The following is a 232,830-nucleotide window of genomic DNA, read 5'->3' as shown; positions in this document are numbered from 1 at the left end:
CCCCGCTGCTCCCATCGTCAGCATGGCTTCAGCTGGAGGGCACCTGGACTCCGTCGCCCTTGAGGTCAAGGCCGAGTTGCTGTCATTCCCAGGGTTCTTCCAGAAATGACTACTGCAAGGCCAAAAGAGTCCTGAGCATAGGAACTACCTCCTTCCCCCCACCCCCGGCAATGCTGGTCACAGCACAAGGGCCAGAGCCACTGGAGACGCTGAGGTGGGGAGGGAGTGGGCCCAGCACTTCTGAGAGGCCATTGGAGCCCAAGGTTTGCAGACAACAGCAGTCCTGGCCTGCAGGGGAACCCCCAGTGGGTCAGGCAAGGAGTGTGCACAGCCCTCATGCACTTGCTTGGGGTGGGGTGACTGGGTGAAGAAACAGACGGGAGAGGGTGCCCACTGGCCCGAGACTCAGTCCTTCAACTCCCAGCCCAGAGCACTCCCTTGACCAAGCTTCAGGTTCAAAGGTGGATGATGACAGTGACTTTCAGACAGTTTGGAGGTGCCTAAAAGACGACGGATGAGTAGAGAATCACAAGTGCTACAATGACCTCGCTGGCTATTGAACTGTTACATGTACCACACACCTCAGAGGATGTCCCTTGGTTCTCACAGTCTTGGGCTTCGGCAGTAATACGACCCCATAGTGCAAATGAGAGGGTTGACGCAGCCGGCCCGTAGGCATGGACTTGGCCTTGTGTGCTCCAAACCAACTCCCAAAGTTCCCTGAGGACTGCGCAATTCCTTTCCACTCCCTGGGCCTGAGTCACTGGCTGGTGTGCTGGGCACCTTTGAGCCAGCCATCCAACTTCTCTGGGCCTAGGATTCTATGGGAAGGAAAGAAAGGGTAGGAAGAGGCTCCTCTTGGCTGGGTGGAGGGCGTGGGTTCCTTTCAGGGGTTTCTCGGATCTCTCCCACTCACTGCCTCCACAGGGAAGGCCGTGTGGTCCTGAAACAAGGCCCCTCTGAGGGCAGCAGATGAGGCAGGCAGCCCAGGCACACAGTGTGGTTGGCTCTGTGGCCCAGGGTCCACAAAGGCCTCATTGAGTCACCGCCGGCCCCCAGCGGAGGCTGAGGTGGCAGTGGCGCCGGGCGCCTGCCACCTAATGACCATCCTGGCCGGGCCAGATGTTCCACAGACCTCGGCAGCGGCCATCCAGGGCCCGCCCGGCCAGCCAGCACCGCAGAGGCCACTCTAATTCCAATTAACCAGCTTCAGCTGAGCAAACAGCGGGCAGCGGTGGCCCAGCCCGGGCGGTAGGCCCGGCCCGCAGAGCCTCCGAGTCTAGACTCCAGATGTGAACCGCCACCGCCAGAGTCCCATGGAAAAATGGCACCAGGCCGGGCACGGATTGGGCCTGCACGCCCGAGAGGCGGGGGTGGGTTTCTGGGCTGGTCCCTGGGTGGGCCTGGTTCCAGCCTCACCCCAGGGTGGGGGTGGATTCTTAGGAAACTGCTCCAAAACCCCCAAGTTCTGTCCCTGAGGCCGGAGTCTCTGCAGCCTCCTTTTCCCTTAATTACAGTGGATGGGAGGGGACTGCAAGGGGGAAGACCAACCCTGCTGACAGCCCAAGTACACACGCTGTTTCGTGTGTACTTACCATGTGTCTAGCATTGTGCTATGCATTTCAGAAACCTTAACTGTTAAAACAACCCTGTGGAGTAGGTACCTTCATTTTTACAGATGAAGGAAACTGAAACAGAGACCTTAAGTTCCAGAGGGGACTTGAACCCAGGGTGCCTGGCTTCCCAGACTGTGATGTTCACCAGAGGTGCTGTTGGACATGTCAGGACACTGGACTCCAGGTTCCATTTCTTGGTGGCCGCCTGGAGAAGAAAGGGTCCTACTGAGCAGGGCTGGCTGCCACAGGGGAACTGGAACGGGCCTGCCCACTCTTGTTTCCTCAGCTGTGAAATGGATAAGAACCTCCCTTCCAGACAAGGCTCCAGCTTTGTGGGGGGTGAAGCCTTGAGATGTCCTTTCAGGCCCCAGCCCCAGGTATGCGCTGGGCATTATGCAGTCCATGGGCACAGCGGGGAACACGGGTCAAGCGCCTGCACGCCGGGCTGAGTTGTGATGGGGAGACTAACTAGAAATGGGTGAATGAATGAATGATGTCAAGATCTGAGGCAGAATAGCTGCCTCTGGCTCTCACAATCCTGCCTGGGGTCCCTGAGGGGCGGGGCCAGAGCCTGGAAGATTCAGGAGGTCAGAGTCCAGCTGTCCTTGCACGGATGAGAAAACTGAGTCCCCCCAAAAAAGGGCAAGGTTCGACCAGGGTCTCACAAGGAGCGGGTACAAGAGGCAGGCGGGGCCTGAGGCTTCCAGCCAGCCCCGCTCCCCTAGAGCTCGCGTTCCCTCCACGACTCCCGGCGGTGCCGTGGGAGGGTGGGAGGCGGAGGCTGAGGGGCGGGAGGCGGCTGCATCCTGCCCGGGTGCGTCAGGAAGGGCCGAGCGGGAAGGAAGGCACACCCCCTCCCCTGCCGCGGCCACACCTGGGCTCTGCAGGCGGGCAAGGGGGCCCGGCCGGCGTCTGGCTCCAGCGAGTCTGGGCCACCTCCCCGCGCCCCCCTCCCCCGCCCCGTGGGGGCCGCCAGATGGGCCGGCCGCCCGCCCAGCGACGCAGGCAGGAAACGGCGGCCGGGGCTGACTGGAACGCCGCCGCGGGCCGGGGGCGGGGCCAGGGCTGGACACGCCCCCGGGGGGGCGGTGTGCGGCTCTCGCGGAGGCCGAGCAACCGGTGGGAGCCTCTCAGTCTAGCCTCTGTCAGTCCGGGACGGGTTTCCTTGGGCAAGTCACTCGTCTTTCCTGTGCCCCAGTTTCCCCACCAGTAGAACGGGGCTGATTATCACTCTGTGACTTCAGGGCGGTTTTTCCCCTCCTGTTGCTCGGTTTTCCTACCCGGAAAATGGCGCCGTCTCCAGCACCCAGCCGAGTGCCCAGAAGATGAGGGCACACAGGATCTGTTGAATGATGTGTTGAATGTCCCAGGTCTGGGACAGTCCTGGGGACCTGGGACAGAGTAGGCACTGTGTAACTGGACATTCACGCTTTATGTTGGGTCGACTACTTCGGGCCAAGTGGCTTCTTGTCTCTGAGCCTCAGTTTCCCCCTTTCCTGGATAGGTGGCTGTAAGGGCTGACAGAACGTCCATGGAGAACACACAGACGGCAATTATGCAAGAGTCTACAAGGTGTTTAAAAAGAGTAACTTTGAGACCACGGAAGTGAGAGGAAATTTTTGCTGTATTATGTCATCTTCTGTGTATTTTATATTATTAACATTTTGAGCTAGGTGAACATAACTTTTCAAAACAAATACAATTGAAAATAAAAATGAATCCAGCCCTAGCAAAAAGAAACACTAACTTACCTCCCTCTGGCAAAGGAGGCATCTAACACTCAGAGGGTCTGAAACCTGTCCAGTGTCAGGAAGAGCTGGGAAACAGCAAAACTGAACTCTGAATGCAGATTTGCTGGACTCCAGATCACATATAAACAGGGGCGAAGAGAGAAGCTCCCTTCTGGCACTCACTCTTCACCCCTGCTTCCAGGGAGGGTCCCAGTCTGAGGAGAGGGAGAAGGCCAGCAGCCATGAGGAATGGTGAGCAGACCCCGCAGGCCAGGCTAGGAACTTGGGCTTTATCCTGCGGGCAGTGGGGAGCCCAGGAAGGAGTCTGGACAGAGGACTGACACAGTCCTGTCCAGGCATTAGAAATGGAGAAGACCAGGAAGCCAGGGATGAGGCTCCAGAGCCCTGAGGGTGATGCTCTCTCTGAGAGATCAAAGGGCCAGGATCAAGGGGTGGATGGACAAGAGAGATGGAGAGGGTGGGCCCAGATGCCCCTCAGCAGCATGGCAGGGCCACAACCCCAGTGCCCCGACTCTACTTACCAACTGCCTTTCCTTGGAGGTTGTTAACCCATACCACTGACCTCCTTCAAAATGCCCTATCACCCCTCAAGGTCCCTGGGTCTAGTTGGGTGCCAGGAAGAAGCCTAAATTCCCAGCAGTGCTGAGCTGAAGGGAAGCAGGGAGTGAGCGTGCTGGGATAGAGAACCAAAAACGGCATTTCTCCAACCCAGGGTGTTGTCTCAGTGCCAAGTGCCCGTGATCCGGTCTGCATGTGCTTGTGCCTGACGCCCCCATGCAAGTGCAACCTGCCTCGTGCAACATAAAGACTTCAGTGTGCACGAGGCACATGTGTGCATACACAGATCTATATGTCTGCCCATGAACCTACACATGTGCCAGCCTATAGGACTCATGCACACCCACCCCTGAAGGTGCACTTCCAGTGTTCGGTATCGAATCTGTACTGGAAAGTGTAAACAGGAAACTTCACAGACGATTAATAACAGCAGCCACCATTACTGAGCATTTACTATGTGCCACACACCAGTACGAGCGTTTACCTGCTTTACTTCCTTAACACATCCCTCGCCATCACTCGCCACGGGAGTCTCTGTTGTCCAGGTGAAGGAACGAAGACACAGAGAGGAGACCTGAACTCACAGTGATCGAGAGCCTTCCCCGGCTCTGGGCTCACATAAGGCCACCGGCCCCTTGTCATTTTTCATGTCATTAAAGACTCATTTATAAAAACTTTTTATTATCCAGAAACTGCATCTGTGCCTTGTAAAAAATGAGAATATGTGTTTTCAAAAATGGGAAAATAAAACAACATACCCGTGCCACTCAGAGATTACTGCTCTTCGTAATTTAACATAGACTTCAGATATTTTCCTACGCCTATTATGTGTTTCCGATGGAACTCACATGCGTGCAAATTATTTTGATATCGATTTTACTTCTGTGGTCAACAACCTGCAGTTCCAATTTTGGTCAGTTATCGTCTCATCTGATGCCCAGACAGCAGACTGGGTGAGGCAAACCGGCAGACTGCTTGACCTCCAGGGGGCCGGGATTCGCCCGCCAGGGTCTGTGACAGGCCTTGTCTCCCTCTCCTCTTTGCCCTGCTCTCCTCAAAGCTGTGAGTGGCTGAACCCTGTGCCTGCCTGGGACCAGCCCTGGGAGTAGGGGAGGGGACCCAGGTAAGGCCGAGCCCATTGGTGCTGCATTCAAGGCCTCCACGTGCCTGTTCCCAGCAGGCACCCCCCACCCTGCCACACGTGCACACGCAAGTGCACACACACATACACACACACACTGCTACTAAAAGCTGGCTGCCCACCTCCTCTCAGGCCACTCTGGGGTCCAGCTGGGCCCTGAAGTGGGGGAGGGAAGCTGAAGGCACACGGAGACACGTGTCACAGATGGTGGGGCACTGGGGAGGAGAGAAAAGCCAGGGGGCCTAGGTTGGAAAGCCAGCTGCCAAGGTGTGGAGTTGCCTAGAGGGGCTGAGCCCTTTTCTACTTGACCCGGGTCCTTTCTGCTTGAGAGGCTCTCTGTGAAGCATGTGTATTTGGGTGTGAGAGAGTGTGTTCTTGTGAGAATTAAGTGTTGGGTGTGTATGAGTGTGTGGGCAAGTGTGAAGGTGTTGAAATCTTACTGGGGAGAATGTTGTCAATGTGTTTCTCCCTGGTTGCGTTTGTGAACATGTACTTATGTGCCTGGATCTATGTTGGTATGTTGAGTGTGTGTGTTTGTGAGAACATCTGTGAGCAAGTGCCCACACTGGTGTGTGTGCGAGAGAGGAAGACCTTGTGTGACTGCAGGAGTGTTAAGGTTTGTGAAGGGCTTGGGGGAAGGCTTTGCCTATAGGGCTGGCGACTGTACACTGTTTGACTTTCTGCCCATGCGTGTGTGTGATTGTGTGTGAGTCTGTGTGTCCCAGGTCTCATTCTGCGGTCCCTGCTCCCCTCTGCCTGGGTCCGCCCCAATCTTGGTGTCTCCATCGACCTCCCTGTGTCTTCCACTCTTCTGGCCTCATGGAGAAACTGCAGATAAAGCAGAGACTCCAGAGTTAGAGGAACAGGGCTTGAAGTGACGACTCTGCCATTCTCTTGCTGGGTGGCCTTTGCCAATTAACTTAAAGCCTCAGTTTTCTCATCTGTAAAACGGGGTAACCTAGTGTCAATGTAAGAAATGTCCAAGCCTGTGAGAACTTTTATGAGTTTATTTGTGCCAAACTGACGACAGTTGCCAAGAAGCAAAGCCGCAACGGAGTCAGAAAATGTGCCAGAAAATGGCAGTTTTGCACCTCATCGTACGCATCACAATCAGAAGATATAAGTGGGTTACATGAAATCCACTGGTGGTAGATTAGGGAGGCGGGAGAAAGCAACTCGAGGAGGGAACCTCTGGGATTGGATAAAAAGTAAAATGATAGACACCTACTTTTTTAACACAGGTGGGTACAGAAGAGTTAACAGCCCACAATTCACATGATAACAATAATGAAGAGGGGCTCTGTGGTCTCCCTCTGGTGGGGTGCCTGTGCTTTGGGGGTCCAGAACCAGGAAATCTGACATTCCAAAGACAGGTTTCCATAGGTGCAGAGAGACAACAGACAGCCTCAGCTAAGGTAAAGAGTGATTTTGTCAGGGAAGACTCTAGCCTGGGACGGGGCTGCTCCACATGACCTGCTTTGAGTTAGAAAGTTTAATCATTTCAGACCATCCTACGTGGTGACTTTAGGTCTCTGAGTTTGTGAGGCCATCACACAGGCCTCCCCTGAGCCTGTGAGGGCTACTGTGTGGCCCCTTTTCGTCTGCACTAGCTACTGGTTATGTTGTTATTTGGATTTCTCTTATTCTCTCTACCGCCTGCCTCCTCTGCAAACACTGGCCAGTCCTTTCTGCTCTAGCCAAATTGATGACACCTTTGTGTTTTAAGTTTAAAACCTGTTTCTCCCAACTGGCTCAGCAACTTCAGCAACTATTTGCTAATCGCCCTGGATTTACCTGGGACATATTTTACACGAGTGAGAAAGCCATTCAGTAAACAGCGCTGGGAAATGCCCCAGAGAGGCTGGTTTGTGTGCCTGGTGGGAAAAGCTCGGACTTGAACTGTTCAGGCCCAAATGTTCAGAGCAATCGGTGGGAAAGTTGCAACTGAGAGGGGAAAAAAGGGTTTTTTCTTCCTTTAAAAAAAATCTTTTTGTTTTCAATCTGTGTCTCTTTTAAGCCCCACAGGATGGAGATGGACTAAAATAAGAAATTAAACAAGAGGGAAAATCCCATTATCTGGTTTTTTTAATGGGCCCTTCAGGATTCCACGGGGACCCCCATCCCAGCCGCTGTGTGGTCCAGGCCTGAGAACACCAGGGCCCCCGGCCCCCGGAGGCCCACGCCCACCCACCACCCAGCCCCAGCGGCAGTTTCCCAGGATTCACATGGTAATGAAGGCATCCATCTTCTCCCAGACACACACTGGGCCCTCCGACCCTCCCAGGCCAGCGCACAATGGCCCCCAGCTCCTTGGCCCCACCACCTGTTGGATTTTCCCAGAGAAGGGAGGGAGGGCGGGAGAAAAGAGTCCCTTCCTCCCAGCCCCCAACCCCACTTGCACCCTGGTCCTGGGAGTCAGACAGTGAGAGTGCCCTTGTCCTGGACCCCCTCCCCCCCCACCGACCACCAGCAGCAGTCTGCAGCCTCAGTTTCCTCGTTTGCAACATGGAGGTGAAGGTCTGTGAGCCACAGTGAGGCTGGGAGAATGCCGGGGGGAACAGTGGTGAGCGACAGGCTCAAGGAGCTTCGGACGGCAGTCACCTGGAGAGCGAGGTCAATGACAAACTCGTAATCACCACTGTTTTATACCGGACTGGAGAGGGTGGAGCAATTCATGTCCTTGTCAAAGTGCATCGCCACCACACCCTGCGGGTGGCACTGCTGGGACCCCATTTGCAGTAGGAGACGCTGAGGCCCACAGCACCTACTGTATGCCGGCCTGGTGCCCTGGCAGATTTCAAACTCTTCCTATGTGCTGGCTCTTTAACTGAGTGATCCTTGAATTGTTCTTCCTATTTGTTTTATACCCTCCAGGAACCAAAATGCTCATAAATAAGCGATTCCCCTAATAAGACAGAAGTCCACCTTTGTGATCAGTCACAGAGACTGGGGAGGGGGCAGAGGGAGGTCTTCACAGCAGGTGTCTGGGAGGAGGAATATTCACCAATTACAGCATGGAACAGAAAATCAGATCATTGCCTCTTTAAATGCAGTAGTGGACATCACTGGGCCCCCGCTCCGCCACTGCTGCACCCCGTGCATTAGCTTCCCCTCCTGCACCCTGCTCAAATCCAGCCCCCCCAATATGCCAACAGAGGTTTTCCCTATGTGTTTATGGGTGTAGGAAAAAATTAAAGATTATTTAACTTTTGTCCAGAGATGATCTGTATTTCCAAATGCTCTATAATGAATAGATATTGTCACTTTTTACAGCGTTAATGCAAGGAACATGTGTTTAGGAAGAAGCAAACCCTACAGGCACACACCACAGGAAGGGGAGGGTCTACCTTCAGCCTGAACCTGATCCCCCGACCCAACCCCAGAGGTAACCCCTACCGCGGCTTGCTGAGGTCTCTCAGCATTTAACACGTAAGTTTTAAAGAAACCTTGGAAACATTATGCTACATGAAAGAAGCCAGTCACAAAAGACCATATTTTCTATGGTTCCATTTATATGAAATGCCCAGATAGGGAAATCACAGAGACAGACAGTGACTGCCAGGGCCTGAGAGTCAGGGAACATGGGGAGTAACTGTGAAGAGGTATGAGATTTCTTTTTTGGGTGATTGATTTTTTGAAAATTAATTGTGGCGACGAGTGCACAGCTCATTTGGGTGAACAGTGTGACCTGTAACGGGCAGATTGTATGACACATGACATATCTCAGTGTAATAAGACATCTGTATATATCTATATCTTCAATATAATCATAATCTCAAAACTGTTAAAAATAAATAAATTCTAAAAATATTCTTGTCTCTGAGCCTCCGACTCAGCGACTACCCCCCAGCCCCGGTCGCACCTCCAGCTGGCCGTGACTGTGAGCAATTCCCGGCCCCGATCGTAGGTTCGGGTGAGTTTCTCCCACTGCTTAAACCATAGAGTCTCCGGAGCGGGGAACCCCCTGGAGACACAGCACTCTCCCTTAAACTTCTCTGGGTCCACACCTCTCCCCTTTTCATTTCAGTTTAATTTCATTTTCGGGTGGATGAAGCATGCTCATAGAACAAACTCTGAAATGTACAAGCATTTCCATTTTCCACTTTGGAGGCAGCCACCGTGATCGGTGTCCTGTTTAGACACAAGAAAACATGTACATGAGCTTTTTTCCTTGTTTGTTTACCTCTGTTTTAAACATGGGTGATGGCAGCCTATGTGTACCACTCTGCAACTTGTTTTGGGTTTGTGTTTTGGGTTTGTTTTTCATTTAACAATGCACCTTGGAGACCTTAGCAGATCAGGATGACAGGGAGCTTCCCCATTCCCTTTCAGGGCTGCGTGCATTCTGTTACGGAGAAAACAGCCTTCGTTCAACCAGTCCCCAGTCGGCGATGGACAAACAGGCCTTTTCCCGCTGGCTGTTCTTCCTGAGCAGGTGTCATCTCATTCATTTGCAGGCATCCTTAGTATCAAATCCCTGACGGAAGGCAGAAGTGCCATCTCGTGGCATCTGTCCCAGGGCCACATGGTGTATTTCATTCCTTTAGTTGTTCTCCTTTCAGTGAACATAGGTTGTTTCTGATTGGTAGCTCTTATGAACAAGGCTGCTAGGAACACTTTCTCTGTTCCTCCCAGACGCCTTTGGCCATGTGTTAGAAGCTGTTCATCCTTTCCCCAATCCCCCCAAAATGCACCAAATTCACCTAACTTTGAAATGCACACAGGAACCTCCAAGTTAAGAAACTGATCTAAACAAACTGTCATTCTACAAATGGAGAAACTCAAGGCCCAAGATGGCAGGGCTATACGTCTCATGCACAGTGGGGATAATAACCCAGTGGTGGCTGATCGGGGTTGTTGAGACTCAGCGCAATGAGTCTCCTCTGCTCAAACCCTGCCGTGGCTCCTGTCTCTCCCAGAGTGGAAGCTGCAGTCCTTGCTGTGGCCTGTGGGATCTGGCTACGCCCTCCCCCCAGCCCCTATCTCCCTGACCTCGCTTCCCTGCAGCCTATGCCTTGCTCACGCAGCTGAAGTTGCACTGACCTCGAACACACCAGGCGCACTTCTGCCCTAGAGCCTTCCCCCCAGTAGCTGAAGGAAGTGAGAGCACAAGTTCTTGACCAACAGATCAGCTTCTCAGAGAGGTTTTGCTGACCCACCCCTACTCTGTCCCTCCCTATCCTCTCCTTTCCTGACTACATAATTTTTATCCACAGTATTTGTCACCACATGAAATAATACGTACTGCATTCACCCTGTGCTTTGTGTGCCTCTCTCCCCCAGATACGGGCTACAGAACAGAAACTTCTGTCTGTCCAGTCCACGCTAACATCCCAGTGCGGGCCCAGAGCCGCGCAGAAGGCGCCCACCGATGCCAGCTGACTGAGTGAAGGAGGGAGGCCTGCAAGGCACTTAGCACGCAGGAAGCCCTGCGAGGGGTACGTGGAAACCCACAGGCTCTGAGGACCCTGGCCGCCAAACCGAGCGCTCTGCCACAGACCTGCTGTGACTGTCGCCAAGGCGCTGGTCGTTTGAGACTTCCCTGTTCGACGTTCCTCATCCCGATGTGCCGCCCCTCGGAGCGCCTGGCACGGAGGTGGAGGGGAGGGGGGCCGTGAGAGTGAACCGGGCACGACCTAAAGCGCCGCTCAGTGCCTAAGGAATGTAGGCCCGCAACGCCGCTGTCGCTGCGGGGGTGCTGACGGTGGCGGTCGCGGCGGCGGTTACCCAGACAGGGGCGTGAACTGACGCCCCCAGGTGCAGAACGCCGTACAGGTGGAGTTCCGGGAGGCGAGGAGGTCACAGGGGTCCGGGACGCTCGGGCACGCAACCCCTGCCTCGCCCCCCCCCCCCCAAGGTGTGTTTCTGGTACTTAACTTCGGGGCAAGAGCGGTGGGACTGTCGGGGTGGGGGGCGGGGCGGCACAGGTGAAATGCTTCCACCACAGACGCCCTTAGACGAATCCCCAGCCACCCGCCGACAGGTTGCCCCGGGCGGCGGTCACACCAGCCGCACCTCGCTCCAGCCCGCCCCCATCGGCCACCGGGGGAGGGCGGCGGCGGGAAAGCAGGCCGGCTTTTCCCAGGCTCCCCACCCCGCGAACATCTGGCCGCGAACATCTGCCCGTAGCCTTTGTCGCCCGGCCCCCGGCCGGCCTCGCACCCATCTGCCGCCTCCCGCGGCCCCCGCCCCATCTGCGCGCCGCTCCCCCGGGGCGGTTCCCGGCGCCCCCGCCCCCGCCCTCCGGGCTCGGTTCCCACGGGTCCGGCGCGGGAAGCCCGGGCCGCCCATCTGCGCGGCGCGGCGGGTCCAGCCGCAGGGCGCCCCCGAGGGGCGGGGCCCAGTGCCCAGGAATGCCTTTCAGAGGGGTGCGCGCCCCGAACAAAGCGCCGGTGCGGGGCCTCTCCCCACCCGGCTGGGCCCAAACTCAGCGCCGAGCTTCCCCGGCAAAGGGCGGCCGGCGCGCCCGCCGTTCCCCGGGGGCCACCGGCCAGCCCGCCTGCCGCCACTGCCGGTCCCGCGGCTGCCCCGCGCGCCCTCGCGTCTCTGGCCCCAAGAGCTTTCACCGCGCTGGAAACGCTCTTTCTGCTCGGAAATGCCCCTTTCTCGTTGCTAGCCTAGTTTTTAGCCTTGTGACGTGTAGAAATGACCGAAAAATAGTGTTCCGTGTTCCTCCTACCATATTCCCACCACCCGGAGCTAACAGCCGGAGGCAGTTGGCTGCGGTAGCTCCCCTCCCCACCGTTCTCTAAAGCACGAAGCTTCACGGATAATGCCCCCGTCCTTTGCTCCAAGACTGTGTGGTACCCTGGCACTCCTCGACTAACATCGTGACTTGGCATGTTTTCTTCCAGGCCATTTTCTTTACACGTTTACTACACATAAATGTATTAGCGTCGTTGGTGTGTTTTCAAATTTGCACTTAAAAAAAATGTATTCTGCGCTTTCCCTCTTTGTGCGTGCGCATGCCCAGGTCTAGTCCGTTCCTGATGGCTGCTGTGTACCATTCTCCCACGGGTTCATTCCCCTGCCTGTCGGTGGACAGGTAGGTGCTTTCCAACTTGTCGCTGCTGTAGACACAGCGCCAGCACTTCTGCCCTTGTCTCCAGCGCCTTGTTGCGCAGGACGTCCAGGGAGTATCCGTGGGAGTAAGTTGCTTGATCACAGGGTGTTCCGAGGTTCACTTTTACTCAGTGTTGCCACATTGAGCTCTCAAGTGAGAGTAACAGCTTTCACACTCACCAGCAAGGGAAGAGAGTTGTTTTCCCACATCCCCACCACGTTGTGTATTTTCGGACTTTGAAGTTTTTTTTAGTTGGTGTGGTAGTTGTGTTCTGCATACATTCCAGATGTGCAGTGCTGGGCCTCGGGAGCCTCAGCCTTGCCCTTCCTCATGTTTTTTTCATCTCAGCTGGGATAGTGCCTCCTTCTACAGGAAGGCCTCCCTGACCTCTCTTAGCTGACCAGGGGCTCTCCTCAGACTACACTTCTCACGGCCCCTTGTGCTTCTCCGCCACAGTGACTGTCTCCCCCATCCGACCGGGAACTCCTCAGCAAGGGCCGTTTTGCAGGACCACTGTGCATGCTGTGGGTCGCATGAGGTGGTACAGAACATGCCCCTGGAAGGCACATTTCACCTACTCAAAATAAGGGGCTTCACTCGCTAATTCCTACAAAGTGCCCCCTTGGGATGACCGCAGCCCACGTATTGCAGCACCTGAGTCCCCAGGGACTACCCGCCTGGCCAGTGGGGTTCATTCCCGTTTGGTTACTCCCACCTGACCACGGCTGCTTGAATGTACCGCCCAGCCTTCTCGTCCAGTCACTGTTGTGCTAGCACAGAGTAGAAGTGCACTAATTGTTTAAGGATTGAATGGTTGGCACTTAATGCTTCTAAAGTTATGTAATTCAGTGATGGCGCATGTACCCGATTATTTCATAGGGCTCACCTCTCGGAGAGGTGGCAGAGTCATCCTCGGCATAATAATCGTTAGTGTCTGTTGGATGCTGACTTTGCTGGCTACTATTCTACTCTTCTTATGTGACTTAACTCATTTCATCCTCCTAGAGATGAGGACTCATACCATTCCGCACTCTCACAAATGGGGAAACTGAGACACGAGGAAGTGAAGTGACTTGTGCTCACACAGAGCATGAGCAGTGGACTGACCGGGAACCCAGGGCTCTTTGGCTCTCCGAGAGACCTCGCCCTCCTGTCTTCTAGGAAAGAGGTCTCTTTCTTCATTGAGTGTCTCTGAGTTGTCAACTTCCTTTAACAAGATCAGCTTTACTTTTGCATCAGCAAAAAAAAATAATAAGACTTTTAAAAAGACTTAAGAGATTGTCATGAGTCATAGTATGTGAGAAATACAGCCACACCTGTGACCGGAGGCAAGGGTGCAGCTAGAGGTGCCACCCCTGGTGACAGAGTACTTAAGATTGGGGAAAGCAGAGAGGGTGGGACTGCTCTGGGCTCTGCAAGGTGGGCAGGGAGCTGGCCAGGCCCTGAGAGACACTCCCTCAGCTGGTTCCCTCCCTGTTCCGGGCCCCGGGGGCAGAAGGAGAGCCAGGTGTAAGGGAGGCAGGTGAGTCAAGGAGGGCTGGGCTGGGCACCAGGCAGGAGGCAGGGGAGGGAGGTCTCAGGAACCTCCAGCCTATCCCCTAGTGGGCATAAGGGAAAACTACAAAAGCCCCCCAGGAGGCTTCTTGCCCAGTATCCCCTGTTCCATGTCAGTCAGTGGTCTGGCATAGGCCTTGCATCACGGAGGGTGGTCTCTGTCAGGCCCTGCAGAGAGAGGGCCATGATTTGGGGTACTCCTGGCTCGTGGCATCAGCCTGTGCAGCCGCCAGAATCAGACCAGCTCACACACCTCTGCCCTGGGCAGGGCTCCGGCCTGCATTCTGGACAGGAGTTCCTGGGATCCGGATGGGTGTGGTTGAGCAGTTGTGGGTCCTTGGGGTTTATGCAGGATCCTGAACTGTGTGTGTGTTGTGGGGTGGTTTCTATATTTGAGAGGTGGTAGGAGGCAGTATGGGGTCTCAGAGCTGGTAAAGGCGGTGTCGGTTGGTGCGTGCATTGTGGGGAGGGCTTGCAGAAGGGAAACTGGTTTGTGTTTGCCTGTTTTCTCTAAAGGTGTGGGCGCGTGTGTCCGCATCCTGGGGTGAGCAGCGCTCATGGGGGAGTAGGTGCGTACTACATTTGGTGCATGTGTGGTGCAGTGTACAGTCTGTGTAGTTGTGCGTTGTGTTTGTTGTTGTGCGGCATTGTCTTAGTGTGTTTCTGTTAGGTGAGACGGTCAGGTGTTGGTCTCTGTGTTTTTGTTGGTGCGTTGGTTGTGCAGATCTGGGTTTGTGTTGTGGGCCTTGATGTAAGTGTGTATGTAATGATGTATTGCCGGGCTGTGCGTGTGGACAGGCTGCTCTGCTGCGTGTGTGTGTGTGTGTGTGTGTTGAGGTGTTGCTGTCAGTTGTCTGTTTACATATATGCATTGTGTTTGTGTTGTGTTGGTTGTGTAGATATGTGCATTTGAGTCGTTCTGTGGGTGTGTAAAGTACTTGCGGGTTAAGAAGAAACTTCTCTGGACCCCTAACTTATATATAAATTATTTCTTTTTTAAATATTTACTAGAAAGAGGGGAAGGGAAGGAGAAAGAGGGAGAGAAACATCAATGTGTGGTTGCCTCTCACATGCCCCCTAATGGGGACATGGCCCGCAACCCAGGCATGTGCCCTGACTGGGAATTGAACCAGCTACCCTTTGGTTCACAGGCCCATGCTCAATCCACTGAGCTACACCAGCTAAGGCTTTGGGCCCCTATTCTGCCCTTCCTTTTGGGCCCTGAGACCTAGGGCAGCAGTGGTCCTTCGTCGAGCCACAGGAAGGCCCCACACCCTCTATCTGCAGGGAAACCAGGGAGGGACCCAGACTGGCACGCTCCAGCATCTCTGTCCATTGTTCTGGGGCTTCTCTGGAAAACAGGATGGGAGGCAAAAGATAGATCCAGGCCTGGACTCCCTAAAGTCCCTAAAATGACCTTGGAGCCAGAAAACCCTTAAGATGGAAGGCCGGTAACCATCCCCACTTTGCAGATGGGGAAGCTGAGTTCCAGAATGAGTGAGGGACCTGGCAAAGGTTTCACAGCCATTAAGGACAGAGAGCTTGAAGCGCCCCCTCATGTGCCCATATATAGCCTCCTCCTTCGGGGTAGGAGGGATGGAAAATGAGACCCCTTGGAAGCACACAAAACTGTTTTGTTCCCATTTCTGAGTGCTTACCACGTGCTAAGTGCTGAAATGTCACAACTCTGTGTGTTAAGGTAAAATTTTGTCCCCATTTTGCACACGAGGAAACTGAGGACCAAAAGGTAACAATTCATTAATTCAACAGATATTACTCTACATATCACTCCATTCTAAGTACTGCACCCTGTGACCTTGAACAAGTCCTTTACTGTCTCTGCACCGGGCCCTGTGCTCAGCTCTAGGGAGACAGCAGTGATGGAAGGAGCCACAGTCCCTGCCCTCCTAGAGCGCACAGCCTGGGGAGGGCATTGGGGTAGAGGAAGATGGACAATCCCCAAGAAAACAAATATCATTTCAGATGCTAACAAATCCTATAAATAATTAAGACCAGGGGGATGTGAAAGAAAGTGAATAGCCCAGGGAGGTTCTAAGAAGGCCTCTGAGGAGGTGGCATTTGACCTGAGACTTGAAGAGCGAGAAGCCTTGGGAAGATCTGGACGAGTGTTCTGGGCAGAGGGAACAGCAAAGTCCAAGCCCCTGAGGTAGGACCCGGCTAGCTTAGGAGAGGAGACCCCAGGGCCGGTGAGAGAAAGGCAGGGGCAGGAGGTGGGGCTGGTGGTGGTGGACAGAACTGCAGGCTGGGGAGGGTTTTGGATTTTATTCTCGGTGTGATGGGCAGAGAGCAGTGTTGGCTGAGTGCAGAGTTCTGGGGTAGAGTGTGGAGGGGGGCGCTTGTGGTCTCCTGTTACAAGGGGCTGCGGGGGGTGGGCGGGGGGGGCGGGGGGGGCGGGCGGGTGAGCGGGAACAGCCAGAGCCAAAGGTCTCTCCCCCGCAGCTCCGGCAGTCCCAGCCCAGAGGCGCCGGCCTGGCGGCTGGAAGACCACGCTGTGGGCACATCTGGGGAGCAGCTGCAGGGCCAGGGCCAGAGCGGGTCACGTGGCACAGGGCAGGCCCGCCCTGCAGCCTGCAAGGCCAAGAGTCTGGGAGGGGCAGTGGGGAACGTGCTGGACACCAGCACGCTGCAACAAAGATGCACTTCGCCGCTAGACGCATGCGCACAAGCCCTCCAGCCCCACATAGTCACTGCCTCAGGATCCAGGCCACCTAGGTTCAATGCCACGTCCCGGCTTTGTGATCTGAAAGCAAGTCACTCAACTTCTCTGGGCCTCAGTGGCCTCAACTGTAAAGGGAACGTAAATTTTACGACCTGTCTTAGGTTAATACTTGAACCTACGCCTCCTGCAGTGAGTACTTAGAAAATGGGAGCCTTGGCCTTGAGCCCTGGAGGCCAGAGGCGGGGCCTCACCGGCACAAAGGGTAATGTGGTGACAGAGAAATAATGAAAAGATATTTCCATTGGTCTCCAGGGGCTGCAGTTACCTCTTGGCTAGCCTGTGTACTTTCACAACCCCGCGACAAAAAGCAATAAGCATGAACTCCAGTTTTCAGATGAGGAAACTGAGGCACAGCGTGTCTATGGTAGGGCCAGGATTTGGGGGTGTGAAGAGCTGCTCCCTTTTTCTCTCTGGGCCCCAATATTCCCATCTGTGAAATGGTGCGTTATAATAATGCAGCTGTTCTCAGTGCCGGGGCGCAGCTGTGAAAATCAGATGGTGCCAGGTGTGTGGAAAGGGCCTCTTGAGAGACTCCTAGCATGAGCCCTGGTTTGGGACCATGCAGGTTCATTTAATGAGTCTTCCAAACTTCCTGGCCACCAAAAGAGGGGTCTGCTCCCTGAGCTCACCTGGTGGGTGGGACTGAGAGGCAAGTGCTCACTCAGTTCCCATTACTAAGGAGAGGGCCAGGAAAATGCCCAGTTGGCAACAAGAGACAGAGGCAGTCTTTATTCAAAGTCCTCGTCAGGCCTTAAAAATGTAAGAGATAAAAACCACGACTGGGAGGACCGAACACTTTCTGGAATGAAATGAAGCCCATTCTTCCCCACAGTCCTCGGAGGGGTGTGTGTGCAGGGGGTGCCATCGTCTCGCTGCGAAGTCTGAGGGGAGCACAGGGAAGGAAACACTTCACAGGGCCTGAAAGCTGGTCTCTCGTGGCTCCCTAAACCCCCCAAAAGTAAAACTGCAGTCAAATGGGTGCTGGGGGCTGGCCTGAAATTGAACAGACTCTTCCTGTCTACTGTTTATTGAGCACCTACTATGTGTCAGGACAATAACAGGTGCTTTGGGGCCCTAATCTCACTGACTCCTCCCAGTAATCTAAGGAGGTAGGAGCTTCTGTCATTTTTTCAATGAGGAAGAGGAGGCTGAGAGAGGGGAAGGGTCCTGCTCCAGGTCACACAGTATAAGAAAGACAAGTCTGAGCTGTTGGACCCCAGCCCACAGCCAACTGCTTCTCCTCCAAGTGTCGAAGCTTCATGTTTGTTCAGATATATGCCACCCCCCCTCCACCCCCGCCCCCACCACCACATCTTCATTCAGGCTGTTTCCCCTGTGCCCTTCCCATATAGAATGCCCAGGGGAGAAGTTGCCTCTTCTAGGAAGCCTGCCTGATTTCTTCCAAGGAAGAACTCATCTTTCCCTTGTGTTGCTAAGGCACCGAGCAGGAAATCCTCATAATACAGTCTTGATGTAGCTGGCACAGGACCTGGCAGGAGGTGGATGCACGTGAATATTCATTGGAGGGGTCCTAATTGTCCCTTGACTTTCTCTCCTATTGGTCTGCAAAGTGTCTTTGACATTCCACCTCATCCCAACCAGCAGTCAGGCCAGAGGGAGGAATGCTAAACCTCTGGAGTTGGCTTTTAAAAAATTATTTTATTTTATTTTAGAGAGAGGAAAAGGGAGGGAGGAAGAGAGGGAGAGAAACATCAGTGTAAGAGAGAAACATCGGCTGGTTGCCTTCTGCAAGTGCCCCGACTGGGAACGGACAGAACTCACAACCCAGGCATGTGCCCTGACCAGGAATTGAACTGGTGACCTTTTGGTTTGGGGACAATGCCCAACCAACACGACCATGACGGCCAGGGCAGGAGGTGAATTTTATTACACAGAGTAGTGCACAAACACACTTCTGTTTGAAAACGTATTCACTAAATACCTGTGTCTAGTGGATGAGAGACCCAAAACTATAGGGATTCTGGAAAATATAGGAGAAAATCTTTGTGATCTTGAATTAGACCCAGATTTTTCACAAATGACAAGTAAAGCATGATTTATGACCAGAAAAGCATAATTCGTAAAATTAAAAACTGATAAATTAGATTTCATCAAAATTTAAAGTGTCTGCTCTTTGAAAGACGCCAGTAAAAAAGATGAAAAGATGTGCCCTGGCTGGTGTGGCTCAGCAGGTTGGGCGCCAGCCTACGAACTGAAGGGTCGCTGGTTTGGTGCCCAGTCAGAGCACATGCCAGGGTCACCAGCTGGGTCAGAATCTCTCACACATTGATGTTTCTCTCCCTCTCTTTCTCCCTCCCTTCCCCTCTCTCTAAAGGTAAATAAATAAAAATAAAAGAGGATGAAAAGATGAGACCCCTGAAAAAATATTTGTAATTATATATTTGATATAGGATTTGTATTCAAAATCTATAAAGTATTCTCAAAGGTCAATGATAAGAAAGTAAACAACCTCCCTGACCAGTGTGGCTCAGTTGGTTGGATGTCGTCCTGCAAACCAAAAGTTCACCTGTTCAATTCCCAGTCAGGGCACATACCTAGGTTGAGGATTCGGTCCCCATTCAGGGCACATATGGGAGGCAACTGGTCATTTCTCTCTCACATGGATGTTTCTCTCCCTCTCTTTCTCCCTCTTCTTCCCTTCCTCTCTCTCTTAAGGAAGGAAGGAAGGAAGGAAGGAAGGAAGGAAGGAAAGTAAGTTAGTTTGACCAACAAAAATAAAAAAAATAAAGAACAGAAAACAACCAAATCAAAGGGCAGCATGAGGGATCCTGGGGCTGGAGCTGTTCTGTGTCTTCACCATGGCAGCACTCACAGGAACCTGTATGTGATAAAACTGCACAGAACTAAATACACACACATGGACGCCCGCCAATCTGGTGAAATCTGAACTTCATGTGAGATCTTGTAATATCATACTTTAGTTATGCAAGATGCTACCATTAAGGAAACTGGGTGAAGGATATAAGGGGTTTCTCTCTATTATTTCTTACAACTGCATGTGAATCTACAATTATCTAAAATTAATTTTTTAATGAGCAAAAGACATGAAGGACATTTTACCAGAGGAGATATGTGGATGGCATATAAGTACATAAAAAGATGCTCAGCTTTTTAGTCCTCCAGAAAATACAAGTGAAAACCACAGTGGGATACCACACACATCTGTTAAAATGATGGGAAAAGACTGACTGCACCAGCTGTTAGAGAGGACACGGAGGACCCGGACTCTCCGTGCTGCTTACAGGAATGTGAAAAGGTACAGCACTTGGGAAAAGAGTCGAGCAATTTCTTATAAAGTTAAATAAATGCCTATTATGTGACCCAATCATTTCACTAATAAGTTTTAACTAAGAGAAATGAAAGCAAAGATTCATATAAACACTTGCATAGAAGGGTTCAAAGCAGCTTTATTTGTACTCACCAAAAACTATAAACAACCCAGACGTCTATCAAAGCAAATGGATAAACACACTGTGGTATATCCATTCATGCCTAATGAGCAATGAAAAGGAATGAACATGAATGAATCTCAAAATAATGATGCTGATAAATGGTAGGTACAAAATAGACAGGAGGAGATTAAGAATAGTATGGGAAATGGAGAAGCCAAAGAACTTATTTGTACAGCCCATGGACATGAACTAAGGTGGGGGAATGCTGGTGGGAGGGGGGGTGCAGGGCAGAGGGGAATAAAGAGGAGAAAAAAACGGGACGACTCTAATAGCATAATCAATAAAATACATTAAAAATAATTATGCTGGGTTAAAGAAACTAGGCTGGCCCTGGTCAGGTGTGGCTTAGTTGGTTGAGTGTTATCTGGCAAAGCGGAAGGTCTCCAGTTCAATTCCTGGTCAGAGCACATGCCTGGGTTGCGGGCCGGTTCCCAACTGGGGCAAATGAGAGAGGCCAATGTGTGTCTCCTACAACAACGTTTCTCTCCTTCTCTTTTTCCCTCCCTTCTCCTCTCTCTAAAAATAAGTAAATAAAATCTTTTTTTTAAAGAAAAGGAAGCTATGGTGAAATAGCTACAATAAAGAGTATGTACTGTATATACATTATATATGTATGTACTGTGTACTGTATATATATACATATACATATATATACACTATACTTTATATAAAATGCTAGCACATGCAAACCATATAAAAAACAGATGACTGGTTCTCTGGGCAGTGGGTAGAAGAGCAGGGAGGAATTATGAAGGACAGAAGAAAAACTTCTAGGGGTCATGAAGTATATGTTAATTTTCTTGGTCATGGTAATGATTCCAGGGTTCATATATGTTGAAACTTATGACGTTGTACATTTTAAATATATGTAGTTTGTGAATGTCAGTTATATTTCAGTAACACTAAGGGAAAAAAAATCAGCCCTGGCTGGTGTGGCTCAGTGGATTGAGTGCTGGCCTGTGAACAAAAGGGTTGCCGGTTCGATTCCCAATCAGGGCACATGCCTGGATTGCAGGCCAGGTCCTCAGTAGGGGGCACACCAGAGGCAACCACACACTGATGTTTCTCTCCCTCTCTTCCTCCCTCCCTTCCCCTTCTCTCTAAAAATAAATAAGTAAAATCTTTTTAAAAAACACACAAAAATCAAATACCTATGGGACGATAGTAGTGAAATTCTAATTTCATACAGTTTTCCTTCCCCTCTCACTCCTCTTCACAGTGGTAACATTAGTAATTTGATGTCTATTCTTTTTTCTTCTAATATTTTTTATTGAGGTGCAATTTAAACACAGTGAAGTGCACAAAAGTGTATATTCAGTGTGTTTTGACAAATTCACACACTTTGTAATCCACACCTCACCATGATATGGAACATTCCCATCACTCCAGAAAGTTCCCTCACACCCCTTCCCTGGCAACTTGCACCCTCTCCTCCCAGAGGCAACCGGCATTCTGATTTCTGTCATTGTACAGTAGCCATGCCTGTTCTGGAACTTCATCTGCCAGAACTCACACAGCACTGTGTTTGAAACTTTCCACAGTGTAATTTCCTCTCCTGTTTGAAATTCGTTTCCAGATACACGTATCTGGGTGCAGTATACAAGGGGTCCTATCTTAACCCCCAGTCTAACTCGGGCTTTCTCCACCAGCAGTGGGATCTAGATATCTCTCAGAGCCATACTTCCCCTGCTGCAGCGCCAGCCCCAGCACTGATGTTCCATTCCTCTTTTAACGCCACTGTTGATGGATATTTAGGTTATTTCAACTTCCCCTCTTGTAAACAGCTCCCAGCGAACATCCCTGGGAAGACATCCTTGTGCCCATGTGTGCAGGTGTCTCTGGAATGGATTCCAGCAAGAATTGCTCGGTCAGTTAATAAACACTCAGCAGTGAATTAATATCCTAATTTCCTCTGCTTGGTCACTGTCCTTCCAATTCTTTAGCAACCCTTCTGCACAGCAAAATGTTCTTTCCGATCATTGGAGGATTGCTGAGCAAGCCCAGGGAGTTTGGAGAGCTTGCAGGGGTGTTGTACGGGGAGGGGGAGTCCAGCTAATTAATTGATGTCCCTCTCCTTTGAAGCTGGTCTCACAGATTAGTGTCCCTGGTTTCCTCACGTGAAGGCAGAGGGATGGTTTACTGACCCTTTCTCCAAACTTCTGTAGAAAAAAGAAACTTGCTGATACCCAGTGAATTAATTGCTGGTGGAGCGGGGTGGGGGTGGGGGTACCTAATATCCTCTGTCCTGTGTGAGCACAGAAGTTTAGCCTGCTAAGGCTGTGTGTGGCCTTGGGTAGCTATTCCAAGCCTCGGGCTCCCAGCTCTGGTCCATCTAGGGCTCTGGAGGCACACTGCCCGCCCTGGCAGGAAGGGACTGCATTGCGGTGAAGTGCCCTCGTTGTTAGTAATGCAGCCATCACAACAGCTGTGGTTCCTGGGAGGCTTTTGGAGCCTCAGTTTCCTCCTTTGTATAAAGAAACCGAACAGCCCCTCTCTGTAGAGTTGTGGCAGGAACTACAGAAGACGATAAAGGCGAACTCTTTCCCAGTGCCCGCCTGGCACGAAGTAAGAAGGCAGTAGATCATCACCTGGATGGTTATTATCGAAATACCAGGCAGGTATTAGGGCTCAGAGAGCCGGAGACTCTACTAAATTCACCCAGCAGCAGAACTCGGGCCCCTTTCCCTAGGCTATAAGAAGAGCTGGAGATGGGGAGGCGATGGTGAAGAAATTTCCTAAGCGGCCCAAGCTGTGGACCTGGTGGGGACAGTCCAGGTGTGGGGCGGGGTGGTAAGGTGACCTTTGCCCGGAGACCCGTGCCGGTAAGGAGCACATTCCCAGGCCTCCTGCCGGAGGTCCGCAGGTGACTGGCGGGCTGAGGGAAGCGCTCAGAGCCCGGTTTGTCGTCTCCATGGCGACCGCCCGCGCGGCGCCAGCCTGACAGCCCGTCCCGGTTTTATGAATGGGTGACGTCACGGGCCTGGCGTCTAACGGTCTGAGCCTCTTGTTCAGACGCTGACACAGACCAGCCCGGGAAGCTGTGCGGGGGGAGAGGGGGGCCTCGAGCTCCACAGCTGCCGCGCCGTGGGAGACCCTGATCCGAGATCTTTGGGGGGAAAATAGCCAAAAAAGGGAGAAATATTTAAAAATCACTAGTTGATGCAGATTTAGGGAATTTGCAGGGGGCTGCAAATTCAGGGTGGAATTAGGAGATGCAGCCCCAGTCTGGGAACCGTCAGTCTGGTTCAGGTCCCAGAGGCTCAGCCCCCAGTCCTAAAGGAAGACTCCCAAACTAGTTCCTCCTGTCCTAGGGACCTGGGTCAGTCCCCCTGGTCCCAGGAACATTAACTAACAACGTTCTCTGGGAACTGGGGGAGATTAGCCCCAGTGCAGATGTTAAAGAGGTGCCCGCTTTAAAGTTCGGCCCACATATTCGCGAGATCAGGGTCCCAGAGGTCATCTTCCAATAGGACCCAAAGCCCAGCAGGCTCTGGGCGGCCCAGAGCCAGCTGCTTCTTCATCCGGGCCTCAGTTTCTCTCATCTGTAAAATGGGGCTGGAGAGGTGAGAAAATGAACCCGGGAAGACAGGTCGTTGTTGTTGTTGTTGTTGTTGTTATATCATTATCTAGAGAGAGAGAGAAAAGGGGAGAGAGACCTCAACTTCTTGTTCCATTTATTCATGCATTCATTGGCTCAGGCGTATGGGGATGACGCTCTAACCAACTGAGCTACCTGGCCAGGGCCGGGAAAGCTGATTCTTGAAACTTTTTCGTTAACGGCAATATCGATTTTGCCTCCAAGGGAGCCCTGGTCTCCACTAACCAACTTGCCCCGAACCCTCTCCCTGTGTTCTGGAGACGCTGGGTCCCCTTTCCACGCCCTCGGGGCTGTGCTTGTAGAGCAGGAGGCGGGGCCCAGAGGCTCTGGAGGCCACGCCCCCAGACCTTCCATTGGCTGCTTTTGAACGTCTGAATCCGCCCCTCGGGGAGGGGACGGGGCGTCTTTATAATAATCTGGCTGTGGGGTTCGGATCGTGCATTCTACAACCGTCTTTTTAGCGCTTCGGCCTCCTTCTGCCCGCCTGGCTCCTCTCTCTTACCCCGACGCCAGAATCATGAAGGTCGCCAGTGGCAACGCCGCGGCCGCCGCCGGCCCCAGCTGCCCGCTGAAGGGCGGCAAGGCTGCGGGCGGCGCCGGCGAGGTGGTGCGCTGCCTGTCGGAGCAGAGCGTGGCCATCTCGCGCTGCGCCGGCGGCCCCGGGGCGCGCCTGCCCGCCCTGCTGGACGAGCAGCAGGTCAACGTGCTGCTCTACGACATGAACGGCTGCTACTCGCGCCTCAAGGAGCTGGTGCCCACTCTGCCCCAAAACCGCAAAGTGAGCAGGGTGGAGATCCTCCAGCACGTCATCGACTACATCTGGGACCTGGAGTTAGAGCTGAACTCGGAATCCCAAGTCGGGACCCCCGGGGGCCGGGGGCTCCCCGCCCGCGCTCCGCTCAGCACCCTCAACGGCGAGATCAGCGCCCTGGCGGCCGAGGTGAGGGCCGAGTGGGAGCACGGACCGTTTTCCTTCCATAGATGGGGAAACTGAGGCTCGGAGAGGGAGGGGGACTCGGCCCTACCCCTTCCCCGTCCTTGCGGGTCCCTGGCCATGTGGGGGTCCCCAAGGACATCGGAAGGAGCGCTCCTCATCCTCCTGTCTCCCGGGGAAGGGGCGGCTTGCAGCCTCGTCCTCTCCGACCCGCCCGTCTCACCTCTTCTCTCTCCGTTTCGCAGGCGGCGTGTGTTCCAACGGACGATCGCATCTTGTGTCGCTGAAGCGTCGTCCTCCGGGACCGGCAGACCCCAGCGCTCCAGGGGCCGAGAGGAATAGGTGCTCCCAGGTCCACCGAAGCGCCTCGCCGCGGCTGGGGAGGAACGACATTGAGATCAGCGGCTCTGGGGCTCATGCTGGATCCAGCCCAGGGCTGGGGGACTGACAGGGCAGGCCGACCTTCCTCCACACCTATCGGCCACCAGAGACTTCGGGGAGTCCCCCCCCTCCCGTGTGTTTCTATTTTTTGAAAAGCAGACATTTTGAAAAATGGTCACGTTTGGTGCTTCTCAGATTTCTGAGGAAATTAATTGCTTTGTATTGTATATTACAATGATCACCGACTGAGAATATTGTTTTACAATAGTTCTGTGGGGTTTTTTTCTGTTGTTATTAAACAAAAACTTTAGATGGTAGTAAAGTTGCAGTGTTCTTGGGTGGAGGGGAGGGAGCTGGCTTGGGGGGGTGACCCCTGACCCTTTTCACAGCTGGCGCTGGGGGGCGTGGGGGACTGAAAGGCCACATCTGGGCTGTCACTTTTACGGACCTGAACTGAGTGTTTCCGGTGTCTTTAAAGTATTCTTTCCCCCATCCCTGGCCATTTTCCTGTTCCCGAGTGTCATAAAGTTGAATCCTCTAGGGTTTCTAAGAAGTGGTCACTGAGCCATCTGGGTCACCTGGGGAGGTTGTTTAAATGCAGATCAACCTGCCAAGGCTTCTCTGGGTTGAAGAGTGTTCAATGAGCCATTTAAGTTGGAGAAACAGGTCACTGGACCGCCTGCATCTTTGCCCGAAATGGGGGAAGTGAGATCCAAAGGAAAGAGACTTACCCAGAGCCTCAGTTTCTTAAGGCAGGACTTCCATTGCCCCATTCCCCAGTAGGAGATGCCTCCCCCAATGGGCTGCCTAGGCCTGGGTCCCAGCAGGCTGCCCTGGGGCTCCAGGCTTGTCCAAGTGGGTGAGCAAGTTGGCACAGCCAGCCGGGGCACAGCTGCATGGCCACCTGCTCTGGGTCTGGAGTCAGCCCCCTCACCCTGGCCTGGCTTTGCCAGCAGCTCACAGAAACCTCTCTCCCCCAGGGCTCCTGTGTGGGTTCTGAAGAGTGGGTGAGTCAGTCCCCAGCTCCTAAGCGGGAAAGGGGTGTCGTTGGCAAGGGCCTATCTGCCTGGACACGTGTGTGAGTTTGTACCCATAGGGGAGCGAGTTTCAGTGTCTGGGCCTGTGTGTGTTACAGGAGTGAACGGATAGTTCCCCCCTGGGTCCAGGTCCTCTCAGTGTAAGGCTTGAGGGTGTATGCAAAAGGGCAAATGTGAGCACATGTGTTCTGCAGATAAGTGTGCAACCCCCAGCTGTTTAGGCTTGTGTGTTCTGCCTAAATGCATTGTGGGCATCTCTGCATGGGTCTGGCTTGATGGATGGGTCTGTGTGTCTGAGGGACGCAGACTCACACTGGGATCCTAAGTGTGTAATTGTTCTGCAGATTGGCTGTCCCTCCCGGGTCTCTGCTGGTCCTGGGGGGAGGTGGGGGCTGCTGTGTTCAGGCAACCCCTTCCTGAAAAGTCCCAGCACCAACTCTCCTGGAGATCCTTTGGCCCTGGGGACACCAATCCCATGTGACCTACCAGGTCAGCTCCCACGTATTACACCGGGAGAAACCGAGTCCCCAAAAGGGCAAAGCAATTGTCCCAGAGCAGGTAAAGGCTGTTAGTACATTTTATCAATAAGAACAGAGTAAAATAAATAGCACCGTGAGCCTATCTGTATGCTCCAGTCTTTACACAGAGGATTTCATGCTGGGGGCAGGGGCTAAAAGCAGGATCCTGAGCCCAGGTTTACAACAGAAACAGGCTCACAGGGGGTTGAACAACAAAATATAAGGAATTGTCTACTGAGCACTCACATTAAGGCAGGTGCTACCCTTGTCTAACCACCATGTTGTACACCTGAAACTAATACTGTATATCCATTGTAATTGAAAATTTTAAAAAGCCACGTACTACCCCTTCCCCCAAGCGCGTTGTGAACTTTATCAAAGAACACAATAATTGGAGGTAATTTACGTCCTCTGCTACTCCCCCATTAACTCCCCACCCCGCTGCTGTTTTACCGCATTAACTTCACAGAATTGCAGAGAAAAAATGAAATCGAGCACTTAGCCCATAGTATTTGCTATATATAAATTATTATTTGTCGCCTGCATATCCTTGCAGTGTCCTCAGACGTACACGTGTGCACCCACTCCCTCCCCTGGGTGAGCCTCCGCCTGCGAGCCCACCCACGGGGGCGAGGGCGTGTCCCCCGCGTGCACTCCCACACGGCAGGGCCTTTTCCAGGGGAGGATGGGGCTGTGGTGGGGGGGCCGCCCTGCGCACTCCCCACCGTTCAGGCACACTCTGGCTTACACGTTTCCCTCTTTTCCCCTTTGGCCCGGGCCCAGCCCATCTGGAGGCCGGCTCGGCGGCGGCCTGGGAGCGTTTCCATCAGCTGGGCCCGAGGAATGCGGAGCTATTTAACCTGAGCATCCCCAGGTGTACGGAGGCGCCTGGCTGTCTGGGGCCCGCCGCCTTTGGCACGGCCGCGCTAGACAAACAGCGCGCCGCCCCCGCCCTGCCCCTCCGCCCGCAGCTGCAGCCGGGCCTGGGAACGGGCGGGCGCCGGCGGCTTGCATAAGAGGCTCCCGGCCTCGCAGGGGGAGGAGGGGAGGGAGGGGGACAGAGGCTGCCGGTGTGTGTGTGTGTGTGCGCGTAGCACGCAAAACCCTGCTCCTTTCAGCCCCTGCTTGGGAAATCATTAACTCCTTAACCCCTCCTTACGGGGCGAGGCAGGGAGCCGGGAGGTGGCTGGCCCTCAAAGAAACACCAGGACAAAGACTGTTGAACATTGGACCCTGCCTCTCCAGGGCCATGGGTCCGACCTGAAGTATTTCAAATTTTTATTTAACAAACACCTATAGAGCGCTTATCATGTGCCAGGTACTATATACTAAGTAGGCTCTGTTTAAAAATGGATTTAATCCTCCTCACAGATGCATGGGGGTAGTGCTGTCCTATGCTCATTTTAATAATCTCAGGGCAGCAACAACAATAATTACTAATAGGCTAACATTTTAGGAGCGAGGCTGGTAGACCACAGCCTCTGAATCAGCCCTGGCGCTCATCATGTCACCGGCCCAAGCCTCTGTTTTCTCACCTGGAAAATGGGTTCCAGGACCTCAGCCTCCAGGATCAGTTGAATGGATGCACGTAATGAGCTCGGTACTGGGCCTGGCTCTGAGTGGACACTTCGTGTATGTTTGTGTACAATGTTTTGAGCCCTTTCCTGAGGGGCTTGTCTCATCAGCCCCGTCAGGTACCTGGACGGTTGCTATCCCCACCTTTCAGAGGAAGAAAGGGAGGCAGCAGAGGGGCAAGTTGACCCAACGAGGCCACACTGGGTGGTTGACTAAGAGGACTTTCCAGAAACCGGGTTGGTCCAAACCAGGCTTATGAGAGGCTTCGTGTTCCCTCAGGACGTCCAATGTAGCCTTTTTCATCTTATTTCCGATAGAAATCACACCTGGTCTTTACACATTTTTGCTTTAAATGTGTAAACGGGGAAAGTCAGGGACATAGTACATGTCACAATGTTTGCAACCCACTGTTTGGTTTGGCATTTCTTAATTTAAAAAAAAAAAATCTCACAAGAGCCTTTCCCTGGCTAGTGTGGCTCAGTGGTTTGGGCGTCATCCCGCAAACCAAAAGGGTGCTGGTTCAGTTCCAGGTCAGGGCACATGCCTGGGTCGTGGGCCAAAACCCCGGCTGGGGCCGTGCCACCCGTCGATATTTCACACATCGATGTTTCTCTCTCTCATCCCTATTCTCTATAAATAAATAAAATCTTTTTAAATTTTTTAAATTAAAAAATCTCACTAGAGCCTTAAAAGATGGAAACAGCCCAGACTTTCAGTCTCTAGGAGGTGCTGGGTCAGGTCATGGTGACCTGGTCCTGAGAGGACAGGTCACACTGTTGGGCACATATCTGGAACCAGCTAAACACCAACCAAACAGGACAAGTCCACATCTGTCCCCGGAGGCTGAGGGATCACCAGGCCCTGACCTCTGGGTGCACGCTCCCCTCCACAGGGATCAAGGTGCTTCTTCACACACAAACCGCAACCTTACACCTGCCAGTCTGAGTCACCCCAGATTTCAAAGTTGGCTTAGCAGGGGGTGTTCTAGGAGCTCCCAACACTTTGTATCCTGAGACTAAGGCTCAGCAGTAGAACCTGTCATCCTGACAGCCACTCTTACTGAGCCCCAGAAACTGCTGGCTAGAGAGGGCTCTCTGCTGCCCAGTGTCCTACTCAGCAAGGATTTCCAGTGACAGGCGGGCCTGGGATCCCAGTTTGGCTGCCAGAGGGAAAGGGGGTGAGTCACAGCCAGGCCAGGATCCCAGTGCCTCTTTCCGGGAATGGGAAGGGAAGGAAGGAGAGGAAACCAGAAGGCCTGGAGGCCTGCAGGGGCGAGGTCACCCTTATCTTCCCAGGACCGCACGTGCTAGAGCTTCCTGCCCCAACTCTTGCAAAATCTTTGTTTCCCATTGTTGCTCACAAGAGGGGTACCCAGGGCCTTGTGCAAGGGGCTGCTGGGGCCGGAGGGGAGTGGGGGTGCCAGAGCAGTAGCTGGGGCCAAGAGGGTACAAGGGACACCAGAGTCAGGTTCTCACTTGCTACACACCGCTCTGGCACTCAGCATTCTCAGCTTTTTTTCCCCTTTCTTTTTCTTTTTTATATTTGATCTTAGCCAAAGAGCTGAGAGGCAATTCTTTTTCTTTTTGTATTGTTGTTCAAGTGTAGTTGTCTCCATTTTCCCCCCACCACTTTCCTCCACCCCTCCAACCCCCCACCTCCCACCCTCAATCCTACCCGCTTTGGTTTGCCCATGGGTCTTTATACATGTTCTTGGACGACTCTTCCCTTTCTTTCCGTGGTTATGCCGCTCCCCCACCCCCTCTGGTTACTGTCAGTTTGTTCTTTATTTCAATGTCTCTGGTTGTATTTTGCTTGCTTATTTGTTCTGTTGATTAGGTTCCACTTATAGGTGAGATCATATGGTATTTGTCTTTTACCTCCAGACTTATTTCATTTAGCATAATTCTCTCCAGTTCCATCCATGCTGTTGGGAAGGGTAAGAGTTCCTTCTTTCATTCTGGTGCATAGTATTCCATTGTGTAAATGTACCATAGTTTTGGATCCATTCATTTACTGATGGGCACTTAATTGCCTCTTGCATGCTACAAACCAGGGACCTAGCCCACAACCCAGGTATGTGCCCTGACCAGGAATTGAACTCACGGCCTTGAGGTTTGCAGGACGACGCCCAACCCACTGAGCTACATCAGTCAGGGTTTAGCATTCCCAGCTTTAAAATGGGTGTTACAGTCACAGTTTCGGTGACATCATTCTGATGCCATTCACTGCCGAAGCCCCAGGTCAAGCCATTTTCACATCTACCTGGAAAACTGTACCAGCCCTAGCTGGTTCATTCAACAGATAGTTTAAAGCTTCCTCCATGTGTTAGGAACCAAGGAGGCTGCAGGAGATACCAATTTAGATAAAAATCTTGCCCTCTTGGAACTTACAGTCTAGTGAAAGACAGTAAATAAATATGCATATGTATGATCAGAGGGAGATTTACTCTGAAATTACTTTACTGAAGCTTAAACTTCACGTTTTCTTAGCTGGAAGGAGCCCTAGCAAAGTGTTTATGGTTTTTTGATGTGTGTTCATGTAAAATTTGCAAAATGTTGTGCCTACATTTCAAAAACCTGGGCTCCAAACACCTAGATTCTTCACTTTTTATACAGAGTGGGGCGCCCCGGGATCCAAACTTGCAGGCAAGTCTGCAGGAGGCGCAGCAGAGTCCTGTCTATAGCTGCTATTCCTTTCCTCAACTTGAGACCCGATCTTTGAGCGGCAGGGAGAGCTGGGTGCACTAATGAGCTCACTAGCGCACCAGCAAACGTGGGCGCCATGCCCTCTCTGGCCTTCCTCGGGCACTGGCGCCCCCTCCTGGGAAGTGCGCTATCGCAGGCAGGAAGTGAGGCCTGGTTCCTGGAAGCGGCGAAAGATGGTGCCTTGGCGGCCCCTAGCGGACTATTTGGGAACTGCATCCAGAGCTATGAACCTACTGCAGAGTATTTGTGTCTGCTTTGTGAATGTGTGTCTGAGTACGTGTACACAGCAGGCGACGAATTCAGAAATCTCCACCCTCAGCTTTGTTCTGGTCAGGGCCTTAGCTACTCTTTCCCCCACTCTCTTACCCTCTTTCTTCTTCCTTGCGATGTGACAGCCCCTTCTGAGGACGCATTACCTTGTCCATAAAGGAGGAGATCTGGGCAAACATTTGAATTTTTCACCTTGTGTAATGTATTATATACATAAAAGTGTAGCTACCACTAACATATATAGTTTATACTATAAGGATAATAATAAAATGAACATTTAAGCACCAACTACCCCGCTTCAGCAATAGAATGTTGGTTCTTTCGAAGCCCCATGGGCCCCTCTGGACATCCTCGCAAGACGTGCCCACTGTCAACCAGCAACTTCTTCTTCCTTTATTTTTTCCACATATGTACCAGTATGTACATATCCTAAAGTACATTTTTGCTTAATTTTACCTGGTTTTGCCTCTGTCACTTGCTTTTCTCACACAATTCAAATTGCATGAAAAACATCTGTACTGATGTGTGTAGCCTCCGTTCGCCCACTTCCACCGCTGTATAGTATTCTGCAACATGGTTTATTTACCCAGCCTCCTGCTGGTGGGCCTTTGGGTCATCTCATGTTTTTTGCCATTATTGACAGTGCTTCTCTGAAAGTCGTCCGTGTGTCTTGGTGACTGTGTGTGAGAAGGGATGTGACGGTTGCAGCACAGGGCATGTGCAATTTAAATGTCACTGGGTTGGACTGGAATCTATTTTGATTAAACAGGAGAGCCAGACAGAGGGGGGTCCCTTCCATACCACTCAACCAAGCACACTCATTGTAGAGATACGAAAAGGAAAACCCAGACAGGTTAAATGAAAACCCAGACACATTAGCCTTGGCCTTCTGGGCTAAGTTGATAGCATGGGAAGTAATTTTGGGGGTAAGGAATGAGAACGTTCCTCCCCATTTTTGAGGATTAGCAAGACCATTTTACCTTGAAAATTGTCTTCAGGGCTGGTTGTAGAATTCTAGACTAAGTAGAAATACCAAAAACAACTATGTCCTTAAGGACAAACTTGGGAAAGCAAATAATAGAGAGCAGATTGAGATGAAAAGTCAAAATTCAAGGAACCACCAGTATACCAGGGGGGAAGTTTCTTTCTTTCTTTAAAAAAATATTTTATTTATTTTTAGACAGAGGGGAAGGGAGGGAGAAACAGATATGGAGAGAAATATCGATCAGTTGCTTCTCGCATGTCCCCAACCAGAGAAGGGCCGCAACCCAGACCTGTGCCCTGACCTCTGCTTTGCAGGACTGTACTTGGCCGACAGAGTCACACCGGTCAGGAGCAGTGGGGAGTTTCCTGCTAAACTTTCTTCTTGTATCTTCTTGCTTTGACCTTGAAACAAGAAACTGTAACAGCAAAAATCCCAATAGAAAAGCCTAACATTCTGGCCAGAAAACCAGGTAGAGGGCCCCACGAGCTGGAGAGTGTGAGGAGAGTCCTTGTTATTTTATGCAACCTTGTTCTCTAGAGAAGAGAACATGGAAAGGGGCTCATGTCGTACGGATAGTGTGAGAAATCCCCCAAACCTTCTTTTTTCTCTCTCTCCTCTGGCTGCTTTGCCCGGAAGCAGACCCAGCGGTGAGGGATTGTGAGACAGCGCTGGCAGTTACAACTCTGAGAGAACGCCATACGTGTGTTTCTGAGCAAAGGGCCTGAAAACAGGAACCCTGGGAGCTAGAGAATGTAGAGAAAATCCTGTCAAGGAGAGAGTGGACAAAGGAAACCCTCTAATTCTGTGTGTGAACCAACACAAGTCCTGGGCTCATCCCCGAGCTGCGCCTGGTGGAACACGCCCCATGAAGAATGACAAAGACTTTGAAAAGGACTGAACCGCCATATAAACCACTGGCTCAGTCCAAGGCTACTTACTCCCAGCACTAGGCAGACCCACACGTCATAGTAAAGCTTTGAAAATAAAATGGATATTAGAATCCTTGCCCACAGAAGGCGACATAGAACATACAGTCTGAACTTAACCAGGTTTGCCTGCTATTTAAAAAACAAAATCTAACCTTGGCCAATGTGGCTCAGTTAGTTGGGCATCATTTTGAAAAGTGAAGGGTTGCAGGTTCGGTTCCCAGTCTGGGGCACATGCCTGGGTTGCAGGCCAGGTCCCCAGTAGGGGGCGCACAAGAGGCAACCACACACTAATGTTTCTTTCCCTCTCTTTCTCCCTTTCTTCCTCTCTCTGAAAAAAAAAAAACAAAACAAAAAACACTTTATGAATAAGCTGCAGATTTTGCACCAGAAACCAGGGAGGCCAGAAGACAGTGGAACAGCACCTTGAAAGTGATTAAAAAAGAAAACGAATTGTCAACCCATCTAGCATTAAAAAAGAAAACAAATTTTGACATCTAGCAAAATTATCCTTCCAAAATTAAACCAAAATAAAGAGATCATCAGTGAAGGAAACTAAGACTCTACCATCAGTGGGCCCTCTCTAAAAGAATGCTAAAGGAAGTTCTTCAGGCTAATAGGATATTATCTCAGAAAGAAATCTAGTGCACATTCTTTTTTTTAAAAAAAAAAGAAGTTTTGTTGTTGTTTTTTATTATTTTTTGTAGGGAGGGGAAGGTAGGGAGAAAGGGAGAGAACCATCATCAATCAGGGAGTCAAACTGGCAACCTTTTGGTTCACAGGCTGGTGTTCAATCCACTGAGCCACACCTGCCAGGGCTAGAACACATTCTTTTCAAGTGCATATGAAACATTTACCAAAATAGGCCAATTAAACATTAAACATTGAACATCTGCTTGAAAATTTAAATGATATAAAATACATTTTCCGATCATAGTGGAATTAAATTAGAAATCAAGAACTGAAAGATACCTGGACAACCCCAAATATTTGAAAACTAAACACTTCTAAATAACCCATGGGTCAAAGGAGAAGTCTCAAAAGAAATTAGAAAACATTTTAACTGAATTAAAATGAAAATACAACACATCAACATTGTGAGATGCAGCTAAAACAGAGCTAAGCAAATTTCATATAATTAAGTGCTTATTAGAAAAAAAGAAATGTTTCCAATCAATAATGTAAGCTTCTACCTTCAGAAACAAGAAAAAGCAAGAGCAACTGAAGCCCAAACCAAGCACAAAGAAATCAAGAGCAGAAATCAATGGTATGGACACAGGAAAAACAATGACACCAAACTCATTCTTTGAAAACGTTAATATGACTGGTCTCCTTACAAAAAGGCGGCATTTGGGCACAGACGCTCATAGAAGGAAGACAGTGTTCAGAGATATAGGGAGAAGACCGCCATTTATAAGCTAAGGAGAGAGGCCTGCAACAGAGTCTTTCCTCACGGACTGCGGAAGGAACCGAACCTGCAGACATCTTGATTTTACATTTCTAACTTCCAGAACCGTGAGACAATGTATTTCTGTTGTTTAGGCCACCCAGGTTGCAGTACTTAATTACAGCAGTCCTAGCAAACTCATATAACTAATAAACTAATTCAGCAGGGTCATAGAATATAAGGTCAATATCTAAAAATCAATTGTTTTTATATAATAGCAATGACAACTGGAAATTGATATTTATTAAAGTACTGTTTACAACAGCACCCATGAAAAATAAATGAGGTATCACTCTAACAACCTGTCTTTGTTTGTGCTGCTATAACAGAAAGGCCACATGTTAAGTGACTTTCAAACAACAGAAAGTTTCTGGAGGCTGGAGGTCCAAGATCAAGGTGCTGGAAGATTCCACATACTTCCTGGCTCATAGACAGCCATCTTCTCATTGTAACCTCATGTGGCGGAAGGCATGAGGGAGCTCTCTGAGGGGTCTTTTATAAGGGTCCCAATCCCATTCATGACAGCTCCAAACTCGTGACCTACGCGCCTCCCAAAGGCCTCACCTCACAATACCATCACACTGGGATGAGGTTCAACATGCGAATTTTGAGGAGACACAGACATCCGGGCCATTGCACAGCCAGCTCTCACTCCATCCAGCCTGGAAGTGGAGGGACCTGAGTGAATAGTCTTGTTGCGTAGAGCGTGCAGGACAAGAAGGCTGTGGATTTCCATACGTGTAATTCTGGAAAGTGAAAAGCGCTGGGAAGAAAATAAATCTAGACTGGTTAGGGAGGGCGCTTTCCATAGGGGTCAGGGGAAGTCTGAAGATATATTTGAGCTGAAATTTGAAGGACAGTAGTGAGGTTTGGGTGTCAATACCCAACAGCCTCTTTCTTCCCCAAGTTCTAAAACAACTGAGTCAAATGAGGAGTCAGGTGTATTGAAATCAAAATAATATTTGAGCCCTGACCAGTGTGGCTCAGTGAGCCAAACATCATCTGCAAACCAAAAGGTCGCCGGTTCGATCCCAGGTCAGGGTATATGCCTGGGTTGCAGGCATGCTAGAGGCAACTAATCAATGTTTCTCTCCTCTTTCTCCCTCCCTTCTTCCCCTCTCTCTAAAACAGTAAATAAATAAATAAAATCCTTAAAAAAATAACATTTGATCACTGTTCCAGTTACTATTGCTGCATAACAAACCACCTGAAATCTTAGTGTCTAAAACGACTGTCTGATGCTGAGGATTCTGTGAGTCAGGAGTTCAGAAAGGGCATGGCCGGGGTGACCTGTCTCTGCTGGGTGATGTCTGGGTCCTCGGCTGGGAAGACTTGATGGCCGAGGAGGACTTGATGACTAGCGGCTGTGGTCATCTGGAGATACACGTGTCTGGAAGTCAAGGCTGGCTGCAGGCTGGCAGCCAGACACAACGCCTGCCTATGACCACTGCACCGGGGCTGGTTTGGCTTCCTCACAGCACAGCGACTGGGCTCCAGGACCGAGTATATAGCATTCTTATGATGTAGCTTTGCAGGCCACACAGCATCACTTTCATCATGTTCTGGTTAGTCCAGATTTAGTTTCTCCCAGCAAAACTACATCAGGTTTCAAGCAGTGGGCTCATAGATCGCACTCCCCGACGGCCGAGTGTCAAGGTCCCGTTCACTGTCGGAAGAGCCCGTGGAACTGGAGATACTGTTGAAGCCACAGTCACTGATAAAACTTCTGGGGGCCGCATGAAGGGGAGAGAGCCCACAACAAGGGGTCTGAGCCGCTGGTGTCCTGGAGAAGGGCCCGGCCCAGGGGCTTGGCCAGGGCTCCTCACACCTTCCCTGGGCAGCCCCGGTGTGGCCTGTGGTACAGAGTCCTGGCAGGCCCGGGGCAGACACTGCAGACCACTCTGGGCTAGTGGGGAGCCCCGCAGTGTTACCCGAAGGGACCAGCGTCTACCCAGGAGTGCTCTGACCCCCTGCACCCCCCAGGATGCGACCACTTCCGCCTTTTGCCGGGTTGGACTGTTGTTCCCTGTGCTGATGCGCTGGACTGGCTTTATAGAGACGGAGAAACCGAGGCCACGGGGGAAGCGGGGGTGGAGGGAACCGCCTGAAACCAGAAGAGGATAGATGGGTACGGGTATAGAATCCTAGAGGCCGGCCTCCCAGGTACCCAGCCTCTGCGTCCCTGGTGTCTGCTAGGGGGTCCTCTGCGTGTCCTTTGCATACATCTGCCCAGGTGAAAAGGTGGTGATGAGGGCCCAGGCCCCGGGATGGCAGCGAGTTCTGACGAAACCCTCACCCCACAGATCTTCTCTCCACTCGTGGCGAGTTCGGATACCCGCCGGGCCGCTCCGGCCCTTCCTGCGACCAGAGCACGCGGGCCGCGGGGTCCTGCCCCTCCTGGGGGACGCCTTCGCCTCCTTCGCCACGGCGGTCGCCTTCTACGCGGGGACCCCAGCCCGCACCTCAGTGACCCCGTGGTGAGGGCGGAGCCTGAGCCGGCCGGGGCGGGGGGGGGTGGGGGCGGGCTGATGGGCGGAGAGGGGCCTGCGCGAGGGTCCCGCGAAGCTGGAGCCCGCGAGGGCCTGGCAGGGCCGGGTCTCGGCGGCAGATCTGCGGCCGCGGGGCCCGAGTGCCAGGCCACGTGGGCGCGGCCGGGGCCCGATCCGGCGCGCTGGACCCGGGCCTGGGAGACAGCGCGGGCAGGGCCGCGGGGCAGAGGCGGTCGCGGTGTGGGGCCGGGGCCGCGGATGCCCGCAGGGGCCAGGCGGGGGCCGGGCAGGGGTTTAGCGCGGCTTGTGGAGCGGGGCCCGAGCGACGGACACGGCCAGGGGCGATCCCGGCTGGGCGATAGAGGAGGAACCTTTCGGGGGAGGGGCGAGGCCGGCGGTCGGGCGGGACCGGGGCTCGCCAGCAGGACAGGGTAGGGCTGGAGGTGGCCGCGCGCTGGACTGCCAGACGGGCCGGCGGGGAGCGGGCACGAGGACGGTCCGAGGGCTAGAGGCCGGGGAAGGAAGAGACCTGGGGCGCAGATGACGCAGTGCGAGGGACCAGGCAGGGGGCAGCACCTAGAACCAGGGTCTCTGTGGGCGGGGCTAAAGACGCCTTGGGGCGGGGCTAAGGGGTCCTGAGTGACAGCCGGAGGGGCTCGGCCCCAAACGAAGCCCTTGCGGCTTTGCAGGGAATTCCCCTTCCCGCTGGACACCCCGAGCGTCACGAATTTCGTGCCCCAGGTGAGGGGACGGTGGCCGTTGCCGCCCAGGATGCCACCCGCTGGACGCCTCCTCGGAGGCCGTCAGTCCTGGGGCCGAGGCGGTGCCCAGAGGTCAGACCTGCCCGCAGGAGGTCTCCGCCTTCCAGGGCCCGGGTCTAGTCCAGTCACAGCGACATCCAGCCCAGGGCGTCCACCTGCTCCTGATCTCGCCACTGGCGTGTTCCCAGGCCCGGGAAACCCGCCGTCCGCATGGCAGCCCTGGTTCCGGGTCGGTTCTGACCCGGCCCGCCTGTCAGCAGTTGCGGGAGCGCTCTCTGGACTCGCCCACGGAGCTGCGGATCGTGGCGCCTCGTCCTCGGAGCCTGCGCCGCCGCCTGGACGCCCTCGTGCTGGCTCTGCCTGTCGCCCCGCTGGCTGCAGAGACCCGGAGTCACAGGGCGCGCCGCCAGGCCGGCGCGTCACCCGGATTCCTGCCGGCGAGCTGCCGCAGCCTCGCCCCAACCCACGCCTGACCACGCCCCCTGATCCAGGCCCCGCCCTCCCCACTGGCCCCGCCCCTCCGTGCCTCTCGTTTCCACCGCACCCTGGCCCCACCCTTCCACTGCAGTCCTCGCCAGGAGGACGAGTCTCGTCCTCTCCTACCTTTCCCTGCCCCTCCACCCGGGCTGACAACCCCTCATCCCCGACCCCGCCCCTGCACTCGCTGGCCCCGCTCCTCGGGTCCCAGACCTCCTCTCCAAACCGCCCAGCTCCCGAGGCTCCGGGGAGGCCGGCAGTAAAGGTCCGCGACGCCTGGTCCTTCACCTCTTCGTGCTTTCGCCTTCGGGCTGGTCCGAGGTCTAGTCTTTCTCAGCGTCCTCTCTCGGCTGCGAGGAGCCTGAGCCGGGCGGGGGCGGGGGCGTCGGGCCCGCAGGACGCTGAGGCGTAGCTGAGGTTTGTGTGTCTGGGCAGAATCTGGGGGAGCCCCTGGATCTGATGGCGTGAGTGAGAGAGCTGGAGGGTCGGAGCCTCCAGAGCCAGCGCGAAAGGGACAGATTCCTCTCACCTGCTGTCCCTGGCATGTCAGAGTGCGTTCACACTCACCGCAGTCTCAGCCAGAGCGGAGCCCCCTCCCCTCGGTGCCCAGGAAGACTCCCCACTCCTGGCCCCAGAACCCCCGAGAGACCTGAGAGATCTGCCTTATGGGACAGTCTGACCATGCTCAGGCTCAGGGCCTCCAGACGCTGCTCCGCGTCACCCAACGGGCGGTCGTTCTGCCTACATCAACCCTGAGCCGCCCAGGCCTGCCTCCGTCTCCCTCCGCCCTCGGGGCCCGCTTCCCCAACAGATGGCCCTTATCACAGCATCGCCCCACGTCTGCGATCCGGAGGGCCTGGAGTTCCCACAGAGGCGAGGGTGGGAAAGGGCAGGACTGAACAGAGGATCTCAGTCCCTAAGTGCCTTCCCTTGGGAGGCGCCCGCCTGCCCTTCGGAAATTCTGGCAAGACTTGAGGCTTAGGTTGCCCTTGTCCTCTGCCCACGGGCTGCTCTTCAGGATGCTCTGGTCAGCACCCAAGAGGTAAGGTGGTTTCCTGGGGGTTTTTCAAGTTGGAACTCCCTTGGTCAAGGGAGAGGCGCCGCTCCCAGGAGTAACCATAACCAGTCTGGGAGCTGGGCGTCTTTTCGGGTTCAGGAGACACTGCCACTGCCTTCCCACAGCTTTGTGTCTGTTGCTGCTAAAGGCCAGAATGGAGGTGGCGTGCATTTGCCCACTCCAGGGTTCCTCTGTCACCTTCTCCTGAATCCCTGCTCTTTTCGGGTCATCTGCACCCTGGGAACTAAGCCCCTAGCTCCAGACACTGGCTGGAGTAGCCCCCGTGGCCTCACTGGGCTACCGAACCCCTGCTGGACGTGTAGGCACTGGGCACACCTCAGGAGCCCAGAGCAGAGAGACCTAGAAACCTCTGGCCCCAGGTCGCAGCGGCGACCCACAGCTTGCACCCAGCCGGGCGCCAAGCTGGTATTCTGACAGCCCCAGCCCACCTTTACTGAGCTCGTGTGCTGTTCCATTTAACCACATCCCCCGCCCCCCGCTTACCTTAGTGACCTTCCTTCTTTAACATAAACTCCAAGATCCACACTGTGGCCTACGATTACCTGCTCGGTGGTCCAGCCCCGCTCCAGCACTCCCCTGTGCCCACCGCATGCTGGCCAAGATCCCCTTTCTCCACTCTGGCCACGTCTGTGTTTTTCTGCCCCTGAGCCTCTGCGCAAGCCTTTTTCTCTGCGTGGAGGTGGGTTGTAAGCCCTATAAGGGCAGAGGTTGTGTTTGGTTCTCTTTGGTTCCATATCCTGACCTGGTGAACAACAGATAATAAACGCCAGCTGTAACAGATCTTAATAAATCATTCTTGAATAAATGTGCTTGCTGCTCTTCTACTGACTTAATCTTTACAACAGCTAGGTGAGGGGGGAACTATCATTAAATCTTTTTTTTATATATTGTAGAAAAGAAAACAGGAACTCAGAGAAGTTAGGCCATTTGTTGAAAGCCACATAGCTATGATTTGAACCCTAGAGGAGGCTTCCCCCCCTCTCATTGGGTATGGGGTTGTGGGTGTGAGGTAGTGCACCACGGGCCAGCTTCCAGCTTCCAGATCCTGTGGGCTCCCGGGACCAGGAGGCAAAGGGGTCGGGGCTGGAAAGGGGGCATTAGACTCGGCTCTGCAAAGTCCCTAAAAGAGCACTCCCAGTGGAAGCAACAGCAGGGAGCAAAGTTGTGGAGGCAGGAAGATCCAGCTCTTGGAAATACCCAACTGGACGCTGGACCAACCAGGACACACGGCCAGTTGCATCCTAGGGTGCAGTCAGCTGGGGGTCTCCAGAGGCAGGACACCCATAGGTGGCTAGTCACTCTGCAGCACCTCTCTCCAGGTGGCCAGGAGCCCTCAGGGAGGGGAGCTGGGCGCTCCCACGTCCCTCTGGGGCAGGACGTTCCCACGAAGGGGCGGCCTTGGGACAGGCTGGGGGCGGGTCTGGGGGCGGGCGCCACTGCTCCAGTCCCTCCGCAGCCCATTCTCAGTCACTGGCTCTGCCGCCCTGGGTCTCACTCTCCCTGCAGCAGAACTGCGAGGTAAGTGGTTGGGAGAAGCCCCTGATTCCCAGGCCCAGGAGAGTGGGGAATGCGGCTTGGACCCCGGCCCCACATGGTCCCTGCCATGGAGGAGGGGGAGGGGGCTTCTGGCAGCTCAGAGTAGAGGAGGCCTGGGGAATTATCCCTTGTCCTCATGTGGGTGGGGAGGGGGCATCTCTTTCCTCAAACGCAGATGACTCCATCCCTCTCCCCACATGCGGGGCTCTCCCACCCATTTACCACTGACAGGGAGCCCTGCCTTCCCAGATGCCTTCCCACACACGGTGTACCCCTCCCTTTGGGTGTCCCCTCCCCAGCTTTGAAGGGCCCTTTCTCCTTCCAGAAGTGGGATACCCCTTTACTTTCTCCAGATGTGTGCCCCTCTTCCTGCTTCTGACCCAGTTTGGTCCTCTGACTCCTCTAAAGTCTCTCCCCACCCCCGCGGGATGTCAGTCCCTGAGACTCCCCATCCCCTAGGGGGTTGGGCTCATCCTGTCCTCCCCTCGCACAAGATCCAGCAGAGCAGGCTCTCTGCGCACGTAGGCAGCCAATTAAGGGGGAAGGGGTGGGGGCCAGGCCGTCTGGCAGAGACCAGTGGCAGATGGCCCTGCAGGGAAGAGAGGTAGCTGCGGGATCTGCTTCCTCCCTACCTGGACTCCCACCCCATTTCCTGCTGGGGGGGGGGGCGCGGGGGGAGAGCAAACAACCGGGGCTAAGCTTGGGCAGGAAGCAGTACCCAGGCTCCCAGCCCCAAACTACTCAGACCTGTGCCTTAAAAATTAGGCCTTTTCAGGCCCTGGCTGGGTAGGTCAGGTGGTTCGAGCATCTTCCCACCACATAGGGCACATACAAGAATCAACCAATGAATGCATAAATAAGAGGAATAACAAATCAATATTCTCTTTCTCTAAAAAAATCAATAAATAAATCTTTAAAAACTTAAATTAGCCCTGACTGGTGTAGCTCAGTGGATTGAGCACCGGCTGGGAACCAAAGGGTGGCCAGTTCAATTCCCAGTCAGGACACATGCCTGGGTTGCAGGCCAGATCCCCAGTACAGGGCACTCAAGAGGCAACCTCACACTGATATTTCTCTCCCTCTCTTTCTCCTTCTCTTCCCCTCTGCCTAAAAATGAGTAAATAATTTTTTAAAAGAAATATAACATATTTAAAAAATTTTTAATTAAAAAAAATTAGGCTTCCTGCCTCTTCGCAAATGGCAAATTGAGGTCCCAGGAGGGAGCTCCCAATCTCTAGGACCCCCATCTACACCCTCCCCCCCAAAACCCAGGGAATCAGACACAATTAGAAGGGCCAGGGGCCTGAGGGGGGGCCTTGAGATCCTGAAACCTGCCACCACCACGCCTAGGAAAATGGTTTCTCCATCTGGGCCCTGAGGGGTAGGGGCAGAGGGTAACGTGGGACCTCATTTGCATACAACCCCCAGATGTTCTTCAGAGCTGCCTGGAGTTTCGTGCTGGGGAAACAGAAACGGGGACTTGGAATGCGAAAGGTGCACAGCCCAGGAGATCCCGGTAAGACCTGCACACCCTCCTCCCTCGCCTAACTCCAAGGCAAGGGCAGGAGTTCTGTCTGCACGCTGCGCCTTGTCTCTTCCATGCCGCCCTGGGCCCACCCCCAAAACCATTTCCCACAATCCCAGCTCTGAGTCCAGCAAATGGAGCTCCAAAGGCAGGCAGACAGCAGCCCCTGCATTCCAAGCTTCCTCAGAGCCTGACCCCTAAACTTTAGTCCACTGAGGCCTTTGTGTCCTGAGGTACCAATGCCGACCGAACCTGGGACCTCCTGTCCAGACCCTGGGACCAAGGCTAGTCAGAAGGAAGAGGCTGCCCTCACTGGCGTGGCTCAGTGGATTGAGTGCCCGCTTGCGAACCAAAAAGTCACAGGTTTGATTCCCAGTCAGGGCACATGCCTGGGTTGTGGGCCAGGTTCCCCAGTAGGGGGCATACAAGAGGCAACCAATTGATGTATCTCTTGCACATTGATCTTTCCCTCCCTCTCCTTCTCCCCCTCTTTTCACTTTCTCTAAGAAGTAAATAAATAAAATCTTAAAAAAAGAAGAAGAAGAAGAAGAAGAAAAAGAAAGAGGCCTAAAGCAGGAGAGACTTCAGCCAGATAGCAGAAGGGCCTTTCTGATTGATTGATTGATTGAATTGATTGATTGATTGATTTATAAAGAAATAACATTTATTGAGCTCTTACTGGGCACCCCAAGCTGTGATAAATATTTGATACAGATGAACACATTTAGGCCTCACAACAACCATGTGAGGTGGAGGCTATGTTATTATCTCCATTTCTCAGATGAACAAACTGTGGCCCAGAGACCTAGATATTCAGAGAGCCAGGGCTCCCTGCCCAAAGCAGTTCCAGTGCTATCCTGGCAAGGTGGTACCAACACTATCCTTGTGGGCATGTCTGGTGACGATAGACAGAAGCTTTGCTGAAACTGTCCTAGTGCTCGGACTTTATTCTGGACCCTTACACAGAGCCCTCCAGGGCTTAGCCATCAGAGAGAGCATCCTAGAATGGAAGCCAGCAGTGAACCAACCTCTCTGTTTGCCTGTACACTTTACAGACCATCTCCTGCCTGCCAGTAGATTGAAGCACAGTGAGGTAGAGGGGCTGGCTGGAGCTGGGGTGGAGAGGAGCTGGGTTTCACACCCAGCTGACTCCGAAGCCATGCCCTTGATCCTTCATTAAAGGCATATGGGCGTTGTTCTACAGTTTGCAGAACAGTTTCACATCTGTCAGCTCGGGTTCCTCTCACTGAGCCTTTACCTGCCCGTTGCCTCTGCCTGACATGCTCTCTTCACCACAGTCTTCCCAGAGAACACAGGGGTTGAATGTAGCCAGGGCCGCTGAACTGCAGCCCTGGCCCCAGTCCTTCTGGTTCTGTGAATTTCAGCAAGTCACTTGCCACTCAGTTTCTTCATCTGTAAAATGGAAATAACAGCATCACCTGGCTCAGAGTGATGCGGAGTAAATGAGCCAACTCACCTGACGGCCTTGGAATGGCTCCTGGCACACAGTGAGGGCTCAGTAAATGCAGCCCTCTCTATTAAGACCCTGGTTAGTGCTGGAATGTCCCCGGGGAGGCCTGACCTCGGCTCCTTCCTTGTGCCTGCAGCCCCCAGCAAGGGGAAGGCGCCCGCCTACACCAACTACCATGCCCAGCGCTCCTACCCAATGCCAGATGAGCCCTTCTGCACAGAGCTCAGCGCCGAGCAGCGGGCCCTGAAGGAGAAGGAGAAGGGCAGCTGGACCCAGCTGAGCCACGCCGAGAAGGTGGCCTGTAGGTCTCCGAGTGGGACTGGTGGGGAGAGCGGGCTGGGGGTGGCTCTGCAAAGAAGAGCCTGTCAGGGAGGAGTGGGAAGCGTGAGCCCCCACCCAAAACAGCCAGGAACCCCCAAACATGTGAATGCATACCCAAGGGGGAAATTCATTCATTTGTTTATTTATTTTTATTAACTTTCCAGCCGGCTTTGAGGAGGAGGGTGCTGCTAGGTAGTGCGAACAGCATGGGGAGGGATACGGGAGCAGCAGGGCATGGAGGGTTCTGGCATCACTGAGCGGTGTGAGGGGACAGAGCAGAGAGAGGCCAGGGCTGTGGGTGGGGGAGCAGGGGGGCTGCATGACCCCAAGTTCTGCCCACCAGAGGTGCCAGAGGTGGCTGATTTTAATATTTGGAGCTTTGTTACCAGCTTCTGGCCATACTTTGCATCCAGTAGATGCTCAGGAAGAGTTAGCTGAAAGGACAGCATTTGCTGCAGGGAGGGGGAGGCTGGAGATCCCCCAGACCGAGAGTTGGCCTGGGGTCCTTGAAACGGCTGCACCTGTGGCCCCCACCCTGCCCCCGCCCCCCTGCCTCCAGTGTACCGGCTCCAGTTCCACGAGACCTTCGCGGAGATGAACCGTCGCTCCAACGAGTGGAAGACAGTGCTGGGCTGTGTCTTCTTCTTCTGCGGGTTCACAGCTCTGCTGATCTGGTGGCAGCGGGTCTACGGTGAGTGGCAACATCTCACGTGGCTGCCGCCCTGGGCCGTGTCCTGTGGCTGCAGCCACTGGCCATGCTCTTCTAAGGGAACTGTGCTGGCACTCATCCGGAGTTTTCAAAAGTTCCCCAGAGAGGCGTAGGGTGACGGGCAGAGCACAGCCGCCTGAGTGGGTGGGAGTGCAGGGATGCTACCTCTCTGGGCCTCAACGTCCTCACCTGTCAAACGGGGATGATAGCGCCCATGTCTCAGGGCTCATGTGAGGGTTTAATGAAAAGAGCTGTAGGCCAGTGCCTGGCACATGGTTATGAGTGGCGTGGTTGCTGTAACTCAGGATATGTGGTGAGGGCAAGGGGTGTTCAAGGCTCTTGAGGACCCAAAGGGGAGAGAGAAGGAATCCTAGAGGGCCGTCTGGACGAAAGTCCATTCCAGCCGTCTGCTACTAAGCATGAATTTTTCAATACATTGTTTCAGCTGCTGTAACAAAGAGTCCACAACATACAAGAGCTTAAACAAGATAAAGCTCTCTCACAAAAATAGGCCAGGGGGGGTACAGGGACTCCACAATGTCAAGCTTCTTGTGTCTTCTCGACCCTTAACACACAGCTTTCCTCCTGACCGGCAAGGTGGCTGCTCCGGCTCCAGCCACAGAGCCAACATTCCATCAAAGAGGAGCGGAAGGGGGGATGTGCTGCTCGTTGAGGTTCTGAAGTTGCACACACCAGTTCTGCTCACATTCTGCTGGCCAGACAGGATCATATGATCATGTGTACCCACAAGGAAAGCTGGGAAGTGTAGTCTTCAACTGGGCTGTCACATACCCAGCTGACCGTTTATCACTGCAGAACAGTGATTTTCCGCTGGTGTCCTGCAAGAGGCACACCGATGTGCCACAAGAACATGCAATGCCTAATTTCCTTAAATTGTGCAACGAAAACAGTGGCAATAGCCAACATAACAATGGCCATCTGGTGTGAATGAATCAAAATTATACCTATTTTTGTTTTGGTCAGGTCAGCCAAAAATATATTTTTTGGTGTGCTGCAGAGTTTTAGTAATTAGCCTATGCGTGCCATGAGATGAGAAAGGTTGAAAATCGCCGCTGTAAGAAGGGTGGGCCAACCATTTCTTACTAAGAAAGATGATTCACCAAGTGTGGTTCCTGGCCCAGAAGCTTCACTTGGGAACGTGTCAGACATGCACGTTCTCGGCCCCACTCTGGAGCTACTGAGTCAGACGCCGCAGGCCGACAGTGTTTTAGCGGCCTCTGGGGGGCGCCCGTGTCCACTCCGGCCTGGGAAGCGCTGCTCTAGAAGAAGGGAGAGGATATTGAAGGAGCGCTGCCTGTCTGGGACTCCACTGACGGTTCCTCTGGTGGCCCCACCTTGTTTCTTCTGTGAAAGTGTGACGGGCGTCCCCGCCTTGGATAAGAATGAAAGGAGAAAGCCTTTGGGACAAATTCTAGTCTAGCCCCACGTTTAGTGCTCATGGGTGCCTGTGAAGATCTTTCCTTTCCTGCCCTCCCACTGGGATAGCAAGTACCAGCCAAGGGGTCCAGGCAGGCTGAGTCAGCCTCCGCCGCAGAGGGGCCAGGGAGCAAGATGCGAGTGCTGTGGCCCTCCGGCCTTCCCCACTCCACGCGTGAACGCACCTAAGACACCCCATGAGTGCTTCAGCCTTTGGGTTAAGTACTGTCCTCCCCAGACTTTGAAAGTGAACACCCCTACCCTACCTCCTATTCCCAACCCCCTTCAGGAAGTAAAAGAAATGATCTCCTCCCGGACGGCTCCCAATACCTGGGAGCACACTCAGGGACTATATAGTAGCTACCGTGTACCAGGGGCTTAATATCGGTCCTGCATCGTGCAAGCTGTTTTATAAATACTAACTCATTTAAACCCCACAGCCCTCGTGGATAGGACCTGGTTTTGACAGGTGGGGAAAGTGAGGCTCCGAGAGACACAGTGACTTTTTCAAGGTCACACAGCAAGGGAGTGGTGGATGTGGGGTTTGGGTCCAGACAGACTTCAAACCGGTGCTCCTGCAACCACTGGGCCGCACAGTAGGTGAGGAAACTGGGCTCAGAAGAGGAAGGACTTTGGCCCGGTTCCCACAGTGAATCTGAGGCAGAGCTGGAATTGGAACACGGAAGTCCAGGGAGTGGACTTTAGGAAGTTTGTGGGCGGTGGCAGGGCAGGGTGCAGACAAGGTGGAGGGGGCTCCTCTGTGCAGTGTACCCTAACTCTGTCACTGGGGGCCTTGGCTCAGGGTGGGCCTGGTAGGGTCCTGAGCTGCCGCCCTCGGTACCCCGTGCCTTCCCTGCAGTGTTCCCCAAGAAGCCCATCACCCTGACGGATGAGTGGAAGGCCCAGCAGCTCCAGCGCATCCTGGATATGAAGGGCAACCCTGTGCAAGGCCTGGCCTCCCGGTGGGACTATGAGAAGAAGGAGTGGAAGAAGTGACACCCTAGGCCGCTCCCTTGGCCGCTCCACGCGGGCCCAGAGCCTATGGAGCACCCCTACCCCTCTCCTTCACTCCAATAAAGCTGGCCTATTGTCTCCTGCCTTAATCTCCACCTCAGTCTGCGTCTGCTATAAAGCCTACACTGTGCCTAAAATTAGGCAGTATAGTAGGTGAAGGGCAAGAACAAGCCACTTTCCAGGGGCTCAGAGCCAAGATTGTCCAGGAGGACTTCCTGGAGGAGTCGGGGAGTGCACCGAGTCTTAAAGGACAACTGGGATCAGGAAAGGCAGGAAAGAGAAGGGAAAGCATTCCAGGTGGAGGGAAGAAATGGCTTGAGGACAGGCAAGGACACCCTTTCACTCAGTCAGTTAACAAATACTTCCTGAGCATCTACTGCGTGCCAGGTACTAATCCAGAGCTTGGGGATGCAGCAGCGAACAAGGAAGACAGTGTCTGGCCTCACGGAGGAGACTCTTCATTACAGGGGGGGACAAAAGGTGAGTAAGTAAGTGTAATACACAGTACGTGGCATGGTAATAGGTGCTATGAAGACACAAACAGCCTGGCTGGTGTAGCTCAGTGGATTGAGCGCGGGCTGCAAACCAAAGTGTTGCAAGTTCGATTCCCAGTCAGGGCACATGCCTGGGTTGCAGGCCATGGTCCCCAGCAACCGCGCATTGATGTTTCTCTCTCTTTCTCCCTCCCTTCCCTCTCTAAAAATAAATAAATAAAATCTTTATTAAAAAAGACACAAACAAAGCAGGATAAAGGGACAGAGTTAAAAGGCAATGGGGGTGGGGGTGGGGAGAAGGCCTCTCAGTGCTGCCGGACAGGGGCTGCCCGGAGCCAGCCTGTAGTGCAGGGGTTCTTGACTTCAGGTAGGAGAGATTTTACAACACGAGTCCAGGTGATTTCGAGAGTATGTTTCCTGAGGCTGGGGACGGTGAAACAAAGGGAAGATTTAGGGTAGAGGAAATAACGGGAGAGAGCCTAGGCCGGGGTGTCACACTCATGTTCACCGGGGGCCACATCAGCCTCGCAGTTGCCTTCCAAGGGCCGGATGTGATTTCAACTCCTTAACAGCTTGAGTAGTTACATTTACACAGGCCTAAAATGATTTCAGCCCTCGGAAGGCAACCTCGAGGCTGACGTGGCCCCCAGTGAAGATGAGTGTGGCGCCCCCGGCCCAGGCGGAGCTCTGCGTTGGCTCCCCAGAAGCGTGAGGGGAAAGGAGTGAGCCACGGCGGGCTGCTGTGAGCTCGCCGGGGAGTCAGAGAATAGGGGGGCCCTGAGACAGGATTGGGGGTAAACGGAGTCAAGTTGTCACTGCCCACTGCTCCCCTGGCTGCAAGTCTCCTGGGGACCCTCAGCGTTTAGGACAAAATAAAGTTCCTGCCGAGAGGGGGCGTGCTGCTCTACAGACAGCCCGCACCGGTCTGTGTCCTGAGGGCTTCCTATCCCTTTTTTCCCTGTGGGCGACCATCTTGGGGGAGGGTTTCAGCTGAATATTCATCAGATTTCCCGGGGCATAAAGGGGTTTTGGAAATATTCTCTGGTCCGCTCTACTGTTTTACTTTTATCTTGGGTCTGTCTGGCTTTTAATGGGGTTTTTGTTATCTGTTCCCCTGACTTCATCTGTCCTTGGGTTTAGCTGGCACAACTGGCATCAACAGGCTCTCTGTTCTCTGTCTCCCACACCGGGGAGATTTAAGCTGTGTATTGTTTGGCGAGGGAGGAGAGGTACATGCCATTCTCTCTCCAACGTCCTTCCTCAGGGGAGATAAGTGCTCGCGATTCACCAGCCGGCTGTAAGTTGCTCAGACTGTTTGGCCTTGTCTAAGTTTCCTGTCTAAGTTTCCCCATGCCACTTGCTCAAGAACTTTCCCAGTTTTTCACTACGCTGCCTCATGAGGAGGTGGCATTTGAGAAGAGGTCTGAATGAAACGAGGAAACCAGCCTTGTAGCAGACACGAGCAGCAAGTGCAAAGCCCCTGAGGTGGGATTCTGGTTTGCATGTGGATTAGAACTTCAAGGAGGCCACCCGCAGGCCCTGGAGTGGAAGGACTTGCAGGGCAGCAGGAAGGCCTGCATTGGGGGGAGGGTTGGTCTTGAGACAGAAAGCAGATTATATTATATAAAGCTTCACGGGATTTTATTCTAAGTGTGATGGGAAGTCACACCAGTCTCCTCCTCTGTGGAGCAAATGCCAAGAAAGAATGAATGGTCGGAGATGTGTTGCGGGTTACACCTGTGAGGGATAGAGGAGACGGGCAGCAGGAGGAGGGGGGAGACCCTGTCAGACTGCGACGCGCACCTGGAGGCTGCGCAAGGGCACAGGGAAGGAAGGAGGGGTGGGCGGGAAAAGCCTCGGACTGCTGTGCACCGAGTCTGTCCGAGTCCAACTAGAAGACAGCAATTTAACAGGGGCTATTTAATATAAAGAATTATTAAGCTTACACAGGAGAGTAACTATAAAGATATAAAGATAACTTTAAAGAGTATCTTAGGGAGCGTGCCCAAGGAAGAACACATTTGGAAGGGGGGATGCCTTCCCGAAGCTGGGGTTCAGACCTCACTGGGGAAGGCGTGGTTGGAGCCTGCCGGATGGCAGAGAATTCTGCTGGGTTGGCGAGGCCACAGCTGGTCCATAGCCACTGGGCAAGCAAGGTCAGAAGCCCTCAGAGGCCCAAGGGAGCTGAGGATGGTGGTTCAGGGATTAGGGCACCTTTGTAGACGTGAGGCCTAGAGAGTGTGATATTTACCTGCATTAAGAGAGTGGCAAGAAGGCCGTCCCTCGGCCTCGGGGCTGCAAGGTTGTTGATAAACTGAGTTCATGGCTGCAGCAGATGACCACCAGATGTCCTTACACACTGCTGACCAACCACACAGCTGCAGCAGCAAGAAAACACACACCGCCCCCACAGAACCAGAAAGCAAGCCTCTTTTCCTCCTAGAATGGTCCCTTCAGCGCCCTCTGCTGGTGAAGTCTAGCATCTCACTGTACGGGAGGCAATGGTGTAATAAACTGGAGTCCATTCCAGTTCATTACTGCAGAGCACGCACTAATGTGTGAACTTGGAGATGAGAGACAATAACTTGATAACTGGAACAGTCAACTCTGAGGAAGCCTTGGCCAGGCCAGTGGGGAGCTCCAGAGCAAAAAAAAAAAAAGACCCAGTACTAGGAGTCTTGTGTCGGACAAAATTGACCCATCCCTAGGACCCCACTGTGCTCAGTCCTTGGCTGGGAGCAGCCCAGGAGATGGTGGCCTCGGCATGAAGGCTGCAGAAGGACCACAGCAGGGTCTCTTGGAGAGAAATCTGAGCGGCACACGCCCACGGACACCTTACATGCCAATGGAGAGGGTTAGCAGAGCAGGTGGGACAGCACAGGGCAGGGCAGAAGGAGGTTTACAGGAGGTTTATTGTTTGTATGGAAAATAATGCAATAATTAATAAATAATGTATGAGAAAAAACTCTGCTTCATGTACTCACAATTGCAAAGTTATTTTAATTTTTTCAGTCTTACCTGAGGACATTTTCTTTAGGGAATGCTTTAGGGAAAAAAGGAGAGAGAGAAACATCGATGCAAGAGAGAAGCATCGATTGGTCACCTCCTGTACGTGCCCAGACCAGGGATTGTCCGCACCTGGACCAGGTGTCGTATGTGCCCAGACTGGGCACTGAACCTGCAACCTAAGCATGTGCCCTGACCAGAATCAAACTGCAACTTTTTGGTTATGGGACGATGCTCCAACCAACTGCGCCACACTGGCCACAGTTAACCCTATTGTGCTTTTCCCCATCCTGTACTCATTCAATCAACAAATACTTACAGTGCATCCAACACTTATCAGGCTCTGGGGACAGAGTGAATGAGACCTCATTCTAGTCCTCACGAATCTGGAAGTGTGGAATGGAGAGTCAGACATTAATTTAAAGGTTACCCTAATAAATTATAGCACAAATGAGCACTAAGAAAGGGAGGTACATGATACTTGGACTGGACAAAGATGGGGGGGCTGACTTAATCTAGAGCAGTCAGAAAGGGCTTCCCTGAGGAAGTGTCCTCTGAATTGAGGTATGAAGATATGCATGTAAGCTAGGTAAAAAGGGCTGTGGAACAGCATTCGAGTCAGCAAAAGCATGTGCAAAGGCCCTGTGGTAGGGAGGTATGATAGACAAAATAAAGGGAGCCAAAGGGCTGCCACGGAAAAGGGGGCAGGGAAATGAGCAGGCTCATACAGGTCCTTGGAGCCTCTGGTGTCTCTACTGAAGGGACAAGTCTGGAGAAAACAGGGGGAAATGGAGCTGGGGGAGTAGGTGGGGCCGGAGTTTGGGGAGCCTTGAACATCCATCTAAGTTTTATCTGGGAGGAGCAGCTGCCTTGGTCCCAGGCCCTATCTGGTATGAATGAGTCATTTATTAGTCACTGTCTTAGCACCAGAGATGCTGGGGACCCGAGCATGAAGCATGCAGGAGCCTTGACCTCCAGGTCCCCCAGCCTGTTGGTGGGACAGCCAGGTGGAAGCTAATGAGGTGGGAACTATGAAAATGTTTGGTAGTGGGTTTTGACCCACACCCTGATGCTTTGCTAGCAGCAGGAGCAGTTTCGATATAACTGAAATTGTCAAAATGTTCAGACAGCAGAATTTGTTTAGATTAACATGTTGCTAAGGAATCATGTTGTGAGAAACAAAGAAAATTTTCAAAATTGGCCCAGAGAAAAATTAGATGTGGTACTAAGTCAATCTTTCCCCTACAATAATGTTGTGTAACAAACGACCCCAGAGCTGGGCGGTTTACACCTTTGGGCATTTCTTTTTACCCTTCGTGGACCTGTGGTGTGGGTTGGCCGAGGCTCTGCTGGGATCTGCAGGCTTAGTTCCGGTCTGTGGGCTCGAATTTTGGCGTATTAGGGCTGCTGTCACAAATACCACAGGTTTGGCCGCTTAAACAACAGGACTGTATTTTCTGGACAATTCTGGAGGTTCGAAGTCCAAGAGCAGGTGTCGGCAAGGCTGGTTTCTTCTGATACCTCTCTCCTTGGCTCGCCCCTCGTAGCGTCTGTCCTGTGTGTGTGCACGTCCCTGGTGTCTCGTTTCGTGTCCAGGTTTCCTCTCCTTACAAGGACGCCAGGCAGACTGGGTCAGAACCTTCCCCGATGACCTCATTTTAACTTCATCACCTCTTTAAATGCCCTGTTTTCAAATACTGTCACATTCTCAGGGATTAGGGATTAAAACTTCAGTTTACAAATTTGCAGGGGACACAGTTCACCTCCTAACAGTTGGGCTGAGGATTATTCCACGCGTCTCCTTGTTCTGGGACCAGCAGGCATCTAGGACACGTTCTTCTCGTGGCAGAAGTCGGAGACTCCTGAGGGGGCAGAGGGACAGCGGGGAGGCACGACGCGCTTAAGGCCCAGCCTCAGAACCAGCCTACAGAGCCAGCACCACATCTAGTTCCGTGGTGTTCCGGTCACTATGGGCGCAAACTTCCCAAAATTTACAGGCACGAAATGAGTATCATGTTATGCCTACCAACTCCGTAGGTCAGGAATTCGGGCAGGGCTCGTGGGAACTGCCTGCTTCTGCTCTGGAATGTCTGGGGCCTCAGCTGGAAACACTCAGAGGCCGCAGCCACAATCTTCCGGAGGTGTTTGCATTCACACATCTGGTGGTTGATGCTGGCTGTCAGCTAGGACCCCATTTGGAGTCGCCAACCAGGACACCTCTTGGTAGCATCCTTGGGTGGTCTCTCTGCACGGGCTGGTTGGGCCCCCTCAGAGCGTGGTGGGTTGGTTCCGAGAGATAAGGAGGGAAGCGTGTTGCTTTTTTTGTGATCCAGCCTCCAAAGACACAGAGTGTCACTTCTGCTGAACTCTCCCGGTCAAGGCAGTCACAAAGCCCTGGGGAAAGGGCCGAGCTCTCCCCAGTCGATAGGAACACATCCAGGTCACAATGTACGATGTGAGGTGCTTACGGGGTGGGCAGTATTGTGGTCATCGGTGGAGAATGGAGGCCGCCACCCACAGGCAAGCCCGCATCGACGGGCAAAAAAATGTCCTCCGGCCAAGTGCATGAGGAGAGCGTGGGGAGGAAGGCAGGACTGTGAGTAAAGAAGACAACCTACCACAGAGGGGTAGAAAGAACCAGCACAACATGAGGTTGACGGAAACCAACACTGATCACGTCAAACTGAAAGCTGACTAAAATTCAAACAGAATAAAAATTCGACGTTTTAAAAATATTTATTTATTTATTTTTAGAGAGAAGGGGAGGGAGGGGAAAAGAGAGGGAGAGGAACATTGATGTGAGAGAGAAACATCGATCTGTTGCCTCTCGTGAGTCCCCAGCCAGGGACCGGTCTACAACCCAGGCACGTGCCCTGACCGGGAGTCGAACTGGTGACCCTGGGACTTGCAGGACTACGCCCAAGCCACTGAGCTACACCAGTCAGGGCAAAAATCTGACATTTAGATCATCAAATCTGATCTGAAAAAGTTGGACCAAGTGGAGATAATGAACAGAGTGGACAGCACACCATGGCAGGAAACTGGGGAAATCAGATGTGGACTAAAAATGACTGAGGAAAAGATGAGATCTTCCTGGCAGCACGTACTCCATGCACCCACGTGACTGCCATGACAGAAATCTTTTTGTAAGATTAAATTTAAAGCAGAAAACATTAGAAAGAATTTCACTTTGGTCATAAAGTAAATGATGATGGCACTGAATTGTCCTCAGTGTAGCTCGCTCAAGAAAACTCTGTCTCGATGTGCTAGAATTAGTGTAGTTCTGGTTAAAATTATTGGGTTCAAAACTCAGTCAAAATAGTCTTGTGGTAAACACAGCTATGAGGTTAAAACATTTGGGTCAAAAGATATGGTAGTATTGTAATTTCTGTAAAAAGAGAGAAAGAAATTCAAAAGACAAATGAGGAACTAAAACGTATTTATATGGCCTTCCTCTTCCCAGAAGTGGCCACAGGTGACCTCTGAAAACGGTTCCCTAATCACTTGACCCAGAAAAACCCACAAAATCATGCAAATCGAGCGGTTCAAATCTCTCCCAGGTCATCAAGGGTATGCATATTCAAAAAGCCACCAAGTATCTGAAAGATGTCACTTTACAGAAGCAGTGTGTCCCATGCCACTGGTACAATAGTGAAGTTGGTAGGTGTGCCCAGGCCAAACAGCGGGGCTGGACACAAGGCTGGTGGCCCAATAAGAGAGCACATGCTTAAATACACACGCCTGTATACACATGCTTAAAAATGCAGAGAGTGATGCCGAACATAAGGGTTTAGAGGCAGACTCTCTGACCGTTGAGCACATCCAGGCGAACAAAACCTCCCAGACTCAGCACGGAACGTAAACGGAGCTCATGGGCGGATTCCCTCGCACCTGAGCTCTCCCTGCCACACGGAGATGGTCCTCACCGAGAAAGAACAGACTGTTCCCAAACCAGAAGAGGAGGTTGCACAGGAGAAAGATATCCCAGAAGAAAGTGAAGAAACAAAAGCTTATGGCCCAGGAGTAAATTCAGCAATAAATAAATAAATAAATAAATAAATAAATGCTAGTACAAGTAAGAAAAAAGTATATGTGTGACAGAAAAAGGACTGATTTCCTTAATATGTTAAAAACAAACAAACAAACAAACAGAAAAACCAGTAAGAAAAAAAACAGGAATGCAGTGGAAAAATGAGTAGAAGTCATAACGAGGGAGATGACAGAAGAAAAATGGCTAAACATTTTTAGAAGAGTTCAAACACACAGAGTAGTTGAACAAAACTTTATGTTTCTTCCCAGTGTCCACAACTGCCTGCCTGTGGCCCATTCCTTTCCCTAGCCCCGCCCCTGAGTTGTTAAAACAATCCCAGGTGTCAGTCAAGTCATCTAATAATATTTCAGTAGGCATCTCTAAAAAGTAAGGACCATTTGAATACACACAACCAAAATACTATTAACATACATAAAAGCCTTAATATTTTTAATCTCAAATAGCCAGTTTACAAATTTCCCTAATTGCCTCATAAAAGCTTTATTTATTTGAATTTGCTTGGAATGAGGATTCCCCTTAAATCTAAAGATTGTAGTTGGTCATCTGAATCGTTGTCTAGTTTTGAAATTAAGCTAATTCCCTCTCTTCCCCTTCTATTTTCCGGAAGAGATTGGGTAGAAATAGTGTTGATTCTTCTTTAACTGTTTGGTAAAATTCTCCAGTGAAATCATATAGGGCTGTAGAGTTTTGGGGGGAGAGTTTTTAAATTATAAATTCAATTTCCTTAATTGTTATAAGACTATTCAAATGATCTATTTCCTCTTGGTTGAACTGTGCTAACTTGTTTCTTTCAGGTAATCCATCCATTTCACATATGTTGCATTTATTGCTGTGAATTTCCCTCGAATCACGACTGTTACTGCAACCCCCAAGGTTTGGTATGTTGTGTTTTCATTTATCTCATGTATTTGTGCATTTTCCAGTTTTCCTTCTGTTACTGATTTCTAGCTTTATTCCATGGCAATCAGAGAAGACACAGTACATGATTTCAATCTTTTAAATTGATTGAGGCTGCTTTGTGGCCTGCCATACGGTCTATCCTGGAGAAAATTTAATATGCATTAAACGATGTGTATTCTGCTGTTGGTGGTGGAGAGTTCTACAGATGTCTGTAAGGCCTAATTAGTTTACAGTGTTGCTTAAGTCTGCTATTTCTTCTCTTTTCCTTTGGGCACACTTTAAAGATATTTTCTTAATAGTCACCATGGGGATTACAGTTAACATCCAAAATTTATAACAATCTAGTTTGAACTGATACCAATTGAGCTTCAGTAACATACAAAAACGGCTCCTCTATAGCTCCATACCTCCCTCTTAGTGTCATCTTTGTCACAAACGACATCTTCATTCATTGTGTGCCCACTGACATAGATCTCTGATTTTTTTGTGCATCTATATTTTAAATCATGTAGGGAATAAAGGGAGTTACAAACCAAAAATACAATAATAATACTTTTATAGTAGCCTATGCAGTTACCGTAATCAGAGTTCTTTCTCACTTCACGGGTCCACAGTTTACCGGTTTCTGCTCTTTGTAAGTTTCTTCCTCCCGCTTGCTTGGAGCGTGCTTTGCTCTTCTTCTTCTAGGTCTTGAGGTAGAAGCTTAGGTTATTGTTTTGAGGCTTTTTCTCTTTTGTCATGTACACATTTATTGCATAAATTTCCCTCTTGGCACTGCTTTAACTGTGTCCCACAATTTTTGACACATTGTATTTTAATTTTATTCAATCCAACGTATTTTTTTCGATTTTCCTCGGGACTTCCTCTTTGACCCACGAATAATTTAGAAATGTGTTGTTTCTTTTCCAAGTGTTTGGAGATTTTGCTGTTACCTTTCTGTTTTAATCTTTAGTTTGATTCCATTGTGGTCACACTTTGCATGATTTCAGTTCTTGTCAATTTGTTGAGTTTTGTTTTATGGCCCTGACTATGATCTGTCTTGGTACATGCTTAGCGGGCACTTGGAAAGACCGTGCTGAGTGTTTGATAAGTGCCAGTTGGATCCTGTGCGTTGATGGTGTTTTGAGTTCTCTATCGTTGGTGGTTCTTCTACCTAATTGTTCTACCAAGTGTTGAGAGAAGAGTATTAATTATGGATTTGCCTGTTTCTCTTTTCAGTTCTATCAGTTTTTTCTGTTTTCCTTTGATTAGAGATTGCATATTTTTCTTAAATTATTTTTCTTTCAACCTGCCTATATAAGTTTCTTATAGATGGCATATAGTTGGTTTTTAAAAATCACTTTACCAATATCTGTCTTTTAATTTGTGTATTTAGACCATTATACTTAAGACCTAGCTCCCAATTATTTTTGTTTTCTCTGGTTATTCATTTCCCTGTTTTCCTTTTTTCTTCCTTTTCATGAGTTGACACTTTTTTTTGTTTTAGAATTCCAGTTTTAAGTTATCTACAGTGTTGTCTGAGTGTCTCTTCGTATAGCTGCGCCAGTGGTTGCTGTAGCTATTACGTTACACATACATAACTCATCACAGTCTCCTGGTGTTATCTGTTTCCTGCTGGGAGTGAAACATAGAAACTTTATCTTCCCTTATGTCCCTTTACCCACTTTCGAATTTCCCGGTGGGGGTGGAACTGCCGGCTCCCACGTGGTCTCCATCAACGCTGTGGGGAGAGGGGCAGCAGGAGGCTCATTAATGGCCAGCAGAGATGGAAGCCTTGACTCCCTTGGCCTTATGTCACAACACCCTGCACTGGCTCACGAGGGTAGATGTTGAGGCTCCCATCTTGGCCTTGGCTAACGTAGATGGGGCCATAGCTTTTTCAGTGGTATTTGGCTGAACTAGAGCTCTTATTGTCTAAAAATTTTCTGTTTTGCTAGGTTGTTCCTTTTCTGATCCTTTGCCTAGAGAAAGCAAAGGATCTCTTTTGTTGGGGCTGTTTTTTTTTTTTTTCTTTTCTGTGCTCATTGGCATTTTGGAGTAGCTGGCTCCAGCTTCTTCGACTCCAAGCCTGGGATGTCCGAGGCAGACAGAAAACCCAGGGAACTCACCACCACATTATTCCTCAGGTGCTGGGGGATAGATGGCTATCAAACTGTTAAAAGATGCCAACCTCAATTAGAGTTTTGAAAATAAAGAATGGGATACTATTGTTTTCATCAACTAGATCGACACAGGTGTTGGTAAAGAGTTTCACAGGATGCCTGTTGGGCCATGTCCATCAAAATGACAAGTGCATAAACCCTTTGGCCCAGCAGTACTACTCCTAGGAGTGTCCTGTGGCTTCACACCCATGTGTGCGTGATGATGGACACATGAGGTTGTTTATCGCAGTATTGTTTGGAGTAGCAAAAGTTGAGAACTACTGAATTTGCCCAGCTGGTGTGCTACGAAGTTTCAAAAGTTGTGGCAGATGCGTTGGTGCCCCAGCTACGTGCCCTCAGCCCATCGTCAGAGGTCACGTGCAGCTTTGGTAGACAGGTCTCTTTCCAGGGAACAGACCTGTCTCTTTGATCAAAGGTTTATGCTTGGCCCAAGTAACCATGGGGCCCAGACAGGAAATGTCAAATGTCGAGGAGAAATAAGCTAGGAGCAGCCCTCAGCCAAGAAGGGATAAGCTATGATAAATAAATACCCCGTGTTTTTGCCCATAGAATGTTCCACGGGTCTTTCAAAGCATCCCCGGAGAAGAAGCCCCATTGCCTGAAGTGGCAATCTACCTGTCATTGCACCCTGTGTGGGCTTCCAGACCTTCCCTGCCTCACTGTCCCCACTGTCCTGGGATCACCACTTAAACTACTCACTCCTGAATCCTTATTTTAGGCTTTACTTTTCAGGGACATCCATGCTAAGGTTAGAGTTTGGGACGGTTGGAGTCCTGGTGGTGAGGGGTTGGGGGGAGGGGGACCCTGACAGCACAGCCTGATGAAATTTATATAGTAAATATTGATGGTGCCAGATACCATTCGTAAGCACTTTACAGGCATAAAATCTGCATTAAATCGGAATAGCCACCCCATCAAGTAGGTGTAATTATCACTCTCATTTTACAGGTGAAGAAACCAAAGCACAGAAAGGTTAAGTCACTTTTCCAAGGGCACCCAGCCACCCCAGGCAGCCAAGTTGCAGAGTCTTGCTCCTAACAACTACACTAGCCTGGCTCTCGTCTGTCCACAGCTGCTCTGCCAAGATGAGTGGAGCACCCCCGAGGCTGGGCCCTTCCCTCTTGGACATCTGCTGCTGTGTTCATCACAGAGCCCCTGGCCACCCATCTGGTAAGGCCACACACCCACCACAAAGTTCATGGAGCCACGGGAAGTTTGTTTTGCCAGTGCCCAGGGAACTTGGCACAAAGCCTAGGTGAGACTGATATGTCTAAAAAGGATAGCTGCCTGTGAACCGAAAGGCTGTAGGTTCAATTCCCAGTCAGGGCACATGCCTAGGTTGCAGGCCAGAGCCCCGGTTGGGGGCATGTGAGAGGCAACTGGTCTCTTGCACATTGATGTCTCTCTCCCTCTTTCTCCCTCCCTTTCCATCTCTCTAAAAATAAATAAACAAAATCTTAAAAAGGATAGCCAACCAGGTGCAGTGGGAAGTTCCACCATATAAAAGGTTTGTAAATAAGGGCCTTACACCATTACTTTTGTTTATTGTTATTATTTTTACAATGCAACAGTACAGGGCACAGTTTCTTTTCTAGGCCATTACATTGTTATGTTCACTTTTATTTATTTTCAGGAGACTTTTTTCTTACTTCATGTCCATTTTTCTGTACCTTAGTGGGTTTTCTTTGTGTTTTTTTTTTAATTTTTTTAATTGTATTTATTTATTTTTAGAGAGGGAAGGGAGGGAGATAGAGAGAGAGAGAGAGAAACATCAATGTGCAGTTGCTGGGGGTTATGGCCTGCAACCCAGGCATGTACCCTGGCTGGGAATCGAACCTGGGACACTTTGGTTCCCAGCCCGCACTCAATCCACTGAGCTAAGCCAGCCAGGGCTGTACCTTAGTGTTTTAATAGTGATTTCCAAGATTGACGTGTTAAAACTTTATAGTAAGACCATTTAAATTTCATAAAAATTCACGTCTATTTATCATGGAATTATTCAAGCCATTTTTATTCATGATTAAACCTACTGAAATGGGTTGGTTTAAATAATTTAGAAGGGAATTAATACCCAATATGCCCAGAATTCTAACATTAGTGGATATTTATTTAAAAATCAAAGAAGACATAAATTTATAGGGGTCATGTGAGTTCATTTATATTTCTATATTTTAAGAAAAAGTTCTTGTTATTTTTGCCTCATGACAAAGGCTGTGATTGTGGAGAGAGAAAAACGAAGAGACTGACATTATGGAATGAATTTGATCATGATGTAAGTTGCTGGTTTTTCTGCAAAACTTTAAAAAAAGATTTTATATATTTTTAGAGAGAGGGGAAGGGAGGGAGAGAGGGAGAGAAACATGTGAGAACAACACCCACTGGTGGACCCTCACACGTGCCCTATCCAGGAACCAAACCTGCAACCCAGGCATGCACCCCACACGCCAGTCAGGGCCTGACTGGGAATCGAACTGGTGACCCTTTGCTTTGTGGAACAATGCACAACTGACTGCGCCATACTGGTCAGGGTGGCATGACTTGTTAATTTTTTAAAATTGCACAAGAAATGCATGTAATCATTATCTTAAACTTTCATAGAATTCAGAAGAGTGTAGAGAAGCCAAAGTTAACTTTCAACCCTTGGCTTGCTAAAAGATTGTTTAAAAATCATGTTTAGGTGTTAAATTTTACAAAATGCTCCTTTGATATCTACTGAAATACCAAAGATTTTCTTTGTTAATGTTTCAACGCAGTGAATTACATCAAAAAAATTCCCTATATTGAACCAATCTTGTTTACCTGGAATAAACAATCTTAGGTTATGATGTGTTATTCTTTTAATATGTTGTTAGATTTGATTTAATATTATACTTAGAAATTTGGCTTGCATGCTGATAAATAAGTGGACATAAATTCCCTTTCCTTTCTTTTTTCCTTCCCTCTTGACACTTCTTCATTTCTTCTCTCCCTCTCGCGCTTAGTGCTGTAGAGCCTTGCTCCGTTTTAATAAGTTATCATTTTCTCAAAAAAAAAAAAAGAAGTTTGAAAGTTTTATGTTGTTTCCTGTGTTCTGGAATTCATCATTATTTTAAGATACTCAAAATGAAAAAATCCATTTGGATTTGAAATCCACTTGATTACATTATATTTGTCAACTAACGGAAGGGAACTACTGGAACATTTCAATGTAATTTTACTTGTAAGCTTTGGAATGGATTACAATCTTTTCTTATCAACTACTTGAAGTTATGAAGTCTCTTGTCAATGTTGACTACCGAGAATTTGAAAAGATCATCATTAGTAGGCCTTGATCAGGAATTGCATTGGTGAACCATATTGATTATAAATCCTCATATCAAAAGGTTGCATTCACAGGAGCAAGATCAAGTTTCTTAAGAAATAAAATTTAAAAATATATTTAGATGTTTTAGTCAAAGTTGATACTTCATATCCTCTCTATGAAATACGTTGTCTTTCACTTTTCTCATCTGAAAATGTAATACATATAAAAGGGATGTGAGCCTTGGCTGGTGTGACTCAGTGATCGAGTGCCTGCCTGCGAATCAAGGGGTCACCGGTTCGATTCCCAGCCAGGGCACATGGCTATGTTGCCCACCAGGTCCCTAGTAGCGGGTGTGTGAGAGGCAACCACACATTGATGTTTCTCTCCCTCTCATTCTTCCTCTCTTCCCCTCTCTAAAAAATAAATCTTCAAAAAAAAAAAAAAAGGGATGAATTTTCCCCCAGGACTCACATAGACAGTCTGAAATCCCTTCCAACTTTCCCCCTCCCATAGTTTGTGCGTGTGACTGGCAGGTTTTAGATTGGGAATCAGTGAGTTAGAGGCCTGATTAAAAAATTTGCAGAATACTACACAGCTAGAAAAAATAATGAAGCTGCCCTGAGTTAACTGTTGAAGCTGCATGCTGAATACAGGGGATTAAAGTCCTCATGGAAACCTCTTTTAAGTAGTTTTTCTTATTGTACTTTTTCCATTACCATTTACCTCCTTAATCCTCTGTCTGTCTCCTCCCCCCTCTCCCGCAATCGCCACAGTGCTATCCGTGTGCATCTCTTGGGAATTTCTGTAAGATTCATTATTTAGGTGTGAAATACAAGGTACAATGTGTTACCATTTGTGTGTTAAAAAAAAAGGTCACTATATTTATTGTAAGAAGGTGTTTCTGGAGGGATACCAAGAATCCTGGGGAGAGGACTTGAGTGGCTAGGTAAGGGCCAGGGGCCAGGGACGCTTGGTAGGCGTAGAAGTGGGTGGGAGGCTGGAGGCTTTGGTCTTGAACTAAGAATGGTGACCTGAGCTCCGAGAAAGCGGTGGCAAGCTCTGAATCCAGTACCCAAAGGTTGGAAGTGCAGACATCCTTCTGGTGAGCAGGAAGGATGGCCACTGGAGAAAGCTGGCCCGACAAGAGAGGGGTCTGCAGGAGGTAGGTGTGGCTTTCAGGTCGCATCCCACATCCCCCACCCCCCAGGGGGCAGTTAAGCCGGCTCCTGAAAGTGGGTGGGGTGGAGCTCCAGAGGCAGGTCCCACATCCTGGCCTGCCCTGCCCTCCCAACCCCACGCTGGAGCACCGGCTCCTAGAGTCCTTTCAGGCTTTCCCAGACCTCTCCCCTACCTCCCGTCACAGCCACATGGGGATTCACAAAGTGCATCTCATCCCTCCTCCTGTGCAGTGTGCCTATTGGTGGGGTGATCACTGCAGCGCCCCCCCCCCCCATATCCAGTCCTCCCTGAAGCTCTGTTTGGTTATCTCATTCAATCTTGACCACCGTCTCAAGAGGTGAGAACTGACATCATCCCCATTTCATAGAGGGAAGTTGGGGCACAGACACTGATAACTTGCTCCAAGACCAGGAATGGTGACTGGGGGTACACACCTGGCCTGTCCATTCTCAAAAGCGGGGCAGTTGACTGAACATCTTCTCCACGCTGCTCTTCTAGAACCCTCTTCATGCAGCAGCCAGGGGGCGCTTTGGGGGTTCTCAGGGGGCTTATCACTACTAACCACCTTCCTACAGTTCTGGCCACCTTCAGGATCAAGTTCAGTCCGCTTATCCCTCATCTCTGGCATCTTGACACAGGAGCCCCATCTCAACTCCAGATACACCAACTTACCTTCAGCCTGAAAACTCCTGTTCAACTCCTGCATTTGCTTCTTCATCAGGCTTCTCGCCACTCCGTTCTTGTAGTTAACTCTTCCACATTCCTCAGGCCCAGGCCCCTGAGGTCACCTCTTCCTAGGAGCCTGACTTCCTGACTGCCAGCTATGCTCGGGTCCCATGTTAAATGCTCTCTAAAAACTCATTATGAGCCTCTCAAGTAGTACTGGCCTCATACATGGGCTTCATTTTCGTAAACGCAATGGAATCATTATTCGAAAACTCCTCCTCTTATTCTTGTTATCTCTGATCCATCAGTTGATTCTGTGAGGTCCACCTTTAAGATGTTTTCTCAACTGACCCCCATCTCCTTCCCCACTAGGTCTTTCAAGCCTCACCACGCTTCCTCATGGTCATGTTTCCACCTCTGCCCTGCAACAGCTGTCTATTTGTCCATCGTCTTTCTCCCTGAGTAGAATGGAAGCTCCATAAAGGCAGAGACTTTGTTCACTACAGAATCCCCAGGGTCTTACAACTGTGGCTGTGACTCTGTCCCACTAGAATGGCAGCTCCTAAGGCCAGGGTCTACTTGTCCTGTTCATGTACAGCCCATTGCCTAGCACACAGCAAGTGTTCAATAAAAACCCCCTTTACGGACAGGTGAAGCCCTGGCCAGGTAGCTACGTTGGTTAGAGCATCACCCTGATATGCCAGGGTTGCAGGTTCGATTTCTGGTCAGGCCACATACAAGAGCAATGTTTTTCTCTCAGGCCTAGAGTGGAAAAGAAGCTCATCCAAGATCCTCCTCTGGGGGCAGCAGAGCCGACCTCAGTACCCAGCTCTCTTGCAGCCTGTCGGCCAGGTAGCCCCTTCTTTCCCATTCCGGAACACATGAGCCCAGGCCCTTTGTTCACTTATGAACAGTTTATTACTTTACTCCACTTTCACCTGCACACAGACTAGTTCAAAGAGCTGGGACAAGTGTAGGATAGGGGTTGGGGGAGGGACAGGTGCCCCTCAGGAGCCAGGACCCCTGGCTGGCTTCCCCGGACCAGGGCAGGGAGGGAGCATCAGGCTGTTCGATCTCTGGGCACCAGCTCTCCACGTGCACACGCACAGCAAGCCAGCAGCTCCTCACACATAAATACAGACACGCTTAACAAAAATAGTATATCATCTTCACAAGGAATAAAAACTAGTTTCGAATATGTACAGCAGAGAGCCCCAGGGGCCAGGGCTAGGCCAGGAACCCCAGGGATGAGACAGGCCATGGGTAGAGCAGAGGAGAGAGGGAGGCCTGAAGGGCTCCTGGCCAGGCTACTCCGACCTGGCAGCCTGGCTGCCCAGGCTGCAGGAGGGTGGAGCGCAAGTCTGTTTGGCCAGGCAGGACTGACCCTCCAGCCAGCCCTACTTCCACCCTGTGTACCAGGCTCTCCTTCCTGCCCTTCCTGCCTGAGGTAGGGAAGACCCTAGGGCTCCCATAGCTGCTGCCTACTGCTCCCCTTCACCCCTGGGCCGAGGCCCCTGAACCCCATGGGCAGCAGTCCAAAGCAAAGATGCCACAAGGCTGATCTCCTTGCAGGAAGTGAGGCAGCTGAGGCCATAAACAGCTCTGGGGTATCTGTCTTGGGCCCACTTGGTCCCTCAGTCATGGTCAAGGGAGCCAGGGGAGGGGAAAGGGAAGGGGACTGGGGTAGTGCTAAACTGCAAGGGGTCACCCTAGCTCTGGTGTGGGGTGCTTCCTGCAGCCGCAGGCCCTCCTCCTGGGTTGGGCTGGCCTCTAGCCAAAGGCCTCCAGGACATTGGGGATGGCGGGTGGGGACTTTGGCCAGGCCAGAGTTGGGAAGGGGGTCCTGGTCCTAGTTTTTTCATCCGAAGCAGCCTGAATCCCTAACTAGTCAGAATTGGCCCCTAAGTAGCTATTGGAGGGCGGGAATAAAAGGAAGGGGAGCTCAGGTCCTGGGGGGGTAGGGTGGGGCAGGGATAAGAAATGATCAACTCTGAGGCCACAAACATCAAAACGAAGGCAATCTAGTCTTTGTTTCTGGGAAAAAAGGTCAGAAAACTTTCTAGCTCCCTGGCAGGAAAGTATTCTTGGAGAGGCTAAGGGGTAGGGGGGTTCCACCAATCAGGCAGTGCCCTCTAGCCCCCAACTCCCACATACCTGCCAGCTTCCACGGGGCAGGTTTTGGGGAAACTTTGTGGGTTGCAAGGCCAGGAGAACTGAGGTGTGGGGGAAGGTGGCTCTCACAGAAGCATGGCGGAATCTAGAAACTAATTGCGGGGGGCCCAATCTAGGCCCAACCCTGTGATGTGTACGGTGGTCACGGGCTGCATGTAGTGGTTCTCCTGGTGGCAATGGTGGCAGAAAGAAGAGATGTAGTAGGGATGGGACGGTGAGTGGGTAGTCAGTGTCTGGTCATTTCCGACTGAGGAGCGAGCCCAGCAGAACCATGCCAGCCAGAGTCATGCCCGTCAGCAACCAGCGGTTGAAGCGCTCCTGGCCCTTCCGGCTCTCGGCCGCTGCATTGTTTCCGTAGAGTTCCACAAAAGTGTCCTGGAGGGAGAGAGAAGAGAAGGAAGGTACTGTTTGAGTCCTCAAAGGGTAACATGGGGGATGGGGTGGGAGAAGAGGGGCCAGCTTCATGTGATGGCCTTGATTTGAAAAAGTAGAGTCATCCATGCCCACTCTGGGTCTGATAAAAGGTTAAGGGCTTCCCTCCTTCTTGACCTCCAGGTGGGGATGACCAACCCATTTTATTGCTGAGAAATCAGGTGCAAAGTAAGAAAAGAGCTTTGTCCAAGGTCAGACAGCTAGGATATGGTACTCTAGAACCTGAGGTGGGAAAGAGATGGGCCGGATCACAGAATAACAGGATGCCAAATAGCTGGGGCAAAGTGCAGAAGGAGGGGATAGGTGAGGTGAGGGTGCATGGGTGAGTGAGAGCCAGACCACGTGTGGTCTGGAATCCACAGAGGAGCTTGGGGTCTGAGGTCAGGGTGGGGCTATAAGGCCTCACTCAGCCTTTCCACTGCTGTGACGGAAGCAGGGAGGGAGAGAAATGGGCCAGGGTGAATCCCCAGAGTGGTGCACAGGGCAGAGTAGGTCTGGAAACTCTTAGCCAGAGGCTCTTCTTCTTCTGGAGGGAGCCTCTGCCCAGGGTAGGCCAAGCAAGGCAGAGTAGAGCTGGTAACGACCATGCAGGACTGGCATGGGGCTAAGAGCTCCTGGCCCTGTCCCCCACCCCAGGGGGTGTGACTCTGGGCCCGGGAGGAGGTGAGCAACAGCCCTGGGCCTTGAAGCCAGTCAGGAGGGAAGCACATGACAGGGGGAGGGAAGGGCTTCGGTTCTGAGCCAGCCCCAGGGTGGAGCCAGCCCTCAGGGCAGGGAGAGGGGCGCTCAGAGCACCCTTTAATGAGGAGCCTCCCACCTCATTGGTCCTTTAATCCTCCCAACAATGCAGCAAGGCAGGCTGTCTCCCCCATTTACAGGCCAGGAAACCGAGCCTCTGAGGGCGGGGAGCCTGGATCAGCTCACCCAGCTTTGTCAGTGGAGGACCAAGACCCACGCCTGGTGTCTGACACCTAGAAATCACTGTGCTGTGTTCCACTGAGGAGGGAATGAAATGAATCAGTGGCTGGTTCCAGGCCCAATGTTCTTGCCTCTCCACCAGGAGCCCTCGCCCTGAGCCCACATTTCCACCTGGTTCCAACCAGCTGAGTGGTGTCGGATCCCTCAGGCAAGGCCTGCGTTTCCAGTTGGCCCCAGGGCACCCCTGGCCCTTTTGCTCCCTCAGATACTGCCTGGCTCCGCCCCTGGTCTTGATGACCCTCCTCAGTCCATGCTCCTCGAGGAGGAGATTTTTAAAAACAGATCGGATCACCGCATGCCTGTGCGCAAAGTCCTCTCATAGCTTTCCCTTGTACTCAGGAAGCCACTGTCATGTCTGTTCACATCCCTGATACCCTAGCAGAGTGTCATGCGCACTGAGCTGCCAACTTGACTCAAAGAATCCTCAACATTTATTAAGCCATTAGGAAGGTCTGCTGAGAAAAGGCACTGGAGAATGCAGGCAGGTGGGGAAAGTCCCTCCAGTTCAGACCACATCATCCCAAGCTCTCAACCTTTCCAAGGCTTTCCCATCACACCTGCCGTCGAGTCCTTACCACAGACAGCAAGGTTAAGCAGGACCTGGCTCCTCCCCAGTGCACACTCTACACATAGCAGTATCCTCCCTGTTGGTCCTAGAACATCCACTGAGCTCAGGAGCTGCTGCTCTTGCTGCCTAGAGCACTTGACCCCAGATCATCACCGGCCTCACTCCCTCATTTCACCCCTGACTCTGCTCAGATGTCATCTCAAGTGCCTTTCCCAGTCACTGTGTCTAGCATGGTATCCACCCCCATCTCTCTCATCTATTCCCTTACCTTGCTTTATTTTTCTTAGCACTTTTCATAACCAGATTCTACAGTTTGTTTTTATCTCCTGCAGTAGATGTGGCTTGATGAGGCAAAGGTTCTGCCTTATTTCTGTTCACCCAGAACAGTAACAGTGTCTGACACACAGCTGGAAGTCCACAAGTACACGAGTAGAACAAAGGTACTACATGTGTACTAAGTGCCCCGAGCTATTCTCTCATTTCACCTTCATCATAATTCCCGGACTGGAGATTTGAACCCATTTCACAAATGAGACAACTGAGGTTTACTGCAGAAAGGACTGTGTGAAAAGGTGGCAAAGCCAGGGTCAGAACTCAGGATGGCCCAGCTCCAAAGGGAACACTGCTACAGCAGGACATTCCCTATGTGGGGCACCAGGGAGGACCTACCCTGTCACTAGTGCTGCATGGATTCCCTGAAGAAGGTCGTGGGGGTGGGGTGCAGGCAGAGTCTTGGGTCTGGGAGACAAAGGTAACAGCAGTGGCAGCAGCCAGCCCCCTAGCTCTTGGCCTGCTGTTGCCCACTCATGGCTGTTCGGATACGCAACCCTATTTCTCCCCCTTCACCCTGGCTAGCCTCCATGGGTGCTGGCAAAGAAAATTCTTAGAATTGTTTTAATTTCTCTGATCCACGTGAAGTAGGCCCAGGTGGAGTCGCAAAAAGGGCAGACCTGTGATGGGGAGAGTCCTGGGCTGTGGGGAGCATGGGAGAAGTGAGGCCATGGCCAGAAGGCCCTGGTTATCATCCCAAGGGACCGAATGTCCCGCAAGAAACCAGGGACACTGGGGTTGTAGCCAAAGTGGGAGAGGCCTGGCTCCCTCAGTGGGAACTTTCCTGAAGTAGAGGCCTGGCAGCCACAGGAAATTTTCAGCTCTGGGGCTGGACTGGAGTAAACAGGCTCTGTCCCTGCAAGGGCACAAAGCACTCACTGTCCAGGAACAGTCATTCCAGGGTGGAGGGAACATTCTCGTTTCGGTGCGTAGTGCGTAGAAGAGAACAAGGCTGTGATCTGCCCAGCCCCCAAGCGTGCAATCCTGGCCAGAACAACACTTCATCTCCACTTCAAGGAGCTCCTTCTCCTGGGGAGAGGGAAGTAGGGTTTCCAAGGGCTGTGGATTCTGTGGATTGCTTTTGTAGACACAGCACTGTTCCAGGGCGGATGCTGGGTGCCGGGTGCTGGGAGGCAGCGGTGTGGGTATATTTAGCCCACGGTTCACACGACACACTTGGAAACAAACAGCCATTTTCTCAGCGGGCGGCTGCTCTAAATAAACAAACAGGATTGCAAAGCAGCACAGTCTGGAAAAGCAGAGATAAGCCCCCAATGCTCCTCAGTGGCTCCCACTGGTTTTGGCCAGAGGGGGCATGGTGGGCAGGGAGGTGAGAGATAAGGGTGTGTTGCAGGGAGGTCTCTGATGTCACAGTCCTTGGGAGACCCAGGCCTGAGAGGTCGTCTGCATTTTCAGCTTGAGTTAGAGCAAATGGGGGAAGTGTCTCTTTGCAGCTGTGACTGCTACCACGGGGATCCACGTGGGGGTTTTCAGGGCCACTGGGGAGAGGCAGTAGCTAATGACCCCCTTGGGAGAATCACGGGCATCTAGCCAGGCAGGCCCACAAGTTAGCAAGGCCAACACACCTGCCCCTTCTACAGGATCACACAGCCAGTTGGTGGTAGAGCTTGGACAAGGAATTGGGGTCTCCCAACTTGGCATTGGGGCCCTTCAGAATGGCAAGGCAAGTACCAAGGTCCCTGGGAGAAGCCAAGGCTGGGCCTGTTTTCCAGTTCCTGCCTCCCAAAGTCCTGGTCACACATGCAGAATGGTCTGCCCACAGGTTCCAGAGAGCCTCCTGCCCCTGTGCCTCTGCCAACACCGTGCCCTCCTACTGGTCATCCTTCCCACATCTCCCTTCCTCAGCCAACTCCTGCTCAGTTCACAGGACTTCACTTTGAAGACCTGTCTTCCAAGAGGCCTTCCCTACTCGTCCCTCTTCCGATTCTGGGACGAATGTCTCCTTTGTGCTCCCAGGGTTTCTGGACTTCCCTGCACACCATAAACATTCACTGAGCACCTACCACGCTCTACGCCCGGCACTGGAGACACAGCAGAGAGCAAGACAAACAAGGTCTGGGCTTTCATGGAGCTCCCGTTCTCCTCCATGCACGCTCAATGGGGAGAAGTGAAGAATTCTGGGATATTGCAGTGGTTTGTGGCTCTCTGTGGTGCCAGAGCACAATCAGAGATACAGATACATGGAACAGCTGCACTCTTCAAATGTAATGGGAGGGCAATTAGGACAAAAATGTCTTGAAAAGACTCCTTAGGGGGTGGTAATAAGGGAAAAAAAGTTGAGAAAAACTGTCCTCATGAGAAGCACAGAAGATAATTACGAAACAAACTTTCAGAGGTGATGGGACTTTGAAGACAGTAAGTAGTGGAGCGGTGACAGAAATGAATACTGGGGGACTGACGTAGGTGGGGTGCTCAGAGAAGGTGTCTCTGAGGAGAAAAGAGCTGAGCTGAGACCTGAATGACAAGGTGGAGGTGGTCAAGGGAGGATCGATAATCTCAAGTGAAAAAGGGCACGCTCCAGCACAAGCAAGTGCACAGGCCCTGAGGTGGGAAGGAGAGGTAGGGCGCCCCTGGATTGAGGCCCCGTAACTGTGTGTTGGTCTCTCCCAAAGGTCTGCAGGGGTGGCAGTCAGTGTAGGCAGGACCGAGTCTCACCCACATCTGAAGCCAGGGGCCCATCCAGACAGACCCTGGCTCAGAGGCAGACAAATGAACAATGCAGGTCACCCTGCAGGCACCTGCAACCCTGGAGAAGGCAGGACAAGGGCTGGCAGAGGATATTCCTTGTGCGGTGGCCCAAGTGCCAGTGCATCGCCCACCCTATCAGGGCCTACAGTTCCGTCCCTGCTGGAATGTGGTAATTCTGCAATTCCTACTCTCCTCTGCAACTGTCTGTTTCCATGCTTCTTCCTAGTGGTGTGACTTCGAACAGGTTACTTCACCTCTATGGCTCCTAGTGTCCTCACTTGTCAAATGACACTGAAATAACAGTTATATATTTTACCTATGCCAGTCACTGAGCCAAAACATTTTACCCTGCCTGGGCCATACTCCCTGACTATAGGTACGGCCACGGTCACTTCAGTGACTATTTTTTGCCTTGTTTCCCCCACCAGACTATGTGTGGTTTTGTCACTTGTATCTCCAGCATCTGGTACTGTACCTAGAACACAGAGGTAGCGTTCTAAAGGAATCTGGTGACCTGGCTGGTTTGTCTGCACCAACCATCTGGCTCCAGCATTTCTGCTCACTTTCGAAAGGACGATACTTCTTGGGGCCCCATGACTGAAGGAGGTCCTCATTCCAAGCCCAGGTGAACTGAGGCTCAGAGATGCTGAGACCTGATCAGAGTCGGTAAGTGGGGAGGCCAGTTTCAACCCCCAGCATGTGCAGCAGCAAGCCCCACTTTCTGGGCCAGGGCTACAGTCCTGAATCCCTCTAAGAAGAGGAAGGCAACCTGAGGCCACCAGCTTAATGAATGAGTTCTGCCCCCCTGCCCCCAGCTAAGAAGGAACCGGTGCCACAGGAAAAGGATATGACGAAGACCAGGAGGGAAAGTGAAACCCTTCCGTCCTGGCTTCAATGGGGAACAAGTGCCTGTGCCAGACGAGCCCTTCCTTCCCCTAGGGTGACTCTAAAGGGCCCAGGCCCACTGCTTCCTTCCTGTTTGGTTATTTCGGGAAAGAGGTAGGTGGAGAAGAGGAAGGGGCTCCTAGTAGCCCAGAGAAAGTATCAGGGACAGTAGTTTGCCCTGGTCTCATCATGTCCCTGCTTGGGCAGGCTTCGCGTCACTTGCAGAGTTGCTTTCTGCTCTTGGCCTCCGTTTCCCTGGGAGAGAGGCTGATAAATGCCTGCTGAGTAGACCAATGAGGCCTTGTTAGGACATCCCTAAGAGACGGCAGGAAGGGTGGGTGGGGCAAATGGAGAGACTTTATCACTCTCTTGGCAGGGACTTGTAGCAGAGACTCGGAAGAAGTGAGGTTTGTGGTTGGAATCCACTTCCCTTGGCTTTCCCAGAGGAACATGGGCCTGACTGTGGGCAACTCAGGCAGCTTAATGGGACAGGAGCAAATAGACAGGTGGCCAAACTCTGCTGGGCCTGACACTTCAGTCCAGCCAGCCCAGCTGTGGGTGCGTAGCAAGCCTCTCCACTTCTGAGCCTCGGTTTCTCCTGCTTTGGCCCCATCCACAGGCAGTGGTGGTGAGATCAGGGGATGAAAGCACTTGGTGAAGCAGGGTGACCTTGGTGCTACTGGCTGAAGAGGGCGTCACAGGGGACCCAAGCCAACTGGGCTTTAGGGAATATTTGAAGTCATCCTCACAGCAAACTTCGTTATAATCTTTGCCCCTGTCAGCTGCCAACCTTTCCTCCCCCGCCTCCTCCCCCACCATTAGTTCTAAGAAGCTAAGCCTGACAGATGTGCTCATTTCTCAGAAAAGGAAGTGGTTGTGCCGGGAGGAGATAACACCTCAGCTGGGGAATTGAGAAAGCTATCTGACCCAGCAGGGCGAGCGGGGCTCTTTCCACCTCCTCAACTCAGACACAGGGTGCTGGCCTTGGAGGCGAAGAGACGGAATTCAGAGAAGCATTTACTGGGGCACAGATGCTCATTTAGGGGCTCACAACCTCCTTCCCTGGGAGTGATGGTTGATATTTACTGAGCACTTACCGTGGTGCTAAGAGCTTCACTGTGTATACAAATTCACTTAATCCTCACAATAACCCTGTAAAGCAAGTGTTGCTAATACTCCATGTTACAGAAGAGGCATCAGACGCAGAGAGCTCAGGTGATCCCCCAAGGTCACACAGTTCATAAATGGCAGAGTTGGGATTTGAACCCAGTCTGGCTCCAGAGCCTATGCACTTAATGGCTCCTAGGCGGCTGCTACACGCTCATTGGCATCAATTCCCTGGAATTCCGAGGCCTCCCTCATCTCAAGTCTCTCTCATCCCACCCCTGGTGACCATATTCTTTCATGAGTAGATGGCCACAGCCTTTCATGCTTCTCCCAGTGTCCAGGGCAAGAAGGACCAAGGCACACCGCTGAAACAGAGTCAGGCACTCAAAAGTGAAGTAACTACACACCCACCCACCTTCCATGGGATACGTAAGTTCACTCCTAACACTGTCACTGCTCAGATGGGGAGCAGAAAGGGGGAGCACCCAGGTGACACAGTGGGGGTCTGCTTCACTCCAGATGGTCCATATTTAGGGAAGTTCACAACTCTCTCTAGGGCTTTCTCTGCTTACATACTTGTCATAAGGAACTCCCTTCCTCCCCGTTAAATGGTGGAGCACTTACTCTTTGGGCAGCTCTACTGGAAAACGTTTCCCTTTGTCAGCTTGACTGGAAATCTTTGCCTCTGTCCCTCTGTCACCCACCCCTTCAATCCCCACCTCAGTTCTGGCCTCTCCCTCTGCTGCTCTCGTCCGACTCCGTCCCAAGGGCTTCCCAAGAAGACAACACAGGCTGGCAGAGGCAGCTTTGCTGGCCTCGGTCTGGGCCCTGGACCAGGTCCTGCTCCTCTCTGAATATCAGTCTCCTCATTTGGAAAATAGCAGTGCTGCTGGATGAGGCCATTGCTGGTGACAAATTAATTTCTATTTTCTCCACCAAGCTGGACTGCTGGAGCAAAGAGTACGCAGGTACCCAATAAGTCCTGCAACTAGACTAAGATGTTTAGCTGCGGACCTCACTTGTAAAATGGGGATTAAAAATGTACTTATTTCACAAAAACGCTGTGAGCATTCAATGCATGTAAAGCTCCTAGAACTGTGCACAGCACACAGCAGACCAAGTAAATGGTGGCTCTATCTCCAAGGCTCAGTCTGAGTCTTAGAGACTTTTCCATGGTTTGCAAGACCCTGCAGGGCTTCCTCTGCTTTGACCAGGCCAGGCTGCTTCACTTCTCACATGCCATGTTCTGTTCAGCCTCCGGACGCTTGTCAGTATTGGTCCCTCTACCAAGCTCTCTTCTATTTGTCTCTTAGGTCTTAGACAGGTCTGACTTATAGGTCACTTCAAGGAGGATTCCTGCTCTCTGCCTCTGTGTCTCCCTCAGCTCTCTCACCAGTTTGTTTAGCTGTTCCATTTTGACCATGAGCTCTGTCCCAGACAGTGCTGGGCCCAGAGAAGGTGCTGATGAGTGCTGCTGACTGCTAGGCAGTGAGGAGGGAAGGGAAGAGGAAAGGCCAGTTTTCTTTCTCTCTTCATCCCCATCCTCACTGCCTGGCCAAACGAAGAAAAGGACAGAGACACCAGGTGATTGGGCAGGGTGCCCTGGATTCCCCATACACCATGTTCTCTCGGGCTCAGGAAGAGTGACAGAAAGCTATGGGAAGGATCTGGAAAAGGCATCTTCTGCACTGTGTTGAGGCAACAAGAAGGAGGGACTGTGGTAGCAACCCACAAAGAACAGGGACTTGGTTTCTGGGGCCAACCCCTTCCCTAAAACTCTGCTTCGTTCTGGGGTGTATGCTTCCAAGTACCCCATAGTCCAAAGCAGCCTTTCTACCCGAAGCTGTTCCCACGCCCCCATCTGATCGACGTCACATGCTATAAAGAAAAGAGCAGATGCACTTTTCATATCCCAGCTCTATCACTGGCTTGCTTGGAATGCTGGGAAAGCCTGGGCCTTTTGCCATCTATAAAATGAAGGGGATCATCTTAAAGGGCTCCTATTACTGCTGCAGCGTGAGGAGGATGAAAGTAATTCACACACAGAGGGCTGAGTGACACCCTGGGTTCTCTCTCTTAAGGGTATCTGACAGACCCAGTAATATGGAGAGGGAGAAGTGTCAGGACCTGTTGCCACAAAAGAATCTGATCCCCTTCCACTTCAAAGCCTGCTGATGAGCCTTGTCCTAAAACCTGCAGGATTCCAGGGGGAAAGAGCAATGGGTACATGTGACCCTGGACAAACTCCTCCCATGGGCCAGACCTTGCTGGTCTCTGCTCCTGTGGTCTCAACCTCCTCACCCCAGCACTGCCTCCAACTAGTCCAGACAAGTCCCGGGTATTTATTTTCAGCCACCTTGATCTGATCGGAAATGTTTGGAATTCCAAGCAGAAGGGGGTGGGAGCAAATCCCTGCACCACCCTTTCCTCACCCTGTACATGTGAGTGCTCACACACACACCCCGGTAACCAAAAGCTCAGCTGAAGGCTCCTGTGGGGCTGCATTTCCTACATTCCTGGCCCAGCCAGTCTTCTCCCTGGTTTGTCTCCACCCCAGTCCACCAGCCCCTCAAGGTTTAGAATAGCAAGATGCCTGAGATGATGCCAGGAGAGCTGAAGTACTCTGTTTGTAGTGGATGATGCTGAGCCCGAGGCTACCTGGACGTCTGCTCTTCACAGTCGACACCCAGAGCCCCACAAGAAACTGCAGAAGACTGCTACCACTATGACCACCAGAAGACCCAGAAGCAACTCACTGTCCCATCTGATGCGGCATGTAGAGCACCCAGAAACAGAATGTCATAATCTGTGGTTCACAGAGAGATGAGGCTGAGGTTCAGAAATGCTGATGAGAATCCCCCGAAAAGCCCTCTGACCCTTGGAGTCTGACAGTGTGGGTTCTGACCTCAGCACTGTGACTGCCTACTTGTGGGACCTGGGGCAAGGCCTTTACCTCTCTATCTAAACTCAGTGCCCTGTCTATAAGCAAGAACAATGTACTTCACAGGCTTGGCAGCGAGAATGAAATGGTTCATGGAACGTGCTCAATAAATGCTGCTGTTTGTTTAACAGCTAAAAATGAGAGGGCCTATTTGTGTATCTCATTTGTAGCTACAAACAAAAAAGTTACAGCTAACATTTACGAGCTCTTGCTAGATTTCTCAGAATCTTGTAAGTAGGTGTTGTCCCCATTTTACCAATGAGGAAACTAAGACTCAGAGAGGTGATGAAACTTTGCCTGAGCTCACTGGTTACTGAGTAAGGGTGTCTAACTCCAGAGCACTTTAAAATTTGCCAGTGCAGTAGGAGAGATGCAGAAGGGTGTTACTAAGTTCTTGGCTTCCTCATTTCATCCACCCACCCACCCGCCCATTATTTACTGAGGATCTGCTACTCTTGGGCCCTGGAAGTCAGAATGATGTAAAGGACAGGGAAGAGGCATGCCCTCTAGTTGTCTCAGGGTTGGAAAGGGAGAGATGTGCTGATGGCTGCTCTGTGCTTCCCCCTACCCTCACCCCAACCCTTGCAAGGCCAGGTCAGTCCTTGCAGACAGAGTCCCTCCCACTATTTGGTCATTCTCTTGGAAACAAAAGTGATGCCCAGTAGCTTTGGTAGCTGTTTTCAAAGGCAAACTGTGACCCCGTTGTGGGTTGACCTGTGGGGTTGCAGGAAGAACCAGACAAGCTGCTCTGCTTAGCTCTGGACATTCGCTCATTCTACAATTCTTTATTATTAAGTGCCCACTAAATGCCAGGCACTATGTTAAGTGCTAGGGATAAAGCAGTGACGAATTCAGATGAAAATTCTTACCTGCGTGAGTTTACAATTTAATGGGAAGAGACAGGCAACGCTATATTTTTCAGACTATAAGACGCACCTTTCTTCCCCCATCCCCCAAATTTGGGAGAAATAATGGTTGTTAATGCTGCTGTAAGTTCTGTTTACATTTACATTGGTGAAATATTATGTTATTTATGTTATTAAACATTTTACCACATTTTTTGCTTCAATTTTTTTTTCCTATTTTCTTTTTCTAAAACCTTGGTGCATTTTATGGTCTGAAAAATACAGTAAATGTGTCAGAGAGCAATACATGCTAAAAAGAAAAATAAATAAGAGAAAAGGGGTTCAGCAGAAACATGGAAGAGGGCAGGATTGCAACCCACGGTCATGGGAAGCTTCTTGAGGAGGTGACATTTGAACAGAACCCTGAATAAAGTAAGGAAACAGGCATTGCAAGGATCTGAGGAGAGGCAGAGGGAACAGCAAGTGCAAAGGCCCTGAGGCAGGTACACACCCAGCGTGTTCCAAGAACACAAAAGACACCAGTGTGGCGGAGGCTGAGTGAATGAGGGGAGAATGGCAGCAATGGGGTCTGGCAGTAGTGAAAGACCAGATTATGCAGGGCCTTGAAGGTCATTTAAAGCCTTTGGGCTTGGCCTTTAAGTGACATGGAAACAATGCAGGGTTGTGAGCAGTGGAGGGACATGATCTGATTTGGTTTTAATAGGATCCCTCTGGCTGCTGGGTGCAGACCTCCACGGGCAAGGGTGGAAGCCAGAGGTCTGTTGAGGAGCCAAAGCAGTCACTCAGGGGAAATGTGATGGTAGTAGCTTGGCCAGGACAGTGCCAGGGAAGCTGGTGAGAAGCAGGCAGATTCAGAATTTATTTGTAAAAGTAGAGCTGAAAGGATGTGCTGATGGGATGTGGACCATAGGAATTGCTTGTCTCTTTGGCCTTCTGTTTCTCATCTACAAAAAGCTGAGAAGGAGCCTTTGGACATTTTTTCCCAGCTTGATAATGTGAATGAAGTAAGACAAAACCATTTCTGTTGTCAATGAGGCAAGGCCATTTGCTCCCAGTCCCTGAAGTGTGGATGACAATAAGAGAAAGAAGGAGGGACTAAACAGAAAGGGAGGGCAGGGTCTGCCTGGGCTGTGACTGCGCACTTTCAGCAGGCACATCATTCAAGCTCCACGAACGTGCAGGGCCAGGGAGAAGCCAGGCCTGGGATGAGGGTGGAGGCAGAGAGAGCTTGCTTTATATTCGGAGGGAGAGGGCACCAGACCTGTGCTGTCTCCAGGGCCTACTAGGCAGAGGGTGCCCAGTGAGTCAGTGGGTGAGTGAATGGGGCAATGACAGGAGGCCACAGGGTGTGTGCAAGAACTTCCAAGTCCTTCCAGAATCAACAAGAGGTAAGTAAGCCTGGCCCAAGAGATTCCCTTGCTTTTCATTCCTTCTGCATTGATTACATTCTAGGCTGTCTCAAGTTCCCATTCTTCGTGAATGAGAGACTCGGAGGTCTGAAATCAGCAAAGCTGAATTTTAGAGCTGGAAGGGAGCACAGACGCATTGGATCCACTCTAACCTCGATTTCAGCCATCACTGTGTTGGCTTTCTCCATGTATCATTATTATTATTAACATTTTTCAATCAATTGACCTACTTTTAAAAAATTTAAATAAATGTATTAAAGATTCTTAATGTGCCCCGCCCAAACTTGTTCTTTCTGTATCTTTCCCCTTTTTAGTAAATGGTAGTAGCTTCATGATTCCAGGTGCTAAAGCCTAGAACACCTTGGAGTCACATTAAATCTGCTGTAGCTTTGATCTGTCGGCAAATTCCACTGGATCTACACTCAAAACAGATTCGGAGTCTACCATTTCTCACCACCTTCACCACCACCGTTTGCTCCAAGTTAACATCATCTTCTGTTTGTATTACTGCAACAACCTCCTTTCTGGTCTCTCAGATTCTTACCCCTGCTGTGGTTCTTCACCAAATAACAGCCAAAAAGGTCCTTCTAAAAGCAGTCAGATCCTGTCTGGCCAAAACACTCCACTGCCTTCTCATCTCATCCAGAGGAAGGGCCAGAGTATCTCACCACGGCGCACACAAACCTCTCCCTTCTACCACTTTCTCCTCTGGTCTGTTCTAGCCACACGTTTCCTCTTTTTCCTCAAACATGCCAAGCACATGCTTCCCACCTTGGGGGTCTCTATATCTGCTTCCCAAGCCTGGAATGTTCTTACCACAGATTATTACATCGTTTCCTCTCTCAGGACATGCAGATCTCTCCTCACATCACTCCTTACAAAAGTCTTTCCCAGTCACTCTTAATTAAAAAAAAACAAAAACAAAAACAAACACTTGCCCTGGCCAGGTAGCTCAGTTGGTTAGAGTGTTGTCCTGACACGCCAAGGTCTCTGATTTGATCCCTGATCAGGGCACATACAAGAATCAACCAATGAATGCACAAATAAGTGGGACAACAAATCAAATCAATAAATAAAAATAAAGTAAAATAATAAAATAAAATAAACAAATACCAAAAGTTGCCTAGTCACCCTCCACCCCGTCATCACTGTCAGTCTTTTTCGAACGGAATCTCCATGAAGACAGATATCCCTAGGAGCTAGAATAGTGCTTGGCATAAAGTAAACACTGAGTATTTGCTGGGTAAATAAAATGAAAAGGCAACTTATACTATTATAAATACAGAACCAGTATCATTTGCCACAGATGAAATCAACATAAAATACAAACACTATTAAAATAAAAGTACATCCGTTTGCATATGACCCATATATTATCTTGAAGACCAGTGTGATTCATGTACCAATCTTGGCCCCATATCTTTACAAAGGAGATAAGTGAGGCCCAGGGCAGGAGACAGCTCAGAACAGAATAGTCAGCTAATTGGAAGTCTGTCCAGAGCAGCCACACAGGTGCCCACTTCATGCCTTAGAGCCATAATCCTGCCCTCTGCCCCCAGGGGTGAAGACAAAGGGCCGGAATCTTGGGAAGGATGCAGCTAGGTTGGACTCAAGAGCTTGTCTGAGGCCAGCACAGAATTGGCGCCCTGCTGAAGAGAACAAAGGCCAAAGAGGAGTGTGCCAGGCTGGAAGAGCCTCACGGGGCTGCATCGTGGGGGACGGGCATGCAGAAACCTGTAGGTGAGGCCCGTGGAGACCAGACAGCTGAGAACAGAAATGAAAACAGACTAGGTCCCAAAGGGTCCCAAGGGTGGCAGCTTTAATCCCGTCAACACCAGGCAGGCGTGGGGGTCCAGGTGCAGGCCTGGGGGCCCAGCTGAGCCCTGGGGGAGAATGGGACCTTCCCAGTCAGCTCCGTCGGTGGTGATGACTCTGAGCTGAGCATGGGCACTGCCAACTCTGCTACTAGTCACGCCAGGCAACAGACATTAAGAGGGAAAGAGATAGCGCCACCCTTCTAGTCCCCACATTCTAGATGATCTCTTCTAGTGCCCTCCTGCCAGTTCTGCTCACATGGACTCTGGAGGATTTGATTTCTTTGAAAGGGAACATCCTTCTTCCATCCCCATGAGGCTCAGCAAACATGGCTGCAGGTGCAGGGGGTAAAGCTAGAGCTGTTGTAACTGCCAAGCTAGCAATGTCTGACCTACATCTCCATGGCTGGTTGCATGCAGAGAAAAATACCAGGGATTTCCGTTGGTGTTCACCAGATGCAGCTGCCAAGGAAAAGATGGGCCTTCTGAAGGCCTATTGTGAGCAGGGCAGGGCAAGTGGTAAGCTAGCTGAATAGGTGGGGGGCGGGCCTATACTCTCCTGGCTTTGAGGACCTCCTTACATTCAGAGACTATCAAATTTTTATCTTTTTTCTACCAAGATCTTCCACTGAAGCTCCACCCACTTCTAGTATATTATCTTTGCTAAGAATTGACAGAAAGACAGAGACAAACAGAGACAGACAGAGAGAGAGAGAATGAGATTATATTTTGAGGGGGAAAAAAAACAACTCCCCAAACCAGCTGTTCTCATTGTTACTGGCATTTGGAGTGAGGCTTTCGATTTGCATAGAAAAAAAGGCAATTTGGAAGTTTTGCTTGGCAGTGTAAAGAAGACCAGTGGGGTTTACGCCAGCTCTGCAGCAGCTCTACTTGGTCACAGACATGTAAATTAAGCACCCTGGGCCTCACTTTTCTCATCTGTCAAGGGTGGAGGATGGACCAAATGATCTCTAAGACCCTCTCTCTAGCTCCAAAGTGCTATTGATCCTACCCCTAGACTTTTGCCCCATGCCCCTTCAGGGAGCAGCGCTGTCTAGGGAAAAAGTAGTAAACTGTTTTAGGAGATCAGAGACCTGGGTTCTAATCCCAGTGTTGTTGCTTATTAACCCACTGTGTGATCTTGGGCAAGTCACTTCACCCTTGGGAGCACCTTGCTTTCTTCATACCTAGAACTTTGACATTATTATGCCTCCCTTATGTTGTCCCCTTCTTAGCATATGCTTGCCTCCCAAAAGTCCCGTTCTTTACCTCTAATCACCCCAACTGGCAAATCTTAAAACAAGGGTGTCAAACTCATTTTCACTGGGGGCCACATCAGCCTCAAGGTTGCCTTCAAAGGGCCGAATGTAATTTTAGGGATGTATAAATGTAACTACTCCTTAACAGTTAAGCAAGAGCTCAGCGCTGCTGCTGGCTGGATAAAAGAAGGTGGAGGGCTGGGTTTGGACCGTGGGCCATGTATTTGCCACCTGTGCCTTAAGATCTTAGAGACACGGAGCAGGTAGGGTTCAAACCCAGGTGTGTCTGAGTGCAAAGCCTGTGTTCTCCGACTACAGACACCGGGAAGTGGAGAAAGCATGGATGGGATTTAAAATCAGAAGACCTCTTTTCAGTTCCCTCCAAGGTAAGGGGATGACCTCCTGTACCTCCTAGTAGTCAGAAGCTAAATGAGATAATGTATGGACACAAAGAAGCACTGGATGAACCTTAGTTAATGATCATGTGCTATGACTCTGTGGCCCGAGCCTAGGTTTCCTCTTGTTCAAAAGGACAGCAGAAGGTGCGAGCTATAACATCTTAGGGGTATTATGGCTCCACTTCTTAGACTTTTGTCCTACATCTCAGCCTCTCCTTTCTTGTCCATATCTGGTCTATCCCTCCAGACTCCTTTTACCTGCAGACTCCAGGCTACTCAACACAGAGCCCAGAGAGCTCTCTCTTGAGAGGCCATAGAAGAGTTCAGAGTCCTAACTCTGACTCATTTGCTGTGCAACTGTGGGCTAATCACGTAAACTCTGAGTCTCAAGGTCCACATTTACAAAAGGAACATAAGACCTACTGTACAGTACTCAACAAATGTCTATTACTAGTATAACTATCATGCTTGCCCTCTCCTCTGAACTCCTCTAACCCCTGCAGTCTTTTCATTTACTTCGGTAACTGCAGTCTCATGACCCAAGCTGTGGTGCTTTGCCCGTACTTTACACTTCTCTTCTCTCCCAACAGAGCAGTGAGCACATGACAAGTGTTCAAAGGGAACCTGCTACATGATTGCGAGACGGGTCCTTTCTGGGGCTGTATCAGGAGGGTCATCAGCAATGACCACCCACCAATCCTCAGGTGTCATGTGTCAGCCCACTGTGGCTACACTGTGCTAATCACCGGGGTGGGGGATATGGGGCAAATGGAAGCTATTGGCCCTCTCCTTTAAAGCAGTCAAGGTGAAGTGGAGAAGCCAGACAATCCTGTGGAGAGGGCACCAAACAAAAGCAGAAGAGACAGAGAAAAGCAAACCTGTGGAACACCACCAGATGAGGGAGTGAGGGGCTTCTGAGTCTAACACTCTAGATTTTATTAGAATTGTCCTTGAAACTATTTATTTAACTTGTTTTACTCTCAGTTTTCTAATCAGGGCAATATTTCCTGAGCAGAATTACTGTGAGGGTTAAAAAACATAACACAGTGTACCTTACAGCATCTTGCACAAGGCAGGACTCAATAAACAGCAGCAACTACATTGTCATTAGCCTATTCATCATAAATGGGTTATGTCTATGGGCCCCTCTGATGGCCAATAGACAAAGACCAAGAACCAGTGATTTATGGTTCTGGATGGCGACTGGAGCTCTGGATGGAGAAAGGCCTCTTGATGGAATCCTAATTAGATTTAAAAACTCCATGGAAGGAAAAGAGGCGGCTCAGTATAGATTAGAGGCCTCAGATCACGCATACGTGGGTCTTCCCCTGGAGACTCCATAGCTTCCTGGCTGTGTGTTCTCTTGGCCAGTACTGCCTCTGAGCCTGGCTTCTCCTTTGTGTTATACTCCAAGACCATGTGTTATTCCTCTTGAGAGGCAGACAAGGGTGCTTTTAAAGAGCTCAGGTACTAGAAGCTTCAAGCCTGGGTTTAAATCCCAGCTATGCCACTTACTAGCTTGTGTCAGCAACCAAGTCACATTATTTAACCTTTCTGAGCTTTAGTTTTCTTATCAAAAATTTTCCTTGCCCTGGCCAGGTAGCTTAGTTGGGTAGACCGTTGTCCAGATATGCCAAGGTTATGAGTTTGATCCCCAGTCAGGTCACATACAAGAATCAGCCAATGAATGCATAAGTGGAACAACAAATTGATGTTTTTCTTCTCTCCCCGCCAAAATCATAAAAATGTAAAATCCTTCCTTGTTGGGGAGCTGTATTACCAGATAATGTGTCTGTGCTTGGCACACAATAACAATTTCACTTGATACATAAAAGTGTTATCTTTGTATCCAGGGCCCGCCATTGGAAGGCACTCAATAAATGTGCTGAATCAAACCCTGGAAGAAATACAAATGGCTAATATGTATAAGAAAAGATGCTTTACTTCATAAGTAACCCTGGAAATAGTCCTTGGATATTTTTTACTTTTTATTATGAAAACACTTGGACATGTACAAAGTAGACAGAATGATAAAATGAACCACTGTGTACTCATTACTACACTTCAATAAATAGCAACTCAGTACCAATCTTATTTCATCTGTGCCCCAGCAACCCTCCTTCATCCCTGCAGTGTTTGAAGTGAACCCCAACCATAGCTGAGTATGCAGTTCTAAAAAATAAGGAATCTTGCCCTGACTGGCGTAGCTCAGTGGATTGAGCGCAGGCTGCGAACCGAAGTATCACAGGTTCGATTCCCAGCCAGGGCACATGCCAGGGTTGAAGGCCACGGCCCCCAGCAACCGCACATTCATGTTTCTCTCTCTCTCTTTCTCCCTCCCTTCCCTCTCTAAAAATAAATAAATAAATCTTAAAAAAAAAAAGGAATCTTAAATAGGAAACAAACAAATACACGAACATAACCATGATACCATTATTGTATCTAAAATTTGAAAAATCCAACAAAAATCTTGGAAAAGGTTTTAAATGTGATCATAACTCTTTCCCAAAGAGAGCACCTTTGTTCAATATGAAATATTAATGAGGTGTATATAATAAGCTCTAGGTGCGACTCAAGTTATAAATAATTCAGACTTGTAGACATTTAAAACCTACTGAAATAAAAGGTACTCCACCAGTAAATACACTAAGGTGGACATAACAGTAAATTGCAGATCTATTAAAGATTTAAATATGAAAGACAAAACTTTAAAACTTTTAGAAGAAAATATAGACAAATGTCTTTAGGATCACAGGCTGCGAAGGGATTTTTTTCAACAAAATGTAAAAAGTGTGAGTCATAGAAGGAAAGACTCAATTACTTTAAGAAGTTCTAGTCATCAAAAGACAATACTGCATAAAAAGGGAAAAAACAAACTAGACACTGAGAGCCTCTATTGTAACATGTGTAGATCAGTATTCAGAATACATAAAGAATTCCTACAAATCCATAAAAAGATATCAAAAGAGCAAAGACTTGAACAGGATTTTACAAAAAAGGAAACATGAATGGTCAGTAGGTGGAAGACAAGACTCTCGACCCGACTTGTAATCTGAGAAATGCAAAACTAAAACCACAAGATACCATCTCACATCCACCAGCTCTATAAAAATTTTAAAGTCTGACCATATCAAGTATTAAAATGTAAAGCAATGAAAACTCATGTGTTGCTGGTGGCAGCATAAATTCTTAAAAACACAAAGAAAAACAATTAAGCATTACCTTCTGTCAAGCAATCTGACTCATGAGTACATACCCTACAGCAATGACTCTCAAAGTGTGGTTCCAGGACCTGCGGCAGCATCACCGGGAACTTGCTAGAAATGCAAATTCTCAGGCCCCAACCCAGACATACAGAATCTAACACCATGGGGGTGGAGCCCAGCAAAGTGTGGTTTAACAAGCCCTCTGCCTAATTCTAATGGGCAGCTAAAGCCTTTGAAACCACTACCTTGGAGAAACTCTTGAACACGTGCATGTGCTGCGACACACGCAAAGTGTTCAAAACCACATTATTTGAAGTAGCGAAAACAAGGGAAGGACCCAAATAACCACTGACAGTAGAGTGAGACACACAAAAAGATATGAAAATGAATGAACTACAGGTGTACACATAACATCAATGGATCTCACACTGCTGAATGAAAAAAGCAAACTGCAGAGGAATGCATGCAGTATAATATTTAAATGAAGTTTAAAGCATGCATTAAGAAGATATATATGTAGTAGAACCTTTTTTTTTTTTAAAGCAAGGTAATGAATGATAAACACGAATCTCAGGAGAATGGGTAGGAGGGGCTGTGATTGGAGAGGGACACACAGGGAGCCCTAAGTTATCATAAATGTTTGATTTCTTAAACTGGGTAATGAATTTACAGGTGATCATCTTCCTATTTTTGAAACTTTACATACATATTCTCTCTTGTATTTATGATAAATTTCTTTTTTTAAAGTGTGCTGGAACAGTGCAATACTTAGAGCCAGAACCACAACCACTAATTCTGGTGACATTTATGGTATTCAAAGGGTTAAGCTTGTTTCTCTGCCTGTGGGTGGGAAGGCAGGCGGCAGCTGGGGCACAGTGGGAGTCCCTGGCTCCAGCTGGCTTCAGCCAGGATCTGCCTGGATCAAGCACCACGCCCAGGAACTGGCACCTGGCGAGGGGGGAGCTCTAGACAGGTGGCACCTGAAGCCCTTGGTGACTTGATACACGTGAGTGGCTGGGCCCAGTCAGATGAATGGTGGCCCCCTCCTGTCAGAGCCACTCCATCTGGTAAGGAAGTGTCCTGGTGGCAGCTTGGTAGTGGGAAGGGGAAGAGGGTCTGGTACTCAGGGTGGGGGTGGGGAAGGAACTGGGTGGGCTGGGCTCAGATACCAAGGGAGGCTGCTGGGATTAGCACCTGCTGAGAATGAGATTAGGTTTCCTGGGAAGGGCTCATCTATTTAATGTCCCCCAAAAGCTGTCTCCCTATGGCTTTTCTCTGCTGGACAGATGGCGTCTGAGCTGCCTCCTGGAGGGTGGGCTCCTTGAGGGAGTGGTGGAGGTGGGGGTAGGACCCACTGCCTGCAAGGTCATGGGATTCCCTGCCTTCCACAATAACGAGCAGAGCTAAATCTCTCTTACTGAGGCTTTACTAGACATATGCCAGGTACCATCCTAAGCCCTGCACACAAATTACCCCTATTGAACTCTCACAGCACCCAGCTGTCTATGGTCTAGAAAGCAGATTTACATCTGAGGAAACCGAGGCCTGGTAAAGTTAAACTCTTACCCAAAGTCAAACAGCAAGCAAACTAGGACTTGAATGCAGGCAGTCCGACTTCAGAGCCCTCTCAGGAAACCATGACTTAGCCATGATGTCGTCCCCTCCTCGTTAACTGGCAGCAAGCTCCTTCCAGTCCAAGCGAAAAACCTGGATTCCGCTTTCTCTCTCACACCCCTTATCCAATTCTCAGCAAATCCAGCTGATCTGACTTTCACATTGTATCAAAGTTCTGATCACTGCTCGCCACTTCTACCATACCTCCACCCTTGTACAAACCACCATTATCACCTGCCCAGCTTCCCACTGGTCTCTTGGCTCCCGCCCTTGATTGCAAAGTGGAAAGAGGACTTTGATTTGTTCATACTGTATGTTCAATCTATAGCTCAGTGCCTAACATAGGGCAGGCATTAATAAACATTTGTTAATGAACAAGTGAATGAATGACCAACATCCCTTTCAGGAAATGACTCAAAACTCAGAGGAGAAGAAAGTCTCCCTGAGTGCCCTTGGCTTTCTCAGCCCTCATGACCTTCAGTAGCTGTAAGGTGGTGTAGTCAATGTCCTTTACTATTAGAAAATGTCCTGGATGTATACAAATACGATCACCAGAGCCATCCACTTGTGCCTGCATACACACACACACACACACACACACACACACACACGGGCACAGGAGCTGGAGCAGAGCTACTTCCGAGAACAAACACAGAGCACTAATTTCTAGAGGACTGTTTTCCATCTGTCCCTTCACTGTATACACTTTGCTTTTATTCTCATGAATACAAAGAGTCACTGGCCCTGGCCAGAGTGGCTCAGTTGGTCGGAGCATTGTCCCATAACCAAAAGGCAACTGATCAATGCTTCTCTCTGGCATCAATGTTTCTCTCCCTTCCTCTCTCTCTAAAAAGCAATGAAAAAATGTCCTCAAGTGAGGATAAAAAAAAACCACATTAAAAGAAAAGAGTGCTGGCCCTGGCTGGTGTGGCTCAGTGGATTGAGTGCCGCCTTGAGAACCAAAGGGTCGCTGGTTCTATTTCCAGTCAGGGCACATGCCTGGGTTGCAGACCAGGTTACCAGTTGGGGGCATGTGAGAGACAACCACACAGTGATGTTTCTCTCCCTCTTTCTTCCTCCCTTCCCCTTTCTCTAAAACTAAATAAATAAAATCTTAATAAATAAATAAATAGATAAATAAAAGAGTGCTGGAGATTTTGAACTGAAGAGTGACAGGTTCTGACTTCTACTATAGAAGGATCACTGGTGCTATGTGAATAACAGATCTGCGGGGCACAACGACAGAAGAGGGAGATGGCTGGGAGAGCTGTCCAGCTGGGAGGGAATGAGCAATAGCTGTGCCCTCTCCATACCACTTCCAGCCTGTTACCTGGCTGGTTGCCCCGCCAAGTAAGAAATAGCATTGGTACATACTGAGGACTTTACTCAGCAGTTTCCATGATCAATATAGCACTTCATTAACTCCCTCAACAGTCCTGTGAGGTAGGTTCTTGCAAAACCCACAATTTACAGAGAAGAAAACCGCAAGGATCTGAGAGGTAAAGTCGCCTGTCAGAGATTACACAGCAGACAGTCAGCACCCATCCATAGCCTACCCAGGCCCCAAAGCCCAGTCCTAAGTTCACCTTCTCCAGGAAGCCTTCCCTGACCTTCCCCAATGGGCTGTCCCTCTTTTGAGGACTTATCTACAGGGCCACCATTCACTGAGTGCTCCCTGGGTGCTGGGTGCACTGCTGAATGCTTTACATATTATGTAATATTCCAATAACCGAAGGAGCCACATACCTCGGTGATACCCATTTTTCACAAGAAAACAGTGAAGCTGACAGAAGCTAAATCACAGAGCAAGTTAGTTGTCTGCTGTCCTACTCACCTGGCACCGAGCCATCTTTTTATTACTTTCTTTGCTTTTTTTCTTTTTGTTTTTAAATATGTTTCATTTATCTTTTTCCTTTTTGGTCACTGGGTCAATAGGGATAGTCAATAGATCATAGTGTGGTGGCTGTTCTGCTCTGAAATCTGTCTCTTTGTCCTCTTGACCAGACTCTAAATGCCTTAACATCCAAGTCCGCAAATAACATTTTGTTTGCCCAACCTACAGTGTTGGGCCTGAGCCTTGAACTTAGGCAGATGAGATCACAAGGGTCAGGAGTTCTCACCAAGGTAGAAGAGAGGGATGTGGGCCCTCCTGTGAATCCTCCTATCCCTCAACAGCACTGTTCCCTTAGCTTGAGAAGTCTTGAGGACGGCTTTCTCCAGGAAAACACTACCCTTCCAGCTCTGTAGGAAGTGAGGCACTGTTCCAGCCAAGACCCTGCAGATAGGTGGCATAGCCAGCCTCATTCTGAAGAGGTCTGCAGTGGGAAGGAAGGGGCAATGACTTTCAGTTCCCGTTGTCTAGAAGCAGCCGCTGAATCAGCTAGATGATGTCACCTTCCCAAAACTCCTGACCAGCAGCTGAGATGGTGAAAGCAGGAAACTGGGGGATACTTAGCTGGCTAAGTCCAAACATGCCTCTGGCAAAGGCCAACAGTAACCCCAGGTTCTTGGGTACCCTCCTGCAGAGGAGCAAAAGGAGTCCTCTCAGCTGGGAGGATAGTAGGTGTCTTTTGAGACTCTCATAATAAGATGCTTTTCCAACTCTCCTTTTGCTAAGTAGCTTTCTGCATGTCCTGAACTAACAATGCTTCATTTACTCTGAGGGTGGAGCAGTGGAAAAAAGCCTGGGTTTGGAGCCAGACCAATCTGGGTCTGAATCCAGGTTCTACCATGCACAAGCTGCAGGACCCTGTTCATGGAACTTCATCTCTCCAGACTTCAGTTTCCCCATTGGAAAAGAAACGGGAGCCACCAGACCACTTATCAGATAGGCCAGTGGGAGAGTTAAATGAGAAAATGCATGCAGAGGGCCTGACGTGGGACGGGTGCTCCGTACATGGTGGTCACCATTGTTCCCTTTGGACCTCTGTGAGGGAGGTCTGAAAGATATCTTCATCCATAACACGAAGGGAAACAAAGGCCAGACTGAGGCCACCACTGTCAGCTGAGATCTGTGTGGGCCCAAAGCTCAGAGGAGCCAAGTCCGGTCCTGCCTTGCTTTTCTGTTTGTAAAATCTTTACTTCTAATCTTCCCAGGCTGGCTTTCTCCTTAATCTACTCTCAGGTCAAATGTCATCTCCTCAGAGAGGCCTTCATTGACCTCCCTGGATAAAGTTGCTTCCCCAGACACTCCATCACTCAGTTTTTCTTCACATCATTTAGGCTCCAATCTGAAATCACTGTATTTGCTGGTTTCTCAGGCCAGCTGTCTCCCCCGCTAATATAAGAGTTCTATGACAGTAGTGCCCTTGACTGTCTTACTCATTGCAGCTCCCTGACACTCAGCACAGGGCCTGGCATGTAGTAGATTTGATCAGTAGTTAGGAATCTGTGTACGTGGAGGGCTGACTTAAATTATACATGGATTTTTGACTGGTGGGTGGGTGGATGGGTCAGAGCCCCTAGTCCCCTGCACTGTTCAAGGGTCAACTGTAGCTGGTGCTCAATAAACATCTGCTGAATCACCAAGTGAATGCACCTGGGATGGCCGGAGGCTAAATTGACAGTGGCCCCCATACTTACTCCTCTGCTCAGGGTCAGTTCAAGGCCCTGGCTTCTATTTCAGCTGCTGGCACTGCTACCTGGGAGTTGGTGGACCGACAGGTGGCCAGGATGGGCATCCATGCCTGGCAATGACTCATCTACTGGGATACCAGGGCTGCTGAGGAGGGCCTTGGAATCTTTCCTTGGCACTCAAGGCTCCCACAGACCTGGCTCCAGCTGACCTCTCCGGCTTTATCACCTAGTAAGAGAGACCCTTCCACGCATACTCCACACTGGCCTGCCACTGCTTATGGGTCTCTTCTTGAGAGCCCATCCCAGCCTGCACGTCTTCGCTCACATGGATCCCCCAGCACCTCGCTGGGAACACCAGCCCTCTGTACCCTGTCTTTGTGGGTGAGTCCCAGCACAAATCTGACCTCTTCTATAAAGTCCTTCTCTTATTTGGCATCTAGCATTCATTGTTACCTTTCACAAAAATCTCTTTTTATGTTCCTTGTCTTTTCTCTTTAGTTCGATTGGAAGTGTCCTGAGAGGAGAACTGGGTCTTCAATGGCAATATCTCAGTTTACAAATCTTCAGGGAAAAAGGTGTTCTCTGAAACAAAGTTGGTTGGGTCCAGAGCGGGTTGGGGAGAGGGCCAGCCCCCTCCCTACAGGACTGGCCTGTGGTAGAAAAGGAGGAAGAAGAGATCATGCTGCCTCGGTCCAGGAGCACAGATGATGAGGCAGTGAGGGGGCTAACAAATCTGGCACTATCACATGCAGTGTGGGACAATCCCACAGTCATGTGTGTGACTGGGTTTTTGAGAAACCATCACTTTCAAGAATCTGGGTGTAATTTAGTTATCAGCTGTAAAGAATGGCCGAAAAACTTTGCTCTGTTCAGAAGGACTCATGTGGTGTCCATTTCTGTGAACGAATCTTCGTCCTGGTTCCTGTCCTCTTGCTCATACTCTCGCCTGACCCCTATACACTTTATCCTCTCGGTTTTATCCTTCGGTTCATTCTATCTTTTTGGAGCTTTTCTAAGTTGCCTCCAACTCTTCGTACAATAGAGTGAGGTTCCAATAAAAAATAAATAGTCCAGTTTTCTTTAAAATGCTACAATGGTGTACAAACAATGATTTTCCAAATGACTCTGTAACAATTAAAGATAAGTGACAAAAATAATACACGCAAATCACTGAGTACAATGCTTAGAACTTAGTGAGCGTTCAAAAGGTAAGGTGACAACACTCTCAATTCTTATTAGCTTCTTTGGGCCTCAGCTTCTCATGTGTAAATGAAGACAGTGTCTTAGGTTTGTTCATTTGGTCAATCATTCACTGAATGTTTACTACCTGCGAGGAACAGTTCTAAGCACTAAAGTGATGAACAAACCAAAGTCCTGAATATCATGGAGCGTATATTCTAGTAGAAGAGACCAACAAAAAGAAAATGTTAAACAGAGGTAGTGCTGGAACAAAAATACAAGGTAAAAGACTAGAGAGTGATTTAGAAGTAGCTCTGCTACTTTAGACCAAAGGTCAGAGTGAACCTCTCGGAGGATATGACCTATGAGCTGAGTCAACTGAGAAGAACCAACAAGGCAAACACCAGGGGCAGAACATTCCTGGCAGAGGAAGCAACTACAAAGTCCCTCAGGCAGAGAGACAAGTATGCCAGGAATCAGGAACAGCAGGAGCCCCCTGAGGCTTGAGTGCAGACAGGGAGGGGTGCAGGGATGCAGGGTGTAGAGGCTGCCAGTATCCACTTACATAGATTTGAGAGGCCTTGAGAAGGACTCTGGGTTTTATTCCAAGTGGGTGGAAGGTAGTTAGCAAGTTGTGATAAGTTCTGAATTTGGTTTTTAAAAGATCACTTTGGTTACAATTTGGGGCAGAAGTGATTTCTTAAGGTTCTTTCCCCACTCCAAACTCCTTTTCCTCTGTCATTCTAGGTTCCCTTCAACTAGGTTGCCTGAGCAAGAAAGATGATGCATCCTTCTCACTAGAGTGGAAGCCAAGGAGTGGTTTTTGCCCTGGGCAGGAATAGGTAATCCGCCTCACCTGGTTCTGCAAGAGATGGAGGGAGTGGCCCAATCAGGGAGGGGTGGGAATCCCAGCTTGGAATACATCACTAAGCCACCTGTATTGTTTCTGCCTCCAGTGTGAAGTTTCTGCCAATGACACAGTACTCTGGAATGCTCCCTACCCCCATCTTCCAGTTATAGAGGCATAGTTGTACTTTGCACTCCTCCCACGATTTAGCTCAAATCTAGCCTATAGGAAATGGTCGCTAAAGAGCTACTGATTGATTAATGAAGAGAGGAAATAGTCTCAGCCATTAAGCAAATATTAATGAGTACTATGAGTACTATGTTGGTCTCTGGGGATGCAAGGTGATTAAGATGGGTTTCTTGACTTCACTGAGCTCAGAATTCAGCAGACAGACCAAAAGCCACAGACAGTACTCACCAGACAGACCAGAAGCCACAGATAGCTACAATGCTGGATACAAGAGTAACAGCAGCAACACTTATGAGGCCTTCCTTAACTGGAGGCAGCACACACGGGCTTTGGAGCCAGACTGCCTGGGTTCTTCGGCACTTATTAACTGTGCATCTTTGGACAAATTCCTTAACTTCCTTATGCCTCATTACTTTCCTCTATAAAATGAGAATAATAAGAGTACCTACCTTGATGGTATGGTTTTGAGAATTCAGTGAATTAATATGAAATTCTGAAGTGTAAGTGCTCAAAAGACGTTAGCTATTACTAAAATTACTGTAACATCTGTGCTAAGTTTGACGTATATGATCTTACTTCATCCTTACAAAAATCTTGAGGCAAGTATTATTACCTCCATTTGTCAGGCAGGGGAACTAAAACTCATAAAGGGACAGGAATGTGCCACAATCAGAGCTGCTACATGATGGAGCCCAGATTCAAACTCAGCTCTGACTTCAGAGCCCATAATTCCAATAACGAAATGATCCCATTCTCTTAAAAAGCCTCCAGCATAGTACAGGTGCCCCATAAAAGGAGCTGTGGCTATTATTCCATTGTCCCTGAAGATCTTCCAATAGTAGGTGCTGTGGAGCCCAGAGGAAAGGCTTCTTTCACCCTGATGGGCTCTGAGAGGGTTTCAAAGGCACTGACCTGGGTGCCAACTGTAGAGTTTGCTCTGGAGTTCCATGGACTCCCATCACTGAGACTTGGGGTACTAATTTGGAACCACAACCAAGTAATTCAGACTCAGAAACTGCCCCCAGGTGCCCAGACACCTGGCATGGATAGGCAGGCTGTTTCCTCAGGGTTGACTTCTTGTCTGGCCCTACATATCTTTCAGTTTCATTACTTAGCCACCAGCCTGGGGCCTCATACCTGCACCTGTGGACTGACTTAGTCCCAGGGGACACTGAGCCTTAGGCTTGGACCCCTCCATGGACCCTGCCCCAAAGGGCCATTTCTGAGTGACTACCTAGGGACTTCCTCGATATGTTAACCCCTAGGGTTCCATATGAATGTGGGTGCTGTGAGCAAAGGGAACATTTTTTAGCTGAGTAGCAGATGGAAAGTGGGTAGAACAAAGGATAGGCGTTCTTGTTCTGAATGAGGTAAGTGCGGGGTTAAGGCCTGCTGTGCCTCACAGTTTTGTTTATGCAGACTGATCCTGGCCGAGTCAGAGCTCCCACTCAGCAGTACACCCCAGATGGACAGGAACTTCCTGGACTTAGGAATAATTAATACTCATTTCTACTTTCCACTTGAGTCACATTCAGAAGCCCAACCTTGCCGGGTAATTTGACTACAGAAGGTAACTGATGGCTAAATCAATGAATGATCAAACTTCACAGTGAGAGGAAAAGGAAAGGCCTAGCTTTGGTAAGCTTTTCCCCTATATCAGTCACTGTGCATACACCACTCATCGGTATGTTTGTTAACTGAGTCACTAAACACTTAGCCACCTAGAGCTAGGCCTAACAGTAGCTTATAACAATGACTGAGACAGTTTCCATCCTCAATAAGCTCAGAGCACCTTGCTTAGTCTTTCTCCCAGCAATCCTGTGAAATGAGTATTATTTTCAATTTACAGGTGTCCAGAGGCTTAGAGAAATAGTTTGTCCAAAGTGAAGCCAGATAAATGTGAGAGCTAGGGTATTGCTTCCACTCAATAAACGCTTGTTGGTTGCCCTGGCTGGGTGGTTCAGTTGGCTGGAGAGTCATCCCGTATGAAAAGGGTTGTGGGTTCAATCCCCAGTCAGGGCACATACCTAGGGTGCAGGTTCGATGCCTGGTCAGAAAGTATATGGCAGGCAACTGCAACCAATCAATGTTTTCTCTCTTCCGCGCCCCCCCAACACCAAAATCAATAAACATATCCTCAAGTGAGGATTAAAAAAAAATATGTTGGTTGAATGAATGAATGAATGACACAGCTATGGCTGTGACCTCAACAAGGAGGAGCAACAAGACCAAACGTATTTCTGAAAGTGCTTTTTCATCTATCATTTCCTTGGGCCTCACAGCTAGCCCATGAGGGAGGCAAGTGGGGTGTTATCTTTCTTCAACAGATGAGGCAACAGGCAGAGCTTGGGCAAGAGACTTATGGCCACAAAGCAAACAAGAAATGGGGCCGTCCTGGAAAAACTCCAGAGCTCCCACAACACCTCGTTAAATCATTCAAACACTTGCCATGCACCTACTGTGTGCTAGGCATGCTTCTACACACTTTATACTCAATCCACTCAGTCAACAAATATAATTGAGCACCTTCTGTATTTCAGGTTCTGTAGCAGAATCTAGGGATACAGCCATGAATAAAGCAGAGGACGAGGTCCCTGTTTATTGAAGGCACTTGGCAAAGATCGAAGAAAATATGCACTATTGCTAAATGCCTACTCTGCAACACTGGCCAATGCTTACAGTGTACAAAGCATGACCTGGGGACCCTATTGTGGAGGAGGGTGGGAAACAAGGTTGAGTCACAGTTCTGAGCTTCAGGAATCTTAAGATCTCCAAGGTCTTGGTTCAAAAGATAACCACATACTTTACCAAAAGAGTAGCTCCAATAGCAATGACAGCAACTTGATCACCTGTGAAGGCAATTCAATAAAACAATAACAGTTGCTGCCATACCAGGTAGTAATTACTGTATGCCAGGCTCCAGGCTAAATGTTCCATGTATCTTCCCACTTATTTTCATGCATATAAGACTCTTTCAAGAAAAGCATTATGTATTATTATCCCCTTTTTTGTAGAAGAGAAAAGGCAGGGGGAGATTAAGTAATGTGTCCAAGGACAGCTATACAGCAAGCAGGATTCAGCACCGGTTTGTCAAATTTCATACCTGACTCTTAACAGTGATGGAATTCCTCCCAGGGAGGCACTGTAGAGGTGGGCATCAGGAATACCAGGAGCAGCTGCTGCCTGGGGTGCTGGTGCCTCCAGAGCCCCCAACAGATTCTTCTTCGCTCCACTGAGATGAGAAGGGTGGGAATGATTAGGCATGCTGAAGCTATCCCTAATGTTCCCTCTCTGCCGAATGTCCAGGAAAGAAGTTTGTGACCTCCAGTTGCCACCTACCAAGCTCCCAGGGAGAGAAAGGAGGAGGCAGGGCAGGGTAGTCTTTCCTCGCTGGGATGGGGGGGAGCACACCAGGGAGGAAGGGAAGAAGCCTGATTGGTTCTTTACTCTCTTGGGCAGGAAGCCTGTACATGTGATGTGGTGTATGTCCTTCACATGGAACCCCCTTGGGGTAATGTCAGGGCCCCTTTTGGACCCAAGAAGTCTCGGAGAGGAGGGACTGATACAACCCTGAACTGCAAGCTTAGCTAACAATTTCTAAGCATTGTAACTAGGTCATCAGGTTCCTGGAGAAGCCAGCTGTGGCTGGGGGGGGGGTGGGAAGGGAAATTCTGCAGCCTACCAAGATCCCTACTTCCCTTCAGGCCCCACCCTCCCCGAAATCTGCACCTGTTCCCAAATTGACCCCTTCCCCCAGCTGGGCCCAGCTGTCAACGGCTCCCAATGCCCCACTCTAGACTTCCACAAGCAGAAACCACAGAGTGGGAGGCGGGGGGTCGCTTTTGGGCAGTAGGCACCTTATTATCACTTGAGCTCTTCAGAAGGGAGCTGTGGGGCAGGGAAGAAGTGGCCTCTGCTAAGGGGTATTTCTTGCTCCACTAGGGCAGCAAGAAAGCTGGGCCCCTTTGAGCCTGCCCAGGGTACCTTCCTGGCATTGTTGTCACAGGTGGCAGGAGACAGGTGATGTTTACTCTGCTGAGACCAGAATTGCCAAAAGGCTTCAATCAAGTCTTTGAATCTGCACCTGGCCCAGAGCCCCAAAATAACAACCAGGGCAGCCTACCTGATCTGCAGGTCGCAGGTGCCTCTGGCTTTTATCTCCCTGCAGCTTGGTCTGCTGAACCCAGGCTGGCAAGGGATTCTCTTTCCCAAGGTTTACTGAAGACCTGGTAGTACCCCTCTGTTGTTGGGCCTCATCCCATTGGGCCCACCTCTACCATCAACCACCCCTAACCCTCTTCTGAAAGGCCTCCACCAGTCACCACTCCCTTTTTCATGAACCATTTCAATAACAACTCACACTCTCTTCAGCGACTCTGCCTCTTCACCATCTCCCAAATGCTTCATACACAATCCACCCTCTAGATCTGTCCGGGTGGTTCTTACCTACCACCATGCCACTCTCTTTTCACTTCCTGAAAGCCCTTATAACCCACATCTTCCTAACAGACAATAATAATGCCTTACACTGACTGAACATTCTGTGTGTATGTCAGGCACTGTGCTAAGTGAGCTACAGAATCACTCATTCACCAAATGCTTTTTGAGTATCTCGTATGTGTCAAGCAATCTGCTAAATGCTGGAGATAAAGGTAAAAATGAGACAATGACCCTACACCCTGGGAGTTTAGGTTTTACTGGAGGAGACGCGCAGTAAACATGTAAACGTGAGTAGCTTCTGTTGAGGAGATATTTGAGTTGAGACCCAGAGAAGATGACAGCCCTAATCAGCTCTAGGGGAGGGGTGACCCAGGCAGAAGAAACACAGCAGCCTATGAGAAAGAGATTACTGCTATTATCTTCACTGAGGGATGACTATTATCTTCACTTTACAGATGAGGAAACTGAGGACTCAGTGTGAATTGCACAAAGCCACACTGCTGAGAAAACTATTATTCAAGACCTTAGTGACCTTTCCCCTTTCTGACACTCCACAACTGGTACAGAAGGAGGTCTGGGTTGGTGATGCGGTTGGCGAGGGAGAAGGTGCACACTGATGATGCAGGCTAAGAGTGGAGGCCCCTGGGTCATCAACTGAGTGGCTGATCGTGGAAGTGGGCCGGTTTGGCAGGAGTCCAGGACATCTGTAGGATGCAGCCAGTGTGTCTGTCTTCTTCCGCTTCTAGGGTCCACAGCACAGATTTGGCACAATTTGCCTGGAGCCATTTAGTGAGTGTTTTGGGTACTGCTTCAAATGAGTTTGCTTCCTTAGGGACAGAGGCATTTTTGTAGTGTAACCTACACCTAATAATAACCACCCTTCATGTTCATTGAGCAGACCCTGGCTGAGCCCTTGCCGAACCCCAGGCCCTGTGCCCAGTACTTAGGGTGAAATAAGCCAGCCTGGGCCTGCAAAGAAGCTATGATGCAGTGGCCTGAGGGTAGGCTTTGGCACCAGATATATGTGAGTGCAAGATGCACAAGGTGTGTTACTGTAGATGCTTTATAGAACCTCTTGAGGCTCTGAATTCTCCATCTTCACATCAGAGCAGTTGTGAGGACCAATCAAGACGATAAAGTCAAAGGTATAAACATAGCACCTGGCACAAAGCCAGCACTCAACATAGAGTATCTGTTATTATTACTGAAAAACACTTGTGTTTCACTTTCTAGTTTAAGCCTTGTGTGCTCTGGTAGGTTGGTATTACTCTCTCAGATTTATGAATGAGAATTTGAAGCTGATTTGCCTAGTGTTACACCACCAGCAAGAAATCAAGCTAAGTTTCAAATTGGAGTCACATTTTATCTATGGGTATACTAAAAGTGATCAATACATAGTAACTAGGATAAACTTTGCCTGGCATGTCTGGGAACTGAGGGGACAGATCGGTGATGCACACAGCCTGATAACAGGATACCAACCAGGCCCACGGTGTGGGCCATAAAAACAGAGCATTTAGGCATGAAACCCAGTCCCACTCACTGCAATAACCAGTCTCCGTAGCATTTAGCACATAAAAAGCATCCATCAGTACTGGCTGACTTAACAAATAAAAAACTCTAAAGACAGCTCTGAGCAATCAACCAGACTTAGGGAAAGTAGGCAACATTGATAACATGTGCCTTACAAGCCAGAACATGGATTCTCAGTCTGGCTCTGTTATTTGCTATGGGACAAGCCCCAAACCTTAGTTTCCACTCTGAAATGAAACTGAGCATACCTACCTAACTACCTCACTATAAAATGATGTATACAAAGAAGTCTGCTAAATTATAAAGCGTTTTCATGCACATAAAAGCAATTATCAGACTACTAAGGCAGTAAAACGTGAAGTCAAACACCTGGAGTTTGAATCCCAGGTCCTCCTGGTACTAGCTTATGAGACCCTGAGCATGCCACTGTGCTCTGAGCCTCAGATTTCTTAACCATAAAATAAAGACAACACCACCTATCTTGTAGGGTTTTTAAGGAATCTGGCTGCTGGGTTGGGGTAGGATTAAAGATAACAAGCTTTGGAGTACAACAAACTTGGTTTTAAAGACAGACTCCGCCTGCTGCTAAGCGATTCCTCCAAACTTTGTTGGGACAGTGACACAGAGATGATGTTGGTAAAAGGCTTGCCGCACAGTGAGCACTGGACAACGATCACCTTGACACTGGAACAGTGGGGACAGGAGGGACAGTGTAGTGTTTAAAATGTGGAAGCTACCCTCCCAGGTTTTGCCACTTACTAACTGTGCTACCTTGCATAAGCTGCTTAACCTCTCAGTATCTCAGTTTCTTCATCTGGATAATAATAGTGCCAACTTCAGGGTGGTGTTGTGCGAATGAAATAAATTAATACATCTAAAGCACTTTAAACAATGCTTGGCATTGAGTAAGCACTTGATAAATGTTAGGTGCTATTAATAGTGATGTTAACAATAATATTAATCACCAAGTGGAGTAAGAGAGACTGTTTAATCCTGGGACACAGGCATCCCATGGAATAATTCGAGGTAAGAACCTGGGCAGCTGTTGCTAGGCAAGTTCTTAGCTGCTGAGAAAAACTCTTTATGGAAAGGACTTGAGGCTGGGGGCTCCTGAGCAAAAAAATCCCAGTCCCACTGACCAAGAGGTCAGCCTCTGGGGAGGCAAGTCAGGCTCCTTGGAAGGGACACTGTGTTCCCAGCCGCCTGACTCAGGGGAACAAAGGCACGTGTGTGTGGCCAGGGAGGAGGGAGGGGAATGTTTCCCTTTCAAGAGCAGAACAAAGGATCTGAGGCATAGTTGAGTGCGTTCCAATCCCCTCCCAAACTATCTCCCATGCTTCATGATTGTCCAACAAGGTTTTCAACCTAGCTTCTTCCTGAAAGGTGCCTGGGTGGGGGTATAGCTGGTGGGGTGGTGGGGGTGACATGCTCCACCTCACTCTACCCTCTGTCATCAATTTCCAAGAGGCAGAATTTATATGTGCCAAACCTCTAAGATCTCTCTTAGGAGTTTCCGTCCTGTTTAGGGGTGAGTGGGGACCCCTGGGGGAACTCAGGGTTAATGGATGACATAAGGCACTGCAAGTGACAGGATTAATGTCCCTCTAGGGAAAGTCCAAGACTGAAACTGCTACTGAGTGAAGAAGCCATGGAGAGAACCCAGGAGTCCTGACCAACCCCCAGCATGGGCTTGGGGGGAAGTCTGACATAAGTAGAAATGCATTTTCTAAATCTTAAGAGGATGATCAGAGTCTGGAGAGAGAAGCTGAGTGAAGGGTAAAAGGGGAGTAAGAAAAGAAAGTAAATGACGAGGAAAGGGAGGGACATGTCCAAAAAAAGCAGTTTGTGTAGGGGGGAGCCTTTAGGGACATTACTTTCCAGTTTCCATACTCTCGCTCGCAGGAATCTGGCTGCTGGGTTGGGACAGGAAGCAGTCCATGGAAGTCATGGCAATGGTATTTCCTGAAGAGCAAGAGAAAAACCTCTAGTTCCGAGGGGAGCTCTGGAGTCTGCCCAAAAAAGCCCTGTAGCTTGGAGGTAGCTGTAAGGCTCCAGCCTGGCCCGAGAGGCTCATCAGGGATGAAACCAAGTAGCTGAAAACTCCAAAGGCATTTTCTTTCTTCAAAAAACTATTTGCAAAAATCAATATGTAATAAACTGGAAGCCAGAAGATGCGACTAAAGCAGCCCTAGGATGCAGCTGCTGTGTGCTGCTGATCCCAATAGTCACTACTCGGAGAGCCTTAAGACTGGATCTAACTCACTGAATCTTCACAAAAGGGCACTATTACTATAGCCATTTACAAGTTAAAAGGCCTGCCCAAGGCCACACAGCAAGTAAATGGTCAAGTCCCGATAGGAAAGTCTGAACCCTGCATCTTCCTCCTGATGTAACCTTGGGCATGCTGCTTCTCCTTCTCAGCCTGATCCCCTTCCGGCTCATCTCCCTGGGTGGCCGTGAGCATCAGAACGGCAAGGTGGATAGGAAAGCGCTGAACGGTGAAGTGCTACATATATCTGGAGTTATTATTATTGTGGGGCCTGTGATAAACTACCCTACATTGATCCTGAGATTAGCTAATTTTTGCATTTAAAGTACTGCAGCTGCTGATAGAAAAGAGTCACGCTAAAACATAGCTAATGTGAAATGTGCAACAATGATGGAATCTACCACAAGGCCAGTGAAAACCTTAACCTTAGTTAAGTATACACAATGTATGTGTATGTGTGTGTGTGTGTATATATATATATGTATATATATATATAAAGTGTATGTGCATATACACAAAAATATATACAAATATATACGTATGTGTATATGTGTAATTACATGTTTATTGTCTATCTTTCCCACTGGAATGTGAACTCCACAAGGGCAAAAAGTTTGTTTTATTTAATGCTATACCTCTGGTACCTACGACAGGCTGACACATATTAGGAGTTCAACAAATACTGTTTGAATCAATGAATAAATGATTAGGTAAAGGGCAATTCCCATTACTATTATTCTGGTTTGATAAGTGGCTGCTTCTTCAGAAATTCAGTGGGCATCTCTTCTACTAGGTACCCATTATGCCTAAGAGCTCTGCTCAGTGCTGAGGAAATAAGTGTGGACTAGGACACTCAGGAAGCTCCTAAAGCTGACAGAGATGTGGTAGCTTTAGAAAGGCCTTCTTTACATTAATTTAAACTCTACCACTGTTATTCTCCTCTTACTTAGCCAAATTCTGCTGGGTACTATACCAATAAAAAGACTAAGCCCCTCTTCCTTCAGATATTTGAAACCAATGATCATATTCTCCTGGGTCTTCTCTTCCCCAGGCTAAACAAAAAGACCCAGTGGGATTGTGTGACTTGGGCCTGCCAACTGGGAATGGGGAAGACAGACTGTCGGCTACAGGAACAGAAGAGAAGCAGATCCAGGAGCAGAGTGACTCCTTCAAAGAAAAGAGAGGGAGCCCTTGGGGAGGACTCCGTGGAATTAGGCTGGAGGTTGGGGATGGAGACAGGGCCCTGTTAATTAACGTAGTAGGAGATTATGTTTCTGTAGAAGAGCAGCTCACTGGGAATTACCTCTAAACCTATCCACACTACACCGAGAAAAAAACACGGCTGCCGAAAGAAAGCCCAGGGTGAAAGGCTGAGGGCACTGGGAAAACCAGGGAGGCTGGGCGTAGAAGCAGACACTCAGGCCCATGGGCCTCAGGACAGATACCTGTATGGGAAGAGACGGCAAACAACTGCTGCTTCCCAGAGCCCTAACAAGTCTGGTGACCGCCCACACCGAAGTCAAGAAAACCCTCTGGGTTCCGTTGGGGCCCCCTGAAAAATACCTGGGTAATTTTCTGCCAGAGGCTGAAGGGTCTCATGGGGCTACTGGGGAGATTCGTCGTAGGAAGTCTGGAAAACCCTGTGATGGTGACAGAGGTTTAACAGCAACCTCAAATGTATATCCAGAGCTGGGTTCTTTGAGGGGGAGCCCAAGACACTTGTATCTCACTTTGGAACCTGAATGACATTACTAAAAATTTCCACATTTGGGGTTTCTAATGGGGTTTCCCCGAGAAAACCGCAGAACTGCCAAAGCTGCTGAGACCTGAAAAGGTCGCTAAGGTATTTCAGCTAAACATGTGTCTATGCCAAAGCAGCCAGAACAGGTAAGCAGCAGCCTACAGAAAGTAGAATACCACAGAGCCATGAAGACGGGGAAAGGCCAAATTACGTTTTCTCTCCCGCACCGTCCACTGCTCTCAACAATGGCGTTTCCACCTAGCTATGGGCTTTTCCAGGGACAGCAATCCCAAAATGTCCTGGCCCACCAGGGTCCTCACACCATAACTGTCCACATTCCCACTGGAAAGCTCCAGAAACACTCTTGTCCCTTCAGGAAAGGTCACATCATACACCATTCTGGGTGAATATCTCAGAGGCTGACTTATTTGTTCAGAAACTCTGGGGGCAAAGTTCAGTCTTCTGAGGCAAGTAATCTATTCATTAAAAGGGGTGCTTCCACCCTACAATTAAGGAAGGGCCTTTGTCTAAATCCTTTACTAGAGTCAAGCTATGGCAGGTGGCTATCATTATTCTGTTTTATAGGTGGGAGAGATGGACAGACAAGACACAAACAGGCTCTGCATCTTGCCAGGTGACTCCAGGAAAGCGGTGGTGTGGCTATGAGTCTGGCATTCCAGTCTGTGGAGCACCCTCCACAATGAAGTAGGCATACCTGGAGCAGGTCACCTCCTCCCCACAAACACATCATTCTTATCTATTGGTAGCACCTGAGAGGATTTTAACGAAAAAATCACCAAGAAGCCCACTCTAACTGGGCAAACCCTTGATAGCCACTCGAGTCTTCCCAGTGCCAGAATCTGAGACTCCACACATGCCTCTGGGAACCTGCTACTGCCGACAGAGGCCCTGCTCCTCCTGCAGCTAACTAAACAGTGCCAGGATCACAGACCAGAGTGAGCACCTCCACAGGCGTGTTTTACCTGGCCCAACAGCATCTCTGGCTCTCTATGCTAGTTTGCTGGGGTCATTTTATTGCTCCGTGGAGAACCTGATAAGGATGGGAAGAGTTTAGACTTTGAAGTCAGGTGAACCTACATGTAACTTCTCATTCAGTCACTTAACTGGCTATGGGATACCTGAGACCAGTCACTTAGCCACACAGGTACACTGGGATTAAATCTACCTACCTTGGAAGGTTATTGTGTGGAATATATAAAACAGCATGTCATTTCCATGAGGAAAGATGCCATGTCTGGCTTATGGCTAGCACCTAATGCAGTGGATGTACCTCATAGAAGATGCTCAATAAATTGTGGTTGTATTAGTAGAAGACCTAACTAACACAATGCCTTGAACATAAGATGTGCTCCATGAAAGCTCATTTCCTTTCCTTTTCTGGTAAAGAGGTTACATTTAGAGAATATCCAAGGATAGAATGACCCATAACTTCTACACTCACGGATCCCCCAGCCAGAGCCTCCAGGAGATGCCACTGCAGTAGCCAGTCTGTGTAGCTCACACAATGGTGCCTGAGAGGGAAGTGGGAGGTACTTTCTACCCAAAGGATCCTGAGTCAATGTCTTCTGACCTCAGGGAAAATGCACACCCAGAAATGGTTCTGACATAACTGGCTCATCTGCACGCATCCCTTATGTTCACCAAAGAGGACGTGATATATGGTATGTTGTCCAACAAGCTCTGGCAATTCTTGAGCAAAAAGAGAGAAAATGGAATTTCATTCCAGTGGCTGTCTAATGAACTTGCCCAGTGCTGTGTCTAAAACCTCTTCTCACGTGCAACATTGGGTGACTCGCAATTCTCTGGCCCAGGCAGAGCTCTGGAGAGGCTGGCTGGCAGACGAGGAACCTCTCCCACATTGCCTTGTGTTAATAGCTGGCAACAACTCACCTGTTATTAGGACCACTGGCCAAAGACAACAGTCATGCAAAGTAGGCAAGTGGCCCAAGTCTCTACCTGGAGATGCCTCAGAGGGTGTGTCTGAAGAGCTGGAATCCAGTCCCTCCTATAATCAGCTGAACAAATATTTGCCCCCAAAGAGAATCAAAGCAGGAGGGAATGAGAGGTCATTGAACAAACCAACAGGAACTATTTAATCATTTATCCCCCCAGGGAGTTCATTTACAGAATGGCTTTCAAGTCTGGTCAGCCTTAGCTCTAGAAAGCTTTCTACCTTCACCTCCCCCAATCCCACCCCAGTCATCTGACCTCTGACTTGATCTCTTTACTTAGTACAAGGACTGGCAGTGGGAGGAGTGGATGAAATTGCAAAGAAATGGGAAATAAGACAGGGGGTGGGGTTCCAGGGCAAACTCAGAGGTTTCTGCTCAATGGTAAACTGAAGTGCCTGCCACGCCCTAGTCCCAGCCCAGGGATAATTGCATTCTTGACATTCCTGAGTCCAGGGTGCATGGCCCCTTCCACCTCAGCTCCTTCAATAGATGACTTATTTCCCACAGCCCACTCAATTTTAGGGGTATTCTGAGGGGGCAGACTGCCTCTCATAAGCCCTGCACTTCCCCTAGGCTGGAAGATAGCAAGGAAATAGGACTGGGCTCGCTGTAGAAGAGCAAACACTGTCTACAAAGACCCCTGGTACAGATTCTCTCACCACTATCTCATCCTGACTTGGTGATAGGCAAAAGAATTCTCCCTCCCAGGGAAAGCAATGAGGCATGACTCCTGGGCCCAGAAAGTGTGCCTGGAACCAAGAACGACTACTACCACAAACTTGTTGGAGTTGGTCACTGTGCTCACATTAGCTCCCTTAAATTGACAATGCCCTGAAAGTCAAGGGGGGCTTGCCACAATTTTTTAGTGGAAGAAACTGAGGCTGAAGGTAAAGTGGTCTGTCCAAGGTCACGCAGCTAGGTAAGTCACAGTGGTGGGACCCAAACAGATGTCGGTTTGATTCTGAAGTCAGTCACTGAATCTCGATGTCCCACAGGGCCCCACAGACTCGGTTCTTGCTTTGCCAGCAAACAGTGTTCTCGGGGCCCTGGCAGGAAAGCAACAGGCAGAATAGCTGGAGCTCCCCAACCGATCCTAGGCAGTGAGGTACAAAGTCCAAGCTTAATGCGTGACACAGCAAGAGCTCAGCAAACAGGCCGACCGTGCAGAAAGTTGCACACTTCAGAACAAATGAACTCAGGGGTGCAGCACAAGCACAACTGGCCACTGCCCTAAAATCAGACAACCCTCAGCCATCCAAGCCAGTGGGAACTGCTGCCTGGCCATGCCCTTTTCTGAGAGAATAAACACCAGGTATGCAAACTCTGAAATAAAGAGAATTTGATGTGGAGAAGGGAAGCCAAGGGCAGACATCCCTGGGGGAGTAAGAACGGAGAGGCTTGTGGGTCACCGATACTCACTATCTTCTCCAGGCATTATACTCATCATCCCTTTGAGCGGCGAGCCATTGTGTCAGGGTGAGGGGACACTGGACTAACTTCCCACTCTCAAGTGAACAAACAGGCTACGCTTTCCTCCACTGAGAAACAAGAACACAAGTATGAAAGAGTGGGGTCATGAGGGTGACCAGAATGGAAGATGCCTGTTCCTTTGAGAACTAACTGGGTCATCTATAGTCCAGAACAGTTAACCTCTTGTGGTGCAATAAGGCCAGTCACGCCTCCTTAACAAACATGTGTGGCAATCACCCAGCACAACAGAAAGAGATACAGAGAAAGGCTGGTGAGGATCTCTCTGACCAGAGGCCAAGGAAAAGGGACACACAAGGGGTGCAATCCTTACCCAGCCGCCGTTCTCCTGGATCCAAGGCTCTAGGTGGTCATTCAGGTAAGTGGCCATCCAAGTTGCGATCCGACTCACCAATACCTGCATCTCCTTGTCTACGCTTTCCACACACAGCGCCCCACCGAAGGAGAAAAAGGCCACAATGCGACCCCAGTTCACCCCATCCCGGAAGAGTTCATTCACTACCTGCTCAAAGCTCTGATATGCTGTCCCTGGGGTGATGTGGAGCTGGGATGTCAGGTCACTGAATGCCCGCCGGTACCTCAGTTCAAACTCATCGCCTGCCTCCCTCAGCGCCTGCTTCACCGCTGCCATGGGAATCACCTCCCGGGCATCCAAGCTACTGCTGTGGCCAGTGGCTCCATTCACCGCCGGGCTGTCCGCCAGGTGCCAGGATGGGTTGCCATTGATGGCACTGGGTGTCTCCATCTCTGATTCAGTTCCTTCTGGGGCCTCAGTTCTGTTCTCTTCCACATCACTAAACTGACTCCAGCTGTATCCTTTCTGGGAAAGCTTGTAGGAGAGAAAGTCAACCACCAGCTCCCGGTTGCTCTGAGACATTTTTATAATAGGGATGGGCTCCACCAGTCCATTGTCCAAAACACCTGCTCACTCACTGAGTCTGGTCTCTACTTAGTGGTTGTCTTCTGAGATCCAAAGCCAAGATAAGGTTCTGAAGGGAGAGAAAGAGCTTCAGGAAAAGAAGAAATGAATACACGGCTATTTCACCTACAACATCACATTCCACCTCCAGATAACCACAGATGGTTTCTTTGTGGGTCTAGCTTCCCACAGACTTCAATGAAGTCCAATTGAAAGCACCAGTGGTCTCTGAATCATCACACCGGCATCTTTTTTTATCCCAGCCACCCCCTTTTCTCCCAAGCTGTCTGCCCCCCATCCCCACCACCCGCTTCACCTACATTCAAATCCGTTTCAGAAGTCAGGCAGGTGCAGCCCCCCGGAAGATCTTTTGTATCATAGGTCGGGAGAGGAGGTGGCAGCCGGGATGCCGGTAATTCAGCTGGCCCGGAGGTGGCTGGCAAAACAACCCAGCTCCGGCTGGAGGGATCATGCGACCCAGCCGGCTGGGACCCCGGAGGGCGACACAGGAATTACGAAGCTCAGAAACCCGCCACCTCGCTTGCTTCCTCCTCCATCGCCCAGAATGAGGGCGGCCTCCTGCCACCCGGGAGCCCAGCCCCCTCGCTCTCACACGCTCCTGGCTCTCCGCCTCCTACTGGGAGCCAGGAGAATTCTCCGAGGTGGCTTGTGTGGGCTTTAGGGTTTTTTTTGTTGTTATTGCTGCTGCTGTTCTATTTAAGTACCGGCCCAGGGTGAGGCTTCCGAAACCCTGAAGGGACTTCTCAATGGGGCTCAAGGTTTCCATGAGGGACAGAGAGAAGGGGAAACTGCCTCAGACATGAGGTCTGACTTCGGAAAGACCATCCCCGGGCCTTTCCGGGAGGCTGAAGACCGGGGACCCCCCAGAAACGCCGCTGGTATTCTTTGAATTCCCCAAAGGCCCTGGACGCGGCGTTGGCGGTAGGGGATTGCCGGGTCCTCCATTTCCCGAACGGACATAATGGCCGCCGGCGCCCTGCACAAAGACCGGGTGAGGGTGAGGCGCCCGGCCTCTCCTCGGGTCGGGGAGAAGGGTTGAGGCCTGCTCGAGGACCCCCGCAGCTGAGACCACGTTTTCCTGGAGCCAGGCCCGATGCGGCTTCCTGGCGCCCCCGGGAGGGCTTGGGGGCCAGGGGAGGCACCTCTCCGGAGCCCGGGGCGGGTGGGCTGTGGCCTCGCGCCTTCTCGCGCGCGCTGGGCCGGGTACCCGCTGGGCCACCGCCCCGTTGCTAGGCAACTGCTCTCCCTCAGGGGCGCCCCTAGACCTTTCTGGTCTCGCCCCCAGCGGCCCGACCGGCGTAACCAATCAGAGTACTTAGTCGGCACAGAAGCGGGACGGCGAGGGCTCCCATTGGGCGCAGCGCCTGCCACGCATCGGGGAGGCGGTGCTCTCACCTGCGAGCCCCGCAAGCCGTGGGGGACCACATTCCCCCCTTCCTCCGCCAGGTCGTTTCCAGACGCCAGAGCTCTTCGCGGCCGAGTTCCGCGCCGCTGACCCGGGCTGGCCTACCTGGCTGACGGCTCGCTCTGTCTCTTCCGAACGAGCCGGCCTCAGTTTCCCCTGAAGAGATCTGGAGAACTTGCAAGCTCAGTCACTTCCGGTGCCGCGGCAGCGCGCGCGAGCCCGAGACGCAAAAGGAGTGCACGACTGGCGTCAAGACCTGGAAGCGAGCGCCCCCTTGCGGTACATCTGGGGAATCCGGAGACACACAAAAAATCAATATTTGCGTTCACATTTCAATTCATTCATTCATTCAGTCAGTTTCATCCATCTGTTAGTTTATATATGGAAAAAGCATTTCATTGTGGCTAAGAATATTGAGCTTTGGATTCCAACTCCAGTTGGTCAAGTTCATCAACAGCTCTGTGCCTTAATTTCCTTCACTGTAAAATGGGTAAAAATCAAACTCCATCATTGAGTTACTGTGAGGATTAAAAAAATTATTGTTTGTGAAGTCCATAAAACATTGTATGGTCCATAGAATAGGCTGCATAAATCCATCCATCAAATGTTTATTGTTTGGGTGGCTGAAGATAGAATTGGGAACAAGAAAAAACATGGTCCCTGCTTTCATGGGCACATTTTCAATCCTTTAGATGGAGAGAGACAGTAAACAACTAAGAAAATATACAAACAAGGTATTTCAAATACTGACTAGTGCTATGAAAAAAATAAATCGTGATTTGTCAAAAAGGGTGAAGGGAGAGATGCTACTTTTGACTGGGTGGTCAGGGATGTAAGCTTTGCCCAGGAAGGGAAAGAGACATTTATTCAATCAACAATTGTTTGTGTAGAGCGGCTGGGTGTGTCCTCTTTGAGGAGATGACACAGAACCCAACAGTGGAGGTACAAGAAAATGCCAACCCATGGGAAAAGCCTAACGAATGTCAACCTCGGCATAGGCAGCAGCTGCGCAGTGTTCAGAGGCAGGAAGATTTTGGCATGTTCCAGAGGCTGAAGGAGAAGCAGTGTGACTGGAAGGGGGTAAGAAAGAGCAAATGTGGTGTGAGAGGAGGTTGGAAAGTTGATCATGGGACTAAGTTGCATTTGATTCTAAACATTGAAAGATGTAATTTAATTGATTAAAAATTAAGTATGCAGAAAAACAATGTTAAAAATATACCAAAACCCTGGTTGGGTGGCTCAATTGGTTGGAGTGTCCTCCCATACACCAAAAGGTGGTGGTTTCCTGTCCAGGTCAAGGCACATACTAGGTTGCAGTTTCCATCCTGGACAGGGTGCTTATGGGAGGCAACTGATGGATGTTTCTCTCTCACATTGATGTTTCTCTCTCTCCCTTCCTCTCTAAAATCAGTGAAAACATATCCTCTGGTGAGGATTAATATTTATATATACACATGAGGGGGGAACCCCCAAAACCAGAATTTATTTTTTAATTGTATATTTGTTCTTACATGTTTAAACTTCAGTCACCTTCAAAGTACTCTCCATTTGATGCAACACACCTATCAAGACGTTTTTTCCAGTGCTCAAAACAGTTTTTGAACGTGTCAATTTTGATGCCTTTTTTTTTTAGTGATTTAATACAGTTTTATTTTTCAAAATGTGCAGCTGGTGGGACCTGTTGTTCATGCATCTTCACCAACAGCTAGGGCATCCCCACCTTTTGTGTTTCTTGTGTAAATTACTTGAGCTCTGTGCTTTGAAACTAGTTTAATAAACCCTTCACTAAAGAGCCCCTGAAGGGCTGCCCTGGCCAAGGAACTGCAGACCTTCAGTTGCTTAGAGACAATAGCTGGGGTTAGGAGCTTGTAGTTGGGAACTTCCTTACAGAGTTTGTCATGTGTCGCTTTGTCAAACAAGACTAGGTTATTGAGCTTGTCCCAAGCTTTGCCTTTGGACCACTTCTTTTGGGCCTTCATCCCAGATTTGTTCACTGGGTCTTTGTCTTTCTTGGCTGACTTTCCAGCATCTTTCTCATCATCCTTGGGTGGCACAGTGAAACTCAAGGAGCACCAGCAATCACTCCAATTTTGATGTCTTTTAGTGCTTCTGCTGTTTTTTGTCTCACCTCTTCCACATTGGCAAATGTTTCCCTTTGAGAACTTTTATTTTTTTAATCTGAGGAAATAAAAAGAAGTTACTTGGAGTGAGATTGGGTGAATAGGGAGGGTCGAGCACGGGGGTCATGCTGTTTCTGGTCAAAAACTGCTGAATACTCAGTGCTGTGTGGGCAGGTGCACTTGCTCATAAATTGCGCATTACGAAAGGGGCGGATGTGTTGAAAGAGTCTACAAAACAAATTCACTGAAGTAGAATGCAGCCTCTCACAACAACACCAGCTAGTACACTGATACAGATGGGTTCCTAGAGCACTCGTGTAGCAGAAGCCTGTAATACAAGGGGCCCTCCAAAAGAAAATTCTGAGTTTTTTTAGGGGTCCCATATATATACATATACAGGGTCCAACAGAAGTAATGCCTACTTGAGTGTGGCAACGATATAAGTGTAATAATTTATTGTTTTAATTCAAACATTTCACCTGAAATGTCATATGGTGTGCCTGAGTGTGATATTGTGTTATAGAATTACATGCTTATGATTTTGTAATAAAAAAGGGACGTTATTTGTGCCAGACCTCATGTATATATAAAACAGAATTAAAAAGTGAGTCCTCTTCTCACTCTGCTTCCCAGGCCCCAGTTCCCCACACAGAGGTCATCATTCTTAACCCCTTTCCTCTATAGCTGGGGTGTCAAACTCATTTTCACTGAGGGCCTCATCAGCCATGTGGTTACTTTCAAAGGGCCGAATGTAATTTTAGGACTGTGTAAATGTAACTACTCCTTAACTAGGGGCAAGGAGCTTGGAGCTGCCACTGGGTAGAAGCAAGGTGCAGGGCTGGATAAAACAAGGTGGGGGGCCGGATTCGGGCCACGGGCCTTGTGTTTGCCACCTGTGCTCTATAGCCTTTCAGAGACGGTTGCTGTATTCACAAACAAACATATGTATAAATGTTTTACCCCAATATGCTTTTTTTGCTGAGTTCTACATTTTGGATCTCCCTCAATTTTTTAAATTAACAACTTTTTAAAAGGTGTGTCATAATTTACTTGCCCAATCTCCTACTTTGGAACACGTAGGTAGTTTCCAAATAATGCTATAACTTGTCCATTTGTTACTTTGCATATGTGGGAGTTCACCTGCTGAGTAAATTCCGGCAAATGGAGTCATCAGTAAATGAGCGTGTGGATTTGTTTTCCATTTGTTTTAACGGGTCCTGGCACGGCGCTCTCCGCAGCGGCTGTACCAGTTCGCTCTCCCGCCAACGGGTGCTGATTTCCTCACATCCTGAGCTGCACGGTGTGTTGTCAAATCTTTTTACACTTGACAATCAGATAGATAAAAACCAAGAGACATTTTTATTTTCCACTTCTTTTTAGTAAGACTGAAGTTGAGCAATTTTTCATATTTATGAGTCTGGGGGGGGGCGCTTGTTTAGGTAAATTCTCCGTTTAATTCATTTGCCCTGTTTTTTTTTAAGTTGGTCTTTCTGCTGATTTTTTCCCTTATTGATTTAAAGGGATTTTTATCCTTTTTACATATAAGTTGTAAATATTTTTCCAGTTTATGAAGACATTTTTATTTTGTATGGATTTTCATTTATCGGTCTTTTCCTTTGTGGCTTCCAGGTTCTATGTCATTCTTAGGAACACCTTTTTCTGATCAGTATTATAAAAATAATTCTTTGTTTTCTTCTAGTTTTTAGTATATTGTTTCATATTTTATATTTAAATTCTTGTCCTACCATAAGTTCACTTTGGTGTATGGTGCAGGCACCCAAAATTGTTTGCTAAGTAACTACCCCATTATCCCAATATTGCCATGTTTCCCCAACTCATTTGCAATGTCTCTGTTATTGTAATCTACATTCCCAATTTCAGAACTTTTCATTAGTTCCATAGAAGGGTTTTAAACTGGAGTAGGGCATGATCTTGCTTTTATTTTTAAAATCTGTGGCGTCACAATGATCTCAATGTAAAAATTAACATTACGGATGTCTATGACGTGCTTTGGGAGCCCAGCAGAGGGCAGATGGACCCTGCCCAGAGACACGGAATCCACTGAACTGGCCCTTAAAAGGAGAGAGAGGAGGTAAGGGGCATTTGAAGCAGAAAGCACTGCCTGAGAAAAGGCATAGAGGTCTGATGTAAGAGCGCATGGTACGTTCTAGGAATGAATTGAGATGACTAAGAGGGTCATGGTGGTAGGGGAGACTAAATGGAAACGTGTATCTAAGAGTGCAAGACACTAAACAGGCACCAGAGAAGCCAGTCAGGCTGTTGAAATGGAAAAGTCACAGGGAGATATTTATTTTGGAAAGGTGGATACAGTCTTTTGGGAAAGGAACTTTGCAGTATTAGTCGAGAGCCTTGCAGACAACTCTGGAAAGGTCATTAACAAATGATCTTTCATTGGAATCTAATTTATTTTATTTTACTATTTTTTAACCAAATAATAAATATTTACTGAGGGTCTACTATGCATCAGGCATAACACTGAAAGTGATTGGAATCTAATTCAAAGAAGTGAAATGTAGCCAAAGATTTACCTTTGACAGAGGTGTTTATGCTAGGTTATTTATTGGGTTGGCCAAAAAGTCCAAATATTTTTCTGTATGATAAAAGACATATTTTTCATTTTCACTAATAACTTTATTGATTTGGATATTTTGAGTATGTTGGCTATGTCCTGCGTGCTGTAACATTGAATCAATTGTTCTCAATAAATGTCTCGATTTGATTGCTGTCAATTTCAACTGGTCTGCCCGACCATGGAGCACTGTCCAGAGAGAAATCTCCAGCATGAAACTTCACAAACCACTTTTGACATGTTCGATCAGTCACAGCACCTTCTTCATTCACTGCATAAATCTTTTTTTGTATTTCAGTTGCATTTTTATCTTTCTTGAAATAATAAAACACGATACACTGAAAATGTTGCATATTTTCTTCCATCTTCAATATTAAAATGACTTCATAAAAATTCATCAATTTTAATATTTTTTAAATGCACATGGATATGACAGCTGTCACAATACAATGTCACAAAATTGTCTCAAAAGAAGTTAAAGACAACTAAGGGCTACTAGAGCCAACGTATAGAAAAAAACAAACAAACTTTTTGGCCAACCCAAATAGCACAGGAAAGAAATTAAAACTGAGAAGTTCAGAATGATGGTTTATATGGGTTAAATTCACACATTACAATTGTAATCGAGGAATATTTAGTGGTGTGGAAAAATGCTCAAAATGTAACATTTTGTAAAAAAAAAGACTATAAAACTATACTGAGAATTATTTTAATTTTTAAAAAATGTACATTACATGCAAAATATAGAAGGAATTATACCAGAATGCTTAAAGGTGGTTATTACTGGGTAATAAAATTATGGATGGGGATTTATTTTTTGTAATACTGTTCTGTATTATCTAAACATGTCTGTATTTTTCAAACTGGAAAACACTATTTAAAAACTTCTTCACTGAAATTTAGATGACAAGAAAATGGTAGTGTTAAGTGAAAATAAAAGTATACAAAATTAGATGTGTGACATGATCTCAACTTTAAATAATACCACTCACAGGAAAAAGCTGGGGAGTCAATATGATAAAGACAAAAGAGAAATAGAGAACCCCCTGGGGGCACAGATGCTGAAGAGAAACTGGACCAGAATGGTCAATAAACCTGAAAAGATGCTCTACTTCACTCATTGTCAAGGAAAATGCAAACAGAAGCCTCAGTGAGATACCATTTCATACCCACTAGATTGGCAAAAAGTGAGACAATCTAAACAAATCAAGTGTGATTCAGAATGTGGAATAACTTTGGAAAAAAAACTGTACTGTTACCCAGTAGAGTTGAAGAGAACCATGACGAATGACCCAGCAGTTCCATTCTTTGATATATGTCCTAAAATAACTCTTGCACATGCACGAGACACAGATATAAGAATGTAGCCTCACTACTTGTAATAACAGAAATTGGGAAACTACCTAAGTGTCCATTACAGCTAAATGGTTAAACAAATAGTAGTATATTTATGCATAGTAATATGAGATAGTGAGAATCTAAGTGACTTTAGCTACATGGAGCATGACAAAATCTCTCACACACATTGCTTGAAAAAACTGCAAAAAATAATGCAGTGTAATTCCATTTATATATTGTTCGTTTCTTAATCAACATACTGTTGCGGGTTCGGGGTAGCCAGCCTTCTCCAGATGGCCCACCCCCAAAGATCCCTGCCTCCAGTCATTCACACCCTTGTGTAGTTTCCTCCCCCATGGCACCAAAGCTGTTCCGTGTGACTGATAGCAAATGGCAGAGGTGGTGGTATGTCACTTCCAAGGCTGGGTCACTCCCTAAGCATGAGCAGCCCTCTGGAGAGGCCCACGTGTGGTGAAGACAGGAAGCTTCCTACTAGCAGTCCGTGTGACGGTTCTGCCCCAAACAGGCTTCAGATGACAACAGGTGACAGTTTGACTACAACTTTATTTGAGACCCTGAAACAGAACCACTCCAGTAAGCTGGGTTCCTGACCCTCAGAAACCATGTGAGATAATAAGCGTTTGTCATTTAAGCTGCTAAGTTTAGGGGACATTGATTCTGCAGCAATGGAACACTAATACAGGGATGTATGCATATGTGGGAAATTATGTATGTATGTGTGTTTGTACATTCTTATCTTACTTCAAAAGTAACGCTTTTTTAATTTGTAATATTTGGAAAATATTGGAAATAATAAAGAAGAAAGAAAAAATAACTATAACCTAGACTTTAGAGGCAATGTCTTCACTATTAGCATTTTAATTTATTTTTTCCTTTTTAAAATTGATTTTGTTAGATATTGAGTAGTGTGTATATATATAAATACATACACATATATGTAAAATTATGAAAAGTATTAAGAATAATGAGGCAATAAACCCTGTGTACATATATACAATTTAATTTAATAAGAACATTTCCATGACCTTCCAACCTCCCCATTGTATCCTGTTCCTGGTTTATTTTGTACCCTCCTCTATCATGTGCAATGACTAGCTTGAACTTCACGTTTATGATTTCTTGACATTTCTGTATAATTTCCCTTTGACGGCTGTCACCAGCGGCTCCCACCAGCAAACTTCCCCAGGAGTGTCCTTGGCTGGTCACAGCGACCTCACGTGGAGGTAGCTGACAGTTACCTCGCTGCCCAGAGCCAATGACCCACTGGTTGCGTCTCTTCTCCGAGAAGTAGGAGCCTCGGCGGAGCAGAGTCCAGATTTCTGGCCTGGTTAGATGGTAGGAGTGACAGGCACGGAGCGAAGGAGCGGATTTGGTAGGGGCAGGAGCAGAAGTTGATTCTTTCTTTCTCTCTCACCGTTTAAAAATAGAGTCTGAAGAACCCGGATGATTTTCTACCCCACTGGCTCCTCCTCCTCTGTCCTTTGTAGATGTTTCTTTCCTACCAGGCTTTCAGTGTTAAAAAATAAATAAATAAATTCAAATACATAGCAACATTCTTTTTTTAAAAAAATTAAAAGATAAAACTCCTATCACCTATCCTTTTTGTCCATAAGTCCAGTTTAGTTCCCTCTGAAGTTCCCACCGTTGTCATTTTGTTGCGCATTCTTCCACACCTTCCCTCTCCGCACACATCCATGTCAGGAGATGCAGAATGCGCAATGGTTAGGGGTGTGGTCTCTGGAGATGGTTTTCTTGGGTTCAAATCCTGACTGTGTCACATGCAAATTGTGTGACCATGAAGTTGTCTAACCTTTCTGGGCCTCAGTTTCCTCAATCTATAAAATGGGAATGGTAACATTACCTACCTCCTAGGGTTATTGTTAAGATGAAGGGAATTAGTACGTATTTAAACTGTCTGGTATAGGACAAGTGCTCTGTGTTATTACTTATATATACACATGGGAAAAGTGGAGCATTGTTTTGCAAATTAAAAAAATTATGGTTTCATAATGCATTTATATCAGCGATTTTCCACCAGTGTGCTGCAAGAATCTTTAAAACATGTAATACCTATTTAGTCAGGTGCACTGACCTCTTTTTCCTTAGATTGTCAAATTAAAAAAAAAAATGACAACAACCAATGCAACAACAGCAGTCCAGTGTGATTGAATCAAAATTGTACCTATTTTTTTTTGCCAGATTGGCCAAAAATGTACTTTTTGGTGAGCCACAGAATTTTAGTAATCAGTTTCCGTGTGCCATGAGATGAACAAGTTTGAAAATCGCTGATTTATATCAATCAGTGCTTTGTTTTTTAACTCAGAATGTGTCTCAAAGATACCTCTTTGTTAGCCCGGATCTATGGAATTCTTTGAACAGATGCTTAGCTTAGCATTCCATTCTATGGGCAGGGTTTTTTTTTTTTTTAAAGATTTTATTTATTTACTTTTAGAGAGAGGAGAAAAGAGAAAGAGAAACATTAATGTATGAGATCAGTTGTCTCTCACGCATTGCTTCTCATACCCCGCAACTGGGGACCTGGCCCACAACCCAGACACGTACCCTGATTGGAAATCAAACCAGCAACCTTTCAGTTCACAGGCAGACACTCAATTCCCTGAGCCACATCTACCAAAGCTATAGGTAGGTTATTGAGATAAGCCCCCGTATATGGACATTTAGGTGGTTTCCAATTTTTCACAACTACAGTGCAACAGCCTACGAAGTGATTTCCCTATTTCCAGTCTTGTTCCCCTTCCCTCTGTTTTCAGCATAGCAGCCAGTTATTTCATTAAAAGCAGAGAATAAATCAAGGCTCAAAACCCTCCCAGGACTTCCACCTCATTCTGAGTAAAAAATCAAAGTCCTTATAATGGCCTAGTTGGTCTGCATCCTGCCCCAGAATATCTCTGCCTGCAACTCCTGATGTTCTCCTCTTTGTCCATTTGACCCAGTCACCCTGTTTCCTAGCTATTTCTAAAACATTCGTGCTATGCTCCTGCCTTTGCACTTGGCTGTTCCCTGTGCCTGGAACATCTTCCTTCAGTTATCTGCATGACTCACTCCTTCACTTTCTTCAGGTCTCTGCCCAACTGTCCCTGGCCCGCCCTGTTGAAAATTGCAAAACTCATTTACAGAGATAAAGCCCAAACAGTGATAGCTGAAATTGTGGATAGGATGGACCAGATGCGTCTGTGCTCCCTTCCAGCTCTAAAAGTCTGCGTTGGTGATTTCAGACCTCGCTGTCTCTCATCCACAAAGAATGGGAACTTGAGACAGCCTAGAAGGTAATCAATGCAGAAGGAATGAAAAGAGAGGAATCCCCTGGACCAGGCTTACTTACCTCTTGTTGATTCTGGAAGGACTTGGAAGTTCTTGCACACACCCTGTGGCCTCCTGGCACTGCCCCATTTACTCACCCACTGACTCACTGGGCACCCTCTGCCTAGTAGGCCCTGGAGACAGCACAGGTCTGGTGCCCCCTCCCTCCGAATATAAAGCAAGCTCTCTCTGCCTCCACCCTCATCCCAGGCCTGGCTTCTCCCTGGCCCCGCACGTACGTGGACCTTGAATGATGTGCCTGCTGAAAGTGCGCAGTCACAGCCCAGGCAGACTCTGCCCTCCCTTTCTGTCTAGTCCCTCCTTCCTTCTCTTATTGTCATCCACACTTCAGGGCCTGGGAGTGAATGATTTTGCATTTATCACCTCCTAAGACACAACACCATTTATTTGTTTGTTTACCTTATTTAATGTTTGTCTTCACTTAGAATGTCAGCTACCTCAAGACAGAGATTTTGTCTGTCTTTTTACTGCTGAATGCCCACACTTAGCACAGTGACTGACACAGAGTAGGTCCTCAATAATTGCAGTCACTGTGTCTGTGAGAAAATGGGTGAGTATGTCTCTTGGAACTTAACTTAGAAATAGAAATCCTAGGTTGCAAGGCATATGTGTTTGTTGTTTTAGTAGATGTTACCAAGTTGCCCTCTAAAGCAGTGGAACCCATCCATTCTCCCACCTGCTGAGTTCCCTTGCAAATCCTTGATACTTTCCAACTTTTAATTTTGGTCAATCTGATGGGTGAAAAATGGTACTTTTTTGTTTAAATTTCCCATACTACTGGTAAGCCCAAGCAACTTTTTATGACTTTAAGGGCCAGTTTTGTTTCTTCTTCTAAGAATTGGCTATTTTCCCCATTTTTTCCCTATTGAATTTTTTTTTTGGTCCTTTCCTCAGGAGAGTCATAGGAGACATTTTTTCACATTCGGGGTTCTAATCCTTTGTTACACACATTGGAAGTATTTTACCTCTCAGTCTTGTTTTTCTTTTGTCAAACAGAATTTTAAAATTTTGGTTTGGTTGGTCTTTTCTTTTGTCTTAATTTTTTTCTTATATCTTACTTAAAAATTTCCTACCCCAACGTCATCAACATATTCTTTTAAGATTTAAAATTTTTAATTTTTAAATATACCTAGGGTTTTAATTCCTTTAAAATTCATTTTTGTAACTGGTACAGGATAAAAATCTAATGTAATGTTTTCTTTCCCCAATGAAAAGCAAATGTCCCAACTCCATTATGTATCTGATTTGAAATTCTAATCAGATAAATCTAATTCCAAATTATAATTAGAATAATTCTATAATCTAATTCTAAATTCTGATACACATGGGTCTGTTTATGGACTTATAACTTTTCTACCGGTTAAAAAAATTTCTATGGTAATACCCTACTTAAAAAATACTGTTGTGTAAAATTTCAAACACATATCTGTACATGAGTATGGATATGCATATATGTGTCATGAACCTATCGCTCAGCTTCAACAATTACCAATTTTTGGCTAAACTTGTTTCATTTATACTCCCACCTCCTTTCCTCCCCAACATACTCCCAATTATTTTGAAGCAAATTCTAGAGTCATTTCATCCCTTCCATTTCTGTGTGTATCTCTAAAAATAAGTACTAAAAAACAAATAAACCAAACTAAATTGAAACAAACAAACAAGAAACCCTTGCAGTTTATTTTTTTAAAAAAAACTAGATCTTGAGTCCTGTAGAGTTTTCTCATCTGGATTTTGCTGATCGTGTCCCTATGGAGTCAATTAACCATATTTTAAAAATTACTATAATTTCACAATATGTTAATGTTTATGAGATCTGGTATGGCAATTGCCCCCTCTTATTTTTCAAAATTCAGATGCCACTTCTTGTGCTTTTCTTCTTCCATTTACATTTTGTAATGAACCTGGCAAGTTTCATAACAAAACCTATTGGTATTTTCATTGGAATTGCCTTGAGCTTTTATTAGGGAGAATTAACATCTTTACAATATTGGATTTTCCCATCCGTTAATAATGTATATCCATCTTATTTAATTAGAGTTATCCAACACAGCTTTACAGTTTTTAATTTTCCCATAAAGGTCTTAGGTTTATTTTTTATTTATTTAAAAGATTTTATTTATTTTTAGCGAGAGGGGAAGGGAGTGAGGGAGAGAAACGTCGGTTGTCTCTCGTGGCCCCCAACTGGGGACCTGGATGAAACCCAGGTATATGCCCTGATCTGGAATCCAACCAGTGACCTTTTAGTTCACGCGCCTGGCTCAGTCCACTGAGCCACACCAGACAGGGCAATTTTAAAAAACTTGGTAGCTTGTGTTGTTATTATGGACGGTAATCTTTTTGTTCTCGTCGTTATTTTCTAATTGATTATTGATGATGTACAGACCCATTCTTAATTCAAATCCCAGCTCCTCTGTTTATCACGTGATTTTAGACAAGTTTACTCAACTTCTCTGAGTCTTTGTTGTCTCTTCCATAATATGAGAATAAAAACACTAGCGATGTAGTTGGAATTAAAACGGAAGGACGATGGACCCAATTAACCGCCGTTTTAAAGCAGTAATGTCAGGGCGTGGACTGGATAGAGAATTTGAGGGACTCCTTCATTGGCAGAGAAGCTGAGGGTGATCTATCTCGCACGCAGGGGATTCCAAATTAAAACGAAGTGAATTCCTATGATTATTCAGGCACAATGCACAACTATAAGGAGAATATTAAATTGTTCTTTATTTCCGCGAAAGTTCTGGGGAGGTCTAGGATCGACGCAGTTCTGCTACCAACACCGACACCCATCTCTTCAGTCGGTACCACCTTTCCCGAATAGTTTGGAGCCGAGCATTCTGGGCTTTGTAGTAAATTCCTAATTAGAGAGGTTCCAATGGGCTCACGCAGTCGCTTGAGACTACGTTTCCCAGAGGTCTTCGGGGCAGGTTGTTTGCTCGTTCGCCATCTTGACTTCCGGCGTTTTGCGATCTCTAGGGCCAATCGGAAGGCTGAGATCACCGGGTCCTGGCAGTCTGATTGGTGCATTCGACTGGAGAGCCTGGGTTCAAATTTTCAACGGCGCTCCATGAATCCCGCGGCGTTTTTTGCGGGTGCTTTGCCGTTGCAGCTGAGTCCAGGTGAGCCAAGCGGGGAAAAGGGGAGCAGCTGGAGCGCAGGAGTGCCTTTTCCTGATTTTCGAGCGGCTGGAGGTTGCCTCCAAATTTCCAGTCGGTCCGCGTCTCCAGGCCCGGGTTTCTGAAGCTTTTGTTGGGCGCTGTCCTGGCCCGGGCGGAGTGGGAGCCGGGCTTCCAGAACAAGGAAGCCTTGTCTTCGTTACAGGATTTTCACGAGAAGTCTGTCCGCGGCCAGTCTAGTGGGCTGTATCTGGAGGTAGAGGTGGGGGCCGGCCGTGGGAAGTAGGCGGAAGGAGTTGTGAGAGACTGTAGGGGCTACTAGTAACGATAGCAGTTGTTACTACCACGCACTCATGAAATAAGCATTTACTGGGGTAAGCACTCTGCGTGCGCTTTCTCAGTTAATTTTCACATCAAGCCAATGAAGTAGGTGCTGTTCTTAGCCCCACTTGGTAGAGAAGGAAACTGAGGCCCACAATCTAGATACATTTGGAGAAATGGGTGACACGGTATCCTCGCCCTCAAGAAGTATTGCATTTGGTGAAGGGAAACAGATGTGGTCACGACTACATTTCATATGTTAAACTTCCCTGGTCAAGCCACCCCTATATCACCCTTGGTTGTTTGGTAGTAGCGCTGTTGAGTGTGTCAGTTCAGTATGAAGTTGTCACTCCTGGGATCAAAATTAGTGTAGCTCCCAGCTCACTTAGCTAATTAATTGACTTTTGAAGGACTACTGTATGTTCAAGTTGGTGTTCGATACTGTGGTTCTATCACATATGATGTACTTACTCAAGGGGTTTTCTGGTATGCTTGAGGGCAAAAGACGGATTCAAATGGATAAGTGACAACCAGAACAAATTAAGATGGCATCTGAGTGCTCTGCTGTTTTGTCTTGTAAGTGCCCTAATAATTGAGAGGTGAGGAAGATCAATGAAGCTTAAATATAGATAAGGGTGTCCTTGTGTAGTAGGTGGGATCCGAACTGGCTCTTGATGAGCGAAGTTTGTGAGGCAGGGACTAGAACAGTCTTGGTACATAGACATCACCCACTTAATGTCAATTGATGTGACTAGGCAGGAGGGCATTATGTAAACATACTACAAAATTGCAGGTGTGAAAAAATGGACTTATTCAGCTAGGTTGGTAAATTTGTTTAAACTTTGAAATCATATCAATAAAATAGGTTTACTTTGGCCAACCTTATGCTTAAGTCTGTGTATTCTAACCTGAATTCATGCTATAGTTGCAATTAAGCTGCTCCAGGAGACAGGATTGTAGGGGAAGATCCTTCATTTCTTGTTTCTCAACAAGGAGAAGTTCCCAGTTCTTCTATATCCCCTATATATTTATTTTCTCCAGCCTTTTCTGGATCTCTTCCCTAATTCTTTTTGAACTGCTAGAGAAGAAAGGAGGAGGAGAGATTCAAATGCCCCTTGGCAAACTTAATTTTCTTTGCCATGGGTAAAGGTAGGAAGCAGAATTGATGACAGGGAGATCAAACAGCTTGAGCAATTCTGTGAATAGATCTGTGTTTGAGACAAGGACGGAGAGATCAGCAGCCCAAGGTTGGTTGTGAGAAAGGTATAGATAACTGGGAGGTGTTCTCTTTCCATCTGTTTGCTTGATTAGGGGGATTTTAAAGATTAGTGAGATAACCCTCCACGTTAGAGGGGGAATAGGAGAGGGAGAAAGGGGGAAAAGGTACAGTGAGTAAGTAGCATAAATGGTAGGTAGAAAATAGACAGGGGGAGGTTAAGAATAGTATAGGAAATGTAGAAGCCAAAGAACTTATATGCACGACCCATGGACATGAACTAAAGGGGAGGAGTGCAGGTGGGAGGGGGTGTGCAGGGTGGAGGGGAATAAAGAGGGGAAAATGGGACAACTGTAATAGCATAATCAATAAAATATATTAAAAAGATAAAGATTAGTGAGAAAGGTAAAAGTTGTATGTGGGAGCTTACTTTGGAAATTAAAAAATGCTATTTCTACTTTTTAAAATAAAAAAAAAGTAAAAGCTTTTTTATATTTTAAGTGTGCCTCCTATTTGTCCTGTTTGAATAGGACAGAAGCACACATTACCAGTGCAAAATTGCAGGTTTCGGAAAGGTTTCTATAAAATGGGAGTAGGTCACATGAAGGACACCAGGAGATAGCAAATGTACCCTAAAAAATTCTAAGAACACTTTTACACTGATGAAACAACACTCTGTTAAATTTGGCAAGGGATCTCTACAGCTTAGACCTTAGCTCTCAGAGCACTCTCTGGTTTTGAGAGTGGGTATCCTCAGTGTTATAGCTCCTTCCTGTTCTCTGTTAACCTTTTTTACTACAGAGAATTCAAACCTGTTTCATCATCTTTCTGTTTCTTCCAGGTTACTGGAAGACTTGCTAGACTTCAAGATTTCAAAAAGAGAGGTGAGAATACATTGCAACTTCGATAGGACTGACAGATTGAACCACAGGTAAGATTGTGTCCATGATGAGTTATATTAAAGAACAAGGGAAGCATTAATACATTAGCTTCAAAAGTATTTAAATATGTTTGACCCATCTTAATAATGTGTTTTAGAACAAAATTTTATATTGGGATAGCAAATGAAAACACTATAACCCATTATCCCACTTCTCTTAAACTATGGCTAACATTTTGATAGGTTTCTTTCCAATGTTTTTTTGTGTTTATATTTGGTTTCAGAAAATCATGCACCAAACACCTTCATTTTTTCCCTGCTTAATAGGGTATGAACATTTTTTCGTGCCATGAAAACTTTGTAGAACATAATTTTAATGGTTATGTAGTATTCTGTTACTGTATGGTTCTACTGTGGTATTTTACCCAGTGAAATCATTCGTCAAAAAGAATGCATATTTGCCCTGGCTGGCGTGGCTTAGTGGATTGAGCACGGGCTGTGAACCAAAGCATCGCAGGGTCGATTCCCAGCCAGGGCACATGCCTGGGTTGCAGGCCATGGCTCCCAACAACCGCATATTGATGTTTCTCTCTCTCTTTCTCCCTCCCTTCCCTCTCTAAAAATAAATAAATAAATCTTTTTTAAAAAAGAGAGAGAATGCATATTTTTAAGACTTGGGTACATAACACCAAATTGACTCTTGGGAAAATTATGCTGATTGACATATCCACTGACAATGTACAATGTATTCACACTGGCACAAATTTATATATTAAAAGTATGTAATACATTTGCATCATGCAAAAATCACAATAATGTAAAAAGATTTAAAGTAGTTAAAAATCTTCTTCCAACCCTGTAACTGTATACCTCACTCTGTGTCTCCCATAGATAATCACTTTCTTATAAATTTTTTAAAGATTTTATTTATTTATTTTTAGAGAGAGAAGAAGGGAGGGAGAAAGAGAGGGAGAGAAATATCAATGTGTGGTTGCCTCTCATGTACCCGCCCTAGTGGGTACCTGGACCACAACCCAGGCATGTACACTGACTGGGAATCGAACCAGCCATACTTTGGTTTGCAGCTTGGCGCTCAATCCACTGAACCACACCAGCCAGGGCAATAATCACTTCTTTAGGTTCTTGGGGGTGTGTGCGTATATTTCCCAAACCTCTTGAAGAATATAAATCTTTACAAGTGATTGAAATTTGATGAGGATTGTAACCTGCAGCCCCACTGTCCACCCTTACAGACTCTTTCAGCTTCTTACTCTTGGAACATCAGAAACACTTTGATATTCTACAAAGATTTTCTGTTAGTATCCTACAAAGATCTGTGTCATTATTTGGCGTAGAGGTAAATGGCATCATTGATTTCTATCCAGGTCCTGTTAGTTGTGTAAGAGTGGATTATGGTGCAGGGGTATCCAACCTTTTCGCATCTCTGTGCCACACTGGAAGAAAAGTTGCCTTTGGCCACACATTAAATACATTGTGACACGTAATGACAAATCTCATAATGTTTTAAGTAAATTTACGATTTTGTGTTGGGCCGAATTCACAGCCATCCTGGGCTGCCTGCGGCCCAAGGGCTACAGGTTGGACACCCCCGGACAGAGTCTATGAATAAAGCAGAGCCGAGTAATTCTTCCAAGAGAGTATAGGGAATTCACAAGTTTGAGAGAGAAGTCATAGAAAAATATATTTGCTTGAGGTTTCTGGACAGTGATGAATTAAAACAAGTGTCCTGTGCTGACTTCTGAGTGCTTGGACAGAGGGATTGTCATTGGATTTTAAATTGACCCAGTTTTGGAAGCTTCATAGATCTGTTTCCGTAAACAGATCCAATTTCAACACAGAAGTTAGCAAACTTAAATGTGGAAACACAAAGTCCATTAACATCCTTCAGACTTAGTTTTTGATTTAGATTAACAGTTAAGATTGCATGCTGGATTATGTTGCCATTTACTGACTCCTGCTGATCTCTATGCACACACAAAAAAAAATGTAGGTGTTTTCTCCCTGGGTAAGATGAAAATAACTCAACTCTATTTAACTTGTGGTATTGTAACAGGATCTCCTATCCCTTGTGAAAGTGGAAGAGGGTGTCCCTGGGGAAATGGCATTGCCTGGGATGGACCATCGTAACTAAGACTTCTAATGGAGTCTTGGGTTGCTCTGTTTACTCTGTGACATTACCAGTTGTTTCACTCATGATTTTTTTCCTGCAGTAGAAATAGGCAGGATACAATTTTAAAGCTGGGTAGTGAGGTTCTCAATTGAGAGGATCTATCACACCAAAGTCTTTGTTTTGCTTAGGAGCTGCTAGTCCACTACTTCAGCCTTGCTTAGAATGCCCCCTTTTGCCATTTCCCCCGACCCGCTCCTGAACCTGCACCTTTTGATTTATAGAGCTTGTCAAAGCTAGTTATTTTTGGTTTGAGAGTGAAGAGAGACAGGAGGTGATAAAGGTTCATTTCAGATGACTGTGGGAACAGGTTACGTTGCTGCTTTTGCAGTCTTCCTCGGTTGTATGCTTTACCCCCATTTGATTCCTCTTTCCATTTACCTTCTCCCCTAGAAAAGTCAACTTTCATCCTTAGCTCATAGAACTCTGCAGCTCAGCTCTGTATCACTTTTACCAGGAGTGTGCTCTGACCCTTCTTCACTCTGCCTCTTCTCTGCACTTCCATAGTTTATCCTTAGTTGCCCTGGGTTTGTACCCCACTATAGCAAGGGTCATAGTTGTATTCTCCATTCAACTGGGAGTTCCTTAAGGGAAGGGATTATGTATATCCTTTCAGTCTTTGTTTTTTTTGGGGGGGGGGGGAATGATCTTTGTTTAACAAAAGTAAACTATATATGATATGATGGATGGCACTTCATAAGCAGTTTTTAAAAGGAAACTAACTAGTTCATAACATTTGAGAGAGGCTTTTTTCTCAAGTCTTGTAGGTTTATTGGTCAGAAAGAGCTATTTTTTCGCTTATGTTTCTACATTTGCAGGAATCTGAAGCTATGGTGGATTTAGATAATTTTGAAATGTAATGCTGACTTTTGAAATGTAATACTGATTCTCTTTCTCTTGCTTGGCAGCTTAATTTGTTTGGGGGAATACGGTTGACTCATGTGCTTGCTTTTTTTTTTTTTTTTAGTGAGACCTGTTGACAGAAATTCAGTCTTGATTAAGGGGTGCAGGAAGGTATCCAGTTCCCACCATGCATGAGGCTCTCTCATTTGTTTGTTTATTTATTTCTTTATTTTTTTTTTCTTTTTTCTTTTTAGGCTCTCTCATTTAAACTTGGCTTTGGCCCTGGCCTACTCCATTTCCCACTAGGCCTTGTGCTCTTTAATTTTTGAAGATTTTACATCCTAATAATTGTCTATGGAAGAGGCAGTACAGTGAAACTGGCATGACTCCATAGTTACTTTTGGCTCTGTTCATGGCTCGTGCTGTCTGTCGCCCATTACTGAGGAGAGCCAGACTCCCCGATGGCTGTACGTTTACTTACTTGTTCCCCTCTTTCAGGGGTAGGGGGTGATCTCCTCCTGAGTTGGCCATGCTATACCAAAAGATAGCTCAAAAGAAGCTTTTTAAAAAAGAGGTCATGTTAAAAGCAGTATTTTGGTTTTAAAATAACAGCTAAATAAAGATTAGGTGTATTTAGGTTTGAGCCCCTTGCCTTTTAACCCCCACCAATTGCATGAAGTCCGAGACCTCTGAGGCCATCCCTCCTTCTGATGTTTGAATAACCTCTTCATAGAGGTTATTCACTTATGTCTCTCTTTCTAGAATATCCAGTGAGAGGTTCAGGCTCACCTTGCATGTGGCAAAAACTTTATGTACAAGAGTACAAACTTAGAAAAATTAAGGGGCAATGTTTTACTTTATGAGAAGATCTAGCTCAGAGCTTTCCTAGTATATTTAGAATAGGGTTTTTAATTTATCATTGTTCTTTAGGAACAACTTGTCAGGGATGCTCGATTTTTGTGTAGAGCAGAGTTTTATTTTTATTTTTTTGGTCTAACAGATCAGTAAAATTTGGTTGACTACCTCAGTTTTGAAGGAATATTTATGGGGAACTCTGCATGTTATAATGATTCCAGATTTTGGAGTCCTATGGACCTGGTGTTAAAACAAAACTGCTACACAGTTGGTAATTGGAGTAGCTTAACTTCTCTGAACCAGTTTCCTTATTTGAAAATGATGATATCTGTCTTTTATATTGTTAATTCACTTTAAATGAGATGATTTATGTAAAGTGCGTGGTAAGGTGCTTGGCCTATGGTAGACAGTATTTAAAATTTATTATTACTTATAAATGGTTTTGTCTCTTGATTCTTAACATTTGATATTGATCATACAAATATCTATTTTTAAGTAAATATGAGAGGCAGTAAATGGTGCAATGGGTAAGGACATACCTTTAGGGCCTGTCTGGGCCTGAATCCTGGCTCTGCTACTTCTTAGCTGTGTTATGACTGAACAAATGGTAAATAACACTGTCTCTCAGTTTCCGCTTCTGTAAAACAAAGGTGTGACAGCACCTACTTCTTAGGGTAGTCGTGAGGGTTTAGTGACTTAATGTAAAACATTGCCCACAGTGCCTGGCCTGTCATAGCACTCAGTAATTAATAGTCATTATTTTTAACTTTTTTTTCAAGTTTACAAACCTTTTTTATTAAGTCAATACCCAGGAATAGTTTATTTTTATACAAAAGCATTATAAAAGAAAGAGGATGTATAATATTGGATATGTGAAAATTAGTAGCCTACTTATAGACCATGCAAATGGGAAGTGTTATTTCCAGAAATCAAGAGTTTTAACAGTTATTACTGGATTTAAGAATATTTAATAAAATTTCAGAAAGCCCTATAAACCTTGATTTAGGGGTATTTATTATACTGCTTAACCAGTTCTTTAAGCTGAAAAGGTATGTATTTATATAATAAAACATATTCAGAGAGTATAAAAGTTCATATAATAAAAAGATTTCTTCTGACTCAGCACTCCCTCTTCCCAGACAAAAATACTGTTAACATTTTTGAGTCTCCTTCCACAATAGTTTATGTATGTGTAGGGGTACAAATAAGTACATATCACGCTTTTCTCTCTTTTTAACATGAATGAGAACACGCACTTCTGCATTTTGCTTTTCTCATTTAATAGCTTGGAGCTCATTCTGCACATATAACCACATATGACAAGTTACTTAATATTTTATTATATGTTTGTGCCATAATTTATTCAACAAATCTCTTATTGCTGGTATTTGGGTTTTCAGTTTTTTGGCTTTTATGCACAATTCTATCACTATAGATCACTTCTATCACTTTCTTATACTTACATATATGCATAAATACATATTTACAAGATAAATCTTTATGTTTGGAAAGATCTCTCAAAAAGAAAAATGCAAATAGCCTCCAAAGAGGCTAGCAGTGTAGATCCATAACTAAAAGAAAAAAGAGAGTCTGAGGGGTTAAATTTGATTACTTTCCAGGTGGTTTTCAGCGGCATGCTTTGGTGGAATCACGATTTTTAGGAGGCTAAGTGGGGTTGCTGCAAATTACATTCCTGCCTCTTCCCTCCCCCAGCTTTAGTTGTCTTCATTACATCCCTGCCTGGGAAGTGTTCCCAGTGACCTGGGTTAGGCGTTAAGATCATGGGAATCCAGGATTTTCCCATGTCTTCCAGCATGTTTGTTCACAAGAACAGGAAAACTTCCCCTTGTAGAAGGGGAATTTTAACCACTGTTAGTCACTGGGGAATCTTTCAATAAGGGTCCTTTGAATAGAAATTTGATCAAGGAGAGGAAAGGTATCAGTAAGTCAAAAGCAGTGATAATATTTTATGGTTATATATATATTCATAGCATTCAAAATATCTCCTAATTTGTTTATGGGAAGTAGGTAGGCAGAAAGGTAGAGTGACTTGCCCGTTGCCATGTACATCTAGTAAATACCAGAGGCAGGGTGAGAATTCTGGACTTCTGTGTTTGTTGGGATTGTTTTTAGCTATTAAGTGACAGAAAATGTAACCTTAGTGGTTTATACAAAAATAGTATTACTGTCTGGAGATAGACGGCTGCTGATATTTGGTCATCAGTGGTCACTAGCTCAGTGATGTCAGGGTCAGTGTCTGCTCTTAGCCATCAGCTTATGCGTACATGAGGGCTGCTATACCTGTAGCCATTATAACTGCCTTCAAGGCAAGAAGGAAGGTGAAAGGAAAGGGTCAGAACAGGCACTGTAGCTGATTCTTTGTTTTCTCTTTGGGGAGAACTGTCCTGTGGCTAGTAGCCTCTAAGCTTCCCAAGCTTGGAAGGTGGCAGTCAAGGAGGTAACTTCCATTATGGTGTGCTTCCTACTGTTTTGATGATGTTCAATGAAAAGTATTTAACAATGGCTTGACTTAAGCTATGCTAATATCTAATTCCCTTTATACTTAAAGTTCACACTATAGAATTTAAATATTGTATACTATCTTATTTATTGAGAATATAGGACTTTGGCTACTGTCTAGATATAAATTCCTTTGTGTCTGAGACCAGATCTACTTTTTGTATGAGACTTGGTGTTTCATCCTCGAGTATTAGAAAGGAGCTTCAATATCATCAAGCACACATCTTATGGCTCTTAGCAAGTGTATATGAGTGGATCGCTAAGAAATAGCTTATTGAGTTAAGTTGAATACTGAAAGTAGAAATGAGGGACAGTGAAAATATTAGAATGAGGATTATAAAGAATTGTCTATTTAGTGCAGAAGACTATAGAGAATGGATCTATTTGGGAATAAATACATCACTACTTTCTATGAAAATGGAAACCTTAACTACATTAATGTGCTTCTGTAATTCACAGGGTGAGAGGGAAGAACAGTATGGAAAGAACACTGTGCTGAAGTCAGGATCCTCAGTCATAGATCTAATTTTGCTTTTGCGTAACTGTTCGATATTGGGCAAGTCATTTATTTATTTATACTTTATTTATTTTTAGAGAGAAGGGAAGGGAGGGAGAAAAAAGAGAGGGAGAGAAACATTAATCAGTTGCCTCTTGCACGTCCCCAGCCTGGCACCTGGCCTGAAACCCAGGCATGTGCCCTGAATGGGAATCGAACTAGCAACCTTTCAGTTTGCAGGACAACAACCAACTCACTGAGCCACACCAGTCAGGGTAGTTAATTACTGCCCAAGCAAGTCAGTTAATCTCTCTTACCTTCAGCTTCCTCTTCTGGGGCTGGGATGATAATCATTGCTTTACAGGATTGTTGAGAATATTAGGAATAATACGTACTTAGTATTTCATGGTGCCTGGCACGCCTAAGTGCCTTTGGTAACTGTTTTTACCATGATTGTTAGTATTATTGCTGTGTGATCTTGGAGGACGCCTTTTGCATCAACTAATCCTTATCTATAAACTGCAAAAGTTATGTGTTGTCTAAGATTCCTCCCAATTCCAAAATGTCGTGTTTCTACACTAAGTTCCTCAGCCGGGGCATTATTTAAAGGTATCTGTGTAGTTCTGATTACACAGGGAGACCATGGGAAGATGGCATTCTCTAGTGTATAGATTGATGTCACTATGTAAGCCAAACAGCTCAGAAAAAACGTGTCTGAGGAACTGCAGTAGCTTCTGAGTTATCCCAGGCCCCTGAAAGAAGCTAATAAAATGCTGGCCAAACCACTGAGCAGCAATGAAGTTGGATATAACTAACCTTAAGATTTCTCTCAGAGTATAGTAGTGGTATAATGTAGAGAAATTGAACACTGAGGGCCATTAGTGCCTAGGGGAACTGGTACACCTTTCTGGTAATGTAAGTGGGCATTACTCTTCTGAGGAACATTTTCACAGTATGTATCAAGAGCCAGCAAGTCCATCTTTAAGAATTTTTAAAGTATTAATTTTTTTATTTTTAGAGGGGGAGGGTAAGGGAGGAAGAAAGAGAAGAAGAGAAACATTAATGTGTGGTTGCTTCTCGTGCACCTCCACCTGGGGACCTGGCCCACACCCCAGGCACATGCCCTGACTGGGAATGAAACTGGTGACCCTTTGATTCACAGGCTGGCGCTCAATCCACTGAGCCACACCAGCCAGGGCCATCTTAAGAAATTACCTTAAGGGAAGAATTAAGAATGTGTCCCGAAATTCAGCTGCAAGGATATTTTTCTAGAAGTATCTTTAAAGTGAAAATAGTGGGAAAAGCCTAAATGTAGGGGAAACCCCTACATTTGTTAGGATCATTCCCAGTCATCCGTTAATGATATATTGATATTTGTTGGCATGCAAATATATGAAGCATATGCAAATGTCAAATGATCCCATTTTTAAAAGTTTGTATATATGGAGTAGGGGAGGGAGACTGGAATAGTGTGGCATTATAGATTTTTTAAAAATCTACAAACTTTGTGCTCTAATTTTTTAATGAGCATGTATTTTTATAATGTTAAGGGCTTAAAGAAAGATACTTAATTTGATAAATGTGTATGCAAGTGATTACTGGTATCCGCTTCTCTTCTAAGATACAGAATACCTTAAGTACATGTTCCCTGGGTGAAGACAAATGGCTCATTGGGTTTCACAGGAAATTATTTGCCAGTAAGTGTGGCCTTTAGGCTATTTTTCAGTCCACTTCCAACTCTTTTTTACCCATACAGGGCTGCAGTGGGGGCTGACTTTAAACCTGCATAGGCTTCCACAGCGCAGAGTGCAGAATTGGTACCCGGGACGGGCCCATGCCTTTGACTTGTTTCTTTTATTTAATCTACATGTCACACCATATATATATATTTTTTAAAGTCTTTTTCTTCATGCCCAGGAACAATATTTTTATGAAAATAAGGAAAGAAAACCTATACATGGCAAAACTATATTGCGCTCTTATTAAGTATAAGATACTGTTCTAGGCACCTTGATGGACTAGGTATACACAGATGAATAAAATCCATTCTTTTAAAAATAATAATCATCCTGTTTTTGTTGTTGTTGTTTTTAGATTTTATTTGTTTCTAGAGAGAGGGGAAAGGAAGGAGAAAGAGAGGGAGAGAAACATTGATGTGAGAGAGAAATGTTGATCTGTTGCCTCTTGCCCATGCCCCATCCGGGGACCAAACCTGCAACACAGGCATGTGCCCTGACCAGGAATCAAACTGTGACCTTTCACTTTGTGGGACAATGCCCAGCCAAATGAGCCTCACCAGTCAGGGCCAATATCCATTCTTGTCTTTAGGAACTTAATAGTCTACTAGGAGAGACACTTGTGTAGTTAACTAATATAACGTCGGATGGTAAACAAAGCACTATGGCTTTGGAGGGGCAGCAGTTATGTAGAGTTGAATTGGACTTTTAACGATAGTAGGATTTTGGTTGGAAGGTATACATTTTTTTTTTAAGATTTTATTTATTTATTTTTAGAGAGGGAAGGGAGGGAGAATGAGAGAGAGAGAGAGACACATCAATGTGTGGTTGCTGGGGGCCGTGGCCTGCAACCCAGGCATGTGCCCAGACTGGGAATCGAACCTGCGATGCTTTGGTTCGAAGCCCTCACTCAATCCACTGAGCTATGCCAGCCAGGGCAGAACGTATAAAATTTAATGGTGTTTTTCAGAAATTGGGTTGTTTGTGACAGAGAGTAAATTGGATGAGAAAATAGTAGATTGAGGGGAAAATAGAATAATGAATGTAGAACATCTAGCCCAGTGCCTGGCATGTTGTAGGTACTCACACTTTGCCTCTTTCTAATTCCACCACATTTACCTCGAGGAGTATCTGCAAGTTACCAGAAAGAACAGTTAGCTCAGTTTGATTGAAAAGTGAGGCAGGTGCTATCAAGTTGCTGAACCATTTTTTTACTTAGAAGGTGAACTTTGAGAAAAGTGACACTAATACTGGAAAAACTTGCTCTCTTGTGCCAAGGTGGGGACCATGTCGCAGGTTAAAGCCTCTTACTCCTATGATGCTCCCACGGACTTCATCAATTTTACATCTTTGGATGATGAGGAAGACACCCAAAACATAGATTCTTGGTTTGGTAAGTGTCTGCTTTCTCTGGCCGTTTTAAGGGTTAGTGGCTTGCTTTGTTCTGAGGACCTGTAAAAAGAGGGGTTGCGAGAAAATAACTAAAATACAAATTTTTGCCTGTACCAAGATACTTTGTCATCTGTGATATGAGAGAAATAGTTCAAGTGCCCAGTATTTTGGGAATGGACTATCAATATAATTCAGTGTTATTTTGCAGTTAAGAATGAGAAATATTTAAACGGAACAGATGGGGAAATCCAGAAATCCGTATTTCCTTAAAATATGATGATGGCAACCACATACAAATTTGCTCCACTTGTCATTGGGCATAGCATATATTACTACAACTAGAATATTGACATCAATTCCATCCACCACTCTTCCTCCAATTTCACATTTCCTCATGCTCATCTTTGTCCGTATGTGTTAAGTCCTCTGCAATTTCATCACCTGTGGAGGTTCACGTATCTCCCGCCACAGCCAAGGTATTGAACAGTTCTCACCTCACAAGGAGCCTTGTGTTGCCCTTTTATCCACACTCACCTTCCGCTGGCTAAGCCCTCCCCAATTCATTTTTTAAAGAAGATTTTATTTATTTACTTTTAGAGAGAGGGATAGGGAGGTGAAAGAAGGAGAGAAACGTCGATGTGTGAAAGACATGGATCAGTTGCCTCTTGTACGCCCTTACTGGGGACCTGGCCTGCAAACCACGCACGTGTCCTGACTGGGGATCAAATTGGCTACCTTTCAGTTCACTGACTGGCACTCGATCTACTGAGCCACACCAGCCAGAGCCCGAATTCATTTTTAAATGGATGGATTGTGCTACTCAGAACCCAGTCCCTAAACACAGATAGGGTTGCCTGATGTTGGGTCATGTGGTATGGCACAAACCTGACAGCAGGCCAACGATAAATAAGAATGGTTATGTTGTTATTTTACTTTGGAATAATATGTAAGACAAGTGACATTTCAGGATAGTAGTTGCTGGGCCCCTTCATTTAATTCTTTCTCATGTCCTTTTTCCTCCTTATTAAGGTAAATCATTATTGAAAGAGGATAAAAATGATTCCATTTCAGCTGTACTTAGCACCGATAATGCAGAGTCCAGATGTGTGAGGGCACATGCCATTCTCTTGGAAAAGGGCTTTAGTGGTGTCCAGTGGGGGTCTTGAGAAGAGAGGTCTCTTGGAAGTGGTGTGGGAGGAAGGTGGACAGGTGACCGTCTGTCCTGCAGGGGTCTTCCCATGCCCCTGCTCCACGGAAACCCTGAGGGAATGGTTGGGTTGTCTGCAGTCTTTTCCTAAGTTTTTCTTTAACACAAAAAAGAACTATGAGTACAACAAAGCTATTAAATACAGTCTGAAAGAAAAAAAGTAAGCCCACTGTTTTTTCAAATCCGCCTTGGTGCCAATGTATTAGTTTGTAACTTCTTCCAAATAATCACATTTTTTACACAGTTGCGATCAGGGTCACATGTACATTGTTATTGCTGGGGCTCACCAGGATCCTGACACTTCTGTCCGTCAGTGGACTGTTGGCAGAACAGGCGTTTCACTGTCTTGTGCTGACTTTTGGGCACACAGAACGTGAGATAAAATTCCTGCATAGAGACTTGGTCTGGTCCTCTCTCAGAAACCCCATCACCATCCCAGTCGAAGAAGAACCTCAGCTCAGATCTCAGATGGCCCTTGTGAGAGTGGTGGAGCTTGGTGGTTACGGTTCTCTTTAGGAGGAGCATGACGACGTGTGTGGGTGGTAAATAAGGCCGGCTCATGCTCACACGGTCCCAAATGTTCATCGAGCAGACAAGGAGCTGTTCACAGTGCAGAAGAGTCTGTGCTTCTTTTTTGTGATACATTGTTCAGTGTTGCCAGTGTTTTGGTGATAGTTTTCAGTCTCTATCTCTGAGGTATAATGTGTACTTTTTTTCTTTTTCATCACCAGAACTTTGCTTTGTACTTGCCAAATGAGTTAGAAGTGTACTGGTAAGGGGGCATTAGGCCCCATTGTAAGTGCACGGTACTGACTTACTGTACTTGTTTAGATGATGACGCTCTCACCTTTTCACAGAGGAGAAGGCCAATTTGGAGATTAAGTTTCCTGGGAAGAATGGGATGGGGCTTTTTCCAGACAAAACTCCTTTGAGAAAGGCAAATCCTCAGCAAGCTGTTGTCACGCCTTTGAGACCAGGTAAGAGAGAACATAGGAAAGAGTTCTTTGACAGAATGCTGGGACAGTGTGTTAGGAGCCTGAGGGATCTGGGGGAATTACTAAATACTGTATCCCTTGGTTTATTATTGGTGAAATGGGCTAATTCATTTCATGGTGAACGGGAAACGGATGATGTGCTACACTTCTAAAATCATTTCTTAACATGGAATCTGATTGATAAATAGGTAACTATCTCCTTTTTATGAAAGATTTAACATAACATCGGCCTGGCTGGGAAATAAACCAGTAGGAGAAAAGAATGTACTGCTTTATATTATCCAAGAATCCTGTGAGTCATGTGTCTGATTTCAAAAGATGATTGACATTTAAACTGGTGGTCACTAAATCTGTAGAATATTGTTTATTTGATCAGAGGTCATAAACCCTTGAAAATAATTTTTTTGAAGTCATCGCTTTATTTAGCTATAATTTACATATATAATTCACCTACTTAAAGTGTACATTTCATTGTTTCTTGCAGTATGTTCATAGCGTAGTGTGCAGCCATCACTACGATCAGTTTATCATTGACTTTTTTCCTATTGTTTTTCTGTTTTCCATTTTATAGATTTCCATTCTGACCTTTGTTATCTCCCTTCTACTTACTTTGAGTTCAATATGCTCTTCTTTCTTCGGTTTCTTCAAGTGCCAGCTGAAGTCATGGATTTGAGATTTTCTTTTTTAATGTGTTTACTATTGTAAATTTCCCCCTAAATACTCCTTTAGTGCAGCACTTTTCAACCTCTTTTTATTTCATGGCCTAATAAACTAATATTACAAAAATTCTGTGGCACACCAAAAAATAATTTTTTGCTGATGTGAGAAAAAATAGGTATAATTTTGATTGATTTACCAAAAGGAAAAAAAAAGTAATTACATATCCTTTTTGTTCCAAAATGATTTTTTTTTTAAAGTCAGGTGCCTATACTTGCATACAAGGATTTCTGGTACCAAGAATTAACCAGTTGGACCCAACCTTATCATGTGACATGACCAATAAAATGCAACTTTATTATGTGACCTATATATTTATGGTTCAAGATGGGGCATTCACAATGGATGGCTATTGCTGTGTTGTTGGCTATTGTTTTTTGAATTTGTCAATCTAAGGGAAAAGAGATCAATGCTCCTGACTAAATCAGTCAGGAATTGCATGTCTTAAAAATTCTTGCAGCACATGATTGAAAATCACTGCTTTAGTGGCATCCCACAAATTTGATGTGTTGTGTTTTCATTTTCATTCCATTCAAAATACTTTTTAATTTACCTTTTGTTATTTTGTTTGACTCATTTTTCTAAAAAAAAATTGATTGTTTGATTAAATGACATCAATTGATTAATTGACATTGTATAAGTTTAAGGAGTATAACTGGATTTGATACATTTATATACTACTGCAATGTGATAAACAATCCACTGATCTTACTCCGATTTCTCATTTCACTTGTACTTACTTTTTTTTTAATAGCAGAATGAGAAAAAGCAGATTTATTAAGTGATAGTGCACTCCACAGAACATGGGAGTGGGCCAACTCTGAGCAGCAATTGACCCTCAGTGACTGAAGGGATTCTATTTTTTTTCCCTTTTAAATTACATTTTATTGCTTATGGTGTTACAGTTGTCCTGATTTTTACCACTTAGCTCCCACCTCCACCTAGCACCCCCACTACCTCAGGCAGTTCCCCACCATTGTTCATGTCCATGGGTCATGTGTCTAAGTTCTTTGGCTACTCCATTTCCTATACTGTACTTGACACCCCCATGGCTATTCTGTAACTACCTATTTGTACTTCTTAATCCCCTCACCTCTTCACCCATTCCCCACATCCCCCTCCCATCTGGCAACCATCAAAACACTCTGTGTCTGTGATTCTGTCTCTGTGCTTCTTGTTTGCTTTGTTTTTTTAGATTCAGCTGTTGATATGTATTTTTTGCCATTTTATTGTTCATGGCTTTGATCTTCTTTTGCTTAAATAAGTCCCTTTAACATTTTATATAATAATGGTTTGGTGCTGATGAACTCCTTTAGTTTTTTTTTGTCTGGGAAGCTCTTTATCTGCTCTTTGATTCTAAATGACAGCTTTACTGGGTGAAGCAATCTTGACCAAAGGTCTCTGCTTTTCATGACTTTGAGTATGTCTTGCTAGTCCCTTCTAGCCTACAAAGTTTCTTTTGAGAAACCAGCTGACAGTCTTTTGGGTACTCCCCTGTACATACTAACTTCTTTTCTCTTGCTGCTTTTAAGATTCTCTTTATCTTTAACCATTAGTGTTTTAATTATGATGTGCCTTGGAGTGGGCCCCTTTGCATCCATCTGGTATGGGATTCTCTGCGCTTCCTGGACTTGCATGTCTGTTTCCTTCACCAAATTAGGGAAGTTTTCTTTCATTATTTTTTCAAATAGATTTCTGATTCTTTGCTCTTTCTCTTCTCCTTCTGGCACATCTTTTTAAAATTTAATATAATCATCTCTTCCTTTTAATTAGGATAAGTGCCTCTATTGTAGCCTTGACATAATATGCTATCATTTTTTTTGTTTCTTTGTCTTTTTCTTCTCCCTTAAAGACATTCTTCTGGGAATGAGTCAAATGATATTCTCTGGAATAAATAATGCATGAAATGTGTTTTCATGACCTTTTCTCCCCTGTTATATAGTTGGAGTTTTCTTCTTAAAAAATTAATTATTTACTTATTTTTATTTAGACAGAGGGGAAGAGAGGGAGAAAGAGAGACCACACTGGCCAGGGCAGCGTTTTCTTCTTTTATCAAGGCTCAGTTCATAAACTGTACCGTCAAATGCTGTTTTTTCATGAAGTCTTTACTTGATTATTCCTTCCTCAGTATTCTCATAGCACTTTTCTTCTCTTTTTCTGGTTCAAATGGCTGTGGTAACATCGTAATACTTAATGATAAAATGTTTTCTTCCCCTCCCACCCTTATACCAGTCCCCTTTCTCAATTGCTACATCCTTGAACTCTTACTGTTACAATTTTCAGCTATACCCATACTGCATGATGATATGGTTGTATCAGCAATATTTACATTATTGTGATTCTATAAATATATTCGATGAAAGGTCAGTTAGTGGGATGTGCAACTTCATTCCTTCTTCGTTCTCCCTGTTTCTCCTCAGCTCCGCTGTTAGAGCCTTGGGGCCACGTAGAGATGGTCCTGATACCAAGGTCAGGTCGATTCTCTTTGAGCTTCATCAGTTACTTAAATTTTGTGATATTGGGCAATCATCCTTGGAAGTTATAACTGCTTTTTGGGGGGTGGACATTATTTTTCTTAATATCTTCTCAATGTCTTTGCTGACTTACTTCTTGGATAGTATGTCTCTTTCTTGTATTCTTTTATTTGTCCTTCATTTTGCTGGAATACATCCTCAGGGAGCTTCCCAAGATTAGGTGCAGGAGAAGAGGACCTTGAGTTCTCTCATGTCTGAAAAGGTCATTGTTCCTCCTTCATATGCAATAGAAAGTTTGATTTAATATAGAATTGAAGAGTACAAAACATTTTTGACTACTCTGAAGGCATTGTTTGTTAGTTTGTTTTTTATTTTCTAACATCCTGTCACTGATAAGGAATTCAGCTTATCATATTTTCCTTGCATCTTAGGTGGTTTCTTTTTCTCTGGGGAAGCTTTTAAAGTTTTATCTTTTGGGATTTTTTTTTCTGAGGTGGTGCCTTAGGCTAGCACTAGGCAGGACCCTGGATACTTTCTGCCTCAACTCAAGTAGCTTTTATAAATTGGTTGTCTGTGGAACGTTTCACTAGAAATAAAGGTTTCACTGCTTAGGAGGGCTGTATATGTACACACATAAAATTTTCAATCTAGAATTCTGTAGTAAGTCATATGTATAGGTTGGGGCAAAAGTAGGTTTAGAGTTGTGAGCACATGAAACAGTTCTTGTATTTTTATTTGTTAATTATTGTATTACTTCCCATACAAACAACCATAAACCTACTTTCGCCCCATCCTGTATATCTTATTTCCAACTGATTTTCTTGGGATTTGAGTGCCGACTAGTTTTTACTCTCCTGCAGCTGATAACACTTATTACAAAGAATCAGAAAAAGAGAATCTGGTGCAACAGTCCATTCCCTCAAATGCTTGTTCTTCCCTGAAAGTCAAGGGAACCACCTCAAGAAATACTCCATCCGAGGCTCAGAGGTAAGTTTCAGGGTCAAGTTGGTGGTAATATTAATGATGTTCAATGAATACTTACTGGACAGAGCATTTAAGAGGTGTCTCATATTTTGTTAGACTTATGTTACCTTATTTCATCTTCATAACATTTATGAGTTGTAGGTCTTACAGATAAGGGCTTGGAGGTATTGAGTTGCTTGTGCAAGGTAAAAACTATTTCAGAGCCAGATTCAAACTGATTGATTCGGTTCCAGAGCTCTTGCTGTTTGCACCATCAACATGGGTTGCAATTTTACATTTATTTTTGTGGCTGTTTGACAGATTTTTTTTTACCCCGTTGTAAATAAATTTTATAAGGGCAAGTATCATGTATCTCTAGTGCTTAACAGTGCCTGGCTGGAGCAGAAGCTGAAGAAATATTTTATGGATGGATGGGTAGATCACCCTGCAGTCTCGCGCCAGCAATCTCACAGCTTTCACCATTAGTAATTGCCACCCACCCAGAGTTTAAAATGCAGGAGTGTTTATTGCTTTATACTTGGATATCACCTAGACTATCCTCAAGGAAGAGGAGTGACAGAATATTTACAATGTTATTGCTCAGAGGTAATGAAATTACCCTTTGTAAAGCCTTATGCTGGCATAAGAGTATCACTTTTGAGGATGGTATCACACACTTATACTAATCTTTTCTGGTAAAGAAGCCCATTTTAATCAAAGAATTCTGTGAAATCTACCAGCCTGGTATTTGTCACAGGAGTTTTAAGAGACACAGTTGATTCTGTGGTCTCTGTTTCATGTTTAGATTGTGAGGTGGGGCATATGGAAAAGAGACCTGGCGTCCCACAGATTCCTTCAGAACCCAAGAAAGTGTTAGTGCCGTGGCTTCTCTGTGTTGTGTATATATATGACTGCTAAAGTGGTTCCTCATGCTGACTGAATTCCAGAAAGCTTTTTGGAAATGATGGTATGGCAAGATCATAGTTGCTGTCAGAGTCAGAAGACCTGAATTTTTTTTTAAGTCAGCTACCCTTTACTATTCAGAAACCTCAGTTTACCAAGAATAAAGGAGCTAATTGTAAGAAAGGTCCAAATAAGATAACATGTGGAAGTACTTTGTAAGTGATACTGCGTTATGAAAATGTGTGAGAGGTAAAACATTAGTGCTGTTATCTCAGATCTCAGATTCGTCTTGGTCCAGAGATGCCTGGTCTAGAAAGGAACAGTAGATGGAATAGGATGGTGTAGGAGGTCATATAAATTCTCTACTATTTTATTTTCACATGATGTAGATGGATAGGCGGAAAGATGGTCAAAACTCCTTTGACACAGCAGTTACAAGTCAACAAGACCTTAGTCTGTAATAATAATTTTTCCATGGAGGTGTTGCTTTATCACAATAGTGAGACCAGTGAAATTAAACAGAAACTCACTTTCCCATGTATGGAAATGATATATGAGAAATATAGTATTGCAGAGACTTCCGGCAAGATGGAGGCATAGGTGGACGCACCGTACCTCCACGCACAACCAGGATTAGAACAACAATAATTTAGAGCCAGAATAACACCCAGAACTGACAGAATTGATCTGAATGGAAGTCGGACAGCCAAGAAGTTGAAGTAGACCCGTTCATCCAGACCAGTAGGAGGAACGTTGAGGAGGAGCGGGCGCTGGTCACGGCGTGCGGAGATCAGGGAGAACTGAACGCATAAGGCACTGGGAGCACGTAAGCCTTCCGGGACGAGCAAGATTGCAGCGGTGGACCCTGAGTTCGCAAGCAGCGGCTGGCGGACCCAGTGAGGCGGCAACTGTGGACCAGGGCAGAGTGCGCAACCCAGGATCCCAGAGAAGGGACTGAGATCCCAGGAGATCAGAACTACCGCCATTGTTCCCTCCCACCCCCGCCCCCCACCCCCACATACAATGTCACAATCTAGTGACTGGGGTACCCAGCCCAGGGGAACACCTAAGGCTCCGCCCCTCACCGTAACAAGAGCGACCAGACCGGGAAAAAACAGAAAAGGAGAGAGAGACATGTCTCCAGCAGAAGAACAGATCAGTCCCCCAGGACTCATCCTTTTGAGATACCAAGAAATAGCCAATCTATCAGATGCACAGTTTAAAACACTGGTGATCAGGAAGCTCATGGAGTTGGTTGATTTTGGGCGCAAATTAGATGAAAAAATGCAGGTTACCATAAAAGAGATGAAGGAAGATGCACGGAGAGCCAATAGTGAAGGGAAGGAAACTGGGACTCAAAACAATAGAGTGGACCAGAAGAAAGCAAGAAACAACCAAGCAGGAAAGCATGAAGAAATAAGAATTCAAAAAAACGAGGAGAAGCTTAGGAACCTCCAGGACATCTTTAAACGTTCCAACATCCAAATTATAGGGGTACTAGAAGGGGAAGAGGAAAAGCAACAGATTGAGCACATATTTGAACAAATAATAAAGGAGAACTTCCCCATTCTGGCAAAGGAAATAGACTTCCAAGGAATCCAGGAAGCTCAGAGAGCCCCAAAGAAGTTGGACCCAAGAAGAAACACACCAAGGCACATCATAATTACATTAGCCAAGGTAAAAACAAAGAGAATCCTAGAAGCAGCAAGAGATAAGGGGACAGTCACCTACAAAGGAGTTCCCATCAGACTGTCAGCTGATTTCTCAAAAGAGACCTTACAGGCAAGAAGGGGCTGGAAAGAAATATTCCAAGTCATGAAAGACAAGGAACTACATCCCAGATTGCTCTATCCAGCAAAGCTCTCATTTAGAATGGAAGGGCAGATCAAGTGCTTCTCAGATAAGGTCAAGTTAAAGGAGTTCATCATCACCAAGCCCTTATTTTATGAAATTTTAAAGGGACTTATCTAAGAAAAGAAGATAAAGAAAAAACATGTATAGTAAAAGGACAGCAAACTCACATTTATGAACAACCACACCTAAAGCATAACCAACAGAAACTAAGCAAACAAGTAGAACAGGAACAGAACCACAGAAATGGAGATCACATGGAGGGTTAGCAACAGGGGGAGTGGGAAGAGGAGAGGGGGGGGGGAAAAGGTACAGAGAATAAGTAGCATAGAATGTAGGTTGAAAATAGATAGGGGGAGGGTAAGAATAGTATGGGAAATGTAGAAGCTAAAGAACTTATAAGTATGACACATGGACATGACTAAAGCGGGGATATGGGTGGGAGAGGTGCACAGGGTGGAGGGGAGTGAAGGGGGGAAAATGGGACAACTATAATAGCATAATCAATAAAATATATTTAAAAAAATATATAGTATTGCAGACCTGTGGGGAAAGTTGTTTTTTTTTTTTTAAGTTCCCTTCATTAAATACTTGGACAATGGCTATCCAAACAGAACAAAATGACACTTGACCTCTACCTCACTCCATATAAAACAGTCAGTTGTAGGTAGGTGGTAGATCTAAACGTGAAAGCTAAAATTCATACAAGGAAATACAGAATTGCCCTGTCTGGTGTCGTTCAGTGGATTGAGCGCTGGCATGCAAACTCAAAGGTCACTGGTTTGGTTCCCAGTCAGGGTACATGCCTGGGTTGCGGGCCAGGTCCCCAGTACAGGGTGTGCAGAGGCAGCTGATTGATGTATCTCTTGCACATCGATATTTCTCTTCCTCTCTTTCTCCCTCCCTTCCCCTCTCTCTAAAAATAAATAAAACATTTAAAGAAAGGACAGGAAATATAGGAGAATATAGTTATAACCTTAGAATGGGGAAAGATTTTTTGAATAGAATACACACAGAAAGACACTGACCATGTTGGGGTGGGAGAGAGGCGTTCATCTATTTGAGTACCTTTATCTAATCAGATGATACTATAAAGAGACTAAAAAGCCAACCCCCATAGTAGGGAAAGATATTTGTAACAGATAAAACCTACAGAGGGCTCATATTTATAGTATGTAAGACTCCCTACACTAATCATTTGGAAAAGGATTAACAACCAACAGACAGACAACTGTCAGGAGGAGAGGGTAGAGGAGATTGGATGAAAGGAGGTGAAAGGATTAGCCAAAGAACGTAGATCCTTAATCCATAGACACTGACAGAGTAGTGATGGCCAGAGGAAAGCAGGGTGCAGGTGCTGGGTGGAGGAGGGCAAAGGAGGGGTAAGGGGGGGACATCTGTGATAGGGTCAACAATAAAGTTTAAAAAAAAAAAGACATAAAGGATTGACCCCATAGATAATCAGGAAGAGACTCCTAGCACTTTTGAAGGAGGATAACCAAATGGCTGATAAACGTGAAAAGCCGCTCAGTTTCACTGTTAATCAGGGAAAAGCAAATTAAAACCACAAGGAAGTTCTACTGCATAGCAACTAATATGGTTAAAATTAAATCATCTGATAATACCTAGTATTCAGGAGGATGTAGAGCGAGGCAGAAGAGACTTATAAACTTGCACAAATTGGTACAAGCACTTAGGAAAACAACTTCAGTTGTTTTAACCAGTGTGCTATGACCCAGCAATCTTACAACTTAACATACCCAACAGCAATGTGCGTGCGTATGTACCAAGAGACGAGGGCATCAGTAGTCACAGTGGTACGTTCCTGCAGTGACTACAGCATTGGAAACAGTGAAGCAAAGCTACATGAATTAGTCTGGATTGAATCTCACAAACAATGTTCAGTAAAATAAACCAGACGGAATAAAATACTTGCAGCAGTCTGATTATACTGTGAAGATTTATTTTTGTTTCTTTCCTAACTAATGTGCCATACTTATGGGATGCACGCTTATGTGGTAAAAAGGTTAAAACGAAAAGTAACAATTACTATAAAACAAGTCAAGGAGGCAGCTGCTGCCTATGTTTTGTTTCTTAGACCAGGTGGTGATTTCATTTTGTAATGTAACTTAATTTTTGTCTGGTGCACTTTTTGGTATGTGTTATATTTTAACAAAAAGGGGGATGTGCTGAAAGAAAAATGAGAAAATGTCAGTTTGTAGGAGATCTGATCTCTAATTTCAATTCTGATAGCACTTAGCTATGTAGCAGGGTTGGTCAAGTCACCCCATCTTTTTTTGACTTTTATTTTTACTTATAAAAGGATGGAATTCTACTAGGTGATTGCTGTGGCTTAAAAAAGAACGTTAGCTTTATTGAGGTCTGGTTTACAAACACCAGTGCATTTAAGTACCAATATTTTCTGATGAGACTTCAAAAACTATCAGTAAGATAAGAAGAGCTTAGATTTTCAGAGTGGAAATAATATCACTAAACTTTTCACAGCCCTTTGTAATGTGACATATTTCTGAAGAACATTTACATATCTGTAGTAGATATATTTATTTCAGATAAATTTTGTCAATTCCTCCACCACAGAAGATCTGTTAGACTGTCTGCTCGGAAGAATTTGGCCCAGAAAGAAAAACACCCCATAAAAACGACAGCTAAGAGATGTTCTAATCCTGGAATCACCAGTGAAACTCCACCCTCCAAAAGAATGAGAGTGTAAGTAGCCACAGCTCCTGTCCGTTGGCACAGCTTTTACCCCCATCTGCCCCCGTGGTTAAGAGCCAGCAGAATATATGGTGCTCTTTTATCAGTCAGGAATGTACTTTGTCTTTTATCTGTTCAGTTGGAGCGGTTTACAGAATAGTTAGTTATTTGCTTCACGGAGGTTTGCTGCTGGCTTCGGTGCAGCAGCTGAACCGTGCTGGGGCAGCATCTCTGCGACTCAGCTTTTGGTTCTCGCTCGTTGCTCAAGGTGGCTGCTCTGTATTTCTTAGCTTCCCTCCTTGTGCTTCTTGCCTTGCTGCCACGAGAGAGGTGCTTTATCTCTAGATATCACACCCATGTTCGAGAGAAAAAGAAGGCAAAGGAAGAGGGGCGGCACCCATATCACCAAAATGAAATATTTCCCAGAAACTGTGGTTGTGTCTCAGTTTTCTGACTGTGGCACGGGTCCCTCCTCGTTGTGGTAGAGCTTGTTGACCAAGTACAGTGCTTTTGCCTTCGTGCATTGTCACCCCAAATCAAATTGGGGCTTTATTGAGAAGACAGACAATGGAACACATACTGGGAAGGCAGCTGTCTGCCATTGGTGCATTCGATGATGAGCAGTTGGAATCAGTCCCACCCTCATGAACCATCACCCAAGCACTGTTACCCTGACTGTTACTGGTGTTCTTAAAGCTTACCCATTGTAGCCAGTGGTGTATATGGCCTGATGGTTCTCGTGGAAGACTCCTGTGGTTGAAGCACGTTTGTCTTCCTAAAGAGTGTGAAAGTTGAAGTCATATGTGGTAGGTTTGGGGAGTAGGCTAGAGCAGGGTGTGCTTTAGGGAATTAAGAAGATATTTTTTATTCTTTTGAACTCAAGCTCTAACAATAAGAAGAAGCCAGAAGAGGAAGATAGTGCTCATCAAGATATGGGTGGAAAGAACGAGTCTTCCCCAGAGAAAGCCAAGGGCAGACATGCTGTGCCTGGTGTACCACCTGTGAGGTAGGCTTCCTTCCTGAACTCACACGTGCGAGTCAGCGGAGCACAGTTACACAGGGGCACGTCTGCAGCCCGTCTGCCGTGCGTGGGGCTAGGGAAACTCCTAAGGCTGGAATCACGGTGAGGTGAATTGTTTTATATCCTGGTGGTTGCCCAAGTCCTAAACATGGAAAAACTATGCTATTAAAGCAAGTAAAAATAAATACAAACAGAAAAGGTAAAGGTTCTCACTACCTAAGTCGAATGTTTGTATTTTGCCAAGCTCCCTTCTGGTCTTTATTCAAGTAAAATACATATTTTCACAACCAGTATGTAAATATCCTTTGGATTTGCTTTATTCACTCACTGTGAAACTTAAGATTTTTTTTCTGTACTGCTATAAAATCTTCACATTTATCCTTTTTCGATAGATTGTTAATACCCTCTCATACTTAAACATTGTTGAAAATGCAGTCTCCAATTTTTTACTGTTGTGAAAGTCACTGAACATCTTCACAGGCGGAGCCTTTTCTTTTGAGTAGGCTCAGGGTAAAGGAAGAAATTCTGTGGTCAAAGGGTTTGACTAGTTTTACGGCTCAATAGCCGTATTTATTGCCAATTTTATTTCTGAAACGAATGTATGAATTTACAGTGCTCTTAGCTTTGAATATTTTTATTTCCTTGTCTCATCTGTATTGCATTTTTTACTTTAAAAAAATGTTCCCCATTTAATTGATATGTTGTTGACGCATCCAGTTATTTTAATTTGTATTTACCTGATTGCCAACAACAGGTATGTTATTGTTATGTAACATCTTTTCCATATTTCCTCTTGGGTACATTGTCCGTTTCCTTTTCTGTTTATCTATAAGTGGGCTTAGTGATGTTCTCATTACTAAGAATGGCTATGCTAACTGGAACTTTTACTGTGTGTTGAGTGCGGCAGAAAGTCTGATTTAGTAGTCCCAAATGTTCTGTGAAGATCCGTGTTTATATAGGTTATCTAATTAAGTATCTATTAGGTGACACTTTTTTTTTTGGATGACTATTTTATCTCAGGTTTAAAATCTAATCTACTTAATTCCTTTAGATTAGTTTGAACCATTGAGCCTCTTTTCCCTCTCCTCTCTTAACTCCTCTATTGATCTCCCCTTTAGGCAGAAGATTCTAAAAAGTACTGAGGAGCAAGAGTTGGAGAAGAGCATGAAAATGCAGCAGGAGGTGATGGAGATGCGGAGAAAGAACGAAGAATTCAAGAAACTTGCTCTCGCAGGAGCAGGTCAGCGTGGCTCTGGTTGGGCCTGGTTTATGAGGGGCGCTTCTCGTAAACCTTGGTGGAGTGTCTGGAAGTCTCTATAGCAAAAAAGGCTTTCTTGGTCAGGTGTTGGCATAAAATAGTGTGTTTATTCAGAGGGCTGGTCACGGGCACCATTTATATCCTGATGACCATTCCCTAGAACGCGGTACACGCGTCGGACCTTTCTTAGGGCTCACTGTTCCTCCGTGTCTGTCACACCCGTCGTCTGAGGCCTTGTTGGGGTGGGGGGGCTTCCTTCATTTCTTCAAGTAGAATACATTTCTCCTCCCTTTTTCCTTTTTTTCTTTTTTAAATTAGAAAAGATAAAAGGGACTAGGATTAAGGCAGAAGATGAAGCAGTTTGGCAGGCCAGTTTTTGTTGCTGTTTTCCCACTTTATCTTAGGCTGAGGAAGAGGAAGCCAAATGGCTTCAGTTGTGCCTGTGGAGGAGCGTACGGCAGAGGGAGCCGCAGGCGTCAGGGCTCCGCTTTGCTCTGGCAGAGTTCTTACCGGTGGGGGTTTCACGCCGTGGGGGTGTGAAACCCCGCTCACTGGGTTGGAAAAGGCACCTCTGGGGTTTATAGGGTTTCCTTCTTGGTGATACTTAGTTAGATGTGCTTTTAAAGTCAACTGAGAGCTTCGCTTACCTGAAGTATTTTTAGTTACTCTGTGTCTTCAGACCTACGGCCACATCCGGGAGATGGAATTTTTCTTTCCTTTGCTACCTCTTTACAGTTTGTATCTGACTGAAGGACCTCAAACTCAACAGTCTCAATGAATAAGGCATCTATATTGGTGTCCTGGAGGACTGATTCAAATATTGGGTTATATGTAGAGAATGAACAAAGGTAGATCTGTGGTAATAGAAAGACCAAAGGGCCTGGATAAAAGGGGATTTACTAATATTCTGTATTCTTAGTGTTACCTGTGTGTTTTACTCCGCTCCTCTCTCAGGGCAACCCGTGAAGAAATCAGTGAGCCAGGTAACCAAAGCAGTCAACTTCCACTTCCGCACGGACGAGCGGATCAAACCACAGCCTCAGAACCAGGAGGAGTACAAGGAAGCGAACTTTATGTCTGAACTGCGAAAGCATCCTCCATCTCCTGTAAGTTGGTGAACTAGGTGACTATTCCTGCTGCTAACTCAGTGAGGGTTTCAGCTGTGGCACTTGTGGTCACTACTTACAATAATAAGATTGAATTAAGATCTGAACCCTCTCTTTTGTCCCTTGTTAGCTCTGTGATCTTGGATAAATCACTGTCTCTCTGGAAACCATCTTGCCAAGTTACTGTGGAAAGTGAATTGAGAATATACATAAAACACATAGAATTATGGGTAAGCACAGGCTTGTTACAGCTTGTGCTATTACAAAAATTCTTGAAAAACCTTGGGTTTGCAAAGTGTACAAAATATAACAGCATTTATGGGGAATATGGGATTGGGGCAGACCACTCAAATCCTGTGCAGTTTTGTTATCAGAGCCCTAACAAAAACAGTAAAAATTCTAGTACTAAGAATCTCTACTTGCAGTTGCAGTCATCATTTGTTGAAGTCAGTCTTCAGTCTTAATCCCTGGGGTGTCCTGCTTTCTTTGAGATGTAGGTTCTGGAAGAGTTTTGTTTCCAGTAAGAGACCAGTTTAATCCAAGTCAGTGGTCCAAGGAGCAGACTTCTTCAACTGCCAGGCTTTGGGAGTGTGTGAGAGAGTCTGATTCAGGCCGCTGCCTGACCTGGTCCACCGCCAGAAGCCCTATCAATTTTTTAAACGGGATTGGGGGTGGCTTTTTAGCTTTTTTCCTCCCTTCTAATTCTAAGAAGATTTGCTTTCGATTGCTTCAGAACATTAACGTACTTGTGAAAAAAATCATTTTATGTACTTTTAGAGGACAATTTGCTAAGTGCTAGATCCTTTCTTCCTTTTTGAAAAACATGGGCTAGACTGCTTATAACTTGTGCTCAAGGCCTGACAGGCCGAGTATAGTGGTCCTGGTTTTCTGTGGGCTCTCTTTCTTTTGATCTTGCTGAAGGCGTGACTCATGGTACATCTGAGCGTTTATAACATTTCATTTGGGGAACAACTTCTTTCTTTACAGGCCCAAGTGAGTAAGGGATGCACCATCATAAAGCCTTTCAACCTGTCCCAAGGAAAGAAGAGGACATTTGATGAAACAACTTCTTCATACGTGCCTCTTGCACAGCAGGTCGAAGCCTTCTATAAACGAACCCCTAATAGATATCACCTGAGGAGCAAGAAGGATGATATTAGTAAGTTTCTTACTCGTATCATAGCTGGCTGGAGTATCCCCTAAAATTCCTTTTGCTTACATCTTGGGCACAATTTAACTTTAGTTGAAATCCTAGTTTTTGAACTAAACTATGGCACATGCCTACAGGCGGACAGCTACCGTGTTGTTGAGCGTGTATCAAACCACCCAGCTCTCTGTCCACTTTCATGCCAATCAGCCACCTTCGCCCTGGTCATAATGGGCCAAGGGGAACCAGGGTTACCTGATGTGCTCTTATACCTCAAGGATGTCTTTGCTGTGTGTCAAGAGTGTCCCAGTGCATTTACTCACCTAGAGGAAAGGAAGCATCCCACTCATTTAAGATTGCGTGCTTTTCGTTCAGTGATTCAGCACATTTTTCACCACCACAAACCTGGTACTTTGTTGGGTATTGGGCGTATAGAAGTGAACAGAATGGACTTGGTGCTACTCAACATTAAGTTTCTAATTCAGTGAGAGAGATAAAAGGATTATTACAAATTATTGTAAGTGCTAAGAATGTGGAGGGAGATGTCAGGGTTGAGCGTGTCTGCATGCCGAGACGTTGCGGATAGAGCAGAAGAAGGTAACCAGTGGTGAAACCCCTGCACAGGCAGGTGGAGGAGGGGCCCTGGCACAGGTGAAGTGAACGTTCTTTGAAAGGAGGATGGACGAGTGAGAGCCACGAGTGCACATGCTGGTGGGTGTGGGTTTGGTAGTGAACAGATGAGAGGATTCTAATCTAAGAGCTCCTACTTTTATGAAAATAATTACTACAAGACGGGAGGTAAAGAATTACTACATCAGATAGAAGTGGTGTAAAATAGTCATGCAGAGTATGAGACAAGCATTATAGACAAAGCAGAACCTCGTGGTTTGCCTTTGGAGGTCAGTTTTTCTGCCCTTGCTTACGCATCGTTCATTGCGGTGTCAGGTAGGCAGACAAATTCCTTTAAGTGCAGCATTTCTTAATACTGTTGTTAGTTCTCATAGCTATTTGTCAAATTTCATGCTAGTAAAAACAATAAAGTGTTTTTTTTAACCTAATGGAAATTGAAATATTAAACATTACTTATCAAATATGTGACTTTTGGAATTTGGTATGTCCTGCTCTTCGAATCTCAGTCCTGGCAAATAGAAATAAAAATCATATTCTGTAATTTTTATTTAAAACTTAAAAAATTTTTTTTAGATTTTATTTACTTTTTGAGAGAGGGTCAGGGAGGGAGAAAGATAGGGAGAGAAACATCAACGTGCAAGGGAAACATTGATGGGTTGCCTCTTGCATGACCCCAATTTGGGACCTGGCCAGCACCCTAGGCATGTGCCCTGACTGGGAATCAAACCAGGGACCTCTCAGTTGGAAGGTTGGCACTCAATCCACTGAGCCACACCAGCCAGGGCTATTTAAAACTTTTAATAGTTAAACCTGAATAATGGTTATATGTATACTTGAAGGCTTGCTTAGTCGTAAAAGAAATAGATATGGATTCTACCTTCTTATACATCTAAATCAGAGGACTCATTCTATATCATTTTGAAAACTGGCATGGTCGCCCCTGACCAGGCAAATCAATGTTTTCTCTGAGTGGTAGTGGTGGTCTTTTTTTTCAATGTTTATTGAATTTATTGGGGTAACGTTGGGTGATGGTCTTAATATTGATGCTTTGACAGTTTTTTTTTTACTTTCTCCATGTGTCTTTCTGTGAGAGGTAGTCTTGATACTTTGATACAGATGCTTTTAGGGAGCTTATCAAATTAGGAATCATTACTTGGTCTTTAGAAAGGCCTCATTTTAAAGCTAGAATAAATAAAAATCTTACTTGTCAATAACAAACAAAACAGTTTGTTGGCATTGCCAATAGGAGGTGAGTGGTGAGTACAGGCCGGTGCAGTGATAAGGAATTCGCTAGACACTGGTGGTCTTTATGTTCAGAAGGTCATAGTAGAGTTTACGCAAAGGCCACCATCATCATACCTCTGACTGCATGTTTGTGTGGTTGACTGGTGTGGGCCGAGCTGAGTGTGGGGGGCATCTGCGGTTGGGCATCTCGGCTGCCAAGGTGAGTCAGCACCTATAGGTTGGGGTCTTGGGGAGCCAGGTGAATGTCTGTGGTCTCTGTTTACAGCTCTGTTACCCTCCAAATCTGCTGTGGCCAAGATTTGCAGAGACCCACAGACTCCTGTGTTGCTCACCAAACAGCGCACAAGACCCGTGACCTGCAAAAGTTCAGCGGATCAGGAGGCTGAGGAGCTCGAGAAACTGCAACAGTAAGTACCATCACTGGCGGTATTAGAGCAAGAGTTCCAAGAGCCTGCCTAATCTTTCAGTTCTGTAAGGGGACAGTTGCTGTTTTCATGCCATGGGAACTTACAGTGTCTGAGTTACTGGCTCTGCAGGCTGTGCCCCCGCCTCTTTGTTTAAAGCCTCGGGAGTGGGACTGTGTAGATGTCCTGGAGTGTAAACTGGTGAAAAGCTAATGCAGAAGTGGGGTGGGAGAACTTGCTTATGATTCCAGTTAGGGAGTGTCCTCTGAGGTTAGGTTAGGTACACCCCACCCTCTCGTGACAACCCCAGACATTGTCCAAGGCAGAAAACCGGAACTGAATGGGGTTATCACTGGAGTGTGTCTCCTGTATCCTTCTTCCATTTCTTTGTGTGCTGCTTTTGAGAAGGGGGAGAGCTTCCACTGTGAAAAGAAACTCCAATTTTTAAAGTGATGGGAATGTTGGGACTTCCTTCCTCATTTATTCTTTGTTCTAGAAGTAAAGATAATGGCTATGGACAGAAATTTTGCCCTGCATGATGGCTAAGCTTAACGATTATTGTATTTCTGTTTTGGCCTTTGTTGTTTGTGTAGTTTTCATTTTATTAATTTTTTTTATGTGTGTGGTTATTATTTAAACTCTCACCTTACAGATATAAATTCAAAGCACGGGAACTTGATCCGAGAATTCTTGAAGGTGGGCCCATCTTGCCTAAGAAGCCAGCTGTGAAGCCGCCCACTCAGCCCATTGGCTTTGATTTAGAAATTGAGAAGAGAATCCAGGAGCGTGAATCAAAGAAGAAATCAGAGGATGAATACTTTGAATTTCATTCCAGACCTTGCCCAACTAAGATCTTGGAAGATGTTGTGGTGAGGCTTTGCATGCTGGCCAGTGTGTCCCGCTCCTGACCAAGTACCCGCCCACGTACACACGTGTGAATGGGTGCTGTGATCAGGGCACTGTATTAGGAGCTGTAGGTGACAAGGAGACATATCAGAGGTGGATTGTGCCCTCATGGGACAAAACCCCATAAGGGAGACAACACGGATAAAAATGAGACAGAGTGTTGTTCTAAGAGGGATGACAGTTAAAAATATATAGGAATTCAAAGGAGATAGTGATTTCTTTCGGATAGAGGTTTTAGGGAATGATTTGGGGAGGAAGACGCATTTGACCTGATCCTTGACAATGTGTTTTAGTTGTCCTCATCATCATCATGTTGTCACTGTCACAATAACTGACACTTTGAGCACATGCACTGCTCTAAGCCCTCCTTGCATATTATCGCCATTTGTTTAGACCAGGGCCCCTCCAGGTCGTTTACCCTAATTGTCAGCAGTTTGAGATGAGGCATTTGACACTCAGCTAGTAAATGGTGGAGCAAGGGTAAGAATTCAGGCACTCTGGCTCCGGAGGCCATGATCCCAAAATGTCACTACGTTGCCTCTCCGGTGTACAGTAGAATTGGGACTAGTGGAAGTGCAAGTGAAGCAGACTCACGGGGCATTCTAGGCAGCGGGAGGGACACAAAGAAGGCCTGAAGGGGGAAACATGGGACAGCTGCTAGAGACTGTGAGCGGGCCAGGTAAGCTGGAAAAAAGTCTACATATCGAGAGGAGCAACTGGAAACTAGATTTGAGAAGTGGGTTACTTTATTTTGATGGTGGGGAGGAGATGCCACGGTCCAAGAAGAAGCAGTGGAGTTAGCACCTGCGTAAGTGCAGACATGGGTTTTAGGTGTATTTTTGTGCAGATGAGGGAGCCCTCTCTTCCCGCGGTTTGGGTTCGCTGTTTTCCTGTCCTCTTTTTTGCTTTTCTTTTGTAATCACCACCGATTCAAGTGAAACTGTACCATTGTATTACCTTTGGGTACTTAGCTTTTGTTTATTCTGTTTTCTTATTACTAAGTCAGAGGCAATTGGAAGTTTTATTTTCCAGGCTTTAAAAAGCATGATGATGCTTAGAAGTGGTTCTTACCCTCTTCCACCTCATATCTTGTCAGTTGAGAGCCTTCTGCATGTGAGATCTCTTTTCTATCATGATTTTTTTTCTTTACTAAGATGCATGGGTACTATAAGGTTAAACTGTGTTATACGAACTTTTTTTTCAAAGTGAATTGTGTATTTTATTTATTTAATTTTTTATTCTTACCCAAGGACATGCTTATTGATTTTAGAGAGGGGGGAAGGAAGGGAGGGAGAGTGGGAGAGAAGCATTGATGTGAGAGAGAAACATCAATTGGCTGCCTCTCGCCATACCCCAACCAGGGACAGAACCTGCATCCTAGGTATGTGACTCGACCAGGAATTGAACCCACAACCTTTTGGTTTATGGGACGATGTTCCAACCAACTAAGCCACACTGGCCAAGGCTGTTATACCAACTTTTAAGAAAACTCTTCCCACCCAAGTGAGTAGTCTGTAAGAGCTGTGCCACCCTGGCCACCACCCACTGAATAAATAGTGTTCTGCATAGAACAAGGGAAGTGCAGGTTTATATGCAGACCTCAGAATCCTAAGAGCCAGAAGGGCTCGTGCAGTGTTTTCCTTTTACACACTGGCATCCAAGGCCCAGACAAGAAGATGAATTTCTCCGGCTTTCTGTAGCGTTCACTTGGCACCTTGCTTTTAATAACATCGTCCAAGCTCTTGTCTTTTCCCCTTGTTCCAAGTGTTTGGTTTTTTAAATTTAATTTACATATCACTCTTTCAATTTTTGCTATATTCTTGTACCTCATATACCAATATTGACTTTATGTATTTTTTATATAAAGATTTTATTTATTTACTTTTAGAGACAGGAAGGGAGGGAGAAAGAGAGGGAGAGAAACACCAACGCGTGGCTGCCTCTCACGGGGACTCGGCCCGCAACCCAGGCATGAGCCCTAGACTGGGAATCAAACCGGCAACCCCTTGACTCGCAGCCCATGCTCAATCCGCTGAGCTATGCCAGCCAGGGCGACTTTATATATTCTTAAGATCAATCCCTTTTTAAAGTGATTTTAAAGGAAACATTTAAATCATTATGTAAATGGGAAACCAGTACATTTTACCATGAATAACAACAATATAGCTACTGCTTACTTAAATCATATTATGTACCAGGTTTTATTCTAATCTCTTTCTATAATAACTTACTTAATGCTCATATTAACCCTAGGTGGTAAACACTATAGGTAGTATTACCAATCCATTTTATGGTTGGGAAATATGGAGGTTAAATAACTTGCCCCAGATAACAAACTAGCTAATGCCAGAGCTAGGATATGATCTAGGTAGTATGTTTCCAAGGTCCATACTCTTGGAGCATTCTTTAATAAAATAGAAGGCTCTTAAGAAAATGTGGGTATGAAAAAAAAGTATATTTCATCTAACATTCTCTTCCAAATCACCAGTCATACCTGAACCCCACTTTTAGAAACATTGATGGAGAAAATTGGTTTGGCAGTTTCTTATACTTTGGAAACACTCAGGAGAAGTGTTAAATGAGGGGGGGCGGTGCTAAAGTTCATTAGGAGTTAATTGAGATCTTAGAGAAGTATTGTACCAGGTCATGCCTCGTTGAAAATTCTGGATAAACAGATCAACAAAGCAGTAGGTTAAGTAAGTATGCGAGTGAATTGAAGTGCTATGCTGCAGGCTAGTGTTTGCCAAGCCCAGCTGGTTCTCAGAATCCTCTGGGGATCTTATTACGTAAACAGATTCCTGGGCCCCACCCCTGGAGTTTTTGATTTGTTAGGCGCAGCATAGATGGGAGAGCCCTGTGAAAGATGTAGCCTCTGACACACCATGAGCAGTCATATTGTTAATAGTAATAACTCTTTTATTGCATGCTTACATTGTACTGAGTGTTTTATGTAGGTTATTGTAATTATTTCTCATAACTCTGAAGAGGTAGGTTCTGTTTTTATGTGGTTTTTGGATGAGGAAAGAGAGACTAAGAGGTGCCTAACATGTAGAACCAGGACTTGAACTGGCATCTTCTTAAGCGTTCTCATTCTATCCCATAATGCTGTTAATCATTGTCTGTTTCAGCAAATAGTTTTTGAATTTGACACTAGCTGTTTGCAGCTTTCTCAAACTTCCAGTGATTTCACTTCAACCCTTGGTTTCTAGAAGAGCAAAGTGCAGGAGACACCAGATGTATTCTCCTTCCCTCTCTTCATTTTTTTAGAAAGGGAAGCTATGGAGGAGGAGTGTGGCTTGCCCATTTTTGAAAGCTGGTGGCAGAACTGAGATCGGGTCTCTTAGCGTCTAGTCCTGGACTTTTATAGTAGCACAGAAGAGCCTGCCTCCCAGAGCCCAAATACAGCTGGTCTGCCTGCCACTGTTGTTCCTCATTCATGTCCTTCGGGTCCTGAAGCTCGCTGTCTCTGTCCTCGGGCTGTTTCTTGTGCTCCCCCACCTGTGGTTGATAGGTGGCAAGGAGACAACGGGCTTGGGCAGCAGTAGGCCACGAGGCGGGGATGAAATAAGGGCTCTTGGGGGAGAGGGGGAGTGATGAAAGCCTGGAGCTCCAGGGTGTGAAATGTGAACTTGGTGCCAACATCCAATGGGGGAGCTGGGGCACCACAGAGGTGGATATGGTGTCGGTGAGGCCAGTGAGTAATTTTAGCAGTGATATTTTAGGGATGACTTGGGGAGACCAGTAGGCTCCCTCCCCGCCCCCACCCCCCATATTCCCTTAGATAACATTGTTACGCAGTAATTTCCTAACTGCTCTGGGACAAGCCTAAGAAGTGGTCCCTGGGGACTTGGGTAAATATTATGTGTTAGGGAGATGTGCTTGCCCCCATTATACTTTAGCTCCAGATTTTGCTAGGTTTCTTCAGGACACTTGTGAAAATCAAGAAATCACTGATTCGTTACTTTTCATTCTCTCTCCTCCAGTAGAATGTGAGTTCCCTGAGACAGAGACTGGGTATCTGCACCACTCACTGCTCTGTCCCCAGAACCTAGCATCACAGCATGGGCGCTCCAGCCCGGGATGCGTGAGTGAGTGACAGTGCAAGCTGAAATGCCCGGCCTGTGTGCCTGGCCTGTGTCGGACCCCAGAAGTTCAGAGGTGGAATGTGAAACAGCCCTGGTCCTCAGAGCTTTCACAGCCTGCCTGGTAGAGTGGATTGATTTATAAACAAATTAATCAGCCTTATGTTCATGGAACAATTACTTCTTGTAGGTACCTTGGAGGATGCAATGGAATGCCAATGCAACATTACTGCCCTCAAGGAGTTTATAACTAAAAAAATTTAAAATAACAAAACAAGAAGCCTTTTTTGTTTCTAAAAACCCAGTTTCCTTTTCTTTATGGAGCATGGGTAGATAGTTGCTGCAAAGTTGACTTTCATAAATCACCTTTCCCTCTCTCCCAACTAATTGTGAAGATTGATCCCACTGGTAACTATCTCTTTTCATGGCTTGCTTATTAGAGGTTTCTATCTTTAAAATTAATTTTAGAAAGAGGAAGGGGGAGAGAGAGGAACATTGATTTGTTGTTTTACTTATTTATGTATTCATTGGTTTGTTCTTGTATGTGCCCTGACTGGGGATTGAACCTACAACCTTGGAGTATTGGTACGATGCTCTAACCAAATGAGCTACGTGGCCAGGGCCTCCATTGCTTTTCTTTCAAAGTGCATGCCTCACCCTGGGTGTATGGCGCAGCGGACTGAGCACTGGCCTGCAGACCGAAAGGTCAGGGCACATACCTGGGTTGCAGGCCAGGTCCCCAGTTGGGGGCGTGTGAGAGGTAGCCAAGCGGTGTTTCTCTCACACATCAATGTTTCTTTTCCTCACTTTCTCTCTCCTGTCCCCTCTCTCTAAAATAAAGAAATAAGATCTTTAAAATAAAATGCATGTGTCTCTGCTAAGTGGATTTAGAGTGAGGAGAAAAATAGGAAAAGAAGCAGTATTTTAGAATGAAATGAGCCCTCAGATATTTATTTCCTATCCTTTGTTAATGGAAAGAAGCAAAAATTCGAGGTCTGAAGGCTATCTGATGTACCTCAGGTTGTAGCAGTTGGAGTGGGCGAGAACAGGTCTCTGGCTCCCTGCTCAGAGTTCTCTCGTTCCCACATGGCCTGGGTGTGTTCAGGTAAGAGGCTGCTGCCCGCTTGTCTAGAATGTGGTGGAACAGTGGATTTTGTTGTTGTTTTATGGTAAGCATTATTTGAAACCCCATTTCATGGACCTTTGTTGCTCAGATTACAAGTTCTGCTATATTGGGTTTCACTATGGTAGAGATCTTGGCTTTATTCAGGGAACATGTAAGAACTTTCACAGTAGATTGAGCATGCCCTTTATATTGGTCAGCTTGGTGGGGTATAATTTTTTTCTAATGATTGGTATTGTGCAAAGCATTTTGGAAAAGCCATTTGTCTTAAATCCTGTGGCAGTCTTTTGGATCTCTTCAGCGATGGCAAAGCTTCATATTTCAAAGATTAATTTCCTTTTAGAAGCTGGTGTAAAGTCATTTGGAACCAAAACTTCAGAGTGGTCCAAGGTAATAGGTCTGGAAACTATTTTGTTCAATTAAAAATAAAGATTGAGTGACTACCTTGAATGGCCCAAAAATTGGCTTTAAAAGCCACTCCAAGAGAGATCCCAAATATGTTTTGGGCAGTTGCAGCATTGTTGGGATTAAGGAGAAGTTTCCCAAGATGTGAGTTAAGAGTCTAAGAGTCTTAGAGTCTACAGTATAAATTCTGTTATTCTTACTACTTTCATTCAACAAACATTTACTGAATGCTTGGCCTTATACTTGTCAAGATATCTGTTAGGTGCTAGGGACTGACCAGTCCCCACTCTCACGGGCTTACACACAGAAACGAGCATCTAGATAAACCAGTTCAGTGGGGTTTTGGATGTACTGAGATAGAACTATACACAGGGGAGGGGGGTCAGTTCTGTAGGTTCTGAGAGTTGGAGAGATCTATTTGAAAGGGTTTATAAAGAAGATGTGCATCAGTGGCGGCTTGAAAAGAAGGGTTAAGTACTTCTAAGTGGCCGAGAGAGAGAGCACACGCAAGGAAGGTATTGAGTTGAGAACCAGTGTTACATTTTGGCAGCTGCCAGCATTTCGTTGTGGTTGGAGGGTCACACATAAGAAGGGGCAAGAGATAAGGCTGAAGAGTTAGGCAGGGTACCAGCTGATGAAGAGACTCGAACTTCATGCCGAGGCATTTATTATACAGTTGCAGGTAGGCAGTGGGAGCCCTTAAAGAATTTTAAGTCAGGAAGTAATGTTATCAGATGTGTTTTAGAAAAATAATTCTGACTGTATACAGAGGACGGATTGGATGAATGAGACAAGAAGGCTGGCGAATGGTATAGGCCATCAGAGGTGTGGCCCGCGGTGTGGCAGTGACGCCTTAGGGAGGAGGCGGAACAGGGAGCTGGCGGGGCAACATCGGCATGTGAGAGGGTTTTTTTTAAAGCTGGTCTGGTCATACGCTTTATTCAAAACCACAGCCCAAGAGATAACATTTTGTAGTTACTGTTAATTGCCAGATTCATAATAGAGTATAAATTCTATGAGAATCAGAAAATGCTTATGGAAAGACTATATTTTTATTTTGTTTTTGAGTGATTTCTATTTTTATAGAAAGGAACAGAAACAACAAAATATTGGCATTAGTTTATTTTCTGTTGTGGTGAGTGTTTTCCATAAATACCAGGAAAAAAAGATTTTGATGAATTCTATTTTTACTGAATATACAACTCAAACTATACCCTTATTATTTGCCATTCTCCTATCACAATAATCCACCTCTGGAGTACTACTGCAGATCAGATAAATTTTGTCTTAGTTAGGTGACATTCTGAAATACTAGCTTTTTTTTTTTTTTTAATGTTATGATCTTCCCTTTAAGAAGGGGATTTAATCTTAACTAGCAGAGATGGTTCAGGGATGTCTAACTGAGTTGCTTATTCCTTCCAGGGTGTTCCTGAAAAGAAAGTACTTCCCATCACCGTGCCCAAATCACCGGCCTTTGCATTAAAGAACAGAATCCGAATGCCCACCAACAACGAGGTGATTCTTGGGACAGGGGTTTCTTCTTCCTTCTGCGTAATCAACCTAAGCATTACTCTTTCTTAAAACTACATGGGATTCAAAGTCACTCATTCTTGGCCAAGGTTGTCTTGAACAGTGGGCCTAAACATTTGATCATCACTTTTGCTCCTTCAAGAGCAAAGTTGTTGGTAAGGGTGTGAATTTTCTGTCTTGCGGTGGTAACTGTTTGTGACTTATTGGAGCATTGTAATGTGGATCAAAAGTCACCGATCCCTGTGCTCCATTTTGCCTGAACTATTATCACCATTCACTGAGGGCCTTTTAAAAAATTTTATGTATTGATTGATTTTAGAGGGGGAGAGAGAGAACATCTATTTGTTTTTCCACTTACACATTCACTGGTTGCTTCTCGTATGTGCCCTGACTGGTGATTGAACCTGCCATATCAGAATGATGCTCTACCCAACTGAGCTACCTGGCCAGCGCACTTAGGGGCTTTTAAAGTCCACACCACGCAGTTGCCTTTGCCCTGCCCTGTCTTTGTTAACCCGAGGGTTGCAAGGGTGACTGTGTGATGTGGTTCCTGAAACTGGAATATATAAACTGTCACTGATCAGGCTAGTTTCTTGTTACATCTCCATTTTATCTATAAATATCAAGAGTTAGGGTAATTTTATAGCAGATCTCAAGCATAAGCCTTTTTATAGGTTCATTTGAAACTAAAATACACAGTAATCTTATGTTACCAGCTTGAACCCAAACAACTTACTCGGTCCTATTCTGGGTTTGGCTTCACACTGACTCCCAGTCACATGGTTCAGTGGGTCCAGATGGAGGGTGGGTCGCAGAGGAGGCCAAGTTGTGTGCTTGGTTAGTACTTTCTGTTCTTCGTTTTATTCACATTGTTTGATCTCGTTTACTTTTTACAGTCTTCTCTGGAAGACTTTAGATCCTTCAAGAGTAGTTGTGTTAGTCCTTTATCAAATGCTTTCATACTGGTCTCGCCGCTGTGAACTGGTCTGTGACTTTGATACACAAGGAAACTAAGACACCAAAGAGGTGGAGTGACTTGCCTTAATTAGTGACTCCTCTCCCGTAATGTCCTCTGACTGCACATTCTAAGGTGGCGAGAGTGAGCGGTCTCGTTTCTAACCTCTGATTTTTCTTGTAGGAAGAGGAGCCAGTAGTGATAAGAGCTCAACCTGTGCCACATTTTGGGGTCCCTTTCAAGCCCCATATCCCAGAGTCAAAAACTGTGGAAATATGCCCTTTCTCCTTTGATTCTCGAGACAGAGAACATCAGTTACAGAAGGAAAAGAAGATAAAAGAACTGCAGAAAGGGGAGGTAGGTGTTTTCATTTCTACAAGTGGTCAACACTCTTCTTTGACTCCTCAAAGATCATCTTCTATGTTGCACTTGTAACTCCAAAATCACTGACTTCCTTTGATCCCTTCATTAGCACCTTATAAAAATGAATAGGGCATGTGATTTTAATAGCCTTTCTGGCACAAGGAGATTAAGTGACTCACCCATGTTTATGTTGCCCTCCCATTATTGGTAGGAAAACCTAGGTTTCCTTTTAAGCACGTTATTCTTTCTGCTATGTCATGCTGCTTTAAAACTGGCCTTTCCTACTTTTGGATTTAGATTCATCCAAATATTCTGCTGCATCTATTGCTTCCTGGCTTGAAAGGCCTTATCTTAAATCTTACGTTTTCTTTTCTATCAGGTACCCAAGTTCAAGGCACTTCCTTTGCCTCATTTTGACACTATTAACCTGCCAGAGAAGAAGGTGAAGAATGCAACCCAGATTGAGCCTTTCTGCTTGGAGACTGATAAAAGAGGTGCTATAAAGGCACAGACTTGGAAATACCAGGTGAGGGCTTGGAAGAGCAGTTAAGACGTTAATGGCTTCTTTGTCGGTTTGTTAAAATGGGTAGACCCACTACACTGAAATTTATTTGGGAACTAACACATTGGATTATTTCAGAGTCTCCACTCTAAATCAGGGATCAGCAAACTTTCTCTATGAAAAAACAGATAGTAAATACATATGTTAGGTGTTGTTGGCTACATATGATCTCTGTCATGTAGTGTGTGTGTGTTTCAACTCTTCAATATTGTGACAGTCTCTCTTAGCTCAAGGGCTGTGCAAAAGGAAGTTGCAAGCTGGCTGAAGTGTGCTGACTTCTGCTCTAGGTGCTCATCTTGAGAATGTGAGAACTAGAAATTTTTTGCATCAGGAGTTTAAGATCTCATCCATTAGACTTGTTTATTAAATGTTCATTGGTTTCTCTTGGTGCTTTGTAAGAAATAGTATGGTGAAAATAGATTCTCAATATGGTATGCTGTTTTGTCAACATCGTGTGCTATTTGCTCTTTATAGAAGACAGGTGGTTAAAAACAATTAATTGGTTTTGGCTAGTTTCACTGGAATCTAATTCTGCCCTATCTGGAAAAAATTTTTCCTGAATTCCTAAGTTTGTCAGTATTTTTATATTGTCACTTACCTTGGACTATGTCCAAAAGGAGCTCTGGGCTAATTTTTGTGGGAAATCGCCCCTTTGGCAGCCCAAGAAATGTGGTCGCTGACATGACGGAGTGTAGGCTCCTGTCGGTGTGTTTCCTGGAAAACTCAGGGCCAGTGCTGGAACGCACTAGTGAGTCTCCCTTCCAAGGACCATGGCATAACATGTCTGTGGGGGGTATTTTCCATAATAAAAAAAGGTTTTTTTTAAGTTTTTCAGACATATACAAAAGTAGAATAGTATGATGAACTTTCATGAACCTGTAACCTGGTTCTGTAGTGATCAAAACATGTAAAATCTTACTTCATCTATAGTTCTATCTACTTATCTCTATACCTGGATACTTCTACCTACACATGATCACTTTGAAGCAAATCCTAGGTATCTCCTCATTTCATCTAAAAATACTTCAGTGTGTATCTTCAAAATGTAAGGGTTTGAAAAGCCATAGCCACAATACTATCATTGTAGCAAAAACATTAACAGTAATCCTTTAATGATGACAGGTAGTCAGCATTCATATGTCCCCAGATCTCTCAAAGTTTTTAAAATAGTTGAATTGTTCAAATCAGGATCCAGGTGAGGTCCACATGTAGCATTTGGTAAATCTCTAGACCCCGTGTAGTCTAGAGGCCTGTCTGCGTGCGTTCCCCGTGTTGAATGAACCGGGCTGGCCGTCCGAGAGCTTCCTGTGCTGTGGGCTCTGGTCCTCGCATCCCCGAGGTGCTGTTCCGTGTGCTCCTCCATCTGCTGCATCTCCTGTAGATGAGTAGTTATGTCAAGAACTTTAACTGAAGTCTAGTTAGTTGGTGGGGGCTCTTAAGATAAGGCCTTAAAATCACAGTTGACTTTTGTACAAGATGGGTTTCAACTGCATGGGTCCACTTATGCCTGGATTTTTTTCAGTAAAAACTATATTTTCTCTTCCTTATTTTCTTAAGATTTCCTTTTCTCTAGCTCAATTAATTGTAAAATACAGTGTATAATACGTATAACATACAAAATATGTGTTAATTGACTGTTTATGTTATCAGTAATGTTTCCAGTCAACAGTATGCTATTAGGAGGTAAGTTTGGGAGGAGTCGGAAGTTCTGTGAAGATTTTCAACTGTGTGGGAGCTTGGTGCCCTAATCCTCGTGTTTTTCAAGGGTCAGCTGTATCTTAAAGATACTTTCTAGCTCTCAGTGGGTCTAAATGATGTCAGTCTGCTCTACTCATTGTACAGGGGGTTTGAACTGGGGACTGGGTTCAGTCATCTGCTGTCTAGTGGATGCTGCAGTTAGAAACCCTAGAACTGGAGTCACGGAGGTGGTGGTCACAGCAAGTTGTCTGACAGACTCTCTCCCTAACAGCTGGAGGAAGAACTGAGACAACAGAAGGAAGCAGCTTGCTTCAAGGCTCGTCCAAACACCGTCATCTCACAGGAGCCCTTTGTTCCCAAGAAAGAGAAGAAATCCGCAGCTGGTAGTATTACATGTACTCTCGGGGGGTCAGGGCCACATTGTCGGACTTCCCCAGCGGAACACCTGGGACTCGGATGTGTCAGTAGAATGCTATGTCGGCCGGAAGCATTTGCCTGTAGAGGATACAGTTTTTCTTCCCCTGGAGTGGGTCTTTTACTTTGGTTGAACCCAGCAGCTGTGTTGAGTGGCAGAATGTGTTGGGGGCCAGATTCATAGAGCAAGAGCCTAGGCAAAGGCAGCTGGCATTCCAGTGACAGTTACAGGCTTTGCCCACCTGAAGAGTAACCAGGGAGGGAGGGAGAGGCAGGACTCTCTGGAGTGCACTCTGAAGCAGGCCTTGGCTGCAGAACATTTGGTTCTTAAGCACTGGGCAGGATGTCAGGAAATGGGTTCTTCCCCATCTCTCTGCCTCACAGTCTCTGTGTAGCTTTGAGCAGGCTGCCTGACCTGCATGGGTGTTGCGTTTCCCCTAATTGGTTAGTTTCCGGGGGGCCCTTCCAAGTTTGAAAATTCTAAGACTTTCTGTGTGTCATTGACTCTACCTTTCTTCCAACAAGGCTTCCTTAGTGCTCAGCCCTTCCCTTGCCGTGCATGTCCGTGCCCCTTGCTAGATCTATAGGGCCAGGTCTGTGTAGGCCCTACACCAATGTTCTCTCTGTTTCTGTACTCAGAGGGCCCTTCTGGTTCTCTAGTTCAGGAACCTTTTCAGCTGGCCACTGAGAAGAGAGCCAAGGAGCGGCAGGAGCTGGAGAAGAAAATGGCTGAGGCAGAAGCCCAGCGGGCGCAGCAGCTGGAGGAGGCCAGGCAGCAGGAGGAAGAGCAGCAGAGGAAGGAGCTGGCCAGGCTCCGGAAAGAACTGGTAATGGGCAGCAGGAGTGCTGACCAACCCCCAGTTGTCCCGGTTCTGTTTTGTCTGCACTTCACATTGGTCCGGAACGGATCTCAGGCGGCAACGTGGACACCTCAAAGAGGAGTGGGAGTGGGAAATCCCACAAATCGAGGGTGGCATTAAAGCAGAGATGTGAACTGGGGTTAAGATGTGTACGTTGTGATCCAGGTATCTGCTAGTTTGAGTCATTGTTTTGGCCCTTTTTAGGAACCAGCCTGTCAGTTATAAAACTTAGAGTATTCATCAGACCAAAGCAAGCCAGCTGTTTAAAAATAATGCATTTCTCCTTGGTATTAAATTCAGACAGAATTTCTTCCAAGGGTCTTCATAAGGGGAAATCATAAGGTACACAATGATGCATTATTTCACTTATTATTTCCTTTAGGTTTTCTTAAGAGCATTCATTGGTTACGAAAACCAATGTATTTTACAATTAGACAAAAACAAATAATTAGGGAAGGACATGAGAATTAGGCAGGAACTATTTTCATTTTCCTCTTAATACTCGACTCAAGTTCCTTGGAGTCACAGTGCATGTCGGTCCATGTGACTCTGCTAACACTAGCATCACCATTTAAATATTAGTTATCCTAAAAGGAAGCTTGATTCTCATTAGAGGGCCCTTTCTCTAGGAGCGCAGCAAGCCACATTAACTGCATCAGTGAGGAAGAGGATGGTTTTAGGTAGAACCTCATATGATTAATAAAAGAGGGAATATAGAAATACATAAGTTGTTGAGGTTTTGTCTACAAGTGCCAAGCTGGCAGCTGATGCAGCGGTTTGCAGAGGTGACTGGCTACAGGAGGGCTCTCAGGACAAACCGTTACAGGGGCTAGCTTCTCAGCAAAATCCAAGCTATTTTCTGATTCAATGAAAAAAAACAAACCCCAATATAGTCACCACTCCAGATACACCGAGAAAACCAAACCTTTTTCTACCCTCAGTTTCTTTGATTTTTCTTCAACACTTGGTCCTTGTTTCTTGTGTTCGTCCCCATCACAGAGCTGTTTCTTACAGCGTGTCTCAGTGCGGGCTGAGAGCAAGGTTCCGCCGGTGCTAGTTAGCGCTCTGTGAGCCCGGCCCTGAAGGATGGATGGGACCGGGCATTTTCCCAGCACCCCTCCCTAGCTATTGTTTTGGGGTTTTGTTTTTTTTGTCTGTGCTTTTGTTTAATATTAAGACTCAGTGAGCTTGAAACTGTACTCTAGCCAATTCTTAACATGCATCTCTTTTCTGCTGAAATTGAGTGCACCCTCTTCACACCCTAGAGATAACGCTGAAGCTGGAGGTAGGTTTGACATTCCTGAGTGTAAGCTGAGGGATCCAGCGAGACCTGAATAGAAACCTGCTTGGGCTCTAAAACTCGTAGGCTTTTCCATTATGCTGTGTTGCCCGTTTTTCCCCCTCTCTTTGAGTACGTGACTGGGATCTGTAAAACTGTGCAAACATTTTCTCAAGGGAAAAAAAACCCATAAGCGCAGTTTTCTCACATCCTTGTCAATGGTAACTTCGTTTCCCTTACTTTGCAGGTGCACAAGGCAAACCCAATACGCAAGTACCCGGGCGTGGAGATCAAGTCAAGTGAGCGGCCTCTGACTGTGCCTGTGTCTCCCAAGTTCTCCACTCGGTTCCACTGCTGAACTCGGCTGCGGGCTGCGGGCGCGGCCTGGGAGCGGAGCTGCGTGTTCCATCGCACCAGGAACCGTCTTCCTTTGTCACGGGGGCATGGAGAGAAGCCATTTCTCCAGACTGTTACCTACCCATGCCTGACAGAATGTGCCTGACAGCTGCTGACTGTGTTGAGAACTGTGACCCTGCATCACTGAGGCTGATAATGAGACTCAGCTCGTGTGTGTCTCGGGCACACTCTGTGTCGTTACTTCTGTTGACCCATCAGTTGACCTTTAAAATGGGTTTTAACTTTGCCTAGAATTGAGAGTCTTTATATCAGCACAGTGTTATTTCTTTTGTCCCTTCCCTAACTGCTCCCCCTTTTTTCTATTTTAAATCAGAAAATAAAGACAGTTAAATATTGAGATAGGATTTAACTTATGGCTTCAACGAGGAACAATCAGATTCTTCAACAAGTATATCAGATTCTTTCCTCTGCACAAGATAAATTCAGAGTTATGGGGCCCTGTGCTGTGAGGGGGAAAGCCTCGTGAGCTGCACATGAGGAAGGAGATGGTGTGGGCTGGTGGGGACCCTCACAGAGCCCCTGGCGAGCTGCAGGCCGAGCTGCCGTCTAGGTCTGCTCTCCCGTCATCGTGCTGATGGTGACGGGGAGCGCCATGCAGTACGCATTTTAGATCCTGCAGTGACTGGGGCTGGAATAAATACGTCTGTCTTCCCCTCCCTGTTTTTGTTATTTGATGTCTTAAAATTTGTCCAGCCCCTTTGGAGGAGGTCACGTCTTTTTGGGAAAAGGATACTTTGAGAGGAGGGTTCGGGTAGCAGGAAAGTGCTTTGCAACGTTTTTTCTGTCTTCCGTCAGAGTATCCTTCCGTATTTATGGACTCGCCCCCGGCAAGCACCCTGGAAGGCAGTCGTGTGTGCTGTGCCTTCGCACAGACTGCGCCTTCGTCCCTAAATGTGCTTTTTCTTGTCTGGTGAGCTCTTCCTTATAAGACTCAGCTCAAGAAAAATTTTTTCCATGAACCCTTCCTTGACCATCTGACCTCCCCAGATAAGGATGACCACTTCTTTTTCGTGCCTGCCCAGTGCTGCTTCTGTGTATCTGGTGCAGCAGCTACACCACCAAATCCCTTGGACTTGTTTACAAACCAGTAGAGACACAGACACCTACAATTATCTCAGTTCTATCTCTGTATTTCCTGTAGCTGGCACAGCATTTTCTCGGTCCATATTAAAGAGTGTACTTTCTTTGAGACCTGACGTTATTTATGAGCTCTGTTGTGTACCAGTCATGTTCTGCCCAGGCCAAGTCCTAGGCCTCATGGGTAATATTAAACCTAGTTTATATTCCTTTCGTTTATTCACTCAATGAGCATCATGTACAAGCCATTGTAGATTCAGCAAGACCTGACTTGCAGATCCCTGGGCCTCCTGAAGGCCCACAAACTGATGCAAAATACGGTTCCTTTATTCACTGCCTGGATGTGTATGGTGTACAGTTCCATTACTATTTACGTAGTTCATTTAACAAATAATTTGATGCCAACGGTACATAAGTTGGCGTGGTCTCCGGGAATACTGCAGTGAACAGAAATAGAAGACCTGGTCTTCACTGAGCTTACCTTTTATGGGGGAGACAGGTAATAAGCAAGGAACTGGCCTGTTCTGTCAGGTGATAAACGTTTCCCCAACTGTGTGTGGAGAACGGACGAGGGCGGGAGCCAGGGCGGAAGGTGGGAAACGGAGACTGCGGAGGTTCTGCCGTGGTCTGTGAGCTGGGGATGGCTCGGGTGGTGTGGTAGCAGCGGAGGGTGAGAAATGGTTGGATTCTGGACGTATTTGGAGGCCATAACTGGCAGCACTTGCTGACAGATTGGACGTGGAGTGGGGGCGGGGGGCGGGGGGGGGAGTTGAGGAGGGCACCCCGGATCCGCCCGAAACGGCGTTCTCCATCCCTTGTCCTCTGAGAAATCTAGTTCAACCCCGGGCCTCACATCTCCTGTGGATTGTCTGGGCTTCATTTTTCTTTTTTTTCTGATTGCCTTTTGCTTTGGTTTTTCACTTTCTGTTCATTTGATCCCCTCTCCTGGGTAGCTTTTCTCCCTGCCTATACTAGCCTCCGCCTTCTAACAGGTCACTGTTGCTCATATTCCATCTGATATGGTTCTTTTCGCTGTCCAGTTTTTGTTTTTGCTTGTTTCTGGTGGGAGAATAAATCCAGCCCTCTCATGGAGGGGCTTGGAAAGAGCATTACTGAGAATTACGGACTTGTGGGGTCCCTTCGTCACGTTTGCTTCACTCGATTACCTCCTCCGGACACGCCTGTGTCGGACTGGTGATACATGACAGTCATTTAGCAGAGCAAATAGCTGGAAATTGAGATGCAGCTATCCTTTGCTTCTCCCCAGAATTTCTCGGGTTCCCAGGGGCCCCCTGTTTCTCCCCAGCACAGTCTCTAGTATCGAGTCCTCTCTGGACTATCTCACATGGACTTCCCATGTCCCCCTGAAACTCCCAACTCCCCACTCTTACTTTGCAGAGAAATTCAGCTGCTTTATCTGTTCAGGCCATGTCCTGGAAGGAGCCTCTCAACACTCGGAGGCCACTCTGTAATTTTTCTAAAGAAAGAACCCGGCCAATAGGAATTGACTGAATTCTGAGAAATCTGGCCGTCACCCTTTGCTTGGCAATTGCACAAAGTTCCCAGCTTATGTGCATTGTTGCAATTCCCATGGTTTCTGGGAAGGCCTCTGTTTTCGGTGTTGTTTTGACTTGGTCAAGGTTTCCCTTTGCTAATAGTCCTGAGCTAATTTAAACACTTAGAAGATCATTGTCCACGCTTACTCTGGCTGATAGTTTGGTTCTCGGGTAATTGCTTTGTTGCCACCTTGACTGCTGTTTTAGTGCTTGCCGGCTGTTTCCCACAGAGCTTGTCCCTGGGAAGTGGAGCTTGGGTGGTAGACAGGCCGCGGTCGCAGCCACCCCATCACTTAGCAGAGATGAGACCTGGACCCGAGTAGATGTGAAACAGGATCAGACGTGACTGAGCAACGTGAGACGGAAGGAACAAGTGCGCAGGGAGATTCTTTTTGGGGGTGAGGTTTCAGTTCTTAAAGACGTTTCTTTTTAAGTAAAAATTGCAAAAGTAATACTGCCTTTTGGAAGCAAAATGATACCGATTGTATAGAACAAAACACGAACACCCCTTAACTTCCTCTATTCCCATTCCCCAGGAGAGACCCACTTAACAGTCGTGTATTCTTCCAGAAGGTGTTTTTATGTACACACAGATTTCTAGAGCATTTGTCTTTTTACAACAAAATGATTGCAGCATTCTGCCTTTTAATTTTAATTTGCTCTTTGAAAGGTTATGCATTCACATGGTTCAGAATTCAAAAGCTACCAAGGTCAAGTCTCCCACTCTTTCCTCCAGCCCCTCCCCTCCCCTCCCTCCCCTCCCCTCCCTCCCTCCCCCTCCCCTCCCCTCCCCTCCCCTCCAAGACAGTGCTGCCAGGTGTGCTTACTCACAGAGATGGCTTCTGCATATACGATTTCTCCCCCTCCCCTCCTCTTACTTTTACACAAATGGTGTCATACTCTACACTCTGTACCTCGCTCTTCTCATGGTCCACATTGAATGACGTGGTTCAGCTGCCACTGTGGGCATGTCCTGCCTGGCTTCCCCACTGAAGTCTGAAGCCTCTTAGGAGAATCTGGTGACCTGAAAGCAGATCTGCAGTGGGGTCTTGTTCCTCCACAGGTTGTCCCGGGCTACTGACCTCAGGTCCAAGGACTTGAGGGCGGGTCAGCAGCCCCTAGGCTTTTAGCTCCCAGCTTAGCTGAGCCTTGAGGGCTTATTGGCTTGTGTATCTGGTCAAACCTGTGCATCCCTTTAGGTAAATCTTGACATTGCTTTCTTTTCACGTCCCTTCTGAATAGCGTCTCCTGGGGAAGTTCCTCCTTGCTGAGAGTAGCAGTTAAAAAAGCCATTAGCCACGTAGCGGGGCTCCAGTTTCTGCACAGACAGGCTGAGTTACAGCTTGGTGGTGTGGATCCAGGTAGGAGTTGGTCAACATTTGGAACCCTGAGCTGCCATCTGCCCTGCAGCCTGCTGGGGTGGTCAGCTTAGACAACATATAAAGTTTCCTGGATGCGGGTCAAGCCCAGGCCTATGGAAGGAGCAGGGAGGGTAAACTGTGTGGTGCTTTGAGCGGTGACGAAGGCGTAACCAGGGAGCTGACATGTTTGCTCTGGCGCCAAGAATTCCAGGACAATTTGTTATCCAGCTGAAGCCAATATCGTTGCTACCAAAAAAGAAGCCGAGGGACAAAAGCATACTTTTTCCTTGTTGCCTCAGTCTTCTTGCATACCCACTCTTTTCTAGTTCTGTAGGGAATGTTACCCACATGGAAAATGTCTGGTGATATTCGCTATTCTCTTGCAGGAGAGGGAGAGGCTGGGCTCAGGCCAGAGCCTGGCTTTTATGTGCCGAAGGTGTCAGCTTCCTGAAAGGGCCTGACAAATGCAGACCTCACTCACTCGCAGAAACCATAGTTGGAGGGGCAGGGGTAAAAGGCTTAGGGTTATGAAAAGACTAGGTTTTATTTAGGAACTATTTCACCAGACTAAGCCTAACCTTAGTATATCCATTGCCCTCTCCCCTTTCTTGAAACTTTTATTAGAAAGGAAATAAAACTGCATGTTTCTGATGTGCTGAGGCCCACACAGTGATGGGACTGGTACCCCAGAGCCTCGCGGGCAGGTGTGCGCATGTGCGAGCATCGGTAGCCCGGTGCCATGGCCAGCTCGTTTGGGCATGAGTGGTATTTTCTCTGGTCTTCTTTCAACAGCAAGGGTGGGAGACGTCGTTTGCAGTTGGTCAAGACGCTGAATAGTCAGTGGTCCTAACTTGTGCTGTGAAAAGCGGTTCGGGCAGCATTGTTCAGGCTCATGTGATGTAAGGAGAGATGACGTCTCTAGCCAACACTGACTGTCTCTTACAGGCACTCTATCACTAAGTCACTAGGAAGTGACTTTAAATTTGCCTTGTGCAAAAACTTCACAGTGTTGTTATTTTCAGTTTTTAAATTGGGGTTTACTGTTCATTAGATACAATTTGGAACATGCCTGATAATAGGATGAAAGAAAAGAAAAACCCATACTCCCATCACCCGTCTTGAACACTGGTGTTTCTTTGTTTAATCTCTTTTTCCCTGTGTAAAACTTTAGTCTGTTTTTCTGCATTGTAGGTGTTTATATATAGTTTGTATTCTGCTTTTTTTTACTTAGCATAGCAGTAACACAAATATTTTTCCTATATTACTGCATACCTTGTAAATGCCAATTTTAACAGACGCATATGGTCCATTGTTTTGAGTTTGCTTCTCTCTGTTGAAAATGCTTGTTTTGCAAAGGATTTTTTTCAGAATCTGTTTATAGGACAGATTTGTCTGTATTTGCTTCCCTCTAATGTATCATGTCTGTCTCAACTTTAAATGACTGTTTCCAACCACTTAGTTAAACTTTGTAAATAAAATATTAAAAGGAAATCAAATCCCCTCCCCAAAGCATAGTTAATGACATTATTATTCTGGCATACCCATTTGCAAAGTGGAAGGTTCCCTTTGGCTGATGTGATGGCGATGTTACTGGCACCCACGCCCCACGAAACATTTATTGGCATCTAGCAGAGCCTTTCTGGAGAGGACTCCGGTTGTGTTCAAGTCTTGGAAGGCTGCCTCTCGGATGCAGTGGGCTGTTATCTCCAAGCCTTCAGATCAGACTTGAAAGAACGCCCTTTGTCCTCACACTCGCTGGGGCCGTCGTGTGCTTTCGGGGACGAATAGCACGAACAGGATCTCACCTCTGCCACTGACACCGTATTCTAACTAGCGAGTCACTTCCCTTTTCTGGCCCTCAGTTTCCACATCTGTCAAATGAGGAGATGGAACTAGATTGATAAGGCTCCTTTCAGCTTGAATATCTTCAGATTTTTTTTTTTTTTTTGGCAACGCGTTTTCACTCCACCAGCCCCACTTTAGAGTTAATATTTTTTCTGTAACCAGCTACGAGAGGGCACTTCTAGCAAACTCTCTGGCCCCTGGAGTTTCATTTGAATTTCAGTGAAGTGTGTTGGAGACCATTTTGCCATCTTGTTGAGGACTTTCCAAGGGTTATTCTGGAAGCGGAAATCTCTTCCAAATCACTCCAGGGGACTAATCCCTGAATAACGTCCTCTGACACACACACATATTTTCTGATGTTTCTCTTGACCTTGGAAATGGTTAAAGACTGCACAGAATGTTCAGCGGATTCTTACAGACCGCTGCCCGAAGTCCCTCCCAGGCTTGGTGACTTCAAGGTGTGAAGTTAGCCAGTGGCGGTTCTGCTGTTGTTGGAAGCAACCCGAGGGCATCACAGTCACACAGACGCCTAGCCTGGCTGTTCCTCTGTTTCTCCCCACAGCGATTCAGTCTGTACAGTGTCTGTGGTCACAGGGCCTTAGCTCGTTTGGGGACAAGTGTCGCAGGGCTCAGGAGAAATGAGACCAGTTGGAGGGATGAGCCCTAGATCGGGAATTGCAAGAGTGCTTTCTGGCTTTGCGACCTTGAGCAGGTCGTTTGAATTCCCTGCACTTCGGTCTCCTCGTCTTGGGAGTTATGATGATGTTTCCGGGAAGGACTGTCCTCCAGCCCTGTGCGTGAGGATTTGCTCCCAGCTTCAGCAGGACCCAGCTGCACTCTGGGCAGCAGTGACGACTGTCATGTTGGGCACTCACTTATCCCTGCCGGGCAGTGTGACTCAGCCGTGTATTCGGTAGTAATTGTCCGCGGGTATGTGTCACCAGGGGTTGCCAGAACCCCCTGCTATTTACTCAAAGCTAACAGCCTAACAGGACAGGGCCGCAGGCGCTATGTGACAGCCAGCTAAAGGAGCAGGGAGACTTCTCGGGGAGGAGGCTGCCTGCGGGTTTGTGCAAGAAAGGCAGGGGTTTGAAGTGGGTCCATAGAAATCTCGTCCTTAATGGCTGGAGCTCAGTGTCTACACTGCAGGTTCTCTGGTCTTATCTGCTCATTAGCTGCTTTCTCTCACCATTTGTTACTGCGGAATAGAAAATGAACACAGGAAGCAACAGAGCAGTCAGAAGTTGGGAAGAGCTGCCACTAGCGCCCCCTTTCACCAAACCACTTAACTTTTTGTGCGCCTCCCCCTCCTGGAACACCAGCTGTACTGACAGTGGGGTCTGCCGTCTGTGTGTTCCTCAGCAAGCGCCCAAACCCTCCTGCACACCCAGAGGTCTCGTGAGAACCAGTAGGGGCTGGCAGGCTGGACGTTCAGCAAGTGGGGCTGGGGACTTGCCTCCGGGACAGTGGTCCTCAGAGTGTGGTCTGGGGACCGGCAGACCAGCGTCACTGGGACTAGAAATGCCAGTTCTCCAGCCCCACTCCCGGCCCCCTGAGTCAGACGCTCTGGCAGCACTGTGCACGCTGACAAGCCCTCCGGGGCTGCAATGCACTCCCAAGCGTGAGGACCACTGTGCCGCCAGGAGAGGGCCCCGCAGGTCTCCCAACCCAAAGGTCTCTCTGGGCAGGGAGCCAGCAGCTGTTCTATCCTGTGACCCTCAGTGCCCGGGCCCGGCGAGAGCCAGTCTAGCGGGCCACACCTCTCCCCACCAGAGCTCCCTGGGGAGGCGCCTTTGTGCCGTCTGTTCGCATCGACCAGGAGAGCCACCAAGTTTGCTGAGTGGGTTTTTATCTCCTTTTGCGAAGTCCTTAACCAAGACTTTGTGACCAGCGTGAAGATGGAGGAAAGAATGCTTTTCCATATGTCCTTCCAAAAAGTCACGTGACAGATAAGGAAACTGAGGCTCAGAGTTTAAGTTATTTTCCAGAAGTTCACAATGCGAGTAAGTGGCAGAGTCAGAATCCGGATCCAGGTCTCCCTGTCCCCAAGTGCCCTGTCCGCCACATCCGTGGCATTCCTTGAGTGGAGCCAGCTGCAGGCTTTGTCATTAGGGATTGGGAAGCCCCTGCTGTTTACCCAAAAGTAGCAACCTAACAGGACAGGGACACAGCCGCTTGTGAACCAGCCAGTGACAGGAGCCGGGAGACTCCTCAGGGAGAAGGCCACCCGGGACCCTGTGCTCTCCTGGCTCTTTTTAGAATCAAGTGGCCCTTGATTGAAGAGCCCCGGGCAAAAAAGAGATTGTCGCACTCCAGGACCAGCAACTCCAGACCTGGGAGCACGTGTCTTGCTTGTGAAGGCTGCAGTTTGGGCTGGGGTCGGCACCGAACTCTTCACCTTGCTGCGGAACCTCTAGCTGAGCTTCCCAGAGGCTGGGAGGCAGGTCCTCTCCTCAGTTTCACACAGCAGGCATCTCCTCAGACCTTTCCGGATGCTTGGGTTCCTGTCAGGGATGCGGTGGCTGCCAGTCAATTAAGTCACAGGCCTCAGCAGGCCTAAGTGCTAGCCAAGGTGGTCAGCGTGCCAAGCGCCGACGGCTGGAAGGTGCTTGGCCCGGCCCACTCATCCTTTATTTGGACACCCTCGGCACCCACACGGGCCCTCTTCTCCCAGCAGCCACTCAGAGCTTGCATGCACCCCCTGGTTCTTATGGTAACTCAGTTTAGCAAACGGACCTAAGTTTTTATAAATAGCACCGTGGTGGGCGGAGGAGCTGGCCTCTGCTCCCGGGACAGAAGACGCATTCCCTACTTTTGGAGCCATTTCTTGGGATCGAGTGACAGGAGGGACTTCTGGGACAGATAAAGCCCAGTCACTCTCAACTCCCAGGTCTCTCCTTGGCCGTTGGGTCTTGCTCCTACTCTTCTATGTGTTTTTGCTCAGCCCCCGGCCCCACCAGGGCGGCCTTCCTGAGGTGGTGCTTCCAAGTCTGCTCCCGGGACGTTTCCTGTTCTTGGAACAGCTGCACCAGCCTGGGGTCCCCTCCTGCCACTTGATCCTGTCGGGAGGTGTCCAGTGGCTGTGGTCAGTTTTCAGATGACCTTGTTCCTCTGACGTCATTAGCTGGCTATTTCTGGCTTTGCTGTTTATGCCGCAGAGAAGTCGGGCTGAGATGGGGGAGAGGGAGAAAGCTAAGGAGGAGCTGGTCTGGGTGCCCATAGTTCCGGGCCCTGTCGAAGTAGCAGCATTTATTGGTCAGCATTTACAGAGCACCTACTGAGTGCCAGGCCCTAGGGCTTCCAGGCTGGTGATGTAGTCATCTCCACTCACAGACTGACTTTTCGGCAGACGTCGACTCTGTGGCGTGGAGTAGTAAGTGTGAGGATGCTGAGCCAGACGGCTTGGGTTTACACCCCAGCCCCACGAGAATCCTCTCTCTAAAATCTTGGGCAAGTCACCCCTCTGTGCTTCAGTTTCCTCTCGGAAATGGGAGTAATAACAGTATTTACCTCATAAATTTGCTTATTAAGATTGAAGGGGTTAATACCCATGTCTAGCATATGGTAAATGCACAGTAAACATGAGCGGCTATTCCTGTTAACGTCAGCACATTTTGTACAGGGTACAGAATCCACTGACACAGTCTCTGTGTGTTCGGAGCGGGCATCTGCGTCCCCAGAGCCCCAGATGCTGGGACAGCGTGCATAGTCGATACAAGTCAGAACAGAGCCCCACCCGTGTACACTGCTTCGCCCAGGGGCATTCCAGGGAAATGCAGTGGCATCCTGGCCCTGGGACGGCCTCAGAGCAGTGGCTCTCAACCCTGACTGCACACCAGAATCTTCTGGGGAGATGTAAAAAAGAACCCACAGCCTGGGCTCTACCGCTGAGCGTTCTGATTCAACTGGTCTGAGCTCAGGGGGCGCTCAGGCTTCGGGAGCTGTGAACGCTCTCCAGGCGTCCCCATGTGCATCAGCCTTGAGGGGCACAGCCCAGAGGGCTCTAGAGGGATGTGCATCGTGGGATTTCCACGGGCTGCGCCCATGGGACACTCCCACTGGTGCCTCAAAGCTGGTCCCCTGACAGGGGGGCTCCTCAAACTTGGGTGTGCATGAAAACCACCTGAAATGCTGGTGACCGAGACACATTCCAGGGAGGCTTCTTCTTCTCCTTTTTTTATTTTCCCTATCCTCGCCCAAGGATATATTTATTGACTTTAAAAAGAAGGGAGAGAAAGGGAGAAACACCAATCAGTTGCCTTCCAAACACGTCCAACCAGGCATCGAATCTGCAACTTAGTTATGTGTCTTGACCGGGGATCGAACCCTCAAACTTGTGGTGTACAGATGCTCCAAATGAGCCACCTGGCAAAGGTGCGGGGGCTCCACTTGAAGCCACCTCTGGGGTCTGGGCACTGAGGGAGCCTGCACTGGCCGGGTCCCTGGCTGAGAAATCATCGCTGATCACAGTCCTGAGATTCCTCTGAAGCCCCACCGGGTGTGACAGCTCACGTGTAGCTCCTCCCATTTTCTGTCTTGAATTGTAGAAATATGAGTCCATATTGATATGTTTTGAATTATTTATTAATCTACTCAGTTACAAATAGTCAGTTCAGAAAAACTTACAAAAACCAAAGAGTAAAAGTTGTGTACCATACCTGTTCATAGGCATATTTCTACTCTACCAGACACTTTCTCTATAAATATTTTTAATAAAAACGAATCCCAAGTTCATGAATGATTTGACAGTCTTTTCCACCTAAAATGCGCTATGTGATGATGCTACAGCTTGTCCCCAACTCCATCTCTCTGTCTCCAACGTGACTAGTGTAGTCCTTGCCAGAGAGTAAAACACTCAGCAAGTAATCTTTGCAATGAAACGCTACGACTCTGGGGTGGGACAGTGCCTCATCTGAGCTCCCAGAGAAACCTGTCCACTGGACATACAGCCTTGGGGGCAGGAGAGAGGGTCCGCTGTAAGGACAGCAGCCTTACCTAACTTACCTAGAACTTGTCCAGAGGCCTGACAGGTAATGCCAAAGCCCCGGGCTCAGGGGCCCCGGGTGGGAGAGGGCCGGAGAAAACAGGGGCCCCGGGTGGGAGAGGGCCGGAGAAAACAGCCCTGAGCGGCTCCCATACCAGGACCAGAGGGAAGTTGTGAGGGGACTTGGCTGCTCTCCTGAGAGTCAGAAGGTCATTGCTCAACTCCCTAAATTTTCCATCACAGCCGAGCAGGGTGAGGCTGGGAAATGTCTCCTCTGAGCAGGTCCTTTTAAAAGCATCTTGGCTAGATCAATTTCCTCCTAGGAGCCAAGGAAGCAGTGCCCGGCTGGAGTTAACCCCTCCACTCCCAAGGAAATCCCAGGAATGGGTGAGCCCGAAAGCCCAGGCTTCTGAAGCGCAGAGCCATCCAGGGCAAGAGGCCTAAGGAGCCGTGAACTCTGGCTGGAGATGCCTTCCCTCTGGCCTTGTTAAATCCAACAGGCATAATTGCATCCTGCTGACCTTAATTCCTCTGGCAGGTTTAATTGGTCCTGGCATTGCCCTACTTCCTGCCCTGCCCCTGGAGAGGCAAAAAACGTTGGCTGCACAGCTGGTGCAGGGTGGGAAAGCCCCTTTTTAAGGGTGGGCAGGGGCTCTGGCAGCCCCCAGCTGGGTGGAGGAGGTTTCCCTGTGCCCCACCCTGTGCCTCCAAGGGAGAGCCGAGGCGAAGCTCAGGGACTCCCAGGAACAGCTGGCCAAGCTCTGCTCAGCCTGGGCGGCCAGCAAGCTGCGGGCCATCCTGTGGATCCGGAAAGCAGGCCAGCCTCTCGTTCTAGCGGGAGGGACCACAGAGGAGGCTGCAGGGACAGCTGAGCCCTCTATCTGGAGTGTCCACACCACTGTGGAGACCCCACAGGGGCAGTGACAGTGCCACAGGGATAGCGCCAAGCACTCTGATACCTGTGCTCACTACATGCTCCCAGCCACCCGGGGAGAGAGACCCCGGGCAGATCGATGGGTGACAAGCCAAGCCTTGGATTAGGTGGTTCCAACCCACCTCTGTGAGTTTGCTCAGTGACTCAGTTTTCCTGTCACATCTTTGAAATGGGGTTGAAATAGGTGACATTTTAAAAGCACTTACTATGTACCCATGCACTATTCAAAATGCTTTCTACCCTTCCCCTGGGTGGAAGATGCCCCTCCTACAGATGCGGAAACAAGCAAAAGCATTTGCCCATGCCTCAGTTCTTAGTCTCAGCTTGATTGACAGAGCTCCTAACCACTACCTAGATTGCCAGAATTGAATGGAGGACATTCATGAAGCTGCTTACCTAGGGTCTGGCCTGTTTACGTAAGTTTAAGAAATGCTAGTTATTGCCCTGACTTGTGGGGCTCAGCTTCGTGGGCGCTGTCCCTTAAACCAAAATGTCACCGGTTCGATTCCAGGTCAGGGCACATGCCTGGGTTTCGGGTTTTGTCCCTGGTTGGGGTGTATACAAGAGGTGACCGATCAGTGTTTCTCTCTCACATCGATGTTTCTCTCCCTCTCTTTCACCCTCTCTTCCCCTTTCTCTAACAATAAATAAATAAAATCTTTTTCAAAATGCTGGTTATTATTTGGGAATCACAACAGTGACAAAGGTAGCAAAATCACACCCCTTACATTGTCCCAGCCTGGACTGTGGTCTCCTCAGGAGGTGGCTCTGGATTTGCAGCCGCTCAGTAACTGCGTGACTCTAGAGACAAGACTCTTACCCTTCTCAGCATCTGTTTCTGCGCCATTAAAGGGGTCTGACCCTTGGCCCCTGGAGTCCCTTGTGAGGACCTAATGGGCTGGGTGAAGCCTTTGACAGAGTCAGGCGTGGCCCGTCGTGGGCCCTCACTCAAGAGATGAGCGGTATTGACAACACACACGCTGATAACGAGAGGGCATCAGCAAAGGCCGCCCCAGGGTAATCCCGCAAACCCAGTCCAGACTCACGCTAGTCACTCCCCCCCAACACTGACTGGCAAGCACACCTTGTGCTGGGAGCACATGTGAACATCACACTGCCTCTGACCTCTAGGGGCTCCCAGACGGTGTCAACAGTGGGATCAGCCCGGGGTTGAAGGAGGCCAGAGGAGGGATGTCTAGCATTACAAGCTCAACTAGAACCTGCTGTGGGGATGACCCGATGGAGGCCTGGGGCTCCTGATAATAGGCCCAGAGAGGAGGTGTTTCAACTATCGGAATGCTGAGACCCCCATGGGGAGAGTGGGCAAGGCATAGGCTGGGAAATTTTACGGAAGAGAGAGAACTCTGGGTTGTGAAGAAGGACATTTCCAGCTCAACTCCCTCGTGGAGTGACTTGGGGCAAACTGCTCACTCTTTTTGTGTTTTAAGATTTTATTTATTTATTTTTAGAGAGAGGGTAAGGGAGGAAGAAAGAGGGAGAGAAACATCAATGTGTGGTTGCCTCTAGGATGCCCCCCAACAGGGACCTGGCCCACAACCCAGGCATGTGTCCCGACTGGGAATCAAACTCATGACCCTTTGGTTTACAGACCGGTGCTCAATCCACTGAGCCACACCAGCCAGGGCAAGTTGCTCACTCTTTCAGTCCTCCCTGTCTTCATCTAGGAAGTAAGATGAAAGCTCCCCAGAGTTGAATTATCAAGATGATATTTTAAGACTCAGAAAAGTGGGAGCTCCCTTCTTTTCAGAGAGCCTGGGCTCAGTCCCAGCTCAGTCCCTGCCAAACCGGACTGCTTTGGGTTAGTCACTTACCCTCGCCGTGCCTCAGTTTCCCCATCTGTCGTCATGCCTACCTTGCCGGGTTGTTCTGAAGATCACATGAGTGAATCAACACAAGAGCACTTGGAACGGGGCCTGGTGCACGTGGCAAGTACTAGACAGGCATTAGCTGTGATTTTTGCTTTCCAGAAAAGGCAGGCCATCGAGTGGACCTTGCGGAGAGACATGGGGGTGGCCAGGAGAGGGGTGCCAGGAAGAGCAAAAGCCATCAGGAAGGAGGAAGGAGCTCCAGCTCTGGTTTTTTATCGCCTGCACTGTCCCCCTCTGACTAGCATTCTGTCCACACAGTTCATGGTTCAAACGAAAGGTGAAAGGCATTCATCTCCCTCCCACCCCGGCCCCATTGTTGGCTTTTCCTGCCAAAACCATTGTTACGTGCACAGAGTGAAAATGTATATGTCATTACATATACAATTTCCTTAAATATTATATATTTTACTCCCTTGCCCCCAAATGATAGCTTTTTCTGCATGTTACTCTGCACCTGGCTTTTTTTTTTTTTCCCTGCTTTGGAGGTTGCTTCCTTCCTATCAGTTCATTCACAGATTCCTCACCCTCTTTTACAGCTGAGATGTAGTTTCCCATTGCTTAGACGTGCTGTATCCTCAGGTCACCCCCGCCCTGTTCCATCCAAGGGCAGGGGGTGTCTCCACCATTTACAGAGGGGCTGAAGCTCGCCACAGTCAGGACCTGAACCCAGACGCCCACTCCAGAGCTATTTCCAATGCACACAGCTCGGCTAGTTCTCAAGTTCCCTTCAGAGAAAGGCTGGGGGCAGACAGTGCCTGGGTGATGGGAGACCCCTTGGATCATACCTCACCCCACCCCATCTTGGTCAGAACACCTCAGGCTGGAGCGGCCCCCGAGGGCACCCCTTCAGGGGAAGACCCTTGGAAAAGACTGTCCATCAGCCCCCTCCTTCCAGGTGAGCCATTGGCGAGACCGGGGGCAGCTGGGGGTGGGGGCCCTGAGCACTGACCATCTCCCACAGCCACTTGGGACAACTTCCACCTCCCCAGGAGCCCAAGAAAAAAAAAGACATTTTCCAAAGAGAGGGCTTTCAGGCCCGTGGGCTTACTGGGCAAGTGCCCCTGCGGCAATTTCTTGCCCAGAGATGCTCCAGGTAGGTCTGATTGCCAGGGGCGGGGTTCATGGGCACAGAGCTGGGCGCTGGGGTCGGGGCAATTATTCTGGGCCTGTGTGGCTCTAACCAGGTTCTTGGGGACCTAGGGGATCCCAGGCACTCAGGTGGGTAGAGCCAGGGCCCAGCCTGGGCATAGCCTTGCCCTTTAGCACTGCCTGAGAGTCCCTCTTCCGCCAGGCCCCCGCCCCTGATCCGGTTCAGGCCAAAGCCTGAGAGAAGGTTGTTCCCCTGGGGCCCCAGGTACCCCTCCTTTTTCTCTTCCTGCCCGTTCCAACACCACTCTCCCCCCAGTCAGTCCGTGGGAAGAATGCTGTGTCCTCTGAATGGGGGCCAAGAGTGACAGGTGGTGGCAGTCCGAGCTGCATGGCCCCTGGTGTAAGAGATCCTCTCCTCCGTCCCCGCCTCCCCTGTGGGCGCCCCTGCCTCCGCCTCTGCCCACCCGGCCCAGTCCCTTACAACTGCCCCAGGACCGCTCCGGGGAAGCCGCTGCACAACAGACAGCTACCAGGTTGCCCCTCTCTGCTTCAGGTACCTCTCTCCCCTCAGTCAGCTGGCCCCGGCTTCCTTTCGACCCGACAAGAGGAGGAATCCGACGGCCTGATACACCTCATGCTTCTTTCTGCAGCTAGCAAGACTTGAGTTAGACAAGCAGAAGCATACGCCTCCCTGCCTCATGGCGACAGAAAACGGAGCAGTTGAGCTGGGAATCCAGAGTTCATCAACAGGTGCCGAGCTGGGCCAGGAGACGGGGGAGGAGGTTGGGTGTTTGACTACAACTTTGGGCTGGTTCCTCAGTGGTAGTTTCATGCCCTAGCCTCCTTGTGTGGTGCATAGGGGACTCAGAAATCAGAATTCTCTCTGGGTAGGACTGGGCTGGATCAAGAGCCTATGTGAATTCCTTCCCAGAGAGACTAGGAAAATGTCAAGCTCCCATGGACAGCTAAGCACAGGGCAACAGATGGCGGGGCATCCAGGCCCACCGGGGGACCAGAAGCCCCGTGCAGGCCTCTGCGGTCCTAGCAGCCCATCTCTAGAGCCCACTGAGTGGCTCCGGAGGCTCTGTGGAACCAGCATTTGCAAACCGTTGCCTTGGTGGGGGCCTGGACCCAGAGCCAGTCTCTGGCCAGCCTGGCTGGGAAAAGAGGGAGAGGGGGGTGAATCCTGATGGGTATCTCACCTCCTCTACAGACAAGGCACCTCAAGGTGCAGCAGGTGAAGGACCCCCGGCTACAGAGAAAGATCCTGGCCTCCCAGACCCACAGAAGGAACCTGGCTCCCTAGACCCACAGAAGAAAACTGGCCCCCCAGACCCAAAGAAGGAACCTGGCCCCCCAGATCCAAATAATGAACCTACTCCCCTAGATCCAAAGAAAGAACCTGGTCCCCTAGATTCAAAGAAGGAACCTGGCCCCCCAGACCCAAAAAAGCAAACTGGCCCTCCAGACCCAAAGAAGGAACCTGGACCCCCAGATTCAAAGAAGGAACCTGGCCCCCCCAAATCAAAGAAGGAACCTGGCCTCCCAGACCCAAAGAAGGAACCTGGCCCCCCAGATTCAAAGAAAGAAACTGGCCCCCCAAAATCAAAGAAGGAACCTGGCCCCCCAGACCCAAAGAAAGAAACTGGCCCCCCAGATCCAAACAAGGAACCTGGCCCCCCAGATTCAAAGAAGGAACCTGGCCCCCGAGATTCAAAGAAGGAACCTGGCCCCCCAAAATCAAAGAAGGAACCTGGCCCCCCAGACCCAAAGAAAGAAACTGGCCCCCCAGATCCAAACAAGGAACCTGGCCCCCCAGATTCAAACAAGGAACCTGGCCCCCCAGATTCAAAGAAGGAACCTGGCCCCCCAGACCCAAAGAAGGAACCTGGCCCCCCAGATCCAAAGAAGGAACCTGGCCCCCCAGATTCAAAGAAAGAACCTGGCCCCCCAGATCCAAAGAAGGAACCTGGCCCTCCAAAATCAAAGAAGGAACCTGGCCCCCCAGACCCAAAGAAAGAAACTGGCCCCCCAGATCCAAACAAGGAACCTGGCCCCCCAGATTCAAAGAAGGAACCTGGCCCCCCAGATTCAAAGAAAGAACCTGGCCCCCCAGACCCAAAGAAGGAACCTGGTCCCCCAGACTCAAAGAAAGAACCTGGCCCCCCAGACCCAAAAAAGCAAACTGGCCCCCCAGACCCAAAAAAGCAAACTGGCCCCCCAGACCCAAAGAAGGAACCTGGCCCCCCAGACCCAAAGAAGGAACCTGGCCCCCCAGACCCAAAGAAGGAACCTGGCCCCCCAGACCCAAAGAAAGAACCTGGTCTACCCACCCTGAAGAAAGGTGACAAAGTCCCTGCCTCAGAGAGAGGGGATGATGCCCCAGCCCAACCCTCAACTGGCAGCCAGGGCCCCGAGGGAGAAGGCGACTTGGGTGAGTGTCCTGCGGAAGGCAGTGTGGGGCAGCCGGCAGCCCTGCCCCAGCAGACCCAGACTCCAGAAGTGGGGGCCGGTGTCAAGAAGCCCAACGAGGACGACAATCAGGGGACCTCGGGCAGCCAGGATCCCGGAGAGCCCAAGGCGGGAAAGAAGGCGGCAGAGGGCCGAGCAGGGGCCAAGAGTGGCTTACCCGCCTTTTCACACAGCCCCAGCTGCCCCGCCGTCATCTCCAGGTGAATGCCCCCTGCCTGGGAGCGGGGAGGGGTCCTGGGCTCTGTCCCCAGGGGTCTCGTTGAGCTCCTCTGTCCTGGGGATCATTGGGTCCACCCAGGGTGGAGCCGAGATGTCAAGAGGAAAGGATAATCTCTCTTCTTAGTATAATTATCAGTATAACATGGAAAGATGACTAATAACATTAGTCATCTAGATCTAACTAGATTGGTAGATCCTTACTAATACTTTCATAACTTACTAATACTTTTTTATAATAAAGTTTCAGTCTTATGATGCAATCAATTACACTTACCTGAATGTTAATGATATTAATGAGGTCATTAATGATGTATTGTAAACCACAATAATAACACCATATCAATTTAAATTTTATATTAATATCAATTGCATTGCCACAGTTTTTATGAATCAAGAGCTATGTAATCTCCCTAATTATATCCACATAATGATGAACTATATCAACAATCTCATTAATAGTTATTAATGATCGATTAGTGTGTTGATAGTCAAGATAATGATCACGGTCATTTATGGAAATATTAACATCCCTTAATTTTGTATAAAGTGGATTCAGATGCATTACCCCATGCACGGGGGGCTGGGGAAGGGGCAGGGTTACATCAGCTTCAGGGAGCAGACAAGGCTTTGCAAGGAGGAAGTCCTGCCGGAGGCCGCCATGGGGCCGCGGCTGCTGAGGGCATCACCTCTGTGTTCTCTCCTTCTAGCCCTGAGGAGCTGCTGGCCGAGAAGCCCCCAAATGAGGCATCGGAGCTCATTTTTGAAGGGGTGCCCATAACCCCCGGCCCCACGGATCCCGAACCAGCCAGGGAAGCAGAAGAAGGGAAAAACATCCTGGGAGGCAGCCAGGAGGAAGCAGGAGAGAAGGCTTCAGGCCAGGCTGGCCAGGCCAAGGTGCAAGGGGACACCTCGAGGGGGATCGAGTTCCAGGCTGTGTCCCCGGAGAGATCGGAGGTGGGGCAGGCCTTCTGTCCCACAGCCAGGGAGGAGGACTGCTTCCAGATTTTGGGTAGGCCAGGGGCAGGCATGGGCCGGGGCTGCCTGTGGGCCAGGGAGGAGGGAAGGGGGTTCCCCAACTCTCATTAGTTTAGAGGCGGAACCGCTCTGAGCCATGTCTCACCCAGGCCGATTTATCTTAGTGCTGTTGGGCTCTGGAAAGCAGGAGCGTCTAGTCCCGTTTGATTGATGGGGAAATAGGCTCAGAGAAAGGAAATGGAGTAGGTACTGCAAAATCCATAGCTACTGTCAGGATGACCTGACTCCAGAGCTCACTTTTGCTTTCTTTTATTTTGGCTAAAATGGGACTTTGTACCAACTCTCCGGACAGTGGAATCTTAAGTCAGTAGTAGAAGAACTAAAATGCCAGGCTTTGGTAGTTAAACTACATCCTGGACGGGGTGGGGAGGGTCATGGGAGCCACAGAGGATTCGTGAGCTGAGGAGCACTGGTTTCTGTGTGGAAGCAGTGACCAGGGAAGCTGGGCATGTGAGACGAGGCAGGACTGGGGCATGGATTAACTAATCATCAGACTCGGAGCGGGTGGTTTATTCAGCAGACAGCAAGGAGCCTCTGAGCATGCGTGAGCTTGGCGAGTAGGTGAATAGGCCTGGGCAAAGGTGTGGTGAGGCTGGGGGTGGGGTGAGTTGGGGTCAGGAGAGCCCAGAGTGTCCTGACACCCCCGCTCAGGGCCGAGGTGCCCTGGGAGACCCGCCAGCCTGCCTAGTGAGCGGCACAGTGCCACCCAGACAGGGTGGGAGGGCCTGGCGGCTGGGCGGCAGCCAGGAGTCCTGCCTCCTTCCCCGAGCCTCGGCCGAGACCTCCGCCCCGCCCTGAAATCACATCCTCAGGGTGACGGGACCTGAACAACCTCCAAGGGCCGTCTGATTTATCACCAGCTCGGCTTCCCTGCCACCTCTTGCTATTTATAAAGAGGTTTCCGTTCCCTACGATTCAGCCTGTCGGCCTCCAGGGCCCCGTTCCCGGTGGATGTCACTAGGTGGCAGCCTCTCCCTACCGAACTCGGTCCCTTCCTTCCTCCCGCTCCGTCCCTGCCCGCTCTCCCTCATCCGCTGGGCCCTGCACAGCTTAGACGCCCATTCCACAGGCCAGTTTTTGGTGACATCTGAGGGGATGGTAGGCACATCCCATCACCTACCCCATCAGACATAGTGACCCCTAGCTGGCACTCCACCACTGTAGCTGTTCTTTCAAGGGAAGTGCAGGCAGCTGGGGAGGGTGTGAGTGGTCTAATCCGCCATGCCCATTTCTGTGCGGGGAGAGGCTGAGCCTCCCTCCATCAGAGGCATTGTGCATGTTGGTGGCAGAGCTGAAATTGGAAACTGGGTCCCCAGGCCCCTGTCCTGGAGACAAGCTGTCCCCTAGGTATTGCTCAGTGCACTTCCCTGTTTGGGCCCAAGCCAGGAGGAGCGGGGTGGTACCAGGGTGGATCCTCAGCAGCCCCTGGCACTGACTAATGGCTCTGCTCTGCTCCAGACGATTGCCCACCACCCCCGGCCCCCTTCCCCCACCGCATTGTGGAGCTGAGGACGGGGAATGTCAACAGTCAATTCACCATGAACTCCAAGGATGCGCTGGGCGGGTGAGCTCGGGGACCCTGAGCCCCCGAAGAGCATCAAACCCCCTGGGGCTTCACATCTTCCCTGTGCGAGGCCCCACCACACCCCACTGGCCGTGACCCACGTGGACACAATTGCTTCTGGTGGCTGCACCTGTCATCTGCACGCTCTCGTGTTGCTGATGTCTGATGATGTCACTGTCACTCACACGGACACCTCAGTCGTTCGGTATTTTCTGCAGGGAGCACACAGTGTCTTCCTGTCTCCCTCGGTCACAGGCCCCACCCTGACCCTCCCACGGTCATTCCTGCCTTGTAGAAGGCACCGAAGGGCTCCTCCTCCGGGGCCCAGAGCCCCGGGCCCCTGTCTGCCACAAGCCTGTGAGTTGTCACATCAGAGGCCACCCTTCAGATCAGCCTGCCCTTTCCGTGTCCCCAGTTTCTGTAGTTCAGACATTGTCCTCACAGTAGAGCTTTACAGGGGAGTTGGGGCTGGCTGGGGCGAGTGTCCCCATCTTGTGGTGGGGACCCAGATGGGTGCAGAGTGTAGGCCTCCCTCAGCCCTTGTCCCTGGGGACCCCCTCACTCCCAGCCTTTTCTCTCTCCAGGGGCAAGTTTGGAGCGGTCTGCACCTGCACAGAGAAAGCCACGGGCCTCAAGTTGGCAGCCAAGGTCATCAAGAAACAGACACCCAAAGACAAGGTAGTAGGGGTGGGGGCTTGCTGTGTGAAAGGGGCGGGTCTTGGAGTAGGAGAGCCTCTCACCCCCCTCTACCCACGTGTCTGTCTAGATGGACAGACGGATAGCCCTGCCACTGGGGCCTGATGCCCCTAAGTGTGAACCAGATGCCTCCATGAGTGAACTCATCCTGGGACTTCCCCTTCTGGGCACAGGACAGCCATGCCCTCTGCTTTGTTCAAGTCCACAAATGCTGATACGTGCAGGCTCCGGGCCAGGCCCTGGGGGGGACAGCGGGGTCCGGAAGTGGAGCAAATGTGGTCCCTGCCTGCGGGGAACACCATGGGTAACAGGCCTGGTCTAGAGCTCTGCCTCCAGCACCCAGCTCAGGCCCAGTTCAGTGGAGGCTGAGAGCAGAGCTTGGGAAAGAAGGAAGGGAAGAAGGAAGGGAAGAAGAAAGGAAGGAAGGAAGGAAGGAAGGAAGGAAGGAAGGAAGGGAAGGAAGGAAGGAGGGAGGGAAAGGAGCGAGCTCACATGGAGTGAGGGAGTCAGGGGTAAGGAGGTGAGGACGACTCAGCCACCTGGTGAGGCGAGAGCTGTAACTGGGCAAAGTTAGGCCAGGGCAGGCATGGTGAGGAGGGGGCAGAGGAGGTCCCTGTTTTGGCCCATGGGGTCAGAGAAGCTTCCTGGACTGGCTGTCTCCTTAATGAAGTCTATGAGGAAGGAGGGACTGTGGGAGGAGGGGCCTGAGCGCCGGAAATAGCAGGTGACTGCTGGGGAGCCTTGAGTCGAGGCAGGAGGAGAAGGGAGTGAGGTTACGGGCATTCCAGGCAGAGGGCACAGCACGCAGAGGCCCAGAGCCCAGGATGAGTATGAGAAGCAGCTCTGAGTGCCGCAGCCCTGAACACCCTGTCTAGCTCCCCACACCGTTGGAAGGTGCATGCTTTGTGACTCTGTCTCTTCCCCTTGACGGGCCTGGTCCATGTCATTAACTGCTGAGTCCCCAGGCCTCTATCCTGGACCTGGCTCAGCGTAGATGCTCAGTCCATATGTGCCGTGTGAAAGAATTGGAGGCAGCTATTGATTAATTAATTATCCAGCAATTTTTTTTCATGCCATTCACCGTGCAAGGGAAATGACAGTGAACTAAACAAGTCCCTGCCCTTATGGGTTGCCATGCTGGAGCAGAGAAACAGACAACTAGAAAGCAAAATGCAACAGAAAGCAGGGTGTCCAGAACTGAGAAGGGCTAGGGGGAAAAATGAAGGCAGCTAAGAAACAGGGAGTGTGGAGCTGATTCAGGTGGGCGAGGTGAGGCCTCCCTGAGGAATGAATGTAGGTAAGATGAGCTCTGAGTGGAGGAACGGGAAAATGAGAGAGGCGCAGCAACTTGGGCGGCAATGCGATATTCCGGGGGACAGCGCAGGGAGAGGCCTGATTGGCAGTGTTCGCCGATTTCCGTGGTGTAAATATTTCTACCATAGCTGATTTCAGACTACCAATGCGACAACTGGCTTGAGAGATTTCTCAAAGTGACAAATGATGGTGGCGTAGGCTGGGAAGGCAGTGGTGGAGGAGGTGCCAAACTCCTGGATTTGAAATCTAATTTGAACATAGAGTCTGAAGATTTAGTGATGGATTGGATGTGGGGTGTGAGGAAGCAAGATTAAGGGAAGAATCTGGAATAGCTCCTAACGTTTAGTCCTGCATGCCTGGGCGAAGAGTGAGGTCCTATTGCTAATGGGCAAGCTGAGGGCAACCCAATTGTGGGGCAGGGGTGATATCAGGGGCTTAACTTTGGACATAATAGGTTGGAGATGCCTAGTAGACATCCAAGGGAAATGGTGTCCGGGCAGTTGGAGACATGGGTACGCTGAGTTCACAGGAGGGCTCGGAGGTGCAGGTGTGTATTTGCAGAGCTAGAACATTTGGGTGGAATTATCTAGTCATGGGGCTTCAGGAGAATGCCCAAGGAGAAAGTGTAGGGAGGGGAGGGATGAGCTGCGAGGACTGAGCCCTCAGGATACTGGTATTCCATCAGGAGAGGAACCCGAAAGGAATGGTGTCCCAACAGGAAGGATAGGGGTTGGCGAGGACACAGGTTTGTGGGTGGGGAGAGATGGGAGCCACGGAGGCCAGCAAGGAGAAGGCCGGGCAGTGGTCCAGGCAAGGTCCGGTCAGGGCGCAGGTATGGAGAGTGGAGGGCAGGGAGTGATCACTCTTGGATGGTACCCCCGACCTCCTTGGCCCCCAGGAAATGGTGAAGCTCGAGATCGAGGTTATGAACCAGCTGAACCACCGCAATCTGATCCAGCTGTACGCAGCCATTGAGACGCCACAGGACATCGTCCTGTTCTTGGAGTAGTGAGTGCCAGCAGTGGGGGCAGGGGGCCGGGTGGGGTGCCAGAGGCCCGGAAGCAGCCTGTAGAGGGGTCTGTGCACGCAGCATCGAGGGCGGCGAGCTCTTCGAGAGGATTGTGGATGAGGACTATCAGCTGACCGAGGTGGATACCATGGTGTTTGTCAGGCAGATCTGCGACGGGATCCTCTTCATGCATAAGATGCGGGTTCTGCACCTGGACCTCAAGGTATGGGGGCTGGGGCCTCCTGGGAGGGGTCAGGAACAGCATCTGACCACTTGAAATCAGTGCTGTAACCCTTCTCCCACCCTTTCTTCTCTTCCTCCATCCATCCTTCCACCCGTGGACTCAAAAAGGGTGTATTGGACACTTACTAAGTACCAGGAGTGGAGAGTAAGACAGAAAACAAACAAAAGACTTGGTCCTCGCTCTTTGGAGCTTCCAGTCTAATTCTAGGTACTTGTTGAAAGTGTCTTCTGCAGCCCTGTGAACTCCAAGCTCAGTGCCTCTCACAGAACTCACTAATAGGTGTTGCAAAGCACCTCCCTCTGTGCTGGGCCCTGAGAGACATGGTGCCTGCCTGCTTATTTACTCAAAGTATTTGTCGAGGGCCTGCCCGTGCCAGGCAGTGTTCTAGCTGGTGGAGATCCAGCAGTGAGCCTAACAGATCAAAATGCCTGCCCTCGTGAAGCTTCCGTTCTAGAAGGGGAGTCAGAAAAACGAATCAGTAAGTGTAGTGTCCGTGCAGCAGTACACAGAGTAGACACCAACAAAAATGGTCATGAAAGAATATTTACAATCCTCTTCTGGCCTTGCTCGGCACCTTGCCCAGAGCAGGTTAGGAGAAGCGATGGATTTTACGATCAGCTGGTCGTGGCTCCCCGGAGCTGAGTGACGGTGGTGGCACGGAGCAGACAGGGGCAACAGGAGCGCCAGCCAGTCCCTGTTCTTCCGGCAGGTGTTAGTGTTTGTGGGGCATGTGGCCAGGGGAGCAGAGGTGGAAGGTGCCCTCCGAGGTGGGTTATACAAGTCAGCAAGGTGGACAGTACTTGCACGTTTGTTTGATAAATACCTGCTGAGCACCTGCTAGTGCGCCGCTGTGCACCGCGTGAGATGTGGGCGTTACCGTCGGGATGAGGAAGGACATTCCCTGCCCCGTGGAGCCTGCAAACTCGTCAGGGAAACAGACATCCATAAAATAATGACCCAATAAGTAGATCATTTGACACCATCAAAAGCATTATGAAAAAGCCCATGAGTAGTGGGAAGACAGGCAAGGTGAGATCAAAGAAGTGGGTAAAGGCCCGAGCATTCGAGGGCTGGAGCTGGCCGGGGAGCTGCTGCTGGGGCTGGCTGCACCCATCCCCTGTCGTTAGGGGTCAGCTCACAGCCCTCCTGGCCAGGTGCCTACCCCTCCCACCAGCTGACAGGTGGGTCAGCTGTCCTGTTATCATCCCCACTGATAAGGGAGGAAGAAAGGACATAAGGAGATGGATTTCAATGGGGCCAACATGGCGAAAGGAATTTAGGAGGCTGTTGAATTAAGCCAGGAGAGAGATGGTGGGGCTGGAGCGAGTGGCAGTGAGGGATGGGAAGTAGCCAGGTGATGGGTGCAACCTGAAAATAGAGCCATTTGGATTTGCTGGTGGTTTGGGTGGCGGTGGGAGGAGGGGAGGGAAGGAAAGAGTAAAGGTGACCCCTGAATTTCCTGACAGCACCATGTCATTGGAGGCTTCCCGTTCCCCGGGGAAAGCTAATTTTGGGGGGAGTGGAGCAGGGTCCCCAAGGAAAATGCCATGCCCCAGGAAGAAACTAAGCTTTAAGCCTCTGTATCCCAAAATGGGCTTCTTTCAGAATAACAATAGTTTTCCATTAAAAAAAAAAAAAAGAATGGCTTCATGGTCAAGTAAGTTAGGTGAATCATTTTCCAGGCCGGGGCTTCTCAGAAAGTCTCACATCCTCCAAACAGAGATCTAAGTCTGTGTCGTTTTCCTAGCTGATTGTCCTCGGACCTTTCTTTTCTTCCCCTGTTTTGGTGGGACACCAGGTCCGGCTATTGAAGTCATCGGTGTCCTGCTGTAACGAAGGCACCGGTGGGAAAAGGGCCCTCAGGAAGTGTGTCATTAGGGGCTGACAGTCAAGTGCCCACACAGCCCAGATGAATAACAGAACCGGGTTAAAGGGTGGGGGCCCCAGGGAGCAGGAGGACTCCCCGACTCCGAGGTCAGCAGCAGCTCAGTTAGGCCGTGCGTGGCTGTGTGGCTGGGGCTTTGGCTGTTTCAGGAGGTGCCAAAAATCAGGAAATTAGGGTTTTTGGGCAAAATCTCCTGCCTTATCACCATGGTGAACTACTTAACGTATTCCTGCCCTATATATAACCCCAGATTCATCCTGTGTCCTTGTGTTACGTGAAGAGGAGATGGAGACCCAGAATGGGGAGGGGCTAGCCTTGAAGTAGCTTCCTTCACATGCTCATCTGGGCCCGGAGTGCAGGATTCTGGGAGCCATGGCTGAGCCCCTACGGGTGTCTTTGTTAATATACTGTGAGGGTGGGCAGCAAGCGGCCCAGAGAGGACCATCCTTGCCCTGGAAGAACCGACCCTCTGGCATTCTGTCTGCCGGCCCCCACCCCGCAGAGTGCACTGGGGTGGCTGTTGGCTGGCTGGCGGCGGAAAGAGTGATATCAAGAGATCAGCGCTGGGGCTGACAGTCCTGGGGTCAAGTCCTGGCTCCGTCACCTGTTAGGTGACTGTGGCCAAGTCACTTCTGTGTCTGAGCCTCTTTTTCTCAACTGTGAAATGGGGATGCAAAGTGAAAGGCTCTGCCTCACAGAGTGCTTGGGGGGACTGGCGAGCTAACGTGTGGACAGTGACCGACACGGGGCCTGACATTTTGTTGGTGATGTCATCACCCCTAAACGGGGACACAAGAGTAGCACATCTTAGAACAAGCCCCCTCTGTGCCTGAGAGGCTTCCTCTGGGGGCCCCGAGCTGATGGGCTCTTCCCATGGTCTCTGGGCCTCCACGTGCCCGGTGGTGGCCCTGAACTGGCCTCTCTCCTGGGCACAGCTCTGCCCCGAGGGCCCCCGTCACTCCACCCCCAGACTTGCCAGAACTCTGTGGTTCTTTCATGGCCTTACATGAAGGAAAGCACCACCTGCACCCATCTGGAAGCCTTGGGCTGCAAGGCCTCAGCTGAGCCGCTCTCAGGCCCTCAGGTTCCACATCTGTGCCTGGAGCAGGTGGGCCTGGGGGTCTGGGATGGGTTGCCAATTCTGGCAGCCTGGGCTTCCGGCTGTACCTGGGGCTTAGGTGGCCCTGGCTGGGGAGGGAGGGTGAGCCAGGTCAGAGGCCAATCCAGGCCACCCCTTCTCCTCAGCCAGAGAACATCCTGTGTGTCAACACCACGGGCCACTTGGTGAAGATCATTGACTTCGGCCTGGCACGGAGGTACCACCTGAGTGGGGAGGAGGGCAGAGGGCAAAGGAGGGGTGGAGGGCGCCTGGGAATGGGCTGGGAGCTGTGCTCTGAGCGTTTGGTCTCACCCGCAGGTATAACCCCAACGAGAAGCTGAAGGTGAATTTTGGGACCCCAGAGTTCCTGTCACCTGAGGTGGTGAATTATGACCAAATCTCCGACAAGACAGACATGTGGAGTCTGGGGGTCATCACCTACATGCTGTGAGCCCCGAGGGAACAGTGTTCCTGGGATTGGGGCACCTGGGTGGGCAGCTGAAGCTAAGACTGGCCTTGGGGTCCCGGTGAGGTGGTCCCACTGCCCCATTCACTCAGTCACGGGTTTGCTGGGGGTTGGGAGTGCTAGGGAGAACTAGGAAAGAGGAACCTTGTACCCATTTTACACATGGAGAAACCAAGGCCCCTAAAGGTATAGTGTCCCAGCCCAGGGCTCTGGGCAGCAGATCTCTGATGACCCAGGGTGGGGGCAGAGGGATAGGGGCCATTTCTTTGTGCACTCACCATTCCTCTTCTTCACTGTACCTTGGGAAGCTGGGATGATTATGCCCATTTTACAGATGAGAAGAGTGAGGCTCAGAGAGGGGAAGTGACTTGCCCAAGGTCACGCAGCCAGATTCAAACTCAGGTCTGTCCCACTTGAGAAGCTGGGGGTCTTTACAGCACCTGGTGCTGCCTCCTAGGATCTCCCCCACCCCCCAAACCCTCAAAGGTGACTTTCTAATCTCACTTTCCTGCCCCCTGTCACCCCCTTCCTCCAGGCTGAGTGGCCTCTCCCCCTTCCTGGGAGATGATGACACAGAGACCCTGAACAATGTTCTGTCTGGCAACTGGTACTTTGACGAGGAGACCTTCGAGGCTGTGTCAGATGAGGCCAAAGACTTCGTCTCCAACCTCATCGTCAAGGACCAGGGGTGAGGCTCACCACAGGATGTGGACCCCCTGTGTGCAGGCCCAGTGCGCGTGTGTGCAGGCCGGGTGGGAACTGCGGGAAGGCCCGCTGGGCTCTGCTGCTGTGTAGGCTTGCCACCCACCCTCGCCATGCTGCCCCCCCACACCCCACAGGGCCCGTATGAGCGCCGCCCAGTGCCTCGCCCACCCCTGGCTCAACAACCTGGCGGAGAAAGCCAAGCGCTGTAATCGACGCCTCAAGTCCCAGATCTTGCTTAAGAAATACCTCATGAAGAGACGCTGGAAGGTACTGTGGGGCTGGGGTGAGGGAGGGAGGGGCTGCAAGGCAGGAAGAGCTCCTGGCACCGGCTCCCAGGCCCCACCAGCCCTGCCTTGGCAGGTTCTGTGGACCAGGCCTCGCCCCATCTGGAAAACAGGGCTGGCTTTTCTCTCTTTGTCCTGGGCTGGCTGCGGGCCCTCCACCCCGAGGAGGGGTGTCCATCTGGGGCTCGGGCTCAGGAAAAGGTCTCCGACCTCATCACAGGCTTCCTTCCTTCATTTCACAAATATTTATTGAGCCTCTACTACTTCCATGCACTGGGGATATACCAGTGGATAAAAGAGACAAGAGGTTCAGTCTTTGTGGATTTACTTTTGGGCGGAGGTGGGGCTGGCGATAGTAAGAAGGTAAGGAAGGGCCCTAGGAAAAATAAGGAGAGTCAGGAATGCCAGAGAGAGGTCGCACTTCTAAGCAAGTGGTCAGGGCGGACTCCTTAAGAAGAAGAGTGTGAACGAAGACCTGAAAGAGCTGAGGGGTAAACAGAGTGGTAACAGGGGAAGAGTGCCCCGGGCAGAGGGAACAGCCAGTGCAAAGGCCCCGAGGCAGAAGCGTGATTGGACATGTGAGGAACAGGCAGGAAACCAGCATGGATGCAGCAGAAGGACCAAGGGGGTGGGGTGGGGGAGACGAGCTCAAAGAAGAGCGGGAGGGAGGGTGTGGCGGGACTCACTGGCCACGGCGAAGGGTTTGTCTTTTACTTGGAGCACCTTGAGCAGACCCATAGTCTGGCAGACAAATCTGCTGAATGAAGAACGGACTCCTGTGGCCATGTTGAGTACCGCACCCTCCCTGGCACCTGGCCCTCCTGCAGTAAAGGGGACTTGAGGAGACACTCAGCTGCCCCATGGCCCTTCCCCTGCCCTGATGCTGACTGGGGCCCCTCTCCCTCCTCCCCCAGAAAAACTTCATTGCTGTCAGCGCTGCCAATCGCTTCAAGAAGATCAGCAGCTCGGGGGCACTGATGGCACTGGGGGTCTGAGCCCCAGGAGCGGCTGAGGCCTGGATGCAGCTGCACAGTGGCCAGGGCTGAGGCCGCACAGCCCAGAAGGCCGGAGCAGATGGGCCAGACCCCAGGCTGGGCTGGCCAGGACAAGGCTGCACCAGGCTGGGAGGCTCGGGGCTCCCTGCGCCCCCACGCAGTGACTGCTTCCCCGATGACAGCCACCTCGGATGAGGTCTGAATCCATCCTGCTAACGCCTGCCCAGACGGGGCTCCGGCCCTTTGGCCGCAGTCCAGACACCACGGGCCTGTCGGTCCCTCCCTGGCTCCCTCCTCTTGGAACCACTGCCCTGCCCTGCTCGGCCCCACCTGGGCATCCCTGGCCCGGGCTCGCTCCTAGCTGAAGTAGGAGGGCTCGGGGTCCCAGTGTGGGGGGCTCCTGTGGCTGTGGATGGGAGGCTCTTGGTGGGGCAGGAAGGCAACAAAGCCGATTCCTGAGGCCCAGCTGCTGGGGAGACAGAGCAGGCTTTGTGAAGAAGGATCTTCATGCCCTGCCCACCTCCCCACACCCAACAGATAAGGCCCAGCACACACCATCTGGCCAGGTCCCACTCCCGCCCACCTTCCTTGCCGACCACCAACACACAGGAACTCCGTGTGAGAGAGAGGACGCCCGGCCCAGGCCTGGCGGAGGGGGTGGGGAGGGGCCTGGGGGACACGGGAGACCACCCTTGAGCTAGCTAGAGGGCCAAGCCGGCTCATCCCAGCCATTCTAGGCCCCCATGCCAGGGGGTATGGTCACCCTTGGGCCTCAGAGGGTAGGGTCAGCAGGCCCAGGAGGAGTGGGAAGGCCGTGGGGTGGCCCCCAACCTGCTCTCAGCTTGTGCCTTGTAAATAAATGTACAGGTTGGATGTGGCCTCCTTCCCTCTGCATTCACTTAGGGGAAGGCACGGACGACCCCTGTACATTGACAACCGCCGTGTGCCGGGCACCCTAAGGACATCTGTTGGTTCGCAGTGTAGTGGTCACCAGCACAGCCTCAGGAGCCAGACAGACTGCCCAGCACATGACGTGGGCAAGTGGCTTCCTTCCCTTGTGCCTCAGTTTCCTCATCTGTGAGAGGGAGGTCACAGCACCAGCTCACATTTATTGGGTGACTACTGTGAGTTAGGCTTTATGTTGGTATTTGTGTGTATATTGACTCACTCTTCACAGAGGGGGAGACTAAGGCTCATAGGAGGGAAGAAACCTGAAGACTACTCAACAAGTCAGACTCTGGGGCTTGGAGTGGACTCTTCTGTCTCCCAGAGCGGGGGTCTGCTGCTGAGCCGACCCTGCTTCTCACCAGAGCAAGGCGTGAGCAGAGAGCAGAGTCTTTGCTGGGCCTGCAGTGCTGGTGGTCTCCCAGGGGGCCTCGGGAGAGGGCTCTTCTGGGCGGGGCCACAGCCCACCTGACTGTAGGCCTGCACTGCAGAGGAGGGGCTCCACCTGCTGGGAGTGGGGGAGGTAAAGCAGGACTTTGAGTCAGAGGTGGGACTGACTAAGCCGGGCAGCTGGTCTACCTGCTGGGGTGGCAGGGGTGCGGGGGTGCGGGGGTCGTATCTGTCGATTCCAGCAGGAATTGTAGCCACAGCAGTTCACATGTGTCGTGCTGGGTGTTCAGGACCTCATCAGCCGCTCACAGTGACACTGCACGGTAGGCATTGTTATGTGTCCGTTTCTCAGATGGGAAAGCCAGACTTCAGGGAGGGTCAGTCACTCGCTCAGGGTCATATAGTGGCAGAGCCAGGATTTGTACCCAATCTAGGCCCAGAGCCCATGCCCTTAGCTGCTACACTACCTGCCTCCTGAGCATCTTGGACTTGCTCACAGACCGTGACCGTTCATCCCCTCCCTCCCCTGCCTCTGTGGACGTTGTCCTGGTGGGTGAGGCCAGAGTCCTCACCAACACTGCTGCCCTTGCCTAGCAGGTGGGTGCAGAGCCCTGTAGTAGCAGGTTCCCCGGGAGCAGGTGACTCTGGGCTCAGAGCTCGGCAGGGTTCTCAGTCAGGGCTGGCGGGGCTGGGGAGCCTGGCTGGGCTCGTGGTGGGAGACGTGTTTATGGACAAGGCCCCCGTGGCCATGGATCCCTGCCCGCCTGCCCGCCTGCCACCTGCCAGCTGGGTGAAGCCTGTGGTTTCCTCTGAGCTCTCTCAACCTTGCTGGTCCCCACCCAGGCTGAGCCTTGGCCACACAGCGCGATGATGAGGGATGAGTCACTACTCTGGGGTTGGGGGGGGCAACGGGGAGGAGGAAATGAGGTCCAGTGAGAGCAGAGATTCAGGGCCTGGATCCAGCGGGGGAAACCGAGGCCCAAACGAGGAAGCCTCCTCATCAGGGACAGCAGCAGCTGGGACTCAAACCTAGGACTCCTGACGCCCAGGACAACCCTCAGTTTCCTGCTCTACATCAGCTCCGCGCTCCTCTGCCGTCCCAAAGGCCATGCTGGCAATCGGGATACGGGGTTGGGTGCTCGTTCCCCGTATTTCACAGGCGAGGAAACGGGTTCAGAGAGGGAAAGTGACCTGACCAAGGCCACCTCGAAGATTAGTATGTCCTGGGCAGGAAACCCACCCGGAACCGTGGAACAGGGCTGATCCCCTTCCCTCCCAGGAGTACTCCTCAGAAAACTCTTTTGATTCATTAATTGCCTCCTTTGGGCCTCCTTGGTCCCTGGAGGTAATGCTATGGATGGGGAAATGGGGATCCAGAGAGACTGCTCCCTTCAAGGGCCACAGAGCACACCTAGAAGAAAGCTGGGGAGGCAGCCCCTCACATGGGGCTGAGACTCTGCCCCCCTGCCCCCCTGGCCCCAGCCCCATCACCAGAGTTCCCAGCGTCCGCAGCCTGGGGGGCAGGGGGGCGAGGGGCTTTTTCACCCTAGAACCCACCCGGATAGACAGGGTGAACCCTCAGCTGGTTCAGGCCTGCTGGCTGAGCCAGGACCAGTGCCAAAGCTCTGGGTCTGAGGTTCTGCCATCCCTGGGTGCCAGGCTATTGTCCCCTGCCCCTTGTTTGGTGTGCCCGGCCTGCCACCGTGCCTGGTTATGGGCTCCTCCTGCATGGAGCCCACCACAGTGCCAATGCTGCCACCTTTCCTGCAAGGTATGCTGTGCCTCCCGGGGCCAGAGCCATGCATTTCCTCTGCTCAGTGTCCTGGGCCCCCTTGGTGGGCTAAGAAGAGTTAACAGTCTCAGTGGGACAGCTCCTCCCGTTGGTCCCAGCCCAGAGAGTGTTCCTCCAAGACTATTTCCTGCCTCTGGGCCTCGGCCAAGCCCACAGTGACCACCCCATGGGTTTGAGGCTGCATCTGGTTTGGATTACACCAGGGCTGGTGACGCTGCCTTTTCCTGTCTGTGTCCAATGGCCTTGAATTCCACAGGTCACCTTGGACCCAACAGGGCAGCGGTGGGAAAAGATTCAGCCAGGGACAGGGCTGCCTCCAGGGTGTGAAGCAGCCAGGGCTGCCCCGAAGGGTGTGCCCACCAGGACCGAGCTCCCACTCCCTGCCGCCGCCCCCCACCTGTTCCCTGCTTCACTCCAACAGGCCTTGCTCAGCAGGCACCAGGCCCCGTACCAAGTGATTCCATGTATGAACTCATTTCATTCCCAGCACTGCACAGATGAGGAAACTGAGGCACAGGGAGTTGGCGGACGAGTCCATGGGTTCCCAGCCTGTAAACAGCGGAGTCAGGGTGCAAAGCCAGCAGCCTGACTCCCGACACATCCAATCACTTCACAGTTATTTGTTGGGTCCCTGCGCTGAGCCTGGCCCCAAGCGAGAGCCTGGAGATGAATTAGTCATGGCCCCTGCCCATGGGGAGTTCACAGCCTCTGCAGCCCCAGTGGGTAAGAGGTTGGGGATGACAGCGAAGCTGGAAGGACATGGAAGAAGACACCAACCCCTGTCCTCTGTCCAGTGAAAGTGACCGCCAAGCTGAGAGCAAAGAGGAGCAGGGTTTTTCCAGATCGAGGGGAGAGAGTGTTCTAGGCGGGGCGGGGGGGGGGGGGGAGAGGGGTCACGTGTCCCAAGACTTGGAGCTGAGAGCAAGCTTGCCTGGGAGCATGTCATTCGGGCGTTTGCATGTGACGGGGCAGGGCCTCAAATGCCAGGCTGGACTGGGGCAATGGGGATCATGGGAGGGTTTTGAGCACAGAAGGGCCATGGTCAGACCTGGGGTTCAGAAGGATCTCTGCAGCCAGGGAGGTCAGTGGGCTGGGGAGAGAGACTGGAGACAGGGGGACAGGCGGGAGGCTGGGCCACATCTGCTGGAGTGGCTGTGAGAACTGTGGGGACAGGAGGAGCCAGCCAAAGACCTCACACCCCTCTCAGGAGACAGGCTGGTGACAGAGAGACTGGGTGCAGGTCAGACAGAATGGGGTTCCAATCCATTTATTTACCTCTTCTGAACTGCAGATTCCTGTCTCTGACATGAGGTAATAACAGGCCCTGCCTCCCAGAGCCAGGATGAAAGCTGCGTGAGATGTGTGGATAGAGCTGGCCCAGGCTGCCGGCCTCAAGTCCGTCCCACAGCTGTTCCTCCAGCTCCTACTGTGTCCCAGACACCACTCTAGGTTCTGGGGACAAGCAGTCCGTTGACAAAAAAGGATCTCTGGCCTCGTGGAACTTCATTCCAGCGGGGAGAACTCTGAAATCAATAATGAATCGGGAACGCATTGGCGGGGTGGATGGGCATGTGGTAGTCGGGGGGCTTCTCTGAGGGCTGGAAAGGCATGAGGGAGTGAAGCATGAGGGGATTATTTTTTAAGGTTTTATTTAGTTATTTTTAGACAGAGGGGAGGGAGAAAGAGAAGGGGAGAAACATCAACGTGTCGTTACATCTCGTGCACGCCTGCTGGGGACCTGGCCTGCAACCCAGCATGTGCCCTGACTGGGAATCGAACTGGCAATACTTTGGTTCACAGGCTGGAACTCAATCCACTGAGCCACACCAGCTGGTGTGGTTCTCTGAGACTTAATTCATGGCAAATGAATGAATGAGTGACAATGACACCTTTTATACAGTCAGCAAACCTTTACTGAGGGCCTGGCCCGGTGACCAGGGTTAAGGAAGTGGATACAATGATTCAGGCAGAGCCAACCCCTGCCTCCCGAAGCTTACGTTCTAAGGCAGAGACACAATACAAAGTGAATACACACTAAAATGCATAACCCCACATTGCATTAGGTGCTGGATGGAGAAAATACACAGGGTGCAGGAAAGAGGATAACCCACGGGCCCCTAGTCAGATGGCGGTGGGTGGGGGAGAAGAGGCGTCCCTGAGGAAGTGGTGTTTAATTGGGGCTCTGAATGCGGAGCAGTCAGTCAGCAGGGAGTGAGCATTCCAGGTGGGGGCGGGGGTGGGGCGTGGACAGCAAGAGCCAAGGCTGACAGGTGGGGAAAACCTGGGAATCAGCCGTCTTAACTTGGAGCAGGAGGATGAGACTCCCCTTTGTATCTAAGATCAGTGCACCCCGAGAACTGTGGTCAGGGGCAGGTGGCCCTGGCCTTTCCAGGGAACACCAGCAGGGTTTGGACTGACTCTGGCCTGCTTTTAGCTTGGAACTGCTTCCTTCAGCCCCACCAGCTGGCTCTCTGAGGTACCAGCTACTTACCATCAGGGCAGGAAGAGGGGATCAGGTACCCCGAGACCTGCTGGCACGCAGGTGTTGCCACACGCACAGGAAGGGGCAGAGAGGACTGAGCTCAGGGTCCATGGCCCTCCAGAGGGGCTGTTTTATGTTCTGGCGTTATTCTCATTGATAGAAGTGTACACATAGTGTGCGGGTTTTCCACATGCCGGTCCTGGGAGTTGGAATCATTACCCCATTTTAAGATGAAGACACTAGAACTCAGAGAGGTAAAGCCACTTGCTCGAGGTCACACAGCAAGGAAGAGGAGATGCCAGGCAGTAAATCCAAAGCCTTGTCTATGTAACAGTCTTTTCTCCTCTGCACCCCCCCCCCGCCACCTCCACAGTAGCTTGACCTTCACTTGGGGGTAAACCATTAAGAGGACGTGCACCCCAGGTCCAAATAGTTATTTATTTTACTTAACGAACACTTACATTGCCGTTTCTGCATGCTAGACTGCTGTAAGCATTTTGCAAATATTAACTCATGTAACCCTCACAATAACCCCTCGGAAGTGAGTACTGTCAATGTCCACATTTTATAGATAAGAAAAATGCAGAAAGGGGAAGCAACTTGTCCAAAGTCGCACCGCTAGAAATCGACAGAGCTGGGAGCTAAACAGGCAACTGGGCTCCAGAGCTCTTGCTCTTAGCGGCGACCTCTGCTGCCTCTGGCGGCCTGGCCTTTCGGGGAGATGAGAGCCCGGGTGGGGAGGAGCCGGTTTGGCAGAAGCCTGGATTCCTGGGTTCCGTGTACTCCCAGCAGGCGGGTGCCAGGCTGGCTGACACTGGCCTCCCCCAGCTTTCTTCCTCGGCACTTGGTGGCCTCTGAGTGCCCCGCCCGTGGAGGGGGAGGGTCTCCCCACTTCTGGCCCAGGGGCTGCCTGGGTGTGGGAAGGAGTGTTGACCTCTGGGCAGTGGAATGCCAGAAACCAGGGAAGGAAACGGGTGGGCGGGAGGGGAGATAAGATGTGGAGGGTGGAGGAGCCGGCTGAGGAAGGCCCAGCCCTGTGGGTGGGGGTGGCCTCCTTGGGGGCAGGGAGAGCAGAGACCAAAGGCCCAGCAGGTGGAGAACTTCCCGACAGTCCCTGGGAGCAGCTGACCCCAGTGAGGCTGGAAGGGCTGCCTGTGAAGTCGGGGAGCTCCCTCTTCCTGGCGGCCCACAGGACAGGTCTTTCTCAGCACGGAGGGATTCAGAAATCAAGCCCTGCCATTCCCACTCCAAATTCCAGGAATCCGAGCCGCCGCTGTGATTAAACACTCAGCCTGCTCTGAAATACCGCTGACTTTACTCTTCTCAATTTTGATTTAGCAAGGTGACTCAGTACCCTTTTTTTAAAATCCTTACCCAAGAATGTTTTTTATTTTTATTTTTGTATTGGTTTGGGAGAGAGAGAGCAACACTGATGTGAGAGAAGCATGGACAGGTTGTCTCCCACATGCGCCTCGACAGGGGGTGGAACCCACAGCTTAGGCCTGTGCCCTGACCAGGAATTGAACCTGCAGTCCTCTGGCGTTTGGGACAACGCTCCAATCCACTGAGCCGCCCGGCGAAGGCTCAGTAGCCTTTTGGGCTCTAACCTGCGCAGAGGAGGAGTTGGGGCTGGGATCTCCTCCTGGTTTCAGACAAACCCACGGTGAAAAGGGACCTTGAAGCAGAGTCAGATGGGATGGTGCTTGTCCAGTGAGAGCTTAGAGCAGCAGAGGGAGCCGTCGACGGCAGGGAGGACAGTTCTGGTCCTGCCTTGCTGTGTGGCCTTGGGCCTGTCGCTTCTCTCCTCTGGCCTTGGTCTCTCCATCTGTGCTGAGGTGTACTCTCTGGGTCGGCCCAGCCTGGGCATTCTGGATGTCTGCTAAGCACTGTCTACCCTCTGCAGGTGGGGGTGGCCAGGCAGGAGCCAGAGGGCGTCTGTTGGTCATGGAAAGAATGTGAGGGCGGGAGGCCCAGTGGGTGGGGTCCTCAGGCCGCGCAGCAAGCAGAGGGCAACAGGAGATCACGGTGTCTGGGCCTCTTGGTCCAGCACCTCTGAGGATGGGATCCCCTCCAGGCCATCCCCCAGAGTACACCCTCCTCTGGGACCCCGACTCAAACAGTCAGGCTGTTCCCCAGCTCCCCCGCTCCCCTGGGGCAAAGGGAATGAAATCAGGGCCAGAGAGGTGGGCACTAGTCCAGTCTTACACAGCTATCCAAGGCAGGCACTGAGCCCAGGGTCTTGCCTGGGGATTGGGGCTGAGTCGGGCGGGGTGCGGGGGGAGGGTGCTGTCTTCACTTCTTGACTATGTTGGGAGCCAGAGAGGGATGTGGAGAGGGGGCTCTTGCCCAGAGATGAGTCTGTGCTCCTGGGTGTGGGCAACTGTCGTGCATGTTTCCCCAGGGTGAAGGGTGGGCAAGGGATACGGCTCTCTTCTCCCCAGGCCGCCTCCCCAGTTCAGAAGCTAACCCTTGTCAGGGGGGGACTGGGCAGGGTGCAGAGTCCTGGGCTCCCCCAGGCAGGCCAGCCTCCCCATCCTCCTAGCAGCTCAGGACTCAGGCTGGGAAGGGATTGGGGTCACCAGGTCTCCACAGGAATGCACCGCAGGGAACAGTGCCTGGCAAAGGCCTCTTTCCCTGACCCAACTGAGAAAGAATCCCCACGCTCCTGGATCTGCTTGTCCTTGTCTGTCTCTGTGCATCACACACACACACACACACACACACACACACACACCCTGAGACATACTGCCCCACACAGGCACACACCATGGTATGAACCCACTCAAGAGCCTCCTTCCCCTCAGCTCGCCCATTCCCCGCCCCCGACCCCAGGACCTTTCTCTCCTCCCCTTTCAGCCATGAGGCTGCCCGGATGTGACAAGACAGACCCTCTCTCCTTCTCCCCATCACTCAGTGGACTCTAGGCGGGGGTCCAGCAGGCATGCTGGGGAGGGACCCCACAGCTGGTCAGGCCCTTTCCCACCCCCTCTGGCCTCAGTGAGCCCCCACCCTGCAGGTTCCCCTTCCACCCTGGCTCTGGAGTCTGTGGGAACCAGACAGTTGGGGCTGTCCAGCCGGGCTCGCTTCCTCCCAGGCCCCAGGGGACATGCCGAGGGAGGAGGGAGGAGCAGAGACTGAGAGACTGAAATTGGTGTGGCCGCCTGCCCAGGAAAGGCCTCTGGAGGGGACTGGGCTGCCTGCTCGATGAAGGGGTCTCCAGCTCCCTGGGTGTCGCCTCATGGGACTTAAGACCCTCCAGACCACTCCACCAAAGACCAGAAAGGGGGAGAAGAGAAGGATCCCTGGCCCTTCTCTTCTCCCCCTATACCCATGGTCCAAATAGGGGACTGAGGCTCTGGAAGGAAGCCTCAGCAGCTCTGGAATTAGGGGGTCCGGGGACAGTGAGGTTTCAGGCCCCTAAGTGCGCTCCTCTGATGAGGGCCACAAATATACCCATTTCTCCTGCTTCCCCAAGGGGGCGGCTACAGAAGGCCAAAGGTCAGGGCTCTGTCACTTCGGCTGTACCCAGGACAGCCGTCCCCCACCCCCCATGAGAGAATGCTTTCTTAAAGAGTCACCAGGAGAACTCAGAGAGCTGGGGACTCAGGGAGGCCCCACTCGTGTGGGAAATCCAGACAGGAGGCTTGGTGCTGCCCTTTGAGCCTCCAAAGGCGTAAGCAGGGCCTTGTTATCATGGGCTTCGAATCCCTGCCTCTCGCCCCCATCTCCCCGCACACCACTGGCTCTGCCTGCCTGCACCCTGTGTGGCGCTTCTGTGTCCTCTCTCAAACGGCAGGTCTGGGGCTGGGGGCAGAGTACACAGACCTAGTTTTGTTTTTCTCTCTGCCACTCATGTGCCATCCAGAGCCAGAGCTAGGAGCACCAAGCTGTCCAAGCCTCAGACTCCACCAGTGTGCAACGGTGAACCCATTCCACACCACACAGGGTTCGGTGAGAGGACATATATATATATATCCAGGATGGAATGAATGTCTCGAATGGTCACAGTGACCCTGACCACTCACGATGGGGACAGCTGAGTCACAGAGTTTGGGACTTGAGAATGAGCCAGGCGCTCAGGCCAGGCCAGCCTCACACCCTGCCTGGTTTCTCTCACGGGGCACCCCTCTACTCTCTCCCCCATTTCCCGCTCCCCCTTTCTCTGCCTTCCTGGGAAACTCCCAGAGAAAGTCCCCAGCAGGAGAAGTCCTCACGAGGGATATTTCCATCCAGGGTCTCTCACCCCTGCCACACGACCCCACAATCGCAGCCCCTCCCCCCGACCCCAGAACCAGGCCTCCCGGCCCTCAGCCCCCAACCATCCAGCAAGCTGATCCTCATTATCACACTGGCTTTATTGGCCTTGAGAGCCACAGAGTAAATCCCAAGGGGGCTCTGCTTCCCCTCACCCCAAGTCTGTCCAGAGGCCCCGGAGGCTGGTTGTGCGTTCACCATTCCAGTCTTGGCTGCCTGTCCCGGTTGTTGCTGGCTTGCCAGACCTGGGTCCTCGGAGAGCTCCCCAGATCCTAGAGTCAGGCTCAGCCTGGAGGATGCAGTGGGAGGGGTCCTGCAAGGACTGCCTGAGGCCAGGCTGGCTTCACTCGAAGAAGAACATTCCTGGCGTCCGGTATAGGCAGGGGGTCAGTCCCAATGGGTAGCCAGAGCCTCCCTGGACAGGGAAGCTGCCTGCAACCCAGGGCTCCTTGGGGTCAGCTGGCAGGGGCAGCGGGGCCCGCAGTGAGGTCGGAGGGGTGGGAGTTGCAGGGGAGGGGGCTGCTGAGGCCAAGAGGTGTTCAAGGCCTGGGTCAGTGCCCATGCAGAAATTCAGGGCCTGCAGCCGGCACTGGTAACTGCTCCCAATGCCTGTCTCGGGGGTCAAGATGGGCGTAGGGGCCTTGCTAAAACCCTCAGCCTCAGAGAAGCTGGCAGAAAAGCCAAACGCTGGGCAGGAAGAAGATGAAGTGGCCACAGGGAGCTCTCCTGAGCCTGCAGGCTTGGGTGTGGGCATCTCTTTGGGCTCTGCTGATGACCGGGGCCTGGCATCGGTGGTCGCCGGGCACATACTGCCTGGCAAGCCCCCCACAAACCCCCCAAAGCTTAGGCCTTTGGTCTCTGGCAGCTCTGGCAGGAATGGACACTGCCTGCCAGTTGTAGTATCAGGGACTCCTGGGTCCTGGCTGGTCGCTCGGAGGGGTCCTCGGCGTGCCTTGGCAGGGCCCTTGGTGCCCTCGGCGCCTGCCCGCCGGGTGAATCGTCGGCGTCGGCGAAGGAAACTGCCGTGCTCGAACATGTCGTGGCAGTCGGGGTCCAGTGTCCAGTAGCTGCCCTTGCCTGGCTTGCGGTCATCCCGGGGCACCTTGACAAAGCACTCATTGAGTGACAGGTTGTGGCGAATGCTGTTCTGCCAGCCTGGCCGGTTGTGGCGGTAGAAGGCGAACCGGCCCATGATGTAGCGGTAGATGCCGCTGAGTGTGGCCCGCTGTCCTGGGGAGCTCTGGATGGCCATGGCGATCAGGGCTATGTAGCTGTAGGGGGGCTTGGTTGGCTCGGCTGCAGGGGCCAAGGGCCCTGATGGGGGCTGCTGTTGCATGCTGGCTGGGCTGGCTGGGCTGGAGGCTGCCGGAACCACGGGAGCCAGGCACGGCGTCCAGGGCTGGTGTCCGGCACAGCCTGCCCAGGCTGGTTAAAAGGCCCACTGGCCCAGCCTCCCAGCCTGGAAAGGCAAAAAGGGGTGGGCCCACCAGGCTGCCCTCCCTTCCTCCTTCGCCCCCCTCCTCCAAGGCCCAAGAGGGGCGGGCAGGAGAGGCCAGGACTGGGAAGCTTTGAGTGGCTGCCAGGGGTGAGGAATTGGGAGGGAAGAGACCCCCAGCCCACATGTGCTGGGCGGTGGTGGCTGGGGAGGGATAGGATGTGAAACTGAGGGCAAGAGAGACAGAAGCAAAAAAAAGAGAGAGAAAGAGGAAGATAGAGGCAGAGATGTAAAGAGACAAAGATAGTGAAAAAAAGACAAAGACAGGTAGAGACATGAAAGGCAAGAACACACAGAGAGAGACAGAGGCAGGGACATTGTGAGAGAAAAAACACACAGGCACGCACACATGTAGTGCACAGAAAGAATCACTAACATAGAGAAGCAGAGAAATCTACAGAGACAGAGGGGAAGGGGAGATATGGAGAGAGACGCAAGTACAGGCACAGGAGAGGGAGGGGCAGGGAGACGGTCATCTCTGATGAGAGAGGGAGGTGGAATCTAAGTGTAGAGCTCGAGAACCAGGAGTCTCCATGCGAAAAGCCACCAGGGCCTCTCAAGTCCCTACTTCCAGTTTCCCTTTCCTCCTCTCCTCCTCCCAGGCTTGTGGTCTACTGCTCTCCACAGTGCAGGGTCCTTGAGGTCTCACTGTTACCTGCCCTCCTCTCACTGCCTTGTCTGTGGGATGGGACACCTAGGATGGTGAGAAGAGCCAGCCAAACCCCTTCTGCTGAGTCCTGGCGCCCTCTAGTGACTGGTGTGGGGAGAACAGATATTTGGACAGAGATATCGCCCCTCCCAAGGGGTATCTCAAACAAGTCCCTGACTCTGGCTGAGCCTCAGTTTCCCCTAGCTAAAAGTGAAGCTAGTGACTCTCCATCTATATGAGCTATGGTAAGGAGGCAACAGGCTCCCTTACATGGCTAGGGGTACAGCAAAACCCAGGACAGACACTCAGGCCTTCTGAAGGTTGGGGTCACCTCCTCCATGTTCTCCCAACCACAAGTAACCAAGTCAGAGGGCCCCTCCTGTGTGCCACTCTTCATACCGGGTCCATCCGCCTCTTTTCACATTGTCTCCTCAGACCAACCCTGCTCCAGAGGCCTCCATAGCTTCCTTGTGTAGACGAGGAATCTGAGGCTCAGAGAAGTTGAGTGACTTACTTAAGGTCACACAGCTAGTGAGTGAGAAAGCTAGGATTTCAACCCAGGATTCTATAACTCCTTAACATGCCTCCTGTGAGGGGCAGGGGTAGAACAGTCACCGGGGCCCCCTGGAAAACAGGCCGTGAACCCTAAGAGAGTAGAGACCATGCTGTTTTGTTCTATCCCATGTCCAGCATTGGCCTGGAAACAGGTGCCCCATCAACATCTGTTGAATGAATTAGAAAAATAGTGATGTGATTGACTTCTGTCCTTTCCTGAATCATAGCTTCTCCCCCTAAAAGTGGCTTATTAATGTATCACTGAAAAAGATGTCTTGTGCTGCCATCTGTAAAAGGAGCCCTAAGAAGTCAGAAACCAGAAAAGGGAAAATGGTCTGACATCTGGGGCGGAAAGCAGTGACCGACTGACAAGGCGGGGTCAGCTGTCTTCCTGGCCGAGGGGCTCGCCCCCAATCCTCAAGAATTTCCTTCAATTTACAGTTTGCAGAGTTTGAAGGGGCTTGGGGAGGGGCTGGACTCCTGGTCTCCACTTTGGCTTCTGCCTTAGGGCTCTGTTTGGGGGCCTGCCTCAGTTTCTCCAAAGAAAGTAACTACTGGTGCTGGTGGTTCAGTGGTTAGCATCCCAAGTCCCGGGTTCAGGCAAAGTCCTCTGTTAGGGGGATCTCCTCCGCCCACACACACCCAGAAAGGAGAGAGATGGGGCACCAGACGCCCCAAGTGGCAGGTAGGAGGAAGGATCAGGAAACTCAGAGCCCCTCAAAGGTCCCACTCTAAACAACTCGGAGGATCTACTTATTGGTAAATTCGGTTTTAAGCAAAGCTTATAATCACAGGTAAGGTCAGCTTTAGATAAACCACTGTAGGCATGTTGGGTTCTCAATCAACAGATGAAGTCTTGTTTCTTCTGCCCTAATTTCTATTTCAGGAATCTCAAGATTGAGTTCAGTTTCCGCCTGACGCCCCAGACCCAGCTTCGGCCCGGCAATCTGTGAACCACGTTCCAGGGCTGCGTCTCCTCGGCTCAGAGGTTGAAGGCCACGATCAGCTTCCCCCGTCCCAACCCATGTGGGCAAGTCCACTGGCTCAGTTTGTGCAGAGCTGGGGTGCGCCCATGCCATGTGGGGGGCTGCCTTTAGAGGGTACGAGAGGAGGAAGTGGCTGCTTAGGGTTGACTCCATGACTCCACTGCGTCATCAAGGGAGTGATGCCATCAGATATGTAGGCTAGGGACCAGCCGCCAGGGCTCTGTGGCTGCGGTGCCTCGAGTGTAGCAGGAGCTCTCTGGCAAAGACGGGCTCCACCTGTGGGAGACAGAAGGCGGGGCGAGGAGACAACTTTCTCCCTTAACTATCCCCTGTGTTCTCGTGGGAAGTCACAGCCCTAGTGACAGCCCCCTCCTCACAGGGACTTTACATGCAGGGTCATTACAGATCAGAGGTCATGTAGCAGGTCAGGCATGGAGCTGGGACTAGAGGGAGTGGTGAGGGGCTGTGAGGAGGGGACTGAAGGGTGTGGTTCCCCACTGGAGCGAGGAGGTGACTCACGTGGGCCATGACGAGCCGCTCCTGGGGCTGGTCCGGGGGACCTGGGTACTCCTCACCGAAGCACAGTCGGATCTGGTACTCAGGCTCCGGGCGACCATCCTGCAGGTGGGCCCGCAATTCTACGGGCGCTGAGACTGTAGGGGCTGGGCCAAGATGGGGCGTCCCACCTGGCACCCACCTTGTGCCCTGCCCCATGCCCACAGGCTGTAAGCCCACATCTCCACTCTGTACCCCATGACCGATGCCCAGGTCCACACCCCTACACCTGTCTCATCTCCCACATCTGCGCTCACTTCCAGAGCTCACGCCCCGTACCCTGCGCCCTTATGCTCGCTTGCTGCCTTGCCTTTATGCCCGCCCCATGCTCACTGCCACTCACGTATGCCTATCTTGTATCCCGGGCCCCTGTTGCCCGCCCTATGCTCAGCACCCTATGAGGAAGGATCACACGTGACCAAGTCCTATGCATGTGCTCACGCCCATGCCCCGTACCCAACGTCCCCAGCCTGCTCCTTGCCCATGCCTCCTGTATGTTTGTGACAACATCTGTCCCCAGCCTCTTGAGGCCCGTGCTCCCACTCACGGTGCCTCTGTGCCATGTCCTTTGGTTCCGTGCCCACCCCATGCCCAGCACCCATAAGCCCATTCCCCTGCTCCCACAGCTTCTGTGCTCTCTCTTCTCTGCGCATTTCCTTTTGCCCACCCTTGTGTCCAGCCACTCTGCCCTGAGCCACCAGCAGCCCCATCTTCTTAATCTTACCTGCGAGGAAGCGGCGCGTGTCGAGCAGCTGGCAGGTGCGCTCGCGCTCCAGTTTGTTGGGCTGCTCGCGGTGCGGGGCAAGCGGGCCGCGCCAGTACACGCGGCCCTGGCACAGGCGCTTGGCGAACACGCCCTCGGGCGCCACCCACAGCAGCACGCCGCGCTCCAAGTGCGGCAGCAGGCGCCGCAGCACGCGGGCTCCGGGCGGCGGCTCCGGGAAACGAACCTGCGCGATGCGCGGCGGCGGCCCCAGCAGGCGCTCCGCAGCGGAGGGGACCGCTGCCCGCGGGCTCAGTCGGCAGCCCTCCGCCGCGCGCGCGGTGGCTTCGCGCACCAGCTCCGCGCCGTAGAATAGTCGCACGTGCAGCCAGCAATCTGAGGAGGCCGGAGAAGAGGCGCACGCCGGGCGTTGGTGGCGCCAGCTCCCACCTATCCCCCATAACAGGGCAGGGGACCCTGAGATCCTCCCGGCCCCCACCTCAGGAGATTTTGGCGGTTCCTCCCGATAAGTGATTATAATTTTGGTGGTGGTAAATCATTGCAGCTTCCAGTAGAAATGAACTGATAGTTGAGTTTCAAATCTTAGGGTCTGGGCCATCTGTACAATGAGGGCACCACACTGAGGCCCTCGCAGCCCCAACTTCTGGTACTTTAGAAGGCTCCTCCCAGCAAATATTTTAATGCTGGTGGAAAGAACAATAGCAGCAGAACAGCAGCCTCCCAGGGGAGGAGCCAGCAGCATGCTCAGTGATGAAAGCTGTGGGTTTTGCAGCCAGGCCCTGGGATTCTAATCTCTCACTGACACTTCAGAGCTGTGACCTCTTAGTAATTTCCCAGGTTACTAGCTGTGTGATTTTGGGCAAGGTTCTAAACCTCCGTGTCAGGTCTCTGCACCTGTAAAATGGGGTGATGGCAGGGTCAATCTCTCAGGACTGTGGGGAGAGCTTAGAAGAATGCCTGGAACAAACTAAGCCCGCAACAAGAGTTGGCTGCTGTTATTGGGAGTCCAGGCTGGGTGCTTTGCGTGGGAGACAGGCTAGCCGGCTCCAACCCCGGGCCTTCCCTGTTCTGTATAGTGATCCGAGTGGGGAGCCTTCAGGTTCCTTACCTGGGTTGCTGAAGGCCTCAGAGGGCACAGGACTCCAGGTGTGTACAGGGTGCTGTGCCTGGTATCCTGGGGGAGGAGGCAGTCAGGTACCATCTCACCCTTGACCCCTAGATCAAGGTCTTGGAGGAGGCCAGGGAGGGGAGGGGGCAGGAGTGGGTGAGGAGACCCAATACTTACTGTGATCAGCCAAAGGGCCTGGGAGCAGGGCGGCTGGTGGCGATGAGCCCTGCTGGGCCAGCCTGAGGGGCTTCTCCTTGTCTTCATCCTCTGTGGCGGATCCGGAGCCAACCTGAGCATCAGGAGAGAGGGTTGTGAGGGTGGGAGAGGAGTTCCAAGACTATGGGCCCTAGGGTAGAGGGAAGTCTGGGCAGGCTAATAGCCAGTTGGGGTTGACAGGGACTTTGAAGTTTCAGAGTTCAAGACCCCTCTCCCGACAGAGGTAAAAAGAGAGTTGATAGGGTTGTTGGAAGTGATGAGGTCAGAGATGAAGCTCGCCGTGATAGCGAAAAGGATGTTAGGAGTGAATGGGGAGATGGGGAACAGAAGTGATAGAGAGAGGAGGGAGTGATAGAGTGGATGTTGGTGGGGCTACTAGGAACAGTGGAAGGGACCAGACTAATGGGGGGATGGGGACAGAGTAATGAAGCACAGATGATGGGGGAGAGGCGATGCTGTGGAAATAGCACAGGTGATACAGACAGCGATGGAGGTGGAGAGGGAGACGATGGCGTCGATGGCCACAGTAAGAGAGCTAAAGGTGATGAAGGTGAAGGGAACACAGAGGTAGAACTGGGTCTCATGGGGTGACGGGGGACAGAGTGATGGACCCGATGATGATGGGGGCAGGGGGTGAATTTGGAGAAAAGAGGGTTGATGCAGAGTAATGGAGCTGACAACGATGGAGGTGATGGGAACAGGGAGGGAGGCAAAGTGAATGGAATGATGCAACTGAAACTGATGGCAGGGATGAGTAGGAGGGGTAGGGGTGGAGGGGATGAGAACGTGTGCTGGAGACCACAGAGAGTGTGGTTTGGGGAAGAGGTGACTCAGCTGGCAAGGCCACAAAGGCCTGGCGAGGTGCACTGACCCGGTCTGTCCTGCAGGCTGGCTCCGTCACTTCTCGAGGGGGCTCCCGCTGGCTCTGGGAAGTGCCCTTCTCTGCAGAGGAAGAACAAGCCCTGGCAACTGGATGGAGTAAGAGATAGCCTGTTGTTTCCTGGGCCCCCGGGGGAAGCCCCTCAACTGCGCTGATCCCAGACAAGAGTACCCCAGCTCGCTGCAGGATCTCACACAAGACCCACCTCTCTCTGGGCCTTGGTTTTCTCCTTTTCAAATGCGAAGATTAACTGGATGGTCTAAGGGTTCTTCTATGTTTACCTGCCCATGAGTTTAGGCTTAATAAGTCAACCATTTCCCATTTTACAGATGTGCAAAGTGAGGTGCTTATCGCCCAGAGAGCCGTCGTTGGCCACCACCTCCGGGGGCAGGATGATACCTGGGCCATGGGCACCGTCGGATGCGAGCCGGTAGACCTTGTAGGGGTTGGAGATGTCCAGCTGGCTGCGCTCACGCACCTCACAGAAGTCGGCACTCTTGTTGAGAGCGCAGCGAAGCCGAGTCTTCCAAGTGGAGGGGTCCTCCTTGTCAGTGCCCTCCAGGTGCTTGCCCTTGTATATGGCCCAGGCCTAGGGATGAGCAAGGGTACTTGGGGAGGAATAGCCTGGGGTGGGGGACTGGTGTTACACCGAAGGATGAGGGCCTGCCGTGCCTCCCACCCTTCCCTATCTCCCTCTGTCCCTCTGGCCCTCCGTGTCTCCATCCCTTCCTCTCTCCTCCCTTCACATTGTACACATATTTGTATCAGGTTGGCCAAAGAGTTCATATAGTTTTTTTCCATAAGATGGCTCTGGTAGCACTTAGTTGTCTTTAATTTCATTTGAAACAATTTTGTTAGATTATATTGCAACAGCTGTCATATCAGTGTGCATTTAAAAAAATTATCAAAATTGGTGAATTTTTGTGCAGTCATTTAAATATTGAAAATAGAAGGAAATCCACAACACTTTCAGGGTATTATGTGTTATTATTTGAAGAAAGGTAAAAATGCAACTGAAACGCAAAAGAAGATTTGGGCAGTGTATGGAGAAGGTTGCTGTGACTGATCGAATGTGTCAAAAGTGGTTTGCAAAGTTTATTGGTACTTATTGGCATTTTGGCCAAATAGTTCTTTGCCGTGGGGCTGTCTTACGCATTGGGAGACGTTTAGCAGCACCCCTGGCCTCTGCCCACTAGAAGCCAATAGTGGGAGATAGCCGACATATTCAAAATATCCAACTCAATGAAATTATTGGTGAAGATGAAAAATGTGTCTTTTATTTTACAGGAAAAAATTAATGTACTTTTTGGCCAACCCAACATTCCCTGTGCTCCTACGATGTGCCAGGTTCCAGTTAGGCACTGGCTGGGGAACAAGGCAGACGCTGTCCTTGCTCCCACGGAATCACGGCGGATGGGAGAAGGCAGCTGCAAACCGCTCAGTGGTAATAGCTATGTTTCAAACTATGGATTGTGAGAAATAAAAAACAAATAGGATGATGGGATATAAAATAATGGTGGTGTTTTTTTGTCTGGAGAACCATAAAACTAAATTCCTACCTATTGCCACATACAAAAAATGGACTCCAGGTGATTAAAAAACTAAAAATAAGAGGTGAAACTGTGAAATTAATAGAAGATAATGTGGGAGAAAATCTTCTAGGGGCAGAGAATGCTTGGAAACAAAACTTCAAAGGCATGGACTATAAGACAAAAAAAATGAGTTTACAATGTCTGAAGTCAGCAAGGGGCTAAGATCTGGAACAGACTTCTGCAAGTCAACAAGGAACAGAGAGCATCCCGTGAATAAAACATTCTCACCAGAGGCCAAGAATGAGTGGTTTACAGAAAAGGGAACCATAAGCCCACGAGCATATAAGTCCTTAAATTCATTAGACCCTGGCTGGTGTGGCTCAGTGGATTGAGCGCCCATGTCCGAACTGAAAGGTCGCTGATTCGATTCCCACTCAGGGCACATGCCTGGGTTGCAGGCCAGGTCCCCAGTTGGGGCATGTGAGAGGCAACCAGTGGATGTATCTCTCATCCATCAATGTTTCTCTCCTTTTCTTTCTCCCTCCCTTTCCCTCTCTCTAAAAATAAGTAAATAAAATCTTTTTTAAAAAATAAAAAATTCATTAGTGCCAGAGAAATGCAAATAAACATAGAGATAGCACTTGTGAGCTGGCACACTCTAGCAGCTGGATAATGCCAGCAGGTGGCTGGGATGTGGGCATGGTTGGTACGTGGGGGATGGGTGCAGGGCTTCTGGATGGTCATCTGGCATGCCTAGTTGAACTAAGTGTAAACAAATTCCAGTTCAAAAGGAATTCTCACAGAGGCTTATGAGGGAACCAGGGCGAGACTCGAAGTGCCGGAAGACAAACTCATGTCCCTCCCCAGAAAAGTGGGTGGGTGTGTGTGTGTAATGGACATCCGCTATGGAGTCTATGCAGCATCTAGAAGCATCCAGGAGCAACAAATTAAATGTACAGAGGACAAGAATAGATATCCAAAGTTTGACCATGAGTGATGAGCCACGGAATGAGGTCTACAATACAATATAATGTGCATTAGGTAAGAATACACACAAAACAGCAATGCTCACTTGCCATAAAGCATACACACTCAGAATAGTCATTGAACATGATAGAATGGCTTGCGGCAACAGGTCTAAATAAACACAGACGAGGGGCTACTTTAGAGAAGGTGATCAGAAATGGCCTCTTGGAAGAAGTGGCATTTGAGCTGAAGCCCGAATGCAAAGAATAATGCTGACAAAGAGCTGGGGGAGGGTGTTCAGGGTAGAAGGAAAAGCAAGTGCAAAGGTCCTGAGGTGGGAAGAGATGGATATATTCAAGGAAGGCCAGGAGTCAAAGGAGATATATTGCTTGCATTGATCGAGTTCAGGGCTGGGAGTGGGGGTTTCACAAATGAATCACGTGCTCAGTCATTGCCCTCAGAAATTCCAGATCTAGTGGGAAGCGTGGACACCAGAGCAAAGAGGCACATTCCTATGTTGGGGCCACTTGCCAGTGCTGAGACCTTTAAGGCTCGATTCTGTTGTCTCTGAACAGTGCCAGTGATTCCTAACCTCACGTGGCTGTGGCAGGTGTGAGATGAGTGGTCTATGTAAAGTGCTTAGCACTTAGTACAATAAGGGTGCTCTCACCCAGTGGTAACCCGGCCACAGGGTAGAGGGTGCGATTCCCGTAACGAGAGAGGGATCTCGGTTTGGTTCACTGCTGTGTCCCCAAGCACTTAGAGTGGTGCCTGGCACACAGGAGATGCTCACTGAGTATCTGGAATAAACCGGGAAGTTGCCAGGTGGAGCGACATTTCCTGGCAGCGGAAACAGCTTGAGCAAAGGCCTGGCGGTGCGTGTGTGTCTAAGGTCATGTGTACAGTAGAGTCTCATTACCTGCGGTAGTTATGTTCTATAAAGTCCACACAAACCCCCAATTAGTGAGTATCGAACCACTAGGGAAAACACACAGCTAGATTTCTACGAATCTCTGTTTACAACATTTCCATCAACTGATCAATACATAAATTTATTTTATGTGCATTTCTGCAGGATGCCGTCTTTGATATAAACTGTTGGTTCCTGGCTGAGAAAACTGTCACTGATGCCTGAACGCAGCTTATCCGACACATGTTCAGGGCAGGGAGGTGGGGGGGTGGGCAAAAGTAGGCCCACAGTTGTAAGTACACGAAACACAGAGTTTATTCTTGTATTCACTGCCCGTTGCATCATTGTCCATCCAAACAATTACAAACCTACTTTTGCCCACCCTGTATTTTCTCCGTCAGGCACATCACGGGCTTCTTGTGCGGAAGAGCCCTGGACAGCACTTCGGCACTACACAGGCTTGGGGCCGTTTTACATTGTAAAATCACCAACAAAAAGCCCAAAGGCGTTTAAAATGTGGCACTCAAGAGGCCGAGAAAAGGACATCTGTGTGTGGGATGAGAGCGGAAACAGGAAGGCAGAGCGTCACCTGTTCAACCTCAGCTGGGAACGTGCGCGGCCCGTGACTCAGACTTCTCACTCTCCCACGCGTGTCTGTGGATGGCCCCCAAAGTGCTCTGGGTACTGATTTGGGGATTACAGATTTCAGCAAGTGAGTGAATTTGCAAGTAAGGAATCCACAGACAAGGAGGGTTAACTGACTGTATGTGGTGGAGGGAGGGGGAGGGGAATTGAGGGAGGAGACACACAGGTACTCCAGGAGGGATTCTGCAGCGTAAAAGTGATGGGAAGGAGCCAGTTTAGAGGAAGCTAATGACGACTGAATCTGGATCACGAATGTCCCCAAAAGCCAAGCTTTGTCCCCTGGGATTTGGGCACCAGGAATCACAAGCCAGGAGTCACATGTGTGCATCAGCGGTGGGTTGAGGAACAGCCAAATTAGCCAGAACAGAGGGCCCGCCCACAGAGTCTGTTTTCTGAACAGCACATAAGTTTTAAGGGACAGGCCATGCAAACACTTATTCAATACCGACTGAGCACCTACTGTGTGCCAGACACCAGACTCGGTGTCAACACCTCAAGCAGCTGGCGAAAACAAAGTTGTACAAGGCACTTACAATTCATAGGGAAAATTGCTTCAGTGGGGAAAGCAGAAGGAATAAGGGATGGATGGGAAGAAGCACTGAGTTGGAACTTAATAGATGGATTAACACACATAAATGCATTAAATGCACGTATCAGAGAAGGCTCTCTTGAGGAAGAAACATTTATGCTGAGCACGAGGGCAGCTGGCCAGGTGAGTGTGGACAGCAGGGGGTGTTCCAGGCAGAGGGAAGAACATGTGCAAAGGTCCAATGGTGAGAGAGCCATGAAACATTTAGAAACTGAAAGAACTGCCAGGCGTGGGTCTCAAGCGGGGAGGGGAGGGGGTGGGAGAGGGGAGAGACGAGGCCAGGGAGGAGCAGTTCCTGCGGGGCTGCCATGATAAGTAGCTGGGACTTTATCACTAGATGGCTGAGGAGCCATGGAAGGATTCTGAGTAGGGAACTAGTGAGGCAAGATTTACATTTGGAAAGATCCCTTTGGAAGACTGAAGGGAGAGCTGGGCGACAGGTGGAAGCAGGGAGTTCAGTGAAGTCACAGTGGGTGTCCTGGTGAAAGATTATAAAATGGGTCCAAGAAGATGGATTGAAGGGGAGTTCTGTGGGAAGGGCCAGCAGGCCTTGGCAATAGAGTCGGATGAGACTGGAAGAGAGGGGAGCAGCCAGGGTTCGGGCGCCTGGCTCTGGGGTCTGGATGGCAATGGTGCAATATTCCATTTTGGGAAACAGATGCTTGTAGGGGCGAGCTGATGAGGACATGCTGAGTTGGAGAGGCCTAGGGACCGAGAGACCAGCAGCTTGGGGCTCCCATGCTAAGCCTGTGGAAGGGGAGAGCAGGACATGAAGAGGGAGGTCCAGCAGTGGATGCTGAGAGCCCCCAAACAGGAGAGGAGTGGGAGGCTGAGAAGCAGAGGCCACGAAGGTAGGAGGAAAAGGGAGGGCAGGGCGGGGAGTGGGGTGGGAGGCAGAGACTCTGGAAATCCAGTGAGTGTGTTTCAGGGAGGAGGAGGGGCAGGGGTTGATGACCAGGAGACTCAGTCCAGGAGAGGGGAGACCTGAGGACCCGGAGCTGGAGACACTGAGGTGTTTGGGGTGGCCTGGAGGTGGCCTGATAGATGGTTGGTTGGTTGCTGGTTCCTTACTGCTCACAGGAGAGGTTCTGGAGTTGAAATGCGATGGGAAGGAGCCAGTCTGGAGGAGGTTAATGATGACTGAAGAAAGGGAGTGCAGACCTGCAGGGGCAAGTCCCAGAGAAGGGCTGGTATTGGGAAGCACAGAAAATGTCCCCCGAGCTGCTGGGTCGAGGGTTCGGGGGTGGGAAGTTCAGGGAGTTCTCACAGTGGCATCTAATTTCCCCCTTCGGAGACGGAGGAGAGGCCCCCCGAGAGGTGGGGACGGTACAGGTCATGCTATTGCGGTCATTCTGATTTAAGAGGGTGTCCGAGGGTCTCCATCTACCGAGAACACTAGACAAGGCTGAGGCTAAGGGCTAAGCGAGTGGCCCAAGGTCACCCAGTGCGTCTACCGCTCTGGGCGCTGGGGCCGTGCTCATCCAGAGCCCTCCCGGGCCGGGGTCCCCCTGTCCCCGCCCCCTTACCCTGAAGAGCGCCGCGTCCTGCTGCGCCTGGTAACCCTGCTTGGCTGCGTGCTTCCAGGGGATGCGGAAGAGAGTCTTGCCCTCGTCCTCCCAGCGCAACCCCGCGTAGCGCCCGCTCTCGATCTGCGCCACCAGCCAGTCTCGGAGGCGCAGGGGACCCCTGGCCCCCGCCGTGGGTCTGCTGTCGCCGGGGACCTTCCCTTCCTCCCTCCGCCAGGGGTCGCCGGCCATTGGGGACGCGGTGCTCCAGGAGCCAGGTCTGGGGCGTGCGGTCAATTGGACCCCTGCGCAACCGGTGATCGCGGGGCCACCTGAGTGGCGCGTGGAGGCGGCGAAAGCGAAAGTCTGGCCGAGCAGGTTTCACTTTCCGTTTTGTCCCTTCTCCTGGGAGGCCCCTTCCTTTTGCCCCTCCCCGTACAGCCTGGCCCTGAGGGCGTCGGGCAGCTTGCAGGGATCAGCTGGAGCTGCCGTGGGCCGCCAAGACCCACTGAAGGGTAAAGTGTGCCGCAGCCGGGACCCTGCGGGCCCCAGGCCCGCGGAGGCGTCCCCTGCCCCATCCCTGCACCTGTTTGCTACTCTTCCCAGCCATCCAGAAACTTGTGGTCCCTTCTCAGAACCTGAACTGTAGAGGCTGGAAGGTGTAGTTCTGCTCAAACTAAATCCCCTCAGAATTGCAAACCCTCCATTCCAGACTTGTAGAAGCAGATTTTAACAAGTTCCCCATGCAGTTCTGATCCGGGTGGTCCATGGGCCATCATACTGGGAGAAATACTACCTCAAACCTCGGGAGTCCCATTTATTGGGGCTCGCCACAGTGCTGGGCCTGGCTGGAGCCTTTCCTGCAGCGGCTGGACTGGTTCTCACAACAGCATGTGAGATGAATACAGTTGCCTACTTCATTGTTAAGAAGACTGAAGCTCAGAGAGGTTAAGCCCTGTAACACGGCCACAGGGCTAATAGGTGGGGGCGCCAGGATCCAAACCCCGGTCTCTCTGCCGCAAGGGGCCCAGACCCTAAACTGTGCCCTGCAGTGCCTCCCAACAGCTACACCTGGAACTCATGGATTGCTGATGGGCCTGTGATTTCCCTGAAAGTGTGTGCAAATTTTCATGTCTATGCATTTTTCTAGAGTTTGTATCTTTCATTACATGGTTACATGGGGTTTGTGATCTAAAAGAGGTCAAGTAGCTCAGACTGCACCACCCCCTGCTGTGTACACGAAGCAGCTGAGGCTCTGAGAGAGAAACCACCTCTGCAACAGCAAGCAGCTTTGACCTGAGGCTGGAGCACTGTCCCTAATGTGTACTTGTGTGTGTGTAGGGGGGCATTAGGGGGGCATTATGCTCCCTGCCCTCTGTCCCCATGTCCCAAGCAGTCACCCAGTTCTGACACTTCTAGTCGTAGCCAGGCTCATTGGGTGCCCATGGGACATACAGCATTTCATATGATTAAATACAAGAGTATTTAAATAATACAAAATAATTGCATCAAAGCAGAGGTCTTCAGTGTGTCAGACAAACCCTCCGTTTCCCTAAGGGGTGGAATTGTAGTAATTAGGAGGGTGGGGTCCACGACCAGATCGCCTGGATTCCAGTCATGCCCCCCCCCCCACTTGCTAGCCGGTGACTTTGGGCACCAACCTTAGTTGCCACACCTGTTACCTACTTCTCAGGGTTGCTTGAGGATTCACTGAGATGCAGGTAAAATGCTTAGCACATTACCTGGCCCATAGCAAGCGCTCAGTAAATGCATATTATTGTTGTTGTTGTTGTGGTTGTTGTTGTGTTGGAGTGTGGTAAAAGTAATGATGGAAGCAGGTGGAGCATCAAAAAGGACCTGCAGCATCAGACCAAGGTGCTTTGTTTTGTGCTCTTGATGTCGGGGGTCATGGAGGCTTTTAGGTAGGGGAAGACACGGGCAGAAATAGAACAGCATTGTAAGCCCAGTGGGTGGTGACCCCACAAGCTAGCCGGGACTGCTACAGATCCCCTGCACTCTGATGAGTCTAGCCATCTTGCTCTCACATGGGGTCCTCCCTCAGGACCTTTCACTTACTGTTGCCTCCACCCAGAATGCTTCTCCCCAGATAGCACACCAGTTCACTCCCTCACTCCCTGCTTTATTTTTACTTTTGTTTATCTGACTGTCTGGTGTCTTTCTCATGAGGACATCAGCAGCACCAGGGCAGAGGTCTTGCTCCCTGCTGTATTCCCAGTGCCCAGCACAATACCTGGTGCACAGTAGATACTCGATGGACGTTTGTTGAATGAATGTGGAGTGGGAGGTTGGACAGCAGGAAAAGGTAATTTGCTCAGTCCCTCTAACCCCAGAGCTGGAATCTGGGTCTCCCCCACAGCCCTGAATACAGTGCTTGCAGCCTAATAAGAGCCCCAAGAAGGTGGCTATATTATTATGTCTATTTCAGACCCCTCACAACTCTGGGTTAATTTTAGTCTAGGAAAAGTCAGCTCCAATGACCTCTGTTCATCCTGGAAGTCAGTTTGCTGCTTTACTGGGCTGCCTGGCCTTTAAACTCTAGGTGGGAAGGGTCATTCCCACTAGCTGGGGATGGATCCCCCTCTCCAGTAACCTCCAAGATCAGAAGGGGCTGCTTCTTAACAACCATCATGCCACGCAAACAGCCTAGGTTCATACCCGGCCTGCCCTACCCCAGTTGCGTGTCCGTGGGCAAGCTGCCTGCCTCCGGATTAAGTGAACTCGGGTGTGTAAAAGGTCAAGCATGAGGGAGGCATTTACCAGTTAGTATTTTTGAGTAGGGCAGGGGGGGGCGTTGGAGAGGAGGAGGGCCTCTGGGAGGAGATAGGATTCAGAGAGAAGGAGGGCCTACTCAGAAGACCAGGGCCTGGGGGAAAACGGGGAGGGAGGCAGGGAGTGTCGGAGAGGTACTCGGAATTCAGGCCCGCGGGCTGCAGTTTACCGGAGGACAGCCGGCTCCTCAGGCCCCAGGGGATGCAGGCCTCCTCCTACCCCAGTTTCCTGCAGGCTTCTGGCCCCTGGCAGAGTCCTGTTGTCCCACCTTTGCTATAAGACTTGGGAGGCAGTCAGACAGGCAGCTTCTGTGTCTCTTTAATATCCTCCAGGCCCGTCCAATCCCCACCCACCCACTCCCACCGACTTTAAGAGGGGAGGCCCGGGTGCCCCCGCTCCTAGCCCAAGGACTAAGGCACCAGATGGCTGCAGCAGCCTGGCCGGGACACAGAACAGAGACGCACAGACAGAGGACACACTGCTGCAGACAAGCAGGGCGGCATAGGGGACAGGGGCAGGCATCAGGCCACTGCGGGGCTCCCACGGGCTCTGGGCCCTCCTGGAGGCCGTGGGAGGCCCAGTCGGCCCCTCGCAGGGGACCAGTCGGGAGGAAAAGGGGCGGGATCCTCACTTGCCGCCTCTGCGGGACAGACACCGCGGGAGGCAAGAGAAAGTCTGCTTGACGCGCGCCAGCAGCGGCAGCGGCCGGTGGGTTTCCCGGGGCGTCCGCGGCACCAGGCGCTGCAGCGTTCCCTCCGAGGCTGAGGACTGCGGCACCGGGGAGGCGGCGGAGACGGCAGAGCCCTGCCGGCAGCGCTTGCACAGTGGCAGCAGCGCGCGCACCTCCTCCTCGTCGCGAAACGGGCTCTCTCCGAAGCGCTCCTCCAGCTGCCGGCGAAGCTGGGGTGGGGGTGTAGGGGTTCGTGGATCGGTGCCAAGCCGCCGGCCCGGTCCCCTCCCCAGTCCTCAGAACTTCCGCCCTTCAGCGAGCTTTCCACACCTCTCTAAGCCCCTCCCCTTCCCCAACATCCTCTTAGCCTCCCTTCTAAGTTTCCATCCCCCTCACGGAGCACCCCCATCCCCCCGCCGTGGGTCCCTTCCCTTTCCCTTTCCCTGAACCCATTTTCCTTTGACGCTCTGTCTTCCAAACCTGCTGAAGCGAACCCCCAGCCTCCACAGTGGAGACCACGTGAACCGCTTCCCCCTGCACAGCAGCTCCGCTCACACGGGCTTCCTTCTCACCTGCCTCTTTCCTAAAGCCTTGCAGACAAGCCTCTGGGCATCAGCCTGCCACCTGGTAAGAGCCTGTCTGCACTTGCTGCTTCTCCCTTTGTCTCTCTGTCTCTCATCCCCTGTTGTGTCCTGACATCTCCATATGCCACCTGCCCAGTGGGCGTAAGAGGAAAAACTGCTTTGGCCTCATCAAGGACGCAGGGATGGAGTAGGAGATGGACATTTCTCCCCCAAGGGGCCAGATGCTCAAATGCCTTCAGGTTCCAGGCAGGCAGAGCAGGCAGTTCTGGGGCCCAATCAAACTGAAGGGTCCATAGTGTGGCCCAAAGGCATTTAAATTCTAAATTAAAAAGGTAAAGAAAACATCTGGCTATCCAAACAAAATACACCTAGGGGCTGTATTAACTCAAGGGCCATGAGTTAGAGACGTCAGAGAAATATTCCACCAGGTCTGAAGTACAGGCTAAATTCTTTCCAATATGTGCTCAGCCCAAGAGGGGAAAGAAAAGCCTCTCGCCCTGCCCCAGTGCCTGCCCCGGCCCCTGCCCCAGCCCCTACCTTCCGGGAGCTGCCCCAGCCAAACTCTTCCAGCTGCTGCCTAAAGCCTGGGTTGGGGTTGGCGATGGGCCGGGTGGACTTGATGGCTTCAAGCACTTCCCGCCAGCCTAGCCCGGTCACAGTCATCACATAGGCTGTCACGATCGTGGTGCTTCGGGAGATGCCTGCAAAGCTGGGGCCACCCCCCACCCCTCAAGCTTCAGGTGAGGCCCAGTCTCCTCCACGCCCCCATCCCCACTTCAGCTCTCCTGCCCTTGACCCCTGAACCCAACCACGAGGAACCTGCCAGGACCTGTCTTCCCACCTGCAGGCCTTTGCCCGTTCTGTTCCCTGGGCCTGGAGAACCCCCCAGGCACTCCCCCACATTAGAGGCCCGAGTGAAACATCATTTAATTCATTCAGTCAACACACATTTCCCGATCATCTGTTATTTCCAGATACTGGGGATGGAGTGGGAAGTAAAACAAAGACAGTCTCTGTCATCCTGGTACTTACAGTATGGTCAGGGGAGACAGACACTAACCAGGGAAATGAGTGCATGTGGTGATAATTGCTTTGAGGGTGAGTTCAGGGGCCAGGATAATCTAGTGGGGGGGGCTGGGGAGGGTGAGGGAAGGTGCTTTCAAGGAAGTGACCTCAAGCTGGGTCTTGAAAGAGGGGTAAGGATTAATAAAGAAGGTTCTGGGCAGCGTGGAGGAAGACCATGAAGTGTGAACCTGGTGGACCTGAAGAACAGGAAGACAGCCAGTGCCCTCGGAGCAGGGAGAGGAAGCAGACGGGGGAGAGACAAGGCTGGAGGGGGCTGGCCTGCGGCTGGGGCTGCAGCGCTGGGGGCGTGCTCAGTGAGCAGCTATGAAAAGAATGACACCCACTGCGCCAGGAGCTCCTGGGGAGACTCAGGGTCCCGTCTCCCAGCCTGGGGCTCCCCACTGCCCTGTGCTACCACCTCAAAGGCTTGGAAGGGAGGAGAGCTAGAACTATATCGGAGGGTATTTGGCTACCTGCATGACTTCGCCTGACCCTCCCAGTAGCCTGGCATGTCGGCATTGTTTTCCCCACTTTACAGATGTGGACATGGAGTCTCAGGGGGAAGCAGCTCTTTGGCTATGGCCACACAGCTGGTAGGGGACAGAGCCCTGATTTGAGCCCCCTCTCAGTCTCTCTCAAGTGAATGGTGGATCGTCGGCCCTTGTGACAGCTGGACAAGATCTGTCACAGGTTCCTCCTTCCCCACGGCATGAGTGTGTGTTCAGGATGGAGGACAGCCACTGCCTTCCTTTCTCCCCACTGCCCTCTTAACTCACCAGTGCACAAGGCAGTTCCCCCCATTGAGGCGGCAACAGTGGATGAAGTGGACACATTCTTTGAAGTGCTTTTTGCTGAGAAGAAAGCAATAGGGTAGGGAGCACTGGTTGGGGGGGGGGATTGTCTCCTAGGAGTTGTCCCCTTCCCCATTTATGGGATGGCAAGAGACGGAGGACAAAGACCCTGGGGTCTTTAGGTCAGTAGCACGTGCCGTGAGCAGGAGCCAGTAGTGTTATATGAGGTGGGGATGCGTGTGAAACCATAAAGGTGGCGCTTCGCGTGGTGAGAGGGGCCAATCATGGCAGATCCCACTACAGCAGAAGGAGCACCTCCCAGTGCGTCCTGTAGACTCTATTTTCACGGGGTGTTTGATCTTGACATTTCAAGGACATGGGTGGGAGAAGACACAGGAGTCCCCCTCCTCTGGGGTCTGCAATCAGAGCATCTGGGGACACCAATGGTCAGCAGTGGGGTTAACAGCGAGATTCCCGAGGGGCAGGAGAGTCTTGTCTGGGTCCCTCCCAGGCTGGAGGCACTGCTGCTAACATGAACCAGAACCCCAGGTCCTGAGCCCCCACTGCACGCAGGCCAGTCCTAGATCCTCACTCAGTCCACACCATCTGATCTAGCAAAGCCTCCTGGGTACCGATGGAGCCCGCTTTCCCTCTCAGAGAGGGGAAGTGATTTGTTCAAGGTCACACAGCAAGTAAATGGCAAAGCCTGGACAGAACCCAAATGTCTTAACTCCAAGGCCAGGAACCAGCTGAGCTTGACCTTTTCAAATCCGCTGGTGCAGCTGATCCTTTGAGACAGGGCACTTTCTCCAATTCACAGCAGAAGAGACTCAGCTCTGGGAGGTTAATGGTCTTGGTCAGGGGCACAGGCAAAGCCGTAGCTGAGACAGTCAGACTTGGGGCTGGGTGACCGTCTGTGCTGGGGTTCCACGACAGTTTTCTGACCCAAGTCCTCTCTGTCTCCCCTCAGACCACCTTCCATCCTCCCTCCCACCACCACAAGAGGCAGCTGTCTGTCCATCTGTCGGCCCATCCCAGGGAACTTACATGGGTACCTCAGGGGTGTCAGCCACTGGGATGCGAAGGTAGGTTATGCCCTGAAAGTACAAAACACACACAGGCGGTGGGGCAGGGGGACTGGCTTGCCCCCCCTTTTCCCAGCCTGGGTTCCCAAGCACCGCCTGACCCCAGACCAGTTCCTGTTCCTCTCTGGGCCACGACTGTCCTCTCTATTCAAAGAGAGTAGATGCCATCTGAGGGCCTCCCAGCTCTGACCATCAGTCAGATTCTAGAACCTTCTGAGAACTTGATAAAAATTATGCAGGGGCCTTTCATTTCATAGCCAGGGAAGGGCCACTTAAAGTGACTCCCCTCCAAATGAGGATTACAAAAGTATGTAGTAAGAAGGGCAGATTTTATTTCCTTAAAAAGAAACAAAGATTATGAAAATAAGTTCACACTTCATGAATTGTGTTATAGTAAACTTTGTGCTAATTATTAAAATAATGAAGGAGTGAATTGTCAGTTTTTCCAACCAACTTGCCCCAGTGTCCTTCCCTTCCTGCTTCATCTGCATGCGAGATAATAAAGATGATTTTTGCCCACATTCCAAGAACCTCCTCACTTTTCTCAAGGACCTCTCAAACTCATTCGATATTCAAATGGCTCTTTTCAGGTGCCTGGCCCACCAACAGCCAGTGGCTGAGGGATCTCCCCATTTGTTCATGGCTTCCTGTGAGAGTCCAGCCTTTCTCTAAGTCACTTTCCCCAAGGTCGCTCAATCCAGATAATTTTGCAAGGTTTGCAATTTCATTCGCAACACACTTGGCCTTGCATTTGCATGGCATAATCAAACCCTGGCTGGTAAAGTCACTGAGGTATGAAGCGAGAGAGGCGCTTGTGAGACTAGGGGAGGGCTGCTGGAGCAGGGGTTCATTTTGCAAGCAGTCATTTCATTAGTAAGTGTACTCCTGACTCGACAACTTTCCCCATGCAATCTAGTGACTGCATACTCCAATTACTCCAAAACGAGTCTGTTCTCTACAGCAAAATCAGGCTCCACTGACCCGGAATTTTTTTCTTTGAATGACACTGAGAAACACAGATTACTGGAGGTTGCTCTTAGAAGTCATCAAGTCAGACGCATAGAGAAACTAAGGCCCAGAGAGGGGAAGGATCCTGCCCAAGGTCACACAGCAAATCCATGGCAGAACCTGGTATGAATCTCAGATCTCCAGAGCCTTTTCCCACCCACAGCTCTTTCCCTTCAGTGGGTGACAGAGGCTGTGTAAGGAGGAAGGAACTCTGTTTATGGGGTAAGATATAATTAACCTAGTATTATAGCAGTTGTAATTTGTTAAGCACCTATGATGTGGCTCTCAGTAACTCGGCGAGGTCGGTACTATTACAAAGTTTCCTTTATAGATCGGGCCACGGAGGCTCGGAGAGGTGAAGTCCTGTGCCCAAGGCTTCAGGTAGTGAAGATGTGAACTCGAGCCTTTCGACTCCAGCACCTGTGGCTGAATTTCCTGCTTTCCTCCTCTGGGTCAAAACACCCTCACTCCCTTTTTCCCGGGACTCCATAATACTCGGGGCAGATGGGGCTGAAGAATCAGAGTCCCGGAGAGGTGAAGTCCCAGCCCCAGGTCACACAGGAAGACCTAGAGTTCAGAATCATCCACGTGGGGTCATCTGCTCAGTTGGGCAGTGGGAAGCCCACATGGGAGCCTTTCCATGCCTCACGTGCGAGGCACTTTGGGCCAGCTCCTTGTACAGCTCCTGCGTACAAATTCCAGCTCCTCAGCTTCCTAGATGTGTGAGCTTAGGCAAATTACTTTACCTCTCTGGGTCTCAGTTGCCACATAGGGATCAAGTAGGGGTGCTAATGTACAACAGGCCAAGTGTTCAACCCAATGAGTTAGCACGGGTCAGGAAGGCAGTGTAGGCCCTGGCACATAGTAGGTACATGATAAATGGGCGCCGTGGTGGGTGTGGAGCCCCCCGCCTCAATCAGTGCCCAGCTCTGGGATGAGGGTAAGGAGTACCTGCAGCAGAGGCTGGGGTGACTCATGGATGGAGATGATGTGCGTGATTTTGTTCCGGCCCAGCTGATCCGGGTCTTTGGCATCTGAAAGAGACAGGGAGCTTGAGCCAAACTGGCAGGTGTGACTTTTGTGTTCCTGATGAGCAACTGAGGCGGGACTCCCTGCCCAACCCTCCTCCTCACCTCACCCTCTCCACCTTGGCGGACTTCTGCCACTCCCTGCACCTTCGCCACCTCCCGCTCCTACCTAGCTCGACAGGTCCTGCCACACCCCTCGGCTTCAGTCTTGCCTCTGAGGCACCCTCGAGTAACAGCTCGGCATCTCCCCCACCTTCCCATGCTATTTTTTTCCATCATAAACACCCTTCCCTGGCATATCCTTGACCTAGTAATTCTACTTCTAGGAATCTTGTCTGCAGAAGGATTAGCTCACATGAGAGCTGTGTGTGGAGGACGGCAGTCTCTACAGTGCTGCTTGCAACAGTAAAAACATCAGGAAGAGTTAAAAGCAGGAACAAACTAAATGTCCATCCAAGGGGAGCTAAATAAAAAGTGGTATATTCATACCTGAATACTATGCAGCCACTAAAAAGATCTCTTATGTGCTGACGTGCAAGGATGTCCGCAATATATTATTAAATAGGAAATACAGGGAACAGAACAGCATGCAGAATAGCATTCCATTTTTGTTTTAAATGTTGTACCCGTATTGACAAAGAGATGAAAAATGACCCAGGGGTATGCCTCACACTGCTATTAGCGGCCATCTCTAGGGGCTGGATTTCCAGTGTGTGCAGACCTTTTATAATCAGAGTAAATAACACATCTCCCCTCTCTCTCCACTTGTCCACATTCTTATTCAACCCATCTACTGAGGGCTTACTGTGTGCAGCCATGGCTGGGCATAGAGGTATGGGGACAACTTCTGCCCTCATGGGAATTCAGACCTTATTTAGTCAAATACTCAGAAATCAATGTGGTGTGAGCTGCTGAGGTAGCTGCAGGGAGGAAGGGGCCGGGATAGAGCACCTAAGCCCATGAGGGACAGGGTGGATGGGGAAGCCCTGTCCCGGTCCAGATGCCCCTCCCTCCCTGAAGCTCTCTCTGGCTCTGCAGATGGAAGGGACTTTTCTCACCTTTGCGTCCCATAAGCCCTTGACCAGCCTGTCTCTTAACACAGGCCCGGGACAGGCAGAGTGCCATGGCTTTGGGGACAGAGTAGGCAGTGCTGACCAGTGAAGTTTCTAGGGTAGAGTCCAGTCTCCAGGACTTCTCCTCTGAGGAGGAGGTTGTGGGGGGAAGGGTCCCCAGCTCCCCAGCTAGAAGCAACGTCTCCAAACAGACCTCCACCAGGAAGAGGCTCAGAGCAGATGCAGACTTGCTCAGTGTCCAGTGTTCTGAGCCCTTTGCCCTGGAGATGCTTTCCCCACCCACGTCCCCCTTTGTCCTCATGAGCTCTTTCCCCCTCCCGGCCTGGCACCACTTCCCTGCCCCCAGCCCCATTCCTGAGCTCCTCCAAGGTGCGTGGGCCAGAGCATGAATGATGGACACAGGCCTGCGGCAGGCAGAGTGCCAGGGCCTTGGGACAGAGTGGGCAGTGCTCACCAATGAAGTTTCCGAGGTAGAGTCCAGGAAGTACCTACAGGAGAGATGGCAGGGTCAGCCGGGTAGGGGAGCAAGCCCTTCCCACCCGACGGCTGGAGCCCACTGCCTTCTCCATCGCATGAAGGGTGTCTGAACCTCGGGACTCAGGGAGCACTATCCTCCCTCTGGTGGGCCGGGATTCTGTGAGAGGGGCTGGGCGGGCACGAGGGGGCACCCAGGGAGGCCACCTTGGGTAGGGGTGAGAGGAAAGAGCAGGGAGGGCACAAAGACCTAGGGGGTCGGGTGGGGGGAGCAGAGGGGAGAGGGTCGGTGAGAGCTGGACTTGCCTGGGTGGGTTGGGGAATTCTGAGGAGGGAGCAGGAAGGCAGGAGCCGAGGAGGGAAATAATGGAGAAACAGCCCCAGGGGGACAGTCGGTGGAGTCAGAGACAAGGGAGACAGAGAGAGAGGAAGGGAGTGAGAGAGAGAGAGACTCTGGGAGTGACAGGGAGCCACAGGGAGAAATAGTCAGAGAAACAGGCAGAGAGGGAGACAGAGACCAGGGAGAGAGGGACAGGGACATGTACCGAGACAAAGGGAGACGAAATTGGAGAGAGATGCAGCCCCAGGAGACACCCAGCAGGATACGATCTCAGACAGAGTCGCAGGGAGACAGAGATAGGGACACACAGCGACTCGGCGACAGCCAGAAGGTCAGAGGCGGGCAGAGCGAGCCGGTGGGAGGCTGGCGCTGCGGTCAGGCTGGGGGCGGGCAGGTGCGGGCTGCGAGATCCCCGCCCACCTACCTTGGTCATGCCATTCCCCATGATCCCAGGGGCTGGGGTCCTGGCGCAGCCCCAGCTCGCAGCCGGGAAGACTCTCGGGTCACAGCTGCCTTGATGGCCCAGGCCCGGCGCCGGCAGCCTGAAGGGGAACAGGGGGCCTGGCGTCCGCGGCCCCGCCCAGCCCTGCCTAGCCGCCGCCGCCGTCACAGCCCGCCGACCCCAGGCCACGGAGGGATATGATGGTAGAGCCGCCACCGCCACAGCCGCAGGCTCCTCCTACCCCTTCGGTCATGTGGGGGCCCCTCCCGTGGGTCGCAGCGGGGGGCTGGACAAAGCCCCAGTGTGCCGGGCCCAGGGCCCGCGGGACAACGGCAGCTTGTTGGGGCCTCGTGGGGCCGATACCTCCGGAGGTGGGGGCGAGGGCCCTCCCCCCACCCTGGCACTGTCAGGCTCGGGCGGGTGGGGGGCGGAAAGAGCCTTCCGCTGGGGGCGTAGGGACCCAGACCCCAGTGCAGGCTGTGCCTGGACTTCCCTATGGGCCCTAGGGCAAAGTACCTCAGTTCCTCTGGCCTCGGTTTTGTAGCAGAAATGTGAAGGGGGCTGGACTTGCATCGCTATGGGTCCTCTGTTCTCCAGATTCTGTTTGAAATGAGAAAAGAGGGTAGGTAATTCCTTCCTTCTGCGATCCCCTCTCCTGCTCTACCAACCAACCATGCCCCTTCCCCGCTCACACACAGCCATCTGTCCTCGCAGCCTTCAGTCCATCCATTCATTAGTCTGTCCGTCCATTCAGCCATCCTCCTGTCACTTCCTCCCATGTGCTTTGACCTCTCTGTGGATGGTGCCATTTGGGTCTGTTCTGCTGGGAGCAGGCACACCTGCCCTTAGGCCCCCAAGAAGTCAGAGGTAAATGTGAGGTGAGGGGAAGGGTCCCCTGAAGTAAAGATTACAACAGGATGTATTTGGAGGCAAGAGTCCTGGAAGGTGATTCTGGAGACAAAGTTTCCAGCCCCTATTCCCCTCTGACCTGCTGGGTGACCCTTGGGGTCTCAGCTGCCCTGTGTATCTCAGTGTGTTGAGCCCTTCCTGCTACTAGAACCAAAGCTGGAGAATGCAAAGTAAATCCTGTGATCCTGAAACAAAAGCAGCTGAACCGGCTTTGCTCCTCCAGCCTACCCTGCGCCCCCGCCCGCCCCCATCTGTAGCAGTGGGTGACTGCAAGGGAATGTCAGTGCAGAGCAGGACAGAGAGTCGACAGAACCTGTTGGAAATGCAGTGACTGGAGAAAAATAAAACCCTCCTTTTGCGTTTATTTCTCAAATTCACAGCATGCGTGGGGGCTGCCTGTCTCAGCTCTCTCAGCCCAGAGTTCTCATAAAAACCAAGTTATTCAACAAATACTCACTGAGCACCTATTACATGGTAGGTACTGGGAACGCAGAGGTAGATACGGGAGACAGTTCCTGCCTTCGTTGGCTAACAGTCCAGAATAGCACTGCTTGTTAGAAATATCATGTGAGTCAAATGTGTAATTTTAAATTTCTTAGCAGCCACATTAGAAATGTGGAAAGAATAAAGTTGTTCATCATATTTTAACCCAATATATACAAAATATTATTTCAACATGTAGTCAATATTTAAAAATGATTAATGACATATTTTACATCTTTTTTATTGTATGCAGTCTTTAAAATGTAGTGTGCATTTTACACCTGGAGCACAGTCACTTCAGACCAGGCACTGGGCTTCACAGCCATGTCTGCCTGGTAGTTACGGATTGGACATTTCAGGTCTAGGGGGGATGGCAAACAAAAAAGCAAATAGACAAATAGAGCATTTACACATAGTCTCAATTTTCTATGAAGAACACAAAAGGGGGAAAGAAAGAACCTCTCTAAATAGGTGACATTAAAGCTGAGACCTGGCATAGCAGAAGGAGCCAGCCACTTAAAAAGGGGCCATATTCCCAGCAGAAAGAACAGGTCAGGCAAAGGCTGTGCGGTGGGAAAGTTTAGCCTTTGGAAACAGCCCGGTGAACTGCAGGGGAGAAAGCCAAGGGGAGGTGAAAAGAACGAGGCTGAGCAGAGAGAGGGAGTGGAGTGTGCAAGACCATGTAGGGCCATAGTTGGGAGCTTAGGGTTTTCTTTTCAGCACAATAGACAGCCAGTGGGAAAATTTAACTGGGGAAGCCATGTCGTTTGATTTACATCCTAAGTCCATTACTTGGCTCCTATCACTTAAGTGTAGATTAGAAAGCAAAGCAGGGAGGCTAGTGAGGTTACTGAGGCAGCCCAGGCAAGAGGTTTTCCTGCATTGAAAATCACTCCATGTGCCACAGAAGTGAAAGCAGGGTTATTCATTCATGCAACAAATGCTTATTGGACACCAGATTAGGGATGAAAAATTGCACCCAAGGTGTGCTGATGACTGACTTGCATTTCCCAGAATGCCCCACCCCACGGATGACATAAAGAAATGCTGATAAACGGGCCTGGAGACTAGTTCCTCATCACGGCAGCTGTGCGAACCTGGGCAGGCAACCAAATGCCCCTGGGTCTGTTTCCTCATCCATAAAGGGGAAATTATAGCATTCCTTTGAACTTCTACTTGTACAAAAGAACTATCAAGTTAAAAATACCTTTAAAAAAATATGAGGCAGGGATACCACCCCCCCAGAAAAACCCCTAAATTATCTTCTGGAGGATGGGCCCCTTGCAGTACAGGCTTCCCCCGCTATGTGAGTGTTCTAGGAACCCATCTGCATCTGTGTACCAACTGGTGTTATTGTGAGAGGCTGTGTTCAGCTCCAATGAATTTTTTGAAGACTCAATGCACTTGCCCGTTTCGTGATGGATGATTCACAAGTGCACCTGCCCACACTGTGCTGATTGTCCAGCAGTTTTTGACCAAAAATGATCTCGTCCCAAGAGACTTTTTTTTGTCTTCCCAGATGAAAAATTCTTCAAAGAGAAATGTTTTGCTTATGTGGAAGAGTTGAAATAAAAAATGGCAGAAGCACTAAAAGGCATCAAAATCGACGAGTTTAAAAACTGTTTTGAGCAGTGGAAAAAACATCTCAGTAGGTGCATTGTGTCAAATGGAGAGTACTTTCACTGAAGTTTAATCATGTAAGGATAAATACACAATTTTTAATAAATAAATTCTGGGGTGTTGGGTCTGTCCTCGTATACTTACTACATTGAACAAATTTAATATCTATGAACTGTTTATTCTTTGAAAGTGTTAGTTGTTTGTTGCAAGCTCAATTTGCTGTAAATAAGTCATGAAGTGACAGTTTTATAAAACCAATAATAAAAATATACTAAAATGCAGGTCTTGCCTTGTCATTTTCTTGCTTAAAACCCTTCAGTGGCTCATTATGGTAGGCAAAATAATGGATCCCCCCCGACCCCCGCCGCCAAAGAAGTCCATGCTCTAATTCCTGTAAACTGTGAATATGTTGTGTGACATTGGGGGGAGACTAGGGCTGCAGATGGAACTGAAGTTGCTAATCAGCTGACCATGAGGTGGAAAGGTTATCCTGGATTTTGGTGAGCCCAATGTAATGATAAATGTCCTTGTCAGTGAAAGAGGGAGGCAGGAGAGGAAGAGTCAGAGGGCACGTGATGGCAGAGGCAGAGGTCAGAGAGATGTGAGTGCTGGCTTTGAAGATGGGAGGGGGCCACAAGCCAAGAAATGCAGGTGGAAAAGCAAGGACACAGATTCTCTCCTGCAGCCTCCAGAAGGGACCCAGCCCTGCCTCCACCTTACTTTTAGCCTAGAGAGACCCATTTCAGACTTCTGACCTCAGGTGCTGTAAGCTAATACATTGAAGTTGTTTTAAGTCACTTCGTGTGTGGTAATTACAGCAGCAGTAGGAACATGATACACTCACCGATACCCCTAGGAAAAAGTCCAAACTGCTTAGCATAGCACACAAGGCCTTGTGGGACCTGGCTTCTGTCACTGTGACCTTGAGCAAATTTCTTAATTCCTGCAAGCCTGTTTCCTCATCTGTAAGATGGGGAGGAAAAAAATCCCCCTGGATCCATAATGCGATTAAATGAGAGGACACATTTAGGAGACCCTGGAGAGAAGCTGGCACGCCATTGTTATTATTGTGGAGCAGCCAGCAGGGAGTTAGGAGGCCTGGGTTCTATCTGCCTCACTAGGGCTCTGTTTCCACATCTGTGAAAAAGGAAACACACACACACACACACACACACACGCACGCAGGTTTAGCAGCTTCATCTCTCCCCTTTCCTTCACTCCTTCCTGGTCATTGGTCTGCTTTCACTTGCTCAAACCTGCTT

The 232,830-nt window shown here is 49.2% G+C and overlaps 9 protein-coding genes across 19 annotated transcripts; 4 read left to right on the top strand and 5 right to left on the bottom strand.

Moving 5' to 3' along the window:
* Positions 1-13,552: 13,552 nt before the first annotated feature.
* ID1 (inhibitor of DNA binding 1, HLH protein) lies at positions 13,553-25,126 on the top strand. 2 transcript variants are annotated; one of them, XM_045833044.1, is made up of 3 exons: positions 13,553-13,651; positions 23,956-24,434; positions 24,674-25,126. In XM_045833044.1, exons 2-3 carry the CDS (start codon positions 24,012-24,014, stop codon positions 24,713-24,715), a joined length of 465 nt encoding a protein of 154 aa, XP_045689000.1. In that variant the 5' UTR covers positions 13,553-13,651; positions 23,956-24,011; the 3' UTR covers positions 24,716-25,126. The 2 variants fall into 2 exon arrangements, with proteins under 2 accessions (XP_045689000.1, XP_045688999.1); XM_045833043.1 differs by lacking the exon at positions 13,553-13,651 and having other exon boundaries at positions 23,919-24,434.
* A 13,764-nt stretch (positions 25,127-38,890) lies between these two features.
* On the top strand, positions 38,891-47,173 carry LOC123815170. 2 transcript variants are annotated; one of them, XM_045833381.1, is made up of 5 exons: positions 38,891-39,041; positions 42,042-42,129; positions 43,746-43,910; positions 44,490-44,621; positions 46,936-47,173. In XM_045833381.1, the coding sequence occupies exons 2-5, from the start codon at positions 42,042-42,044 to the stop codon at positions 47,070-47,072; spliced, it is 522 nt and encodes a 173-aa protein (XP_045689337.1). In that variant the 5' UTR covers positions 38,891-39,041; the 3' UTR covers positions 47,073-47,173. The 2 variants fall into 2 exon arrangements, with proteins under 2 accessions (XP_045689337.1, XP_045689336.1); XM_045833380.1 differs by lacking the exon at positions 38,891-39,041 and adding an exon at positions 40,539-40,595.
* Positions 47,174-63,730: 16,557 nt separating this feature from the next.
* On the bottom strand, positions 63,731-108,502 carry BCL2L1 (BCL2 like 1). Of its 5 annotated transcripts, none has more exons than XM_045832953.1 (3): positions 107,090-108,502; positions 105,068-105,743; positions 63,731-65,378 (listed from the first exon to the last, which is right to left on the bottom strand). In XM_045832953.1, exons 2-3 carry the CDS (start codon positions 105,629-105,631, stop codon positions 65,241-65,243), a joined length of 702 nt encoding a protein of 233 aa, XP_045688909.1. In that variant the 5' UTR covers positions 105,632-105,743; positions 107,090-108,502; the 3' UTR covers positions 63,731-65,240. The 5 variants fall into 5 exon arrangements, with proteins under 5 accessions (XP_045688909.1, XP_045688910.1, XP_045688911.1 ...); XM_045832954.1 differs by having other exon boundaries at positions 107,205-108,502; XM_045832955.1 differs by lacking the exon at positions 107,090-108,502 and adding an exon at positions 105,994-107,049 and having other exon boundaries at positions 105,257-105,743.
* Positions 108,503-108,649: 147 nt separating this feature from the next.
* On the bottom strand, positions 108,650-114,831 carry LOC123815037 (40S ribosomal protein S25-like). The gene is made up of 2 exons (XM_045833199.1): positions 114,811-114,831; positions 108,650-109,252 (listed from the first exon to the last, which is right to left on the bottom strand). The coding sequence occupies exons 1-2, from the start codon at positions 114,829-114,831 to the stop codon at positions 108,785-108,787; spliced, it is 489 nt and encodes a 162-aa protein (XP_045689155.1). The 3' UTR covers positions 108,650-108,784.
* Positions 114,832-119,519: 4,688 nt separating this feature from the next.
* Positions 119,520-165,643, top strand: TPX2 (TPX2 microtubule nucleation factor). Of its 2 annotated transcripts, none has more exons than XM_045833684.1 (18): positions 119,520-119,632; positions 122,008-122,097; positions 131,963-132,077; positions 134,141-134,260; positions 138,330-138,456; positions 143,785-143,913; positions 144,785-144,907; positions 146,041-146,162; positions 147,135-147,286; positions 148,274-148,445; positions 150,574-150,715; positions 151,365-151,581; positions 158,651-158,743; positions 159,897-160,070; positions 160,456-160,602; positions 162,608-162,719; positions 163,411-163,577; positions 165,137-165,643. In XM_045833684.1, exons 3-18 carry the CDS (start codon positions 131,972-131,974, stop codon positions 165,245-165,247), a joined length of 2,214 nt encoding a protein of 737 aa, XP_045689640.1. In that variant the 5' UTR covers positions 119,520-119,632; positions 122,008-122,097; positions 131,963-131,971; the 3' UTR covers positions 165,248-165,643. The 2 variants fall into 2 exon arrangements, with proteins under 2 accessions (XP_045689640.1, XP_045689639.1); XM_045833683.1 differs by having other exon boundaries at positions 163,390-163,577.
* Positions 165,644-180,449: 14,806 nt separating this feature from the next.
* On the top strand, positions 180,450-194,900 carry MYLK2 (myosin light chain kinase 2). Its single transcript, XM_045833707.1, has 13 exons — positions 180,450-180,594; positions 180,692-180,791; positions 181,255-182,713; positions 183,440-183,741; positions 185,226-185,331; positions 185,916-186,009; positions 188,240-188,349; positions 188,432-188,573; positions 191,725-191,795; positions 191,897-192,025; positions 192,580-192,732; positions 192,884-193,016; positions 193,948-194,900. The coding sequence occupies exons 2-13, from the start codon at positions 180,740-180,742 to the stop codon at positions 194,026-194,028; spliced, it is 2,832 nt and encodes a 943-aa protein (XP_045689663.1). The 5' UTR covers positions 180,450-180,594; positions 180,692-180,739; the 3' UTR covers positions 194,029-194,900.
* A 9,079-nt stretch (positions 194,901-203,979) lies between these two features.
* FOXS1 (forkhead box S1) lies at positions 203,980-205,723 on the bottom strand. Its single transcript, XM_045832967.1, has one exon. It carries the CDS (start codon positions 205,225-205,227, stop codon positions 204,235-204,237), a length of 993 nt encoding a protein of 330 aa, XP_045688923.1. The 5' UTR covers positions 205,228-205,723; the 3' UTR covers positions 203,980-204,234.
* Positions 205,724-207,343: 1,620 nt separating this feature from the next.
* LOC123814860 (interferon regulatory factor 4-like) lies at positions 207,344-217,562 on the bottom strand. Of its 4 annotated transcripts, none has more exons than XR_006785001.1 (8): positions 217,228-217,562; positions 211,459-211,648; positions 211,051-211,148; positions 210,141-210,252; positions 209,964-210,029; positions 208,856-209,230; positions 208,096-208,194; positions 207,344-207,852 (listed from the first exon to the last, which is right to left on the bottom strand). XR_006785001.1 is itself a non-coding variant. In XM_045832963.1 (8 exons), exons 1-8 carry the CDS (start codon positions 217,456-217,458, stop codon positions 207,775-207,777), a joined length of 1,293 nt encoding a protein of 430 aa, XP_045688919.1. In that variant the 5' UTR covers positions 217,459-217,562; the 3' UTR covers positions 207,344-207,774. The 4 variants fall into 4 exon arrangements, 3 of the variants coding, with proteins under 3 accessions (XP_045688919.1, XP_045688921.1, XP_045688922.1); XM_045832963.1 differs by having other exon boundaries at positions 208,096-208,238; XM_045832965.1 differs by having other exon boundaries at positions 208,096-208,214.
* Positions 217,563-220,364: 2,802 nt separating this feature from the next.
* LOC123814862 (dual specificity protein phosphatase 15) lies at positions 220,365-228,776 on the bottom strand. The gene is made up of 7 exons (XM_045832968.1): positions 228,539-228,776; positions 227,755-227,788; positions 226,151-226,233; positions 224,154-224,203; positions 223,092-223,166; positions 221,788-221,959; positions 220,365-220,896 (listed from the first exon to the last, which is right to left on the bottom strand). Exons 1-7 carry the CDS (start codon positions 228,557-228,559, stop codon positions 220,624-220,626), a joined length of 708 nt encoding a protein of 235 aa, XP_045688924.1. The 5' UTR covers positions 228,560-228,776; the 3' UTR covers positions 220,365-220,623.
* Positions 228,777-232,830: the final 4,054 nt, after the last annotated feature.

The sequence above is a fragment of the Phyllostomus hastatus genome, unplaced genomic scaffold (genome assembly GCF_019186645.2).
Source record: "Phyllostomus hastatus isolate PE091 unplaced genomic scaffold, TTU_PhHast_1.1 phas_contig_17, whole genome shotgun sequence".
Lineage (NCBI taxonomy): Eukaryota > Metazoa > Chordata > Mammalia > Chiroptera > Phyllostomidae > Phyllostomus > Phyllostomus hastatus.
This window is presented reverse-complemented; position numbering and strand designations above follow the sequence as displayed.

Coding starts and splice junctions, on each gene's coding strand:
- LOC123814862 (XM_045832968.1), bottom strand. CDS start 228,559: ATGGGGAATGGCATGACCAAG. Junction 224,204..226,150: donor CACCCCAGCCTCTGCTGCAG/GTACTCCTTACC, acceptor TTGTACTTTCAG/GGCATAACCTACCTTCGCAT. Junction 220,897..221,787: donor GCTGGGGCAGCTCCCGGAAG/GTAGGGGCTGGG, acceptor CCCCCACCCCAG/CTTCGCCGGCAGCTGGAGGA.
- BCL2L1 (XM_045832953.1), bottom strand. CDS start 105,631: ATGTCTCAGAGCAACCGGGAGCTGGTGGTTGACTTTCTCTCCTACAAG. Junction 65,379..105,067: donor TCCAGGAGAACGGCGGCTGG/GTAAGGATTGCA, acceptor CTCTCCCTCCAG/GACACTTTTGTGGAACTCTA.
- MYLK2 (XM_045833707.1), top strand. CDS start 180,740: ATGGCGACAGAAAACGGAGCAGTTGAGCTGGGAATCCAGAGTTCATCA. Junction 185,332..185,915: donor TCCAAGGATGCGCTGGGCGG/GTGAGCTCGGGG, acceptor TTCTCTCTCCAG/GGGCAAGTTTGGAGCGGTCT. Junction 191,796..191,896: donor GACTTCGGCCTGGCACGGAG/GTACCACCTGAG, acceptor TCTCACCCGCAG/GTATAACCCCAACGAGAAGC.
- LOC123815170 (XM_045833381.1), top strand. CDS start 42,042: ATGTTCTTCAGAGCTGCCTGGAGTTTCGTGCTGGGGAAACAGAAACGG. Junction 43,911..44,489: donor CCACGCCGAGAAGGTGGCCT/GTAGGTCTCCGA, acceptor CCCTGCCTCCAG/TGTACCGGCTCCAGTTCCAC. Junction 44,622..46,935: donor CTGGTGGCAGCGGGTCTACG/GTGAGTGGCAAC, acceptor CCTTCCCTGCAG/TGTTCCCCAAGAAGCCCATC.
- FOXS1 (XM_045832967.1), bottom strand. CDS start 205,227: ATGCAACAGCAGCCCCCATCAGGGCCCTTGGCCCCTGCAGCCGAGCCA.
- LOC123815037 (XM_045833199.1), bottom strand. CDS start 114,831: ATGCGCAACAAAATGACAACG. Junction 109,253..114,810: donor TGCGCAACAAAATGACAACG/GTGGGAACTTCA, acceptor AAGTTCTCAAAG/GGAAACATTTGCCAATGTGG.
- TPX2 (XM_045833683.1), top strand. CDS start 131,972: ATGTCGCAGGTTAAAGCCTCTTACTCCTATGATGCTCCCACGGACTTC. Junction 143,914..144,784: donor CCCTCCAAAAGAATGAGAGT/GTAAGTAGCCAC, acceptor TTTGAACTCAAG/CTCTAACAATAAGAAGAAGC. Junction 158,744..159,896: donor GAATGCCCACCAACAACGAG/GTGATTCTTGGG, acceptor TTTTTCTTGTAG/GAAGAGGAGCCAGTAGTGAT.
- LOC123814860 (XM_045832963.1), bottom strand. CDS start 217,458: ATGGCCGGCGACCCCTGGCGGAGGGAGGAAGGGAAGGTCCCCGGCGAC. Junction 209,231..209,963: donor TGAGGCCTTCAGCAACCCAG/GTAAGGAACCTG, acceptor CGGCCTCCTCAG/ATTGCTGGCTGCACGTGCGA. Junction 208,239..208,855: donor CACGCGCCGCTTCCTCGCAG/GTAAGATTAAGA, acceptor ATCTTGGCCCAG/CCCCTACAGTCTCAGCGCCC.
- ID1 (XM_045833044.1), top strand. CDS start 24,012: ATGAAGGTCGCCAGTGGCAACGCCGCGGCCGCCGCCGGCCCCAGCTGC. Junction 24,435..24,673: donor TCAGCGCCCTGGCGGCCGAG/GTGAGGGCCGAG, acceptor TCCGTTTCGCAG/GCGGCGTGTGTTCCAACGGA.